The sequence below is a fragment of the Urocitellus parryii genome, chromosome 11 (genome assembly GCF_045843805.1).
Source record: "Urocitellus parryii isolate mUroPar1 chromosome 11, mUroPar1.hap1, whole genome shotgun sequence".
Taxonomy (NCBI): domain Eukaryota; kingdom Metazoa; phylum Chordata; class Mammalia; order Rodentia; family Sciuridae; genus Urocitellus; species Urocitellus parryii.
This window is the reverse complement of record NC_135541.1, coordinates 78,673,274-78,961,631: the sequence shown is the minus strand read 5'-3', so window position 1 is coordinate 78,961,631 and position 288,358 is coordinate 78,673,274. Positions and strand designations below refer to the sequence as shown.

At 36.1% G+C, this 288,358-nt stretch overlaps 1 protein-coding gene across 1 annotated transcript; it reads left to right on the top strand.

Moving 5' to 3' along the window:
- The first annotated feature begins 127,584 nt into the window (after positions 1-127,584).
- Positions 127,585-233,220, top strand: Plppr5 (phospholipid phosphatase related 5). The gene is made up of 7 exons (XM_077791434.1): positions 127,585-127,821; positions 169,082-169,214; positions 172,434-172,684; positions 206,501-206,677; positions 215,194-215,328; positions 228,765-228,901; positions 233,136-233,220. The coding sequence occupies exons 1-6, from the start codon at positions 127,585-127,587 to the stop codon at positions 228,897-228,899; spliced, it is 1,068 nt and encodes a 355-aa protein (XP_077647560.1). The 3' UTR covers positions 228,900-228,901; positions 233,136-233,220.
- The last annotated feature ends 55,138 nt before the right edge of the window (positions 233,221-288,358 follow it).

Genomic DNA, 288,358 nt, shown 5'->3' with positions numbered 1-288,358 from the left:
GTTTGAGTAGCATAATATATATTCTAAATAAAACTTAAATGCTGCCATTGAAAAAAAAATGTACCTCTTTTCATATTCTGATGGTGGAAGGTAGATAAAGAATTTTCTTTTATTTACAAACAAATATTCTGCCACTTTTGGAAAAAAAAAACAAGGAAAGGGTAGGGTGGAATAAATAATTTATTGGCCAAATACTTAGGATTTTTCAGTAATTTAGAAAAAAAAAAATAATATATCATTTAAATACAAAGACTTTTAGGCTGTGTTTTTCCCTTTCCAAATTTCAAATTCCTGAGGAGAATTTAATTTGCCTGGCTTATGTACAGTATCTGCCAAAGGACTGATCATATATGGTAAGTCAAAGGATTGATCATTTATGGTAAGAGTTAGACAAAGAAAAAAGACATGGCTTCTGGGGATATTTCATTCAGCACAGGAGTCCTTTCCAGTAAAAAGGAAATAATATTAGTAGAATAAATAGCTCAAAATGTTACCTATTATAAAGATACTAGAGTTTGCTTCATGTGCAATTGGAAAACATATTGCCTTAAATGATGTCATCTTAGAATGGTCAGACAAACCTCATTTCACATTAAGTAGCTTCAATGTCAGATAAGGAAAAGCAAAGTAAAATAAACTCAAAGCTACCTTATATAAAACTTGTCTTGATCAGAATTGCAATAAAATTACAGAACTGCAATGAAATTCATCAATGCATCTTAGCTAGGTAGTTTCTATAATTATGTTGTACATTTTAGACATTGGAAAGTGATAAAACAATACTACTAAAAAGTTGCATATATTGCATTTGTGTATTGATGAAAATGATTTCTAAAAGAAATACTGTTCATTTTCATATCTCTTTTATGTCTTCTGAGAACTGTTAATCTACATGAGCTGATGTTCTACCCCATCCTGTCGCTGGATTCAACAGAGCTGCTCATTCCATTTTTGTTTGTTTTGCTTCTGATTTTCTGCTCCAGATTCAGCTTGAAGACAGGACTCTGCTGCTAAAATTAATAGTCAATAGATCATAGAAAATAGGAAGGTTATGGATGTTTTCACGAAGAAATTGAGATGAGCTGGAAACTACAAAGGATTTAAAAAGATGGCAAGAAGGTGCTAGGGTTGTGGCTCAGTGGTACAGTGCCCGCCTCACATTCATGAGGCACTGGGTTCGATCCTCAGCACCAGATAAATATAAATAAAGATATTGTATCCGACTACAGGTAAAACAAAATTTTTTAAATGGCAAGAAAATTTTAAAAGACCAAAAGAGGAGTATGAAGGAGAATAAATCCCATAGGTAATATAGACAGGCGAAAACCTTTCCTAGGAACTTCTTCAGTCACATTCTGTCTCAGCATTTTATTAATGCTTTTTTTTTCCTAGAAAAATATCTTAGGTTAAATGAAAAAAAAAAAAGTTAATAGAGCCTGAAGTGAGACAACCAGGGCTTATGTATGGTGATGCTGTGGCATGGTTGTGGTATTTGACAAGTTATTTACCTCTATCTGCTTCACTTTTCTTATTTGTGAAAGAGATCCTATGATAACTCCGGGATTTATTAACCAGGCTGCCATGGTAAAACTTATGTCTAGTGATAGAACAGGGATAATAAAAGATAAGCAAATCAATGAAACCATGCTAATTGGTGGTAAAGGGTATAAAACAAAGGAGAGGAAAGCTGGTTTTGTTGGGCAGGGCAGTGTAAGAGTGTGGTATTCTTTAACAATTGGTGGTCAGAGAAAGCTCCTAACAGGATAGTATTTGAACAGAGATTTGAATGAAATGGTGCACCGACCGACTGGTGCAGTTTTCTAGGGCAAGAACATAAGGAAGCCAGAGTGGCTGAAACAGAAAGCCCAGAGTTTGAAAATAGTATAAGAGAGGAAGTTGAGTTGTGGGTGATGGATGTAGTAGTGTCTTATAGATTGTAGGGAAGACTCAGGATCTAGCTGCGGGAGGTATGCAAACCATTGATGAGTTATGACAGAGACAGGATATGAGATGACATGTATTTAAAAATGACTAGCACTGGGCTGATGGAACATAGATACCATATTCATGAGCAGAGAGGGACTAGGTGAAAGGTACTGCCAAAGTCCAGGTGTTGCTCTACACATTTTTTTGCAAGCAATAATATAAATATTTATTATACTTCCCATTTCCTCCATTCCATTCCAAGAGCCCCAATTTAATGCTGAATACCCTCCCCCCTATTTTTTGCTAGATCTAGGAAGAGAGGATTAGATCACAGAGTGCAATTCTCATTAAAACTTAGTAAGTTCCTCTTACTGTTCAGGCTCTGTGTTAAAAATGAAGCATCATTGTTTATGGAAAAGCCTGAGATGTCAAAAATCACAAGGAACTACTTTGAAATCCACCTATTTACTTCAAAAGTGCAGATCTGGCTTTATTGGATAGAGACAATTAAGAGACATAATTTCTCTTGGATGGGACTCTTTTTAGAAATGCATTTGTAATGAAAAGTACTTTGTTTAGGGAGGGCTGTTATTTAGAAAAAGGAATTAAAGCTGGATTAAAGAACATTTTATTGTTAACTATATGAAAACACTATCAGCTTAAGAAAAATATAGTGTAACACCACGATTTAAAAAGTAGTATATTAGTACTTGCACTGCTTGGCTTTAATGGGTTGTTGTGATGGTAGCCATAAGCAAATGTGCTGAGGCTGATTATTGTAGGTACTCAAATTTTAAAAGATGACAAACTTTATAAAATTTTGCTCCTTTATTTTGTTATCTAGACACTTATTTTACTACACAGGATTTTGGTATTTTGTGAAGGTGAACAATGAAAAAATTTTCTAGTTATGTTTCTTTGGTTTTGCTGTTCTCAACATAGATCTGATTTAGTACAAAAGCTTTGATCCAGTAATGACTTAAATGCCACATATTTAGAGGAAACCACACTGGGAAATATTATTTGGGGCACAATTTTTAAACTGCATGTAATTCTGTTTTTCAGAGCAGAGTCACCTTTATGTTAGCAGGAGCTGGTGATGATTTCAGCAGTGTTATTTTCCATAGTCACTCACCACTCATCTGGGTTCATCCCACCACCATGTCTTACAATATTTGCCACCAAGTCTTTTATGTTAAAGGAAAATCATTGAATTTCACTAAAATGACTCACTTGCCACCTGTTTTTTTTTAACATGTTGCCAAATTGTTTTTATTTCTCTATAATCTCCTGTAAGAGGACATTCAGAACTACAATATTTCCACTTCAAGCCCAATAATATTTTAAATAGAATTATATCACTGTAGGTCTATCGCTTTTTATTTTTTTATTTTTCTTAATGTTGAACATTAGTTTTATTATGTTGAAGGTTAGTGTAAACAAAATTGGTCATAGAAAATTCTTTTGAATACCTCCATGGAGTAAGAGAGTGGAACAATTTCTTGATGTACTGTAAGCCATTCCATAATGTTGGGTGATTTACTATGTGCATATATTGCTTTGCTAAAATTAAAATATTTTATCTAACTCCAAGAGTTCAATCAGTAAAACCATACTTTCTCTCCATTATAATTATCTTAAATGTATATCTACTGAGTTTGGGGTCAACAAATTTTAAAATCAGATTTAAAAATTGCTATTATTAATTTTGCAGCATTAGCTATGTGAAAGTTTTACTTTTAAGTTCTTTCTTTTCCATCAACAATCAGTTTTTTTCTTTTTTAATGCTTAATACATTATAATTGTACATAATACTTGGGCTCATTTTGAAACAATATGTGCATGGAATGTAATATGCTCCATTTCAATTCCCTATGCCTCCTCTTTTCCATCCTTCATCTGTCCCCTTGTTCTCCTCCTCTCTCTTCTGGTATTCTATTTATTTATTTTTAAATGAGTCTCACAGAAAGTCTCAGGACATAGGAAAATTACAGACAACTTCTCAGCCAGAACATAATACAAATTGTCTCTAGTTCAATTACCAATAGTCTCCACATTTTTCTCTAAACCCTCTTGAGCCATGTCTTCCGGTCCACAGTCCTATTGGCATTCTGGTCTTCCAAGCTCCCACTAGAATCACTTATTAAACTCTGCTTAAAACAATCTAAAGCATTTCCAGTTGCATTGCTAAGCATCTCAAAATTCTTTCCACCAATTTCAAAAAGCTCCAAAAGCTTCTGAACCACATGGTCAAGTTAGTTACAACAACTACCTCCCTCCTAGTACCAATTTCTGAGATGCCATCTTTCTTAGAGTCTCTGAGCAAAATCTTTAACATTTTTTCATGGCAGTAATGTCTCTAACAACTGCAACTTCCTTAGTCCCAGTTTTACTCTAGGCACTCCACAAACTATTAAGTAAATAAAATCATAAGTTATACAGATATAATTATGGGGAGGAATAGAGGCATAGAAATAAGAATTAAGATAAAAATACAAATCAGTAAAGGAATCAATATAGGTATGCAAATTTCTATTTCTATATTTCTCCTAGAAAAGATACCATAAATTAATCCACTTTCTACTATGCAAAACCTATAAAATACAATGAAAAAAATAGAAATTCAGAATATAATTTCAGTTTTTGAAAGGTTGTATGAATTACAAAGGTTAATATTACAGTAAATAATTTTCATGTGTATACCATCTGCATCTTTTATTGCATCTGTTTACTTAATGATTTTTTATTAGAAAAAATTATAGAATTTTTGATAGAAGTTATGAATTTAATCCTAGTTGTTGGAAACCTTTCAGAGTTCCTTGGTTTTCCTTGATTTTTAAACATATATAAACTTATATTCTATCTATCAATAATCTATCTATCATAACATTTATGTAAGAATCAGATGTATTACAATTATAAAAGCCTTTTGAAGCCCAAAAAAAATATTTAATATAAATCCTTGCTTTTTTTATCTTATTAGTACTTTCTCTTTTTATAATTAAATGAACTCAAGAAAGAAAGGGCAGCATTAACAGAATTTAGGAGGATAAAATTGTTCTCCAATGACTCAGATTTGATTGTGTGATCTGTGTACTATTTTAGTTCTTTCTAATATATTTCTATTAAATTGAGTTTTCTTAAACTAAGACACTTAAAAAAAAAGAACAGAAATCTATCTTTCTATCATGGACATCATAGTAAAAGATAAAAGAAGGAAACCTTGTTGATAAATTTTTCTCTTTTATATTAATTGTATTAAAAGCATCAACATATATCATAATGATTCCTGGTGACATAGGTATCACTATTGTTTGGCAAAAATTCATTCCTTTCCCATACCCACAACCTCTACAGAAGTGGGCACTTCTTTAACCCCCAAATTTTGCCCTGGCCATGGGACTTGTTGGTGAAAGACAACATGTACCAGCTCCAAACCTAGACAGCAAATCTTTCCACTGATCTTTCTGGGAGCTTCTGATCTCTAGTGTGAGAAGGATACACCCTGGCTATTTGCTGTACTTTCCTTCTGGGCCATGGAATCAGATGCATTGTAAAGCATCTTTCTTCGCCTATATGTAGAACTGTGAGCAAATGACTGACTATGCATTTTGAGGGTGCTTGCTAGTCTGCATTAACAAGGCAACAAAAATTGTTATAGCCAGTTACTACTGTTATGCAAGTGATCCTCCTATCTTCTCCTTTCTAGTCTATAGAGTATTCTGAAGGGAAATTTTGAGTCTCCAGGATAGATACAAGAACCTAGATCACTTGTCCTGGTTGGGGGAAAAAGTGGAGGGAAAAGACACAAATGCTCTTGGTTTGAGACTGGGGATAGTTGAAGCTCTAACCCAATTGAGAAAAATACACTAGATAATTCAGTCTGCTCCTATGAGGAGAAATCAAGGGGGTAAATTACAAGGGTATTGGAGTTAAGGGACAACCTTTCTTCCTGGAAACCAGAAGATTAGAGATGAAGCATATACTCTACACACACACACACACACACACACACACCGAGTGTTCTTAGTATATAGGACTTGACTTTTAAACATGTGGTTGAGCAGAGATGTTATTATGTTCCTTGGAGGTCAAAGACAACCTGGGAACAGAGAGAAAATGAGGATCAGGACAAGATGTAATCCCCAAGTGCACTCCCCAGTGGGAAGCCTTCTGGGAAGCTCTGCTTCCACCTACAAAACACCACTCCCTCAATTCACCACTTCCTCCCCTGGCTACTTCTGGTGGACAATAGAGATATTTCCCAGGAAGTCTCTAAACTGAGTTACCAATCAGCACCATACATTAATTCAATAGAATCCAAGGCCATGTTGTGACCCAATCCAAATATTCATCCTTTATCCATGTCTTATTTCAAATGAAGAAAATCCATGTGGGCCACTATAGCAATGAAATTAAGATATTCTAACAATAAATGAAAACATCCTAGTGGTACTGCAAAATTTCTAGCATATACTTCATTGCATTTTGTTTTGGATCAGCCTTTTGTCAGTGTGGCTCAAATAACTGACAATAATAACTCTGATGAGAAAAAATGTATGCTGGCTCATGGTTTCAGAGTTTCAGTCCACGGTTGGTGAATTCATTGCTCAGGGCCCAAGACAAGGCAGAACATCATGAGTGAAGGGTATGGTAAAGGAAAGCTGCTCAGCTCACAGCAACCTGGGAACAGAGAGAAAGTGAGGATCAGGACAAGATGGAATCCCCAAGGGCACTCCCCCGTGATATACTTCCTCTAGCCATGCCTCAACTGCCTATAGTTATTACCCAATAAATCCACTTATATTATTAAGCCAATAAATGGATTAATCCACTGATGAGGTTATAGTTTTCACACTCCAATCTTTTCACCTCTCAATGTTACTACATTGCTTAACACCAGAGCTCTTTGGGGTACATTTTTAGATCCAAACCATAACATATAACCTAATTCCTAGGGAGAAATTACATCTAATGATTAAATTTCTTCATAAGCCCAAAGTTATAATCTAAAATGAATTCAAATCTGATATCAAATTCCTGTGTTTATGAATAAAATGTTCAAAGGAGCATGTCTCAGTTCTATCCTCTCATGTGTTTCATTCTGCTCAATGTGAGCTGGAAAGCTTCTGTATGTTGAGTGGAGTTGTGGCTCCTCCAGTAGCGGTGTCCCAGACTCTTAATGGAATAGGTGATTATTTCAGGAACTCGGAAGTAGCTGTTTCGTCACTGACATGCTAAGGAAGCCCAAGGATTTGAAGGAGCACTTAACTAGCTGTGCTCCCACATTCTCAAGATTTAAAATGAATCACAGCCCCTTGAAGAAGTCACCCCTGTTGGCATCACAATCCTGGACCCCTGCTTGTAACCTATTGCTGCCCACAACAGTAGCAGAAGCTCAGTGGCAAGAGTAAAGGAGACAGATAAAGACAGGTTGTGACAGCATTATCCTATACCACTTTGCAAGAATCAATGGCCAGTGAACTAAAACTCTCTTGGGAGAAATCTCCCTGAAAGACATTAATTTTGGCACTATAAAATTTTGATATCTGGGGAAATGAAAACTCTTCCTCTATTTAAAATTCCTTAATTTCCATTTTGACTTTGAGTTCGGTTTCTGGTGCCTGCAAGTTGGATTGAGTGTGGGCTCAGTGTGTACACACTCTTCTAAGCATGCTGGGGCAATACTTTTTTGCCATCATGACTATTGCCACTGTTGATGCACAAACTTGTTTAGACAGACCTATGAACCCTGTCTCCTGTGGAGGTCTGTGCTTTATCCTTGCATCTATTCAAGTGGCAATTTGATTCTTAAGATGTAGCTTAATCAGATTCTTAAATTGTAGCTGCTGTGGATGCTTCCGAAGCTGTGTCCCCAAAGTCCTGAGAAGGACTAACAACTCTGCCATGTGCCTGCTAGACTCTAAACACATTGAACTCAAGAAATCTAAATTCAAGGTCAAAGCTTGTATAATTAACTAAGCCAGATCAATGGAGACCACGTGATAGGACAGCCCTCAGGGGGCTCTGGACCAGCCATATTAATCCAAGATGGGTTCTTCCACCAGGCCATGAATGCAGAATGAGATTAGGAGCAATTTTGTAACACTCCTCCCTAAGCCTACCAAGGACTATTTAAAACCAGAGGCTCACTAGTTCACAGGGACTCAAGCTGCCTTGCAATGAAAAGTGGCAAATATTTTGTTGCCTACTGATGTCTGAAAAGAAATTGAATACCATGTCAATATCTTCTGCAATGCTAGGCCAGGCTAGTTTGTCCTTGGGGACAAGCGGCCAAAGTCTTGAGCCTTACCTGCTACCTGTTTAAAGGCATATTGCTGTAAACATTCCTATATAAAAGCAGCCATCCACATGTGGGCAAACATTGTATTCTACTCCAAAATTAGAATTCTGCCTAGTTTGCTTGCCTGAAGGTTTAAAGCTGTTGGTAAAAGCTGTTGTCATTAATAGCCACAGATAGACCTGTAAAATATGGCATGATATATACCAGAGCCCCCTACTACAGTAAAACACCCACAGAATTTGCACTTAGTTAAGCATTAGCAAAATTTTAAGACACTTTAAAGCTAGTGCTGTAGTTCTTTCAAAGATTTTGGTCCATGCATCAGAAGACTAATTATCTTTCAGATTAAAACAAGTTTTCTACTACTGAAAGCCTTATCCTTTAGGCTCAGGGAATACCAGACAATGGATACCTGCTGGAGACACCCAGCATACATTGCCAGAGACATGCTCTCCACAGACTAGCCAACCTCCATGAGAAAGGAGAGAGTAATTTGTGGATATAAGTCCTCTTCTTCCTATCAAACCCACTAATGACTCTAAGGAGATTAAGGGAGAATAGAAGTGCCCGGAAAATGCAGAAGGATGGGGGGAAGAAGACTTATTGACCCCTCAAAATTACCTTCCAAATTTATTTACTTTTTTTTATAAACATCTTTTGTTAAAAACATAAAACAAAAAAACAAGCAAAAAAAAAAAAAAAAAAAAAACCTTTCACTAATTTGAAGTGCCACTTCTTCAATTACTGCATTTACTTTTATTGGCGGGTCTATAGTTTTCCATTCGTGCACCAATTCCAAACTGTTCAAATTGCAAAAGTGTTAACAATTATATTTCAAATATCTAACTAGTTCATTCTTTCCTTTTTTCTCTTTCCCCCATTTTGATTTGATGAATATTATTAGGTTAATTTTCTCAGATTAAAAAAATTCATTTTCTGGAATTTTGAAATCACACTGTGGATTTGGCATAGAGTTCTAATACAATAATTAAATATTTATGGCACTTACTTATTGGTTCTCTTTTCTTAAACTTCTATGCTTTGAATTTCCAAGGGGAAGAAGTATTTATTTTCATCTCTGCATTTTATTATAATAGTTCTTCCATCAATACAATGAGTTTGTTTTTAAAAATGTGTCTTCTACGTAGACTCCCATCCCCTACCTTCTCCATCTACCATATTCTGCTTATTCTTCTAAACCTCCATGGAATGTCAACTCCTCTGATGTGTCCTAATCACTATCTGCGGGGTAGAACCTTAAGTCTCTCCTCTGTGATACTATGTTACTCTCTAAAGGTCTCTATCATGTTCCCTACTGTTTTTGTGAATGCATTCATCTCTCTTCCTAGTCATTTAAAATTAAACTTCATGATAGATGAACTGTGATATTCATACTTCCTTGTGTATTTCCTGACATAACATGATTTGCAATATGTGTTTAATAAATGTATGAAGGCAGTAAGTGTAAATTGTTTTTGCTTTGCAATGTTTATCAAAATTGGAAGTATATCTTTTATGTGTAATTACTCCTTAAAAATAAATTGTTGAAGCAAAATAATAACTCTGCTTTTAAGGAAAATAAGAAAGTAGTTTATCTTGAATCAAATGTCCATGATGTAGACCTGGGAGCGCAGATTCAACTTACCCTGAAAGAATGTTCTGAAGAAAAAGAAGTTGTAGCAATGCTAGTAGAGAGCAAAGGTAATCTTATACCAATACAGCTAGTGAATACATTGATGTGGGGAACTACAGTGACAGATTAAAATGAAGCAGGGAAAATCTGACTATTAAACCGAGATGGCATCTTGCTATATTCTTAGAAGATTGGTCAAATTCAGCGACTGTTTTTGTCAAGCTATGGCTAACCAACGAGGTCAAACTTATATCCCTACTAGTGTTGAGAATGTGAAATAAGATACAAAAAGCTAAGATCAATAATTGGAAGTTGTCCTGTCCTCATAAGACTCCTAGCCTTTTCATGTAGTATTTGCTTAAGAAGTTCTATAATGTTAGGGGCCAGCCTATAGATAATATAATGTGCTTAACTTCATCATTTTACCCTGAGACTCCATGTCATGTAAGAAATGCTTCTCCTATGGGAACAACCCACCTCTGTGCCCATCAGCAGTTACTTAGCATAGCATGTTTGGCAACACGAAATGGAAATGCTTAGACAATGTAAAATTGTTCTCTTTTGGGTTCCCATTTTTTCATGGACAATGTACCTTGTCAGAAAATGATTGTCTAGACATTAATAACCATTCTTTAACTTGAACTCAGTGAAGATCGTTTTGACCCACTTCCCCTTCTGCTTATGATTTTAGATTTCATGGTGTTTGTTTGTGGTCTTGAATCATAGCAACAGCTACTTAAATTAATGTACTGACATGCTTTACTCATGGTATAAAAGGTGTACTCAAACCCTTGGAAGGGGTGGAAGGGTGTAAACTTGCAGCCTGCCCCTTGACCCACAAGCTAGTAAATCCAGATCACCAGCTGGTAAAAAAATATTCTGTCTCTTGCTTTAAGGTCAACTCATTTATTACCATTTTGCCATAACATTTTAACACAGTTTCTTTGTAAATACTTAATTACAGAATGTTGTTTTAAAATACTTTAATTGGAGGCCTTTATACTGTGAAATTTCTAGTACTTCAAGTTTCTATGTAAATAATCTGAAGCTCAAGTTAAACAAAAAGAAAATAGCAAGTATACCAATCAGATACCACCAACTAACCTTTAACTAGAGACTTATCACTTTGACCAATAGGCAAATATGTTTTCCCTTAATTTTGCAAACACTTCATAAAAGTTTCTTCTTTTGCCCTCCCAGGGGAGTGCAAAACTGCTTGTAATCTTCTGTTGACTAACTCATGAATTACTAAAAACTCAAATTAAACTTTTAAAAATTTAATGTGCCTACCTGGGGGTATAGTGTTAGATTATGTGCTTAGCATTGTTTAGTCAATCCCAGTGCTAAAATAATTAAAATATAATGTGCTTAACTTCATCTTTTAAGAGTGTTTTCCTCATTAGCTTGTGAGCAAACTTCATGAGGTCAGGGCTCATGCCAGGCCTGTTCACTATTGAATTTCCAGGATCTGGCATGTAGCAGTTGGCCAATAAATTTTCTTTGGGTAAATTATTATTTCTTAATGATATTGTGACACCTTAGCAAATGTTCACATTAAAAGATTGCATGGAAAAGTGTTATATTAAAAATCAATAGACATTTCTGGAAAAGAAATAATATTGTTTGATGATATGTGAAGATTTAAATTCCTCATTTTAAAAGTCATCAAAAGACTATGATCACAGGAGATGTCCTTCAGCAAAGTAATATTTTTATTTTGCTCTAAGTCAAAATATGATGGGAAATCTACCCATAAAACATTTATATAGTGCATATAAATAGGCTTTTAGAAACAGAAACAGCAGCCAACAGGTTCATCCTGTCAACAGCAATTTATTAACATGACAAATAGACAAAATAACATGTAAAATGAGCCATAATCCTGTTTCATTTTCATCTCAATGGTCACTTCAAAGGAAATCATGTCATTGTTGCATTTAAATGTTTCCTTATTGAATATTTATAGTTGTTTTAATAAAGAAGGACCCAGAAAACTGGTCAAGAATTTTGGAAATGACATTGCAAGGAAATGATCTGGAAAAGCACATTTTTGCAAGCATACTGTCATTAACATAGTCCAAACAAACTTGTGTCTTTCCACAAAGTCAAAAATTATTGAATAATGATAAATTCACAAGCTACACCACTTTCATCAGTGGAAGTACACTGAATACTTATGGCCTCCTAACAGTCATAAGCTGGGCAAATACAGGTTCTTTTATTCCAATCTTAATTTCTAATATCTGTAACACTCAAGTCACTCATGGTACTTTGCACAAGTGTGTGTGTGTGTGTGTGTGTGTGTGTGTGTGTATGTGTGTGGTGTTTCAAAAAGGCTAAGAAAGTGTTAAGGAGCCACAGGGGTTCAGGAGGCAGAACTGAGAACAAAGACAGCAAATAGGAATGCATAGGATCACTGTAGGTGGTCAGATGTTACCAATTAGCCTAAGAATTCCAGGCACAGAGCTCTCAGCAAACAGAAATCCATTCTAGGCCAAGTTCTGCATGGATGGCAGTTTAAGAGTATTGGCTTGGAGTGGGCCTTGAGAGACTATCAGGGACTGGAGAAACCATGATCCCAGGACAGAGATGTGGACGTTTGTCCCTGAGGTGATATTCCTGTGCAAGGCTCATGAGAGCAGTGCCCAAGTGAAGGGGTCACGGAGCTGCGGTGTCCAGTCTCGGGGTACTCTTCCTTTTGTAGGCCTCAAGTAGGAGGGTTGCTTCATTTGGTGATATGGTATATTCAATAAAGTCACACTGGTTTTTCTGATATGAGTTTGATATGTTCATGCATCAGTGTGTTTCTGATTAATTTGATAAGTTCATAGGTGGTCATTTTTATTGGCACAATTAATTTATCTCTTTGTGTCCTATGGTTATGGCAGGCAGAAGACGACTGTTCACTTGTACAAAAGAGGTATAAAGTCATTCTACCGCAGCACTGAAGCTCATGATAGACAATAGCTCGTGGAAAACTATGACTTTCTAAAATTGAGAACACAGATTTAGATACAGTCTAAAAACTACTGTTCTATACATCATGAATAACTCTGAGCAGGGCACTGCCTGCTCTCCACACATAAGTTTGAAGGAAAAATTATTCTGACAACATAGAAATCCCCAGCTTTCCATGAATAGGATAGAAAAGACCTAGATATCATTATTAAATAGTGGAGTGGCCATGATTCAGCAGTAAGTTAGTGTGTGTGTAGATATATCTATATCTATAAAATGAACAAGAATAAAACAAACAGAAATTTATTAATATGTATAATTTTTATATCCTGGGAGATATTCAGGAAAATGAGTAAATCTCAAAGGAAAGGCTAGAATTCAGGTTTAAATACACTTTTGTTTAGGTAGATGGTATCTACCAGAAGGCAAGTTATAGGAAGGTAGCCAAGAAAGACACTGTAAAACAAGACCAAGGATTGTTATACAGATAAAGTTGCAGCCATTTCCATTCATAAGTTTCCTGTAACTTAGTTATACTTTTCTTCCTGGTAGATAAAGAGAGAGAGAGAGAGAGAGGCACCCTTACAAATAGAGATTTCCTTTATAGCTAGGAATTTCTCGTACCAAAGGACAATTTCTCTATTTTAGAGGCTTCAAAATAATCTTTAGGCCAAAAAAAAAAGATATTTGGGGTTAACATGTTCTGGCATTCTCTATGTGATGACATATATTCCATTTGTAAGAAAAGTAGCAGACAGATCTTACCAGTAATACTTAATATAAAATAAATCGTTGTATATTTACTAAAAATTAATTTGAAAGTTGCATTGTAAAACCTCTTTGGAAAACTTGGTTAGGATTTCTTAATACCAATACTAGCTGATATTTATTTTGAATTCATTGTGTATCAAGCACTGGTCAAAACAATTTATACACACTACCTCATTATTTGATCTGCACCACAACCTACGAAATAGGCACTATTCTTATTACCCTTTGATCTAAAACTTAACAGTGGTCAATAACCACATCCTGTCATATTGCTATTTTTGGATAACAGTTCCTATCTATTGATGCTTATTGTCTAGCTTTTCCACTAAAAACTTTAACAGATTTATAATATTTATTTTAAGCATCAGTTACAGTAATACACAACTATAATCCTAGTGACTAGGAATACTGAGGCAGGAGGATCACAAGTTTGAGGCCAGCATCAGCAAGTTAGCTATATCTTGGGGTATAGCTCAGTGCTAGAGTAACCCTGGGTTAATTTCCCAGTGGCACCTTATTTTGAAGATTTTGTCTGTTAATTAACCTCTGGGATATCTTTGAATCTGCTTCTATTGATCATTTTTTCTTTTGATCACGGGTCACATTTTCATGGCTCTTTGCATGTCTTATATTTCTATATTCTAGATATTGGTATCAAAGAATAGCAAAGATGGAAATAAATGATATTTACCTCCATTAAGGGCATCTTTCTTAAAATCTGTACTTAAACCTGATTTGGGGAGGGTTACCATTTGGGTAGATTTCAGGGCACCAATGATTTCAAATAATTCAAAGACCTGATTAAGACTTTTCTTCAAGCAGTACTTGGTTGATTTAAATACTAATAAAAACTCTTAACGTCTCAGTGCTTATAGTGCCATTATTCACCTCACCAGAAGGCTTCCTCTGCATTCTAGTGTTACTCCTGGATTTTATCATTCCATAAATCTCTCTCTTTTTTCTTTTAATCTAGGAAAGACTTGGCAGGTGGACATGCACTCTGCTTCTGGAGCTCCTCGAGGCTGTAATCTGTCATGCCAGCCCCTGTGACCCTTAAACGTTTGGCGGTTTCCCCTGACCCTAGAAATCTCACCATTGGTGTGACACTTGTGTCTTCTCCCACTTTCTAGGGATGTAGCAGAAGATGCTTTCTCTCCTAGCGAGAGAGCTCTGAAATTTAGTTTCTTTAATATTTTTGTACACTTCACCTCTCTGATGAATGTAAAAAACTATAATTTTTGTATTCCATCTATCTTTTTAGTTGGAAGCAATACTGTCTTGTGATTTTCTACAAAACTGAAGAAGGAAATCTTACTTTAACCATTCTGAGTCACTATTTTGTCATCTCTAAAAGAAGAAATTTTATGTGGATTTAAATATAGCATGTGAAAATTACTTGGCTTGGTGCCTGACATTGGTAGGTGCCTGATAAATATTAATGTCCTTTCTCCATTAAGTTGGATAGGGTGGGATGTCATGTAGAGAAATAAACAGCTGTGTGGGTTTTGTTTGAATAGAATTTGCAAGGGGTTAAGTTTTGAAAACGCAGATCATAGATTAACAAAAAAATATATAAAGAAAAATGGATTTTTTTTCTGCTTCATTTCTTTCTTTCAACCCATGTTTATAGAATGCTTTCTTAGGACTTGTGCTTATGATAGTTATGGTTCTTAAAAGAGATTTCTAAATCAGAAATCTTTTAATTACCTATAAGTGTGTTTTTTAAAACCATATCAGTGCAACTAGTATATTCTATAGAAGCGAACATGTTTATTTTAAACAAGAAGCATAAGAGATGACATGGAATTTGTGGAAACAGCACCAAATCTGACAAAAGAAAAACCTAGGGACCAAATGAGCACAATGGTTAACAAATTAAAACAGGAAGAAGGCCTTCTGTAATCAAGGACAGAGGACAATGATTGCAGTGTAGGTACCTCAAGGGAGGAGTGAATTTATGAACACTTTGCTATCTACTAGAGAACTATGGGTCAGGGTTGGGATTCATTCAGTGCTCCACACCTGGAAGGATGAACTGGATCCCTTGGGGGGCAGGGCAAGATCAAAAAGGGGAGCTTAGTTGCCTGTGGGCACGAAACCCTGCAGGAGCTTTCTCTTCATGGTTTGCATCTACTTAGACCAAAAGGAATCTACTTGTTAAAACTGTTTCACTCTCACCAGGGAAACCAGATGGGTGACCCCAATAGGAAGATGAAACAAGCCTTTATATATAAAGAGAATTGTTAAATGGAATAATTATATGTTGGGGTATGTCGAATTTTCATATCATCCACTTTCATTGTGAAAACCTGATTAATAAGACACTAAAGCAAGACAGGGAATAAAACACAAAGGTGAAAAGGAAGAAAAGAGTCTCTTGTACATTTATTTGGGTCAGTAACAAGCTGAGACCTCAATGAAACGACATCTGGTGGGAGTGGGGGCAGAGGTGGACTTGTTCACTTGTGATCTTGACCTATCAGCTAGTGCATGAGGTTTCCCAGCAGCTGACAACACTTTTTCATCTCTCCCTGGAGGCAGCAGCTGGGCTCCTGTCGGGATCCTCTAATACTTCCTGCTCAATCTGGGAACATTTAATTTAAAAAAAAAAAAAAAAAAAAAAAACTCAAACAAACCATGAAGTGTGTGTTCGGGACCAATACTTCATGCCTCCTACAGCCAGTCGTGCTCTTGTCCTGATTGCATGAATGACAGTTGTGCTGTGTCATCCTGTGCCGCAGCCATCTCAGCCCTTCTCTCCTTCCTCTCTTCCTGTACTCTGTGGAAAGAAAGATGCCATCAGCAGTCTATATCTAGGTAGCGCTCCAAAAACAGGAGTCTCTTGATTGTATGGCTTGCTTTACTGAATACAGCTCCATATTTTTTTTTATTTTAAATTATACTTATTTCATGCTCTTCTATTTGTGTCAGTCACTACTCTAGGAAACACAAATAGAGTCTGAGTGTTCAGTTTATGTCACTGACTTGGTTAGCTATTTCAAGAACTACCCTTGATCGTCTGTTTGAAATCATAGATCTTTGGGCTTACCTATATCCTCGCACTTACCACACCTGTATTTTAGTTGTGAGAACTGATGGCACAGTAGCAAATACATGGACTTGGGTATTTATAATACCAGATCAGTATCCATCTGTTTGACGTTGGGCAAGTAACCCTAAGACTCACTTCTTTCACCTGTAAAATGGTATAATAACAAGATTTCTGTTCTACCAACTGGCCTTTTGAGGAATAAAGTACCAAGCCCAAGCAGAAGCTAACCTTAGAATTTTTTCTTCTTCCACTCAATTCAGATTCTTTTTCTTATTCAATACCCTTCTAAGACTCCATTTGGGGCCAAATAGAGCATCATAATTGCATTGATCTCTCAGGATCCATGTGGCTTTTCTCTTGTCTCTCTTATACACATCTTTATTGTGTTCTCCAATTTGTTCTGGTTTGAACATTTGAGAAACCCTGATCTCCGGAATTTAGTCAGGCAGAAGAACCAATCTTGTCATTTGTGAGTGATATCTGAGACACCTTCTGTTTTATGTCCCTGTTTAAGGCCTTTGGTGGATTCCTGATGGTGACTGTGGTGTTAGAGATCTGGAGGGAGGAGATGGTGGAATTGACTTCCCAATGAATAAAAAAGAATCACTACAGAAGAAATGTGAAATATTCACAAATGTAAAAGTGCCAAACTCCTTGTGCTCAACCTGGTGAGCAATTTCTGAAAAGATTTCCATGTTTCCAGAGAATAGACAGGAAGAAGTCTCAGCCTCTCTAGTGAAAATTTACCAATTAAATGTCAACCCAAGGTGGTCTTCTCTATTCACTCACTATTTAACTAGCACTTAAAAAGGAAGCAATAGATAATGCATGAGAAAAGAGTCCTCAAAGGAGCCCAAGATCCTGAAGAAGCACACATAGGCTTCAGCCCCCACTTACACTCTTACAAGTTTCACGAAGAGGTGGGCCATCCATAGGGAACACTATTGGCAAAGAAACACTTAAATTTCTCTACTACTACTTAAATTTAGTCTCTTACTCCTATGTCATTCTAGTTCTCTGAGGAGTTACTAACCATCACATGAAGAAATCTTTTGCCTAGTATAGTGTACACCTCTGATAAGCCAATGATCTGGTTTCCTCTCCCCTGGTCTTGCATCTTACCTCTTCAATAGCAAAGAAGAAGGAGTCTAGAATACACATGCCAATGAGAAAAGAAAGCAGTGCTGGTCTCCTCTCTCTGGTGAGCTGTTCTAGCTTTCCCCTTTCAGGTCTTCCTATGCCAAGCAATGCCCCATGGGCTCTCTTACCTCATTCTCATGCTTGGAGTCTACTCTGTAGCTAGGCACTAGAGGAAAGCCAAAAAGACAGAGTAATGACTGTGTTTTCATTCAAGAAGTAGCAAAGTTGGCTGTATTTTATACCAATTTGTAGGGGAAGTTGCATCTAAAAAGAGAGATTTGTGTCCTGAACTTTAATCCATTTCTTCCTTGAAAAAACTTTCAATAAATATTGTAGTGCTCTATGTATATATTTTATCTCTGATTTTTTTTTTTTTTTTTTTACTTTTCTGTTCTAAGAAAGCTTGTCAAGTTTTTTTCCTCAGTCATTGAGTTGGCTTTCTGTAGCTTCAATTGTGCTGCTTATGACCTCAACTGTGATTTTTAATTGTTCATATTTCAAGTTTTCTGGCCTTTTAAAAGTTATTTAGGCCTATTTATATTTACTTAAGCAATAATTTATGAAATCCTGACTTATTTTAATGTACTGAAGATTGACTCTTAGCCAATTTTAGCCATAATATCATATAGTTGTAGCAAACAATCACTTTATATTTGGTGATGACAATTAATGTTGCTTAAGAAACTTACAATACAAAATGTTTCTACAAGATAAAAATGCTGACCCAAACTCACATTAAAAAATTTTTTTCAGGAAAAAAAACCCAGCAATAATATAGGATAGACATTCGTCCAAGAAATAATGCAAGAATTTACAAAAGATAAGGAAAAACACAAGACTCAAGAATAAAAGTAACAAGAAATATATTTTTAAAAGGCCCACACTTAGGTACATAAACCTAAGTGTTTTTTTTTTTTTTTAAACAGGAATAAAGAGAGTATCCCAAAAGTTATGGAAGCATTTTAGAATAAAGTTGACTATCTACAGAGAACTGAGAAATACAATGACAATGTGTTTTTCAACAGCAACACTGAATGAAAAAAGAAAATGAGACAGGCCTCATTGAAGAAGTTTTACAATATTAGCAAAATGATACTTACACAAGAATGTGCATAAAATTTCTCAGTAACATCTTCACTAAGTTTCCAACTGCATGGAGATGTTTTCAATGAAGTTGCTAATAAAGATCTGCCTTTCCTGCCAAAAAGCACAGAACAAAATTCCTTGCCAGAGGGATTATTGAGGGACTGTTGAGTAAGCCAGGGGAACTATTGCTATACAGATAATAAAAGGATTGTGTGTGAGCCAGCAGGTGAACAGCCTGGCACTCAAACCCAACAGAGAAAGACTCAGAGTTGCTGTACCAAAAGACTCTTTCTTAGCTACTGTAAATTAGAACCTTGGGGGAAAGCAAATCTTTACACAGATTCTAATTTATGTATTGAACTCACCACAAATACATAAGCAAAGTCATCAAATCTTAAGCATCCTCAAACTCAGGTGGTATATAATCATGTAATAATTAAGATAAAATTGTGACAGAACACTAAAAGAAGACTAAGAAGGCCATACATAGAGTTTCCCTTAGAAGCCTAAATAATGTCGTAGTTGCCAAATGACATATGCTTAAGAGACTCTACAAAGAATTTACTAATTTATAATCTATAGGCTTTGATGAAGCCTGGAACAATATATACTAAAATAATAACAGGATTTACCTTTGGATGATAAAGCTATGCAGTATTTTTATTTTCTTCTTTATGTGTATTTATAAAAAAATAATAAATGCTTTTACATTCAGAAAAAAATGTTCTTTCAACTGATAAAATAGAAATTAGGACTATTTTCATAATTGTATATTTAGACTGCCATATGAACAAACTGACAGAGGATATACGACGAGTCCAATTTACACCAGGACAAGGAACAGCCTTTCGGTGCCTTTTTATTCCTCTCTACAAAGTGACGTAGTCTAAGTATACCTCACAATTTCTCTTCTATTGAGGAAAAAAAATGCTACAGCAGCACTTTTGTGACCACAGCTCTAAAATTGCAGCAAGACTTTCTGATTCACTGGAAAGCACCCAATGTCTGTACCCTGCTGGTATCAGCCACACTGTTCCACTTTTCAGAGTGGGCTATTCAGTTTCACACAAAGCCTAAAGATATGGTTTGAGTTTTCAAAATGGTGTTTGTTGAATTCCTAGGTCTGAAATTAAGATTTGTGAAAGAAAAAAAAAATCACGTATTCTGTTAGGTGGAAGATAGCATTCATTCCCAGCTTCTTCCATCTCTAAACAGAAGTTTTAGAGAGGCAAATTTCTCAACCTTCCATGTTACCAGTTCTGGACTTCTGATTATATCCTGGCCATCTGGAGGTGATGTGCACATTTTCTTAAAAACTATGTCTAACCCTGTCCAACCCTATCTTTCTTCCTGTCCCCCAAATTCAGACATGATAAAAAATAAACCTACTGGCCTGGGATGGAAGAGTAACATGACAGAGGAGGCTGATCTTCAGCCCTGAGTTGCTGCCTTATCAGCTCCAGACTATTACTTAAAGAAAAAATATAATTCTTTTTTTGTTGTTGTTGTTGTTATTTAAGCTGCTATGATTTCAGTAATCTAATACAGGAGCTTTAAATTGATGCAATAGCAACAGAATTGTCATTTCCTGAGATGGTCAAGTTTAAACACTTTGGCATATTTGAGAACTCACCATGAAACCAGTAGCATTTTATGTTACTCTCTCACCTTCTAGAAAGCTGACACTCATATTTAAAAACTTTAGAAACCTTGTGATTTAAAAATCAAGATGAAGAGCTTGATGAAAATAAAACATTTTATATATGTAAGTCCTCTCTCTTTAAGAAAACCAATGCAGCATATACAAGACATTGTTTCCAAATACAGTCCCAAATTGAGAGAGTGGAGTTTAGAGCCTCAACATATAAATTTGGTGAGTACACTATCCAGCCCAGAAATGCCTAAATTGTTGGAAGCTGGTAAAAGGATTATGTAGCCAAATATTCTCTGAAATTAAACATAACCCATTAGGCAGTACCCTAGAGCACACAAGGTTATTGGAGTTATTGAAGATTTTCATCTTTTTTGTGAGATTCTTCAACAGAAGCTGCAATCAATAGTCAATGCAGTTATTTTCTTGAAGAAGGTTTCTTCATATTTATGCAGTACTTGAGGCACAAAGGAAAACTTAATGAAAATCAATTAATACAGAATAGGGTATTAAAACAATACATAATTGCTAATAAAATGTAGAATATGATAGGGGTCTTTGGCAATTAGAGAATAGCTTTGGTGCACACAATTATATTAACTTTTTCTTGAAAATATTATGTGACTTTTTTCTATGTATACTTTTAGAACACAATAATATTACAAAATTGTAATAATGTCCAGTCTCTTCTCAATTATTTTGCATTAATGATGAATAGCTGTAGTGAAATTAAGCCAAATCTCTAATCTTCCCTGAGTCATTTCTAATGGGATGCATTATTTGATTTGAAGGATTAAAAAAGCAGCAGATTTACCTTCCTAATTGTGTTTTTCTGAGACTAATAGTAACATTAATTAGCATTCCATTTGTACTTATAAGGGAAAATGACTCTAGAATTTGAATTTGTCACAGTTATGCCATAGGCGAATTAAGTAGATTTTTCTGGGTGTTAGTTTACATGTGAAAAAAATTAATTTCCCCTGAGAGGTGAGGGGACACTTCCAAAATACTTTGGATTTGAATAGTTTGAATAATTTGTTCGTCTTTTCAATCTATTTTATAGCATATAGAAATTTTTTCAAAATTATACGGCTAATTACAGTTCTTAAAACCACCCTATCTAATAACATTTTTTCATAAAAAACCTTTTTACCAGATTTCAGTTAGCCTCCAAATCTGCATAATTATATGATGATTGAATCTGAAATGTATCTGAGATACTAACACCTAAGTTGATTTTTGTGGACCAGTTTGGCATTCATGGCACAAATCTGAAACCATACTAGAAGGGTCAGGAGAGACATGACAATGTGTACACCTATGGGTGAACTCTAGAGTGGATTATGAGAAAAATAAATAAATAAAACTGAATAACCACTTCTAAAATTGTCTTCTCTATGATTTTATTCCATTAAATTTTACTATTATATATTCTTACTGGGGTGGATATTTATTTCTTCACAAAAAAATGTTCATCACTACTGTCATTATCTAATATGCCAATGAATCACAGTTGATAATTATTGTAGTATGTTTCTGTGTAAAAAAATTACTTTGAGCTGGGGGCAGTGGTGCACTCCTGTAATCCCAATGACTTGGGTGGCTGAGACAGGAGGATTTAAAGTTGGACACCAGCCTCAGCAACTTAGCCAGGCCCTAGGCATCTTAGTGAGACTCTATTTTAAGATAAAAATTGAAAAGGCCTGGAGATGTAGCTCAGTGGTAAAGTCCCTCTGGATTCAATATTCAGTACAAAAAAAAAATTACCCCCAAATTTGATGGCTTAAAACAATACAGTCTTAAAATTTTGTGGACTAGGAATATGGGAATGGTTTAGTTGGGAGGTTCTGGCTCAAGATCTGTCTTGTTGCTATCAGGAATTGGCAGGAACTGCAGTTATCTGAAGGTTTGGCTGTGGATGAAGGATTTGTTTCCAAGACTCTTTAATCAAATGACTATATGCAGGAGGCCTAGGTTCCTCACTGGCTTTTGGCGGGATGCCAAAAGTCCTGGCCACATGAGTCTCTCCTCACAGTATGGGAGACAACTTGTTCCAGATCCAGCAACTCAGGAACAAGTGGAGCCACAGCACTTTTTATGACCTAGCTTCCAAGATCACCATCTCTTCTTCTATTTTCCTGTCATCAGAAGTGAGTCATCAAGACCACCATATGCTTAAGACAAGGGGAAGCAACCTTCCCTTATTGAAAGGAGGAGCCTCAAAGAATTTGTGGACATGTCTAAAATTGACAAACATATGTACTGTTAAGAAACACTCAAGGTTTTTTCAAGAAAGCAGAATAGAGAAGGTTGCTTTCCTGGAGGCTCCATGGCATGAAACCAAGAAAGCAGGTAGGCAGCTTCTCAGCAAGGTGGGTGAAAAAAAAAGGTAGGGAGGACTTTACTGGAATTTAATACTGGACATTCAAACAGATCAGGGAGTTAAGAGGTGGGACATAATTAAATAAGTAAGAAATCCCAGTGCTATAGCCACTGCTACAGCCAGAGACACTAGTCAGAGCAGTCTCCATGAGCATGATGGAGCAATAAGAGAATTTTAGGAACCTGCATCTGTAGGAGGCCTGAAGCATGTATGGCTATGGAGAGTCTAGAGATCAAAGACACTGCCCAACTAAACTGAAAGGCACACTGCACAATATCCGTGTGCAGCAAAGAAGCCCTGTCTCTCCAGTTGCTTGTGGAGGACAGTTGCAGCCATGGCACAGGGCTGGCAGTTGAGGGAAATAATTCCAGGCAAACCCAAGTCTGGCCTGAAATATAGGTCTGGCAAGCCTACACTGCATGACACAGAAGGTGCCTAAGTGACCTAGGAGAAAATCAAATGTAGAGAAAGATTTACACAGGGGACAACTGGTGGTGGAAACCTACCCAGCTTTCAACCTCCTGCTCCAATCCAGCTGCATGCAGGACTGGTAGGGAGAGATGAGCCTGATCAGGAATTCAAAAGGGTGGGTCAGGAGAGATTGAGTTTGGAGACTGAACCCAATGACCAGAAAACATGCAGTCCATAGATGATATAGTGGACTAAAAATTGGCTCCTCCATCACACCAGGGAAACAGCAGAGATCCCTTGGGTACAGTCTTCTAGCATGAACCAGCAATTGTTGGGCCCTGAAGTGTCTGATTTAAAATCTCCAGACCAATTGGCATTCAGCAAAGAGCTTGGAGTCTACCTGAGCCTAAACCCCACCTCCAGGAGTTCTGTCTATGGGATTAAATATCTCACTTCAGTAACTCCACCCTGAGGGTGAAGCAAGTATCATACTTCAACCGACACTGCTGAGAAGGGAAGCTGAGAATGTTTTGAACTCCTGTGGAAAGTATTATTTTACTTTTCATCAAGATCTTATATCTTTCTGTTTAATTGTAATTTAATTGTTCATGGATATTTATATAGATTCATCTTTTTTCCTCATTTCTATTATTTTTAAAACCAGTTATTTTTCATGGATCAGATTTTGGAGGATTAGGGTACTTAATTAGTATATTTTGTATTTTATACTTTTTATTTATTATTTTAAATTTTTTTATTATATATATATAAATTTTTTCCTCACTTATTTGTTTCCCTTGATTCTCTTTGTTTCTTTTCTTCTATGAACAGCCAATCTCTCTTATCTTTTTCACTCTTCCTTTAAGTTTTTATTTCTTTCTTTTCTCCTCCTCCCTTATCATCATCACATTCTCCATCACTCTGTTCTGTCCCTATTCACCATTGAAATTGTAAACCTTTTTGCAAACTTTTAGAGTTCATGAAAATAGAACATTAATAGTCTTGTTGATGCTGATAGCAAATGATTTTTAATGTTACTTTTAATTCTTCAAAAAATTTTATTTATAGAATGACACAATATCTTTATTTTATTTATTTATTTTTATGTGGTGCTGAGGATCGAACCCAGCGCCTCACATGTGCGAGGCAAGAGCTCTGCCACTGAGCCACCAGCCCTGTTACTTTTAATTTTAAAATGTTATTTCTATATTTTATTTCTCAGTGATAAATTAGATTTGTAGAAAATACTCATTGATTTCTCATCTTGGAATGAAATATACCAAGCTCTGAAAGAAAATAGATGCAATCCAAGAATACTGTACCCAGCAAAACTAAGCTTCAGATTTGATGATGAAATAAAAATCTTCCTTGATAAATAAAAGGTAAAAGAATTCACAACTAGAAAGCCTGAATTGCAATACACAGTCAATAAAATATTCCATGAAGAAGAAATGAAAAATGTAAGTCGAAACCAGCAAAGGGTGGAACTAACCTAGATAAATATTCAATGAAAGGAGAAACTAATTCAAATTAAAAACTCAAAAGAAATAATAATGACAGGGAATAAAATCATATCTCAATAATAATATTGAATATAAATGTCCTAATCTCATCAACCAAAAGACATAGACTGACAGATTGGATTAAAACATGAGATCCGGAGCTGGGGATGTGGCTCAAGCGGTAGCGCGCTCGCCTGGCATGCGTGCGGCCCGGGTTCGATCCTCAGCACCACATACCAACAAAGATGTTGTGTCTGCCAAGAACTAAAAAATAAATAATAAAAATTCTCTCTCTCTCTCTTCTCTCTCACTCTCTCTAAAAAAAAAAAAAAAAAAAAACATGAGATCCGACAATATGGTGTCTCCTAGAGACTCACCTCATAGACCAAGATATTCACAAACTGAAAGTAAAAGGATGGGAAAAAACATCATTCACAGGGGTCTTGTAAACAAGCAGGGTTTTCTATCCTCATAGCAGATAAAGTAGACATCAAGCCAAAGTTAATCAGAATGGAGAGAGAAGGACATTTTATACTGCTTAAGGGAATCATATATCAATAAGACATAACAATCATAAATATTTATGCCCTAAACAATGGAGCATCTATGTACATTAAAAAAAACTTCTCAATTTTAGAATCAAATAGACCAAAACACAAAAATAATGGATGACTTTAACACACCTCTCTCACCATTGGAGACATCCTCAAAAAAAAAAAAAATGAAAAACAAAACTAAATAAAGAAGCTATAGAACTAAAAAATACAATTAATAATTTAGGCTTAATAGATATATACAGAATATTTTATCCATCAATGACTGAATAGACTCTCAATAGCACATGGATCTGTTTCTAAAATAGACCATTACTCAGGCCACAAATCTACTATTAGCAATCACAACAAATGGAGATATTACCTTGCATTCTATCAGATCCTAATGGAATTAAATTAGAAATCAATTAAAATAAAATAAGATAAAAATAGAAGCTACTCTAATACATGGAGACTAATTAATATACTACTGAACCTACAGAATGGGAGAAAATCTTTGCTCCCTGAACCTCAGATAGAACATTAATCTTCAAGATATATAAAGAACTCAAAAAACTTAACACTTCCAAAACCCAAATAACCCAATCAATAAATTGGCAAAGGAACTGAGCAGATACTTCAAGAAGAAGAAATATGAATAGTCAACAAATATATCAGAAAATGTTCAGCATCTCTCGCAATTAGAGAAATGCAAATTAAAAAACTACACTGAGATTTCATCTCACTTCAGTCAGAATGGCAATTATCAAGAATGCAAATAATAAATGTTGGGGAGGATGTGAGAAAAAAGGTACACTGGTGGAACTGCAAATTGGTGCAACCACTGTGGGAAGAGTTTGGAGATTCCTCAGAAAATTTGAAATGGAACCACCATTTGACCCATTTATCCCACTCCTTGGCATATACCCAAAAGATGTGACATCAGCATACTATAGTGATGTGGCCACATCAATGTTTATAGCCACTCAATTCACATAGCTAAGCTATGGAACCAAACTAGGTGCCCTTCAACAGATGAATTGTTAAAGAAAATATACACAATAGAATATTACTCAGCCATAAAGAAGAATGAAATTATGGCATTTGTCAATAAATGTATGAAAATGAAATGAAATAATCCAATTCAAAAGAATGAAGGCTGAATGTTCTCTCTGATATGTGGATGCTAACACACAATAAGGTGGGAGGGTAGGGAAGAATAGGAGTTCATTGGATTAGACAAAAGGACATGAAGAGAAGGGAGGGGGAATTGGAATAGGAATGACTGTAGAATGAATTGGCCATAACTTTCCTATGTTCATATATGAATACATGACCAGTATAACTCTGCATCATGTATAACTATGAAAAATGGGAAGTTATACTTCATATATATTGTAGATGTCAAATAAATTCTACTCTCACTAAAAAGAACAATAAAAAAATTTAAATAAATAAAAAAACACTCAGATTCAATAGCAATTGAAATTCAAGGACAAGGTCATTTAGACTTTAGCCATAGGCACATATGATAGAATACATTAAATAAATAAGCAGAAGACATTTCTGAAAAGTTCTTCAAGAAAAACAGATATAGCTGAGGATTTATCTTTGCCTATGTAAAAGAGCAAACATATTTTTTGATTCTAAATCATTGTATACAGACCTTCCATTTATAGTTAACTCATTCACTGCTTCTATGCTACCATTCCATTTAGTTTTCAACTGTCTCAAGTTGTAACTTGTACAGAATTGTTTACAAAAGCCAAATCCACTAGTTCTATAAGCAGTATGACAAATTAGTATACAAAACTCATTTAAAACTGCTTATTACCATTGCTTTAACTCTCTGAGGGAGAGAACCAAAAGCAGCAAAAGTAATGTCTTCATTTTAAAAGGAGAACTTTGTTCCTCTCTACCAAAACCTAAAACTATTTGAAATGATGTTTGCAATATACTATCATCTTATTACACATTAGTGTCCCTACAGTTTAGTACATATTACATTTTATTTTTCCCACTCTCTCATTATACATTTTAAATCTCATATATATTATATTTAGAAAGGAGGGAGCCTAGTGTGGCAGGGACTGCCCCAGGGAACACTGGTTGATCCTACCGCAGTGTAGCAGGTGCTAAGGGTCACATCCTGCACAGCTGAAGCAAGAGTTCTGGTTATCAGGTTCTCTCTCCATATGCTTACCTTACATTTTGGGGGATCTCATTTCATTTGTTTTTCATCACCATCAATTAGAAGTATTTTTTTTATGGCAGAACTAATTCACAGTCAAGTCTGGCTTTCTCCCAGGACTTATGTGAAAGTTCTTCACAAAGAAGTTTAGAAAACCCTCTACCTCTTTCACATCTCCCCTACACAAAATCTCAAAGACCAGATATTCTCTTGGGTCAGCTCTGTCCACCCTCTTTCAAACAATGAGACTGCACTCTGCTTTCCATTACCCCATCCCTTCAGCATTACCATTTCTTTCCAAGACAATGATGAAGGAGAAAAATTAAAACTATGTATACCCCCAAAACAAATAAACAATTTGAACATATAATTTCATTACACAGATTTTTTTAACCATTATGCTAAAATTGAAGAATATGTGTGTGTGTTTGTGTGTGTGTGTGTGTGTAGAAATATTAAATGTTTTACAATGAATGTCATTCATGAAATTCAAAAGCTCAGGCATGCCATGAGTCTGCAATAACAACGTTTTATTTGGTTCTAAATCATTTGAAAGATTTAAATATTTATATTTAGCACAATGCTAAGTGCTAAAAATAAAGATTTACAGTAAAGATTTAAGGTGTTCCCTAATCTTACCAATTTGCTTTTGCAGTAACTGCAGTTGCTGCATATGCAATGAAAACCTTTTAAACTAAGTGTGGGTGGGCATATTATATTCGGGGAACATAATCTTCCATGTAAACACAATGTTTATAATTCTGAAACATTGTCTTTATTCCATTTAAGTTTCATGACCACAAAAACCTTCTCTTAAATTACTGGGGTTCTTTCCTTATTATCATAACTGAATTATTATTCTTTTCTTATTATCTTTCCTTTTTATCATAAGTGAACTATTATTCATATGTTTAAGGTGAGTATAAGCCAGTGGGACATTAGAAAATGGAACAGGAAGCAAGAACAATTCTTCAGTGTGTAGAGCTGTCCTGTTCATTGCAGAACATATACCATCCCTAAAGAGCAATAAAGATCTAACCCATGATAGCAACACAATTTCCATGAACAATTTCAGATTTCCTCTCAAGTGAAACATTCTACTGAAAGTTACTGAACTATGGGGACAGAGCTGTGGTTTGCTCCTCTCAATAGGCAGGCTGATCTCAAATGCTTACAGTAACTGAACTTAGAATATACAACACAACTTTGGGGCCTGGTCATGATGCAGCATTATAGGGAAAAAATTATACTTTTCATCACTTCACTTTCATCTATGAAGGAATTTAAATTGTTTTTCCATTTTGATGTTTCATATTTTTTCTGCTTTAATGAGTGGTAGGTACAAATTTATTTTTAAACACCATTCTTTGCTGGTAATTCAGTATAAACATCTGATTTAGACGAAGTTCTTCTGTTTTTTTTTGCCTACTTGGCTACCTGAAATAGATTTAAGTATTATGTTTTTTTTTCCTTTAATGAGGATCAATCTCAAAATGTTAATTGATAATTTTGATGAGATTATTTCACTATCTTGACCCATGCATGTATATCTATCTAATAAAGTGGTTTTCTTATTAAGAACATTTCACTCTAAAATTTCCAAATAGTATAGTAACAATAATTTTCAACCTCTTTGGAATTTAAGCTTGTGCAGAACTCGTAATTAAAAAAGAATCTTCCTTCTCCAACATATTCTTAGGGAGAGGAGTACATTTGGAGGGATTATTGACAAGTTTACTGATAAGAGGCCATCTAAGGAAATGTTTAATATTGTGGAAGTATTGTAGAAGAAGCAGGCACGGAGCTGCAGGCGATGATGTAGCCATGGTGCCCAGGGAAATCTAACACAACCTTCCCAATCATAATTCCTGTCTCTCCAATAGGTTCAGTCAAATATTAGGTATTCGTGCCTGCACTAGAATGAAGTGGAAATGTTTGATAATTTCTCAAGTCAGAGGCAGCATTTAAAGAGGAAGCATCTCTGTGGATGCTAGATGCAATACAAGTGGAAGATACAGATATTCTGACATTCCAAATGGTAACTCAGAATGTAGGAATGTTAGTTCCTGGTAAAGACAAGGTTAGATTTGTAATGAGAATGTATTGAGCCTCCATGGAGCATGTGGCTACGTACAAGCTGGATTTCACAATCATTGCATTCTTTTTTTCCTATGCCAACAGGAAAACATGCTTCCAAATCCCCAGAGCCAAGAGTGTAGGAGCAACACCATTTTCCCCTGCTTCATCTTTGTAGAGGTAAGAAAACTCTGGAATTTCACCATTCCAATGTGTATTATTCAATAGAAAAAGTAGTATTACTCAAAATAATAATAGAATAGCGTACCTTCAATATCTACTCCAACTATTCCCCTCTACACATTAAATCTATAGAAACCTATAGTATCATGGGCTTATTTTAATCTGAATTGTTTCTTGGTCACAGTGATTATGAACACAGATAGTATATTTGCATCATGCAGAAAGGTCTTTTTAGATCCAAAGTTGTATTTTTATTGCCTCATGGATGCATCTCTTTGTATATACCTCCATTTTTTAATACCTACCACTCTTTCTACAAGCTCTTCCATATTCCAGTATTTCTTAGCCTCTTCTAGAACTATTCTAGAACTTAGTAGTGTTGACTTGATTTTATTGGTTCATATAACTGACCCTAAATTAACCAGCAAGCCCTGAAGCTGTGACAAAATGCCTGAGAAAATCAATTTAAGGAGGAGTGATTAACTTTTGGCTCATGGTTACAGGGATTTCGGTCTATGATAAACAGGCTTTATTGTTTCCAGGAATATGGAAAGGCAGAATATCATGGCATGAGGACATGGTGGAGCAAAGCTAATTACTTCATTATGACTACAAAACAAAGTGAGAGAACTCGTTTTTATAACAAAACCCCTAACCCCAAACCCACTGTGCTGTGAAATCATTAAGGGAAAAATCCATTGATGAGGTCAGAGCCCTCATGAGCCAATCACCTTCCAAAGGCCCCACCTCTGAATACTGTTGCCTTGGGAACCAAGCCCACACGTGTGCTGTCAGGGAACAACTCAGATTCAAACCATAACAGAGTTTTCTTCTTGTTTGATTGCTGCAATGGCTTTCTAGTATTGTTCTATAAAATGATCCAAGGCAATCTTATGAACCGAGAGGCAAGCTTTTCAGGACAGAAGGGAAGGGAGAGTGATACAAATCAAACTTTGACATTATTTAAAATGTGTTTAAATGCTTTAAGACTATAAGAGGTAAAACCCTTTTATTAGATTTTTTAAGTGCAGTAAAAATCTACAAGTTAGATTGAATGAACTATTTGTAGTATTTGTAATAAAGATCTTTAGCCTAAGTATGAGCAACTTTCATCTAAAAGTAAATAAACTGACAAACAGACTATAGGAAAAACTTTCTTTACAATTGAGTTATAAGATAACTATCATTGATGTTTCTACCAATTTTTCTTTCATGCAGTGGAAAACAAAGGTCATAACAGTGGAAGGAATTTGGAAAGTCAATCTGTATACAAGTAAAACAGGTAGAAGCTACTAGGTAGCTGAATAGAGCTGGCCATAGGAAGAATAGCTATGAGAGATTTGTGCTATTTAAAGTTCTCAAGATTAGATAGAGCAGGAGAACTGGAGCACAGCGGGATAAATTACAACCTCTAATGCCAAATCCCATTGTTCTTTAAACTGAAACAATTCTGGTATTTGGGGAGCCGGTGGATGTTTTTAGAAGGATTATAACAATTGGAAAAAATGCTTTAGGGTGAATTGGGGACATTTGCTAAATTATTTGTGGAGTGAATCCAGGAATCTAGACAGTTAAGCAGAGAGAGAAAATAGCTGGGACAGAAATGGGGAAGGATGAATGATGACTAAGTTTGTTAACTATTAGGTGCTATTTTAACTGGTGTTAATGTATGAACGGAGATTATTGTCTATCAATTTATTTTAGGTGATATTAACTTGTGCCTGAACCCAATAAACTAGGGACCGGATTATAAACTTTTGCATTAGCCTTCACCTATCTATTTAACTTTGCCTAGCTAAGGGAGAAAATAAATAAATAAACAGCTTGTCTGTTCTCTCCTGTTTCACCACAAATAATTTTTTATTTAATTAGTTATACATGACAGTAGAATGCAATTATTTACTTTGATATACATAGATGGGATATAATTTCTCATTTTTCTGAGTATACATATTGTAGAATCATATTGGTTATACAGTCACATATATACATAAAGTAATAATGTCTGTTTGATTCTACTACCTTGGATGGTCAGAAGTTCGGCCAAACTAGCAGGTTCCCCTGAGGGGTTATGGGAGATTGGAAGAAAGAAAGCGTCAATACACACAGATCTTAAAGATAAAGCTGGAGTGGGATGGAGCACTGCTCTCTGATGGAGAAGCAGGTCTAAAGAATTATACCAGCAATCTTTATTATATATGTCTCTAAACCAGATTAAAGACTATGCAAGCATTATTCTTTGTATTCATATTCTTTGTATTCATGAAAGTTACAGAGTTAGCAACAGTATGCAACTATTTTCTCAGTTACATTCCACAGTTGCAATGTCCAATGTTAGGAGAATTGTGCAGCTCTCAAGAAAGTCCATTGTTTAAAATTACTAATTTGCGAGCAGATTCAGGAGCAGCAGAACAGGTGAAACATTGTGGTTATCTTAGCAAGGAAGTTCCTTCATTCCCAGGAGCTGCTGTTATAAGGTCGAGGCTGATAAGACTCTAGGATGGAGTACATCTCCATAGCAACCAAGCATCCTATGCCTTTGCACAGAAACTTTCCCAGTCACCAAGTATGCCACAGCCACGAAGTCATCAGGGATCCCAGTCTCAGACACTGGTCTCCCAGTCACTGTCACCGCCCTTCACAACCCACCCCATCCAATTCATACCCAGCATGGGCTCTCTGCCCAATGAACATAGAAGCCAATAGTGAGGCACCAGGGTTTTACAAAAGAGAAAGCTTTATTTTTGAGGCCAAGTGTCAAGGAGGCCAGAAAGGGAGAGCGGAGAAGCTGCTTGTTGCTTGGATGGTCAGAAGTGGTATCAATCATAATTTTAGGGTTCTTTGGCACAGATTGTCATCTTGGATTACAAATTCACTTTTTGTGGGGGGTGTTATCATGTTCCACACTGGAGATTTTGAGCTTGTGACAGCCACAAAAGTAACTGACCGGAGAAGCTGGCTTCTGCAAGTGCCCATTCTTGAGAAGCTGGCTTCAAATCTTCCTTGAGTAGATTCTGAAGGATCTTCCTAAAAATAAAAATTTAAAAATTTAAAAAAAATAAAAAACCGTAGGCACTTTGTTTTTAAGGAATTGTGTCCAGATGTGTGGAGACCTTAACTGATTTTACTTGATAAGATAACTAAGACTGTAAGATGACACTGACCTGGTGTCCTGCACCTTTATGTTTATATAGCTCCAGGGTTTCAACAGCCCCATGCAGTTTTACCTGCTTGCTGCCCTTTGCTGCAGCTTCCCTCTCTCAAAACAACAAGATAAAAACCAGCAACCGGATTCAGGGATTTAGCCTCAGCATCACCCCTCTATTCTTAGTACTGTTTCTTTTTCTTTAAAAACAAAATAGAACTGGGGTGTAGCTCAGTGGTAGAGCAGTTGCCTAGCATGCACAAGGTCCTGGGCTCAATCCTCAGTACTGCAAAATAAATTTAAAACAGAAAAAGAAAATGACTTTCAGTGTCTCCCCCCCCCCCGATTTTAAAATAGGAAATATTTCAAAGCTTAAAAATAGATATCATCATAATGTTTTTAAATTTTCATCGAATTGTTTCTATTTATTGAATGTTTTCTGTGTAGCAGGGATTGTTTTGGCACTGGGAAGGCAGTGATGATGAAAATAGATAATCACTCTTTTACTCATTGATGTTATATTCCAGCAAATATAGAAAGCAGTGAACAAATAATTGAGTCAACTATTTAGGGCATCAATTGTGATTGGTGTTATGGAGAAAAAGAAAGCAGAGAATGAAGACAGTGTCTGTTAGTAGCAAGTAGAATAATTTTCTTTATAATGTTGCCACTCATAGGTAGTGTCTATTAATACTGTGGCATACAAATCACCATAATTATTCTTTTTTAAATTCATTTTTTGTTGTTAATCAATATATTGACATAGTTTGAAAGGTCAAAAAGTTTTAGAAATTCACAAATAATTGCAGTCTACTAATTGTGTGTTTTCCTCCTACCAAGTAACCTTTTGACCTCTTTCATCACACAACATGTATATAATGCTGTGCTGGGATGTATACATTTTAGATACCATCTATGGACCCCTTTGTAAGAGAATGAAGACTTTAGCTTTTATAATTCCTACTCCTTTTCCCTCCTCGTCCTTCTCCGACAATGGATGTATCATGACTTTTGACAAAATCTATACACAATGTTTTTGTTATTATTATGACCATGTAACTTCTATTCAGATATGGTACTCTAAGGGTGCATTTCCTTTCTTTTATAACTGTTTGGTTTTCTTGGAGTTAAAGGTGGCTTCATTATCTTATTTGCTTAGTTGTAAAATATATTTGACTAACTGGACACATAACTCTGTAGTTCTGTTAAAAAATATCTTACTATAAACCAGGCATGGTGATGTATGCCTGTAATTCCAGTGGCTAGGGAGTCTGAGAAAGGAGGATCATGAGTTCAAAGCCAGCCTCAGCAATTTAGGGAGACCCTGTCTCAAAATAAAAAATGAAATGGCTGGGGATGTGGCTCCTGGTTATGCACCCCTGGGTTCAATCCCTGCTACCAAAAAAGAAAAAAAGTTCACTACATTTTTCTATGTGATCAAATGTATAAAACATCTATTTTTTTTTTGGTGTGTGTGTGTGTGTGTGTGTGTGTGTGTGTGTGTGTATGTATTTCTTTTCCTGCTGAAACCTCCCCAGGTGTATTTACTCTCTTGTTACACAATGTTCTCTTCACTCTGTAAGTCTGGTCTACGGCATGGGTCTAGGGACTTTGTCCTGTGTTGTATCACTTGTTGCCTTGATCTCAGGTGTCCTGTTCTTGGTTCATTCTCCCACATTCAAAGAGAAAATCTTCCTGTATATTCTGAAATATATATGGATTCATTTTCTATTGTTTCTGTTATAAATTATTCAGTTTCTGTTGCTTAAAACAACACAACCTTATTATCTGGCAGTTCTATAGATATGCAGTCTGACTCAGATCACATCAGGCTAAAATCAAGGTTGCCTTTCTTTCTCCAGGGGAGAATACCTTTCCTGTCTGCTCCAGTTTCCAGGGACTGCTCATTGTTTGCCAGGTACCTCCTCCTCCCTCTGCAAAGTCCTCAGTGATGGGTCCAGCTCTCACCCAGCATCATCACTCTGATCTCCTCTTCAGACTCCCGCTTCCACTTTTAAGGACCCTTGTTACTACATTGGTCCCACCTGAATAACCAAGGACAATCTCCCTATTGAAAGTTCATTTTGATAGTATACTTCACTCCATCTGCAACCTTAGTTTCCCTTTGTCGTTTATACTAATGCATTCACAAATTCAAGGGATTATCTTGAACATGGATAATCTGTGGGAGGCATATTATTCTTCAAACTATGGGACACTTGGAAAATCTAAAAGTTTTCCTATTCTGTAAACATTGAATTAATAGATTGGCTGGATATGGAATTCTGTGTTAAAAATAATTCCTTCCACAAAGTATAACTTCATTTTCTTGTAGCCAGCAACTGCTCTTCAACTCAGATGCCCTTCTGAATCTCAAGAAGTTTTAAGGAACTCGTTACCACTGATATTGCAAATTTGACAATCACAATCACGTACCTTGTTTGAATATTTTCTCTAAATTTGGGGGCACTTGGGCAAGATCTTTCTACAATGGAGACCATCTATTTCAGTACTGAGTGTTTTATTCTCCAATTTTTCACAATTATTGATTTCTTCCTCATCTTTCTCTTTTCTCTGTCTGGAACTCTTAGGGACTCCTTGAATATCACACATATTAGAGATAGACATAGCTCGCTCTATTTCTTTCTGTCTCTCTCTGTCTCTGTCTCTGTCTCTGCCTCTCTTTCTCTCTCTCTCTCTCTCTCACACACACACACACACACACAAACACATACACACACACACGGGTAGAAATTATATATATATATATATATATATATATATATATAAATGTGCGTGTGTACAGGACCAAATGCCACACACAAACAACAAACACATAGACATGCTCAATATTATTCCATGTTTTTTGTTCACTCTTATTTACTGGAAGATTTTCTGAATTTATCCTTCAACATTCTCACTGAATTTTAAAAAATAAATCAGCTATGAAATTTTAATATCTAAGAAGTGAATTCTGTCTCAATCCCTGATCATCCTGCTTTTCCCCTTAATTAAAGGATATAATATTTTTAAAAGAAGGTTTTATTTGAAATTTTCTTCTGCTTCCTTTATTGTCTCCCCTTTTACCAATTTATTTCTTATTGTTATTTTCTTTTTTATTATTTATTAATATTCAAATATTCATTTGTTATAGTTTAGATATGATGTGTACCCTGAAAACTCATGAGTGAAACAATGTTAAAATTTTCAGAGGTGAAATAATTCGGTAATGAGAGCTTTAACTGTATGAATGTAGGGTGTGGCTGGAAAAACTAGGTCACTTGCAGGGAGTGGGGTTCCTTTAGGTTTATATTTTGTCCCTTGAGAGAAGAGCTCTCTTTGCTTTCTGGTTAACATGCCCTGAGCTGCTTATCTCTACCATGCCCCGGTCACCATGATGTCTGCCTCCCTTTGGACAGAGAGCAGTGGAGATGGCTGTCTATGGACTGAAACCTCTGAAACTGTGAGCCCTAAATAAACTTTCTCTCCAATATGTTCTTGTCAGGTCTTTTGTTCCCAATGATGAAAAACTGATTAAAACACCATCCTGTTAAGAGTAAGACACAAAAAGTGAAAATTTGGGTGCAAGTTTATGATCTGTTGACAATTGTGTTAGACCACAAGTTGGAAAATAACATTTGGTGATATTTGATTATAAATAGCTTTGTGACTGATAAATCCATAGTCACTAATACTCTTTGGAGCACAGGATTTACAACCACCAGAAGTCGATTTTCTCTTATCTCTTGTCTCTTACTCTATTTCATCACTATATTGTAGACTTTCTTGACATTACATTATTCAAAGTACCTATCACAAACATTTTAGAAAAGAATTTCTGTACCTTTGAGACAAAAAAAAATATGAAAGAACAGTTCAAGAGCTACTAATTTTTGGATTCTCTTGTACTCTATTTTGATATCACTTTTATTCAGTTAAATGGATTTCTTGTATTCTATTTTGATATCACTTTTATTCTACTTCATGACTTAGCCAACATCTGCTTTTACACATTTAGAAGGAGATATTGCCTAAAGAATAAAGAAATCAATAAGCACAATATGCCTTTTACCTTCTGCCGCAAACTGCCCGACCCCGGGCCGGCTGAGTCCCATTCCTGCTGCCGAGCACTGCCTGCGGCCCCCCTGCTGAGCGATCCCCTGCTGAGCTGTCAGTGCACACGGGCTTGCAATCTTGCAACCCGGTTGGGCACAAAAACACAAGCCAGTCAAACTGAGACAAAGTTTTATTTAGAGAGAGGCCGTGTGCGTCCCCTAACAGGTGGGTCCGCCACGTGTGTGTTCTACCTGGGGGGGGGGGGGTTTCCCTTCCCCCGGAACACCCTCCTACCATCCTTTCCCAACCAATGGGAACTCTCCCATTACAAGAGTGACATGAGTAACCTGAGTCTTGAAATGGGCCCAGCTGAACGGCATGAGTCCAATTACCATATGAATGTGAATTGCTGGCTGGCAGTCAATAAAATCCAAAGGTGCCTGTATCAATATTTTTGCTGTGGCTCCTAACACCTTCTCTGTTTTGACATTTGCAACCAAAGTATTCTACTTTTTATTTCTCTAATTAAACAGAAAAATATTAACATCTCAAAGCTTATGAAATTTTTCTTTTTATAAATTTTCTTTCATATTTGATTGCCTTATTTTAGTAGTCACACTCAGGTATTCATTGTGGTCATTAGCAAGTAATTATAGTTAAGATTGTAAAAATATTCATACTTAACTATATATTCTATTAAACAAGACAGAAAAAGAGACAACTCCTCTGATTTCTCTTGGTCCATTTGTAACTGTTACTGAAACCCTATTCAAACCTAAAACAATGATAAATTTTGAGAACCTCAAAACAAATAGAAGTCCTATCCTTCTTGCATTGAGATTGTCTCATAAGCAGGTTATTATAACTCTTTTACAATATTTTATGAAGCTTACATAAACATGGAAATTGGAAGAAAGCTTACTGTATGAAAGTAGACTATGTAGGTTTTATTAAGAAGGTTTGCTTTAAAGGCTACAAAGAATGTATTTTGGAGAGAGGGAAGAAAGATCATTCTAGTTTGTTTTAGCATCAGAAAAAGAGAACAAAGGAAAGAATGTTTATCTAGTGTGGAAATAAAACAGGAAAGAGAATAATCAGGTAGTTTATTAAATGTTTCTGTTGGGAGAAGTGGATCTTAAAGTTTCATAGGTTATGCAACTTCAGTGTGAATGAATCATCATTTCCTCTCTGAACGGCAATAGAAACCATTTTGTATACTCTTTTTAATGAAAATAACTTTATGGGCAAGGTATTTTTTAAAAGTTAAACTGGTGATTAGTATTCCAGAAAAAAAATTACAGAGAGAGAGAGAGAGAGAGAGAGAGAGAGAGAGAGAGAGAAGGCTGGAGATAGGGAAACCACATAGAAAGATAAATTATTAAAGAAGTTTCATATTCATAAAATTCTGACTATCAAGTGATATGGTATGTAAAGAGAACATAATGTATCAAGGTGTTGTTTCCAAGGAAATATCAATACTCTATCAGTGATTAAGTAGGAAAAAAAAAGGATAGAGAATTTAAGATAAAAATTTCAAGCCTACAGAATTAACTTTAAATAATGGTAAGGAATATTTTCAGTATTTGATAGTATTCCAATATCAAAAATGTTAGGTAGTATTTTAGCTAATATTGAAAATATTTTTAGTACAGTCACTGAATGTTTCTTGCATACATTTTTAAAAAATTTATTTTCAATTTAGAATGTTAACACTCTATTTTCTTCATTTTTATGAAGCTTCTGGTTCGTCTCAGAAAAGCATCATATTTTGTGTTAACAACTCTTTAACTACTTAATGCTTTATATGTGTAACCAGATTTGAAAATCAGGATTGGGTCCTGTTCACCTGTTGTTGAAGACTGAACACCCAAGAAAAGCCAAAACAAGAGCAAAATGTTTTATTTAATGAATAGAACAGAGAGAGAGAGAGAAAGAAAGAGATTTCTCTAGAGAGGAGGGAGTGGGGATGTTTTTACCCCTTTTATAAATTTTAGGTTTTCTTTCTTCTCTTGTCCCCTCCTCCAATTCTGCCTACTTAACCAAAAAGGCAGGAAGAGAGCCATCCAGGGGGTGCCTCTCACTATTTTCCAAATCTGCCCAGGAAGACAGGAAGGGAGAGACCCAGGGTTTACTCTTTAACAACTCCTTGTTGGGAGAAACAATTTCCTGGAGTCAGGTGGTCTTGACAATAGCCAGAGGAAAGGGAAGTGCTCAGGAGGTATTAGCATTTTATTTCCTTTTGAATCAGCACCATCTTCCTGATCACTTATATACACTGACTGTCCTTTTGCCCCATTTCTTATGCTTCTGAATACAATGCCTACATAATTTTTGTTCTGTTATGGGCGTTTAAATTTTATCATGTTGCTGTGATGTTAATAATATAGCATACTCTCATGTGAGATATCTTCAAATCAAGAAATGTATACCTAATTACATATGTGTTTTAAAATTAATAATTAAAAACTCATCTTTTATATTATTTTCAATATGGGTTCCTTACAGACAAATGGAGAACTTAAGCCCCACACCTTAGTTCCTATATCCCAATGAAAAGAACATTTAGTCAGACATGAAAAGTCACGCAAGAGAATTTCATTGCAAGTGAAAGTAAGGCAGAAGCAAGGAGCACTGTCAAATGAGAAGGAGAGTGGTTTATCTATAAGCAGAAAATGACAATGGAAAAGTAATGCTATATCAAAATTTATTGCTGTATGATGTTTCCCAGGAGAACTGGAGTCTACCTTTTTCAGTCTTTACCAATCAGATGGTTCACTTCTCATTTAACTTGAGGAGGGAGTTTTTTGACCCTAGTTGGTCTTTTCTGAACTGTCATGGTATTCCTTCTATTCAGAGGGGCTTCATTGGGTCAATTCTGTGTTAATGAGGTGCTGGAGTCAGTGACAAGGCAAATTCATCTTAGTGTACCTGCACTACTAAAGAAATTTCCTTTCTAATAACATTGAGAAACTTTCTGAAAGCTTGATCCTTATCTGTGATGACAATCTAATAGCAAGGACACTGTTTTGAGAAGAAGGAAACCGAAGTGTTATTGCTTTGCTAGCAAAGAAGAAACACAGATCTCCTGTCTCAGAGGCTGTGATTCTGACCCCGAGGAGGAACAGAAGGTTTCTAAAACAGGTGATCCAAAAGGAATCCTGTTTCTTGAGATTAAGAAGGAGAGATTAGGGAGGCAAGATCAGAGATGGAAGGATTAGGGAAAAGAGAAAGAGCATGTGCATTTTAGAGCAGTGATGGCTATGATTTAAACATGAATTGGACCACTGTTACACATCCCCATTGTCAATTTCTACATTTCATTCCTATGTAAAAATGGGTAATGGCATCGCCAAGCTGCTTTGTGCCAAGAGAGGCCAAATAGGGTGAAGTGACCCATCCCAAAGTCCTTGTTCTCTTAACAGATGGGGCATGGACAGTTAAGGTGTTCGGCATCAAGGCAGTTCAGAGGTCCCTGGTAGCAGTTGGCAGTTGACTAAACAAGGAATATAGAGGATTATGCTAGGACAAAAATAAATAAGACAATAAAACATTACTTTTTTATAAACAATTAGCACAAAAGCAATCTGTATTTTAGCCAGTCTTTGAAACCCATGAAGACAGTAACTCCTTAAAACTCAGGGTGGACCCAACATACCATTGATTTGTGGGTGGAAGCTATTTAAGGCTTTAGAAATAAAGCAGAGTTCTTAGAAACATACAAAACATTTAATTTTTATTAATGGCACTTATGTCACCTGATTTTTCTGTGCCACATTGCTTCTTTTAGACCAATCTAAGGGATAAATATTAGGGCTAGATAGTCATATCAGTGAAAAACAGATCTAGTTTATCTATGTAACAGATAATGAAGATTTGTACACCTATAAAATCAGTCTCAAATTGACTCAGGGCAAGCTTGTGACTCTAGAATTCTTTATGATAGTTGTTATTATTAGGCACTTCCATTACAGGAACCCTTCCTTTATAGCCTTTATCTTTACTTACTTTTGGTAGTACTGATACAAGTATATATACTTTAAAGAACCAGTGTCTTTCCTTTAAAATGTCCATGTATGATTGCTTTGGCTCTATTCTCCTGCCAGGTGTTTAAGACCAAGTTGGTCAAATTAATCTTGTTCTTATCAATGCTTAGAGTCAGCTGAGATTCCTCAGGGATCACTCTTGGGAACAGGTGAAAAGGCTCTTAGTTCTTCTAGCCTTCCTCTAAAAATTGTAACATCTGCCAGGATGGGTCAGGTATTGCTGACCACATGTGGCTTCCTTTGGAAGCATCAGGTACAGTTCCCTCTCCAATGACCCTCCTCTTTGCATAATGTGCATTGATTGGCTTTCTGTGCAAAGGTCCTCTTGATCCCCCTGATTGGGAGGTCAGGTGACTCACCACAGAAGGGTCCTGGCTAACCTTGAAGGACAAGGGTTGAAATATTGACTGCTTTTTTCTTGGCACTTTTACTTTCTTCACTTTAAAACCGTTGGTTTTTTTTTGTTGTTGCTGTTGTTTTGTTTTAAATATCCAAGAGGCCAGTTTCACCAGTTTTAAAGAGGGAGTGACAGGTTATAACTTTAATAATTTTCTAGCTACCCCTTTCATTTAATTGGGATTTGGTACTAGATGTCAACATTATATCCTATCTGTCCTGTAGGTAAGGAATTAAATTAACTCAGGTCATTCCATTAGAAGGAGAACTTCTGCAAAAAACTAACAGGCAACAGTTATAAAGTTTTACAAGGAAAACACAAAATTAATGCTAACGTATTTTTGCTATTTATTTGACCTCTACAAAGACCTGTATATTTATCAACTCAAGTACATACAAGTTTTACTTTCTTTTAAAACTCGTTTACAGGCCTATTTTTTTTTTTAACAATTTGCCTAAATCTTTACCTAAGTTTTGTATTATGTCTCCTGTTTTTTTTTTTTTGAGATCATAATAATCTTTATAACATCAAAAATTATAATTATGTTTGGATGTAAGGTGTCCCACAGAAGCTCATGTGCGAGACAATACAAGAAGATTCAGAGGAGAAATGATCAGGTTGTGAGAGTCTTAACCTAATCAGTGACTCAATCCCTGGCCGGATTAACTGAGTGAGAACTGAAGGCAGGTGGGGTGAGGCTGGAGGAAATGGTTAATTGGGGGCATGACTATGGAATATATATTTGCATCTGGAGAGCAAAGTCTTTCTCTCTTTGCTTCCTGATCACCGTGATGTGAGCTGTATTCCTCTGTCACCCACATTCTGCCATGATGTTAAGACTCACCTTGAGCCCCTGGAAATGGAACCAGCCTTCTATGGACTAGGAGCTCTGAAACTGTGAGCCCTCAAATAAACCTTTCCTCCTCTATAGTTGTTCTCATCAGATCCTTTAGTCATAGCAGCAAAAAAGCTGACTAAACAAATTATCTTTTGAACACAACTTTAATTCTAGCCTACTTTGGAGCCACCCTAGCATGGAAAAGGAAGAGAGGCTGAACCATAATCCAAGTGAGGCTGGTGTCTTGACAAAACTTAAAATGTTTTATTTCTGAAGCTTATCTTTGCAATTTTTCAGAAGTATTCTACAGAGTTTTCATGTATTATTTCCTGAGTCTGAATATCAGTTAACACAAAATAGCATTACATTTGAAACATAATGAAACTGGCTAAGATAGTTCTTGCTTTTTGTGGAAAGTGGCAAAATATTTTTATATTCCACATTGTCAACTTTGAACAATTAGGCTCTCCTTATTGACTTCCAAAAAAACATTTAAATTCCCATTGATTGTAAACAGGAACACAATATTGTATATATAACGTATTGACAATAGGTTACCTTTATCCAGTTACAAAAAATGAAATGACATAAATAAATGCCAACCAATTTTTTATTTCTATAAAAATCTGAAAGAGACTATTGCTACAGATAATTTTACTTTGGAGAATACAACTTAGTGAAATGCTCTCCTCATGTTTCACATTTTAAAAGGATTGTATACTTGAAATCATGAATACATCTAATATAGAAAGAAACCAATAATCATTAGTGTCATCATTATATAGATATCCTTAAACGGGCTAAATTTAATTTTTAAAGTAATATTCAAAATCCATAGTGTACCATAACAATAATCACAGGTCTGTGTGGGTTATAAATACTAGCAAATAGCAAAGAATAGCTTTATATGTCTTATACAATAAGGAAACAGTATTAATGATCAGAAATAGACTTATTCAAAGCAAACAAATATAAGGCAGGTATTAAAATGACAGTATAGCCTTCTATGTCAAATACAATATATAACAGAAAACTTATTAGTTGCCTTGCTTGTCAAACCACATAAGCTTTCATTTACAAACTTTTATATAAAATGTAGAGAACATCTTAGCCAACAAAACACAGGTTGGCTAAGATAAACATTGTTCTCAAAACAATGAGTATTTATTTTGGATGTCACATATATTTTGGGTATCAACTATATTGTTATAACCTAAAACAACTTGTTTATTTAACCAGTTATGATGTAATCATTTATAAGACTTTAAAACTGATACAAACCCTAACTTAGTTTCCCTTAGTGATAAAACCTAACAGATATAAGAAAATTATCTTGACAGAGAAGAACAGATCAATATTTCAGACTTTGCTTCATATCAGTACATTACAATCTGAATAACTATATGCTAAATATAGCCAATTTAATAGCATACACAATGTTTTTAGGATTTATCTTTCATAGACCTTCTGCAACTTACTTAGATTTTTTACAATTTGTTTACATTCTTATTTTTGTTCTCTTTCATCTTGTACTTTTGCACAAGAATATTTCTTTACCATACAAAATACTTTTTTATCCAGAAACATTTCTTTTACCTTCCAATTTTCCATACTAAAATACTTTTCCATGGATATAACTTTCTTATATCTCTTTTCTAGTTTCAGACCCTTTCTTAAATTCATGTTCTGAAACAATCCTTATGAATGTTATATGTGCATTTAATTTACACAAAATTTCATCTTACTTAGGGGATCAGACAATCTGGCATACATAAAAAAAATGTGTCTTAACCTTTTTATTCCTCCCAGGTTACACTCAAGGGATTGAAGCACAGGATATATTTTAGCCTGACCCATCTCCCTTATCATTATCACAATGCCATCAACATTAAGTGAGTTCCCTGTTGTCAATTATACCCTGAGATTCCTTTTGAGCATTTTTCTTACACTAGGCATATTGATATACAATGAAGACAGAACTTTCCATCCTTTTCTTTAGGCTTCCTTGAAGATCCTTTTGCAGAGGCTGCCAACAAAACACAGGTTGGCTTTAGTTTCTATTTGTTTGTTTGTTTTTTCTGGATGCAGTTGTGTATCCTGCCACTCTCTCCATGAATTTAGTTTGATGGAATCCTTTCATAGCAAGAATTGCTATGTCCCAGTGATGGATATCGCCTGATCAAATGGGAAACCACTCCTGTCCTAGGTCAAAAACTAACAGTGCTGAAACCCACATCCTTTGTGACCATTAGCCTCCACCTACCATGAGCAAAAGAATGTAGACGACAGAGCAGAGGCCAGATCCACTTTGCTCATTTTTCTACAGCCCAGGAAGCTTTCCTGTGATTTTTTTTTTCTTTTTTTCCCCTAGCCCATAGCAAAATAATCAGCAGCTGCCTGGGATCAGACAGAGAAACAGTGCTGGGACTGCCAGCACTAGGTTGAAGGAATTTAAATCCTTTAAATCCTGCAAAGAGAGACCAGATATTCCCATGAAGAGAAACTAGATGTATGGAATCAAGTGTCTTAGCATGCACACTGGGGGACTTGCCAGATGGCCAAGGTTGTTGTGATTTACTGTCTTCAGTTCCTTCCTTCCTTCCTTCCTTCCTTCCTTCCTTCCTTCCTTCCTTCCTTCCTTCCTTCCTTCCTTCTTTCCTTCCTCCCTTCCTTCCCTAAGTGGATGAAGAAAGAGCAACCTGTACCATTCAGTGAAAGAAACAGAGTTACTAAAGCAAAAGGAGTTTGGGTGGTTACTGGGACAGTCCCTCAGTTCTTCTCTTTACTCCCAGGAATAGCTCCTTTGGTTTGACCCTAAGCAGACTCACCTGTCTACCTGTCTCCTAACTCTCCAGCAGTTGGCTCTCACTCAACAGGCTCACCAGCCACCCTGAAGCCTCAACATGGAAATGGGATTTCTTGAAGGGCTAGGCCTTTCCAAGAAGGATGGAGTGGGGACTGCTCTGAGGTCCTATCTGGGTTGCCAGTTTGTTACTGAATGCTAACTCAGTCATTGTTCCCGATGCCAATCCAACAATGAGGACATGATTTTGAGAAAAAAAAGAAACAGAAGATTTATTTCTTTGCTAGCAAAGAGAAACACAGGTTATCCTGTCCCAGAGGCTGTGATTCTGTCCACAAGGGGGAGCAGAGGGTTTTTAAAGAGGTGATTCAGGAAGAATTCTGTTTCCTGAGATTTGGGAGGAGAGGTTAGGGAGGCAAGAATAGGGATGAAAAGACTAGGAAGGAGAGAAAAAGCATGTCTGTTTTAGAGCAGTGAGGGTTATATTTAAAACATGAAGTGAACCACTGTTACACTATGGCCATAAATTTTAACTTTACAATGATCCCAGTTGACCCCATTAGGAGTTAGCCCTATTGGTCTTTTCTTTTTGACATATTCCTTTTTTTTCTTTTTCTTCTTCTTTTTTTTTTTTTTTTTTTTGGTACTAAGGAATGAACCCAGGGATGTTTTACCATGTGCTATATCACAATCCCTTTTTATTACTTTTTAAAAAAAATTTAAAACAGGGCCTTGCTAAGTTAATTAAGGTCTTTTTAAGTTGCTTAGGCTATCCTGGAATTTCTGATCCCCCTACCTCAGCCTCCAGAGTCTCTGAGATTATAGGTATTTGCCACCATATAGGGCTTTTCACATTTCTTAATTGGCTCCCTTTGTTTCCACATGTTTATCCTCTGGATTATTCTGCTTATTGTTTTTCTACAAATTACTTGTTTATTCATTAGTCTTAAAGGCAATTAAAGAAACCCCATGAACTCATATTATTATTTTCATTCCATAGCTCATTGCTAACTAATACATAACAGGTTAAATTGCTAGATAATATTAATTTTTGAGCATTAGGCCCCAATTCCATTACACCATAAATATGTATGAAATGATCTAATAAAGGCACTACATGTTGTGAGGATTACGGATCAATGATGATCATCACCTCCACAATCATTCACTGCAAGGATGAACATTGCCAGATACCTTCTAATTCACTGGGCTCAAGGACACAAGCAGATGAAAGGCATTTTTGTGGCAACTCAAATGTTATAACTGATAGGAAGGAAAAATACATGCTCAAGATGAAAAATAACTATTGGCAACTGCCCGAGGTCAATATTTCACTTCATGGCCTATATTAAATCTCAGATTTCTCTTTAAAACCAAGATTTAGGACTGGGGTGTAGCCCACTAGTATAGCACTTGTCTAGCATGTGCCAGGTCCTTGATTTAATTCCTCGTATCAAAAGAAAACAAAACAAAAGCTATGCACTCACACGTAAACACACAAGTTTTAACAAAAATTGTTTCCATAAATCTACCATATCTTAATTCATCAAAACTGTCAGGATAAGATTGTGTAAGGAAAGAAATTGAATAAGGAAATGGAGTAACATTTGCCATAGACCACTTTGATGTATTTGGATTTGCTTTGTGTTTACTCAACTGACTGGGTAACAAGAAATGCTCACTGTCTCAAAAATTCACCCTGAAAAGGAGATAGCATTTTCTATTCTAATTTACTGAAGGACAATAGGATATTTATCTAATTCATATTCCACCTGACACACTCTAAACTCAGTTGGCTCTGGAAAACTATTTGTGATCCCTGCTGATTCTTCACTGCTCCCTCTCATGCTTCTTTTTATCTTTTGAGAAGTACAATTTTCATAAGTTACTTCTAAAGGAACAAAGAGCACTGTTATTGCCATATACAGTGTGCTCTTTCCATCAGACAATTTTGATTGCTTTGGTAACCTGGCAATTTACATTCACTCCCTCCAGGTAGCATTCAGACTCTACAAAGACATCTCCCACAGCAGGCTTACAGCTTATTCATTCTTCTGAGGCTTGTGCTGAGACAACTTCAGACAACAAGGCTTCCATCCAATCGCAACTCCAGGACCCTGTAACACCCTGCTGTGATTTTTATGTCCTTCTTGTATTCATTATAAAAGGACTTGATGATTGGCTTTGCTAAATTTCCATGGTAATAAAGAGCAGAAATGTTTAGAGGACTTGGCCTATAAGTCTCTACAAGTATTGGCCAATTAAAAACAATTCTTAAAAAACAACTTCCAAACCAAAGCTTTCCTTCACACTGATGAAAGGTACAATGGTCCACCTTCTCAAATCTGTTTCACCAAAGAATGCCAATCTGTCAAGTTCTGTAAAAGTGTCAGTTTTTTTCTGATGAGTGCTTACTTTCTCTGACTTGGCTCATTTTTAAGAAGATGCACAGTAGTAACTTGAACCAAGGCTTCCAAATGCTGAAGAAAATGATGAACAGGCATATAGTGAGAGGAAAGCCGGTGGACTCAGATAGTGCTTGGGATGCCCAGGAAGCCTGGTGTCATGTGGTACAGATTCTGTCCTTTTTTATGTGTCAAGTTGGCTTCTGATGCGAGATCTATTGGTTCAAATCCCTCTTAACGGAAGCAAAAGCTTTGTAAGCTACTTTAACCTTCTCTGAGACTCAGTTTTCACATCTATAAAATGGAAATAATTTTATGTCTACCTCACAGGATTGTTAGAAGGTTGAATAATTTATTTTATGTAATGTAATTTAGCATTGGGACTGGTACATAGTTGGTTCCCTTTAATGTTAATCGTTAAGGATTTTCATTCATTCAACAAATATCTGTTGTGACACTGCCATGTTCTGGCCCTTCTTGGGTATTCAAGCTGAACTATTCTGGCACTCCAGGACAATGCAATTATATAGATGAAACAACATCATAATGATGAAATGAATGTCAAAATGGCTACAGAGTGGTCAAAAAAGCAAAAATTCTTTCCTGAGCCTTCTGATGGGGTAGATTGCCACATGGACATCATGCTGGGAACTGATTCCACCAGAGGGAACAGTTTTCTGGAATCAAACAACTTGCAAGTTTGGGGAAAAAATAATGATCAGCTTGCCTCCTGACCTGGACATTCCAATGAATTTATCAAATACATGGCCATTCTGATTTGCCTCAGTTTCCAAAGCCAGACTTGCCTCAGTTCTCTTATCTTCTCCAACCAATGCTCTAAGCTGCACGGACCCACTTCTGTCTCATGAAAGCCCAGATCTACATTTCTTCAGTTAAGCACTCTTTTACTCTCAAGTGGAATCTGTGTTTTCTGATATGCCAATCTGTTTTTTTTTTCTCTCAAAAACCATTTTAACTTGTATTTTAATCATATTTATGATTTTCTTGATCACCATGGTCAAATCATTTAAATTGGCAGGATCTATAGTAATGTTACAGAGTAAGATCTACCCATTTTTGCATTTTTGCCTGAAGAATTTCAAGCAAGTTGCTCATTGTTGCAGGCAAGAGTTTATTAGAAGGGAAAGGAAAAGGGAAAACTGGACACTCTAAAGGGAGTGACTGAGCCACCAGGTCCACCTTTCAACTTTTTGACTGACAGTAGGAATTGCATCAGACATTCAGGTTTTCACGTGGTCTTGCTCCATGGAGGGGAGATTTTAGTATTGTAATTGTTATATGGACAAGGTCTTTTGTGAAGCTAAGGCAGTTGCAGAGGCCCCTTCTTCACCCTAATTTTTGAAATCACATCAGAAAAATTTCAGGCATGTTGCAGAGTCACAGGATGAGTTTATTAGAAGGGATAGGAAAAGAGCAAAAAGGGTCATTCTTAGGGGAGGGAGGGGCCCTCTCAGGAAGAAGGATGGTGCAACCCCCCTGACCTGTTTTACTGGGGACCCATGGAAGTTTCTAGAGAATCCCATTCAGTTCCACTTCTTGATTTTTGTCTGACATCTGGATTGATATCAGACTTTCAACTCCCCTGCTGTGCATAACAACTCTAGGTCACTTTGGCCCATGCTGACTTGTTTTAATTAGATCCTGTTCATACATATTTTATGGTTAGCAGTAATTATTCTTATCTCCTTGAGTTCTGGGATCTGGTCTATGTGAAGGTTACAAAATCCCCTTGCTTTGGGGTATCCTGTGTCCTTTTTATTGGCATTTCAGGTATGCATTTCTGCTGCAGATAACAGGTTGTTTGCTGAGGAATACAGCATATTCTTTTGACTTAAGTCAGGCATAGCCATAGTGGTCTCAGGTAATTTGCTTTTTAAAAGAAAGCCTGTGGGGAGCAGCACAATAGGCTCAGTCTATAGAATTATACCTTAACCTCATGTTTCCACCACTTACATGTTTCTGCTACCTATGAGTAGCAAGCCCTGGAAGCCAAATTTACTCTCTGTGATCTTGCTCTTCTGATGAGGTACCTGTACCAGATGTTGATATCTGATATCAAAGTGGACCAGTCAGTATATGATTTGGGAGAATTTGGAACTGATATTCAGAAATGCAAATTAGCCTCTGAAAATTGCCTGAATCTAGGACAAGCAAATTCAGGAATTACAAGAATCATGGTCAACTATTTCCAAAATGAATTATAAAAATTTGATGTGCTAGGAGAAGAAAAGACTGAGAGTAAAACTGCCATATTAGTTAGTGTTTTGTTACTGTAGCAAATACTTGAAACACATCAACATATAAAGAGAAGAGATTGATTTTGGCTCACAGTTTTGAACATTTAAGTCTATGACTGATTGACCCTGTTGATTTGGGGCCTATGGCAAGGTAGAGCTGCCTGGTGGTAAGCTCATGGTGAAACCAACTGCTCACCTCACAGCAATGATAATGGAGATAAGATGATATCTGACATAAGATTTAACTGGATATTCTGTGCACTCTCATCTCTTGTGTCTTTACATGAGAGAATTTCGCAAGACTTAGTAGTAAGTATAACGACGTTTAATAGAAAGGGGAGGAGAAAGTTGGGGGGTAACCACAAGAGAGAGAATGGGTTCTCTCAGAGAGAAGATTGAGAACTTACTTCTTTGTGAGTTCAGTTTAATTGAGGTGGGAGGAAAGGTTTCTGGAGAATCCTGCTACCTCTTAATTTTTGACGGGCGGGAGAACTATATCATCAGATTTTTAAGTCCCTATTACACGTTTCTACCTAAAGGCAACTCTTGGTCATTTTGTTTTATGTAATTGTCACAAAGATCCTCTTTCATATGGTCCAGGCTGAAGCAGGGTAACTTGAGTTTTTTCAATCAATGGAGTTGTTTTTGGACCTACACTGCTCAACCCTAAGAAGGAAGAACAATCCTGAAAATAGCAAACCTGTTAGTCAAGGATTGTAACCTACTATTCTCTTTTTAAACCACAGCTGGGTCAGAATGGCCTTGTGTGCTTCAAAGAGTCATGCTGAGAGTTAGCAAATAGTCACAGTCTATAGAATTGACCATTTAATGCCATGTCCCCACTGCTCATTTCTACCTGCCACTGAACAGCAGGACATGAAGAACAGAGCAGAAAAAGAAGGAGCTTGGGTCTCCATATCCCCTTCTTGGGCATGCCCACAGTGAACAGAAGACCTCACACTAGCCTCTTCCTTTAGAAGTTACACCACCTCCCAATAACACCACAGACTAGGAACCAATCTGAACACATGATCCTTTAGAGGATACTGAAACCACAGCAGCTGCCTTGCTTTCTGGAAGTTTTCTAATTTCTGATATTATTTGTTTGCTAAAGAAACTGCATTTTCTTCCTGTGGGTCACATTTAAAAGAAAAAAACAACTCAGCAGAATAAAATAGACATTATTATTGCTGTATGTATATTATTGCTGTATGACCAATGTGATTCTGCAACCTGTACAATCAGGAAAATGAGAAATTATACCCCATTTGATTCAAATGTATGAATTGTCAAGATCATTGTACTGTCATGTGTAGCAAAGAAAAAAAAACTAACTCTTTTAACAAAATTTTTCCCTTTTTGTTAACATTGCTTAATTTCTTTCATTCAAACACCAAATCACGTTAACTAAGACGCCTGACTGAAGTGAGGGAGTGAATTAAGGTTTAGACAAAAAAAAAAAAAAAAAAACAAACCCACAGCAGATCTGATGAAGAATTTGTTATTAGTCAAAGAGATAAGAGAAACTCTAGAAAGAGAAGTCTGAAAGTTGTATCAAACTTGAGCAAAGGCAGTACATGCCCCGGGCCCAAACAAAATTGTGTTGAATGTGTTTTTGCCTCCTCAGCAGAATTATATTTTCACCCACTCCCTTCTGGAAATCAGAATTTGAGATGGTTTGAAGAAAGGCATTTAAGAAAGAAGCTTCTTATAACAATAATAATAATTGCCAAAAGTCATTGATAACTATAATTTGTAAATATTATTGAAAAGTAAATGAATAGAAGCCTCTGACTCAATGTTCTGTGCCCCAGCAATGCCTGACTAGTGTTCTAATGCATTCTTTGCATGTGATACAGTAATGGATACATATTAATTACTTAAAATCTATGCTTTACATAATTAACACATACTAGTTTTCTGGAAAATGTTTGAGGCAATACTTTACACTAATGATATACACTAATTAACTAAAATAAAATATGCAAATTATCTTCTAGTAATTTAGCAGTTATTAGTTAATATCACTGGTTGGCATGCTAATTTCAGTTAATCAAAAAATTATTACTTTAAATAACATAAATTATTTTAAGTATTAGGGAGGAGCTTTACTACGTAATTAAACCAATTTTATTAAATATATCCTTTATTCTGATTCTTGTGTATTGTTGAATGTCAGAAATATTCTCATACTGAAATTTAACTTCTCATACTGAAATTTAACTTCTGAAGATTTAAGCACTGACTCCAAAGGAAAAATAAATGACCTAATTTTAGTCCTCTGGGTATAAATTGAATTAGATCACAAAAATTTCTACCTAAAATCTTAAATATTTGGAGTAGACCTCAAGTGCTGTACCACCTAACAAATTCTTTCCCAGTGTGCTCACAAGCATATGCCTTAATAGTTAGAAAAATTAGTCCTAACACTTAATGCTGCTTCAGTCCTAACAAGCTTAAAGCAAGCCTTGAAAATATCAGACTTTTCCCAGTAATATAACATCATCACAGAACAAAGATAAAGAATATTTATAAAAATATGAAACATTCAGCAGTGGATGAAAATGAAAAATTCACAAGGTCCAATATAATGAAAATAAAAATTAAGCAATCAAAGCTAACACAGAAATTACAAAGATGATATAATTAGTAGAAGAACCAATAAAACAATTATTTAACTATGTTTCATGCATTTAAAAAGATAGAACATGTTGAAAAACATGTTCAGTAGAGATTGGAAGATATGCAAAATATTTAATTAAAAAGAGGAAAAACTAAAATGCCTAAAATACACACACACACACACACACACACACACAGTCAATGGGATTAATATCACATTAATACTCAGCAGAAAAAAAGATTAGCAAATTTGAACAAAGCAATAGAAACTATGAATAAAACACTAGCTAATTATGAAGATATAGCAATAAAATTTTCTACCCTACATGGAGCATTGTAAGGTTTTGAACAACCAATTAAAAAAAAAGAATAATTTATAATAATGAAGAGAGCATAGGTGAGAAGTGGGACAATTTCAAGCAACACAGCACAGATAAATAGAATCCCTGAAAGCATAATAAAGGGCCTGGGGGTAAAATGTGAAGAAAAACATGAATAAATTTTTTCTCTTGGGCTGGGGATGTGGCTCAAGTAGTAGCACACTTGCCTGGCATGCGTGAGGCCTGGGTTCAAACCTCAGCACCACATACAAACAAAGATGTTGTGTCCGCTGAAAACTAAAAAGTAAACATTAAAAAAAAAATCTCCCTCTCTCTCTCCCTCTCTCTCTCTCTCTCTCTTTAAAAAAGAAAAATTCTCAATTTTCAAGTAAGCTCAAAGCCTGCAAATTTAAGAAGCTTAATGAAGCTCAAGGGAAAAAATTAAGAAAAATTCACCAAAATAAATTATAATCAAATTTCTGAGAAGTAGTGATAAAGGACAAATGTCACCTGTGAATTAAGAAAGATAAGAAGGAAACATACTTCTGATGGAAACCAATGCAAGCCAAAAGACCATGGGTAACATCTAAGGGGAAGTGATCAACCTGAAATCCCATACCCAGAAGTGTCTTTTAAGAGGGGAAAATCCAGACCTGTTTACACACACAGTAGAAGGAGGTAGTTGTCACCAGCATGTCCTCTCTCACTACAGCCAGTGCAGAAGGGAGAGCTTTGGGAAGTGGAAAAAATGATGCTGCAGAGAAATCTTGATTGCTCTTGATTGACACAAAAAGTGAAGAGCACTGGAAAAACTAACAGCTATATATATGGTAAATATAGTCAAATGATTTCCCCCAAAAAACAATTCAACAAAAAAAGAAAATATTATTGGTACACTTAGATAAAGCATTGTAAGCATTGCGTGTGTGTCTGTCTGTGTGTGTGTGTGTGTGTGTGTGTGTGTGTAGAAAAAAAAGCATTGACAGAGAAATGAAGCAACTGACATAATCACTTGGAAAAACAAATCAAACATCCATCAACAGGTGAATGATAAACAAATTTTTATATATCCATGTAATGTTCTTCATCAATAAAAGGAAAAAAATCTGGGGCTGGGATTGTAGCTCAGAGGAAGAATGCTTTCGTAGTATGCGTGAGGCACTGGGCTTGATCCTCAGCACCACATATAAATAAAATAAAGGTATTGTGTTCACCTACAACTAAAAAATAAATATTCAAAAAGGAAAAAATCTGCAAAGGAAACAATACTTATTTTAAAATAAGTATGATGCGTACAGGAAACCACACAAAAAAGCCTATACCATATATCATTTTATATTTATATATTATAATATTAAAAGTATTATATAGTGAGACAAAGAGAGCAGTCTTCAAATGTGATAAAGACTGAGGTGGCAAAAAAGTGGTATATAAAAGCTATGGGGAGCCAGGCATAGTGGAGCACACCTGTAATCCCAGAAACTCAGGAGACTGAGGGGAGATTGTAGGTTTGAGGCCAGCTTTAAGAATTTAGGAGACCCTTAGCAATTTGGAAAGCCCTGCCACAAAACAAAACTTAAAGGGCTGGGTAAGTAGCTCAGTAGTAAAGCACCCCTGGATTTAATACCCAGTTTTAAAAAAAAGTTTGCAAAAAGTTTGGATTGATGGATTTGTTCTTTCTCATGATTGCAGAGATAGTTCCATATGTGTATATATATTTTTGAGCCTTTCAAATTGTACATTTTCAATATATACAGTATATTCTATGCCAATTTTATCCAATAAAGCTAAACAATGTTTTATAAGAGAAAATAGCTCTATTGATTCTTTTCAATTTAAATTATTTGAGCATCTTTAAATTTTCAAGGAGACCAATATATGCCAATTTATAGTAAAATACTTTTGAGCAGCAGGGCACGGTGATGCACGTCTGTAATCCCAGCAGCTTGGGAAGCTAAGACAGGAAGATCAAGTGTTCGAAGCCAGCCTCAGCAAAAGTGAGGCGCTATGCAACTCAGTGATACTCTGTCTCTAAATAAAATACAGAATAGGACTGGGAATGTGGCTTAGTGGGCTAGTGCCCCCAAGTTCAATCCCTGGTAACCCCAACAAAAATACTTTTGAATAATTTTATATGTACCGTGCTATTAAATATCAGTATACATTCAGGGGTAGTAAGTATGTATCTGCAGGCCTAAATTACTTATACTTTTTATTACTTTAATCTGTTCTTTATTTATCTATAGAACATGTTTACTTTAAATTAAAAACTGATTCAAATAGCTAATTTAAATGTTTTCTTAAGATTCCATTTATTGATGGGATCATCTGCATTGATTCCATTTATAAGATTATTATATATTGTCTACTATATGTAAAATCTTTCTTAGTCTTTTTTTTAAGAGAGAGAGAGATAATTTTTTAATATTTATTTTTTAGTTTTCGGCAGACACAACATCTTTGTTTGTATGTGGTGCTGAGGATCGAACCCGGGCCTCACGCATGCCAGGCGAGCATGCTACCGCTTGAGCCACATCCCCAGCCCCTTTCTTAGTCTTTTTTAAAGTCAGATGCTTTCATGTAATTTATTTATTTTTCTGCGTATTATGAATGAAGATACAAGAACAGTCCATATCCTTATTGTTTCCCATTAAGAAACTTTTGTAGGAACATCACACTCAGATTGATATAGTGAACAGGACCCCCATCATTGAGGACTGTTTTGCTTCAGATCCTTGATTGATAAGCTATTGTTTGTCCATGTTATGATTTAGATATGAGATGACCCTCTAAAGCTCATGTTTTAAATGATGCAAGAATTTGCAGAGGGAAAATGATTGGATCATGAGATCCTTAATCTAACCAGTGGATTAATCTGTTATGGATTAATGGTCATTAACTGTAGGCAATTGGGGTGTGACTGCAGAAGGTAGGTCATTAGGGGTATATCTTTGGGGTATATATTTTGTCTCTGGTAAGCAGAACTCTCTCTGCTTCCTGATTGCTCTTTCCTGAGCTGCCTTCCTATGCCATACTCTTCTGCCATGATATTCTGCCTCACCTTGGACCCAGAGCAATGGAGTCTGCCATCTGTGGGCTGAGACCTCTGAAACTGTAAGTGCCAAATAATCTTTTTTTCTCTCTAAAATTGTTCTTGTCAGGTCTTTTAGTCACAGCAATGAAAAAGCTAAAACAGTCCATATAATAAAATATTGCCCAGCAATAAAACTATTGGTCCATACAAAAACAGATAAGTCTCAAAGACATTATGCTGAGTGGGTAAGCCAGTCTCAATACCATGTTTAAGTGTACCTGATTCCATTCATATGGTATTCTAAACAATGCAAAATTATTGGGCCAGAAAAAAAATATTAAAGGCCACTAAAATTTAGTGGCAGGGACATTGTCTGACTACCAACAGTTGACAGGAGGGAAATCTTTGATCCATTGAAATTGTTCTGTACTGCATATTCGATGGCAGAAGTCTTTCTTTTAAAGTTCTTGTATTCTAAACCAATGAGTTTTTAAAATTGTTATTTTTATTATTCAACTTATGATTTAAAGAACTGTTTTTCAAGTTAATAAGCGGTCTCAGAAAGCAGTACCTAGTCTACAAAGAACCTTGCCTTCATATTGTGACATGAAGATTTTAGTAATTTATCATGGGAAAGTTTCCTTTTGAATCCTTCTGCAACTTTTCATAGTGATCATTAAATCTACAGTGACATTTTACCAACATGTTCAGACCCTCTCTTTCACTAATGATGAATTTGATCAGTCTGTAAATGTGCTTGGATCAAAGAGTCATTCCTTGTTATCATGAGGTGATAATAGCTTATAAAAATTATGAAGCAAAATTTTTCTCCTGAAAATCCTAGCACCTGTCTTTTAGTACAGCATCTATCAAAAGAATGAAGCAAAAGAAAAGTGAATAATTGATCAAATTAAATATGCAAAATATGGAGTTTTTCAGAATATACACATGCATATAATATATATAAATATGTTTAATGTATGTATGTTTATCTAGATAGAGACTGATAAGTCAAGGACGCTATTTAAAGTACTAGGTAATTTCTTACAGATATTGAGACATTTAAGACTTTTCATTTTTTTTTCTTGTAGTTCTGAGAATCAAACCCAGAGCCTTGTGAATGTTAACTAGTTATTTTTCCATAGAGATACAACCCAACCCAGACTTTCCAATCTTATAATTGAGAAAATACTGTGATTTTAAATAATTAATGGCATGGCAATGAAGCATTTGCTAAATGCAATCTGTTTGACAAAGAGAGAAACTTTGTTCAGTAAAATTGTCTGAAAAGCGCTACTTAGCACTCTGGAAGTTGTCAGATTCTTCTGTATTGTAATCAGCTGGGGTCAGTATAGGCCAATAATATCAAAAAGTTATTTCAACCACAATTTCGTGAATCCAACAGAGATTACTTTGAAAATTACTGAACATATTTTTTGCGAACAATATAAATGTTTAACTAAACAGTTACTCTAGCATAGAAATGACACTGGATTTTTTAACCTACTCACCACACTCCATTAGTGGTGACTGGAACATTATGCTGACAAGAAATCTGTAGTCAAGATTGGATTCAACATAAAGCCAAGATTGGATTTGGTATTCTTGATCATTTTTGTCTTCATTGGCTCAGCAGATGGAGTGAAGTTTTATATACTGTGCCTTTGCCATTCCAGAACCAAGTTTCAAAAGATGAAGAGATTTTGATCCCTCAATTTTATTAGTTTGCTAGGGCTACCATAACAAAGTACCACAGTTTGGGTGGCTTAAACAACAGAAATTTATTTTCTCATAGTCCCAGAGGGTAGAAGCTCAAGATCAAGGGGTAACTGATTTGGTTTCTGCTGAGGACTCTTTCCTTGGCTTGCAGATGGTTGTCTTCTTGTGTCTGTTGTCTGCATCTGAATCTTTTAAATAAGAACACCAGCCAACTGAATTAAGGACTACTTCTGTGATCCCATTTTATCTTAATTATGACTTTAAAGGCTTTGTCTCCAAATAGTCACTTTCTGAGCTTTTATGTTTGGACTTCAACATATGAATTTGGGGTGGGGAACAAAATTCCATCTATAAAAGGGATTCTTATATAACATTTTTATTCCTTCCCAAAGAATTCATGAAAATCCTCAAATTAAGGGATGAAATAACCCAGTTTGCTTTCATTCTTTTTTTGTGTAGTCCCTGTCACCATTTTCTTTTTTTTTTCCTTTTTATTTTTTTATTTTTTTTTATTGGTCGTTCATAACATTACATAGTTCTTAATACATCATATTACACGGTTTGATTCAAGTGGATTATGAACTCCCGCTTTTACCCCGAATACAAATTGCTGTATCACATCAGTTTCCCTTCCATTGATTGACATAATGCCTTTCTAGTGTCTGATGTATTCTGATGTCTGTCCTATTCTCTACTATCCCCCCTCCCCTCCCCTCCCCTCCCCTCCCCTCCCCTTTTCTCTCTCTACCCCTTCTACTGTAAATCATTTCTTCCATTTGTATTATCTTGTCTTACCCCTCCTTTCCTCTTATATGACATTTTGTATAACCCTGAGGATCGCCTTCCATTTCCATGCAATTTCCCTTCTCACTCCCTTTCCCTCCCACCTCTCATCCCTGTTTAATGTACATATTCTTCTCAAGCTCTTCGTCCCTACCCTGTCCTTGTTTACTCCCCTTATATCAAAAGAGTCATTTGGTATTTGTTTTTTAAAGATTGACTAGATTCACTTAGCATAATCTGCTCTAATGCCATCCATTTCCCTCCAAATCCTATGATTTTGTCATTTTTTAATGCAGAGTAATACTCCATAGTGTATAAATGCCACATTTTTTTTATCCATTCATCTATTGAAGGGCATCTAGGCTGGTTCCACAGTCTTGCTATCGTGAATTGAGCTGCTATGAACATCAATGTAGCAGTGTCCCTGTAGCATGCTCTTGTTAGGGCTTTAGGGAATAGACCGAGAAGGGGAATAGCTGGGTCAAATGGTGGTTCCATTCCCAGCTTTCCGAGAAATCTCCATACTGCTTTCCAAATTGGCTGCACAAATTTGCAGTCCCATCAGCAATGAACAAGAGTGCCCTTTTCCCCGCATCCTCTCCAGCACTTATTGTTGTTTGACTTCCTAATGGCTGCCAGTCTTACTGGAGTGAGATGGTATCTTAGGGTAGTTTTGATTTGCATTTCTCTGACTGCTAGCGATGGTGAGCATTTTTTCATGTACTTGTTGATTGATTGTATGTCCTCCTCTGAGAAGTGTCTGTTCAGGTCCTTGGCCCATTTATTGATTGGGTTATTTGTTATCTTATTGTCTAATTTTTTGAGTTCTTTGTATATTCTGGTTATTAGGGCTCTATCTGAAGTGTGTGGAGTAAAGATTTGTTCCCAGGATGTAGGCTCCCTGTTTATCTCTCTTATTGTTTCTTTTGCTGAGAAAAAACTTTTTAGTTTGAGTAAGTCCCATTTGTTGATTCTATTTGTTAACTCTAGCGCTATGGGTGTCCTATTGAGGAATTTGGAGCCCGATCCCACAGCGTGTAGATCATAACCAACTTTTTCTTCTATCAGATGCCGTGTCTCTGATTTAATATCAAGCTCCTTGATCCATTTTGAGTTAACTTTTGTGCACGGCGAGAGATAGGGATTCAGATTCATTTTGGTGCAAATGGATTTCCAGTTTTCCCAGCACCATTTGTTGAAGATGCTATCTTTCCTCCATTGCATGTTTTTAGCCCCTTTATCAAATATAAGATAGTTGTAGTTTTGTGGATTGGTTACTGTGTCCTCTATTCTGTACCATTGGTCCACCCGCCTGTTTTGATACCAGTACCATGCTGTTTTTGTTACTATTGCTCTGTAGTATAGTTTGAAGTCTGGTATCGCTATACCGCCTGATTCACACTTCCTGCTTAGTATTGTTTTTGCTATTCTGGGTCTTTTATTATTCCATATGAATTTCATGATTCTTTTATCTATTTCTACAAGATATGCTGTTGGGATTTTGATCGGCATTGCATTGAACTTATAGAGAACTTTTGGTAATATCGCCATTTTGATGATGTTAGTTCTGCCTATCCATGAGCAGGGTATATTTTTCCATCTTCTAAGGTCTTCTTCTATGTCTTTCTTTAGGGTTCTGTAATTTTCATTGTATAAATCTTTCACCTCTTTTGTTAGGTTGATTCCCAAGTATTTTATTTTTTGGGGGGATATTGTGAATGGAGTAGTTGTCCTCATTTCCGTTTCAGAGGATTTGTCGCTGATATACAGGAATGCCTTTCATTTATGCATGTTGATCTTATATCCTGCCACTTTGCTGAATTCATTTATTAGCTCTAATAGCTTCTTTGTAGACCCTTTTGGGTCTGCTAGGTATAGAATCATATCATCTGCAAATAGTGATAATTTAAGTTCTTCTTTTCCTATTTTTATGCCTTTAATTTCTTTTGTCTGTCTAATTGCTCTGGCCAGTGTTTCAAGGACTCTGTTGAACAGAAGTGGTGAGAGAGGGCATCCCTGTCTTGTACCAGATCTTAGAGGGAATGCCTTCACTTTTTCTCCATTCAGAATGATGCTGGCCTGTGGCTTATCATAGATTGCTTTTACAATGTTGAGGTATGATCCTGTTATCCCTAATTTTTCTAGCGTTTTGAACATAAAGGGATGCTGTACTTTGTCGAATGCTTTTTCTGCATCTATCGAGATGATCATATGGTTCTTATTTTTAAGTCTATTGATGTGGTGAATAACTTTTATTGATTTCCGTATATTAAACCAGCCTTGCATCCCAGGGATGAATCCTACTTGATCATGATGTATAATTGTTTTGATATGTATTTGAATCCGATTCGCCAGAATTTTATTGAGGATTTTTGCGTCAAGGTTCATTAGAGATATTGGTCTGTAGTTTTCTTTCTTTGAAGTGTCTTTGTCTGGTTTCGGAATCAGGGTGATGTTGGCCTCGTAGAATGAATTTGGAAGTTCTCCCTCTTTTTCTATTTCCTGAAATAGCTTGAAAAGTATTGGTGTTAGTTCCTCTTTAAAGGTTTTGTAAAACTCTGCTGTATACCCATCCGGTCCTGGGCTTTTCTTAGTTGGTAGTCTTTTGATGGTTTCTTCTATTTCCTCTATTGTTATTGGTCTGTTTAGGTTGTCTATATCCTCCTGGCTCAATCTGGGCAGATCATAGGACTCAAGGAATTTATCTATGCCTTCACTATCTTCTATTTTATTGGAGTATAAGGATTCAAAGTAATTTCTGATTATCTTCTGTATTTCTGAAGTGTCTGTTGTGATATTGCCTTTTTCATCCCGTATGTTAGTAATTTGGGTTCTCTCTCTTCTTCTCTTCGTTAGCATGGCTAAGGGTCTGTCAATTTTATTTATTTTTTCAAAGAACCAGCTTTTAGTTTTGTCAATTTTTTCAATTGTTTCTTTTGTTTCAATTTCATTAATTTCAGCTCTGATTTTAACTATTTCTTGCCTCTACTTCTTTTGCTGTTGTTTTGCTCTTCTTTTTCTAGGATTTTGAGATGAAGTATGAGATCATTTATTTGTTGGTTTTTTCTTTTTTTGAGGAATGAACTCCAAGCAATGAATTTTCCTCTTAGAACTGCTTTCAATGTGTCCCATAGATTCTGATATGTTGTGTCTGTGTTTTCATTTAACTCTAGGAATTTTTTAATTTCCTCCTTGATGTCTTCTAAAACCCATTGATCACTCAGCAACCTATTGTTCATTCTCCAGGTGATGCTTGCTTTTTCCTTTCTTCTTTTATCATTGATTTTCAGTTTCATTCCATTATGATCAGATAAGATGCATGGTATTATCTCTACCCCTTTGTATTGTCTAAGAGTTGCCCTGTGACATAGTATATGGTCTATTTTTGAGAAGGTTCCATGTGCTGCTGAGAAAAAAGTGTAGCTACTTGATGTTGGGTGGTATAGTCTATATATGTCAATTAAGTCTAGGTTGTTAATTGTGTTTTGAGTTCTATAGTTTCCTTATTTAACTTTTGTTTGGAAGATCTGTCCAGTGGTGAGAGAGATGTGTTGAAGTCTCCCATGATTATTGTATGGTGGTCTATTAGACTCTTGAACTTGAGAAGAGTTTGCTTGATGAACACAGCTGCACCATTATTTGGGGCATATATATTTATGATTGTTATGTCTTTTTGGTGTATGGTTCCCTTGAGCAGTATGAAGTGTCCTTCTATATCCCTTTTGATTAGCTTTGGCTTGAAATCTATTTTATTTGATATGAGTATGGACACTCCTGCTTGTTTCCGCGGTCCATATGAGTGATATGATTTTTCCCAACCTTTCACCTTCAGTCTATGTATATCTTTTCCTATCAAATGCGTCTCCTGTAGACAGCATATTGTTGGGTCTTGTTTTTTGATCCATTCTACTAGCCTGTGTCTCTTAATTGGTGAGTTTAAGCCATTAACATTTAGGGTTATTATTGAGATATGGTTTGTTCTTCTATCCATATTTGTTTATTGATGTTACTAAACCTGATTTGTTATCCTCTTTGACTACTTTCCCCCCTTTACTGTCCTACCTCCCATTGTTGGTTTTCAATGTTATTTTCCATTTCCTCTTCCTGTAATGTTTTGCCAAGGATTTTTTGAAGAGATGGTTTTCTAGCTGCAAATTCTTTTAACTTTTGTTTATTGTGGAAGGTTTTAATTTCATCTTCTAACCTGAAGCTTAATTTCGCCCGATACACGATTCTTGGTTGGAGCCCATTGTCTTTCAGTGTTTGAAATATGTTATTCCAGGATCTTCTAGCTTTTAGAGTCTGTGTTGAGAGATCAGCTGTTATCCTGATTGGTTTACCCCTGAATGTAATCTGCTTTCTTTCTCTTGTAGCTTTTAAAATTCTCTCCTTATTCTGTATGTTGGACATCTTCATTATAATGTGTCTAGGTGTGGATCTCTTATGATTTTGCACATTCGGCGTCCTGTAGGCTTCTAGGATTTGGGATTCTGTCTCATTCTTCAATTCTGGGAAGTTTTCTCGTATTATTTCACTGAATAGACAGTTTATTCCTTTGGAATGGAGCTCTGTGCCTTCCTGTATCCCAATGACTCTTAAATTTGGTCTTTTGATATTGTCCCATAATTCTTGGATGTTCTGCTCATGGTTTCTTAGCAGACTTGCTGAGCTGTCTATGTTCTTTTCCAGTTGAAATACTTTGTCTTCATTGTCTGATGTTCTCTCTTCTAAGTGATCTACTCTGCTGGTAGTATTCTCAATTGAGTTTTTAAGTTGGTTTATTGTTTCCTGCATTTCTAGAATTTCTAATTGTTTGTTTTTTATTACCTCTATCTCCCTGTGAAATTGATCTTTTACTTCCTGGATTTGTTTGTCAATGTGATCTTTCATTGTCTGATTTTGTTGTCTCATGTCTTCCTTGAGACTCCAGATCATCTGAAGCATATATATCCTGAACTCTTTATCTGATATTCCATCTGTTGCAGCTATTACCTCTTCTAAAGTTGAGTTGACCTGCATTGCTTGTGGTCCTTTCTTTCCTTGTCTTTTCATACTGCTCGCGTTTCTTTCTGCTTGGTGCAACTGTTGTGTTTTTGAAATTTACCCCCTATTTATTTATGTTGCTCTTGTATACTTGAGAAGTCTCCCTTGCAGGTGCGGGCGGCGGCTGTGCCCCTACTCCAATTGGGATGACGTGTCTACCACGCTGGCGGCTCTCTGGGTCTGTTCAGGGAGTGGAAGGCGGCTCTGCTCTGTCCCTATTCCAATTGGGGTGTCGTGACTACCATGCTGGCAGGTCGCTGGGCCTGTTCCGGGCGTGGGCGGTGGGCTTGGCTGGCGGGATTCCACCTAATGGCAGTCCCTAACCTCCCTGCTTGCTAATTAATGGCTTCTCTGAGGCGCCATGCCTTGTGTAGCTGCGGGGCAGGCCGTGCGAATCAGTTGGCCTGGATCTCCGGGGTCCTGCTGCTGGCTGTTTTGATGTTGCAAGCTGTTGGAGAGTGGTGGTGTATTCTTCAGCTTTCCCGGATGGTGGCCGCTGACTGCCTGGATGGAGTGTCCGCTGTTTTGATGTTGCACTCTGAAGGAGAGTGGCGGTGTATCCTTCAGCTTTCCCGGATGGTGGCCGCTGACTGCCTCGGTGGAGTGTCCGCTGTGGGGGATGGGACTGTACCGCTTCCTTCCCCTTCTGAGATCCCGTGCTCGACCCAAGGGTCTGTGTGGGCTTGGCTGGCGGAATTCCACCTAATGGCAGTCCCTAACCTCCCTGCTTGCTAATTAATGCCCTGTCACCATTTTCATATGTGGATTTATATCAGAATAAAATAGCCTTTCATAATAAACTCTACTAGTTCTTATAGAATTTTTTTGTTCTTAGCTTATGTATTTGCCATTTTTTGTAGGAGATATTTGTGATATATTTTTGTGGTCCTATATTTTTGGATTCTTCATGTATGAGTCTTGGTCTTGGTGGGAGATGAGGCCTGCTTTTCCCTTTAGAAGCCTTAATAGCTAGATGCTCATCTCATACTCTCTTATTGGAATGGTACAGGTAATTGACTGAGGCTACACCCATCAAATGCCCCAGGCTTTTATACAGGAGCTGGAGACAGAAACAGAGCTTGCAAGGGTGGCAGCAGTAAAAGTGGCATTACATTCTGAAGAGCAGTTAGGACAGTGGTTCTAGTGGCAACAAGCAGTGTCTAGCTCTGGACTTTGTGGCAGCTGTCATGCCTGCCATGGCGCCCAGAGACCAAAGGCAGCTACAGCAGCATCAGTGCCTCTACCAAACCCATCTGTTCTGTGGTTCCAGACGGGCTTCTTGTTGCTCTCTTGCTTCCTTTGCTTGTACATATTTTCCAAGCCTTTTTTTTCCAAACTTACCAGAAATCCTTGGGAAAATCCAATATACTTTTGAGAAGTACTTTTTTCTGCTTAATGACACAGTATCAGCTTTTATTATTTGCAACCAAGGTAATTGATTAAAAACTTAAGAAGAGCTTTCATTACTGAAAAAAAGAGAGAGAGAGAGAGAGACTTGTTTTCCTCCACTTCACTCTGTAGATGACATCTGGCTTTGTTATTTAATTAGTGTCAGAAAGGTTTTTCTGTCTCCCTGTTGAAATTTGTCCATTTATATAAATTCTCCATGTATTATTTTCTGTGGTTTTTCTACTATACTGAAGCAATAGAGTCAATCAATGTTATGCCTTTTGACAAGAGAGGTGACTATAAAAGTCTGAGCTAAAAGTAGAAAATTCATCTTCAGAAACATAGGTATCTTGAACCATATTGTCACCATTTTTTAATGATGATAAAAATATATTCCAAGTCCAACCACTTCTCACATCTGCACTCCAACATCATCACCATCATTTCTCATCTTTGATCCAATTTTATTGCCTTCACTTTTTGCCAAATAACTGGTCCTTGACTTCCCCCCTCCCCATTCCACATATATAGATTATCTTCCAAATAAAACTAATGACATTTCATTGTAACTCAGGAAAACACCCAGTATTATTTTGCCCCTGGCCATCTCTGACTTTATGTCTCATCTTGTTCCAGTAGCCTTTGGGCCTTTCCTTCACCTTGTCAAGAAAGTTCCTATCTGAGGACCTTTGCACTTGCGTCTCCCTTTGATTTCAGGAGTCCTTCACTAGAGGTTTCTATAACATGCACTCACTTAGTTTGGATGTTTGTTCCAACACCATCTCCACAAAGATTTTTTTCACCATTCTTTCTAAACTACTCCATGTCAACTTCTGATTCCTATCATATTTTTTCTTGTAATCCTTATTACCACCTGACATTCTATAATTTCCTTTTTTTTTCTTCCATCCTTCTGTTCGTTCTGTGCTTTTACTTCTCTTTCCCATCTTCCCTCCCTTGCCTGCCTGCCTTCCATCTGTCTCCCCACCTCCATGACAATGTGAGCCTCATGTACAGTAGAAACTCTGGTTTTTCTTTCTTTCATACTTATATTCCTACTCTCAGGAAAGTACCCAGAAGGTTCAGAGTTGGGTGTTGGGTGAGTGAAGAAAAGTGTTGTGTAGAATCTCAGGTTCTGTCCTGCTACTGTCTGAGTTCTTTTATTAGAGGTGAACTCAAAAATAACCTTTAAGAGAAGCATCTGGTTCAAGCCCACACCTAACAAACTCTAAAATGTCTGTGCCCTGAGTGACTACATTTGATGAATCAGTAACTACAACACTCAGTAAATATAATTTATTGGAGAATGATGAAATGATAAAATAAGTAAGAGATAAAATAATAATTGGACATGAACTTGAGACCCTCACAAGCATAGGAAAGTCTTTGAAGTCCTTATTCCTAAGTATAATTTTTTTCCAGACTTTCATACATTGTATTGTACAACTGGTTTGATACAGTTTTTGGAATTTTACATTGAATCAGGAACAGTATGAACAGTTTAAACTATTTTTTTAAGTCATTTTTATTGTTTGGTTGGTATTTATGGCTTTTAGAGACCCAGCTAAGCAATGCATTTATCATCATTTATCATGAATGTCCAGGTCAATGCTATTTACTCCCTTCCGAGAATACGGTATTATCTGGTGCTTGTTTTGAGTCAATTAAATTCAGAGCAGAGTGCTAGGAAATGTGGAGAGTCTCAAAAGAAAATGACATATTTCCTGCAGTCAAATGCCCATCAGTTCTAACATTAGTACAAACTGGGTCTCTTTCTGGATGTGACACTTGGTTTGTTTCCCGCTGAGTCAATCTTCACTTTAGTTTCCCCAGCTGAAATATAAAGCTAATAATATCACTATCAGGGGAAAAAATAGAGAATCATGTAGTAATATTTAGAGTTGAAACTCTAAATATTAACATTGGTATTAATTAGTATTAATTAGTGAGTTACATGTTAAGTCCATACATTCTAGAATGTTTTAGTTCTGTGAAACAATAAACAATGAAATTAGACACTATTGTAATTTTTCAGAAAGAAAATTCTATCAAGATGAATCTGTTATAGCTTAGTGTTTTTCAAACTTTTAAAATCTGTAAAAATGTTAAATGAAATATTAAGTTATAGCATCAGCAAATAAACTTCTTAAAACTTGTTTATTGGGGCTGGGGTTGTCGCTAAGTGGTACAGCACTCATCTGGCATGTGTGAGGCACTGGGTTCGATCCTCAGTACCACATTAAAAAATAAATAAACAAAATAAAAGTATTGAGTCCATCTACAACTAAAAATAAATTTTTTTAAAAAACTTGTTTATTGCTTAAGTGAATTTTGACATTGCTGAGATTCATCTCCCAGGAATTTGTCCTACAGATAAAAATGCTTTCCAAGCAGAGTCTGACAGAGTCTATACTAATTTGGATATGAATTTCCCTTTGGCAGCATTAGATAGAGATTACTCAATTCCAGGGCAGCTATATAAGTTGTCCCAACACAGAGTTAAGAGGAAGACATTTAGGTGTATTAAATATAAAACAATTCTTTTCTTCATCTCAGTAATCCCCTTTAGATATTTTAAAATATAGCTAGTATTTTAGTCAGCTTTTTTGCTGCTGTGAATAAAATACCTGACATGAACAATTTCAGGTGAGAAAAAGTTTATTTGGGTGGGGGCTCATGATTTCCGAAGTCTCAGTTCATAGCCAGCCAGCTCCATTTTCAAGGCAGGGCTCAAGGTGAAGCAGGACATCATGGTGGAAGAGTATGATGGAGAAAAGAGGCTCAGGGCATGATGATCAGGAAGCAAAGAGAGACTAGACTCAGGTCACCAAATACATACCCCAAATGCATGGCCCCAGTGACCTACCTCCTCCAGCCCACCTTGCTGTGCAGTTATCACCCACTTAATCCCTACCAGGGGATTAATTCACTGCTTGTGTCAAAAATCTCACAAACCAATCATTTCACCTCTAAACTTTTTTTCATTGTCTCTTACATGAGCTTTTGGGGACACCTACTATTAAAACTATAAAGCTAGCTTTCTTTAATTCATAGCTTTCCATTCCTTTCTCTGTGATGTTTCCTGAAAAACTCAGGAGCCCATTTTTGCACGCATGTGCGTGCACACACACACACACACACACACACACTGATTCCATTCAACTTGTTGGTCACAACAGTTGACTTGCCCATGTCTATATCACCAAGCCCATGTGCATAGAGACCTTGTAGATCTTGTTCACTACTGAATCACAAGAACCTATCACACTGCCCTGTTGTTATACTTGAACTCATGCATTTATTTACTCACAATTCAGTAAAGTATGTGCATGCATTTTTATATCTAAAACAGGATCAAAACACTAGAGGAATTGGTTTCTGCTTTCATGGAGCTTACAGTCCTGCACATGGAGTTACTCTGATTTTTAGAAAACTAAAATAAACCTTAATTTGTAGAGCAGGTTTGGGTTTACAGCAAAATTTAACAGAAGGTACAGAGAGTTCCCATTTTACTTCCTGACCCCACAGATGCATGTCTTCTACACTATCTACATTCCATGTCACAGTGGAACATATTGGAATCAATGATTCTATCTTGACATATCATTACTAAAGCTTATATTAGGGGTCAGTCTTGGTAAATTTCTTTAAATTCTATCATTTCATTTGATGCCAGTGGTGTAAGCATGAGAAAGATGATTCAATTTCAAATATATATATATATATATATATATATATATATATATATATATAGAGAGAGAGAGAGAGAGAGAGAGAGATGTTCATATGGACATTTAACCTACCATTCAAACTTATGTTCATATGGACATTTAACCTACCATTCAAACTTAAGTTTGATTATGACCAATACAGCTATGCAATTACTAAAATTAGAATTAAAGACTATTTCAAGTCTCTGAAATCTCCAGGGTACTAGAGGAAGCTACCCAAAATTATTCTGTTGGAAGTTGGCCCTGGCATGAGCATAGCCACCATCACCCCAGGGAGAATTTCGGGGCATTTTTAGTAAGAAGATATGGTAAAACATCAGTTTCTTCCTCTAAGAATTTATCACATTTAAATCTTTTGAGATTAGTGCAAGAGTTCATCCCTACTTCCATCTAATCGTAGAATTTCAGGATTTTCAAAATAGAAACTGATAACTTCATCAAGCCAAAGGCTACAGCATTCCCTAGGGTTCCACTCCAGTACTCATAACAGATGGATGTCTAGACTGCTTTTGAACACCTCAGGGACAATATTCCATAGAGTTTTAATGATGAAAAGAACTTACATAATATGTCAATATGCTTGTCCATGGTTTTCTTACTTCATATGGTAGTAGTGAGGATAAATTGAGATAACACATGCATAATGTTGCACAGAGTCTGGAACATTAGATGGCTTAAAATACTTTATTTCCACTTCCATTTCTGTCAACAAAAATAAAAAAGAAATTCTAAAAACAGTAAGTTAATTACATGTACATTTTTTGCTACTAGGAACAGAAATGATCTTGTATCTATTTGCACTCTTGGTGCCTATTTCAGTGTATTGCTGAATAGGAGGAAAGAATATGAGATGAATGGAGAAAAAATGAGGGAGAGAGAGGGGAGGGAAGGAAGAAAGAGAAAGGGAGGAAAGGAGGGTGGGAGGAAGGAAGGAAGGAAGGAAGGAAGGAAGGAAGGAAGGAAGGAAGGAAGGAAGGAAAAGGAAGGAAGAAGGGAGGGAAGGAGGAAGGAAAGAAGGGAAGAAATAATCATGCTTAGGAATATCAAGCAGCCAGAGGCTTGTATTTCTCCAATAATTCCCTGCCACTTTCAGGGTAGATGGACATCCAAGTCCTCAGCCTGGCGTATGAGAGTTCCCACTTTCCCTGACAACTTCTGTAACTCCATAAATACACCTCAAGTTCAGCTTCAGTCATAGCCAGCTAGGAGCATTTGCTCACATGCACTCTATATTCACAGCCCTAAGCTTTTGCAGATATTTATATCTCTAACTAGAGCATGTTGCCTCTTCATTCCTGTTCCTTTATCAGTCTAGCTAAAGTCTCATCTTTTAAGCCTCAGCTAATGCATTTCACATAGTTATAGGAAAGATTTTTAAATTCCTTCTTCTTCTATCTTCTCCTTTGTAAATAATGTTTTGCCAGTTTTTCCTTTTATGTGTTTATTCATAATAGCATACTTGCTTTCTCAGAATGTAACCCCAATATTTTTGTTTCCCATCATCCTCATTTCATTTATATTAAATCTACATATAAAAATTTAAAACTGTAATACACAGAATCTTCCTTCCTGAAGCATTGCTGATTCTTACCTAGTTTTCCCAGGTGTGCACTCAGAGACCAGTTTTACACCCTCCTCCCTTAACTAGAAACCTTTCTTAGCTCTGGAACTCTGAATATTCATCAAAGAGAATATTTTATTTTTTACTCCAATGCTACATTTTTAATTTAACATTTCATTTTTCGTAATGATAGGTTTATATTCAGTTATAAGAAATAGTTCAGAGATGCCTGATACCCTTTACTCAGTTTTCCCCAACATCTTTTAAAACTCTAGTACAATACTGCAACCAGGATTTTGATATTGATGTGGTCAAGATACAAAACAAGACCATCATCCCAAGGATTCCCTGGATTGTCTTTGGTATCACAACCACTTCCATCTCCCAACCCTCCTCCTAACAAGTGAGCACTACTAATTTATTCTCCATTTCTGACACAGAGATGGGACCATACAATATGTGACCAACTGAGATCAGTTTTCTTCACTCAGCACAATTTCTTGCAAATTCATCCAAGATGTTGCATGTGTTGATAGTTCATTTCTTTATGGACATTGGACATTCCACAATTTATTTAACCATTCACCCATTGAAGGATGTGTGGATCATTTCCAGTCCTTGTCTATTACAAATAGAGCTACTGTGTATACCTGTGTACAGGCTTCATGTAAATGTTCATTTTTTTCTGGAATAAATACTCAAAGATACAATGGCTGTTGCATTTTTTTTGGTTTTAGATGAAATAATCAGTTTTTGTAATGGCCTTAACATTTACATTCCCTCCAGTAAAGCATGAGAAATCCAGTTTCTATATACCTCACCAATGATTGGTAATGTCACTGCTTCTTATTTTAGCTATTTTAATAGGTTTGTAGTTATATCTCCTTGTGGTTTTTAACTTACATTTCTCTATGGTTTATGTCAGACATCTTGTCATCTGCTTAGATTCTACCTGTGTATCTTTTCAATGAAATATCTCTTTATAACTTTTGCCCATTTTCTAATTGGATTTATTCTTGGGAATTGAGAAATCTTCATTTAAAATTATAATGACAATATATTCATTAATATATTTATGTTCATTAATATATTAATATATCCATATTCATGATGATAAATTTGTAATGGATAATTGTCTTTGTTGGTTATGTGGTTGGAAAAGTTTTTTTCCAGTCTGCAGTAATATTTTCATCCTTCCAATAGTGTCTTCTGCAGTGTGTAAGTTTTTAATTTGGATGAGGTTCAACTGATCAATTCTTTCTCTCTTAGGTCATGCTTTTTGTGTAAAGTTTAGTAATTTTCTGTCTAGTTTTAGATCCAAATATTTTCTCCTGTGCTTTTTTCAAATACATTTATAGTTCACAATCCTTTCTAAATTAATTCTTGCAAAAGGTGGTGAAGTTTAAGCTGAGGTTCATTTTTTTTTTCTTTTTAACCTATGAATTCCATTGATTGCAGCATCATTTGTTGAAAAGGCTATTTTTCTTTTGATGAATTATGTTTGTATCTTTTGGGGGCATAATTCTGTGAATCTAATCTTGGGTTCTCTATTAAGTTCTATAGATGTCTGTGTTTGTCCCTCCCTTAATGCCAGACATTATTTTGATTGCCATAGCTGCATAGTAGAACTTAATATCAGAAAGAATGATTATTTCCACTGCAACTTTTTCTTCAAGATTGTTTTAGCTACTCTTGGGTCAGTGTTTTCCTGTACATATTTTATTTATTTTTTTTAATGTTGGTTGTTCAAAACATTACATAGTTCTTGATATATCATATTTCACATTTTGATTCAAGCGGGTTATGAACTCCCATTTTACCCCGTATACAGCTTGCAGAATCACATCAGTTACACTTCATTGCTTTACATATTGATAAACTCATGTCTGTTGTATTCTGCTGCCTTTCCTATCCTCTACTATCCCCCTCCCCTCCCCTCCCCTCCCCTCTTCTCTCTCTACCCCCACTACTGTAATTCATTCCTCCCCCTTGTACTGTTTTTCCCTTTCCCCTCACTTCCTCTTGTATGTAATTTTGTATAACCCTGAGGGTCTCCTTCCATTTCCATGCAATTTCCCTTCTCTCTCCCTTTCCCTCCCACCTCTCATCCTTGTTTAATGTTGGTCTTCTTCTCCTGCTCTTCTTCCCTAGTCTGTTCTTAGTTACTCTCCTTATATCAAAGGAGACATTTGCATTTGTTTTTTAGGGCTTGGCTAGCTTCGCTTAGCATAATCTGCTCTAATGCCATCCATTTCCCACCAAATTCTATGATTTTGTCATTTTTTAATGCAGAGTAATACTCCATTGTGTATAAATGCCACATTTTTTTTATCCATTCGTCTATTGAAGGGCATCTAGGTTGATTCCACAGTCTTGCTATTGTGAATTGTGCTGCTATGAACATCGATGTAGCAGTGTCCCTGTAGCATGCTCTTTTTAGGTCTTTAGGGAATAGACCGAGAAGGGGAATGGCTGGGTCAAATGGTGGTTCCATTCCCAGCTTTCCAAGAAATCTCCATACCACTTTCCAAATTGGCTGCACCAATTTGCAGTCCCACCAACAATGTACAAGTGTACCCTTTTCCCCACAACCTCGCCAGCACTTATTGTTGTTCGACTTCATAATGGCTGCCAATCTTACTGGAGTGAGATGGTATCTTAGGGTGGTTTTGATTTGCATTTCTCTGACTGCTAGAGATGGTGAGCATTTTTTCATGTACTTATTGATTGATTGTATGTCCTCCTCTGAGAAGTGTCTATTCAAGTCCTTGGCCCATTTGTTGATTGGGTTATTTGTTATCTTATTGTCTAATTTGCTGAGTTCTTTATATATTCTGGATATTAGGGCTCTATCTGAAGTGTGAGGAGTAAAGATTTGTTCCCATGATGTAGGCTCCCTATTTACCTCTCTTATTGTTTCTTTTGCTGAGAAAAAACTTTTTAGTTTAAGTAAGTCCCATTTGTTGATTCTAAATGTTAACTCTTGTGCTATGGGTGTCCTATTGAGGAATTTGGAGCCCGACCCCACAGCATGTAGGTCGTAGCCAACTTTTTCTTCTATCAGATGCCATGTCTCTGATTTGATATCAAGCTCCTTGATCCATTTTGAGTTAACTTTTGTGCATGGCGAGAGGAGGGGATTTAGTTTCATTTTGTTGCATATGGATTTCCAGTTTTCCCAGCACCATTTGTTGAAGATGCTATCCTTCCTCCATTGCATGCTTTTAGCCCCTTTATCAAATATAAGGAAGTTGTAGTTTTGTGGGTTGGTTTCTGTGTCCTCTATTCTGTACCATTGGTCCACCCGCCTGTTTTGGTACCAGTACCATGCTGTTTTTGTTACTATTGCTCTGTAGTATAGTTTGAGATCTGGTATCGCTATACCACCTGATTCACACTTCCTGCTTAGTATTGTTTTTGCTATTCTGCCTCTTTTATTCTTCCATATGAATTTCATGATTGCTTTCTCCATTTCTACAAGAAATGCCGTTGGGATTTTGATTGACATTGCATTAAACCTATAGAGAACTTTTGGTAATATCGCCATTTTGATGATGTTAGTTCTGCCTATCCATGAACAGGGTATGTTTTTCCATCTTCTAAGGTCTTCTTCAATTTCTCTTTTTAGGGTTCTGTAGTTTTCATTGTATGAGTCTTTCACCTCTTTTGTTAGGTTGATTCCCAAGTATTTTATTCTTTTTGAGGATATTGTGAACGGCGTGGTTGTCCTCGTTTCCATTTCAGAGGATTTGTCGCTGATATACAGGAATGCCTTTGATTTATGCGTGTTGATCTTATAACCTGCCACTTTGCTGAATTCATTTATTATCTCTAATAGTTTCTTTGTAGACCCTTTTGGGTCTGCTAGGTATAGAATCATGTCATCTGCAAATAGTGATAATTTAAGTTCTTCTTTTCCTATTTTTATGCCTTTAATTTCTTTCATCTGTCTAATTGCTCTGGCCAGTGTTTCGAGAACTATGTTGAACAGAAGTGGTGAAAGAGGGCATCCCTGTCTTGTTCCAGATCTTAGAGGGAATGCCTTCAATTTTTCTCCATTCAGAATGATGCTAGCCTGAGGCTTAGCATAAATTGCTTTTACAATGTTGAGGTATGTTCCTGTTATCCCTAGTTTTTCAAGAGTTTTGAACATAAAGGGATGCTGTACTTTGTTGAATGCTTTTTCCTCATCTATCGAGATGATCATATGGTTCTTATTTTTAAGTCTATTGATGTGGTGAATAACATTTATTGATTTCCGTATATTGAACCAACCTTGCATACCAGGGATGAATCCTACTTGATCATGGTGCACAATTTTTTTGATATGTTTTTGTATCCGATTCGCCAGAATTTTATTGAGGATTTTTGCATCTAGGTTCATTAGAGATATTGGTCTGTAGTTTTCTTTCTTTGAAGTGTCTTTGTCTGGTTTCGGAATCAGGGTGATGTTAGCCTCGTAGAATGAATATGGTAGTTCTCCCTCTTTTTCTATTTCCTGAAATAGCTTGAAAAGTATTGGTATTAGTTCCTCTTTAAAGGTTTTGTAAAACTCTGCTGTATACCAGTCCGGTCCTGGGCTTTTCTTAGATGGTAATCTTTTGATGGTTTCTTCTATTTCCTCAATTGATATTGGTCTGTTTAGGTTGTCTATATCCTCCTGACTCAATCTGGGCAGATTATATGACTTAAGAAATTTATCGATGCCTTCACTATCCTCTATTTTATTGGAGTATAAGGATTCAAAATAATTTCTGATTATCTTCTGTATTTCTGAAGTGTCTGTTGTGATATTGCCTCTTTCATCCCGTATGCTGGTAATTTGAGTTCTCTCTCTTCTTCTCTTCATTAGCATGGCTAAGGGTCTGTCAATTTTATTTATTTTTTCAAAGAACCAACTTTTAGTTTTGTCAATTTTTTGAATTGTTTCTTTTGTTTCGATTTCATTAATTTCAGCTCTGATTTTAACTATTTCTTGCCTTCTACTTCTTTTGCTATTGTTTTGCTCTTCTTTTTCTAGGATTTTGAGATGAAGTATGAGATCATTTATTTGTTGGTTTTTTCTTTTTTTAAGGAATGCACTCCAAGCAATGAATTTTCCTCTTAGAACTGCTTTCAATGTGTCCCATAGATTCTGATATGTTGTGTCTGTGTTTTCATTTAACTCTAAGAATTTTTTAATTTCCTCCTTGATGTCTTCTAAAACCCATTGATCATTCAGTAACCTATTGTTCATTCTCCACGTGATGCATGATTTTTCCTTCCTTCTTTTATCGTTGATTTTCAGTTTCATTCCATTGTGATCAGATAACATGCATGGTATTATCTCTACACCTTTATATTGACTAAGAGTTTCCCTGTGACATAATATATGATCTATTTTTGAGAAGGATCCATGTGCTGCTGAGAAAAAAAGTGTAGCTGCTTGATGTTGGGTGGTATATTCTATATGTGTCAATTAATTCTAGGTTGTTAATTGTATTATTGAGTTCTATAGTTTCCTTATTCAGCTTTTGTTTGGAAGATCTGTCCAGTGGTGAGAGAGGTGTGTTAAAGTCTCCCATGATTATTGTATGGTGGTCTATTAGATTCTTGAACTTGAGAAGAGTTTGCTTGATGAACATAGCAGCCCCGTTGTTTGGGGCATATATATTTATGATTGTTATGTCTTGTTGGTGTATGGTTCCCTTGAGCAGTATGTAGTGTCCCTCTTTATCCCTTTTGATTAACTTTGGCTTGAAATCTATTTTATTTGATATGAGTATGGACACTCCTGCTTGTTTCTGCAGTCCATATGAGTGATATGATTTTTCCCAACCTTTCACCTTCAGTCTATGTATATCTTTTCCTATCAAATGTGTCTCCTGCAGGCAGCATATTGTTGGGTCTTGTTTTCTGATCCATTCAACTAGCCTGTGTCTCTTAATTGGTGAGTTTAAGCCATTAACATTTAGGGTTATTATTGAGATATGGTTTGTTCTTCCAGCCATAGTTTGTTTATTAATGCTATTAAACCTGATTTGTTTTCCTCTTTGATTATTTTCCCCCCTTTACTGTCCTACCTCCCACTGTTGGTTTTCATTGTTGTTTTCCATTTCCTCTTCCTGTAGTGTTTTTCCAAGGATTTTTTGAAGAGATGGTTTTCTAGCTGCAAATTCTTTTAACTTTTGTTTGTAGTGGAATGTTTTAATTTCATCTTCCATCCTGAAGCTTAATTTCGAGGGATACCCGATTCTTGGTTGGAATCCATTTTCTTTTAGCGTTTGAAATATGTTATTCCAGGATCTTCTAGCTTTTAGAGTCTGTGTTGAGAGATCAGCTGTTATCCTGATTTGTTTACCCCTAAATGTAATCTGCTTCCTTTCCCTTGTAGCTTTTAAAATTCTCTCCTTATTCTGTATGTTGGACATCTTCATTATAATGTGTCTAGGTGTGGATCTCTTATGATTTTGCACAATTGGCGTCCTGTAGGCTTCTAGGATTTGGGATTCTGTCTCATTCTTCAAGTCTGGGATGTTTTCTTGTATTATTTCACTGAATAGATTGCTTAATCCTTTGGTTTGGAGCTCTGTGCCTTCCTGTATCCCAATGACTCTTAAGTTTGGTCTTTTGATATTATCCCATAGCTCTTGAATGTTCTGCTCATGGTTTCTTAGTAGACTTGCTGAGCTATCTATGTTCTTTTCAAGTTGAAATACTCTGTCTTCATTGTCTGATGTTCTATCTTCTAAGTGATCCACTCTGCTGGTAGTATTCTCAATTGAGTTTTTAAGTTGGTTTATTGTTTCCTGCATTTCTAGTATTTCTATTTGTTTGGTTTTTATTACCTCTATCTCCCTGTGAAATTGATCTTTTACTTCCTGGATTTGTTTGTCAATGTGATCTTTCATTGTCTGATTTTGCTGTCTCATGTCTTCCTTGAGACTCCAGATCATCTGAAGCATGTATGTCCTGAGCTCTCTATCTGACATTCCATCTGTTGCAGCTATTACCTCTTCTAAAGTTGAGTTGACCTGCATTGCCTGTGGTCCTTTCTTTCCTTGTCATTTCATACTGTTGGCGTTTCTTTCTGCTTGGTGAAATTGTTGTGTCTTTGATATTTTCCCTCTATTTATTTATATTGCTCTTGTATAGTTGAAAAATCACCCTTGCAGGGCAGGTAGTGGCTGTGATTCTCCTCCAATTAGTGTGATCCGTCTACCATGCTGGCAGGCCCTAGGTCTGCTTTGCTCGTCGGTCAAAGGTCCACCTACCCAGCAGGCCCCAGGGGCACCTGTGTCACTCAGTAGGTTGCTGGGCCTAACCTCCCGATGGGTTGCAGGTTCGCCTAGCTTGCAGGCACTGGGGGAGGGGCCGGTTCCGCCCCTCAGCAGGCTTTGGGCCCGCTCTGCTGGTGTTCACAGTCCCGCCTACCTGCAGACACTGGGGGAGGGGACGGGCCTAGCCCTCAGCCGTCCGCCGGACCTGTCCTAGTGGGTCTGGTCCGTGTTCCCAGCAGGCGCGTGTAGCTGCTGTCACTTGGCTGGTTGCTGGGCCTGACCCGCTCCTGTACATATTTTAGAATATATTTGTTGTGTCTGCAAAGAATCTTGCTAGGATTTTGATAGTAGTGGCAATTATGGTATAAATCAGTTTAGACATAATTGACATTTTTACTATGTTAAATCTCCTAATTTGTGAACACAATATGTCTCTTCATTTGTTTAAGACTTTTAATAAATTTTCATCATTATCTTAGCATTTTTTTCAGCGTTCTTGCACATGGTTTGTTCAATGTCTTTGGAAAAATTTTAAGTTATGTGGGCTTTTAATTTCAGTTTCCACATATTCACTAATAGCATATGAAAAAGCAATTGTCCAAATTGGAAAGAAAGAAATAAAACTATTTTTATTTTCAGAAGACATAACCCCATATGTTAAAAAATCCATAGTGTCTATTATAAAAACTGCTGGAACTAATAAATTAATTCAGTAAAGTCACAGGATTAAAAATCAATATACAAGAGTCAGTAGCATTTTATATACAAATAGCAATCTAAATGGAAAAGAAATTTTAAAAATATCATTTGTGATGCACTAAAAATTAAAAACAAAATGAGTGGGAATAAATTTGACCAAAGAAGTAAAGGATGCATACACTGAAAACTATAAAACATTGATGAAATCAGTTGAAGACAAAATAATGGGAAGACATTCAGTGCTCATAGAACTTAATATTGTTAAAAATGTTGGTATTACCAAAATTTGGGGGGAAATTTTGCAAATCTGATAAGAGTTAATATCTAGAATTTATAAAGACCTCATGTAATTCAACAATTAAAAAACAAATAACCCAATTTAAAAATGGACGAAGATTTTTCTCCAAAGAAGACATAAAAAAGGCCAACATGTATATGAATAGGTGTTCAACATCAGTAAGTATCAGGAGATTTCAAATCAGAACCACTATAAGATACTACCTCCTGCTTATTAGAATTAGTATTATCAAAAAGTCAAAAGATAACAAATGTTAGAAAGTATATAAAGGGGACTTCTACAGTATTGGTAAGAATGTAGATTTGTACAGTCATTTTTTAAAGCAGTATGGAGATTTCTAAGGACATTAAAAGGAAACTACCGTATGATTCAATAATCTCTTTTCTGGGCAAATACCCAAAGGAAATGAAGTCACCACCTTATAAAGGTGTCCGGAGACCTGGGTTCATTGTAGTATTATCATAATAGCCAAGGTATGGAAACATCTTAAGTGTTCCTGGACAGATGTGTGCATAAAGAGTCTGTGTGTATGTGTACAACAGAAGACTGCTGATCTCTAAAAAGCACCAGACCTTGACATTTGCCACAACATGGGTGAGCCTGAATGACACTATGCTAAGTAAAATAAGCTAGAAATTAAAAGATTGCATAATCTCAGTTAAGTGTGAAATCTTAAAAAACAAATGACAAAAATCAGAGAAAGTGAACAAGAGAGTGATTACCAATGGTAGAAATGATACAAAGGTGAGAGAACATGGAATGCCCCATGTACAGATTAAGTGTGCAACATGAGGACTATGGGTAATAAAATTGTACTGCATGTGGAACTCATGCTAAGTGAACAGATTTTAGCTGCTCTGGCCACAAAAACAAGCAAACATAAACTGGTAATTACAAGAGTTAGGATGTGGTATTTATTTAATATATACAATACATTTTATTTTTTAAAAACGATAAAATAAAATGATAATAATGATTAAAAGGCAATTGGCTTGTTTTTTACTGAGATTATTGAATTCACATATTATAAAACTCACTTTTAAAACAGCATAGATTTCATCCTATTTGTAGTCAACTTAGCTTCTTGAATGCACATCTTATTTTCTTTTGTCAAATTTTGGAAGTTTTAATCTATTATTTCTTTGAATACTTTTTTAGACTCACTTTCTATAGTCTTCCAGAATTCTGAGGGTATGAGAATTTGTTGTTTTGCTATTGTCCCACAGGCCTTTATTCTATTCATTTTTTTCCAGTTTATTTTCTCTTTGTTGTTCAGAGTCTGCAAGTTCTATTGATTTCACATCAGGTTCACTCATTTTATCCTGTTATCTCCATTGTTCTATTGAGCTTATTTAATTTTTTTAAATAGGATTTGCACTTTTTATTACTATATTTCCTTCTGGGTCTTTATTAACCACTTCTATTTCTCTGCTGAAATTTTCTATTATTCATTTGTTCAAGAGAATTCAGAATTGCCATTGAAGAATTTTTATAACTGCTGTAAAAGTCTTATCAAATATTTCCAATATTTTTTATTGTTATTAGTAGGGTGTCTGTGGATTATCTTTTCTCATTCATGCTGTGACTTCTCTGGTTCTTGATATGATAAATAGAAATGCTTTTAGATTACATCTTGGACATGTTGGATACTATATATCCTGGTTAATTCTTAAATTTTTATTTGTTTTAATTAGTCATACATGACAGTAGAATGCACTTTGATATATCACATATAATGGAGTATAATTTCTCATTCTTCTGGTTGTACATGATGTGGAATCACTCCGGTCATATAATTATGTACATATTGTAATAAAGTCTGTTTTATTCTACTATCTTTCCTACCCTCATACACCCTCCCCTCTCTTCACTCTCCTCTACCTAAAGTAACTCTATTCTTCCCTAGGCTCTAAGCAGGAAGTCTCACCATTGAGTAGTTGAGTACCCCAAACCCCATGTTAAGGAGGTTATTTATATCCATGATAAAACCATATAAATGTTTCTGCTTCAGTATCATGTGCATATTTGTATGGTCAGAGATTTCTCTGCCTGCTGTGGTGATCTCTTTTCCTTAAATAGTGTAAGACAGGTCAAATTTTATTCCCTTATTTTCTCTTCTACATATATTACATGTTCATTCATCCATTTATCTATTTTCCCATTTGCCCACTCAATTGATCTGTTTTTGTTGACTTCCCAACATAAACCCAAAGCTCTAGGGATATAAAGACTAAGATGTTTTTACCTCAGTTCTCTCCCACTGTTTAGGAGATGGTGCCTGCTTTTACTCAATATCCTAGTTGAAGACTGTGGAAATCAAACATGATACCTCCCTCTCCATTAACTCTGTTCCCCATATCCAATTCATCAAGAAAGTTAAGCATTTTTCCACCAAAATAGTTCTAGAATCCATCCAGTTCTCTTCATATTTATTGCCATCATGTAATCCAAGTTGCCACCACCTTTCACCAAAGCCCAGTTTTCAAGCTGACCCTCCAGCTTCCTCTCTCAGTTGGTTGCCAAGTGACTTTTTAAAGTGTGAATAAGAACATGTCAGTTTCCTCCTCTAAAATCACCTGGAAGCCTTTCTTAAGACAGAAGAAAATTCAGATTCTTCATCATGAATCTCCAGTTTGCCTGTGTTTCCAACCACCATGCTTTACTCCACTGTAATTCTCTAAGCTTTACGCTTCTCCCAGTTGCTCGCACCCAACCTCCTTTTTATCCTGATCCCATTGCCAAGGCAGTTTTCTAAGACTAAGCATTTATTTCATAACTTTTATCCCAGTAAATTCCTGTTCAGATTTTTAGCTCTTCTTGAACCCAGAATATTGAATACTATTTATTTTCTTCAAAGGGTCTTTGACCCCTAATCCGAGTATCTGGCTTCCAGTTATTCTCTTTTGTTTCACTTTTTTCCCCTCAGAGATCTTACTTCTATTGGAAATCATATATTTGTTTTATGTTTACTTGTTAATATCTGTTTCTTCACCCAGAAGATAAGGACCATGAGGACAAGGGTTATTACTGCATTATTTTTATCTATTCCCTTAAAGGTATCATAATACTTGGAACATAATTAGTGTGTGATTCATATTTTTAATATATGGAAAAAAGAATCTTGTCTTCAGTTTAAAATCCAACTGAGGAGAGAGATATAAAAAATATCTACGTCATCTGAGAATGTAGGGTCCACTATTCCTGACAAATAAGTTTATTTCTGGCAAATATATTGAGGGTGTGAAGGTAGCAATCAAATTATTCAGTTCCACAGTTCCCTGTGTCTGGGAAGCCCAGTTGCCCAAAGTCTCTTCTGGGTTCTTCTGTTCTAACTGCCACTATGCCTTGTGATAATTCCACCTCTTCCATGCCATTTCAGTTTTCAAATAAATCAACAAATATTGATTGAACACTTTATCTGTCAGGCATGTAACTTGCTCTAGAGATAAAGTAGTAGACATGACCAAAGACAGTCTTAACTTTTACAAATTTCATATTCTGTGAATGAAGACAGAAAATGGATATGAAAACAGAAATAACAAAGTTTCAGATAGTGATAAGGGCTATGAAAAAGATGTTACAATTTTGATGTGGTAGGAATACACTGGTTGTATGATCTAGGGTGATGCTAATTTTGAATAATAGATTAGAGAGGTCCTTCCCAAAGGGTAAAATTTGATTTGAGATATGAATATTGTAAAGGAATTAACCAAATGAAGATGCAGGAAGAAATCATTCTAAGTAGAGCAAATAGTGAAAAGAAAGGAGAAGATTTAGGGGAGTAGATAGAAAATCAGTATGGTGGACTTTGATGGTAACAATGAAGTTGAAGTGGTAGACAGAGCTTGCAGGACCATTCAGTCTATGGTGATCGTTGGGAATTTATTCAGAGTATAAAGGAAGCCACAGAGGGATTTAAATAAGAGAAGACACAATTGTATTTATACTTTAAAAGGCCACGCTGGTTTTGAAATGTAGAATGGTTTGTGGGCAGGTAAGAACAGAAGGAAACTGGTTAAGATGTAGTCTTCAGAGTCAAGGAATAGTAATGCCAGTTGAAGGGAGGAGTGAGAAGAAGAGGTTCAACATACTGAACAACCCTCATTCCTGCTGCATTTATTACTACCCTGTGTCCCTGTAAGAGCAACCACTATGCTTACTTTTAGTACAGCATGGGTAAATAAATAAAGTTTTTATTTGCATTATCTTATAGTTCATATTTTTCCTTATTATCTATAGGGGAATGATTGCAAGACACCCTGAGAATACCAAAATATGCAGAAGCTCAAGTCTTTTATATAAAATGGCATAGAAGTTACATATAACCTATATGCATCCTTCCATATACTTAAAATCATCTCTAGATTACTTATAACACCCAATATAATATAAATGATATGTAAATAGTTACTATACTACATTTCTTATGGAATAATAATAAGAAAAAAAGAACTGTACATGTATGGTATAGACACAACTTTTTCTGATCATTTTTGATCAATAGTTGGTTGAACCAACAGGTGAAACCCAAAGGTATGGAGGGCTAAGTGTATCTAATTAAAATCATATAACATGTACTTTTTCTGCATCTTCTACTCACAACTTCCCATATTGTGAAAAGTTTCCATATTGTTTCATGCAGTTATAATTACTTTTTTATTGCTCTAACCTATTCTATTACACAGTTCTATCAAAATTAATTTATTCATTTGAAAGGTAGCAAAATATGCTACCCCCAAACATGCCACTTCGGCAGACAGATTGAGTTGAAGGCAATTGAAAAGTAAATGTGAAGATAATTCACTGCCCCCCCCCATTTGCTACCAAACAAGACATAAATCTTAAACTGTATTTCTCCTTCCCTTGCTACCTTGAAGGACAGAGATTGATCACCAGACATGATTTTAGAACTGTTTCAGCACCAGGGAGATCTACCTAACAAACTGAACCTCCTGGCTTTTATGTACTATTAATTTCCCCTAACATGCTTCCTTCTTTGTCTGCTTTTGTTGAAGATGCTGCATAAGCTGGAATCCTAAGCCATCTTCTGAGAATTACTTATTTCCTCTGCATCTCCCATGTGTATATGAAATATACATATTAACAAACTTCTGCTTGCTTTCTCCTTGTAAGTCTCTGTTGTGAAGATCTTGACTAAGAACTCAGTAAGACAAAAGGAAATTGTTCCTACTCTTGTACACATTTTCCTGCTGATGGTTATATGGGTAATATTTAGTTTGATATTATTGCTAATAATGTTTCTATGAAAATTCTAGTGATTATATTTAGTGACATGAAGTGGAGTTGCTAGGTCATAAGTTATGTATAAGTTCAACTTCAGAAGTTAGTGTCAAATCACTTTTCAAAACAATTGCCCAGATTTTCACTCCTACCAGCAATTAATGGCAATTCTAGTTACTTGACAGTTTTGGTATTTTCATTGTAGCCAATTTAGTGGGTATAAGAGATATCAATTTTCACTTTCTTTGAGACAATTGCATATTAATTTTCTAAATCATTGTTTAGATCTTTGATCTGTACTCCTTTTGTTTCCTTTATAGTTATATATTACTTCCAAAATTCAAAAATCCTTTACCTTTCATCAACATTCTAACTATCCTGTGAGTCGACACAGCCAACTAGAAGGGAACTCTAGCTTTCATGGCTATTGTCTTTAAATAATTTCTTGTTGCAATACAAAAGTATTTAACATTAAACTTTCTCACATGTTCTTATGTGGATAATAAGCTCTAATCATTATTCTGTGGATTTATGGAAGTTTCTCAGTAGACAGTTTCCAAGTCCCTTAACCTTTTAATTTTTTTTAATTGAATCATTTATATCTTCTATTCTTTTTGGATTCTTCTTTCCTCTTTGGACCAGATTCTACTTATATCTGTATCAGTAGTGGTATTCCGCTTAGCAACACAAGCAGACTGACACACACATATACAAGGAATTTAATAGGCCTATTAATAGCCTTTTACTGCTCTTTATTTTCTGAGTCAAGCATTCCCTCAAACACAGTTGAAAGTCCAAACCTAAACTACTGTGACTATAACTTTCCATTGAATTAATTGGTCTTTTGACATGGTGCCATTATTAGCGATGTTCCAGAAATATTAATCACTTTGATTGTATAAAGTGTAAAAGGAACTGTCAGCTCTTAATTTAAGAACAGGTTGACAATAATTCTTTTATATATGTGAAGATAGTCTTGGATTCCTTTGATTTTTGAAGACCTCTTATACAATTCACATGTGGGGAAAAATGCACATAAATAAATGAAAGGAAGACCATAAGAGTAACTAAGGGGAAGAGGAACCAAGGGAGGGAAGTGGGGAAGGACAAGGGAAATACTGGGAAATTAATAGGAGTGAATCATATTATGTATATATATTAAAGTCATAATGAACCCTACTATCTTGTATAATTATAATGCACTAATAAGAATATTTCTAAAAAACAGATGAACCAATTAAAAAAAAGATTTTTCCATGAACTTTGTCTATAGGTACAATAACTTTCTAGAAGATTAAGTTCAAGTATAAGTTGTAATTTCTTACCAAAGTGGAATGTTTACCTAAGAGTTGCTTTGATATTCTAGATTGTTAAAATGGGAGACATACAAGGAACACTCTTGATGCAGAAAAAATGAAGTCTAGTCCAAAGGGGAAGATAATCCACAAAAATATATAGGGTGGAAGAGGAAATTAAGAACTCTAGAGAAATAACTCATTCCAAAGGAGGAAGAAACCATATGAACACTTGAACTCTCAGTAACAGGTCTTGGTTGAAACAATTTTATTCTAGGCCTCAGCTTCATGGATCTAAAAGCAAAAGCACAAGAATTCTTCTACTGAACATTGTAACTCTTTGTGCCATAGGCAACTGTAATTTTCACCACTGTCACAAGAATCTGTTTTTTTTAAAAATTGTCCAAAGAAAACAGGGCTGCTCTCAACCCTTTCCGTAGATCACATGCCAGCTTTGTTGAAACTGAGGGCTTATTGTGGCATTCAGACACCTAGAGTGCTAGGGTAAGCAGCAAGAGAGACACTTAAAACCAATACAGCCTCATGGCCGTCAGCAGCCTCCAACTCCCCCTGAGAGCAGAGGTCAGTAGTAGGGAAGCTGTTATCTTCATGGAGCATGATATAGAGCACATGGGGTCAATGGAGCATGGTTGATGCTGAGTTAGGCCATTACTGACACACCATGAGATATTTCCTGGGGAAACTCAGAATCATTTGTGTCAGGTGTGTGTAGCTAAGGTAGGGGTGGTGGATGTACAAGGATAGGAGAAGGGCATTTTTGAAAATTGGATTTCCCTGTGTTGAGCAGAACAGTGCTAGAGTCAGGGTAATTTGAGTTATGGTAGAATAAAAATTTTAATTTTAATTTTTCCATAAAATTGAGATTTTTCTCTGGATATGCCCAACCATCAGGCAATATAAACACTCATTTAAACATTTTCTACCAACTTTAACTCTTCCTTCTGAAAACAGAAAGAATTAATTGCCCATGTGGTTGGGTTTGTTATACCATTTTTTCATTCTTTGCTTTGTTTAAATAATCTTTATTTTTTCTTTCTTAAACCCCTATCTCACTTTGATTTAATTTGAAGAATTGATCTTTGAGCCTTGAAATAGAGGAGTATCAGTGAAAATGGGAATAGATATTGCATAAATTGTTGGATACTAATTATTCACTAACCTCCCCTCCTGGTTCTAATTTAAGAGAAAGCATCAAGGGAGTAAATAAAGAACAAATTTCAGCATTGAATTTATTACTGTTAAAGGTAGTTAGAGAACCCTGCCTAGAAAACCCTGAGGCCAGATTGATCCTTACTATGTACCCTCATGTAAGGCTACCTGGCTCCCAGGGAAGAATTGAGTCATTCATAGACAGACATTTGAGTCAGAAGGAGAAGACAAACTGGGCTTACTAGGGTTCTTTTTTTTTTGGTTTGGTTGCCACACGGATGGTAGGCCCACAAGATGACTCTCCAGTACTTGAGGGTAAGTGGATTCTTGGCATAGGGGAAGGAAAGGAGAACCATTTTCACTATAGTATTTCAACATCCTGATTCTGCCTTCCCATAAATGTGGTCCACAGACACTAAGATCTCCACAAGCTCACCAATCCAATAGTTTCCCCTGCTTCTATGTGAGTGGGTTCAAATTCCTTTCTCCTTAAGGAATAAGGAAAAAAGAAAATCTAGAATGAGCTTTCTTCCCTAATGCTGTATTATTTAATATTTTTATGTTTAATAACATAGCCTATGGTCAACCCAGGCGATATCTATACCTCTTAAGTGGAAGAACTTATAGGGCATCAGAGGCATCTCACTCCTTATTCAGAAGACCTCTTTCCAGTTCCTACCACTGCCCCTGTGGGTCTCCTTCTGAGACAATAATGAATATGTAATTGTTGCACCCATATATGTCTTGATATGAGTACCATCAAATGATATAATTCACAGGGCACAATGCAATGCTAGCCAAAAATTGATTCCCCATTTAATTTCCAACTTCAAATTATGCCCAGACATATTGTCAAATATTTCTTATTACAGAGTACACAAAAATCCAAAACTAAATAAATAAGATGTTGCAATAAGACAGTAAGACCTCCACTAAGACAGTGCAATGTCCTAATATGTTCCAAACTTGAACTTACGGAATTACCCCTATTATAATATTCTAAAAGAGAAATTAAAGACCAAAAACAAAACCTGATTTAAGGTCATTAAAGGGCTGGGGATATAGCTCAGTTGGTAGAGGGCTTGCCTTGCATGCACAAGGCCCTGGGTTCAATCCCCAGCACCACACACACACACACACACACACACACACACACACACACACAAAGTCATTAAAATGTAAAGAAATTAAAATTTAAAAATTTTGAGGCACTCAATTTTGAGGCACATCATCTGTGACATGTCATCAAGGAATCAAAAGGATACATGAGATGATATCAGCTGCAGTCCTCCCCCATTCAATTTAGAAAACATAAAATTATTTCAATTTCCCCATAGCAGTTATCCCTGTTCATAATATAATTTCACATTGAAATTGCCAGAATGGAATCAGCAAAAAAATAAACAAGTAAATAAAGTAGGTTTGATTTCAGTGTTGCTCAATAATCCGGGCCAGTTTATTTTGAGTCTTTAACATATAAACTTAAATTTTGAGACTGCTTCTTTTAACAGGTTAATTGTGATATTGATTCCACATTTAATATATACATTTTGCAAATTATAAATTTGCTATGATGGCCTCACAAGCCTGGAGGCCTTATTTGACTCTCCTCTCATTTTGTTCATTTCACATCGTTTCATTTCCACATCTCCTTTGAGTCTTATGATTCTGGCATATGAATGGGAAGGAGTGAGTATGCTGCCTAGGGATACACCCTCTGCTTCCCTTTGAAAGCTGGGTGTCCTACATTTACAAAGACCCCATGCTCCAGAGTTTATCGCACTATATTCTCCACAATGTCAATCTTCTGCCCTTTTGCTGCATTTCCTCAAGTTCAAAAATGTCTAAAGCCAAAAATAGTTCAAAGCGTTACTCCTACCTCCTCTTTCAAAATTCCTTAGGTCTATGAATCTTATGTCTCAGGGATTTTCATATTTGCCTCAGCTGGAAATTCCCCACTAAACCAAATTACTGCTACTGTGTTTTTTTCCCCCAAGGTTGTGTCCTCAGTGGATTAAAAGAGGATAACTATTTTCATTGTACTTTGTCCAATGCTACCTTCTCAGGATTTTGAAGTTGGTAGAACTTTAATCTCTACATTCATTCCATGACATCCTAAAATCTGCTTCCTGTTTCCTCTTTTCTTGCATTTCTCCATTTGTCTCATGTTCCATTTCTTTCTGTCACTCCCCTATTCCTGTCAGTCAGATCCCAGATGAGATTTTTAAATTTTCTAATTTCTTAAATTGTTCTTTCTCCTTCTCCAAAGCAATAACATCAATAGTAATTATAATAATTAACGTCTATTGAGAACTTATGAAGTGCCAGGTCCTATGTCAAGATTTAAAGGTAAGCAAGTGTATTTCCTAGTTATATGTGAGGATATTGAATATTAATGAGGTTAGGCTATTCCCTGAATACAAAATTTGTATGAGGGAAAGGAGGGGGAGGTGAATTACCTATTGTCCACACATCAATAGGACATCTCTATTTCTAATAAATACAGGCAAATATTTCCTCTCACCTGTCAGTGAAATCACTCCTTCTTCAGAAGAGAAACAAGTGAGAAGTTAGAGATGATTTCAGGAAATGCATAGTCCACTGGAGAAAGGCAATGTTTCCTCATGGTCAAGAGCCCTAACTCCTTGAGTTTTCCTTGATACTAAATGGTTTAATATGTTAGCTCTTTTTAGTACAATCAAAAATTGCTGCCTCAAAAATATTGCAAAACTCTCTTCACCTCTACAGATGTGAGGAAAGGGGGAAAATTGGGTTTTCTAATAATAGCCAAACTCAAAACTCTCAGCCAAGGATATGAATACTTAGAATTATGTTGGAAAAAGAAACTGTTGATTAATTCACATCTTATATTTCTATCCTACAGCACAGAGGAAGAGTTCTGTGTACTGATTACTATTCAACTTGTGGTTATTTCCTTTTTATGTTTTCTGATACTGGTACTTGATCATTTATTAACAGTGCTATATACAAATATCAAGGATTTTATTGTCTAAAAATGGCTTGATTTTTATTAGAAAGCAAATCACTGCAAAAGATTTTATAATACTTAAGCAAGTAAAAGAAAATGAAAATCTCTGGTGGTTTTACTTCCAAGATAATAACTTGAAATGCTGGTGATTATATGGAGAATAGGAAAGCTTTAAACACTGTTGTTGGGAATGTAATTTAGTATAGCTAATATACAAAACAGTATGGAGTTTACACATACACACACACACACAAAACCTGAAAATAAAGCATCATATGATCCAGCCATCCTACTCCTGGGTATTTATTCAAAGAAAGTTAAGTCAGTATACAAAAGTCATACCTGCATATTGCAGTATTTTTATAATAGCCAAGATATGGAATCAGCCTAGGTGCTGTCAACAGATTAATACAGAAAATATGGTGCATATACACAATGGAGTATATTATTCAGCCATAAAGAAAAATAAAATCCTATCATTTGTGGAGAAATGAGTGGAATTGGAGGACAGACAACATGTTAAACAAAGTAAGTCAGACACAGAAATAAAATAATCAAAAATACTCTCTCATATGTGAAACTTAAAAAAGAAGATGACCTGGAAGTAGAAGAGGGATTACTAGGGACTGAGAATGGTGCTGAGGGGTAGTGGGGAAGGGAGTTAAAGTAGAAGAAAGAGGCAAACACATGATAAATGCATCTCATCGATGCATACAATTAATATATGCTAATAATAATAAATAAATACTGTTAGTATTATGGTGGTAGCCTCTTTTCTGTTCATATAAACACATGTACCATAGAAAAGGTAAAGGGAGGCATCCATCCATCCATTTCTTAAAATTCTACAAGTGCTTACTCATTCATAAAATACAATTTTTTCCCTCAAAAAATATACCAATGGTGACAATCCTTGTCATTACATATACACATCCACATTTCTAATGCTTTGAAGTATTCCCTATATTTTATATCTTCATTTATAATAAAGAGGAATTTCACTTAGTTTCATTGTTTCACTTTCAAAATTTGTGCTGATAAATACCTTGAGCACTTATATTTGTGCATTTGTCCCATTATAATCCAAAATGTATAATAATCCAAAATATTATTTTTGTAGACTTTTGTAGAAGATATATTAAAGTATCTGGAGCACTTTCTGGCATATACAAACCACAATGTATCCAGGGGGCACATACTGGAAACCTATTTTGTTTGGAAGAAAAATCATGTCTGGGTTATAAACTGCTCCTCATTTTGGTTTCAATGACCTTGTAATTAGTAGAAATTCTTGTAACTTTGACTATATTTTTAGTTTCCCAGAGTCATTACAAACTTTTATTTTTCTGTGCTTTCATAAATATTTTATTTATATTTTTCAGAAAAGTATGAGTTTTTAAGTACAGAGAAATTACAAATAACATGTACAAATAACAGTTTTTGAAACACTGTTTTTAATTTCACAAGAACAGTCTGTCATTTTCTGTTTTTCTGTTTTATTTAAAACATTATTTCTAGATTATTCAACTGTTAATTAAAACAATGTGCTAAAAGCAGAAGATTCTCTTCTGTATAATGTCATAATGGAGAACATCTGTATTTTTCTAGAGTAGAAAAGCCCAGGCGTGCAGAAGTGGCCCATACTGTGAGACAATGGAGGTTGATCCTGGGAGTCCCAACTCTTTACTTTGGTTTTGTCCATGATTTGCTGTGGAAACTTTTCAAGCCACCCATTAGTACCAGCAAAATTCAGTAAAGCAAACTCAGGGATTGACTTGGCAGTAAATAAGTGGAAGAAAGTTAGCTATGAACAGCAAGATATTTAGTCTTTCATAACTTTACATCAAGCAGATAATTGGCCCAGTAATACATATCATGGCCAGCCTTTGAAACTGAACTACAGCCATTTACCTGAAGTTCTTGATTTCAATCCCTGTTTCAGTATCCATATTTCACTTTCCATTCATTTGCTCATTCACTCAATAACTATTTACTGGGTATTTATTATATTCTAGGCTAAATCATAAGATCTGGAGATATATTACTTAAAAAAAACAGAAAGAAACTGTTGCCCTAATGAGTAATAGATGAATATTTTGTGATTCAATAACCTGCCTCAGATATCTCTGTGTACATAATATAAGCTTCAGATCTTTTGAAATTTCTAACATACCAGCATTTCCTGACATCTTCTCAGACTTGATAATTTGATTTTTCTGGCAGATTCCTGACCATTCTAACATTAATAATTACCATGGCAATTGGTAACACAGACAAGACTGGTGATTTATGCACTAAGTCAATGTTTATGTTTATAAAGGGTTTCTAAATTCACATAGACAGAAAATTCAGTATACTGCCAATAACAGATGTGATCTTTCTTTAGATCACAACCCTGACATCCTCATCAATGATGCTAGGGCACAGGAAGAGTAATATAACTTGGTTTAATACAGTAACTTTTATAGATTCAATAATTTAAGTTTTTTCTTTAGATGATTCTTTAGATGGTTTACACTTTATCTTATTTATATGAATTTTCCATCTTTAGGATTTCCTGTCCTTCTTCCTGATACACACAAAATAGCTTCAAGATGCAAGATGTGGAGGGTCACTTAATCCTCAGAGGCAGAGAGGAAGGGGAAAGGAAAAACTTTATACACAGGTCCTTGAGTCAGCTGGCAGACTGTGCTAGACTGTGTGGTAAGAATCTCTCTAACTTCTTTGGTCTGGTCAGAGATCCTCCCCTTCTGACTCAACCTTACCTATATTTAATAGCACTAAGAAGTCTTGGGACTGTCTACAGGGTACTGTAGGTGGCTGCACTTGACTATAGGGGTACTCCATCCCTGCCTAACTTCTGGTTGTTACTATAGCTGGACTCTTTACACCCCTACATTTCCACATACACCCCACTCTGAAGGTATGTGATATCTGATAAGACATTTCTGTAGCCCCTCAGGTATTAACAGGGACGTGGGAAGAATTTTATCAAGGATCTCATTCTGCCCAGAGACTCTGAGAGCAGGAGAGACAGTCTGTGCAGCTGTGTTCTCTTCAAGGTAGAATTGTTTAAATAATTCTTGACTAGGCTTCAATACAACCCATAGACCTCTCTGTTAAGTTTGTTGCAGTAGACATGTACAAATGTGTGTCAGTTGTGACACAAACCCTATATTCTAGCTAATGAGAGAAAATGTCTGATTTTTCTTTGGATTTTTCCATTTAAGAATTGACCTACTACTGGGCACAATGATATACACCTATGATCTTAGCTGGTTGGGAAGCTGAGGCAGGAGGATCTTGAGTTTAAAGCCAGCCTCAGCAACTTAGCAAGGCCCTAAGCAACTCAGTGAGACCCTGTCTCTAAGTAAAATATTTTTTAAAAAGGGCTGAGGATGTAGCTCAGTGATAAACAACCGTGGGTTCAATCTCCGGTACACACACACACACAAAAAAAATAGAATTGACCTACCTTAGTTAGGTACATAGCATCAGAATGGTCTAAGTCACAGCCCATAAAACATTACTACTACCACCAAGTGACTACAAAAGCATTTGATTAAGGCTGACTGAGGTTGATGAGAATGAGCATAATAGAGATATATCCTTTGGTAGGTGAAAAGGTGTGTGGATCAGCATTATAGTGGAAGAGTTGTTGCCAGTGCTCTTTATTTTATCAAGTCATTTGCAATTTTAGAGATGCCCAGTTTGCACTAAGGCATAATGAACCCCATGAGAGTTTAGCATTGCTGGCCCAGTTTTAAAAGTGGTTAACTGACTTGTTAATGTAGTGTGAGCTCCTAGCACCGCATTAGGTCTATCAATCTAATTAGGTTGTATGCCCACTGGGCACGGACTGTGAGTGCTTTACTAAGTTTTTCTGTAAGACTCAGTGTATTTTGTGTCTCAATAAACGTCTTTAGCACTAAATCTCACAAAGCAGTACTCAAATCACCACTTAAATATTGTAAAACTAAAATCACATGATTTATGGAACTAATAGTCTCACTCAACTTGAAAACTACCAGCTAATTTTATGGAGGAAGTTTTGGAACTGTTACATTTCTTTATCCAATCAGTGAAGGGAAAAATCTTTTGACATGTATATACATTAGATAGATGTGAGAATATAGGGTTCCTGTAGGATTTTATAATGCCATGTTTATATAAAGAGTTTAAATTACATTATATTATTCCTTTTTCAAATTGTGTTATACAGTTTATTAGTTGTTCATTTTCTTTAAAATAACCCAAGACATCCTGAGAAGACTGCACTTCTTCAATAGACTGAACTGCTATTAACACTAATCTATGCAAGCATCAGATTTGTGCTTCATTGATAGCTAACTTTTAAAACTTTATCAGAATTAACTTTCTTTCTATTGTCCCTGGCTATTTATAGTATATGTGGCTTCAGAGTTAAAACAGTTATCAAGAGAAATTTTCTAACCATATGTGCATATTATGCTATCTCAACTATAAGATTCATGGGGGTATTCCAGGTCTGGCATATCTTAAGGAATCTTCAAAATCTGAATGAATATGGATGTGCATAACATCTCCTAGCAATAAAGAACATTATTATGTGTACATGAGGCAGCAACCTGGGAAAGAAAAAGGACAGAAAGACAGAATAATGTAGGGTGCTTCAGAGAACTTACAAGGTCTTCAAGAGAAAACCCATTCAAGATGGAAATAGATTCATGTAGGCAAGTATTTCCCTACAAATAATACAACTCTATCTTGGTTTGGTGATTGCAACTTTAATTCCTTTGAGAATACCTAATTGGTTCCCCAGGGTCCATAAGATTCTTATGAAGCATGAAAAAGAGAAAATAAGCTCAACATTTTATATATATATATATATAAAATAGTATCAGAGAAGCCTAGAGTTGATAGAACCTTGGACTGCTTCAACAGCAAAAGCAAAAATTTGTAGGGATGATTTTCTTTGCTCACGAAAACAACAGCTAAAAGGAAAAAGATAATGTTAAGCAACACATTTGACTAGTTAGTAATGTTTATGATATATCTCTGGGGTCAAAGAACAGATTAAAGTTATAATTACAGAGTATTTAGAAAACAATTACAAGAAGTTGCTATTAAAACATCTGAGATATGCCCCCAGCATTGTGATCCTGTTCTCTCAATGTCATTTTCTACTTTTAGAATGAAGACTCACTGAAGAAAGCTGACTTCAGGTTTGGATTAGGAAATGTAAATATGAATTGGGAACATTGGTCATACAGAAAGTAATGAAGCTCTAAAAGTTTACAGGTTTCATATCAAAATAAGTCCAGAATAAACATAAAGAGGTTTCCAATGGACAAGAATGGGCATTTTGACTGACCATAAGAATGATATCTGTTCTAGATAGAAACACACCAAATACATTTAAATTCATAAGTTCATAAGAATAAGTATCTCCCCTACCCTTCCTAAACACTCCCCACCCCTGAAAAAATCCTTAGGAAACTGGATTTTGAAAAGTATAAAGAAATGAATCATTCACTCTACCCTTCCCATAGGCACCAACCTCAGAATAACCAAATAACTGGCAAGTGAAAGTTTTTCTGAGGAAATTTTGGAGCTAATAAGTGAAAGAGGAAAGATAAAAGTGCAAATCACAATTCTGCAACTGCAAATCTAATGTGAATAATCTAGACAAGGATCATCAATGGCTGCTGATAACAAAAAAGATAATCAACATTGTGTATTGTGATGGAAGTACATACCATCACACTGAAATTAGATCTGATTACCTTTCTCCATATAAGGACTACTTTATAGGGATATAAGGGAAAGAGAAAATATGGGAAATGATGCCAAAGAAAAATCATCATCAAAATCCAGACTAAGGCAAACTTTACCTAATAGAATAAAAAGATTTCTTAAATACAAAGAGTGATGGAAGGAGGAGGAGAGGGGAAGGAATAAGGAGAGGGAGAGAACAAGTGCTTAAAAGACATAACAAGTTATATAAGAATGTTCATCATTTATTTATTTATTATTTAATTTTTAAATAAATGACAGCAGAATGCATTACAGCTCTTATTATTCATATAGGCCACAATTTTTTATATCTCTGGTTGTATATAAAGTATGTTCACAGAAATTCATGTCTTCATACATCTACTTGGGAAAATAATGTCCATCACATTCCACCATCATTGCTAACCCCTTACCCCCTCCCTTCCCCTCTCACCCCTCTGCCCTAACTAGAGTTCATCTATTCCTCCCATGCTCTCCTCCCTACCCCACTATGAGTCAGTCACCCTATATCAGAGAAAACATTCAGCATTTGTTTTTTTGAGATTGATTAATTTCACTTAGCATTGTCTTCTCCAGTGCTATCCATTTATCTGCAAATGCCATGATTTTATTCTCTTTTATTGCTGAGTAATATTCCATTGTGTATATATGTCACATTTTTTTTATCCATTCATCTACTGAAGGGCATCTAGGTTGGTTCCAAAGTTTAGCTATTGTGAATTGTGCTGCTATAAATATTGATGTGACTGTGTTCCTGTAGTATGCTGTTTTTAAGTCCTTTGGGTATAGACCAAGGAGTGGGATAGCTGGGTCAAATGGTGGTTCCATTCCCAGTTTTCCAAGGAATCTCCATACTGCTTTTCATATTGGCTGCACCAATTTGCAGTCCCACCAGCAATGTATGAATGTACCTTTTTCCCCACATCCTCACCAACACTTATTGCTGTTTGTCTTCATAATATCTGCCATTCTGAGTGGGGTGATATGATATATTAGAGTAGTTTTGATTTGCATTTCTCTAATTGCTAGAGATGATGAACATTTTTTCATCTATTGTTTATTGATTGTATATCATCTTCTGAGAAATGTCTGTTCAGGTCCTTGGCCCCATTTTATTGATTGAATTTTTTTTTTTTGGTGTTTAGCTTTTTGAGTTCTTTATATACCCTAGAGATTAGTGAGATCAGTGCTCTATCTAATGTGTGAGGAGCAAAAATTTGCTCACAATTTAGGCTCTAAATTGAGGGAAGATACAGTGTCTAAGGTGGATTTGAAAATCCTCCAGTAGAGTGGTGGAGTGCTTTCTTCATTTTCTTAAGTTATTGGAATAGTTAAATTTTGTGAACCCAGCATTAGGTCACCAGGCAGATAAATGGCAATAATATTTTACAGATGTTTTGAACATTAAAAAAAATATTTTCCCTTCTATATTCTTTTATTTTCATTAATAGAATGGGCTGAGGGTGTTGGGTAGGGCAAAAGAGCTGAATAAAGATATAATATTTGATTCCTTAGAAGGTATAACCTACTATTACTTATGTCCTCAAGAGTATCAGAAAGTGAAAGTGAATAAAAGCATTTATTTTCAAAGAAGAGAAAAATGAACCTACTAGAGTGTACTTTTTATTGCTCGATTGTCTAATCAATCTCGTTTCCTACCAATTCATATTGTTACCTTCAGAAAACAACGAAAAGTTGAAGTCTTGCCCAAATGTGTAAAGGCTTTGTGTATTCTTAGTTTTGTTTTGTTGTCTTTTGCTCTTTTCAATTTTAGTTTAGGTCTTAAATTCTGTGCAGGTTTTCAAACCTAGAAAATTTTGAGTTGAATGTTTATAAGGCATGCAACCAAAAGGGTATTTTGTCAAATCAAAAGTTCATAGTATTTTTCTGTTGTTATATAAGGCAGCAGTCAAAAGCTACCAAAATTAGGAAGATGTTTCTCCCTCTTTGTTCCTTTTCATCACCACCCACTTCTAAACTCTTCATTAAAATAGCCCCCATGTATTGTGTAGGTTAATGGGCCCACATATTTGAAAATCACTGATTTCTTTCCCCTTTTAAACATTTATTTTCCCAAAATTATCCTTCTGTTTGGAGACACGATCCAAACATTTTGACCATTCAAAGTCTACACAAACCAGGGTCCATCTCAAAATCATCTTCTGCCAAGAAATCTAGAATGGCTGCTATACTGGGAATTAGCTATCTTTACATTATGATCACTTATCAAAACACCAGCCCCAGTTAAATTTAGGTTTTTGTCCTCTCTTCTTCTGTCCCAAGTGTCTGAACATGGGGCAATAGGAAAACAGTCATGCTAACCACAGGAATTTTGTATTCATCGATGCAGATCTGAAGTTACAAGTGATCCTACTACATTTCCTCAGTTAATTCACTTTCTTGCTTTCCTAGGTGAAGGTTTCATATTTTCTTTCCTCACAAAGCTCTAATATCTCTGTCCTTCATTCTGTCACTGAGAAAAGTTGGGCAACAAGAATAAATTTCTCATGTCCTTACTACTTAGTCAATCACATAATGGGCCTTCTTTTCCTCTGACGATGGCAGATTCGTGGCCCATACCTAAGAATCCATCAAACCTCTGTGCATAAGGTTCTCTTCTTCTCACTCCAGGGTACTCTTCCAATTAGTCTTTCTTGCATCATCATGTTACTGTGTAATTTATCCAGTATTTACTGGATAATGTTATCAGCCTGAAAAGATACTACAAGATTTTCCATTTTAAGCAAAAGCTCCTCCTGACCTCACACCCCTTTTCAACCATGACTCAATTTTTCTGCTCATCTTTACAGCAGAATCCTCAAATGAGTTGCTCATACTTCTGCTCTCCACCTGTCCTTTCATTCTCTTGAATCCAATACAGTCATCAGAAAATTGCTTGACTTTAGCTTCAGATGATATTCAAATTTTGACATGTTCACATCACTTCTCTACCTTCATTAGATTCTAAAAACCATCATGTCTTTGAATTAGTGTCTCAACATCCCAATTGGCTTTCCTGGTTCCTCCGTGGTCCCTACCCATCAATCCAAATGATACTTTAAAAATATGAGTCAGTTCATGCTGTGCTCCTGCCCAAAGCCCATCAAATTCCATTCTGAGTTAAATAAAGTCCAAATGTGCAACGTGGTCTGCCAAACTTCTCAAGATCTGGCTCTGCACTATCTATCTCTGTGACGTCATATATTCAGTTCTCATCTAATTCTCATCTCACTACCACCCTCCTGCTCCACACACATTGCCCTATTAGAGATCCACACTTACCCTGCCTCAAAACTGACACTTGCCAGAGAAGGTTTCCCTATTTACCTACATGTTTGCTCTCTCACTTCTAGTCTCTAGTCCAATACCTCTTTCAGACCAGAGGCCTTATTAATCACCCCATGACTCTATTTTTATAATCTGCACTATTTATCTGTATGGCATTTATCCATACCTAAATACTACATAGTTATATGTGTTACCCATCTTCCCCAGCTAGGATATGTTACAATAAAAAGGAAATGTTTTTTATTCATTTTTATATTATCTTTCATGTAACTGCTCTCAATAAGCATTTATTGGTTAAATAATAATATCACATGTTTGACATCCCATTATATAATTTATAATAACTCATTTGCACTAGGTATGCAGTACATATGTGTGCTTTTATTCTGTTTTCATATAATATAATGTGTTTTCTTCACAGTAACCACTGATGCCTAATACTATACCTGCATGTATTATCTATTTGCACTCAACAACTCTGAGATGAAGGCTATTTTATAGATGCAGAAATAACTCCAGAGAGATTAAACCTGTTGACCCTGGCTACATTCACCATGCTCATTCCTGACCCCCAAATTGAAGGCTTTTCCTATTACTTTACATTGAATTAGATTTTTTAACATTTAATCCATCCAACCTATTCTATTTGTTTAAAATTTCATCAAATTAAGTATCAGGTTAATTAAATGTAAGTATCACATATATACCTTTGAAACTTGGTTCTAGAGAAATTGTGCTGAATTAACTACTTGACCAGAACTATTTTCTCATTTGCCTTTATTTTCTTCTCCATTCATTAATGAAAACACACATTTGCTAATGAAAACACACTTAAAGTTCCATGAGATAATGGAGTTTCCTAAACTATTGAGCATGAGAGAATGGAAAACCACACTACTTTAGCTCAGTGAGACATTGAAATTTCTACTTTTAGAAGTTATTTTGGGCAAAAAGTATGACTCAATGAAGTATACAAAACTTGAACTTAAATAGTATATTCATCAATCAAAATTTTTCAATATCAAGTTTTAACATTTTTTCAGATTTAATTATTTTTATCTCACTAATTTTTTTATTAATTTCTGTATCACACATTTGCAACCTTCCTGCAAGCCTTTATATTTCCAGTTGTTACAGACAGCATTGGCTAGAACACACTGGTGAAAGGAATGTAGCATTTGCCTTGCAGGTCCTCTCTGTGATGTCTACATGTGCCTCTCTCATTCCCAGCTGAGCCATGACTCAGGAGGTGCTGAAGCTAAAATTGCAGGGTAAACATGAAGATCTGGACACCTGAATGAATCTGGGTTTTCCAGTGTCTTTTTCTCACTGTTGCCCATGTTTCTGTCCTGTTGGTCATGGTTTGGGGCTACACCATCTACCCTGGGGGCACTATATCTACTTCTACCTTGCAGGAAATCACCCTGGGCATCTGTCTTTCCTCACTCTTCTTCATGTACCCTGAAGCAAACCCATCACCAAATCCCATTATTTACCTTCTAAATAATCATTTAATCTATGAATTTCTCTGCCTGTTCCCACAATTTAGATCCAAATTTCTACATACAGCAATATCTTTCAATTTTCCTGATTCCAAACTTCTAGATTAATAGCCAGAGTGATTTATTTTAAATACAAATCAGTTCAGATATATGTAAAACCTTTCAATGTCTTCTCATTGCTTTTTGAAAGTAATTTAGTTTCTTGCTATAAGCTGCAAGACTCTGAGTTATCCCAGTAATACCACTAATTCACTACCTACTGACCTATTCATGGAACTTGACTGGAAACTTGCAGATGACCTTCCCTATGACTGAAATGCTCTTTTCCTGACTCTACAGGGCTGGCTTCTTTCCAATCTCAAGTCTCCATTAAAATGATTCCTTCAGAGAGGCCTTCTCTGAATACCCAAATTATTTCTTTGTGTTCTCTTTCAAACAGTTTCATTGATTTTATTCATAGTACATTTTGCATTCAGTTACATATTTACTTGTTTTATGTGTCTCCCACTAGACTCTAAGCTTCATAGGGACAGAAACAATGTCTATATTGACAATGTCTATGTTGCTCTCCAGTGGACACATGAGTCCTGGCACAGTGTCCATATGTGATAGTTTCTCAAAAAGTAATTGATGGGCTAGGGTGTGACAGAGACATGGAGTGTTTGCCTTGCACATGTGAGCCCTTTGATTCCATCCCCAGCACCGCAAAAACAAACAAAAAATCAAAAATAAAACAATTGATGAAAAAATGAATGAATGAACAACAGAATAAATTTCTTGATAAACTTGGTGAAAGTTGAGTATTTAATTTGATTGAAATACCGTACTTCCATTTTGAAAATTATTTTAAATATTTTTTCAGATGTTTGAGCCAAATGAACTTAATTAGAGATAAAATTAAACTACATACAACTATATTTTTATGGTAAGGTTTTACATTTCCTGCATTGCATGATGAAGTTTTTCTTTGGGGAAACATCCATTTTATCAATGAAGCATTAATTCATAGGCTTAAATGTTGAAACTTTTTAATTATAAGGGATGGCATGACTGACTCAGTACTGCATATACTCATCTGCACAAAATCCTCTGCTTCAGGCCCCTTGTCCCTTTCTGTATAGGGCTAAGATTTATTTATGTCACAGTACTGTTGCAGGAAAAGAACACATGCTGCCCACTTCTGATATCCTTCATCTTTGCCTCACTCAAAAGCAACTATGTGGGTATATGTTGAAGAAACATGAAGTAGTGTAATAGATAAAAAGCACTGGCTGTGTAAGTACTAGTATCCATCCTTGTCAGATCCACAAAGAGGTATATAAAGACACAGAGGACTGTTCCCACCATTCAGTTAGTAATTGCACAACTGGAACTTTAAACAGGTCTCTCGTATTTGAAAATGGTGGTCATTATGGTAAGTACCATAACCAAATAGCTCAACTTTTAGGAAGAAAATATTTTTATTTGGAGACTTGTGTTAAGTCCTTGTGGGGGAAGTGCCAATTAAATTTTTACTGAAGAATAGATGGGACTTAGTCTGGAGAGATGAAGGCACAGATTCCTGGACACAAACAGAGTAAACCAGAGTGTGTACAGGAAATAGGAAGTACTGCAGTCTGCCCTAGTCAGGGAATTTATCTTACTAGGGATAACATTATCCTACCTAAATAAAAAGATGTACTTTAATTTGATCTAAAAAATCTAATGCTGAATTGATGTGAACATTAAAACAACTTATTCTTTCATGGCTTAATTAGTTTTTCTACATTTTTAAACAGCTTCATTGAGATATAAGTCACATGTCATATAAATCACTCATTCACAGGGTACAACCCATTGGTTTTCGTATGTTCACTGAATTTACCATCACCATTATCAATTTTAGAACCTTCTCTTCACCCAGGAAACTCTATAACCTTTAGTCACAGTCAACTAACCTCCCACAATTATGCTTCTTGATCTTTCTGTACTTTCCTTACCATATTTTTTCAGTTTGTATCTCCCCTTTGATATGTTAAATTTTTTGGTCTGTTTGCTTTTCATTATTCTATTTCCATGGTGCAGAATACTGATAGACACATGATAGGCAGTCGATAAAATTTTTGATAAATTAATGAATAAATATCACGGGAATTTTGAAAGAAGTAATAATTAGTAGTAGACTTATTTATAATTATAAAAAAATAATTATAAAGAAGACTTAATTATAAAGAATGAGAGGAAAATAACCTAAAATAATGATTCATGGAAATATAACCTACAGTATTTTAAATGGGGAGAAAAAATGAAAGATTTTTATCTAATGGAGGAGTTTAGAGTTTGTTTAATATTGAGACCTTAATCAACATACCCAAGAGATGGATTCCTGCAATCCCACATTTATTGTGGTACTCTTTGCAATAGATAAGGTGTGGAACAATGTGAGTCTCCATCAATGGATAAAAGTATATACCAATATGGTATATACACAGTGGAATATTATCTAGCCATAAAGAAGAATGAAATCTTCTGATTTGCAGCTAAATAGACAAAACTGGAGGACATTATGTTAACTGAAACACAGAAAGACAAGTGCTACATGATTTCTCTCACACAGGAGCTAACAAAGTTGCTCTTAACATAGAACAATAATTACTAGGGGTTGAGAAGCAGGAAGAAGGGGGGATAAAGAAAGATTGGATTTGATCAGTGTACCTTACTTGCACTTGTAGAATAGCACACAACACACTTATATGTGTAAGTCCATACATGTTAATAAAAATATAAACAAATAACCACTGGAAAGAAAGATTGGATCCTAAATCATATTGTGAATGTATTATTTGATTAACACTACATTTTTAGCACTTAGCATGGTAGTTCACATAGGTTGGTAAAAATACATGCTCTGTTGGGTTAAGGGTTAGTAAACATGTTTTATTTGGAGTTCCCACCTCCCCCTCCAGTACTGGGTATTAGACCCAGGACTTAGTGCTGACTAGGCAAATACTCTACCTCTGAATCACATCCCCAACTCTTCTGTTTGGAATTGGAAAGGTAGAACTGCCAGGCAGGAGATGATCTGATAGGAAAAGTAAGTTTGACAAGCTTTCCAGGAAAGGTGGATGATCTGATAGATCAGGACAGCTTTCAGATACTGGAAATGTAAAGGGTCTACAGTGTTCATGCAACTAAGTTCATGTAAGAAAAGACACTACCATTTGGTGGAAAACATGTTTTAGCAAAATTAGAAATTAATTTGAGATATTTATAACCAGGAGGCAAAACAAACAAGTGCTAAAACTTTAAATTAATTTTATGCATATGTGTCCTTTATTCATTAGGTAAACTTTTAAAAAGTTATGTGCAAATCAAATAAGGGCAAATCTAATTACAGTGACTTATATTAAATGAGTTCTTTTATCTGCATTTCTGATTGATTTGCAATTGGCTGTCCTTCACAACACCTTCACCATTTCTCTGCTCTTTAAGATTCTCTGCCAATTAGTTGATGAACTGTCAGCATTTAAATTCATCAGGAGATTACTATTTAAAAGATGTCTATAATAAATGTTTCAGTCATATGAGAAAATTATATTTGGATATATTGAGTTTTCTAAAGAGCAAGGATCATGCATCATTAAATTTCAAAAGAATTTTAGCAACATCAAATTATAAATAAAGTATAGAATATGTGTTTACAATGATTTCAAACACAACAAATGTTAAAACATATTAATTCATTCAAGTATATAAAACAAAGGCACATAGTAACTGTAACCAATGTAAGAATTAAGATCTCTGCATTCAGATTTTCCAGAAGTGGAAGTCTGGGATTTCTAAAAAAGGTAGATTCATAAATATAAACATTTACTTATTTATTCATTTAGTATTTTTTTCTTTATTCATCCATATGTTAGATATTTCTTCTATGCAAAATACTAAAGTAAGTTTATTGAGAGACAAAGATACATATATTTTCTTTTCCCCCTGCAAGAACTCTGGATTCCAACAGAAGAAATAAGACCAATATTCAAATCAACAATGTAACATGATGGTCAATGCTGACAGGAATAAGAGAAACTTACACTGGAGTTACTCTTGGCTAGAAGTTATAAATAATTTCTGGAACAGGTATTCTTTGACCCGGCCTTTCCATATGTGGGTTTATTTTAGACTTTCAGAGATACTTCAAGGTGGGTGGCAATTCCTATTTCAAAAATCTGCTTAATTTAGGTTTTTTGTAGTTATTGTTTAATCTGTCAAAATTATGAGTCAAATTATTTTTTAACTAAGCAGGTGATTCAAGCCAAACGGATCCATCCAATAACCCTGGGTTTATTTTGCATATAAATGAGCTCTCACTGCACTAACTATTGGCAGTGGAAGTAACAGAGAGCTATTCTTCATAAATAGTTCATCTGGAAATAAGCTGAAGCATTTCAATGTAGGAAGACAAAGGTGCCATGGAGGATAGAGGGCAAATCTGGGGAAGTTGAGGCAAGGGGAAACTTAAGGACAGAAGAGAAAAATTAAATATAGCTGTTTTGAAACAAAGACAACATTGGCTACAGGGGCTGATTATAAGAGTTGTCTATCGGTTCATCAGTGGATACCACATGTCAGGCAAGAGTTCTTGTGTATTCAGCTGCTGGTCCATGAGACTCATGCTGCAGTTTGGAAAGCTCATTACAGGTATAGGTACGTAAAGGCAATTTAGAAACTTATTGTAATAATCTTACATTAACTTGTGAACATGTGAGCCCTCCTTTGAATCTCCCGGCTTTGTTTATTTTTTTGTTAGAGTTTGACACAAGTGCCACCATTTTGAATCTGAAAAATTTTTCACAATACTTAGTTTTTAAAAAATTTTACACATGACATTACAATGATCTTGGCAATTCATACATTTGTATAATTGGGGTATTACTTTTTTGACAAGTATTGACAGTCTCTTTTTATAATTAATATTTTCAAAATATTAAAACTTAACAGTGTTCCAAACTGCTATTAAATTTTATTCTTTTTTTAAAAAAAAAAATATTTGTTAATTGACCTTTATTTATTTATTTATATGTGGTGCTGAGACTTGAACCCAGTGCTTCACGCATGCCAGGCAAGTGAGCTACTGCTGAGCCATAACCCTAACCCTTAAATTTTATTCTTAAGAAGTGATAACAGGGGGCTGGGGATGTGGCTCAAGCGGTAGCACGCTCGCCTGGCATGCGTGTGGCCCCGGTTCGATCCCCAGCACCACATACAAAACAAAGATGTTGTGTCCGCCGAGAACTAAAAAATAAATATTAAAATTCTCTCTCTCTCTCCCTCTCTCACTCTCTCTTTAAAAAAAAAAAAAAGAAGTGATAACAGAATGATTAAAGCATACACATATTTGGCAGAAATATCTGACAAAATGCCTTCATTTATATTATCTTATTTCACTAATTTATCAACCATTTTGATATTTACTATGCTGCAGAGAATAAATGAGTAATAATAATATGAGCTTCAATAACCTTTTCCATTTGACAGGAGCCAAAATGTTTGCTTGGTGTACCTTATTTATTTAATTATCAAATTAATGAGTGTCTTATAAAATATGTGATAAATATTATTATTTCTATTTCACAAATGAAAAAACTTAAATGTAGAGAATCTAGATAACTGCCTAATATCATATAAATAATATATGTGCCCAAGATTCAACCCAGATGAGTCTTTTTTTTTAATTTATTTTTTAGTTTTCGGTGGACACAACATCTTTCTTTGTATGTGGTGCTGAGGATCAAACCCGGCCGCACGCATGCCAGGTGAGCGAGCTACCACTTGAGCCACATCCCCAGCCCAGATGAGTCTTTTTCTTAAATTAGTGCTCTTAATTAATTTCTATACATACTAATGAGGAAACAGTGAAAATCAGATTCATCTGTAATGTTTACCCATGATAACCAGTTTATATGGAGAAACAGAAGTGAGATACAAGTGAAATGCAGAAATGCAGACTGGGAGTTCTGAGAGGCAGAGAATCTCTTTTCCCTTTTGAAATTCTAATGTCTGGCTTTGTTCTGTGGAATGTAGTGATAGCTTCGGTTTCATTTGTTGGATGAATGAACACAAAGTGATACAAAGAGAGACTGTAGCATCCAGAGTCATTTTTGCATGAGAAATTGAAAAGTTAAATTTCTTCCCCGAAACCAAACATTTATCTAATCAAAATATCTGGATCTGAAGGCATACAATCTAATTCTATATTTATTCTTCTCCAGAGTTATTTCAGCAGACTGCCTTCAGCTCCTCCCCCTCCCCCCACAGGAAAGGCACATAAACAGAGATGGCCCCTGTCATCTATTAAGATGACAGTATTCCTTTTAATTTTTTTTTAAAAATTTATCAACTTTATTGATATATGATTGGTAGATAGAAGCTATATAGTTTACGGTGTACAACTTAATGTGCTGATATTTGTGTGTATTGTGATTTGATCACCACAATAGCTACCATTTGTGTGTGTGTCCTTTGTGTGTGCGTGTGTTTATGTATGCATGTGTGCATGTGCATGTTTCAGGGTCCTGGATAGGCAGGCCCCTGTGTTAGAGTGGGGCTGAAGCTAGACCTCAGGGCTGTTCCAAATTCACACCCAGGACCAAGACCAGCCACTGGGAACACTGATGGACATGGTTCTTTCTAGGTCCCTTGGTAGGTGAGGCTGGTGGTAATATAATAGCCAACCCGAACTGGAGCTGAGTACAAGGGAGACAGAGCAGATTCTGGTTTATACCTGGGACCATGTCATCGAGCCTGCCACTGGAGTTTGTGATGTCCTTCTCAAAGTGACCCATGGCACAGAGTAGCTTTGCACTTCACTGAATTTTCTCCACCTACTACCCACATCCAAAAACTCCCACAAAAGCACTTTGTCTCTGGGTGGCTAACCAATTATTTTTTTCTATGGGGGGGGACAAAAGCTGGAACCTCTTATTGTACCATCAAGCTAGTATCACCCTCAAGATGACAGTATCTGGAACCCTGGTTTTGTTCCACATTTATTCTAAAGTCCAGGGTGCCAGCATGTACCCCAGGGAAGCAGAATATAGTAACTGGAGCATCAGCTCCCAGTCAGGCAGAGTGGACTTGAGTATCACTCTTCCCCTTACTAGCTGTGTGATCCAAGGCAAAGAGCCATAACCTCATTACCCTCCGTGTTAGTACATAGTACTCATAGAACCTTAAGGATTAAATATGGAAATGCATAAAAGGTACTTAGCCAGGGAGTAGGATGATGGTTATTGGGGGCTAGGGCAAGGGGCAGGGATAAGGAAATGTTGACCAAAGAATATGACATATCAGTTGGTTAGGAGGAATGAGTTCAGAAGTACTATTGTAAACACGGTGATTTTAGTTAATAATGTGCTACATACTAAAATTGCTAAGAGAGTAGATTTTAAATTTTCTTACCACAAAAGAAAAGTGATAAACATGTGAGGTAATGGATATGTTAATTAGCTTGATTTAATCATTCCAAATATATGCATATATCAAAATGTCATGTTGTACACTATAAATGTATAAATTTTTATTTCTGAAAGAAATATTGAAATTAAATTTAAGAAAAAAGACAATTCCCAGTGCATATTACATAACCCCAAAGAATTGGCTGGTATTTTATATTACCAGGTATATTAGTTTCTCAGAACTTCCAGAACAAAGTACCTGAAGTGACTTAAAACAACATAAATGTAAGATCTCAAGTTCAAAGCCAGCCTCAGCACCTTAGTGAGGCCCTAAACAACTTAGTGAGACCCTGTCTCAAAATATAAAATTTAAAAAAAATTGGCTGGAAATATGGTTCAGTGTTTAAGTGCCCTTGGGTTCAATCCCCAGTACCAAAAAGTTAAAAATTCAAAAGTAAACAAGCAAAAAAAAAAAAAAAAAAAAAAAACCAGAAATATATTGTCTCACAGTTCTGAAACATAAAAGTCTGAAAACAAAGTGTTGGGAGGGAGAATCATGCTTTCTCTGCTACTTCTAGAGGGGAGAATCCCTCTTAGACATTTTGAACTTCTGGTAGGAGCAATATTTGGCCTTCCTGAGTTTGTAGATAGATCCCTCTCGACACGTGGCTGTTCCCTCCTTGCTCGTCTTCACATCATCTTCCGTCTGTACTTGTCCATCTCTGTGTCCAAAGTTCCCCTTTTCTCATGATACCACTTCTACTGGATTAGAGCCCACTGTGATGTTCTCATCTTACATTGATTACCTCTTTTCAAACCCTGTTTACAGATAACATCACAAGTAACTTCAAATCCACCAAGTCAGAAGAGTTGTGTAAAAAGCTCATTTCTGAGAACCGTCCCTTGTACGTCCTACTTTTCTTTACCTAACTTCTCATCAAGCTACTAGCAGCCTCAATTGAATTGCCTCTTGGGACTGGTTTAGTTGTTTTTCCTGGTCTAATTAAGGGACCCACATGGTGACCTGCAGCTTCTGTCCCCAGTAGGCTCCAAGTTCTGCTTTTCTTGCATCAATTTCTGCCTCGGGTGATATGACAGCTTCCCCTGGAGACTGACCTTGTCCTCATTTTACCTACATTAATCCTCTATTGACATAAATAATAGTAGTAATAGCTCATATTTATTGAAAGCTCTTTAGAGTTATATCACATATACCATACGCATTGCCTTGTTTAATCCTCACTATAGTCCTTTATGGCCATTTTGCAGAATAGATTCAGAGACATTAAGTTTTCCCACAGAGCACAACTGGGAAGATATAGCAGGGTCTTTCTGACCACACATGGCTTTCCTCAAGAGCATCAGGGACTTTTCCCTTTCTAATGACCCTCCTTTTTGCAGAATATGCACTGGTTGGCTTCCTGTTCTCTAGGGTCCTCAGGATCCCCCTGATCATGAGGTCAGGTGACTTATAAGAGTTGAAGGGCCCTTAGAAGGGTTTAGTCATTCCTTGGATTCTGGCTGACCTTACATGGCAAGTGCCAAAATATTGACTGCTTTCCCCTGGGCCCTTTTATTTCCTTGGTTTTTGTCTTAAAGATTTGGTTTTAAACATTCCGTAGGCCAGTTTCACTGGTCTTGAAGTAGGAGTACTGGGTTTTAACTTTAATGTCTATAATTTTATAGTTACCTTTTTTATTTAATTGATGTCAGTATTAGTACTGAAAGCATTATATCCTATCTGTCCTATAATTGATGATTTATTTTCTTAAATTAACTCAGGTTATTGTGTTAGAAGTAGTAGTTTTTCAAAATACTAACAAGCAATTGTTATAAAGTTATATGAGGATTTAGTTTGTGTAATAGCTTTGAACCAAGAAATGTTACAGTAATATTTACAACAAAAATCTATCTTTTGAACATAACTTTAAATAAGCTTGATCTTAGCCTATTTTGGAGCCATTTTAATGTATACTAAGGTGAAAGGCAGAGCCTTATCTCACGTGAGGCTGGTCTCTTAACAAATCTTATGTATTTTATTTTTGAAGCAAAAGGAGGAATCCAGATGGGTTTGTATAGCGTACAGGAGTTTAAAATGTTAAAGGTGATAGGTTGTGGAAATTAGACCAAGGGACTATTCTCATCAACCAGGGAAAGGACCCAATCTGTTCTCATTATGAAATTCACTCCAAAAGCAACATGGATAGATCAGAGGGATATACATCAAGAGAAAGGGATGTATCAGAGTCTATTGCCTGAAGTAGGAGGAATGAGACTTGACTGGAGACGGTGGCAGAGGGAACAGAGAGGAGGGAGAAGATTCAGGGAACAGATACAATCATTGCACTAGGGACTCACCGAATGAGCGTGAAAAGGAGGAAACAAGAAAATGATCCCAGGCTTCCAGTAAAGCACTTCATGGAGTGATGATTTTCACACAATTTGGGGACAAGATGGAAAACCAATCATGGGGAAGGCAGAAGAAAACATGGCTTCCATTTTGAATGTGTTGAGGTTGAGGTGCTGCAGGTCAGGTCAAGTGGTGGCATCCATCCAGCAGTTGGAAGCAGCCCTAGAGGTCAGGGGATTGTGGTAGTCACCTTGGAACTGATCACCTGGCTTCTGCCTCTCCTCTCCAGGCCCCTGCAGTCTATTCTTTACACAGTAACTCCATGCTACTGCCCTGCTTCCTAACAGGGGCTTTCCATCTCAAGTAAAATTCCAAGTCTTGACCATGATCTACCAGGCCAGAAATAATTTGACCTGAGTCCCTGTCCAACCTCAACTCCTTCAACTCTCCCTCTCCACCCTAGCACACCAGCCTCTCCATTCTTTGTCAAGTTAGAGGAGTTCTTCCTTCAGGGTTTCACTTGCTGGTTCTTCTGCCTGGAACATTCTTTTTCCCCAGATATAACTACGGTGAGTTTTCTCATTTCCTCTAGATATTTACCCAAATGTCATCTTTCTCAGTGGGGCCTTCCTTGACTGTTGTATCTAAAATTTCAAATCTAAAACTTCAACCCTCACTTGGATTTCAAATCTTCCTTCTCAGCTTTATTTTTGCTTCTTTGTGTTTATCTCTATGTAACCTATGCTAAATTTTACTTACAAATCTTCTTTTACTGCTGAAATTCAAACTCCATTGGGGCTGACATTTTGTCTACTTTACTCATTGCTCTATCCTGAGTGTCTAGATACAGGTACATGGTAGGCAGACTATGACTGCTTATGATTTAACGAATGAACGGAAAATTCTGATCAGCTAAGTGGTAGAGCACTTGAATACCATGGGTGAGGCACTGGGTTTGATTCTCAGCACCCACATATAAATAAATAAAATAAAGGTCCATCAACAACTAAAATTTTTTTTTTATTTAAAGAATTTCAAACAAACAAAAATGCATCAACCTTGGGAAAAAACCCACAATAAAAATGTTTAGCTTTTTTCAGTGGTGGGCTGATGATGTAGTTTAGTGGTAGAATATTTAAATGCATGACAGAGGCTCTCTGGGTTCCATGCCAGTAACACACACACACACATACACACACACACAAAATACTTAAAAACATGACTCTTCAGTGGTTATGTTATTTGTGTTAGTATTGATGTTGTTAGCTGCTGTTGTGCAATGCATAATAAAAACAGATGTGTAATTATGTTGGTGTTCTTGTATAGCATAATTCTCAGCAACTAAGAAAGTATAGATATAAGACCAAAGAAATCCAGTATTCCTGACTTTGATTTAGAATGCCATTGTAAACTCATGGCTTATTTTCTCTAAAAGAAAAAAAAATCTAGTTCTTACCACTAAAAAGGCCTACAAATGATAACCAACTGGTAGCATCTGGCAACCTTCATTGGCCAGATTTGGTCTCTAGATACCATTTCCTCCTAAAAGGAATCAAGCACCTTGGAAAGTTAGTGGGCTCTATGGGAAAAGCATGTAAAAGATGATTGTGGGACATCTTATACTGGAAGTAAGGAAGCTAGCTGTGATAGAGAGATGTAAAAAATGATCCGGGAACCAATGTGAAGAGGCTCTGACTAGTTAAAAGCAGGATGATTGGGGTATCGATAAGAAAAACACTTCAAATACCTTTAAATTTTAAACTTGTAATTATATATATTATATCTAATAATAGTTATTATATTGTTAATAATTATAATAAAATAATAATATATTTAAATATACTATTGTTATATTAGTGACTTAATTCATATATTAATATTGAACATTTAACATTTAATATTGTAATATTAAAATCTTATTGTTGGAGATTTATTGCCTAACAAATCTAGGCAATAATCACCAAGGGTTAATAATATTACTAATAGAGAAAAGCAAGTCAAAATCTTTTTAAATGCTGTTAACAGAACATATGCCAGTTGTTATATATGTCCTAATGGAAGTAAATATGATGCCTGTGAAGTATTATTGTCAGGAAAAAAAAAATCTAGACTTGATCTTTTGATGCACAGAAATATAGGAGATGGGGAATATGTTAGTTGTCTGTATAGGGTTGCAATTACCAAAGTCTAGATTATGGGAACTCCATACTTCAAATGATTCATTCCTTCAATAAATGAGTCATTTGAACTATATAATGTTTTAAAACTTGAATGTTTGAAATGTTAAATAATAATTCAAGGGAAAAAACTTATAGATGGGAACCTATAAATTAATGTAGAAATGAAATATAATAAAATTTGCATCTTTTGAATACTCATTTGAACAAGCTGTTAAAAAATACAATGGGAAAATTTGAATATTGAGCAATATTAATATTAGATGATATTAAATATTTAATATCAATTATTAAGTATAATTATTGTGTCGTTTATCTTTAAAAAACACCTATTTAGAGACATATGGTAAATTATTTATGAAGGAAACGACCAATTTATTGAATGTTTGCTTTCAATAAATATGGAAGGAATGAAAGGGAAGAAGAAAGAGAAAATAAGACTGATGGTGAGGAGATAATAACCAAAGGTGAATAATATGGACAGAAAGGTTTACTTATCCTTTTTAGGTATGTTTTTGAAACTATAATTAAAAAAAACTCTGGTAGGTTCAGACATATTCAAAAATATCATTTCTGCACTTTTCTGAATGTTTAAATGTTAAATAATAATGCAAAAAAGTTGGATGATTAGGACAATACCTACCACATAAGAGATCTACAATTCTAGTGCTATTCTTTTTTAGACACACTGAAAGTAACTAGCATCTCTCTATAACTCAATTTATTCATGCTTTTATGTAAAAAAGTTCATTTTAAGTTGATATTAATTTGTTGATTCAGGGAAAATTGTTGAATTCTCTTATTCCTTTTGAACTTCCATTTTTATGGGAAAAATGGAAATTGATAATTAATATAGTTTATTTTTCTGTTCTTCAAGTTCCTTGTAAAAAATAATTACTAAAATATAATGATTTTGAAACAAAAATTATATATGTTATATATACACATATATATAATCATTTTAAACATAGCCAATTTTGCCAGTGGTTGCTTTTGCCTTTTGTTTGTAAAACCAAAACTTTTTTACTCTATATTTGAAATGTTTTCACTTTTCTCATTGAAATAGGGGCAGAAATCATAACAGAGTACTGATTTTCATTGATGAATGCTAGTTCTAGCTTTTCACTTGAAAACCCCATGAGATTTTCTCTTCTCCTTTCCCATGCCTTGCTGATTTGATGTATCCCGTGACTCAGTTCAGCCCCAGAAAGTGGCACTGGATCAATCAGTGGATTTGGCACAACTTGAGTTGCTCTGATATAGGATTCTTTATACAGGAGCCATATTCATAAAATAGTTTAACTACTAAAAGAGAAAAATAGAAGTGTTTGTATCCTTGCAATTTTTCCCAAATTGAAGGGAAGAAAGGGTGGTATGGGGGCTAGAGTGTGTCAAGAGAGCAGAGGACGTGTTTCCTAGAGACAGGATCTTGAAGTCTGCATTGTGAGTTTAGGATTAAACTTTTCTCTCATGGACACAATATTTTTATTTTATTTTATTTATTTTTGTGTGGTGTTGAGGATTGAACCCAGCACTTGCAAGGCAAGTGCTCTACCACTGAGCCCCTATCTTATACTTTAATTGTAAAACTTTCTATAATCTTGGGCTCTAGTGGAATAAAGCATGATATGTCTTAATTCCTTTGCATCTTTTTGAACTAATCGAAGACAATCAGATATAGGAGATGAGAAGATGGATAGTCACTGTTTCTATTAATCGATGACCAGAAAGGGATGCCAATATTCTTTGCCTTTCCACTCAATTCCCGTATTTCAGGTTGAAAAGACCTATTCAAGGAAAAATATTTTTATCCAGAATAGCTGCCTCCATTACCAAAAAGAGAGCTGAATCTGCAGACTTTTTCAGTATTTAAGTAGATAACATCTTCCCAGTGGAGAAAGGTGTCATTAACACTCAGGTAAATCACTGCTTTCACTTGAGCAGAAATGAGTAATATGCATGGTGAGTATTCCTTTGGTGGAAGTTCCTCTGCAAGGAACTCTGAAGCTATATATACACACACAATATAGGGTAATTTTCCTCTTTATTGTTTCAATTGTCATCATTTTTGTAGATAATTCCAAAGTCTGCATGTCCAAATCATTTGCATGTCTAAACTCTACAATGTTAAAATTATCCATTTCCTCCTCCCCCAGCCCCATGGTGTCCTCTGTTATGGTTAATGATACCGCTACTCTCTGGTAATCATCTTTGACATCATCTTTTATTCGCCACTCTTCTTTTTTCCTACTGGTTCTTAAAATGTCTTTCATGTTCATCCTTTCTGATTTGTACCTCTACCACCTTATTCCATACTTTATTTATTATGCATTTATTTAAAAGCTACCAATGCAGTGTAGATCAGTTGCTGGGAAATTATTTAGGGAGTTGAAATATAAAAGTAAAGCACCCTTTCATTCCTCACTGGGCTTAGAAGAATGACTAAAGAGATATCAAATAGTAACCCAAACAATGATATCATCCCAATAGAGATGACTGCAATGCCTCAAAGGCACTTGGTGCCATATGTACTGATAAGAGGAACAGGGACAGGGGAGACATCTTCTGAGGGCAGTGACACTAAAGTTCAAATGTAAAGTGTGAATAGTCAGAAAATGAGGGCCAGAAGGAGCACTCCATGTAGTCCACCACATGTGCAAATGCCTTATGATCAGAGGGAGCATGGTGAATGTAGGCTGCAAAAGCTAAGTGCAGAGTTGGGGGATATGGTAAGGTCAAAGCACTACAGAGGTAGGTAGGCGCCATTTAGAGCCTTGAATCTCATGTTAAGGAACTTCGTCTTTGTGTTCAAAGAAAGCCATTGAAATGTTTAAACAATGTGATAACATGATTTGATTAAATTTTGAAGATAATCTTGCATTTTGGGATCACTTTCTTTGTTTCCTAATTGATTGGATATGTCTCCTGTCCCTCTACCTTGTGAGTTATTACATAAAGCAATGTCAAGTCAGCCTTATGACACATTGTTTGAACATTATTTCTTTTTTGATCAAATAGATGACTTCTTACTGTTTCTAGAATAAGGCTTAAACTATTGCATCTGTTTTGCTAAGGGTTACTACCAAATGGATCCATCTGCCTGTCTTAAATAATTTGCCATTTCTCCCCAGCATCAACTCTCTTCTTTGGCTAAGCTGATCTTCTACTAACCCCCCTGCCCAAACATCTGTCTCATTTCTCTCCTCCACTTTATTGTTTGAAACTCTAAGTTTTTGAAACTCTCACCAAGTTCTTTCCTTTTACTAGAATTTAAAAATATTTGAGTTTCCACTCAGATGCTACCTCTTCTGTGAAATGTTCCCTAACCACTCTAGACCACTGTATGAGCTCACTTGTATTAAACTCTGATAGAGGGGAGCATGAGGCAGGGGGAGGAGAAAAGGTGGGATACAATTTAGGCACCATCAACTTGGCTTCATATGTCAATTTAGACATAGAGTATGGACCTTTAGAGCAATTTTATTTTTTGTTTTGTTTTGTTTATCTTTTCTAAATGCCATATTTTTTTCTAAAGAAAATTTTGGAAAATAGAGAAAAGGACAGGTAGAATGAAAGAATTATAGTCCAACATAATAGAAAATTTTCAATGTTCTTAAAAATTCTTTCAAAATGCTTTTTTTTTGCTACGTGAGATATTATTGAGTTGCTCTTCTGTAATTTATTCAACCACATCTTGTTACTGGACATATAAAATTTTTCATTTTGTTGTGGCATAGATAATGTGATTAACCCATCATTTCTCTTCAAGTGTCAATTATTTTCATAGGATAGGCTTAGAAATATGCAGCTACTGCATCAAGTGGCCGATTATTGTTACTTATCACCTAATAACTTTCCAACAAAGTCTTCCTACAAAGAGTGTAGTAAAATGTTTATTTCATCACATTCTCAGTAGCATATGTCCTTATCATTGCATATAACTTTTGTAATTTAATATTTAAAGAAACAACATGGTATTATTTTGATTTGAATATGTATAATTAATGTGGTTTAACCTTTGTCTTCACATTATCTGAGTGAGTGTTGGGAAAATTGTTATCACAAAGGGTTCAGTGAACCCCAGTAGCAAGAAGAGTTCTGGGTCTGAGACTGGATTCTTTCATGTATGCTACAAATACATGTGATGTGAATTGCATCCCAGTCACTATGCTCAGTATCAGAACGACCATAAAGCAGTGCTTCTGAAATTTTGCTGCATGTTTGAATTGCATGGGAATTTTTTAAAAAAATTATGACTCTCTTGTTCTCCACTCTAGAAATTCTGATTTAATTGGTATTGGGTGTGACCTGGTCAGCAAGAGGTTTAAACCTCCCCAGGTGATTCCAATGTGCATCAAAGTTTGGAAACCCTGTCAGAGTAAGAAAGGACAGACAGTGTCTCAGAATTGTCAGGGATGCAGGTCCTTTGTGGGGCATTTTAAGAGTGTGGTAGACTTCCTCTCCATGGGGTTATTCTGACAGTACCTTTGGACAGGTCTTCTGGGATGACTTCAAAAGGATAAGACTAAGATTTCACAGAATGAGACACTGATGATACATCAAAGAGCTATTTACTATCTGAATCTTAGTTTTTATTTGAGAAGCCTCATGGCCACAGATGCTCAAACATGACATCCTTTGTGTCATTTGTGAATCAGCTGGGAGGAGGGGAACTTATGCCTGAGAAAGTCATTGCTAAAACAGAATTCAGACCTTTACCAGCATGCCTGGGAAAAAGATATTCTATTCATGTAATGTTGTTGATGTACTTAATATTTTGATATATGTGAATTATGTTATTTCAAAATAGTCTATGCTTCCTTATTTCCCCTGTGAATTGCTTATTATAAAGTATCTCTCAAATATATGTAAAGTATGTGCAAAGAATTTTATCCATCTCATTTTGATTTAGTTATCAGAACATAAAACATCTGCTAAAGATGAAGCCCATAGTCTTAGGAATTTTTCTTTCATTGCATTCTCAGTATGAGCATCATTAGTACAATTCAGATGGAAATTCTGTAGGGATGCAATATTGCTAGCAGATTGTACTTCCCCAGAAAATTTGACCCCCAAATTTGATTTATTTAACATATTTGCATTTTAATGGATTTTTCTGAAAGGGTAATCTCATCAAGATGGGATGCTATGGTTTTACTGAGTAATTCACAATTTTCAGCTCATTTATATCTTTATTAATGTGCAGTATGAATATTTACACAATGTGCAGACACATGGATTATGTTTACCTGAAATGCATGTTTAAACATTTGAAAGCTGAGCATTTGGTATTTTGGTTACCTTACAGATGTTAATCTTCTAGTTTAATATATTCCATTGAGTTAGGCTCCCAGTTTCAAGGTTAATAATAAGTAATACCTCTATGTTACCTTACCACTCATAGGACTCTTTTCACATATATTAAAAACATGCTGAACTCTTGGAAAAGCTCCATTTGAACCATTTGAAGCTAGAAAACCACTTAAAGAGACAGTTCCTTCCTCCCCAGCCTTTGTCACTAACCTTTAATGATACAAGTTCCTAAGTCAATCCTCACTAACCTATCAGATTTGGGTTTGACAAGTGGACATGCTCAATGGTGTAGTCGGATGGTAACCACTTTTTGATACTACCAGATAGAATTCTGGTACTCCCTCCTTCCTGCTGCCCCAGCCCCCTCCCAAACTCTATTTTTCTAGGCTCAAGTGGCACAAATCTGTTTGTTTGTTTTCCCCAATGTCTCAATGATTATTCCCAATCCTCTAGTTCTCTACAGGAATTAGTATACCTCTTCCTATTCTCTGGTCTTATTCCTGCTGTCAGGAGGGAAAGTTAGGAGAAGGAAGGGCCTTCTCTACATTCTCTCCAAATGTTGGATGGAATTTTCTGTTTTGTGCATTGCTTCGTTTTCTGAGATATCCACAATACTTCTTATATTCCTTAGGATTAAAGAAATGCATGTAAATTTTACCTGTTGTGCATCATTCAGTCCAGCTGGAGGGAAAAAGGAAAAACTCAAAGCTAGAAGAGGTGTGAGTAGTTTGCACAGCTTTGCCAGCTGATTTTTGAGCATCTTTATCTCACTTGATACTGGACTCTATTACTTGTCAGTGATTGATTTGTTGTGATTCCTGGAGCACAGCACATAGTTCCTTATCCTGATGAGCTAGATAGTGAAACTAAATTTCTGATCCAAAGATTAAAAAATAATATGTGTGTGCTTATCCAAAATTCCAAATCTTCATTCATTCTATACTTCTGGCTACATTAGTTAGATGGCTGTTCTGTCACCAGCATTTATAGGATCAAAATCATGTTGTTGAGGAGGGCTTTAGTGCAGTTGCACCGCCACGTAAATTGTTAAGGTTATGTGCCATTGACTCAGTTTTAACTCATGCTTTCTGACTTTTACAATGAGGTAATAAAATTAACTTCATTTGAAACATTAAGTAGTTCTACTGGAAATCTTTCAGATTGGGAGGTATAGACACAAATAAAAAGGAGTAAACAATCAATTATTCCCTAGTGTTATAATTTATGAGATCATCAGCTGGATATTCCAGCAATAAAGAAACCATCAGTGACCTTGTATGGGTTGATCTACTTGAAATTGCCAGCTGATGGAGAGAAAAAATTGTTTTTCTCCTTCAGAAATGGCAATTTCCTATGGTTCAACATAATACAAACATTCATATATTGACTTGGGAGAGCACTTGGTGATATTGTGGATTGAATCGTATCCCAAATCCACATGTCAAAGCTCTAATGCCTCATTTGATTGTATTTGAAGATAGGGCCTTTAGAGAGGTAATTAAGTTTAAATTAGGTAATAAGAACATGGCCCTTGATGAGGTAGGATAAGAAGAAGAAGAGACACTTGAGTTCCTTTTCTCTGTACATGTGCAGAAGAGAGACTATGTGACAACACAGCAAGAAGGCAGGCATCTATAAGCCAGGAAGAAAGGCCTTAACAGGAACCAGTCCAAATGACCCTTGATCTGGGCTTCTAGGCTTCAATGCTGTGAGAAAATAAATTTCTGCTGTTTAGTTCACCCAGTTTGCAGTATTTGGTTAGGGCAGCCCAAGTGGAACAATATGGGTCTCTATTCCCAGTCCTTTCCTAATTTCCTGGTTCAGTAACCAAGGCTGATTATCCAAAGTTGAAGGAATACGGGGAAACTATCCTTCAAGCCTATGGCCTCATCTCTAAATCCACTAAAAACCAAAGTGAGAACTCTGTCAGCAAAGACAGTTTCTATTTATGCTTCTGTAGAATTACAAACAGATTTTTACCATCAAATGTCTACAGAATCAAGCTTCAAATTAACTGAGACCTCTGGACTGTATGATGTAACAACACTTAAAAGTCCTATGCCTATCCTGAATTTTGCCCTTTTTTCCCCAAACTCATTCTGTCACTGCCTTAAATGCCTTCATTAGTGATTTGGTGTTTGGAGGTTAGGAAGTCTTGAATATGAGACTTTAAAAGTGCCTGTGGTAGATCCCTTTAGTTATAGTGTATATTTGTATAGCTTCACTTATATATTTCTCTCAACCCAACCACATGATTATTAGGCCCATTAGGCAAACTGAATTTCCCCACATAAATTCTTGTTCTGTAACATTTGTCTTTATATTAATCGGATAAACATGTAAGGAAGCATGTTTTATACTAGAAAATATTCAGCCTGAGATTCAGAAAACCTGGATTAAGGACATGGCTAAGTCCTTTTTAACAGGATGCCATTCAGACAGAGTTGAAGATAAGAAGTATGAATGATAAAAGATATACTCAGTCAAAAAAATAAGCCGTTGATTTTGATGAAACCATGACTTTGTCTCAGTGTGAAAAAAAATAACAGGACCAAAATGTATTGGGAATCAGAAAAATGAGGTTTTCTTCCTTGCTCTGAAGCTATGTGACCTCAGAGAGTTCATAATTTGGGGGTTTGGTTTAATATGAATGGAATTCAAATTGTGGAATAATCTCAAGAGATGAGATTTGAAGAGCATATCACTTCTAGCTCTTCTTGAGAATGAGAATGGATTCAGGAGAAACAGGCTGCATTCATGAATTTTCTACTGTGTTCAACTACTGTGTTTTATTTCCAACAAGACACATGCCATGCATGAAGTGTGTAAAGATGGGCAAATCACAATTTTTTCAGATGCGTGTGTCCATGAACATTTAGGGTGATTTATCAGAACATGATTTTAGTGAAGGTGCAAAAGATATGGCTCTATTTCCCTGACCTGTGTTTCACTGGACTTGGGTGGATTATTAAATTTCCTGAGCTTCTCCTCACATTCACCACCACGTAACAATTATAAGAAAAATAGTTCTATGTCAATGAAAAAGAAAATACCTTCATCGCTGAATTGAAAGATACTAAGTAGTAAAAACATTTAACCTTAAAAATATACACATTTATACACTGTAAATAATATTTTTGAAAGAAAGGGAAAGTATTTTGAAATGTGCATATTGTTTTGTTGCTTTTCTGAGGATCATTTTATTATTAAGTCAGTATTACTGATCATATTTGTTTACTATCCATGCCATTGTTATAATCAATGCTTCAATGTGGAATGATATTTTCAATCAAATGCAATGGATGAGAATAAAATATTTTAGTTTGTTTTTTACTCGAATGTTTTGCTTTAATACTTCTTTTGGTTCATATACATGTACAATAAAATTAGAAGTACATGAATAGTAAATTCTTAATTAACTTTCTAAAATAGGGCATCCTGGGGAGTTATGGCTTTTATTAATAGAAATCTTTCACTTTCTCATCAGAACTTTTAAAGTAATAACCAAAGAGTGCTGAATATACAGTATTTTTCTTTGATCTGACATAGGGTCATTATTTTGAAGCTCAGCTCTTACAGCTCATTACTATAGGGGGACACAGTACAGTAGACTGATTTTTCTAAGTGTTGGTGGTAGGATAAACACTTGACGTTTTGTGAGGGAAAAATGCCTATAGTAGATTTTGCAACAACACAATTTTTTAAATTGACTACTATAGGCCCAAAACAGAGTACTTTACTGACATTTATGATCCTCACTACTACCTCTAATTTACTGAAGAAACACGTCAGCATCAGTCTTTGCTTCTCTTTCACAAAATGATGTGCAAAACCCTATGACTAAAAGGATTCTACCTAACTGAGGTTTCAGTGTGAGTGGAGTATGGTTATGGATAAGTCAGGCTTTTGCTAATCAAGGTTATGAACTTTGACTTGTTCCTTTGCTCTTGATCCCAGTTTTTAAAGATGCTAAATTAATAGTTGATTGTAGTCTGGCTATGAACATAAGGAATCATTTTGAGTGTCTAGTTTCTGCCATGCTTTCATTTCAATCATTTATCTAGCACAGGGAAAGGCAAGCAAACGAAGCTGATTAGCATTCACAATCTTTGTCTTTGACAATGGAGTTGCAGCTCTCATCAGCTTAATTTGTCGCACATGTTCCACATCACTGCTAAAAAACCCTTTGTTTCTCAAAGTATTAGGATTTGCGGTTTAGTTTAGGGTGGTCCTCATTTAGCACAGCACAAATAATGACTTTCAGGTATCTTCAAGGGACATGAAGTTACCAAGACAATTCAGCAAGATTTTATGCAGGCACATGTCCAAATGGATCAATGACAGTTTTGCTGATCTAGCAGTGGCAGAATTATACTGCTGTAGTGAAGAATTATAATAGCAGGGATGATGATGGATTGTTGTAGATGGCTTGGGACCTGTTTCTTGGTTAAGGGGCAATATTATCCAAGGTTTAGGATACTATAGAAACTGATAAATTAAAATGACTTGGCCAAGGCCAAGTAATCATGATTCTGCAGAAACAGACAGAAAGACAGGTCTGTGGAGTCCCCAGTCCTTGGGTTAAAACACCACTCTTCCCTGTCTTACTCCTATATCCATTTCCTTAATATTGCATGAAATTATTCTTAGGGAACATGCACACTTAGATATTTCAGTTAGCATTATGAATCTGTGAGTTGATATTTAACAAAACAGTGTGTTTTTTATGAGTAAAACATATGATAAACAATACAATACCCATAGCCATGGCATGGAAACAGGCAGGCAGCTATTAATCTGAGTGTTTTTTTTTTTTTTTTTTTTTTGAGTTGGAACTCAGTGATGGGGAGGAGACCCTGGACCCACTTGGATGAGGTGTTTTCTATAACTGATCATTTGTTTTCCAATGTAGATTTCCCAAGTTCCTTAATATTTATAAAAAATTTTACAAATATAAGCCTTCTAACATATTCTTAAAGTTAAGATTCATTAACCTAGATGATAGATGAGGAAACTGAGACTCAGAAAAGCTTTCTAATTGCTGGGGCTACATATTGAATATGAATAGCATATTATTAAATTGAAATTTCTTACTTTAATCTGGGAGTGTTCAGGTAATGATATTGGTTAAATATTTCCATTCTTTCCTGGCCTTGATATTTTAAAACTATTTTGGATTTTTACACTCAGTCCATAAATTTCACATATGTACTTTTAGTTAGAAATAACTAATTTCACTAATATGTGCTTCATTGTGATAACTGTAGAAAGTGAAAATTTGCAATTTTGGAAATGTAGAAGAATAGAACAAGCTATAATATAGTCATGGAATGAGACAGTTTAAAGACATCTCAGTGGTCCCAGCTGAAGAAAAGTGTTGCTTGTCCAGTCAGAAGCATCTGGCCTTTGAGATAAACCTCCCATTGTAGCTGGAATGTCGGAGATGGACACTTAAATTACCATTCTAGCTGCTTTTCTTTCTGTTTTCTTGAGAAAGCAGCTATCTCCTAAATCAAACACTGGAAAGTAGCATTTTGTGGGGATGCAGTATTCTATAACATCAACAGTAAGAATCAAATGTTCTGAACTCTTTCTTTTTGGATGTCACATCTCTGAATTATATTAATAGTTTTAAACAGCTCTATGCCTTTTTTCTCGTTGAAACTTCAGGGTTTTCCCTGAACCAAGTAGTCGATGAGTTAGTATATTCATGTATTTATTAATTCTCTAGATCCAGGTAGCAGTGAGCTGCTGGATACTACCTTTTGTAGTATACATTCAATAACTTTTTAATGAATTACCAGATGCCCTTATTTATTTTGAAAGCAGTTACATAATCTATTCTTTAAAAAAAAATCTTTCCAAGTCTATTCTCATGAGATCTTGTGCCAATTTATGTGCTCATATTTAAGCTTCCTCTTTAGTGCAAAGTGCAAAACTTTTCACACTCTCTCTTTAAAAATTTTTAATTCAACTTGAGCATTATGAACATAAGCCTTGTTGTTTAAAGAAGAAATCCATTTTTCTTTTGGAGAAACATCTCTAATTTGTCTTATGAAAAGTCTTCTGAGGCCTTCATATTCTACCACAAAGGACAGAATATGTATTGAGGGTCATGTTGTTTCTTCCTCTCTCTCTCTTTCACATTAAATGTAAAAGTGTAAGGAAAATGACTGGATTTACACATTATTTGCATCAAATGGGTGGAAATGAACATTTAACATTCTGTATTTTGTTTGCAAATGCTATCTCTTTGACAAAAACATTTGGTCCACAAGCCATTAGGATCAAATTCTTAGCCTTTGGCAGAAAATATCAATCTATCCCTTTCAGTAATAAAATATTTGTTGTATTGAATCCAATGGGTCAAAATCTTGAGGAGTCAGGAATAGTCTCCTGTACTTGTATTAGTGAATGAGGAGGACACACTCGCATATCTAGTCTTCCACAGGCATTCAGTGCTTGTCTACCCAAGGACTAGGCAATTTATCCTTGCACCTTTTTTGTTTTTTATCAACATAAGTGTCCCCTCAACTTGACATTTTGTACACTTGTCTTCTGTCTGTAGAAGAATAGTTATAAACCACAAGGACAAGGACTGTATCTTTTTTTTTTTTTTTTTTTTTTTTTTTGTGGTGCTGGGGATTGAACCCAGGGCCTTGTGCATGCTAAGCAAGCAGTCTACCAATTGAGCTATATCCCCAGCCCCAAGGACTATATCTGTATGCTGGTATTGAACCTTACTCATTCTTACTAGAGCATATGGTATTGAGGTGGAAAGAAGGCAGGTACTGGTCTTGATAAATGATTCTCCCAAGATTTGTTTCAGTATTTTTGTCATAGAGAAACACAGTAGAGGTATGAATGGTTGTTAAGTCATATGCATCTAAATATAATATGAATACTGGAAGTTGGAAGGAGCTGAGATGGGGAGAGTTCCAACAGTACAATGTTTTGTTAAGAAGGACTGATTGCTCACTGGGTGCAGTGGTGCCCGCCTGGAGGCTGAGACAGGAGGATTGTGAGTTCAAAGCAAGCCTCAGCAAAAGTGAGGCACTAAGCAACTCAGTAAGACCCTGTCTCTAAATAAAATACAAAATAGGGCTGGGATGTGGCTCAGTGGTTGAGTGTCCCTGAGTTCAATCCCTGGTACAAAAAAAAAAAAAAAAAAAAAAAAAAAGGCTGATTGTTGCAATGGATTTGAAAACACAATGATATCCTTAATATTCAAATTAAATTAAGAATTAAGTCTTTGTTCCACAAGATTAAATAGCAACAGGATGTTTTTAATCTAGAAAAAGCCAGAAACTTAAATAAAAATTGAGGAAGGATTTCAAAGGATTCTTTGCAGATGAAAAGATGTATTCTGGGAAAGAATTAGCTTAAATGATTTAAAAGAAAATTAAGAAATACACTAATTTCCTTCTTTTGATCAGATAATTTATATATTCTCATTTAATTGCCAAAGTCAGCCCAGAGGTAAGAAAATTGAGTTCATTTTAGTTTAGAAGAAGCTCAAGCTTAGGAAGACGTAGCCCAGGGGCATATAACTCATTCTCTCTCATCCACCTGGAACCATTTTCTATGAATATCCAGTCTGCTCAAATATTCATGGAAGGTAAATTTAATGTTGATTTCCTTATAATGCATGTTAAGATTCAATATTAACTTTGAATTTCAGCACTGGATGTTCAATCAACCACAAATCAGTCAACAATGCCCTTTGACCATTTAAAATGACAAAATAATGGTGATATTAGATTCTGAAAAAAAAAAAAAACTTTAATGGTTTGGATCTGGAATATTTCCAAAGGTTCATGGTGTTGGAGACTTGGTCCCAAGTGCAGCAGTGTTCTGAGGTGGAGCTTTTGGGAAGATGACTGGATCATGGACTCAAATCTCATCATTGGATTAATCCACTGAGGGATCCATAATTTTATGGCATTATTGAAAGGTGGTGGAAACTGTAGGAGGTGGACCTAGCTGGAGGAAGTAGGTCACTAAGGGTGTGTATTTCTTGCCCTTGGTGTCCCTTCTGCATTTTCTCTTTCTTATTCACTCTCCCCCCCTCTCTCCTTGGTTCACCACCAGCATGAAGTGAGCATGTCTCTGCTCCTCCATGGTGTTCCACCGTGGTGTTTTGCCTCATCACAGGCCTGCAGCAATGGAGCCAGCTGACAATGTACTAAAACTTCTGAAACTATGAGCCAGAATAAATCTTTCCTCCTCTAAGTTAATTTCCCCAGGTATTTACTTACAGTGATAAAAAGCTCATACATATCTTGTTCCTGAGATTGACTGTATTTAAAGAAAAAGATAGAATGAATACAATTCTATAAGAAAAAAAACATGCACAACTACAAAAATATGAGCACACCCAGAGTCACTCTGTAAGCAATAATATGAGAAGGAAGTGACTAGAGATAGGTGTTGGGATTTCCCAAGTTACTCAAGGTAGGCTAGATAGTTGATTTTTGTAGAATCTAAACCCTATTTATATATCCATTATGTGCCATATATAGTGAAGCATCTTAAATCAACTATGTACAGTGGTTACTCATATCATCTCAATTTTGCTAGTGATGAAACTAAAGCAGAAAACAGTCATGCATCTTGCTTAGGTTCACAGTTGTTAAGTGGCAGAGCTGGCAAATGAACTATTGCAGTATCAGAGTGACGCTTTTCTACTGAACGTCTATGTCAGTGTGACCATGCCAGTAGATGGGTTGTATTTATCTAGGGACATAAAGACTGTGATTTCCTAAACCTTGACAAATTTTATAAATGAAAACACTTTCCTATTGTTGTTAGGGTAGTAACCTCATTAATTTATTCAACAAATATTAATTAAATATCTACCATGTGTCATACCCTGCTCATTTAGGAAATAGAGCAATGAAGAAAATAAGGACTCCACTGCATTACATGTACAGTATGAAGCACTCAATACACATTAACAGTGAATTATAATATATTTCAATTTTGAAAATAATGCTTGTTTTTATTAGGTGGAACAAATAAGTTGACCTTAGTGATTAACATCATTCTTCTAAAAATTATATTAAGTGGGAAATTTTGCACGATACCCTTTAGAACCAAAGAAGTGGTTTAAATTCCCTTACACTACAGTGATTGCAGTATAATGATTTTTCTGAATGAAACCTTAACCTATGCATTGTTATAATAGTTACATTTTTATAATATGGAAAATCACTTTTGTCCACCTAGGAACTATTTACTCCCACAGCCCCAAATTGCTTGTTATACACATCTCTTAGAGCACACTCTGAGAAATAAGTTTCTGAATGGTTTTTGTATAATGTGGAGGTATATGCGATACCCATTCAACATTAAAGAAACCCACACTGTCTTTACTATCCCATTCCCGAACTACCAATCATTTGAACTGCTTGTTTTTTTAGCCTAACAATGTTGAATTTTCTTGATGATAAAGGCCCACCTTTAAAAAATCATTTACACCCATTAAAATGAATCAAGTTAGAAAATTGCTAAGGTAATTCTACATTTTAATGAGAAGGGCAGAGCTCTAAGAATATTCTCCAATCTTGCTTTGTATAAATGCTTTCTTACCTGCAGTGTCAGGTTTCCAAAGGGCCCTTTGGGAATCCACTACCTAAGCTTGCACAGAGGGACCTACATGGCATCACAGAATCCATTCCTTGCATAAACGAATTCCATAGCACCCTATCTCCACGCACACGCGTGGATACCCACGTATGGGTGTACTTTGCATGTACTGTGAGCCTGCACTGGTCTGCTTCTCCTTTCACCTGAGCCTACAGGAATTCCTGCAGATTCCTAAACTAGGGGAATACAGAGATGAATCAAATAGCTTTTATTCTTTTCCTGATGGCTGGTACCGCTGACTCCCAAGAATCTGTAAAGCCCCCTCTCACAAGCAGCTAATAAAAGGAGACTGAGAAGATGAGCAAAAGAATACATGGAAGAAGGAAGGAACCGGTGTACAAGAGATGATGCTTCTGGAGCTTCGAGCAATGATTTCTGTATTTTTACACACAAAGCCCTAGGAAGCTGCAGGGGAGGCAAAGAAACCCCAAAGCTAAAATCCTCTGAGATCATTTTTCTAATCGAACCTAGAAACCACTGCTCTGCTGGGGTCCTGTGCAGGGTTAAGGAATCCATGGGAGCGCGGCTAAAGGCACACGCTGAAACTCAGAGGCGCCGCATCGGACACTTTGCGCTTTGGTGGGATTTGCGCTCTGAAGACGTGTCCACGCACCATTTTCCCAGGCGTTGTGCGGGTTTCTTAAACAGCCCAGCTGGTGCCTAGAAAGGGAGTTTCTAGAAGCTCCATCTCTATTGCCTCTCCTCCCCTTTTTATTTTGGTTTTCCCCCGCCAGGAGCTCTCCAGCTCCATAGCGTCCGCCCTCAGAAGGGGGTACAGGTGCAGCTGTCCCGCTTGCTGCCGCCCGCTCCGCTGACGCGGCTTTCTGCCTGCTGGCCTGAGGGCTTGACCCAGAACAGCGGTCTCGCGAATGGTCTCCTGCCAGGGTGCAGCGGCCACAGCCAGTCCCCGGGGACTCCCCGCCCTTCCGCGCGACCCTGCGCCGGGGCGGGCGGCGCTTGCAGCGGGCAGGGGGCGGGCAGGGGAGCAGGGACTCGTCCGGGGGTAGCCGCCTCCTCTGCAGCCTGCCCGCGCCTCAAAACCCTGACTGCCTCCGCCTCTTCCTCCAGCGGCTCCATCCCTCCTCCCGCTCCGCGTCCTCCAGCCTCCCCCGCCGCCGCGCCCCCGGTGGCTGACTCGGCGGACCCGGGAGGGGGCCTGCCGCGTCGGCCGCCCGCTCGGCTTGGCTCGGCCCGGAGGCGTGCATGCCCCTGCTGCCCCAGGCGCTCACCAGCAGCATGCTCTATTTCCAGATGGTGATCATGGCAGGGACGGTGATGCTGGCATACTACTTCGAATACACCGACACGTTCACCGTGAACGTGCAGGGCTTCTTCTGCCACGACAGTGCCTACCGCAAGCCCTACCCGGGCCCGGAGGATAGCAGCGCCGTGCCCCCCGTGCTCCTCTACTCTCTGGCCGCCGGGGTCCCCGTGCTCGTGGTAAGCTCGGGGGTGCTCGCCCTCGCCGCGGACTCCCTTCTTTCGCCCTCGCCTTCGGGGTTGCGGCCCCACCAAGGGTCGGGGCGCGGCAGCTTTTGCTTTCTAAGTTCCTCCAAGTTGTTGGCATCCCCTTCCCCAGAGGACATTCTTCTCTGGGTGCGTGAGGGGTGGGTGCGAAGGAAGCCCCCTCTCTCCCCACACGCCACCCCCGCACCCCCTGCGGTGGCTGCAGTGTTGGGTGATGCGGAGGCAACAGAAGGGAAGGGGGCTGTAGGAGGTAATGGGTGAGTGTCAGGGATGGGGAAGGGGTTTGCTTTTTTGGGTGAATCTGGACTTGATGGATTCTGTGGCCTTGCTTCACTGATCTCCTCTGTGCTCCTGGAAGATGAGCAGCAGCCAAGCTAGTGAGGACAGAGGGGGTCAATTACTGGGGTGTGGAAGGTACCCCTGCTTCCCCAGTCGGGGCACACCGATATTTTTACTACCTCCTTCCCTTTCAGATGAAAAAGCCAAATGGACTAAGCTGACCAGAGACCAAATATCTAAAAAAGAAATTGGGAATTTGTCAATGAAGAGGATTGGGCAACAGGGCTTTGCTGAGAAGGAGCTGTGCCTAAATCACAAGAGCACTTCAGATTTATTTAAGGCTGCTCCTTCCCTGGGCGGCTCGAATCCTTGTCTCTTTAAATCTGGCTGAGAATGCCTTCTGGATTTATAGACTGGGTGTGTGTGTGTCTGAGAGTGGGAAAGAGAGAGAGAGAGAGAGAGAGAGAGAGAGAGAGAGAGAGAGAGAGAGAGAGAGAGAGAGAGAGGACTATAAAGATACACTCACAAGTGTACATATACCCTTATATATAATTATTGGAATAATAATTACATCACAGTTTACATATGTGAATACAATGCAGACGTGTTTTTTTATGAGAATAGATGGGATTTCTTTAGAAAACCTGACACATTATGGTTTCTTTAGACTGACAAAGTAGTAGAGATTCCCTTCCTATGATGCAGTCTCCCTCTCCCTCCCCCTCCCATCCCCCCTTTTCAGATAAAGAATGAAGAGGAAATTGGAAAATCAAGAGGACAGGGAAAGTGAAGTTTTATTTTCAATAGCTGAATGTATAAATTGCAATTATGAGTGTTAAGAACATCTGCTGTATCCATTTGGCTTTGATATTCATCTTGGATTTTAAAGAACATGATTTTGTGATTTACAAAATAATGAAATGTTCCTGACACACAAAATGGAATTTTGTGAACAAACCAAGCAACTTCTGATAACTTCAAAGTAACTTTATCACATACTGTGATAGTTGGCTTCAAATTCAGCTCTAGCATAGTGGTTTGAAATGGGATATACCTTGCCCCAGAAAAATGCTTTGCCTTGTGTTTTGACATTATAATTTGCTAATATATCAGAAGTCCCATGTCTGTGATCTTTCTCCTCCATTTCAAAAATTGGCAGAGGAAGCAATGGTTTGTTTCTTGGGGTCTTTTGACTTTGGGTGGAGTCTGGGTTTCCAGCCACCTGTTTTCCAGGGGACTAGCTCAGGGATTTTCTAAGGATAAAAAAAAAAAAAAGTTACCTTCATGTCATTTATTTGGTTGCAACCATAATAAATACAATAAACACTGTCTGTAACTTGTCTTGTGGTAAATGACATTCAGTATCTTACTGAAATGAGGTAGCACTTTTTATCTGAACCAACCATCCATGGTGGCAGGTGGCAGTGAGAGAAAAAAACACATTGGTCCAAAGATTTTGATAATTCTCCACTTAGGCAGAACCTAGGAAGGAGAAAGGGAATTAATTAGTCTCTACTGAGTGCCCACTGTGTTGGGTACTGAATAGTTGTAGTCACATATATTTTGTACAGCAGCCCTTCTAGGGGATCCAATTAACATTTGAGGAAACTTGAGATTCAGATAGTAAGTTGGGAACATCTGAAAAAAATTTCAAAAACTGACTATGGTGTTTATATGTTCATAGGACTGATGCCAAATGCTTTAGACTGATGCCTATTGCTTCCAAAGAACACGTTCTCTGAATGTTGGGGATTGACTGATGGAGCAGGCATTGAGGATATAAGTAGTCAGACTTTTTAAAGGGATGATCCAACTTGGGTTTCAGGTTTTGACCTTTAGTTCTTTAGGTTTAAGAGAATGGGTTTGTTTGCTGGTTTAAAGAGAAGTACTGGATTTTGGAGGAAAGCTGTGATGCTGGCCTTTGTTTCTCTTATGCTGGTAGGAATAATAGAGTATTCTGTCCTTACTCCAGGAATTGAAATAGGAGTGGCAGCTGTACCTCTGCATCTTCTCAAGAAAACTGGAAAGGTTTTTTTTTTTTTTTTTTTTTTTTTTATACTTTACCCAGGAAAATGTTTTGCTTTGTCTTTTGACTCTATAATTTGCTAAAATACATCAGAAGTCCCAATCCAGCTTCATGTATGTGTTCTTTCAAAAATAATCTGTTCCCTATTAAAATAGGAAGTTTAAGTGGTGTGCCCAAAGACAAGAGCTACAATGTTACACTCAGAATTTTAACTCTAGTCCATCAATCTTCTAAGCCTATACTTTATTCTTTATGCAAATTCAATTTATTCATAATCATTATTCTGAACGAATACCTCACACAAGAATATATTCCCTCATCTCTTATAGTTCTCATACTGTGGTGATAAAGGTTCTTCTTAATAAATATATTTTTAAGTTTTTAAACTCATTACTCTTGAGAGGTGCAGATTTGTTTCATACTCATTAAATTAATTTATCCAAAACTTAAAAACCATATATCTTATGCATTGTATCACTTTCATATAGAGTTCCCTTGGACTCAGATTGAGAATCTTAACAAATTGGATTTTTGATTGAAGGTATATTTGAGATGTTGAGTTGGGAACTCCACATGTTATGTAAACTTGAACAATTAATGTAAGCCTTAATTCCCTTGTCACAGGATTTTGAATTTTAAATTAGTTATGTTAATGTCACTTTTGCATGGTTGATGCTCCATAAGAGGTTCTATATCACTAGCATTATTTAACTTTTTGCAGTGTTTGATTGAACCCAGAAACTTGTGCATGCCAGGCAAGTGTTCGACTACAAAACCACACCCTCCATCCATCATTATTATTAATAAAATAGCAGTTCATTAAGTGTTTATTGAATCCTTGTAGTGCAAATAGTTTCCTGGCAAAAGAGAGGTAATTGAGGCAACTGGAGAAATAAACCCTGGTCACCAATCCTAAGAAATTTGCAGCCTAATTTGGGAAATTAGGTAAACACATTGAAGATCATAATTCAAATAATAATGGTAAAAGTTTTATGTATATGTATATATATATATATATATATATATATATTTTTTTTTTTTTTTTTACTTCTGCATATATATACTTGTAGGTACCACAGAGACTCTGGTGATTCAGAAAAGGATAAGATCACTTTTGTTTGGTAGGATGGGGAGAGGATTCCTAGACGAGATGGTGCATTTGAGATTTGTTTGAAAGGTGAGTCCAACTGGCAGTTGAGTTAAGACATCATAGCAGCAGCTTCCTTTACCAACCCATGAGGGCAGAAAATGCTGAAAGCATTCCTCAAACAACTATTGTTTTTTTTTTTTTCATTTCAGAGAGTCATGTTTGGGGAAATGGGGGTTCATAGCTAAAGACAAAGGCTGGGATTGCATGAATAAGACTTGGAAGGCCAGACTGAGAGTTTAACTTAGTTTTCTAAGAACTGAGCAGGACTTGGTCTGAGAGGTAGTGTCTAAAGACATATTTATTCATATATTTATTTATTTGCTTGGAGTGTAGAGGGATCTTCTGTTATCAAAATATCTATATAAGATCAATTTAAAGTCTGTCCCCAATATTTTATAATAATTATTTTAATTGTGTTTTCATTTTTACATGGATGACATGATTTATAAACCCTTTGAAAATAGGTAGTGTTCAGTTTTATCTATATGGCATTTATCAAAGTGTCACATAAAGCATACACAGATAGAAATTTAATTAGTGACCTTTGAGTTTCATTGATTAAAAGAACTGGTGATGACAATAGCTTCTGCTCCCCAAATTTGGATTCATTAGTCATAAGACCTATTGTCCTTTTGATCTCTGAGCAGTCCAGATGATTCAAAGGAGTTTAAACTAGTCCATCCATCTTCATAGAGCCAGAATCAAGATAAAGAAAATCAGCACCAACCAAGGTAGCTACTGACACTACATGGGGAGGGTTTGAAGTTTATGCACATCTCAGATTCTTTATGTTTGCATCCTCAGGATGCTCTCTGGTCCTTGAGATCCAGAGTTGAGGAATGTAGCCACAGCTGCCATCCCATGGCTGCTGGCATCACTGAATGGAGTGAAGGTAGATGGTGACAGGAAGGCATCTTGTACCCAATGCTTTCCCATAGACCTCTTCTCCTCCTAACCTTGCCTTGGGTATTCCCTCACATCCTCATTCCTGGAACCCACTACTGGGGCTGGAATAGGAGATGAAGCACAGATATGGGTGTCAGACGAGTCTGGATTCTTATCCTGTTCTCCTCCTCACTAGCCATATGCTTTTGCCAAAATCTTTTTTCAAAAACTGGAGATAAAAACACCTGGCTCTTGGAGAGTCAGTGGTTGTAGGGGTAAAGATCACAAGTCTTGGAATCTTACTGCCTGGGTTGAATCCCATATCTGCCAGTTTTTTCACCTGTGAAACTTGAACCCATTTATCTCTCTATTTTTCTATGTCTTTGACTATTAAATGGAGATAGTAAGGATACGCTCTGAGTATGAAATGAGTCAACACATGTAAGTATCAGAGTAGTGCCCAGCTATGTATGTGACAGCTATCATTACTCCTTTTGAGGTTGGGATGATTAATCAAGCTAACCTCTATAAAGCACTTAGCAAAATACCTTTTTGTTAGTGGATTCCAAAGCTGAAAACCTATTTGAGAGAGGCAGAAGCCACTGAGTTCACTCCAACCTTCATAAATTAAGGAGTCTGAATAGTAAGAAAAGTGCAGCAATCAGAATTCCATTCTTAAAACCAAGTTAATGATTCCTACCTTTGATGTCACTTCAATTTCTTAAAGTACACTAACACTAATATTTATTATTCATTTCCTATGCACCAGATCCTATGTTAGATATATTTTATGCACTGCTTCATTTAATGCCCACAAAGATAGCACTTTTCTTTAATATACCCTCATTAAATCTATTTCATTAATGAAATGTATAAGTTCAGTAAGATTATTATGTCAGACTTAAGTTATTTAAATTCATTAATATTATTAATTTCCACGATAAATTTATGGAAGATACTTGGATGTAGAGAGGTCAGATGACCAATTCAGTGTCCCACAATTACAGTGCCAGTTGTCAAAGCCTGTGCATTTAAATATTTTATCAAATATCTGAATCCTAACATGTTAATTGGTCTTTAAAGATTTTTAGTAATAGTAATTCAATACCAGGAAAGTCAGAATTTTCTCAAACCCTGTGTCCTTGATTTCAGTTTTCTTGGTTTGATGGGAAACTTTGTGTTCCACTGAAGATAATGGTCTCAATGTATGGTGTAGGATATTGTTTTGTTTCCTATTAAACTTGGAAATGGCGTGGAGAGGTGGGTGGCAGCAGAAGGGATTGAGAGTTCTGTTCTAATATGAAGGCATGTCTCTTGTCTCCGCAGCACACACAGTCATGGTGCTGCAGGCATCCACATTTCTGTAGAACCACCCTCTGGTTCTGGATGTGCAAACCACAGTACTCAGAGAGGTGAAGCTACCTCTGCTTTTAAGGCATGTTTCTTAAACTTGAACTTAGCACTAGATTTTGAAGTGCAGTGAATGAATGGAAATTGTGCATAAAATATTATGTGTGTACATGTGCCATTTTTTTTAGTATGCCTCCATGGTTTAATCATACTGTCAAAGATGTCCAGATCCTCTAAAAAGCTACTCTTTGGGACTGTTTTAACCTCTCCTTGTGTCTCTTGGGACCTTGTTTTACTTGATGTTCTTATTCTTATTCATTTGTTCACATTGTCACTTTTCCCCTTCTTTTCACTTCCTCCATTTAACATTCATTGTCACTGTTTTTCCATTTGTCCTTCTTCTTTGTATTCTGGTAAGGAGATGGTGATGCTGAGGGGAAATGAAAGACCCAGGAATCAGAACACTAACTAGCTTTTCCTCCCCGCTCTTCTCCTCCACTACCCTCTCTTCTTTCCCTTTTTACTCTCTCCCTCCACCCTTCATCACTCATATCCATGTAGCTTCTCTGAGAGAGTTACTTTATCCAATTAATTTTGCCTTCTTCCTTCCCACTTTGAAGAGATGTTGTGAGAATCAAATAGATGAGAAAGCACTTTGGAGACAGTAAATCACTTCATACCTGTAAGGGAAACATAATATGAGTAGTTATGTGGATTGTGCAGCCACCGTCATCAGAGATGGTTAACACTACTGGCAGCAGTACTTTGCCAGCCTTATATATTTACTCTGTGGTGTGGAAAAATAAATATGATTTTTAAAAGTTCTTTTCTGATTTTCCTATAGAAAGAGTAGCAAAAATAGAAAGCCAACAGTATAAAATGGCCTCCTGATTATTACAGACCATTACTCTAATATTCAATTCTATTTTTCAAAAATATTTCAGCAAGCTCTGAGTGTTGTAAAGATTATTATAAAGAATCATTTCATTCCTTTCCATAATTTGAAGTAAATCATATTTCCAGGGAGCTCTGCTGATACCATATGTTAAGTATGTATTTTTTCATGTTGATTTTTAAATTTTCACTGTGCTAAAAATACATTATTTGTTGAAGTTTTGAATGATAGTATTGCATCCACTATGTACTAGGTAGCACTGCCATTGCATGGGCTTCTAAAATGAATAAGACATATTCCAGAAGCTTCAACAGTTCAGATAATATGCATAAAATTATATCTCCAAACCTCAGATCTTATCTTTGTAAGACTGAGATAATAGTAGTTAACATGACATCTTACAACAATTAAATACATGTCTGCACTCGGTGTTCAATAAGTGATAGCTGTTCTTTTAACATAAAAGCTAATAATTTTTATTGATAGTGCAAAGTCAAATGACATCATGTGTACTTAATCATTTTGTTGAATGAATGAGGTAAGCCATTTACTGTTCACATTAATTCTTTCAGATAGCACATGCAATAACAAATCTAGAGAGCTCTTGCAATTTGCTCCAGTTGGTAAATGACACATTGAGAATGTGAAGTTATTACTTCAAGTCCAATGGTCTGTTGGCTACATGCAGAGTTGTTCACTAATTTGCTTCACAGCATAAATGATGGCATTCCTAGTAGGCAGGGGAGAGCTAAAGCATATTGATTATATATCAGTATGCTATTTGTAGTGTCTATATGCTTCTTAGTCTTTAGGCTTAGTTATAAAAGAACATGAAAAAAGGAATTTTAAGATCTTTGTGCAAACATAAAACTTCACTGATTCCTAACACAGGTGGAATAGTCAATAGAACTTGATATTCTTATCCATGCAAGTTGAGAGGGCAAATTCTGATTTCAGAATTATGAACTTAACCTGTGGTTAGGAGGACTTATTAATGGACTTTGGAAAACCATAAGGACTATTATTTTGATGGAAGATATTTTAGAATATGTGAAATGGAGTTCTATATTCAGTGCTATTTAAACTATTTCTGAGAATGCCAGTTTGCACTCAGCAGGCTAGTTACATTTTTAGTCCTATTATGACAGATGTAACTTGAGAATCACTGTCAGTAAAATTACCATATGGGGTAGGGGGTAAAAACACAACTCCAGAGATTGTTTTCCCAACCCAGGTACATTAAAACTCTAATGACAGTTTTTTTGGTAGACATTTCTCAAATGAGAGAACATGTGTGAGTGAAAGTGTGTATGTGTGTGTGTGTGTGTGTGTGTGTGTGTGTTTAGTGTATACATGCACACACATACATCTATAAGCATTACTACATTTGTGATTTCTTGTATAAATCCATTTTTATCTTTCTGGATTCTAACCTCTATAAATTCCCCCCCTTCCTTTCCCCCCAAATTCACAGCTTTCTGGAATATTCTGACATATCCTTCTAGACCTAGCACAAACTTTGCTAAATACACCTCTTAGATTTTCCCAGTTGAAATAGCTACATTGTTCTCTATGACTCTTTTGCCTCATATACAAATTTTAGCATTTAAATAACTTTATAGGTTTCTTAGATTGCATTTTTATTTATGTTTCAATCACTAGACTTGAACATCTCAATGTTAGGGCATTGTAAACTGACTTGACTTTTAGATTATTGTTTTTTAGTTGTTTATGAACCTTTATTTTATTCATTTATTTACATGCAGTGGTGAGAATCAAATCCAACTGCCTCACACATGCTAGGCAAGTGCTCTACCACTGAGCCACAACCCCAGCCCTAGATTATTTTTGATAGACTGCTATCCAGGCACCCACTGAAGTTTTTGTTGATGAAGGTAAGGTGAATTTGAATTCAAGTGTCAGACAAAATTTCATTGAGCCCACCATTATTTAATAACCTTTCAATGAAACAAGTAGAGTAGTCCTGTGTTGTAAGTTTAATAACTTTGAACATTCTGGTTTTTATAGCATTTTAGGTTTATGAAATTCTTCGTGAAGGGATATTCTGTGATCTCAGGTTGACATGCTTGAAGCTAAAATTCTCCCAATCCAACAATGGCTGGAATCTGGATCCCTCAAGAACAAGCCATTGAGTGTAGGCTACTGTCCTGCCAGAGCCTTGTACCTTGTTCACTCAGGCATGGGAAGTGTCTCAGAACTCTCTTAGGTAATCCATGTAACTGGAAAAATCTTTCCTTTCTCCAGTAGGAGTCCATTTTTAGCATTCATCATGCTAATTAAAAGCCACTACTTATATCAGTAAAAAAAAAATCCTCTTTTTATATTCACAATGCTAATTAAGTCAGTTGTTAATTAACATGGGCATAGCAAAAAGACTTTTGGCAGCCTGTTTGGAATGGGATCTTTTTGATAAAATGTTAATGACGGCCTAAGACTTTGCATTTTAGTATCATTTAAGCAGATTATTCCTAGAATTGGAGCATAAACAAAGTGGTACATATATATCACACAGATTACATTGAAATAGCTTAAAGAAAATTGTAGACTTCTTAATTTAGGAACTGGGTCTTCTATATCCTCATTACTTTGAGACTATACACCCAAAATATGTTAACTAAATTGATGACCTAAAATTTTTTTTGCCCTATTGTCAGATCCATGTTTTGCTAGTCTATTGAATTTTTTTATTAAGGGTATACTTTGTGTTTGGTGTGGTACGAAAATATTCAAAACACTTGGAACTGGAACAGTATAGAAAGAATGAATGTTTAAAAATTCCCTCCATTCTCTTCTGTACTCCTTCCCTTCCTCCATCCCTCCTTCTCTGCCTTCCTCCTCTCATACTTTTTTTTTTCTCAACAAATATTTGGTGAGCACATTCCTTGTGCAGTATACCTTGAAATTAAGATTTAAAGAGGTTAAGTGACATGCTCCAAATCTCAAAACCAGGATTAAAGCCCTTCCCCCACATTTCAAAGCAATGTTGGGAAATAAAAGGATGTGAAATTATAGGGCAGCTAAGCATAAATGTACTCCTAACACATCTGCATATTATCAAAATATCGTGTGCTATTTCCTCTCTAAAGAAATCTGAAATTTATTAGTATAACCAGAACCTCTATGTGTTTCCTATGCAAGGATCCCATTTTTTAAAAGGGTGCTTTCAATAGTAACAGAAAAAACTGTACTTTTTTTTAAATCTCCATTTCAGATTTAGTTTTTTCTCACACTGGGGTGCATAGAAGCACTTTTCACACTGAGAAACATCTTGTATTTCCAGAGACCTCATCAAAGCAGAATGCCATGTTCTCACAGACACCCAAATTGAGCAGCCTTGGATAGAGATAGTGCACCTGGGGATTCATCTTATAATTTAAAATGAACTCCTGACATTTCCAATTGATGTAAAAACTAAAAGAAAACAGTATCCTTGGGTTGGTGATAATGACCTATTCCTTTGCATGTGCCTGGGCAGTGTTGGGTGTACTCAGTTTCTAAAATGAATGAAGAGACTTAATCAAAGCTTCAACCCTGTTGGTCTTTCACAAAGAGACCTTTGTTTCCTCTTCTCTGACTCCTCACCACATGATTACTTGGGGTCCCCTTTTCATTCATTTATTTTTTTGGGGCAAAGTCTAGAATACAGATATGGGATTCCAGTAGACACTTTATTCAAGCCATGCTATCAGTCTCTCTCTGCCATTCCATTTTTGGAAATGATTTGTAAATTCATTATGAAAGAGAACATGCTTCTTCATAGCTAAAACTTTTTAATAATGAAAGAGGACCAAGCGTTCATATAGGTTTATCTTTGAATCTGTGCCCTGTGAGTTAAATGACTTGTCTGAGGCCATGCAACTAGTGAGAAACCGCACAGATCTTCACTTGGCATGGACTTGAATTTGTTCTACCATTTTGGCTGCCCGTGTCTGACTGAATTTGAAATATCTTACATTTTTATATTTAATGCTCAACACTGAAGACTATATCTCAGGTGTACTTTCAACTTTGGCAAGTTAAATCAGGCATTTTCCCTAGTTTGCACACTATTTTTTTTTCATTGAAGCATTAGTCTCAGTGGGTATTAAACGACCTTGTGGTCAGTTATCTCATCTATAAAGGGAATATTTTCCACCTCTTCCCACACAGATACATCTTCACACAGCAAGATGATGCTCACTGGCTCCTCCCTTGACCACAACAGACACTGCTAAGAGATCACAGAATTTTCCCTCTGTTTGAAACTGGTCTTGTCTTGGCTTCTTAATCCTAAAGACCTAACTACAGGCAACTTCTTCTAATTGGATTTGTTATCTTGGAGTCTGATAATTATTAAACACTTTTAGTCATATGTAGCATATACATGCAGCATATTTCTGCATTGTTATGCACTATCATTAATTATGTACAAATGATTTGCCTATCAAAGGATTAAAAATTTATGTAGACTAGCAAATATGTCTTGTGTATCTTTGCCTCTTTCTCAGCATATACTCCCAAATGTAATGCCTTTCATATGGTAGATATAAATAATAATTTGTGTATCTTAAAAGAATTAATAGAAATTAAAATAATTTTAGGTACTTTTACTTATTTAAGACTGTTATGAATTTCCTAGGCACTCTATTTTTTTATGAAAAAATATATTTATGTCACTTTCCATTCATAGATACTTAAGTTATAGAGTTTAAGTTATTTTTTCCCAAATCTGGGTACTTAATATTCTACTTTATCTTCTAGTCATCAATAATTTCAAGTGTTTCTTCAAGTATATTCACTTAATTTTTCATTTAGTCAGAGTTATACAGAATGTAGTGCAAAATAACACTCATTGATTTCAAAAGGACACTCTTTCAAACATCTGAAGTTTTGTGTAAAAAATCTTTAACATCATTATATTCATAGTCTGTAATTATTTTTTTCATTTTTCTGTGTCTTTATCTGTACACAGCATATCTTTTTATAATTTTCTAACATCACTACTTAAGCATTTGTGTAGTATGTGTTCTTTCTTCAACAAATGTGACATTTTATGTATTTCAATATACTTAGATTTTTTCCCAAAAAATAAATCAGGTGACTTAAGAGCAAATCATTTTTCTTTCAGCTTTGTAAATTAAACCATCAGTGCATTTTACATATGAAATGTGTATGGTAAAATTAGAAGACTTTTTTATGTTGTTCTGATGTTGCATTCAGAGAGTTGGCAGTTTCTAAATGAGATGAGTCATGATTTTATTGTCACTCGGGATCTCTGAATCATTCTCTGTACACTTTCATTAGTAATCATGGATTAAGAGTTGAAACACTTGACTCAATACATGGAAATGTTCTTGAGAAGAGTTTCTTCCCACTGAGAGTGATAAAAATTAGTTGTAGTTTAGAGAATGACATTAATGAATAGAGGAAAGATTCAGGGCTGCTTGGGCAAGCAAATCACAAGTTCAATTAACTTCAGGCAGAACAGGGAAAAGAAATTAGGACTATATTGTTTATGGATACTTTTCAATGAAATTCAAGATTTCCCAATTAGAGTGACATATCAAACAAGTGCAAATTAGCTCTTCACTTTATCAAATGGGTGCAAAAGAAACAGCCCACTGAAGATCAAATTAAAGTAGGATGATCTTGTATTCAGGAATTCATCCCTTCATATGTTTATTAGGGAACATTTGCTGAGACCTTCCTAGAAAAACCAGTGTGTGTGATGGGTTCTAGGTATTCAAAAGTGAATCATGATAAGAAGTGGGGGTAGGGTGGAGGAGTGAATCACGAAAATATGTTCCTAAAGGAGGGGTGTCAGCAAGTCAGGGAGGAAAGGAAAGGTGTTCCAGTCAAATAGCATGCAAACTCTTTTAGGCTGGAGAAACCTTGTAATTTGAAGGAACTACAAGACTGTCTGGAATGGGAAGTTGCACAGCACAGAATTAGAGCACGGAGGAACTTACACTCTATTGATACTCAGACTGAAGTCCTGATTTCTTACCCTCTTGCAGAGGTCAAGCTATGATTCACATTCTAACCTTTCAGCTTCACTTTTTCTGCCTTTTAAATCTGCCTTTCTCACTCAAATAATTTTATTTCTTCATTGATTTCAATTTAGTAAACTAGAGAAAAATAAAAAAATATTATTTCAGAGTTTTAAGCAGTGTAGGGCAAGTTAGCACTCAGTTTGGCTGTTTGTTTCAGAATTCTTAAAGTTTTTCTCACTTTCAAATTTTAATTTAGTAGAATTATACTTTAGTAGAATTATCTTGTACTCAGATTATTTTATTCAATTTATTTCACCACTGTGAATTAGTTGGTTATTAATAAGTTAACTTCTGTGATGCACATGCTACATGATTTGAAGTCATTTCAGGTATCCTGGACAATGCAAAGAGACCAATATTTGTACAACAATTTATGTTGAAAGTTTACGTGGGACATGCATAACTAAAATTCAAGTTGGAAAGGTTATTTTTATTACTTTTGCTGTTTTGCTCCTATAATTGAGTCATCTTGCCTTGCATTTTCTATATTGTGTAACAGGTATGCTCACCTGTATAATATATGTTTTTCGTCTTCTCATTATAAATTGGAAATTGAATGGAAATGTATACATGCATTTGTTGCTCTAGAAATTGAAGATATTGCAGTTCTTTCTGAAAAAAAAACTGATTGAAATTAATGTGAAATTGAAAAGTACTGTTCTTGGAAGGTGAAACTCATATTTTTCAGTTTGTAGTACCAAGGATTAAATGTGCTTGGTTTTCTTGCAAGAAGCACTATACTCCTAAATTTAGTCATCTCATTAAGATTTCCATTCATGGGAAATGACTTCAAAGAACACATAAGACAGGCTTTTCACAAACAAGCTTTGATTGGATTAATTGGATTTGCATAAATTTTATGATGTGAATGTGTTTGCATCTTGGCTTCTTTCACTTAGAAGGGAGAACTTCAAGGAATTCGAAAGAGGAAACACATTAAAGTTTGCAAAGGAAGTATGTAAAAGCAGTCAGGTTAATGACATGGCAAGAACAAACCAAAAGAAGCTAAAGTTATAGAAGCTTTAACAATCTGCAGGCAGGTAAAGCCTGGAAGACTGGGCATGGGAGAAAAGAGAGGTGAGAATTAGACCACAAGATTTTGATGTTTCTTTCAATGGAAAATGGGACTAGGGCAGCCCTGATACCTCAGATGGGTTTGATTATAGAGACTGCGGGGAACCATGATACGTTTAGAAACAGAAAGGCCAAGAGAAGGATGGCTGCTTGGATGGTGGACAGGCAGGCTTCAGGCAAGCAGTTCTAAAAAAGGGTTTAATGGACAACAGACACCAGTGCTGAGCCAGAACGTATAATTATAATTCACTAATAAAAACAAAGAAACAACAAAAAAGAATTAGAATTAAGAGGAGGCAAAGGATACAACAGGCAGTGAGTTGAGGTCCCAGGCACACAGTCTGGGGTGCAAGGCTTGGGAGCCCACATTAGCGCCAGCAACCAGGGATCAGAAACCATCCCAGGAGGCAGAAATCAACAATCCAGGTGGTCAGAACTTGAATTTGGGCAAGTGGAAACAACAAATGAGAGGTAATGAAACTACGGGAAGCTTTGTATGGATCCACAGTTCTGATCTCACAGTTGCTAGTGCAGAAGCTATCTGTAGAATGAACATTCATTCTGACATCCATGTATTATGTAATGATTGATATTGACAGTACAATAACATGGCTTCTTACATTTATGTAGTCCTAAATCACTCAGAGAATAATTCCCAATAATCACATGACATGGGTACTATAATCATTTAAAGATGATAAACTGAGGCTCAGAGAAATTAGGATTGCTCAGTGTCATGCAGTTAAAATATTGGAAGTGCTTAGATTATAATTTTTTTGGCTTTTTTTTTTTTTGGTACCAAGGTTTGAACTTAGGGGCACTCAACTTCTGAGCCACATCCCAGCCCTATTTTGTATTGTATTTAAAGACAGGGTCTCACCCAGTTGCTAAGTGACTCGCTTTTGCTGAGGCTGGCTTTGAACTCATGATCCTCCTACCTCAGCCTTCTGAGCTGCTGAGCTTACAGGTGTGTACCACCATGCCTGGCTTTTTTCTGGCCTTTTAAACCTTTGCTAGGTACTTTGCAGTGAGAACAGAAAAGGGTAGCTGGGGTCAAGACAAATGACTGTTCTAGCCTTAGGAAGTCAGAGTCCTATAAGGATCCAGATGTATACAGAAAACCTTCAGAAGCTAAAATTTCAAAAACTTATTCCAGAACCTGGAGAGTACCCAGGACCTGGAAGGTAGCCATCCGCTGGTTAATGTATGAATGAATTCCATGTGCCATGCTCTTAGATCCTAGTGAACTCAGGCATGGAGAAGGTATCTCTAGGAAGATGGCATTTTGGCCATGTCAGGTGAATCTGGATTTGGTTTGGAGGATCTAAGAATTAATATTTACTTAAGCAAATTTAGAATCAGATATAGACGGGTTTGGATCTTGCCTCTACCACTAATCAACGTGGTATGGAAATTGTCCTCATTCATTCCTCATTGATTTTCAGTTTCCTCATAGAGAAAACTGGCATTCATTGTATAAAAGCTATTTCTTTTGAACATGTTAATTTTAGGGGGTAATTTAATTTTCATAACAGTTCTATCATTTTGTATTTTTATTACTCTTTTGAAGAAGAAACTGCAGTTCAAATAACATTAAGTAATTTGCATAACGTTAAGTAATTTGAAACCAATAGGTCTGCTAGACTCCAAAATCCATTATTTTTCCATACTCTTCAGTGACAGCAAGGGATGAGTTCCTGGGGTCCAGGAGGATTTCTGGGAAAAGAAGTATTCTTGCTCCACTTGATTGTACCACACTGGAAGTTTACAGAAGGAGAGAATTTTGAACAAGTCAAGAAAGCAATATGTGTAAATAAATAAATATGTGTAATTGAAACAAGTCCCAAAGAAACATCAGATCATCACTAATAGAGAAGAAGATTAGAGGATGGGATAAAAAAAATCTATATTAAAATCAAGTGACTGATGCCATTTGGAAAATGCAGCTCTTATAAAGTAATGTGAGAGGTCTATCAATATAAACATATTCGACTCATGGTCTGAAATGAGAGTGAGTTGAAATAAACAGCCAGAGTATTTATGTTCTGTGACTATTTTAAACTAGAAGAAAATAGCTTAACTTACTAACATTAAGTAGGATGGAGGTGACAGAAATAGTGGTTGTTAGTTCCTTCGCAGAGCATTGTCCAGGATATTTGTATTTAAATATCTCTTCATATGTCCTTTGTGAAGCCTGCTTTTCCCGAGTTACTCTCAGTTGATGTAGGATCCCAGATAAGTACAGAAGATAAACATATAAGTATGAGGATTGGTGGATTCTAATAATACTGTAAAAAAGGAGACCGTACTGTGATGGGGAAGATGGAATGAATAAAGTTTCTTTAAGTATATTCATGTATTATTAAAAATATGAGCCACAGATTGTCTGGATGTGGAAGGATGATGAAATACTGTCACTGGTGTTTTGTGCTAAGTATTGCATGGCTATAGTGTCAGGTATCCAAGTGAATCCAAGTGGATCCTGAATGTACCATAGCTAACACCATTCATTCAGGTGGCAGGCATTTAGTTTGAGGATCAATACAACTAAGATGCTTTTCCTTTTTCTTATATTGGCGGGGCCTTCCTTCTCTTCCTTCCTTCTTTCCTCCCTTCTCCCTTCCCTTCCCTTCCCTTCCCTTCCCTTCCCTTCCCTTCCCTTCCCTTCCTCCTTCCTTCCTTCCTGTCTTATCTTTCTTAAGCAACTATTTGTTAATTGCCTTCTCCATGCCAGGATTTGTGCAAAGTTCTAGTGATAAATAAAAACACCAGTAACTCATCACACCTTGCAGGGAAAAACTAACCTGATTAAAAGCATGCCAAGAAGGTACACTCAAATGATGTCAGCATGAGAAACTAGACGGTTCATAGTGAATTTATTGAACTTGCTGCATTCACATAACTTGTGTTTCTCAAAAGATCACTTAAGAATCCTAGGTTATAAGCAAAAAAAAAAAAAAAATCAGCATCAAGAAAAACCAGGTTAGAAATTCTGGATACATTAGCATTTACCATAGAAAGAGTGACAACCTTTTTTCAGACAGTAGAAAAAAATCAGAGTACGAATTCTGTGAGTTCATTCCACAGTGATCTATTTGTTTTAGTTGGAACATAAAAGAATAACGAATGGCATATTGATTGTTGTATGTTAGACCCTATATGTGATTGATATGGCAGAACTGGATCTAATTCAGAATCAAGACAGATGTCAGGAAAGTTGATTAAAATACCTGTCTGAGATTCTAGGGTTGGACATATATATATTTTTAAAGATATCCACAAATGTATGCCCAGTTGCTTAGTGGAGTCAACATCATAGGGCCTTTTATCTTTCAAAGACCAAGATATTATAATAAAGAAACATGATGGATGGATAGTCTTCCAAAGCTCTTCTCATATTTAATTTTAGATTTATACATTTGAAAATCAATCAGATATGCACATTAAATAAAGCCTCAAAAATCTATGTCCATGATACCCATGAACTCTCTCTCCTTAGTTCTGATTCCTTTCAAAACACAGAATCCATTAAATAACTGTGATTGCTGACCAGTTACCTGCAGCTTTGGGTGTACCAGGGGCCATAAAAATAGAATCAAGACTCATGAGACACAATAGAAATATGATGCAAAGCATTTTAAATTTTATGGGAGCCACATTGAAAAATAAAAAGAGAAACAGGTAAATTTAATATAAGTTATTTTCCATTCTTGTTTGTACTAAGTCTTCTAAATCCACTTAGACTTTTACACTTTTACTGCACTTTTCAATTTGGACCAGCTGTCTTCTGAGTGCTTAATAGGCAAGTTGTCAAGGCTAGTGCCAATTACACTGGGTAGGGCAGATCTGGAATTTTTTTCCCCCTCTGTTTTAAAGAAACAGTGGTTTTGTGGCTATATTTTTTTAAGAGTTTAGCAAATATAATTTCATTGATATGCACCTTTTGGATATGTATTGCCAAAGATGCCTGAATAGATTTTTACAGTTTCATCAAATTAACAGACTTTTGGTTTACTATTTCAAGTATGATTTTTAAATCATGTTTTTTAAAAATAAAATACACTTTTTTCGTCAAGCAGAAGAAATAGAGAAGTATGAGAAAATACTTGAATATTTTTGTAGTTCATACTTGGATCAGAGCATATCCTTTTTATGTGTTAAAGAAGTTGTGAAGAAAGGCTAATCATGGCATCATTTAGGCATTCTTGCTCTCTGTCTCCCTCTTTAAAGGAGATTATCTGGCTTTCAGTACACATCATGGCAGCAAGTGGCCTAAAGATTGTAGAACCTGTATATTTTCTGGATCCACAGCTGAGACTCTGGGCACAGTCCATTTAATGTAAGAATTAATTCATACAATTCTAATATGTCAGGAAGTTTGCAAGGCATAGGATTAAACAATGAAAAAAATCCTCAAGGATCTCACACCATAATGGGAGAATAGTGTTTAAGAATATCACAAACATTGACCTCTATTGTGTGGCACTATCCTCAGCAAGACATATCATTTATTCTTTGTTAGTGTGGTAGAGCATGGGTCCAGATGTCCTGATATGCTGGAAATAGGAACTCTTCCTTGCTTCCTCACTTTTATTCAACGTCTCACTTATGTTAATGTTTAGGAGTTCCAGCCTCCCCATTTTCAAAGCAAATACCCCTATCAGAAGTTTATTTCTGTGTACTTAGTTATCAGAGACATCAGGTCAGGTGGGATAGATATTAGAAGTCACTACTTTATTATCTCTAAACACATATGTGGGGTATATTCATATTATTTAAATATTATCACAGAAATATCATTGCTGACAGCTTTATTCACAGTGCAAGTACTGGCAACAAAGATGGTACTGCGACCTTAAAAGACTTCAGTTCATCTGTATGCATGGATTAGTGCCTCTCACTGCTTTCTATAGATTTCCAAGTATATGAATCACATGCTGTGATTTTTTTTTTTTTTTTTTTTTTTTTGGTCAATGAAGGGACAATGCAAAATCTGTTTTCTTGTGCTTCCAGTTTGCAAGTGCTCTTCTTGCCTGGATGCTTTTTTGGGAAAGATGGGAATTAGATTTAAAAAAAAAGAAGAAAAACTATTCTACATCAGAACAGGGTGAGGCAGAGACCCACTTTGTAACTTGGTGGAGTGAATTAATTTAGAAGGAGTTGGTACAGGACATATCTGAGGAATGGACACAGTAAAGGAATGGAAAGTAGACTCCTTTGGAGGTGCTCAGGGGCTCTAGTCCTGCAACAAAACATGGGTTCTGGAAGGCACAGTTGCAGAAGACAGGTATTCCAGAAAATAGCCTGCATGGGTGGGGATCAGGGTCTTCATGAGCAGTAATTGTATATCTGGGAGGTGGTCAAAACATAGCTCCCAGGAATCCAGGAGTAGGGGTGCACTGTTGAGAACATCTATCACAAAGCAAGAAAATAGTGTCTAAGTCACCATACAGCTCACCAGCAAAATCCTGGAGCTTGGAAAACATAAACACACAGTTTCAACCTTAGAGGAACTAGAGTGGTCAAAGCAGAAACTCAGGAACAGGAACATATTAACAGAAATCAGATGCAAAATAGAAACTGCATTTCAGGAACAATGCATAAATCTTGTTATCAAATATAGGTCAGAATGTTCAACCTGAATTACCAAAAAGGAGACTTGATTCCCAAGCACAGAGCTGGGGTGATAGTGACATACCTCTGTCTTTCCCAGTATCAGGGTTTTCAGTGATTAGGGAAGGCTAAGCTTATAGTTTGGGGAGAACTGGGAAAGGAATCCCTTCAAGTACCCTAACTTTGTGAAGAGGGTGGTACAGAGGTGAAAAGGAAACTCTTACAGTCCGCTTCAGAGCTTTCCCCTCCTCTAATCCTCACCTAACGGATTTAATCATTTAGTCAAACCCACTGTCAGGTCTTTTAAGGTCAGATTGTTTGTGTCGGGGGAGTTATTCTGTTGAGTCAGTGATCCCAGTTTTCTGAAAGGCAAATGCAGTGTGAAAAGAGGTTTTCTGTCTCTGTCACGTCAAGCTGCTTCCTGGAGTTCACCAAAAACAACCTCCCTGCTTCCATTTGCTTCTTCTCCTTTGCTGCACTGAAGGTGGCTGGTCATGGTCCCTCCTCTTGAAGTCTGTCTCCTCCTGGTGTCCATGGCACAATAATTTCCTTCCATCTCACTGCTTAGTGTCTTCTGTTGGCTTATATTTTATTTCCCACTCCCCAAATGTGGGTGATCTCTGAATTTGCCCTTGAGCCTCTCCCTCTGCCCTCCCCTCCTCAGTATCTGCATATATTCCTTTGCTTTCCTATTGCTGCCTCCCTGGTTCATCACCTGGAAAATATTACTGCAGTAGCTACTTTCTGGGTTTCCCTCCTCTTGTCTCCCCTGCTTCCTTCCACTTTGATTTTTCTAAAGTGTAGTTTTGAGCTGCCTCTTTCCTTGCAAGGAAATTTCATGGCCTTCCACTGTGAATAGAATTAAATACTAGCTTCTCACCTGGATCCTAAAGCATTTTCATCATAGTCCCAAGGTCATCTCCCGTCGGGTCCCCACATCAGGCTGCATGGCAGCCCAATCCAGCCACTCCCTGTTTCTCAGGGGCAACTTATACCTCACTTCCTCAGGGACTATTTCTCTTCTGTGCTATAATTGTGGTAACCCTGTGTCCTGGTTTACCTGGGGTAGTCCCTGCTTGATCCTGTTGTCTTACATCAGTAACACTAAGCTTGCCATTTCACACTCTAGTATAGTAGGTTGCATGATCAATTATATGGTCATCCTGTCTACAAAGCTGTCTCTCCTGATCCTTTTCTCAGTCTTATTCCTCAGTCTCCAGTCTGTTTAATTTGCTTGTAAGCTTAGCCCTCTTTACAAATCATATGCCATATAAAAACCATGAACTTTCATGATGCTTACTCCCTCCCCCAACTATCACTAATTGAATATGTTCTCTTCCTACTTTCAATCTTACATTTACCAGCATGGTATTGCAGTAATTTGTACTCACTTACAGTTATTCGTGTCTTTTAAATTTATTTTCATGGTACTTCCCAAATTCAGGGTCTTACTCTTTTTATCAATGAAAACCTCTTTCATCTGCAAAGGATGGAAAACTCTGACTTAAACATTTAAACAATAAGAAAAATTTATTACTTCATGTAACAAGAATTGGCAAATTAGGGTTGCTCAAACATAAAATATCTGAGCATCAGATCGATGTCTCTTCTGTCTCCTCTTCTGTAATACATGTCTCCTCTACTCTTGGTGCCCCCCACCCATTGAACAATGCCACCCTTGCTCTAGAAATCTTACCCAAATGTGATGATGACTAGCAGAAAAATAACATTTCTCATATGCATCCTTTTTTAAAAAAAAAAAAAAAAAAAGCAAGAGCCCCTATTTCAGAAGTACCCATCTCTTGCAAAAGTCCCATGCTTCATTGGACAAAGCTTCTTCACATATTCAGGACTAAAATAGCCACAGGTCTGGTGGACAGGGCCATTAGGACTTGACAAATAATTCATCCTTTGAGCCTGAGAATGGCCCTGAATCCCTTGACAATCATGCTTTTATGAAAAGGTTGACAACTGAACAAAACTAAAGCTCTTTTAGGAAGAGGGAGAGAGAGCATTGTTTAGAAAAACGCATGTCTACTAATATAAGTTTTGGGTCAATCAATAATTATTAAGTGGAATTTTAATTTTAAGTCAGGATATTAAGAATTTTAATTTATGTCAGTTTTTTAGTGGTACCCTGAGTTATAAAAGCTGATGTTAAATCTACTTAAAATTTTTTCAATATGCATATACTAGGTTCATTTTAATACCATTTTGCTTAAGTTTATATGGAGAGATGATAATTACAATTTTGAAAGAAAACTTGATTGAGATTTTAATGGCCATCTAAAACTGCTGGGCAGCAAACTATGCTCAGAATTGCTCATTAAGGGGAATTGTTTCCTGTTTCTTTTTGAGGGAATGTTTATCCCCAGTATGTGAGTCCTCTAGGACTTAAATGTTCATAGGATTTCAAATATCTGTTATAAATTTACCTTTTGGTAGTGAATTGCAGAATCCTCAAAATGTCTACCGACTGTGAAATATGACAAACCATAGGTCAAAAAATCATGATTTTGAAATGTACTGTTGCACTCGGGGGAGCTTGTAGGGCAAGGTTGCTAAATGAGAATGCAGTCTGTCATGCCCCTTTAGGGACTCTTTCTCTTCCCATCCAGTGTCAGTTGGGGCCCCACATCACTCAAGATCCTCCACAGTTAAGTCAGAGGTGGAGCCAGAGAATTTGTAGTCTTCCCGCATTTCTTGTAAAGCATTTGCCACTATATAGTACAGATGGGGACCTGCTCAACCTTCTGAATTGTCACCACCAGGCATCCACACAGACGTCCTAGTGGGGAGACCATAGGGGCTCAGCACCCTCTGGGCAGGCATGAGAAGAACCCAGTGCTATGAAGGTGAAAATATTCCACACAGTAAGAGCATAAGAGAAGTTTCTATTTAGTTCTTTTGCCCATGTCCTCATTGGGTTACTTGTGTGCTCACACATGTGTATTATGTGTTTTGAGTTCTCTGCATATTCTGGATTTTAATCCCTTATCAGAACAGTAGATCACCAAGATTTTTGTCCATTCTGTAGGCTCTCTTCATGCTCTTAATTGTTTTCTTCATGCTATGTAGAAACTTTTTAGTTTCATGGCATCCAACTTATTGATTCTTGGTTTTATTTCTTGTTCTTTTGGGAGTCTTGTTAAGGAAGTTGGTGCCAGAATCTATATGGTGGAGTATTGACCCTATATCTTGTTCTAGTAGTTTTAAAGTTTCTGGTCTAATTTCTAAGCCTTTAATGGATTTCAATTTGTGTTTTGTGTAGAGTGAGAAATAGGGTTCTAGTTTCATTTTTCTACATATAGCTATTCAGTTTTCCCAGCACCATTTGTTTAAAAGGCTGTATTTGGGGGTTTGTCTCTGTGTCTTCTATTCGGTTCTGTTGGTCTTCGTGTCGATTTTGATACCAATATCATGCTGCTTTTGTTACTACAGTTCTGTAGTATAATTTCATGTCAGGGATTGTGATGCCTCCTGTTTCACTTTTCTTACTTACTTATCAAAGGAAGAAACACAAATGGCCAACAAATGTATGAAAAAAAAAGTTGAACAACTCTAGCAATCAGGGAAATGCAAATTAAAACAACACTAAAATTTTATCTCATTCCAGTTAGAATGACAGTGGTCAAGAATATGAATAAGAATAAATGGTGGTGAAGTTGTAGGGAAAAAGGTACACTTGTACACTATTGATGGAACTGCAGACTAGTACAATCACTCTGGAAGGCAGTATGGAGATTTCTCAAAAAAAACCTAGGAATGGAACCACCATATGAACCAGCTATCCCACTCCTTGGTATTTTCCTAAAAGATCTAAAATCTGCTTACTACAGTGACCCAGCCACATCAATTTTTATAGCAGCACAATTCTCAATAGCTAACTTATGGAATCAACCCAAAATGCTCATCAACAGATGAATGCATTAAGAAGCTGTGGTGTGTGTATATATACATACACACACACACACACACACACACACACACAATGAAGTTCTACTCGGCTACTAAAAGAGTTATGGCATTTTCCGGCAAATGGATGAAAATGGAGAATATCATGCTAAGTGAAATTAGCCAAACTCAGAAACTCAAAGGTCATATGCAGAAACCAGAGTAAAGTACAGGAAAGGGGGACGGAAGGGTAGGATAACAAAAACACAATCAAATATAAATTAATAGATGAGCAAAAGAAAGTCTAGTAGACTAGAGGAAGGAAATGGAAGAGGAAAGGTAGGATGGAGGAGAAAAGGAGAGGGAAAAGGGGGGATCATAAGCTCCATGTATGTATAAGTTTGTCAGGATGAACCCAACGACTATGTATAACTATGAAGCTCTAATAAAAATAATGAAGGGATAAGGTATTTGAATTTTTTTCCCTGAATGATATAGAAAGAACAGACAGAGGAAAATCACATCTAAAACCTTCATTCGGTATTGCTGTACAAAATTATGAACCTGGTGTCAGAGGGCTTGGAGTTGGTACTTTATGTTCTCAGCACACACTTGCTAACTGCTGAGCTATGATGACTCTAAATATTTTGACAACCCATAATATAACTCAATAGGCAAGCAGACACTAAGATTATGTATGATTGGGATATTTGGAGGGATATTCTGAAGGTTCGAAGGAGCTGCATAAGATTGATTTCCTTCCAAGTATAAAAGTCATAGAATCTTAGCTGAGGGTAATTTTCACATGCGTGTTCAAATGGAAATGCTAATCAGAATCTTGTCGGCAAGAGTTGTGGGGAAAATAGCATAGAAACTAAGTAATATATGAAAGAGATAATGGGCTTCAAAGATATCTTTTTTCCCCTTAAAAATTAGAATTAAGTCTTCTACATCCCTTCTGTAGTCTTCTGCTATGATAGTCAACATCTGTAAAAAATATTATTTGGGGAAATAGTATTAATTTATAACTTTTCTTCAAATTTTTCTTTTCCTTAAATGAATTTTCTGTTAACGTAATCTGAAATCATGTTAATTTCTTTACCTTCTACCAAACTGCCCCATCACCAACATTTTAAAAGGCATTTCAGAAGAATAGGCTGATTCTCAAAATTTAAGATGCAGTAGTCTGGGGACACATTGCAGAAATCAGTATTCTGAGCCCCATTATACTCTGCCCACCAATACAGATTCTGTCTTACTCTTTGTTTGATGAAATGCAACTTTTTGTTAGAGCCTCTTGTCAGATTTATTTAGCAATTTAGAGAACATATTTCTTTGCTTATGTTTGTAATTTATCCCAATTACAAGATAGGTAATTGGGGGAAATAATAAGTGCAAAGGGTGAGAAAAAAAATTTTTTCCCACGTCTTCCTAAAAGAAAGCAAAATAATAAAATATTAGAAGTCAAGTTTGGCATTTAGTAATAAAGTAGGTTAATTTGTATCTTATAAAGTTCTTTGACTCCATTATTACAAAAGTCCTTTATGATGAATATAACATTCACATTGGAGTCCTACTACCTGGGTTTGAATCTCAAGTCTGCCATTTACTACTAGTTATGAGAATTCAGGAAAATTCCTCTTTGTGTGTCAGTTTTCTTATCTGTGAATGAGGTAGTAATACTTACCTCATAGGGTAGTTGTGGGGACCAAATCAAATTGATACACATAAGATGTTAAAACAGTAGCTCTTTTTGTTTTTTTGATCCATGGCAAGTGTTTAATGCCACTTTTTTAGATGACAAAGGGAATATATTTATGAATTTATATAATAAATGAGTATATAGCACAAGCTGGTATTCAAAGTATTTGGGATAATAAATAATCATCTTTTAAAAATACATTTCCCATTATCTATTGGAAAGACTTAAATGGCTTGCTTAATAAATTCAACTGATTCAGAGCTGGCAGGGTTTCGCATTTAAATTATAATTATACCTTTTCCTAATACACTGTGAGAAGTAATCTGGAATGTTGCACTTACACCAAATACAAATGAGCCCAGACGGCAAAATGAGTTGATGTTCCAAGATTCATCTCATTCATTTATTTTTGGGTTTCAATCATGCTCTTCTTTGTACATTCTCATCAAACATTTTTAATGGCTTGGTAAGTATAAGGATTTCCTATGTAATCATCATTTACTGTTCTGGTGAAAGCATTTTAAAAATAAAGTCCTTCAAATGTCTGGTCCTTTTTTCAGTAAAATTGAATGGCCTTAAAAGACATTTGTTCTGGCAGTCTGTTTAAAGGCAGGAGAGATGAAAGCCAAGAAAACCGGAAGAAGATGGCCTCCAGGGAACGATCTGTATGATGAATTTGAAATCACAAGGAACAATGTCTCTGCTTTCCCAGGCAGAGCTGTCACCTCCTAAGCCTATTTCCATGAAAAGGAGAGTGTTATTTGGGGGATCATGGATTAGTCTATTGAATACATATTGCCGTGATGCCGCCGTAGGACACTTGAAGGTGACCCCTAATAATTCGGTCCCCTTATACAACAGAAACCTGTATTTTGGTACAAAAGAAATCTCAACTGCACAGCAACATAAATTGAACCAGTAAAGAGAACAACAGAAATACAGTTAAAGTAGAATTATGGTCTGCTACCAGGCAGTAATAAAGAGCCAGCACCAGCACACTGGCTCCCATCCCTGATAATTCTCCCCAGATTCAGTTGTCAGCAGACATCCCAGGAAGTCAAGTGGGGAAAAGTATAGCTCTCTGTGCTGTAAGAAAATAAAGTTGCTCTTTGTAAACCATGAATCTGAAAAGTAAGGTAAATCCCAGTGTGTTCCCCTGGCCACTTCCCACAGCACATCAATCTCAAAACACTACTCAAATGCCTTTTTATTTACCACCAGTGTCACCTTTAGAGTAATATTTTTCCTTCCCATTGTGTGAGTTAATACTTGTTCTCTTTTGTGTTAAACTTTCCTCTCTCCTCTTCCTAATACCATTGCCACTTTTTCAGCTTTACTTTTTCTTTCTCAAAAGCTCTGATTCTCTTTCTCCACTTGTCATATAATAGCTACACTAGCTAATCACCCTTCTTCAATTCAAATTTCTCTCCCCCAAGAAGGAAGATGACTTTTGCTCTTACCTATTCTCACTAGAGTTTTTGAGATACAAGCTCTAATAGATGCTTTAAGAAGGATGGTCCCTAGAATACAGATTTCCAAGATGAAATAAATTTGGAAAACAATGAGCAGCAACATTGACAGTTTTCTTTAGCAGATTGTCAATCTTTTGGTTCATGCAGAAAAGTTAATTAGTAGGAAATTATACTCATAAACCCAGAAGGTCAGACAAGAAAACTTTAACTTGCTAGAGTTTTCTTCCCAACTAAAGTACAATAATAAAATACCACAGAGTCAAGTAGAACTCCAGAACTCGATTGCATGAAATTGAGTCCTGGCTTTATGTCTCACTAGCTGAATAACCTTAGATACATGCCACGGTTCTGGAGTGGTTTGAGTATGTCCCTCAAGGGTTTGTGAGTTGGAAGCTTGGTCCTCAGTGTGCCAATGTTAATAGGTGTTGGGACCTTTAAGAGGTGCGGCCTAGGGGGAGGGGGTCTTTGCTAAAAGCATTGCTCTTGGAAGGGATTAAGAGAGACCCCTGAGTTAATTTTTCTGAGAGGGGTCTCATGAAAGCAAAAGCTTAGCCACTCCCCAGCATCTTTGGCTTCCCTTCTTGCCTGTTTGAGTATGTGATCTCTCCTTCTTTCTGGACTTGCCCTATGGTTCCATCTACCATGATGTGACACTGAAGCCAAAATGCTCAGTGGTTTTTGTACCTTTAGCTTCTAAAACTGTGAGCTAAACAAATCTTTCCTTTTTCTTTTTTAAGTTATCCAGCCTTAGGTATTTTGGTATAGCAATAGAAAATAGACTAATACAATAAGGCAGGCAGTATCTCTAAGCTTTGTATTCTTATCTATAAGATGAATATGATAAAATAGTGCCATTATGGAGCTTTTGGAAATTATGACTCTTGATGTGCTAATATGCATTTGAACTTTCGGGAGGTTATAGATGATTTTTGCTGCTTTTTCTTGACCAATAATTTTTTTCCCCTTCAAAATGTCATTTAACATCCTGCTAAGTATAGTTTGAGGAGCACTAACTAAGGATATTTAATTTTTCCCTATGATTCAGACATTTCTAAAACTCTCCATCATCCCAAAGTCCCAAAGAATATTTACATTTTATAATGTTGCTCTTTTATTTTGATAAAGAAGAAAGGAAATGAATTCTAAAGTGTATTTTAGAAAAGATTATTAATAGCTTATCTATCAATTTTGCTTAATTATGAAGGAACTTTTTTGAGGACTAATGGGTACATGATAACAGTGTTGGCCTCCAGCAGATTTGTGAACATGGAGAAGTCAGCCTCATATATTAAAATAATAATCATAACACTATAAGCATACAAAATGAGTTTGTATTACAGTGTTCTCATAATTCATTTTTCATATTGCTTGTGCTCACTACATGTGTAAGAATGGTTGAGCAAAGCATAAAAATCATGTGAAGTTTAATCAGCAACATTTATTTTAGCTAGGAAAGTATTTTTAATGCTTTACATAAGTTATTGTCACTTTAAAAAAGGATTGTGCATTGTGTGTAAATCTATGCCTTCTTGTTTACAGAACACACCTCTTTTTTTCTGTATCCTCTTACTGCCACTTCACCCACACATGCACCAAAATATTAGTGTCTGAACTTTAACAATATCCAAAAGTATCAAAGTGCTCTAAGATTACCTATTCCTGGTATCCCAGGTGCCCTGACTCCATTACTAGAGTTAGCATACTGATAAAACTTGTATCTCATTACAGATACAAGTTGGAGGGAATCTTCAAGGTCATCATCTAATGATGGCCAAAATTTACATGGGGCTTGCTTGCTCTGTGCCATCTCTTGGTCTAATAATTTTGACAATTAACTTATGTAATCCCCACAGCAGCCCCATGATGGCATCGTTTCTCCATCTTACAGGTGTGAACAGTGAGGTGAAGAGAGATTTTATGACTTACCGTTGGTCCTTCCTCTAGTGAGATAAGGCCAGTCCTCAGGCATGCTGCTTCTCAAGTTCTTAACACTACTTCATGGGAGAAAGTAAGCCTTTCCAGTGTGGGCAAACATTCTAGGAAGCCAGTATTCTGTGCTCATGTCCTCAGGCTCTGGAGGGTTACTGCTGACAACTCTACTTACATGGGGTTGAAGAATACTGGATGCATTTCTGCAAGAAATGTTCCAGAAAGGAACATTAAGTTCCATTTCTTGCAGGATTGGTCCCTTACATACCCAGTTCTCAGACATCACTTACCCCTGATGTCATCCTTTATTTATTTTCCAGCATTATCTGCACATTTGTCTACACTGGCAAATAAGTTGTTTCTTTGTGCCTTCTCCATTTTAGACAAAATGAACTCTGCAGTAAACTCTGAGGCCAGGGACATGCGTGAACTGGTCTGGTGCTGAGCATTGACTGAGTCTTGCTGGTTAGGAATCTTCTCTTTAAGTCTCACTTAAAATATCTGGAAATTGAGTATTCAATTTCTTTATACTTTAGAATCCATTTAACCTGTTTTTGTAGCATAGCTAGCACAAGTACATAATACTTATTTGTTCAAATAAATATCTAAAATTCCTTTGAATATCTCCCTGACAAATTAAAAATGTGTGTAATCAAGAGTTGTAGACTCTTTGAAATATCCTGCTGCTCTGAGAACCCAAATGGCTAGACCCCACCCCCAGAGTTGCTGAGTCAGTAGGACTGAGGTGGGTCCTAAGAGACACAAGTCCCAGGAACTGCTGCTGCTGCTGGTTCAGAGACCACATTTGAGAACCACTGCCTGTGGAGCTCTGGAAATAGACAAATATTGTTCCACTGGTTTCCCAGTTAAGAAAAGAGTTAATAGGCTTATCCGATCCAGTGGTTGGAATGACAGTTTCATATATTTCTTATCCCCTAGTAGCTCCATTTTAGGGATGTTGATCTTTAAGACTGTCAACCTAACTCAAAAGGAATAAATTCAATTCTTGACCTCATCTTGTTCTAGCTAAACTGGCTTTTTGATTCACAACTCCACTTAAACTGTCCTCTCCCCAGGACAACAGCTAGTAACGTATTGATTGTGCTTTATTTTCTTCTTATGTATTTGAATTTTAATGACACTGTTTACCTCATAAGTTTGAAGATTAAGTAGGTAAATACTTGAAAAGCAGCTAGAATATTGGATAAAACCTAGCAAATTCCAGTAATTTTATTTTTATTTTTTGTTGTATGTTTCCCAAATTCCCCCCCACCGCCCTTAGAGTATCTCCTTCAGGATTTCTATCATGGACACATACACTCAGATCTAATTTACTTTTCTTTATCCCCTTTTCTGGCAAATTTTAATGAAAAGGACCTTTCATATCATTATGACTAATTAAAAACCAATACCACTTGATAAGCAGTAGGGAGTCTAGAATAACTATAATAAAAGCCAGTATTTTTCAACTCTAGCCAGTTATTTTTTTCTGCTAAAAACTATTAAAACTGAGACTTACTCCATCTTAAAAAAAAAAGTAGGAAAATTAGCAAGTTCTAGCTGCCATAACAAAAACTTCACATTTCACTGACATCATAATAAGAGTTATCTTTTACTTATCTAGGAGTCCAGTGCAGGTCTTATGACTGAGGGACCTCAGCTGTTTCCAACTTGTGGCAGCAATAATTGCTGGAGCCTAGAGATCTCTGCTTCTGGCCAGCATCTGGGGAAGAGAAAATGGAGAAAACACTCCCAGTTTTTTTTTTAACTTTTTGATCTGGAATTGACACATATCATTTATCATTTGGGGCAAATTCATCTAGATTCAAATGTTCAAGGAATGTTGTTGAGACGAAGTAGCCACTTCCCATGAAGACTTTAGTTTGAAATCAAGTATCTTTCAAAAAAGTATGTGAGACTAAACATGTTAGTTAGCTCAATTTAGTCATTCTATGATGTATACACTTTTCTGAACGTGTAGTATATAATGAATACATACTTTTGGTCAACTAAATTTGAATGAATTAATTAAAAACAAAGAAAAAATATGTTTTTGGTGGTCCAGTTATGAAATGCAGGTAGTTATAGGAAGATACAACCACAGATATTTAACTGCTGGAAAAGACTGTACAACTATTGTATAACCAACTGTGTCACTTCTTCAGTTCAATTACTTCTCATCTATCCTAACCTCAATTCCACTCAGAAACCATGCTCAGAGAAATTAGCACTCAGCTATAATGATGAAATGTAAGAAGCTTTGGCTTTTCTGCATCAGGACACAAAGTTAATGAGATAATACCCAGTGCAACTTTTTACCTCAGTATAGCTTAGAACTTTCCTTGGCTAACTTGAACTTGACAATGGGAAATTAGTTCTTTACATATATGCCTTTGCCAAGTTGTCAAGAATACAAAATATGTTGGAAAGGAACCTAAATATAATCATTTAGAATTCTAAGTTATCATCCACAACTATATTTTTACATATTATCATTGTTTCTCAGATATTGTTTCACTCACACCTGAAATCTGTGATGAAATACAATGCCAAATACTTACACACTGATGACATGAGTTCTACTGATTCATTACATGTGAAATGACTTTCTTGTACTAATTTCAAACCAATAATGCTTGGATATGTTAGAGTCACCCTCAGAGAGGAATTTATAATTGGGGTCTTACTAATTAAATCTTAAAGACTTTTGGTATTTAGCATTTGAAAAGATCTATAAATATTCCATGTTTTTAAAACATCTTGCTTTGGTATTTTGTCATTAAGCAGTGTAGATAGCAAAGGTTGAATTTCCAGGTTTGAGGTATGAGAGCAACATTTTGTGCTCATATTGGTGACACTTATACACTTATATCTGGGGATTTATAATTCATACCTGCAGTTTTGTGGGTTACTATTCATTAGCATGTTTGGGCTTTTTACTCACTGCCAAATGAGATCATGGATAAGAAACAAGACTGAATGGAAAAATTGTCCTCAAAGACAGGACAGAAATGTAGACAGGTCATTAGAGGGGCAGTAGGTCCAAGATAATAGGCAAGGCAGGGTTAGAAGGACTCCGTTAGTGTTCAACACTGAGTTATATAAAATCTAATATAGTGACCCAGCAAGGGGATGGGGTTTAACAGGAAGCATGATGCTCAGTTTGCAGAGCTCTGTGAATGTGGAGAATAACATTTGCTTCTAGCCTGGGTTCAGGAGCAGAAGTCTTGCCTCCAAGGACATAGAGTCACCTCATCCCAAAGGAGAAGATTCTGACTCAAGGATCAATACCTTTGCTCAGACCCAGTCCTGGCTGGATGGGTAAGTCAGTGCTGGTCCTGCATTATTAGCTCCTGAGCTGTTAGTGGGCATTTCTCCACATTCTGCATCAGGTAATCAAGGAACATGAGCAGTCACTAACCTTCTACAGGATTATTCCAGAGTTTCATGCAGAGCTTGGAACAGGGAGGGATTTTGCCTCTCTTGCAAAGGAAGAGGGAGCATAGTTGAGGCTACAGCCCAGATGGGAGCATAGCTGGAAGGCAGATGCAAGGTGAATGAAGTGGGGACTTGACAGCTATGTACAGAGTGTGCTAGCCCATGCTCTGTCTACCGGTAGAAATTTCTTCCTCCCTTTTCTTTCACATTCCAGTGCATGAAGAACTCTCATTGAGGTGAGGGAGGACTGCCCCCACAAAAGGCTGACCCTTGGGAGACTGGTTGATACTCCCCACAAAGGCCACACATGTCCCTCCTGAGGTTCTGCTCCTTTCTCACTCTTGAAGGCAGCTGGTGCTTGTGGCAGCAGGTGAAGGGCCATGGCCCTGAGTTCATCTCAGCCAACATGGTTCATCACTTGAACTCTCTCTGGAAATAGCTTTTATTTCTAGTTCATGGAAGAAAGGAAATTTTATCAAAGAAAGCTGACAATGCTGTTAGCATTTTCATTGCTGATTTCTGTGCCCTTGGACTGTTGTGTTTCTGACTTTTTCACTTACAGAGAGAACAAAACTATGGCATTCTGTACCAAAGGGCTGCTTTGGGAACATAATCAGAATGGCAGCCAGTGACTCCAGAATTAAGAACCCCTTCTTTATAAGATAGAAAATGACTCAAAACCAGGTCCTCAGTTCCACATAAAAGGCCAGGGTCTGCAGAGAAGATAGAGAAGAACTCAAGAAATAACAGTGGAGTTGGGATGGGTGATTTGATGCTCTTTTGGCCTTTGTAAGAAGACTGGCATGTGTAACATGATCAGGAAAGTCATCTTTCTGTACTCAGTTGTCTTATACCTGGACATCTAAAGAATTTTAAAGGTGCTTATAAGATGTTGTGTACCCAAAACCATCCCTTTAAAACTGTAAAACTGGTAGGATTATGGTGGAACTTCAAGGTGTGGGGAGCCAGGGAGTTGACCTCTCTTGACCTGGAAAAGCTGGAGGAAAAGTTTGCAAGTTCCTAGGTTGAGGTTGTGTTCAAAATAGCTCTGAACTTGGATTTGGATTCTGACTATGCACTGTGTGACTCAGGCATATATAACTTTCCTATTTACCTTTGAATAGGTTTTCTTATATCTAAAATGAATAGATTAAACTGGATTTCACTCACTGATAATAGCATTCACATTTATTGTCAATCACTGAGCTTTAAAATTCCAAGTATAAACATTATACCGTCCCTGCCTCAGAGAAACTTCCAGCTGAGTGGAGGAGACAGATGTTACTGATACTTATAAAACCACATGGAAATCACCATAATAAATGTACTATGTGCTGTTGGTACACGGAGAAGGGATGGATGAATTGCACCAGAGATAGACATAAGCTTGCAATAGAGCAGGCAATATTTAAATCACGTCTTGCACACTCAGCAATGTTCTGCTTACCAAGCTATATTGAGCCATGGGCCAAGTATAAAAGCCTGGGTGTATGTAAATGCTGAGCATGTCTGTGGGCTGTGTAAGAAAGCAAGAGCTGAAAAGCAGGGTCTAAGCTCAGCTGTAAATGATCTGTTAGGACAAGTCCTGCTAATCCATAGGCTATAAGGACTTGAAATTATACATAGGACATTTGGATTGCACAAATTTTATTTTGAATAAACCAATCTGTCAGTAGACAGACTGAACAAGAGAGGTGAATTCCAAGGATACTGCAATGCAGGATAAAAGTAATGAGGCACTAGGTTTTAAAACAAAAATAGTGATAGAGGTGGAAATGAACAAACATGAAATAGAATTAAGGAATAAATTCATCATAATTTAAGAATTAATTGAAATTCAGTTGGACCAGAGGAATAACTTTGAAAGATCTCTTGCACAATGAGGTGACTATAGTTAATAACAATGTACTGTTTACTTAAAAATTGCTAAGAAAGTAATTTCAAGTGTTCTTGCCACAAAAAATAAAATAGAATAAATATGTGAGGCAATACCCATGTTAATTAGCTTGATTTAGTCATTCCACAATGTATACATCTTTTAAAAATCATATTGCACATTGCATACTATAAAATATACATTTTTTTTTGGTACTTGGGATTAAACCCAGGAGCAGTTAACCACTGAGACACATCCCCATCCCTTTTTATATTTTATTTTGAAACAGGGTCTCCATAAGTTGCTTAGGACCTCACTAAATTACTGAGACTGGCTTTGAACTTGCAAACCTCTTGCCTCAGCCTCCAGAAGCCACTTGAAAATATACATTTTTGTCAGTTAAATGTAATTAAAGTAAAAGTGATTGGTAGAGGCCAATGAGGGAAGAAGGGTCATCATGATATATAATGACAGATAAGTTTATGAGAGAGGTGCTTGAGTATCCAAGTGGAGGATGAGTGGACTCATTGAGGAGGTGACATGAAAGAACAGGAGGTTTGGGGTGGGACCCATAGATTTGTTTGGGTGTGAGAACTATGAGGATTTTTAATAGGTAGATTTGAATTTGTTGAGATATTGCCGTTTAGTTGGTTCATGAATTCCTGTATCTGGAGTTTAGAGGAGAGGTGAATATTAAGAATTCCCAAGAATAGCAAGTGTGGGAAAGCCTTCAGAGGAATGAAGTCTACCAGGCAATGATTCTGGAAGGAGAATCACAATACAAAATACTGGGGAACATAGAATTTAGGTTTGTAATTCACTGACCAGAGCTTCTAATTCAAATTCAGGAGAGAGAAGTGTATGCATTAGATTCAATGTGACTTGATTTTTATATCAGTCACAAGGAAGGACAGAAATAGGAGAAAAATAAACACCAAAGAGTCCCCTGTGCCTCCTACTGCTGTGCTAAGAGGTTAGGAAGAAAAAGTAGACAAGAACATCAATTATTTATTAATAAGTGATATCATTAATTACAAATTATTATGTATATATGTCAGACTGAGTACTAATGCTATTGGTGTTAATAGCACTCATTGTTGCTAATAGTATTCTTGTTACCAATAACATTGATTATGATCATGGTTAACATTTACCAAGTGCTATCTAAATACCTCCAAGGCCAAGATAATGTATTTGAGCTTCTAGGGGCTCAAACAGAGAGCTACCAGGAAAAGGCAACCTCTGGGGACTTCCTGATGCTCTTCTGGTGGGATTTGTTTCCAAATCCTTGGCTCACTTATCTAACCACCACTCTTCCTTGAAGTGTAGCCAGGATCACACAATGTCTTTCTTAAATGTTGTCTTAATTTATGTTTTCTTAGAAGGAGGTAAAAAATAAGATCAAGTATGCAAAAGATCTATTAGAAAAGCAACTGTAAAAGACAAAGTTTGGAGGGTAATCTAGAGAAAACAGAGAAAGTCTCTAACCCAGATGATGATGGAGGTCTCACCTAGATTATAGAATGGGAGGGAAGGAGAATTATGTGGAAGGTACCCCAGATTGTGAGGCACAGTTCCAAGAAAGATTTGTCCAAACTCATGGGGAATCTAACAACCAAAATTACCTGGTAGAGGTATGCCATGTCACAGAGAAATAGGCATGCCTGAGTGCTCCATTATGCTGTCATTGGTTAGGACTAGTCTTTAGGAAGAGTGTCCTCAGCAGAGATAGAGTAGTATGTCTAGAGTCACAAGCCACCACAGATGCCCTCAGTCACTCATGACAATTCTTCCTAAGTGTTCTACTGGCAAATATCACCCAAACCAGACAGCACATGCATCCCTGTTCCCTATTTAAGTATTTTGTTTATGTCTTCCTTGAATATCATTGCCTCGCACTGTGTCCTAACTCAGAAGGCCTTTACTTAAATGCACTCATCATCATAATTATTTTATTTTCAACACTTAAATTTATCTAAGAAATATTAACAATGGAAGTTTTCATTCAGGAAGATGGGTGGGGAGATGATGTAAGAGAGAGTTTTATTTTGATGAGGAGTTCCATAGATGTCTCAATAAGTTCTAAAGGAAATAAGATCTAGAGCATATGAATTAGACAGACCCACTGGGTCCAAGAAGACACTAGGATCCAAACATGTATGTTTGCTGAGATGAAGTCCAAGTAGATGGACAGATCACAGTCTGCAGAGAACATAATGGAAAGGGCTGGTGCAGGCCAAGAACTGGCATAGGGATGTCCAGAGAGATACAATGGATATGAAAGCCATCAGGTCACAGTGAATTTCTTCTCTCTCCAGGAAGCTAGATTGTATAAACCATGACATACTTTCTTTATCTTGGGTCATTGAACCAGGAAAGAGCTCTACCTGAAGCTGAGCCTCTTGTGAATTTGGCATTGGGGTTGAGTAGAGAAGTCAGTTGAACCATTTCCTTAAACTAAGATGAAATGTTCAATATAAGACTCCAGGCTGTTAGAGCCATTGCATAGGTTAGGAATCAGGAGAACTGGCTTGCAGAAAGATAAGAATAAGTCAGGCCCTCTAGGAGCTGATATGTGAGACAGTGTGACTCCAGGGCAACAGTGAGACTGAGACTGAGAGAGAGCCGTTGCCTGGACTGCAGAGTGCCGCAGTCCGGCTGCAGCAAAATAACCGGGAGGTGATGAGGAACTTGTGTAGATTGATACAGCAGGAGTGAGTGCCGTTTATTATAGGACAGGAGTGGTATATATACATTCCACACAGCTTATCTTAATTAACATAAAATAGATACAGCAGTCAACCAATAAGGAATCTCCACACTTAATGGCTCCCTGGCGTTACTTCACAAATCACTCCCTCTGGCAAAATGCCAGGCGCCATCCTGACTTGTTTACAGACTCTAACAGCAGAGGACTTTCCATTGGTGGAGCTAATCTCCAAACCCCTACCCTTGGGTTCTGAGATAACCCAGGGCTAGAATTCAATTCTCTATTTTTCTTAATCTAATACGAATATCTTTTAATTAATTAATTTATTTATTTTTGAGTGGGTATCTTATAGTAGCAGCCAAATACCATTGACTAAGGTACTGATGTGGCAAACATGCTCAGTACACAAACAAAAAGTTCAAAAACACAAAATGTGCTGAGATGCACCAAGCAAAAGATCAGCATTAGGAAAGATACTGGTGTTATAGTCACAATGTGCTCCTGTACCTCCATCAGAAGATCAGATGAAAAAAAAATAGTACAATTATGAGGGAAGCAAGACTACTGGAACTTCTCACCAGAGCAAAAGGGAGAAAAGTCATCACGCTGGCTCCAAGACAAAGGAGAGAACTAGTTTTATTCATGTTAATGGGTGGTAGGGGAGGTCTAGAATGTAGGAACCTTTGTTGGCTTTAGGTACATTTCACTTCAACCTCTTGGGAGGGGTAGTTAGCCTGTCATCCTTCATCCTGGTCAAATGTTATATCTCTTGTATTTTATATGGATTTGCATGCTATATAAACATCTTTGCCCTGTGATAAGGATGAGTTGCTGTAGCTGTTTAGAGAACACATCGGTAGGGGGTGGAAGGAAACACATATGTGAGTAACAAGCTAAGGACCTTGGGAATTTGCTATTTGAGTGACTCCTCAATAGTTTTTTTTTTTTTTCCTTTATTTGTCTTTGGAGAGTCCTGGCAGGGTATCCTGGTTTTCATGCTATGCCTGGCTTCTGAAGCCCAGAGATTGTTGGAGAGTTAGTGAGCAAGGGGGTAGGGAAAGGCACATAATCCTCTCAATAGCTAGCAAGGTGGGACCCACAGAAAAGCACATACCATGCTTTAATAGATAAGGAGCCCAGCAATGCATTTGCCCTTTCCTGGGGATGACAGGTGTCTCATTTCTGCCTGACGGTTGTTATTCTCTTAATCTTAAGGGGTGCTGCTCTTTATGAGAATCCCTGACTGACTCACTGGGAATGGTTGTTTTGGAAAGAGTTGCCCACACAAGGAAGTTCTCAATATGAAAGCAATCTTATAATGAAAAAAGTTATCAAGTTAGAGAATACACATAACACGATCTGGTTATGGGAACTAAGGATGAGGTAAAGCCTTTGTCACAGGAACAAGGAAGAAGTTGGTTATTAGAAGTCAGACACAAGGTCATTGTGATCTATTGAACATGAGATCTATTGATGATTGGATTTATTTAAGCATTCAATAAGAATTTTAGATATTATTCATATATATTTATGAATACACACACATACACACACACATACATACACACACACATACACACACTGTATTATCAGTTTGAGTTGGTGTTCAGGGTGCTATGAGGTGAGGCCAGCCTGGAGTGGACACCCATGACAGCTGCTGTGGAGAAAAGAAGGAGGGCTGCAGTTAATTAGGGAATGGTAAGTCATGAAGTGGAATTCATAGTAGATTGTTAGAATTTGGAACATTCTATGGCAAAACAGATCAGGAAGGAGCGGAAATTGAAAACCCAGAAAGGATCATGGTGGTTATTTATTTTGAGGGGCAAAAGAGAGGAGATAGGACATGAATGACTTATTCAGAAAGGGAAATAAGAAGGTGTCAAATATGTAGCTTGTCTATTTGTTAGTTTTTTCCTAAGGCCCTGTGACAGCTGATGTACCCATGAAAAATAGTACACCTGCCTCTTTTGACCAGATCATTTCATCACACAGCTGATTTGCTTCACCAAAGTCAAAATTTGAAGTTAGGAGGAACCAGGCACGGTGATGCATGCCTGTAATCCCAGATGTTTGGGAGATTGAGGCATGAGGATCTCGAGTTTAAAGCCAGCCTCAGCAAAAGCAAAACACTAAGCATTTCAGTGAGACCCTGTCTCTAAATAAAATACAAAATAAGGCTGAGGATGTGGCTCAGTGGCTGAGTGCCCCTGAGTTCAATCCCTGGTACTAAAAAAAAAAGTCAGTAGGAATTTGGAAGTTTGAATCTTTCCTATTTCAATCCAGTCTCACCAGAAAGGCAACAGCAGACTTTTAAAATATAGTTCAGCTCAATCTCTTCTGGTTTAACCTTGAACTCTGGCCTTCTTGGAAGAAGAGATATGGGTATTGGGGAACAAATCTGACCAAATTATATCATCATATTGTGTGCAAGTATGAATATGTATCAATGAATTCCACTAATGTGTATAATATGCCAATAAAAAGGGTTAAAAATTAAGAAAGAGAAAAATGCATATATAGTGTATGTAAGAAAAGTATAGTAAGAAAAAAGGTATATTAATAAAAGTATAAGAAAAGAGGAAAAGGAGATAGAAATAAAAATGAAAATTGGTAGGTGCCACATAATTTTTTGTTCACATTGGGGTAAAAGTAGGTTGAGCACCTAATCTCTACGCCCCCCCCCATTGTCACTTACTATTTTGAATATCTTGTAATCAAAGATATTACTTTTTTATGTAGACTCCAGAAACTTTTCCCTGATGTCTTAGTCTGTTTTCTACTGCTATAGCAAAATACCTGAGAATGGGTAACATAAATGGAAGTTTATTTAGCTCATAGTTTCAGAGGCTGAGAAGTCCAAGAGCATGGTGCTAACATTTGCTCAGCATTGGGTGAGGATCTTCATGCTGCATCCTAACATGGTGGAGAGCATTGCATAACAAGACAGAGCAAATGTAGCTTGGATCTCTCTTCCCCTTCATATAAAGCTGCAATCACAGGATCCTCAAGTTCATGATCTTATTAAATCCTAGTTATCTCCCAAAGGGCCCACTTCCAAATACCTCTAACAAACCTGACTTCGGGAATTAAATTTCTGCATGAATTCTGGGGAACTCATGGAACCATAGCACCTGGGGAGCGTCAAGGACTCCCTACACAGCATGTTAATTAATCTTAACAAAAATTACCAAAAACAAACTTAACAATGACAAAATTGCGGGCATATTATTGACTTCACTTTCCTTTTCTCTTAATCTTATTTCTTATGCTGTTGTTCATGGTATTAAATATAGAGTAATAGTTGTGAGGATGAGTGAGAGATTTCTCCTGGATTGACTGGCCTGAAGGGAAGTAAGTATTTTTATCTCCTTTAAATTTCTACATCCTCATCTGTAAAATGAGATGATAACACATATTCTAATTATCTTACTGGTGATTTTAAAAGCCATGTACAAAAACCACTGCAAATGGTACAGAACAAAGTGGAAGATAGCCGGTCCTTTAAGTCAGAAAATAGAGCAGAGAACCTATACCAGAACCCAGTCAGCTCTCCTTATTGGCTCTTGAGCATTTCACTTGAGTTCTAAGTCTTGATTTCTTCACTTGTTATATTATTCCCAGTCTCATCTGGTTTTTATGAAGATTAAAATAAAACATTTATACTAAAATATAAATAATATGTTACTCCTCAATATTTATCCAGAAGAACTAAAATCATCATACTATAGCAATACAGCCATATCAATGTTTATAGTAACACAATTCACAATAGCCAAGTTACGGTGCTTGTCGGCAGATGAATTGATAAAGAAAATGTGATATATATACACAATGGAGTTTTACTCAGTCATAAAGAAGAATAAAAAATAATGGCATTTACTGGTAAATGGATAAAACTGGAGAACAACATGCTAAGTGATAAGCCAGATTCAGAAAGTCAAGGGTCATATATTTTCTTTCAGATGCAGAAGCTAGAGAAAAATGAGAGGGAAAAAAGTGGTAGGTTCCTATGAAAATAGAAGAGAGATCAATAAAATAGAGGAAGGGGATTAAGAAGTAGGAAGAAAGAATAGGAAAATGGAAGAATGATGGAATTAAATTGACCAAACTATCCTATGTACATATATGAATCTACCACAGTGAATTTCATCTTATGTATATTCATAATTCCCTAATTTAAAAAAAAACTATAAATAGGTAGAAGGATAACCAGTAGAATAAAGGGAATAGGGGGAGGAAATGAAGAGGGAAAAAGGAATTACTAGGGACCAAGTTGGAATAAATTATATTTTGTGCTTATATGATTATATCTAAATGAACCCTACTAGTATATATAGATATAGTGTACTAATGAAAAAGAATATATTAATCATTACAATTCTTAATAATGTATCAGATGAGAACAATCTTAAGGCAAACATGTGAATTGTTTTTTTTTTATTATAAAAGTATTACTGTGATTTCTAATTAGTATGTTTATACCGGATTTTTAAGTTTTTGCAAAAAGAATCTATTTGAATTCTACCGAAGACTTATATTTAAACAAGACACAGTCACTTATAAATCATAAAACTCAGTCACACACCAAAAATAACTGAGTACTTTAAAGATCCTTTCTATATTTCATTTTTAATGAAGGCTTTTAGAAAACAAAATCGTTACAGTCTATTTTTATTCATAATTTATCATTTTAATACTCCCTTGAATTGAGAGAAATATGATTTTTATCTATAGTGACAAAGTTATAATGAAAGATATAAACACAAATGTGTCTCAGTTTTACATCAAGATTGTTACAAAAGGAGTGAGTGGCTTTTTGCATTTTTAAAAAAACACACTTATACTGGTTTCATTCTAATATCCTTTAATCTTTTATTTCTTTGCAAGATAATAGTTGGAGAAACTGCTGTGTTTTGCCTACAACTAGCCACAAGGGATTTTGAAAACCAGGAGAAAACAATTTTAACTGGAGACTGTTGCTATATAAACCCACTGGTGCGCCGAACTGTCCGATTTCTTGGTATGTGTTCACTGCATTGTTTTTATTCTTGCCAAAACATTGTTGATGTATAAGCTAATTTTAAAAAAAGACCCATGTCTTGACTGTATAAAAATATTAGGTTTTCTTTCTTGTGAAATATTTCAATTTGGTTTTATAAATGAACATCACATTCTATGTTCTCTCTAATGTTCCAAGACCCCTCTTCTGGGTATCATTTGCACATGAAGGAAGAAAAGAACAACACTTGGATATTGGATATTTTTAAAGAAACTAACAGTTATATAATTAAATGATTTATAGTGTTTATAAAATATCAGAAAGTGACTGTGGAGAAATGATATGGAGGTAGATTGTTCAACATCATAAAGGTAAAGACTGGCAACCTGGCAATTTCAAGAAACACTGCATTTCATAAGAAGTATTTCAGGCTCAAATTTTGAAATATATATATTATTATATATATTATATATATTATATATATTTATTATATTATATATAATTATATATAATATATTAAATATATATAATATATATAATATATATTATATATATTATATTTTATATTGGTGATCTTATTAGAGGACAAGACTCATTGATGTTTAACTTTCCGTCTCAAATGCTAGCTCTAATAAATATGAACGTTCACTGATGAATTACTGAACATTATTTCAATTCAATAAAATCTTGGCCAAGATCAGTTCTTTAACTGACACCATAAAATTTAATATAAATTATTATTTTCTGGATTAATCATATAAAATTGAGAATATATAGATATGCTATATATTTTACCATAAATTCTGAACAGTATTAAGAGATATGCTGAGGATAGTTTAACACTTAAGTATTTATCAATCTCTCACGGAGGGGATTGAGATGAAAACTTTGGAGACCTAAGATTAGATGACCTAATCTATATATAAACTCATTAGAGATGAACCAAATGCCATCATGGCAATAGATCTCTCTGAAGACAAAAGGTCTTCATATCCAAAGCTGTTCTTTTATTAACCATCATACTATGTATCTCTACAGTCCTCATTTATCTTGGTGAAGAATAACTTTTTATGAAAACTAAAAACGTATTTTCACATGCATTAATACTGTGTTCTTAACTCATGTCTCTTTGTACAAGAAACACTTAATAATAAAATAAATAAGCAATAATATATGAAAAATGAAAGTATTTGATGAAATTGATGCTTTCCTAAATACTGTTAAGAAAATTATAATGTGCCTACTTAACCAAATCACATTTGTGCATTTAAATACATGTTTCTCAAGAATTTGTGGCACAAAGTATGCTTTAGAGTCTCTGTAAAACATAGGAGAGCTTCATTTGTTTCTTGTTCCCTTATCATGATACCTGTGTTTCCGGTTTATTTTAATGAAATGAAAGTTTGTAACCAAGCATCACTGCATAAAAGGACCTCAGTTTGTGTAGTGACTTTATCCTTGAGGTCAAATACCTCATGGGATCCCACTTTAATAATTATCTGTGTAGTCAACTACAACATTGGCCTTGGGCGTGATACACTGATATTTCTGAAGGACATTTGGAAACTTCACAAGTATCAAGAGACTTTTCCATATGCTTATCAAATATTTCTATTTTAAACAGGAAGACCTATTACACTAGATAAAAAGAATGATTTAGTCAAATAAAATGAGTACACCTTAGCCTAGATTTCAAAGGAGTACGGATGAAGAGAGCTTGTAATTTAGACTCCTGTGCTTGGCCCTGAGGTTTTGGAAGGAGAGATTGTGTACATTAGTATCTTATGGAGCTCAGTTCTCTTATTTCTCTGCCTCTCAAAATTCTGCTTTTCATAGCCTTTCCTTTTTGAGATTCATGGAATGCTGATGAAATATAAAGAAAGGTATTCTTATTGTTTCCTTTCAGAAGTTCAGGATAAAAGGAAAACTAATGTCTTTGTGTCATTGACATTTGGATACACATACGAGATTTGCTATGTGCATATTTTTGTGCATAAATTTTCATGCATAAATCTTACATAATGTAAAAATTAAAAGGACCTAGCCATGTACCTAATACTGGAAAATTATTTGATCCTGCACAACTTTCATGATTTCCCACATGACAGTTAGTAATGATTAAAAGGTTTTGGAAATAAACAATCCAGAAATATGTGACTAAAAAGAAAAGCATCTAAATTTTATAATAAAATCAGATGACTTCTTAATGAGCCAACTGTTTTAGGAAGAATTTTGTCAAGTTTTAAGAGGTTCTCATGGATTTTATTTCCAAAATTATGAAAGAATGAATTACGTCAGCATCACACCTTGAAAGTTGCATCTAAGTTTAATTGAAATCATTGGCAAAGAATTTATCTTGCCTAAGTAGAAAAATAAGTTTTGACAATAATGACAAATGACATTGAATTTAGAAAATGTTTTTGGTATTCAAGTAAATTGGAAAGTTCTTATAACAGGAGGGGAAAAAAATCTATGTACTTAATTTTATACCTCCAGGTGACCAGAGTAAATAAATTTTAATACTGTAAAGATAATTGACAAATCATTATATTGATTTTTTTATTATTTACTAAATTGCCCCACATTTGGTAGAAAGCCAATCCATAGAAGATAAGATGTTCTGTACCTTTTAAAGTGTTTCTGAAGGCAATGCAAAGCTTCATCTGAAAGCATTCTGCTTTATTTAAGATTTTCCATGATATTTAAATGAAAACTGATGGCTTTGGATTTTACTGCTAATTGGCACCTCCAGCAGAGTTAATATCAGTCTGAATGGGCTGAAGAGACATAATCAAGGAAAACAACTGCTTTGCTTTATGTTAGTGAGATAAAAAAAATGTTTTCAAAAGCAGGGAAAATATAAAGATTGGTAACATTAGTAAAACATGATAGACTATACCCTCTCAAGATATACGTGGCTCCATTTAAAACTAGCATTACTCAAACAGTCTTAGAATATATTTTCTTCTTTTGTATCTTATAAACCTGTGAGGCATTAAAATGTAGCCAGAGGTAGACAGCTCAGTATGTTAAATAATTTAATACTTCCCACTAGTCCAGAAAGCCAAGGAAGAAACTAGGGAGGAGTGAAATAAATAGAACCCGGTGTATGTATATATGGAGAATTTTACTGTTCCTAAGATATTTCATCTTGGTTTAATGTAAATTGAGGTACAATAACAACAGCAAAAAAAACAACAACAACAACAAAGAGCTAAAATTGTTTGTTTTCTTCCTCAGGAATTTATACCTTTGGATTATTTGCTACAGATATCTTTGTAAATGCTGGACAAGTTGTTACAGGAAATCTGGCTCCACATTTTCTTGCCCTGTGTAAGCCCAACTACACAGCACTTGGATGCCAGCAGTACACACAGTTCATCAGTGGGGAAGAAGCTTGCACTGGCAACCCGGATCTCATCATGAGAGCAAGGAAAACATTCCCATCCAAAGAAGCAGCTCTCAGTGTCTATGCAGCCATGTATCTGACAGTAAGTAAGGATTAAAAACCTGTTTTAGTGTGTATTTCTGTTCATCCTTCCAATGCACAAATTCTTTTCCTTGCCATAACAAAAGTCACTTAAAGACATTAATAGCTTTCTATTGGCCATTCGATTCATTTCTAATAATTGTTGTTTACACGGTGGATAAAATTAAAAGTCGGTTGACTCTCATGAGGCTGTGTGTGGGTAATTGGTTGTATTAAAAAATATAGCCAGTAGCATTTCTATTTGTGCATATATTTGTCTTTGTGTTAAATAGGACTTAATGGAGACAAATTTGCTCTGTAGCACTTCCCATGAACTTGTAACAGTGCAATTAAGAGAACTATCTAGGCTCTTCACTGCCTACTCAAGCTCTCAAATTCCTTGGTTGGGTGAAGAAGGGATACTCTTTTTTTTAGAAAGCTCTTTTGTTGTTGGTAATTATTTCATCATAGTATCACAATCTGTGTTTTAGTATTTCCTCATAGCACTAACAAAAATATTTTTAGAAATTATGTTTCTCCTTTATTTTTGAGCATTTGCATCATTTTTATGGTAAGAGCCAAGCCCAAGTGCAGCCATCTTAGGAACTTGAAGCAAAAATAAGTGGTCACAGCTGAGTGTGTTATCGATAGGCAAGATAAGGAAGCAGGAGCATCTTGACCCCCAATATTCTTGTCATCTGCCTGTGCCTCTAGCAGCAGGATATTCCATGCATCTTGCTGTTGGACACCAAGGAGTTCTCAAGAGGATTTTCCATGAACTCCAAAAAGAAGTTAAGAGAATTTAAGTGCCTTCTGGTGTTCTTTCCAATGGTGCCATTATCTACTTCCTTCTGCTTTCAGCTTATTAACAAGAGGTTTGTTAAGACTCAGGCCCAATTTGAAACCAAATTTGATTATTTCTAATGATTTGGAAAAATTTAGGATTATTTTTAACCTCCAAGAGCTGTTTGATGATGGAGATGTTTCTAATGCAATCAAGTCAGCTACCACTAAAACAGAGAGAATCTCTAGCAGTGCCTGTAACATTTCTTGTAGAGATGGAAACAAATAAACAAATGTTGCAAAGCAGAAAGACATTTTAAAGGGGGGAATAAATCATGGAACATAACATTTACAATGGCAAGATAATGTTAGAGGCCATAGAGGATGCATTTTAACATTTTAAGGTTTTTAAGCCAAGTTAATTCTATCCTTCACTTCCTGGATTTTTAGAGAGAAGATGGGGGGGGAATAGAGTTGTGGAGATCCACTTCTTCTTCTAGTGCCTACTAACTTGTAAAGTTTGTCTCTCACAATTCCTCTTTTGCCTTCTCACTTCACTCTCTGGGTCTAATTGCTGTTATTGCTCTTGATTTCTCTCACCTCTAAGCTCAGCTTTCTTCTCATGGTATAAGGTGACTCTGGTTCAATATGAAATATGCTAACCCATGTACATTCTTTACTATTCACAAAGTTACTTAACTTCATGTTCTACCCCTGCTAGAATATAAAACACCCTGCCTTAAAATGAAGGTTTAAAAAGAAGCAAATCAGAAGTCACAAAATGCTTTTCCCTCATTGCCATTACATCTAAATCCCATGTTTATATTTGTGTTTTTGCATGAATTGCAAATATATCTCTGCTTATAAATATGTGATCAAGCCAATAATGGAAGACAAATTCCAGAATGCTCTTTGACTCCAATTATTGTTGCATGAATATTTCAGCATTAGTAGAAATTAGATGTTACTGTGTAAACCAGCATTCACCATTGGTGGTTAAAATGTAACAAGAACAAAATACTTGGTCTTTTTAGTTCATCAAAATAGTATTTAAAATATGTGATTGTGGGAGAAGACATTATCCTCCTATGTACTGGAAGAATCTTTTTTTTATTGGTTGTTCAAAACATTACATAACTCATGACATATCATCTTTCATACATTTGATTCAAGTGGGTTATGAACTCCCATTTTTACCCCAAATACAAGTTGCAGAATCACATCGGTTACATATCCACATTTTTCCATAATGCCATATTAATGACTGTTGTATCTTGCTCATGTCTGCTGCCCACCTGCAAGCATTTGTTTTAGCAACTTATGCATTATAAAACATACTGTTCTAGTCTGTAAGAAAGTCTGTAAGAAAGACTTGGAGGTATTCATTGTAATGGTTAACTATAATTATTATAGCAGACATTTATTGAGCATTTACTATGTGTCCAGCATTAATTGCTTCACTATTAATTTCATACTTTACTAATTCTTACATATTATTAAATTTTAAATTTTATTATTTGTCACTGTTAGTTAATAATTATTTATGCTAACTTATTGAATCCACATAAAACTTTCTTGAAACATATGCTTTTATTACACCTATTTTATAGATTAATATATACCACAAATTTTCTTGTGACAATGATTCTGAATGCTCCAGATAGGAAACATTAATTCAAGCTAGTCCTAATGTGTGCATGATCAACTAAGTTTCCTCCTCCTCCTGTACAATCCCAGCATCAGCAAAGTTTAAAGATGAAGGTGAAAATCAGGTGAGTTTAAAGAATAATCATTGAATAAACACTCCAGCACTCGGAAACCTTCTGCCTTTAAGTGTGGTTCAGATTGAAAGTTAGGATCCCTGCCTGTCATTACATTCATGGGTTCCTCTGTCTGGAACAATAGATTCTGTTCTCTTCTGTTTTTCTCTCTTCCCTACTGTGTGTGTGTGTGTGTGTGTGTGTGTGTGTGTGTGTGTGTGTGTGTGTATGTGTGTGTGTGTGTGTGTGTGAGAGAGAGAGAGAGAGAGAGAGAGAGAGAGAGAGAGTAGGTGGCTGGCTGCTATGTCAACTCTGATTGTAACTCCTGCTGCAAATGTAGGCTTTGTAGTCAGGTTTTGCCATTATATTTGAACTTATACACAAATGTATTTCTTCCAAGATTTAGTAGAAATACGTTGGGAAAACTTCATAATAGAAATGTTGGGTGCTTCAAACTAATGTAGTTTCATGAAATAAAATTTGCTAGAATTTCGATGGGCAAGTCAATAGGAGAAAATAGCCATGTGGTCAGTATTCTTTGTGGAGATGGTCTTATGACTGTATTTGATATATATTAAGTGCTGATGAAAAGCATATATAAACATAAATAAAAATAAATGAAACCTATGAAGATGCATTTGAATAAGAATTGAAGAATATTGTCTGGTGCTTCTGTATATGGATTACTAAATAAAATAAAGGAATTTGAACTCTCCCTTAGCATCTGACTTTAATTAAGGCTTTGAGGATAATTTGATTGCAGAGTTTTCTTTTGCTTTCCTGAGAACTTGCAGGAAAATAAATCCCTATTCCTATTTTTGCAAATACTCTTGTTTTCCCAGGGGGAAAAAAAACCCTGAAGATTACTTAACCTTCAACTATCAAATTTATAATTCAATGTTAAATTACATTAGAATATTTAAAATTAGCTTTATGATATTTCTTTTCATATGAAATGAGTAATGTGTTTTCTAATTAAGAGCAAATGAATTTCAAAATTGAGAACAAAATAACCCTGTTTGGTGGCTTTCCAGTTGACCCCCTGAATCACTAAGATGGAAAGACATAAAACCATCTCTTGGGTCACTTCCAACTCTGGCATTAGATTTTTTTTTAATATTAAAAGAAAAGAAAGAGAGTCAGCTACATTTGCTGGCCTCTTTCCATTCTATGTCACTTCATTACCAATTGTCCTAAACCTCAAAAAATGGTCTCCTTTCCTCAGGATTTTTTGGACAGACAGAATACAGTAATGGTGCTATTGCAGTTTTCCTGGTGGTCTATCTTGGTTTCTCTCCTTGGTCATTTGGCTGGAGTCCGGGTTCAGGCGGGGCAGCTGGAACAGCTGAGTTTCTCCATTCCTGGGAGGTCTTTCTTGCAGGTTGTTTTCCCTGATGGCCTCTCAGAGCTTCCTTCGAACAGGGCAAAGGCCCAAGACGTAAGATGTCTTGAGAGTTAGGCTCCTAAACTTCCTGAACAGCACCACTACTCTATTCTGTCTGTCCAAACCAATCTCAAGACTACCCAAACTGTTTTGGATACAGACAGAGAATCCACCTCCAGCCATGACTGATTGTAAAGAGATGAATATGCTGAAAGGGGAAGAGTTTATAGACATTAAACAATTTATTTCAGTGTTTCCTAGAATATCAGTGGGGAGCTAAAACATCATTTCTCTCTGTCCTCCTAGTCACTGGTAACTACTCATTAGCATCACTTTACCTTTACTTCCCACCTGGTCATCTTGTACAATAAGCTCTCAGGGTCCCCTGTGCAACAACCACTGCTTACAGGCTGCTGAGTCAAGTGGTAAATCAGTACAACCAGCCTGGAGTCAGCTTACCCTTTCCTGTTAGTGATTTTTCCACTTAATTTTGTATAGGAACATGAATGGCACAGATTCTGGGGCATAGGAATTTGGGGAATGCATGCCAGTTTTCTTGTAGCAATTCATTTCATGAGAGTGGTTGGGGATTGTGTTTGGAGGAGAAGGATGGGTTGGTAAAAAGATACACTCTGAGCTACCTTTATGTGTTTGTCTTCCATGGCTAGTGAGACCCAGCGGTTATCCCACTTAGGAGCAATTCAATACTAAAGTGTATTTCAAATGAGAAAATTTGATTAAGTGTCTAGTAGGTGATCTATCAAAAATATTTATTGCAGGTTTACTCACAATGTGACTACTGTACTATTAATGGAACTACTGGTGCTGATACCACTATTATTAGTCAATGAACATCTCTCATGTCAATCTTTAGCTCAGTGTTATTGTTGGAAGTACAAAAATGACATCTATGAAGTACCCACTGGTTCCAAATATATTCACTATCATGTACCCCTTTTATTATTCACCCTCCCTTGCCTCACATTCTTCCATGAACTCTTATGTTTTAAAATCCTCTATCAAATACATTAGATTCCTACACCAACTTAGGCCTAGATATTACACAGTGACCCATAATAATAAAAATATAATAAGGCTGTTTTGAAATAGTGCACATAGAATTATTAAAATTCTAGAGATAGTAATTGACAGTTAAGTTTATAATTAAAGACATTGGATACTCTGCATCTCTAATTTTACCAGACTTCCATAAATGACACTTATATTTGGCAATTCTGTGATGGACATGTGATTTTATAATGATATCAGGTTTTCTAGCTACATCACAGAAATTTTAGCTCTTTAGATAATGTATCAGAACCACTTAACAACCTGAGATAACCAGTGTTGTCAACTGTTTTAATAGTTCTAGCTAAAAGCAAAGAGCATTGACATTTTAGTTAGTATATTCAGGCCTGTGATGGATAAATATACTATACTATTCTATTAGGATCTTTGAAGAATTGAAAAATATGTCACAGAATTCCATTAATATGTCTGTATTTTCTTAGGTGTTAGCAAACTCCTGCATGAGGACTACTGGCAGCAGCTCACACATTCTTTTTTTAAAAATTTTCTTTAATTGATTTTTTAAAAATAAATGACAGTGGAATGCATTCAATTCTTATTACACATATACAACACAATTTTTCATATCTCTAGTTATGAATAGACAAATTCTAGATAGGGCACACATTCTTTTTCTAACTAGAAAAAGAAGACATACTATTATAGGGCAATATAAGAGAGCCAGGGGGTGTTCATTATAACTTTTGTAGACCCTAGGTATACTATTCCTTTATGCACCCTTCCCTCTTAAAAAAGAAATTTAAAATTATGTTTTACAATAGCCATGCTATAAAAGCAAATTTGAAATATTATATAATAGATACTTTCTTCAGCCTAAAAAGTTCACATTTTCTTTCTGATTTTAAAAGAATTGGAAGACATTTTCAAAGATCCTAGATACTGTCCCTACCATACCCACTGGGTAAGTCTATCCTGATTATGGTAGATAATGAATGCTAGATCAAATGTGATTGCTAGTAGTGTGAGCTTTTTGTTGCTGTGATCTAAATACATGGCAAGAACAACTTAGAGGAGGAAAAGTTTTATTTTGGCTCACAGTTTGGGAGGTCTAGTCCATGGTTGGTAGGTTTCTTCATTCTGGGTGCAAGGTGAGACACAACAGAATGGCAGAGGAACATGGTAAGGAACACTGTCCTGTTCATGGCAGCCAGGAAGTGGAAAGAAAGAAAGGGGAAGGGTTGGCAAAGGGAAGATGAGCCCTTCTAGAGCATGAGATGAGTCTTTCTCCAGTCATGCCCCACCTGCCTACAGTTACCATACCTTAGTCCATTCAAAGTTGGATGGGCTGATTCTGTTAAAACTCTCATAATCGGATCATTTCATCTCTGAATATTCCTGCATTAACAGGAGCTTTTGGGGGACACTCACAGCCAAATTATACCATTGGCTAATCTAGTGATGACAGTGAGAGCCACACATTGTCCACTATAGACAGGCAGCAGGGGTGAGGGCTAAGGGAATAAGTGGCACTTGGAATGGTTCTGGAAGGTAGATATGACTTGTATGGGTACATTATAGGTGAGGTAGGCCACAGAAGCAAAGGAAGAGAGCAAGAAACATGGAGTCAATCAGGAATACACAACTTGGGGGACCTTTACAATGGAAACGTATGTGGGGAGTTGTGGGATTTATGCATGAGCAAGAGTAGGTAAATGAGGAAGGCCTTGTAAACCACCCTGAGGATCCATGACTTGAGATAATAAGCAATGTGGAGCTGAAAAATGATGTGACAAAAGCTGTGCTTCAGAATGCTGGCATTTAATTCAATTCTGTGGAGAAACTGAATGCTTATAATGCGTCAGGCCTCTATGTCCTGACATAAACTCCTAAAGTTTAAAAATCATCTGCTAGGGAGTAAAGAGGGAATTAAAATGACAGAGAAACTAAAGCTGAAGGGAATCTTTAAGGAGATTGTCACAGAATCTCAAATTTGATAAAGATTTGGATTTAACCAGTTTCTTATAACTAGGAGCCCATGAGACCAGGGTCAGATTAAATTTATAGTTTCTAGGTAGGCAAAGAGCTGGGAATCTATGAACTGCTGAGCCATACCAGGATGGTTAAAAGTTGGAGCTGTGCACAAATCTCTAGACAATCTCTTTTAAACCACAGAAATAAGAAAGTCAGGCTGACAACTGGAACCCTTGTTCCCATGTGCACTTCAAGGTCTGAGTATCATCACCAGGTGACCCAGACAATGTGGCTACATGTAGCCAAGTACATAGGCCTCATCATCATATTCAGTTCTGCGGCTCTGTTTCAAACCTCTGTCCCACAGCCCCATCTGTTGAAAATCAACTGATTGCCTAACATTGTCTTAGGTCCTTTATATATGTGTATCTTCAGGGTGGCCAAAACAAAAGCATGGCTGTCTTTATTGTACAGGTAACAAAATTGAAGATATTAGAGGCTAATTAACTTGTTCAAAGTTGTTCAGGTACTATGCTTTAGACCCAGGAGGGCAACCCAGATCAGTGTGATTCCAAAGTCAACATTTGGTCTCTTACATCACACTACCTCCTGGGATATGCCCCCAGGAAAGAAAAGGCAGCCATATTTTGAGTGATCCTCAGGGGGTAGTGTCTCACACAGTAGGTAAAGAAAATCTCTTAGTTGATTTTAATTGGATATTACATAATATAAATGAGGAAGATAGTTATAAAAATGTATGCACTTCAAAAATTCCTGTCTCATGTCCCACTTTCCAGGTAACCAAGTAGCTCAAGCGCTAAAAGTAATATAAATGATTTGGATTATTGGATTTTAATTGTACTTTGATCTTAAGTGAATGCATATTTTATTTTTATGATCCTTAATTTTTAATGTTCTGCCCATTATTTAAGGAGTTAAAGAAGTTTAATTGCTTTTTAAGATGACAACTAAGATATCTTGAATTTCTTTGCAATGTACAATAATTGACAGCATAATTTCATTATAACAAGCATTCACAGTGCTTATAGTTAATTAGAGCTTCATGGTAGGTACTACCACTTTAACAGAGTCCAGCAGAACCCATTTTATAATGGGACAGCTCTGAATTCATGATCATTGATTATCTTGGACCAAGCAGCTCAGGTCAGATAGACCCAGTACCATGCTTAAGCCTGCTTTTCAAAAACCATGTAATTCTCTGCTGCAGGTGGCATGACCTTGCTCTTGCATTCCTGGGGCCTGCATTGTAAGTCGCTCCTGTACCATGAGCTACAGGCAGTGTTTTCCCACCACTGAAACCTCAAGTTTCAGTGTCTGCTGGGTCGCACTCTCTGCAGCAGGGCTGCATGCCTCACAGCCTGTGCCTTCTGCAAAGCCCTACCCTCCTCCAGGTCTCACAGCTCTTCATGTCACCACATATCTTAGCCCATTTGTATTGCCCTAACAAAATACCACACAGGTACCTTAACAACAATGGAAATTTATTTCTTTTAGTTCTGAAGGCTGGGATTTCCAAGATCATCTCTGTCAGGCAGTGTCTGTTGAGGGCTGTTTCCTGGTTCATGGCTGTTACCTTCTTGCTGTGTCCTCACATGGCAGAAGGGATAAGCTGATTCTCTGGGGCCTCTTTATAATCAGAGCCTTTATGACCTCATCAAGGAACAACCTGCTAACACCATAATTTGGGGGGATTAGGTTTCAATATGAGTTGGGGAGCACAAATATTCAGACCAGAGCACCCAGTATATTGGCCAGAGTAGCATTCATGGCATAGGCTGTTTCCCCAAGAACTCAAAGGCCCTTACCATATGCTGCACTTTCTTCTTTGTGGTTGGGATACAAGGTGCAGTCATCGTCTTTTACTTTGGAGGGAATGTCTAGCATGCTACTGACAGCTGGATCCTTAAAAATTTTGCTGAAATCCTAGGGCCCTGAATACTGTAGGGTTTATCTCCCCAAACCTGACATGCATGTGAATTACCAGGGCCTCCAGTTTGCTAACCATCAGTTATTTATCTTGCCTCCTCAGCATGCTGTCTTCAATATTAAAGGTCAAAGACATCCTTTGAGACATGCAAACTTTCATGTCTGTACAGATATGTTATAGCAGAGAGTAGAGGAGTTAATATGGTATAAACTGCGGCGTAGGACCTTCCTCTTTCTGGTTCATCTGAGCTTTATCCCATCTGCTTTCTTTCTTGAGTGGGATACAGAAGACAAATGAGACTACTATTACCTGGCTCAAGATTTGACAGGCTACACTTGTTCTCCAGGACCTGTCCCATGTGGTGAATGGAAATGAGATAGGAACCACCACTGCTATATTCTTGAGACTTTAAACAGTGGCATTTAATATTAACTGTCCTCCCTCCTCTAACACAACATTGTTTTTTATTTACTATCTTGCAGGGAATGGGAGGGTGCAGATTCAGGGGCTTCCAGTTGAATTTCCCCAATAAGAGGTTATTCCATTTACTATTAGAGATGTATTAACAGATGTGTTAACAAATTCAGTAGGCCCACTGTGAGTCACATGCTGGCCTAGACTCATTAATCACCTAGTCCACATATATTTCTACTCTAATGGGGATTATGATGACACTGATTTAGGTATCCAGGTATCAATAGCCACTTATTCCTTGTGTCTAGTAGTTCTCAAAATATATAGGTATTCTCTTTTCCCCTATATATAAATGACTGATTAAATGGTCATAGGTAATTTGGGGGAAGAACTGGGGAAATCATTGCAGTGTGTACCTCTGGGGACCTATTGCCTCTTCAGCTGATGAAGTCATTTGGGTTTGACAACTGTGCAAAGCCTGAAACATTTTTCTTGAGACATGTACCCTCAACTCATAAATTCTTATTTTCTTATGATGACATATATTCAGTAGTCTTATTGACTCCCTGTATATTAGAAAATGATAATATTCTACAAACCATCTCTAGAACTTTCTGTGCTTAACTCCTTTGGCTGTCACTCTGGACTTGCTCTTTCTTATGATGATTGATGACCCTAGTTTTTAGCTTCTGGTGGTTAAGCACTGACACCTGGCTTTCATTTCTTCAGAGACTCTGTAGACCCCATTAGTTTCAAGAAGCTCAGCTCTGAGATAGCCTCTCCTACCATCAGCTCTGACCTGCAGGGAAAAGCCCCCTGTGGACTTCTGAGTGATGCTGGTGTCCCTCTCAACATTATATTCCTGTGGCCTCAGTGAGCAGTGTGTCTACTAGGTATTCCCGTGACACATAATCCTCTGGTGGATCTTCAAAATTCATGTGATACATACATTGCAGCAATGCACACTTCTCTGAGCCATTTAATTCCTTCCTCCACCATCTGCCAAGGCATTTTAGGCATTTCTACTTCATTCAGATAAAACCCTCTCTTTCCCCAGGCTTCTAGGAACCAGGCCAGCAGGGAGCTTTTACCAACCAAGAGAGCTAACTATAGGTGAAAGCTCAGCTTATAGCAGAAGAACACCATTTCCTTTCTTTCCTTCTCTCCTTCTTTCCTTCCTCTTTTTTTTTTTGACACTATATTTCTAAGAAGGAGATCAGAGCAACTTACTTCTGTGGCTGCCACACCATTTTCATCTAATTGTAACTAGAGAGGAGCTAATAAGTTAACGCACAGCAAGAGATTAATAGCATGATGTATTATTTTCTGTGAACCTCCCCATGTCACATACATTTGCATTTTTTAGTACCTTCAATATGTAGGAAGCAAATTATAGCATTGTAACTTCAGTTATTAAACTCCTTCTTGGTTGAGGATGTAGTTGAAATCCAGGAGCTTTCTTGGCACCTCTTCTATTATATTACTATAAAGGTTACCTTTGCATGAACAGTCTGCTTTGAGCTATTTATTTGTTTATTCCATTTAAGGAAAATCTTGGAAGGGGAATGGAGAGCTTCAAATAACAAGTTAAAATTCGTCTATAATAATACAGCAATTTAGTATATAAAATAATAATCATTATTTAGCACTTTGTGCTGAGCACTTTACAGATAATATTTTTAACTGCTTGCTTTCTTTCTCTTTGTGGGGCTTGTAATATTAGTGGATGCTATAAAGAAATATGTTCTCCTTAAAATTTCCACTTTCAAACACCAAAACAATCATGCAAAATTTTTCTGTTAGTTCAAGCTACTATCTCATCCTCAAAGGAAACTTCTAGAAAGACTAATTTATACTTCCTCACTTTATGAGCCAATTACAGCACAGGTATATTCCTCCTCCCAAAACACACACTCACAGTCTGCTGAAACCAATCCTCAAATTTAATCTACCAGCGATTTTATCAAGGGCCTCTTCAGATTCTTGTTTTGATGGCCATCTCAATGGTATGAATAATCTGAACCATTCATCTGCTATCTCTGCTTTTCTCTTTTTAAGATTTTGAAAACATTTTATACTAAAAAAAAATTTGCTTTCTCTCTCATTTAAATGCTTTGTTGCCATGTCAGAAAGAAAACCATCTACCAGTGTACGGAATTTCTATTCTTGACCTTCTTTTCTTGCCTGAGGACAATCTCATCCATCCCACTTTCATGTCTTTTCAAATGAACCCTGAAAGTCCTTCACCGGCCTTAGTCTCTTTCCTGAGCTCCAGGCTTTATACCTAACTTGACATATCTATTTGGTTTTCCATCAGCTCTTTAAACCCAGAATTCAAAAACCAAAATTATGATTTTGCCATTACTCCATGCTAGCCTTGCTTGTGTGTTCTCTGATTGGCATTCCTCCCCTCCCAGTTACCCAACCCTGAGATCTCTGAGTCATTCTCAACTCCTCCCTTTTGCACACCCCCACATCCAGATGTCTGACTAATTCTGTTGATTCCACATTTGAAATCTCTCACACACAGATTCTACTATCTCCCCTATGTGCTTCTCCTGCTTGAACCCAGCTCTTTTACATTATTGGCCTTGGCTAATGCAGGAGTCTCTCAAATAAACTTCTTGATGTAGTTCTTTCCTCACCCTGTCCAGCCTGCAGCCTGTAGCAGGAGTAATACTTTGGAAGAATAAGTTTTAATCACATGACACTTTGCATGAAAATTTCCTATAACCTTTCCTTGCCAGTCTTTCACACTCTGACATGTGGCCTATAAAGCAGGCCTGGCCCTGGATGAAATCTCATTTTGCTCTTGTTTTGGACCGAATTATGATCCCATAATTCATATGTGTGATAGTATTTTTTTCAGGTGGGACTTTGTGAGGTAATTAGGATTTGATGAGGTAATGAGGGTGGAACCCTTATTATGGGATTAGTGCCCTTATAAAAGAGAAACCAGAGAGCTTTCTCCTATCTCTCTTTACCTTGAAGGGACACAGCAATAAAGTGGCCATCTGCAAGCCAAGATGGAAGTCTTCACCAGAACCTGACCTTGTTGACACTCTGGTTTTGAACTTCCAGTCTCCCAAACTATGGGAAAATAAATTTCTGTTGTCAAAGCCAGCCATCATATGGCATTTTTTTTTTCTGGCAACCAGAACTGACTGGGACACTCCCTTTATTTCAGAATACCCTTTTCAGGAACTCAGTTCTTAGTTCATGTGAACTCAGTTTATACTAAACCTCTACTAGTTCCTAAAAGCAATATATTTTTTAGATTTCTATACTTTTGCTTTCTCTCAGCCTACAATATTTCTCTTGTCTCCAACTTCTATATTCACCTTGTCAAGATTCTCTTCACTTTTTGCATATTAGTTTAAAGGTCTCTACTATAAATAACTGAAAGTGAATCAGGGTGATTTAGACAAAATTAGGTAAGAGGACAAGCTGAAAAATGAGGTTCTGTGAATGAGTAGAAACCAGCAGAACCTAGGCAGAGAGAATCAGCCAGAAGCAGACCACAGGAAGGATATGACGAGGATACCCTGCTGTGACTACAGGGCCCTGGTACCTCTTCTCTCCCTGCCTGCATCTGCACTGCTACCACCCTGCTGAGGGGAATGGATGCCTCACTTTTATCAGCTTTGTGTCAACTGCAGGAGCATGCTTGATAGTGTGGATCACATGCCAGCAACCTGCCTGCCAGCACTTTGGAGAAGTCCACATCTAGAATTTTTTTTTTTTTTTTTTTTTTTTTTACTTTGGTGTTACAATATATGTTTCCTATGTAGGAGGCATGGGTGTAGGAAATTTGCTAATTGCTGGGATTTCAGATGCTCTGGTATTAAAAAAGAATGTTCTTTTTGAAGAGAGTAAGATGGATCTTCAATTTGAAGTTTTGTCTCATCTTTTTAATTGAAATTAATCTTTCCATGTTCAATGATACAATCTAGCATATTTGACACCAGAGAAAATCATTTTTAGTATCCCTTCTCTTAGATGAAAAAATTTTTTCAGTAAGTTATGTGATAATAATCATTACTTTATTTCTTCTTGTCAGTCTTAATATAGTTTCAGAATATGTGATTTTAAAATGTTTCAAATAATAGTTTTTATATTTATATGACATAATATATTGTAATGTAAAAGATATAAAATTTCAGTATAGAATTTCATGTATGAACTAAAACTTGCACTTACTCAACAAAAATACTGTGCATTCACATAATTTCATTTATTTAAGTTTTAGACATGAATAAAAATTCTTTAGTAGTCACATAGGTTGGAAGAATTGAAATAATTTGAGTTTTCATTCTTTATCTTTACAATCATTATTCTATCCAATTTGTGTATTTCCTCTCAAACCTACTGTTTAAATGCAGCTCCACAGGGTTTGGAGACATTAACTTTAGCCAAAAACTACTCGAGTGGTTCCCAACCTCTCCATAAACCTGCTTTTAAGACAGATAAGCATAGCTGAGTCCATGTGCCAAGGACAAATGTATGGCTAGGAGCTCCATGCAATATTTATGAAGATTATATATAAAAATATACTAATCTGAATCTTGTAACACTCAGTAATTGCAATAATTATTTCAACTTAAAGTAATGTTCCATTTACTATTACTCCATAACAAACCACCCCAAAGTTGTCTTGAAACACCATTTTATTATACTCACAGACTCCTTAGATCAAATAATTGGAAAAGGCACAGTGTGGCTGCATCTCATCTCTGCTCTATGATGTTTCTAGTCTCAATTGGGAAAAGTCAAAAGCTGATTCAAAACAAACAAAAAAGCTAGGGCTGGGCATCCACTGAAGGATTGGTCATTCACCCTTCCTTCTACATCTGGACTGGGAGGAGGTGAAAACGGAGACTGCCTACACATAACATTTTCATGGCTTTCTTACAGAATGGCAGCCCTAGGGAGTCTGACTTCCTGCAAGACTCCAAGCACAAGTGTTCCAGTGACCTAGGCAGAAATTCATTTGCTGTGAGCTCATAGTATTACATTTACTGCATTTTGTTGGTTACAAAGAGCTCATAAGACTGCACAGTTTTAAAGGAAGGGGTTTAACTCAACCTCTCCCTGGAGGAGTGATAAGGAGTAGGAGTGGGGACTGTAGCATCTCTCCTCAAAGAATGTGTTCTGCCAAAATCAATGAAAAGGAGGGCAGGAAAGTGTTATCATGAATGGTGTTTAGAATTGCCAACTGTGGTAACAATGGAGAGCAGATATACATTTAGTAGTTTTTACTACTATGTCCCTTTAGTGCCGCACCTAGAAAGGAACCCACATTTAATGTGTCACTACCCTTATTCTGATCCCCAAAGGCCTGGGTAATGTACTACTTTAAAAGGTTAAAAGTGAGCCTGATTTTATTGTTATTTGTGCATCCTTAGCTCACCTCCATTATAAATCTTATCACATATAAATTTTAGCTACCTCATTGCTATAAAGCATGAACATAATAGGAGTCAAGAAACTGTATTTATTGGTTGAAATGACTACAGCTATATATTAAATGCTTATTATTTAAAGCTAAGAGTTTTAAATAAATGCCTTGTTCTTGTCCTTTAATAGATCTATAGTCTCAAAGTACACCTATTCATAAAAAGAAATACTCAAGATTAAGCACTGACTGATGGTTCTGAATAAAAAGCTCTAGTTTGTTAAATAAATCAAGCATTTGTACTGTTTCCGATCATTCTAATAGAACTAAGAGAAATAATGGGGATACACTGTGACATTTAGCTAGAAGCCACCCATCTGACCTCCTTCTGAGCCCTTTCATCACTCTAATATTAACTTGAGAAAATTTTTACTCTTATGGTTGGAGATGCTGCCTGAAGGGGATCCACACACATCCTGAAAGATTAGGAAGTCATGCTGCACACCATGAACAAGCCCACATCCCTGTCATGCATGTGGACATGGAGGCAACTGAGTTGGAATCATAGGTGTTGTCTGGTAGATTCCTGTCCCTAGCCGAGTCTGTGGCTTCTCATGTCCTCAGTATTCTGTACAGCACAGCTGTAGAATCCCAAGCAGCCAACTTCAGTACAATCCTTACATACTCTTTAAAACCCATAAACTCAAGACTATTGTTATTTTTCATTAAAAGAGTACACTTTATTTGTGTGAACAGTTGAATATTAATTTATTTCCTTCTACTATATGTGCCAGGACTGAGAACATAGATTACATTTAATCTTCAGAGTTCATAGTTGTATGTCATGGATACTATTATAATACCCTAAATAAAAGATGAGAAAATGGAAGCTCAGAGAAGTGTAATAACTTGGCCAGAGTCACACAATTGGTATACTGGAGCCAGAGATGCTCCTCAGGTGTACTCTCTGGTCTTCTCTGCCTCACTGCCCACCCCACCAGCCCCCCAGTGCAGCCAGCAAATTAAAGAGCATGCCTGGACTGCCTGACAATGCAGAGTTTCAGGTCCTGTAACCTAGGCCCTTTGTTTGGGGTATTTGAGATCTCTTTAGTTTCCCAGAAGTGTAATGTTGATTTTCAGCATGGTCCTTTGCCATTCAAGTGGCCATGGCATAATTCAAGTACTAATGGCTTTTTAAGAAGGAAAAGGAGATCATAGTGCACCCATTAGACAACAAGCACTAAAGGAAGCCACCACACAAAAATCAGGCATATTTCTTATATTTAAGGATTCCTAATGGTCTCTGTGTTCTTATATTTGTTGCTATTAGGTTTAACTTCGTGGCACCCACTAATTCAGTTGGGCTATTTTTAACAGAATTTCAAGCACTTTAACTTATTCTTGTAATTTGTTTTCCTTACCCTATAAAGTTTTCTTATTGGGTCTCTTTTATTTCATGAAGCCTTATGGTGTTTCAAATAAAACTTTAAGATTCTTACAAATACAATTAAAATAGAGAAGATTAAACAGTAAAATTGAATGATCATATGAAGTGTTACTTAAGGATGATAAAACTTTACTCCCATTTACAAGAACTTAGTGCAGGCCCCTATCGTTACTAGACTGCATTACTAATAAAAAAAAATTCTTAATAACCTCTACTCTAGCCAATTGTGATCCATTCATTCTTTATGTCATTGCCCAAGTAACTTTCTAAAATGGAGATCCTACCATAAAGGGCCAGCTTCATGCATGTGCACCTTGTAATCACACAGGGCCCCAGACTGGGTTTTTTTACTGCTGTCATGGCCTCGTAAATCGTAATGAATCTTAACATGGAGCTCCATGCATTCATTTTGCACTAGGCTCTAAATTAAGTAACCAGCACTATAACATACAATCAAATAATGCACTGCTGCCTCCACACATTCCTCCCATAAAGGCACTAGAAGGTTCTCTACAATTTCCTAAGAATTCATGGAATATAGTTTAGAAGCAGCTGGGATTTCTGTAAGCTTTCTTCAACTTTTAAAATTCTGTAATTGTATGAACCATGAAGTGCTTTCTTAATAGAGTTATTAAAGTATATCAAAGAGAGAAAAGCACCTCAGCTTTAATCCAAAGATAATGAACCATGCACGACATTACTTCCTGTGTGTTTGCTTCTTCATTGATCCTTTGTTTGGTGGTTTGTTTTATCAAGCACATCACACTATTGACTTTTATTGACTTTTATTGACCTGATGGTTACACACAAATCCCTGCATTTTTCTTCAGCAGTGACCATAATCTTCCTCTTTAAAGGCACAAATCTAGATTGGAGTTTTTAGCCATTTTCATGGTCTTTACTTATTTTAGTGTCCAGTAACATTTCTAAAATATAAAAAATATAAATTCTTATTTCACTATATTTCTATATTAATTTACAGCTCTTAGACCATGTGCTAGAGAAGAAATGTAGGTCATAAAAGTAACTATGACTAGGTGAACTTTCAAACATTGAAAATAACAATCGATTCAGACAACTTCACAAACAACTACTGAGCACGTGGGGCACATAGGGGTTCTGAGGATCTGAGACAAAGTTGCTCGCCTTTGCTGTGAGGGTGTTTAACACTCAGGTGCTGCTTTGTGTGAGGGGCTGAATACCACCCAATAACATGTTTAGTAAGTGCTTTCACAGACAGGAGCAGGGTGATGGGGCCGCCAGTAGGTTTCCAGAAGTCAGATATGGAACTTTGGGAGAGGAAGCCAGGCAAGGATGGCCAATGGTTAAGGAGTTCATTGATTTCCTAGGAATGCCATACAATTACTACAAATGTGGTGGCCCAAAATCACTTCTTATAGTTATGGGGGCCAGAAGCCAGCAAGGCTTCCTGAGGGCCAACCTCCCTCTGAAGATTTGAGGTGAGAATCCTTCTCTGCAACTTTGAGCTTCTGATGACTCTAGACATTCCTTGGCCTGTGGCATCAGAACTCCAAGCTCTGTCTCCACGAGGCTACATTTGCAGCGTTCCCTGGGTATTTCCCCTTCCTTTTCTCTTCTCTTTCTTCAAAGATACTTTCTATTGGGATTTAGGGCCCACTCCAAATCCAAGATGATCTCATTTTGAGAGTCTTAACTACAATCACAGTGACCCTTTTTCCAAAAAAAGGAATATTTATTTGTTCCAGGGACTAAAACTTGGACATATCCTTTGAAGGGGCACTACTCAACTCACTGCAAGGAATCAGAGGGATGAAGTGACAGAATATGGGTCTCTTGAAGTAAATTGTAAGCAGTCAGCGTGAACAGAGCATCGATTCTGGGGATAGAGTGGTAGATTGAGAATGGAGAAATATGAAAGGCCACATCAGGAGGATGTTTTCTATCATGCTTAGAAGCTGGACCCTTTTCCTGAATGTAGTAGGGACTTAACATTGGCCTTCTTGAGAACTTTCCACACTCTTGCTCACCCCATAGGGAGGCGAACTGGTGATGCATGCCCAATCCACTAAGCAAACCTGGTGGTATTTGTCTTAACAAATTTGAAATTTTAATTAGTTAGCCACCTTTTAAAATTGGTGAATTTTACATTAGAATTTTGTGTGTGCTTATTCTTGAGATGTGAGTACTATGGCGGCACTGGGTGTATGTTCACTAATGGCAACAACGGTGGGGGCTGAGGACTGCTGTCCCCCTCAAAAGCAGTTGTTCCCTTCTGCTGTTACATATGTCACCATGCTTTTGCTGTTGGCTTTCTCTACTTAGACTACTTGGTTCATTTGTATTACTTTATTTGTCCTTAAAGTAAGTGAATTTACATCTCTCTCTTTAAGGTTCTATAAAGGTATTTCCTCTTTCCCCTCTGCCTAAAATCTCCTTCCTGTTCCTCTTCTCCTGCCCCCTCATCTTTCAGCTTTTCATGGAAAGAGCCCCCACGAGAAGCTTTGCCCACCCCTCCCCATGTTTGGATTGGCTTTTGCTTCAGGTTTTTTTTTTTTTTTTTTTTTTGAGGCAAGGAGAAGGTCTTTATATATTTGAGGCCTAGAGAAAAAGAAAAAACATTGATCAATCTGACTTCTATTTTCTGAAAATTCTTCCTATGATTTGTGCTCCTGAATGTGCACTTCATTTTACATTTCACTTTTCTCTTAGACTAAGGACTCCTTCAGGTCATCAAGGACAGACTTCCCTAACTCATATCCCTAGCCCAAGCACATTGTCCAGGACACAGTAAAGAAACAATAAAAGTTCATTGAAAATGAATGAAGGAATGAGGAAATGGATGGACAAAGTCTATCTATTGCTCTTTCCTTCTCATGAAGCCTCAATCTATTTTTAAGCTTTTAATTAAAACCTTCTCCAGGCACATACTATATTTTTAGTGGTATTCTAGGAAACCTTTTCTTGTCTGCCAAGAAACACGTGGTGTGCATTTCTTCTTCCTTTGGGTATTTTGCCCTGGAGCATGAGAAGCTGGCCACCACTGGCTCCTAGTTGCAAGCACACTCCTTCCTCTTCTGCCTCAACTGTGTCCCTGCCAACCAAGTGACAGTTCACAAGAAAACAAAAGATTTAGGAGAACAGGCCTGAGAAATAATTTCTCCTATCTCTCTTATTCTCATTGGAAGTTTATCCCTTATTTGTGGCCAAACATCCATGTCCCCTAACTCCCCTGTCTCGGGGTTCTGCCGACCTGGTGAGACCCGAGGATATCTGCATACTGTCTTCCACCCTGAGCCCGAGCAGTTCCATTAGCCCAACAAGTTTTCCTCTGGCATTTCAAGCAAGTAAGACACTGTCCTTCTCTTTCAGAATAATTTCAGGATTGATTACTTATTTAACAAACCAGGATTCTCCAGCTTCATCAGATGGGTCTATTCACACTACCCAGAATACACATTACCCCATAAACCTTGATGCCCTTGCTGTTTTCACTACATGCATTGAAGGCAACCCCAGTCCTGGTCACCTCTTCACAAGGAAAGGCTTTCCCAATTCAACCAAAACATTTCTGAATTGAGTGATATAGCTTCAGGACTCACTCAGCTCCTCATTTTCCGTACTTGCTTCTTGAGTGTCATTATCTCATCTGGTCCTCAAAACAGCTGTTTTGCAATTCTTTTCTCTCAATTCTGAAATCTCAAAGTGAACAAAGCATGATGAAACAAAAAATTTCCCTTTCAAAGTAAGGTTATTCACTTTTTGTTTGTTTATTTGTAGATAGAAAAGCCTAATCTGACCTGATTTATTTGGTACATTCATGCGAGGCTATTTATCGGTTCTTTGCTGTTTTGATGTAGAGATATGAGTGTGTGGCATATCATGCAATGCCCTGAAGGTGTCATTGAAAGAATGAGCAGTTTGTGGGTTATGATTTGGAGGTGAGACGTCCCCCAAAAGCTCATGTGTGAGACAATGCAAGATGGTTCAGAGAAAAAATGATTGGGTTGTGAAAGTCTTAACCCAATCAGTGATTAAATCCCCTGATGAGGATTAACTGAGTGGTAATTGAAGTGGTAGAGTGTTGGGGATGCAAATCAAGTCAAGATGGCGCCTGGCACTTTGTCAGGAGGAGTGGTTTGTGAAGTAACGCCAGAGAGTCATTAAGATGATGAGGATTCCTTAATGACTGACTGCTGTATCTAGATGATGTTAATTGAGTTAAGCTGTGTGTAATTAGTTGGGTATATGTACCTCTGCTGTCCTGCAGAGAAGCGGCTCCTGCTACCTCGGGTGCCCGCTACTTTGAGTTTTAGCTCAGTTCCTGCTGAGTTCACTCGCAATAAAGTAGTTATTCAACTTTCAAGTTGCTTGTCACCTCTCGGTTATTTAGCCCAGCCAGACTGTGGCAGTAGAGTATGGCTGGAGAAGGTGGGAATTAGGGCATGGCTTTGGTGTACATATTTGTATCTGGAGAGTAGAGTCTCTCTCTCTCTCTGCTTCTTGATAATCTTGATGTGAGCTGCTTCCCTCTGCCACACACTCTGTCATGATTTTCAGCCTCATCTTGAATCCCAAGGAATGGAGCCAGCCTTCTATGGACTAAGACCTCTGAAACCGTGAGCCCTCAAATAAACTTTTCCTGCTCTATAATTGTTCTGGTCAGATCCTTTAGTCACAGCAGAGAAAAAGCTGACTAAAACAGTATGCATCATATTACCTCCTAAGATCTGTATGTTCTGAATTCTGGAATGCTTCCCAGTTCCAGGGTTCAGGGTTATAGAGCTGTAGCAGAACAAACATTGCTGGTTTCCACACTGACCAATGGGGAAACTAGGGCTCAGTGAACATAAACCACTCAGTTTACAGAGTAACCCTGATGAACCCAGATTAGGACTGAGACTTAGATTCTCTGATTCTACCTGGGGCATGATCCACTCCCAACAGGCACTTAATTCGGACACTTCCTGCAGGGTGGAGAGAGATGAGGAAGTGGATTCTCTTACCCCAAGCCATTAAATTCATTAATTTTTCAAAGAGAAATAGATTCCTGGAAAATAAGAAATTTTTTAGAGTGATATATACACATGGAAAATAACTTACATAGTACTTAAGGCCCAAAAGCCATGAAATTATATATATTGTGGAATTTGTTATAAATTTCATATATATTTCTGTTCTACTTAGATATTACCCCTCTAACACAGATACGAGTTGAGTTTTCCAAAGCAGTGCTTCCTTTCTTTCATTCAGTGAGTGCTTTTTGTATTCCTTAAATGTGCTAGGAACTAAACATAGAGTAGGGAACAAGACAGTTATCACCCTGCCTTATGGAAGTCCACTCTAGTTGTTTTACTCAGTTATTGGAAACTGGTAACACATCAGACATGAAGATTTGGCACCTGGCTCAGGTTTCAAAAGTCTATTTAACCCATTATGCATTTAAAATGTATTATTAACAGTGCCATGGTTCTACCATGGGTGTACTATTTCAGTGAGAAGGCAGGTCAGTTCTTAGTATATATGTCTGAACATAATTGTCCATTTGGATGAGAATAGAAATGCTCTGACCAGAAGCTGCTTTTACTAGTTATGAATAGAACTAGGACTAGTCATGCTTTACTCCTCCCTCACCGTGTACTTTCTTCTTCCACCAATGGTGTCCACTCAGTTCACACTCATGGACACATGCAAGCATATATCCAATTATAAGACAAATCCTAGCGATTCAATTTCTTTAATATTTCAATCTGCTCTTAACTGCAGCCATTACTCTAGTTCAGGATGTGACAACCCAACACTTGGAGCCACTTCAGCCAAATTATTATTTTAAAATTCAAGTGTTCTTATCATACACACCAAAAAATGATAAATTGGTGAGTAATGGACAGGTCAATTGACTTGACTGAATTTTTGTATAATGTATACATAAATCAAAATATCGCTCTCTACTCCACAAATATACATGATTATTATTTGTTAATTAATTAGAGTGGTTTTTAGAAAATCCCCAATGTCATTTTCTCATAACCCTTTAATGTTGTCCCACTTTCCTTTTAATGAAAATCCAAACTCCTTCACTCAACACACAAAATCTTTTGAAACCCGGCCCCATCAACCTTTCTGGACTGATTTCCTGCCACTCTTTTCTCTGTATCACCCACAGCCCCCACCCACACAGCCTTCAGTCTGACACACTCAGTTATTTTCGGGTCCCCCAGTTCCTCCTTAGAGCATGCTCTTGCCTCTACTCAAAGAGTTCTCATGCCCCACCTGCCTTAAGACTGAAGCAGAAATGGCTTCTGTGACTTCTGTACTGTGTGTAGCATTCTGACAGAGCATGGGCTTTGTAGCCAAACTGCTTGAAGTTTGAATCCCTGGTTCACCACCTGTTAGCTTTAAGTTCATAGGTGAGTTACTTAACCTTCCTGTGACTAGTTGTAAGTACCAACATCATGACATTATTTGCATGACTCAATTGAGTACATATAAAGCACTTAGTCTATCCCTGGACTCTTACAAAGCATTCAGAAATATTAATATTTTTAAGGATTAACTAGCTATTGTGAGTGAACCAATACTATGCTAGGCACATAAACAAAGTGCAAAGGACGTTTCTATCCCTTATAAGCTAGCAAAGGAGAAGGAGATATATTATTAAAATATAAAAATGACAACTCTTTTCATGATGGGAACAAAATACTGGGTAGCAAAATGAGAAGGATCTCATCCCTGTGCCCCAACAACTGGCCTGAGGCTGATTATATGATTTGAGAGGCAGGAAAGCAGAGGTATCTTTTGACTTCTTGACAGCCTGGGTCCTCTGAACCCATAGCTTTTTGGTGTGAGAGGTAGAAGGTGGTGGGTGTAGAAGAAGAGGTTATTGGAGTTCATCCTCTCCCACATCCTCATTCTTGAGAGGAGTAGGAAACTAGGTAAAGGCTCATAGGTGGATCTATGCAACTTTCAGCTGAATGAAAATTGGGAAATAGAAGAAGGAAATCTTAAACCCTTAGAGGGGAAGTAGAGTCCCTCCAGAAACCATCTAATCTTTACTTATTACCCAGTTAGGATTAGGAATAAGGTCAGAAATATCTATAAGCAGACTCTCAAATCTGAAGACTTCCTATGAACTGTCACACCATAAATATGTATGATACTTATAGTAATGATTATAGGATCGATGAAGTACTTCTTGCTGATTTCAAACCTTCATTTGGCACTATTCAGATGTACTCCACAGTGACCATGAGACTCAAAGCCTTGTAGCACACACTTCTCTTCCCTGTTGCAATAGTATATTTATCATCTCAAGATTTGATTTTTTCTCATTATTTTATAATTTAAGACAGTATTCAGAATCTAAAATCTAGTTTTTCTGATTCTAGGTGACATATGGATATGTATTATATATTATACAGTATATTTCTCTGATTCTAGGTGACATATGGATATGTATTATATATTATATAGTATATTTCATTCAAAGATCATGTATAAAGGTAATCACAACATAATTAACTATAGTTTTTTTCTTAATGATGACAAACATCTGAGAAATATTTTGAGTCCTAAAGATTTACCTGCAAATTCAAACAATTTTGAGAATTAGTCAGAAGTACTTGAAATATATTTTCCCTGGTTCACCACTAGTTTCTTGTCCCCAACATTCAAATGAAATTTTTGGCTTACATATTTTAGTAGTTTTTCAGGTTCTACTTATTTCATTTGCCTTTATAGTAAGCCAAAACTAATCCCTCAATTCATCCAATTGTCGAGAGCATATTTTTATAGTATTTACAGATTTACAGATTGGTTTTTTTGCGTGTTAATTTTAGTTCCTTACTTGCTAGTCAGGGTATTTAAAATCTCAGAGGCGACAGTCTTGATATCATAGCAATCAAATATATTTTGCTTGCACGTAACTCCTCACATGTCACAGAGCTTGCTTTTTATTGTATCAGAAGAAGAAATAAGACAGCAGCCTATTTTTATGTAAATATCAGCTTACTTTTTATCTGGTGTATGGAAAACGAATGTTAAGTGGTAAGTAAGTGTTGTTCTTGATTTCATAGATGACAATGTCCAGTGAAAGTGTTTTTGCTCTTCTTCCTGATGAAGTATACTTATCAGGTGTGCAATATACTTATCAGGGGGTCATGCTGGAGAGAAACGGTCTCCATGTGAAATCAGCTGGGGCTGCACTTCAAGGATAAGGTAAATGAGGCAGTGATGAAGGAGCTGTTATTCACAGCCAAACCATCAATTGGCCATTGTGCTGAGGGCAGCTGAGTTACTGAGCGTATTCTGATCTTAACTGCATGTACCAGCTGGTCCTGAACACTGAGGCTGTTGTTACTTACATCACATTTGTGACTCCCTAATGTTACCCATTCAAGGACGTCAACTACAGGATAAATTCTGTGTTCCTGTTGATGTAATCTTTTGTTAGGTACCCATCAAGGATATTGTAAAGAAAATGGATGTTTGTGCTTCATTTTTCAAATACAATAAGCACCATTATCTCCATGCCCATGTTATGCAATTGAATTTATTATTTCTCTCAGCAAATACCTAGTTTTAATACAAATAAATCATTTCAATTCTTTGTTTATTCTAGTCACAGAGCAAACAAAAGTCTTCACATACCCTGTGACAGTAATAAAGTGGACACTCCTTATGTGATTTCTATGCTAAATCCCACAAAGTGAATATTATGATCATTTTCATTTTACCAATGATATATCTAAGATTCTCAGAAGTTTAGTAATTTGATTAAGGTCATGGGGATAGATTGACCTTCTAACCCAGATTGTTAAACTCATAAAATACAAAGTAGTTGGTTAATTTTAATGAAGGTAAAATTGTTTTAAAAGTAACTATTATGATAATTAGAATCTGAAAAAATATAGACTGTGATAGTTTAAGTCAGAAGGTTCAAAATAGCTTCATAATGATATTTTATTACAGAATATGCTATTGGAAAGGGCAATAAATTGATAGATAGATAGATAAGATAAAAAAAAGATACAGCTAAATGTCTGACAAAGCACAGATATCCTAAAATATTGTTTAGATTCAGTTACTAACTCCAAACAATGTGACACATAATATAAAGTACCAATAAGTGATTGAAATATTTGGGGAACATTTACTGATTATTTTTCATTTCTCTTAAGTTTTGATGCACTCAACTAGGTCAGCATGTCCCATAGAAATATGAAGTGAACTACTTTTCTAATAGTCACAATTATAAAAGATAGAAGAAATAACATTAATTTTAAAAATACATTTTGTTTCCCCAGTATATCCAAACTATTATCATTTCAACAGGTATCAATTTAAAGTTAATTGTATTTTATTCCTTTTTTCAGTTTTCTAAATCCAGTATATATTTGACATCTTAATTAAGTATTAAATTTTTACCTGAAATACTTGATCTTGATCTGCATTTGGATTTCATAAAATTTACAGTGTGAATATATATGTATGTGTGTGTGTGTGTGTATATTTATATACACACATAATTAGTTTCAAATACTTAAAAAGTTTTGTAATAAGTACTAGTTTTGAGACTTAAGCTTAATTGAAAACAGTCAGAATAGGAAATTTAGTACCACAGTGGCAGTAGCCACATTTCAATTGTTTAGTATCTACAACAGCTCGTGGCTATCATATTGGATTCAGTGCCTCGGAGAAGGGCAGGTCTGAAGACGACAAGAGACAATAACAATCAGAAAAAGAAGCTGGCATTTACGTCAGTGTTAAATGAGGCTAGCCTTGTCAAGAAAGAACAAGGACTTCTAAATTCCAAAGCTACTTCTACATATCAAAAGCAAAATGTGAAGATCTAAGTATTTTCAATAATAGGAAAATGGATGTTTGTGCTTGATATTTCAAACTCACTGGGAACCTTCAACTCTGTGCCCATAATAGAAAGAACACTGGACCTAATGTAAGGTACAGGATGACACCACCAGCCTAGCGGAGGGGAGGAGACTGGAGGAGAGGAAAAGGGGGAGGAGGGCAAAATGGCAGCTGTGAACACTTTAGAAAGAAGTTGGTCATTGAATCTAGCAGAATGTCGAGGAGCTTGTAGCTCACTTCTAGTTTGAAACTGGGAGAACTTCCCCTCTCCATATGCCTCCGTGGCAGGTAGGTCAGAAAGCAGAAAGGACAACTGCCATGACTCAGCAGAGCTGAAAGGGCAGAGCCCACCTGGGACTACAAAGAAGGAGTGCTGGAGATTAAAGGGCCTGAATTCATCTGTGAGTTGAGATGGATCAAGTCAGCCTGGGGCCACAAACACAGGAGTAGTGGTTGTCAGTAGGGTATCAGTGACACAGCGACACACACAAGCAACAGAGGCCAACAAAGACAGAGAGAGCACTTTGTCAGAGTCCTCCGTTCACTGCTCTGATGTTGCCTCCCCACCTCAGCCATGAGACCTCGCAGGCCTCCATCTAGACCCCTGTGTTGTTCTGCCAGAAAAGGAACAGTGAGAAAAAGAGGAAAGCTGAGAATGTATTCGGGATTCTTCCTTTCCCATGCTGTTCCTACTCTGAAAGGCAGGTGCTCACAAGGAAGTTTAGATCCACTATGGAAAATAGAGGAGCTTCAGGCTTTATATAATCCAGAATGTAGTAAATTCAATTCATGACTTCTGAGGGGGCAAAAAGATGTGATACTTTTCTTCATCTATCTTCAGGCCCATGACAGTGTTCCTATAACAAATGAGAGGCTCACAAAAAGAAAAGCATAAAAATTGTACTGAATCAAAGTTTTAAGTTACATGGGAGACTTCAGAACTGAGGACCCAGTGATTCAGGGAAAACAGTCTATTTTTATGCTGAGATTCAGTGCAGAATAAACAACCATGTAGATGTGATTGCATAGAGGGGTATGATCTAATGAAACAGACTCTGTTTAGATTCTTCTTGGTCTCTGAGCAGTATTCCTTTCTTTATGGTATGGGCCAGGACCCCTTTGTAAGGAGGGTCTTCACGGTATAAGGGGGATAATGACTTTTCTAGGTTTTATGACCCACCTTGGGGAAGAAAAATTCTGATTTCTATGCATTGTTTCAGGGGTAGGGGGAAGCAGAGGGGAGATGGGAGGGCAGGAAAAGGTCAGAGAGAAATCATGCTTCTGAAACCTTCTAATTTTCTAATTTCCTTTAGTTCAAAGTATTCAGAATGCCAAAATGCTATGCTTTGGTGTATAATTTTCTGAGCCCCAACACTTCAATATACTATCATTTATTATACTACCATCACCACCTCCCCTGAGAGGTCTGAATTATGTGAATACAAATCTGTTTTCTAGAATCCTTGGTCTTTCCACTATTGCAGTGCCTTCCATCATAACTGTTATTACATGCACCATCAGATACCTTTGCATAGCAGTCTGGAAAACCTAGGAATGTGGATAAGAATATCAGGTATGAATGCAATGATAAGGCATCCAGAACACTGCACATTGGCTTGGTAAATAAACCCCTCATATTTTTTTTTTTTTACTGTCACTTTACCAAGTTGCAAACAGATCTCTACTGGAGTGCCAGAGGATCACATCTTTGATGTTGTCTTATTTGGGGGAAATCTGTCTATAAACCAGAAAACTAATATGACAGATATCAATGTAAAAATTGAAAGTGATCTTGACAGGGTGGGATGTTGTTTTGAATGCAATAAGAAATTTCATCTTTTGAAGAGTCTCAGAAGTCCAGGATAAGGGAAAATAGGTAGGCGTTGATCCATGTAAAGAAGTCATGGAAGACTTAGTTTCTTATACCACCATAGATATAAATAAAATGTGACCAATAATGTTATGAGGTTATTTTTAAAAAAATAAGTTATGTGATCTATTAGATTGTATTAATCAAAGTTATCAATTTAAGAGATCAGTTTAAAGATAATCCAGTCCTAACCTGGCTAAGATATTGAGTAAAGTACAGAGTGCAATACGGAACAGTCCACCTGACTCTGGGTGGGGAAGAGGATCTGTATTCTGCAGAGCTTAATTTGGGGCTCTGAATTTTTGGAGAAGGATGAACATATGTTAAAGTGTCTGTTTTGCAGAAGAATCTGGCCACTGCATTATTCTCACATCAATAGATGAAATCTAACTTGTGAATCTGTAGGAAGAAAGAGGTAAATGACAAAAGTGTACATAATAATCACCAGCAAATAAACAATTATGGATAATTTCAGTTGCGGTATTTAAAAAAGGAGAAAAATGTCAAAATAACATAGTGAAAAATGAAGAAGCATGAAAACAAGAGAAGGAATAAAGTCCTCCAAATGCTCAGCTACGGGACCATCTTAAACCTACCAATCTTCATTCGCCAGGTTCTGCCCCCAGTATGAAGATTCTGGGCCTGTTATGTTTTCATGTTCTGGCTCTGACTTAACCCCTACAGTTCCTGAGAACTCACTGTAGATCTTACTGCACTCAGTACTCTACCTTTGCCCTAGAATTTAGTCCTTCCAACACCATGTGGCAGTATTATAATGATCACATGCATTTGATACCTACATAACCTTACATGAGTTGAACACTTCACACAGGGGCAGTGCTGGGATTCAAACCCAAATCCTTCTGGTTCCAAAGCAGATTTCCTAATCACTATGCCATGGTTATCTCTTCCTATGGAACATCTTTATAAATATTAATTCAGTTACACATTAAATAGATAATTGAGTGTAATAGTTTTCTATTGACATAATGACAAATTACCACAAATGTAGTGATTTTAAACATCACAGATTTATAAGAGTTCTGTATCTCAGAGTCCAACATGGGTCTCCCTGGACCAAAGTCAAGTTGTCATCCAGCTGCAAACCTCAGGGTGTTCTGAGGAAGAATTCATTGGTCACCTTTTCCAGCTCTAGAGCTATCTCTGCATTCCTCTCTTCATCTTCACAGGCAGTACGATTGCATATCCATATCTCTTTCTGACTACAGTCAGGGAAGATTCTGTACTTTGAAGGACGTGTTTGATTAGAGAATACATTCAAAGGAAATAGTATGGAACCCAAAATAGGTTCCTAGGATGAATGCATGGACATCTTTAGGGGGCTGACATTCTTCCTAGCACCAGTGCCTACTCTGTACCAAGCATTGCTCCTGACAAAGAGGACAAAGACAAGCTAGTGTGTTAGCTTTTTGTTGTTGTGAGCAAAAAACCTGCCAATAAAATCTTAGAGGAGGAAAAAACTTATCTTGGCTTGCAGTTTTAGAGGTTTAGTCCAATGGGGACCAGCTCCATTGTTCTAGGCCCAAAGTGAGCCAGAACATCATGGTGGAAGGGCCTGGAAGAGGAAAGCTGCTCCAGTTATGGTGACCAGGAAGTAGAGAGAGAAGGTGGAAGGGGCCCTAGGGAAGATGAACCTTTCCAGGGTACACCCCCCAGTGACCCACCTCCTTCACCTTCAGCCATGCCCCATTTCCCTACAAGTTACCACCCAGTCAGTCCACTTGAACTAAGATGGACTGATGGATTACTGGTCTCATAATCCAATCATTTCATGTCTGAATATTCCTGCATTAACACAGGAACTTTTGGATGACACCTCATATCCAAATCATAACAGCAAGTAAAAAAAAATACGTATGCAAGATAATAACAGTGATAAGTACTTTCAGACAATAAGTACTTTCAAGAGTGATAAGTACTTTCAGACAATCAGAGTTCAAAATTTATTGTCACCCAACCATGCCATTCCTGCTTCATTCATTTAATAATTTTTGAGTGGCTACTATGTAGAAGATCTTCTATGGATATCAGGGAGATTAGTGAATGGATAGAAGTTCTCTGCTAATTGGCTATTCTAGTGAAGAGAATGATTAAACATAGGTACATGCAAATGGAAAACATGATTCAGGTAGTGAAAAATGATACAAAGAAAGTATTCTATGCTCTTTCCCTTGAATATCTGCATTTCCCTTAATTCATGTTTTTGTTTAATAAATCTAGTGTTTATCTAGTGTTTACTATGGGTCAGGCACAGTGCAAAACACAAGGCATACACTGAAGAACCCAGACTTGGTTTCTATATCCTCACTCTAATGAAGAAAACAACTAAAATTAATAATAACCACAGATGGTGGGAAGCACTCTGATAGAAGACAGACAGGGTTCTTTGAGAGCACATTACAGGATTACGTATGTTGTCCTGTGTCTAGGACAGCTCCCCTGGCCCTCTTTCCCCTTACCTGGAGCTGTAGTATTTATTCTTCAAAATCAAGCCTTAGCTGCCTTCTTGAAGAAACTCAACACTGATGCACAGGAGATGCTTAACAAACATTTGGGTTTTTAAAAATTTTATTTTAATAATAGTATTGTTTTATAAATAGTATAATAGATTCTCAATTTATTCAAAATATAGATCTTTATTATAACAAGTGAGTTAACTCACATGACAGATATAATTTGGACATAATGATTATATTTTAGTCAAAGTAAACAAATATGCAAAGCCCCTTGGTATGTATGTTAATTATTGTATATTTGTATAAACAAAGAGAAAAATGTGCAAGAATATATACCAGGTTATTAACAAGCAGCAAATGATCAACTTTATCCTTCTGCACCTTAGTGCTAATAGTTATTTATGGAATAGGTGCCTGAGAACTACTAATATGGCTAAATGAGTTGGCTTGTAAGGCAGTGAGCTTCCACTGACCCTTGAGGACTGAGTGAATACTGTCCTGCTCAAATCATATCATCTTTCTGTTTGTGTTTATTTAAGCTACATTTTGACATCTGCTTAATCAAGATGGTTTCATAAGTGAATTAAAAACCAAGAAAGCATAAATAATAAATTCCTGTCCTGTATCCAGCTCACTTAATAGATTATTATGCCATAATTTCCTCTTCTGCAAATTAGGAATAATAGACTTTCTGTAAAGATAACACAATTAGCCTGGTTAAAATGCACTTGGATTCATAAAGTACTACAGAGTTGCCAAGTACAAGTGAAAACTCTAATTTTTCTTTTGTTATATCCATGCTAGCTGATTATGCTCCAGAAAAATCTGTGCATTATAAATAACTGCTATGATCTGCCTTCAAGTTAAATCTTTCTTTATACATTCTTCTGTTGACAGGCATCTATGCTGATTTCATAATTTATATGCACAATGAAACCCATTACTCTGTATAATTGAAATGCACTAATAAAAAAAATCTGTAACTTGAAATTCTCATAACCCTGGAAATTAAGTCACCTTCTCGTCTTCCCTTTGCATCTGGACATGAAGTGGGATCTGATAGAGAAAAAAAAAAAAAAACATCAAATTCCAGGCTTTTTCTGATATAAAATCTTTTTCATTCGTTTTGAAAGTGGCCATATGGTGTCTTTGGGTCCCATATAAGCCTTGTTTAAATCATTAAGGCAGTTTAGGAGAAACTTCAGTACATTATAGTACAAGATCACAGGTTACTATGAGTCTCCACAATTTGAACAGGTAAAGGCTAAGCTGTATCTGAGATGGCCTTTGGGGATAAGGCAAAGCAAGCCTTTACCAAAGTCATATAGATTCTGTAAGAGGTTTTGGACATGAACCACACTTATCCTACTTTCCCATTTCTTGCTAAGGGTGGAGTATAAATGTAACCTCACTCCTGTGATATTATCGTGGCTTTGTTTCTCCTGTCTCTAATTCCAACTCTCTTACATTTACTGATATTCAGCTTTTGTCCATCAACCATTGCTCTCAACAATAAATCAAGAAGAAAGGAAAAGTAAGAAATACTTAGGTGCTTAAGTACCTAAATATCTTCCCCTTAATTTCCATTTATATCTCTTCTTTCTCAATAGTGCCATCCCAATAATCAAGCTGTATACTCTTCATAACAAGCTTTACCTTGGTTCTGTTTTCCAATTTTTAAGATGAAGAAGGTAACAATGGTAACTAAATTACAGGGATTTTTAAAAAAGAATTTAATAAGATAATGTAATATGTTTAAAATTTTTCCCTGCATAGTGGTCACTCATTAAATGATGACTATAACTAATATTAGTGGTATTAATATTATTCCACAGGACCATATTTGTTTTGTCTTAGTAAGGATAGGCTATCTTTAAAGTTCTGACAGATGTGAAGAAAGGCTAAGGTAAGGAACTATCAATCAGTCCTCTAACTGTATTAAAGGAAATCTTACAAGCAGTCCAAATTCCACTCTCTCTTCATACAGAGGAGACATCCAAGGAATAACTGCATTAGCTTCATCACTGGAAACTTGATGTGGCATGATACCCCTGCCTTGGTAGTCACGTAGGCAGAGCTCTTGAATACATTTAGAATGACAAAACCATCTTTTTCTCTTTCTCATCTCTTCCTATTTCCCTGTCCTATGTACTGATCCTTGTAACTGAAATTATAAAGCTCTACTGAGCACTGGCTTTGAATATACAGAACTAATTTTGAAGGTCACAGGCCAACATGGGGACTATTTAGTTTCTTGGGGTTTTTTTCCCTTTAAAATATTGGGAACCAGGATAGATTGCAAAGGGTTAAGACTTGGCTAGAGACAAAAATTGTATCATTTGTACTCTTTAAATATTCATACTGCCTCTTCTGGCAGCTAACAGGGCTGCACACTTTGCCTAGAGAGAGGAAAAACACAAAAAAAGATAATTACAAAAGTTCATAGTGTTCTAAAATGGTTGCTGTGAACTAAAAAGTTAAACATTTGGTTTACTCCCCTAGGCAAATGCATTTTTTATTCAACTCATGGCAATAGTCATGTGATTATATACATTTTTACGTATCTTTCTGGGCATGTTATCATTATTGCATACTTACATTAAAACCATAAAATTTGATTGTGCTGGTAAAGCCATCTCTTTTGTAATTACTTTCCTATTGACTATAATAGTAATTGACACCTTTAGTCATCACATTTGCTTATGAAGTCATACATGATTTAAATATGAGCAGGTGAACTCTAGAGCAAGTCAGATTAGGAATAGGAACAAATGATTCTTGAGTATGGTGGCACATAATTTTTCATTCAGTACAATCAAGTAACACTACATATTCTTCATTAATGTGTGTGAACATGCCAAAAATGTAAGTATCTATTTGTTAGCTGATACATTTCCATCATATTTTTTTTTGTTATTGTTATCCTAATTTTTGGCTGATAAATTTACAGAAAGTAATTTCACCATTTCAGATAAAAACATAAAAACAGACCTTGGCACTGTATTGACTCTTAAATTCCTTCTTCAAAGTAACATCTGTTTGTTGGAAATTGCTCCATTTTATTTTTTTAAGCAATATTCACAGTTCTGATTTTATCCAGCATGTGTCCTTTCATTATGACATATAACAGTGAAAACATTATAGACATTATCAGTTTTCCCCTTCTAAAAATGTTAAGATCATGCTAAAATGTAAATTCAGATAATACAAGAAAAGGTATGTTAACAATTTTTTCTTTTCAAAAAGGCTACCTAGAATATCTGTGCTCAAAGTTCCTAGGTGATAATAATTGGCCAATAGTAAGAAATGGTCATGGCAAGTAAGTAAAATTAAATATATCTAATCTTAAATTGTGCTTTAATGAAACTTCAGTCAAAAAATTCTTAAACTACATTAATTGAGCCATATAGTTGTATATATGTCTGTAATATTTATGTGTACCTACATACAATATGCTATGCATATAAAAAAAGAAAATACCATCAAGGAAGGTCATGTTTTTTTATTCTTTCAGATGTACATTACCAACACAATCAAAGCCAAAGGAACCAGACTTGCCAAGCCAGTTCTATGCTTGGGATTAATGTGTTTGGCTTTTCTTACTGGACTCAACAGAGTAGCAGAATATCGAAATCATTGGTCAGATGTGATAGCAGGCTTTCTGGTTGGAATATCTATAGCAGTATTTCTGGTAAGTCAAATTTATGTAGATACTATTAGATTTTTAATTAACATGAAAAGTTGCCTATAGGAAAATATAAGAGGGAATTACTGAGTTTGTCTAAATGTGGCATATCACATGATCATACTTAATATTTTAAGTCATTCATTTCTTTCACCTCTCATATATGTTCTGCTTAATGTCAGGTTGGGGGATGAAAAAAAAATAATTCTACACTTAAAGATGGATAAAATATTTTCAGATAAAATGGATCAGGGCTAAAACCAGTCCTCCCTGGATAGATATAAAACTGGACCGTATGGATATTTAAACAATTTCCTTGGGGCAGTTTATGTCTGGAGTATATAATATTTATATCTGCACAGTGCCAGAATAGTCTGGTGCCTTGCCCCATGATCTCCAGGAACCAGCAAGTCACAGGTGCTCTGACAGTGCCTGCTTGTGAGGAGGGTCATTTCATTTCAATAACTAAAAATTTATGGAGAGCTTCCAAGGAAATGCCACCTCAAGTCATATTTCACCATAGAGGGCAGAGAATTCTAACGAAGTGAGCCTGCCATCCATATTCCTATTTTAAAGTAACCTTGGAACATTTCTATAAGTTCTGGTGGTTGAAAAAATGTATTTGAGTTCAATATTAGAGTGTATCAATTCATTATAATTGTAGGTATATAACTTTCACCTGGATGACAAATTGTAGAGACTATAAATCAAAGCATATTTTTTGCATGGACACATTATAATTTATAAGAAATACTTTATTTCCATTTTGATTGCATTTGAATTGCTTCTCACTCTAACCCGTCCTTCCTCAATCTCCTTCCACTATTCAATAACCAGTAAGTAACCAAAAAATGTATTTGAATCTTTCTAGTGAGCAAACGTTTAAGCACAACTTATGCACCTGCATATTTAGTAGGTTATTTCTTCTGGAATCTCTTGTGGTAAAATAATAACCATGACCTCATCTCTATTCTACATCCTGTGCCTGTGTGGAGGTTTTTGTTGTTGTTGTTGTTGTTTTGTTTTTCTGTTTTTTGGTGATATCACTCATTCTGAATCTCAAGGTCTGGGAGTCTTAGGACCACCCTCTGTTAAGAAAAAAAAAATTCTGCATTAAAATTAACCAAGCTTATTTGAGAAAAAAAAAGTTCTAAAACTGGATAGCATCCCAGACCAAAGTTGGTTCAGAATGCCCCAACATACCATGGGTACAGGTTATATTTATACCCAGGGAACAGGAAGTGAACAGTGCCTTGGTCATGTTTTGGCAGTGTTCAGCCTCTGATTGGCTGAAGGTTCAGCTGCTGTGAATGGCTAGATTCCATTCCTTGGTACAGTCCTATAGATTATATTGCAATTTGTTTATATATCAAGCTAGGTTACAGTTCACTATATCCAGAGGCCACTTTGGGTCAAATTTTATCCAAGTACAGAAATAGCCTTAAGCTGAACTTATCAATTTAACACCTTTCACTTGCTCTTAGAGACATCCTGTGGCCTCCTGAAAAAGAGCCCACACTTGAGCCAAAACCTTTTCCTCGCTTTCATTCTCCGCATTTTTAAACTGGCTAACGTTTTAAAGAAACAAACCAAACAAAACCACCTTAAGCAAATCTTAAAGTATTCCCAGGCAAGGCAAAGAACACACCAACAGTCAAAATTTCAGAGCACAGGTACCAGATGTGACTGCTGTGCTTCAGCTTCCCAGGCCAGAACATCTTCTCCAGCATCTCATCAGCCTTCCTATTGACCTTACTGTGGCTGCTGCCATCTTCCCTCCCTCTAGTCTCTAGAAAACTCCCTAACACCTTGCAAAGTCAAAACTATAACCCTAGCACCTTCCTAGCTACCTACCAGGTGGAGAACCCTGTGGTGAGGGTTGAGCTCTATAGTGGATCCTCCTTGTGTTCAAGACCTTTGCGTTGTACAGACTCAGAACATTCCAAGATGGCTCATGGAACATTCCCCCATGCCTAGGAAAGGGACTTCATGAAAAAGTCATGCAAAATCAATGCTTTCACCATATAATGACTACACATGCATTTATGCGTTTATTCACAGTAGTTTGTGAGTGTGAGTGCCTACAGGTAACAACCACTGTGCCAAGAACTGGAGGTACAAGGAAGTTCCAATAAACATGGCCTGTCTCCAGTGGGAGTTACAGTCTGGTTTAGGAGAAAGACAATAACAGTTCTATTATTCCCTTAAACATCTTCTCCCTTTCTTCCATCATAAAATAAACATTTACTGAGTCTCTGTTCTAATCCAGGCATTGTTCTTGGTGCAGGAAACAAATATCCAAAAAAATAAATCATCCATGTACTTACATAGATAACAAGTTAAAAAGAGAAAAACAGGCGAAGAGTTTTGCAGAGGGTCAAAGGTAATGATACAAGTACCAGTACTCAGGAGATAAAGTTTGGGATGAAACATAAATCCAAAAAGGGAAGGTGGAATTTCAACTTGAAAAGTTTTGGAATGAGGGTGAAAGAGCACAGTGCACAAAGGCAACATGAAATGCTTCAAAACATTGGCTGCATGGAGCCCAACTAGACACAGGGTGCAGCTTGTTCATGAAAGAGCATGACCTCCTAAAATGGTACTGGTCCTCCAGCACATGTAATAAGAGGTGGGGTGGAACAGGACAGAGACAGTGTATCCTGAATGGCCTTGTATGTTACAAGAATAATCTGGGCTTTTGCTTACAAATGTGAGCGATCTATTGTCAGACTTTAACTGAGTTAAAACAAAAACACAGCATTATTGAAGCCCAGTTTCTTCATGAGTTCAATTTGTATCCTTCAGTAATTTTATTATTTCTGAGCTTTAGTGTCTCCTTTAAATGAGGTGAATTTGAGCCTCCCTAAAGATCAGTCTTTAGATTTACAAAGATTAAATGAGATAGAATATGTTCAGTGAATGGCCACGTGAATGAATGACATAAGTTCCATACATGATAGTTTGTCTTCTCACATTCCCTTTCACCTTGTGATAAAATTTGTGCTTTGAAAATATATTTACTGAAAAAGAAAACTCCAGGTTAGGATAGTGAAGAAAGTTTATGCAGACCCAGGAAAATAACATAGCAAAAGTCAGACCTCAATGTCACAGAGAGAGGAGAGAATCTCCAGGAGGGATTGGGGAGGTGGGATGTTTTGGAGCCTGAGGGAACACTGGAGTTGATATGGCCAAGGCACAGGGAGCAATCTGTGATGATTCCTGAGTTTCTCATTCGGGCAACTCAGTAGAACATTTATTTTGAGCAATGACTCCAGCTCTGGTTTGTAATATCCTGGGGAGCTTCCAGTTATCTTGCAGTGTGTGCAGGATTATAAAATGATTCCAAAATAAAATTAACATTAACCCGCTCCAAGCCTCTGACTCTTGGTTAAAAGAGCCCCCGCCCCCACCAATCACCCAGACTCTTTGTCTAGCATTTGCCTTTGACTCATTCTCCTGGTTCTTCTCCCACAACCAATGATTCATCAGTTCAAGTTCCTTTCCACTACAAACAGTATTTCTTCCATGTCTTATATTTTTGCCCTTTTAACCAGAACCTCTCAATCTAGAGATTATTGCTTCTCACCTCGGTTTTATCAGTAGGTTCCTAGCTGCCTCCTCCCTTCAGGCTTTCTGCCAGTACCACCCCCATTCTACTTCTGTAGACTTATAACAACTCACTGCCAATAACAAGACAAAAACAAAAATCTCTTTCCTGCAGCATCAAATCCACACTTCCATCACCTGCTCTCTTCCTAGTGAAATTTATTATCCTCTATTTACTGAGTACAGAAAGCCTGCACTTGAATCCAATCAGCTTCCTGCCTTCTCAGAAAAAGCTTTGACCATCCTACATATATGCCTTTGTGGGCAAAGCAAGGAGTTGTAAATCAGAAAAACCTACATCTGAGTGCAGTCTTTGCCACTTGTTGTATGACCTTGTGCAAGTCATTGAGCCCCTGGTGACCCCTAAAACAGCAAGGTCTTCCCTGAACCATGTTTAAAACATGACTCCTCCCTTATTTTTGATAAAATAGTATTAATCTATGGACAATTGTTATTCAACTAGTGTTTTTTTTTTGTATGTTGCTAGACATAGGGATTCTACTCATTACTCATGAAAAAAAAATGCGTTTTTTTCCTACAGCACTCCAATTCTTATGTCACATCTAATGTTTTTTTGTTTTTGTTTTGCTACCAGTCACTGGAGAATGTAAGCTCCCCAGGGAGAAGTCTGTTTGCTTTGTTCATTGCATATCCTCCATGGCTAGAACAGGACTGGGTACCCAGGAGGTGCTCAGGAAACAGGTGATAGATGGATGAATAAGAAACTGTTTTATCTGCTTCTCAGGGCTCTTTTAAAGGTCAAGTGAAATCCTACATGTTGCAGGTGCAGGCCAGTGCCTGTTAACAGACCAAGTGCTGAGTGTCATGGCCGTCATCTTGGACAGCTATACTTAAATCCTTTACATGCCTAAGATTTGGCTTAAGCAAGTCCCAATTTCTCTAGGCAATATTCCTGATTACTTGGTTTTCCCATTTTTTTCTTGATTTTTGCCGTACTCTCAGTCTGTGTTACATCTTACAGGGAATTATGTCGCAATCTAAATTTGTAACAATCCTATGTGCATTTTGCTTAAGAGTAATGAGTAAAATCCCATGTTTAGCAACATGCAAAGAAATTGTTAGTTGAATAATAGTTGTTGATTGATTAATATTATTTTATACAAATGCATGATTCAAAACACTTCTGAAAATTATGTTTCAACGTTAGTAAGAATAGTTCAGATTTATTGAGCACAACAATAATATGTCATATTATCTTACATAATATTAAAAATAATAGTTATGTTTGTGATCTTTGCTACATTAGTTTTTTTATACCTCACAATACCTCATTGAGATGTGGTTATTGTCCTCATTATGCAGATTAAGAAAAAAACAAGCCTTAGTTATATTAAATATCCTGTACGTGTTTTAAAAGTTAGAATATGAAAGTGTCCAGAATTAAGATTGAAGACTATTTGACCCCAAAGCCCAGGAAATTCATCTCAAGCAATAATGATGTTTTGTTGCTATGGGAAGGGAAAAATGAACACAAATAAATCATATCAATTTATTATCACTACTGGATGAAGAAAACAAATATATGTGTGTATATATATATACACACACACATATATTCTTTATAGGAAAAGGTAGACTTATACATGTGGAAGTCACAAATACAAAAGTCAAATCTTTCAAAGGAAATTAAATTATATACACACATTGGAAATTTTGAGAATATTTGGCCTGAATGTGGCTCATGCATTAATCTTTTCATTTACTGTAGCAGTGGAAATACAGCAGGAGATGAAAGCCAGTATCTCTTGATTTGTGGGACATATATAGTCTTGGAACAGGCATACATCAATCAAAGTACTAGTCTAACTAATATATAATTTCTTACTGATGTAGGTGCTCTGATAAAAAAGAAGCATGGTTTCACATGAGCACAAAGCAAAACAACAAACACACAAAAACAAAATAAGTTGTTCTAGTCAGAGATTCAGGAAAGACTTCTGTGAATTAGAGATGCTGAGGGGATAGACCATGACTGAGTTAAAAATGGGATTCAAAGAAGGTGGAGCTGAGGATTATTTCAAATAGAAGGAAGTGAAAAGGAGAAAAAGGTGTTTGGAAAACCGAGAGAAGGAAGGTTGCAACGTGGTCAGCATTTACATTTTAGGATAAATGGGAAGCTAAGCCAAAAGATGGTTCTAACGGGTGATATAATTCAATTTGCATTTGGGATCATCATTTTCACATCATTATACAAAATAGAAGCTGACCAAGACTGGATTTAGGGGGATAATTTAGAAAACTATGCAGGAATCTGGAAGAGGTGATGGTTGCTTAGTCTTTGGAGTTGTTGATGATAGACATAGAATCAAACAGAAGTAATCAACATGTTTAGAAAATAAAATTGAGCATATTCAATAAGTGGTTGAGTATAGGAAGTGTAAAAGATAAATTTAAATTTTAAGCCTCCTATAGCTGCATTGGGCTAGGAGAAGATATGTGTGGGGATATTGCCTTTCCTGAGAGAGTCTAGGGATAGGTCACAAGATGGGTGAAGTTTGAACTTAGTCTTGAATATTTGTTGAATTTGTCACACCTTTGCAAAAAAAAAAAAAAAAAGAATTGGAGTTACTTTGGTGATCACTTTCTAATTGAGAAAATGGACCCAAAAAATGAAGAATGTCAGTTTTCAGTTTTGAACTCAGGGTCAGCCAGATCTCTTGTTTTTTTTTTTTTTTTTCTTTTTCTTATTATTTTTATGAACAGTGAATCAAGACTTGTGAATGTTAGCAGATAAGACTTATTAAATATTTCAATATGACTGAAAAGAAGATTTGGTAATTTCCTTTCTTAAAATTTAAATAACAAGAGTAAAGAAAAATAATTATTATGCTAATAGATAACATTTAATAAGTGTCTAATATGTGTTATGTGCTTATGAATTTCACATAGGAATTTTCAGCTGCTTCAGTGGTATTAACCTGTCGTTTAATAAAAGCAGGGATAAAACAGTAAATCTTTTCACTGAGTTTTCCAAACATAAATAATATCAAAAACAATTATACTAATTTTAGAAGCCCAAATTAACTCTAGGTGAATTTCATCTCATGAGTTCCTTATGGCTTTGTACATAGTTATTTAATTTCACCGAGTTTTTATTCAGAAGATTTATCTGCAGTTTTTTTCCATCTGCCCTGTTTTCCAATAATTTATAATACTAATAGAATGGGAGGAATGTCTGTCCCTGTATGTATGTATCATATGTATCATGAGATAGATATGAAATTGCTAATTTGTTTTGTTGTGATTGTTAGCTAAAATTCTTGATTATATCCTTTATATTCCAGAGCAGTGGTCAGCAAATTACAACCGATAGACCAAATTTGACCCGCTGCCTATTTTTTTAAAAAAGAAAGTTTTTTGGAACACTAATAAGCCATTTATGAACTATCAGTGACTACTTTTGCATCAAAGTAGCAGAGTTTTAGTAGTTCCCACAGAATCTTTATCCCACATAATCAACGATTTTTATCACCTTCCCTCTCCAGATAAAATTTGCTAACTCTGTCTCCTGGGCAGTCAGTATCTATGAGTCTTTTGTGGGGTTATGAAGCTGGAAACATCATTTGACAGTAGATTTATGAAGTACCCATCTTCAAGCCCTTACCATCCATTACTTTAAAGATCTTGGTGGCACTGGTAAAGCTAAGGTATCAAATTATCAGAATTTGATATTAGATATCAAATTATCAGGTTTTTAACCTGTAATTTTTCTAGTAAATGGAAGGATAAGAGATAAGTAAGAGTTTTCAAGGAAATTTATTTTTTTCTGAAGGAAAATCTCATAGTATGTTATGATTTTTATAGATTTGTAATTTGTATTTAAAAATTGAGAGTAACAAGTTGTAGTTGACCTTTGAAAATATTCAATAATAAATTCTACTAAAGAAAAGACATTTTGATGGGGCATTTGTGAAAATATGCAATGTTAATGTATTATTATAAAGTATTACTAAAAAATGAATATTGGCTTATACCTATAAGACCTGCATTTTGATTTATAGAGTTTCATAAATACAGAAAAACAAAGCCCAGTACATTACTCACTAGTTATTGTAAATGAAAAATAGCAAATAATTTTACTGTGTTGTTTAATTTACTACTTCTTAACTATGATCCACTTCCATCCAGAAATCCTGGAACATGTTAAAAAATGCCAACTCCTAAGCCTCATTATTCACCTACATTCTACTTCAGAAATTTTGGGGCAGGCTTAGGAATGTGCATTTTTAACAGTGCCAGAACTTTATTTTTAGGCATACAAAAATATGAGAACCTTTGGTTTAGTTCAAATTCTTTTATCTCTGGGATCCAATCAATTGAAATCAGGGTCAATTTCCTTTATGTAAAGGGTCTTCTATTTCAGTAGTAGCACCGGTATTCTATTGTTGAAATACCAAGTACATATGCAACAAAAATAATAGAAAATAAATAAGGTTAATTAAAAGGATGTTACTAAATTAGATAGTGCCAATTGTAGAAGGTTTATTATGAATGCAATAATCTTGAAGCAATGGAAAATAATTAGCATTTAAATTAAGTTGTAGGTTAGCCACATTAGGGAAAGGTTAGCTTGCTATGAATTTTTATAAGGTTATGGTGTTATTTTTGGATTGATTTGAGCATTAAGTATACTTTAATGAAAAATTTGGAATAATAAATTTTCAATATTAATTGAACTACATATTAAATGGTGAATTTCTCGAACCTATCTGCATCAAAGTAGTTGTTAAAATATATATGAGATAAATCTGGGTGTAAAGTTTTATGCATGTGATATTTAAGTTATTTTAATTCTTTATCACTATATTTGGATCTATTAAACTGTTCAAAAGGGCAACAGTCATATGATATATAGTTTTACTATCTATAGTAACTATAACTGTTTGAAATTTTAGGTCGTGTGTGTGGTAAACAATTTCAAGGGAAGACAATCAGAAAATGAACATATACACATGGATAATTTGGCCCAGATGCCAATGATCAGCATTCCTCGAGTAGAAAGTCCTTTGGAAAAGGTACCATCTGTACAGGTAATTCACAATTTAAATTCTAAAATGTAATTGTTATCTACAGCAAATTAATAATTATTCCTGTGTATGTATCTGGAGAGTGCCTGCACAGTTATTGTTAATTTACTTAACCTCAAAGTCTAATGGTTTAGCAAGAATTTAGCCATTGAAAAGATCATCTTAAAAAATGCATATTGTATTTAAAGTGTCTCTGTATCCCTCATGCTAAAAGCTGAGTACCTATAGATGGAATCTGTTAAGTATTCTGCTACAGTTTCTATATAAGGAATACTGTGCACTGGTCTCACACATAGACAAAGTAGTAAGATGCTTTTACTTGGGAATATATGCATTTTTCATCAAATAGATTCCATTTCTTTCATATTCCATGTCTATGAGAAAGTGCTGTGTTCAATTCCTGGCACATAATCAGGTCTTAATAAATATGTGTTGAATCTCATTCTCAAAGTTCTGGCAGCAGGGAAACACTAGTCGTGCTTTCCTGAAAGGAGGCAGTGAAGGCAGGCTGGGCTGAATACAACCAGACTACGAAGAACATTGAATAGCAGATCAAGACCTCAGCAGGCCTGGCAGCAAGCACAGAAATCAAGTTCTTAAAGACAAGCTGCTCTTGAGATTCTTGTGAACTGGATAGGGTGATATTTCCTAAATGTTGATGCAGTTGTGTGCATTTGTAACGAGTTGATTGCTAGTGTCTTCTCAATCAGCCTGATCCACTTTCACATTTTGGTCAGTATCTTAGAAAAATTTACTCGAGTGCTAATAAGGAGTGGAGGTGGAGAGAATCTGTGAGTGATAATTGGGTGAAAGAATAAAATGTCTTAAGAAACTGTAAGAAGAGACAATAAACTAGGTAGAAATAAAATGTTTTGTATTTGAATTTGAAAATTGTGTAGGGTAGGGAGCATTTAGGTTAAGTGCACAAATGAAAAAAGCTCAGAGGGACCACAAGTTGGCATGTGCCAACAGCATAATACCCCTGTTAAAATAATTCATAGGATCTTTAAGTCTCACTTAAGGAAAATGCAACCCTGACTGAGCGGACTGATGATTTGCTGTGCTCATCCTGGTCAGGATAACATGGAATATCATGCAATGCTCGTGGCAACACAGTTCAATGGTGAAGACCAACAAAATAGAATATTCAGTTTTCCAAAAATAAACATTAAATGAGTTAGTGAATATGTCCAGGATGGTGAGTGGACTCAAAGTCATGGACAATGAGAGATTATTGGAGCAAAGATGATCAGAGACAAAGAAAACTCATGAAAGAAGCAATAATTTCCCAGGAGTGTCTAATAAATGGTAGATGTATGAGATTGGTTCTGTAGGACCTCAGAGATCACAAGTAAGGTGAACAAAAGAAATGGGGGTGGGAAAATAAACGATGACCAGAGAGAGGAAATCCTTTCTGAAAATGGAATGACTGCATTAGGAGAGGTTATTTCTTTTTACTATAAGGATTCCAGAATAGCTAACTAATCACTTACCTATAATACTTTGGAGGGAATTAAGTATTTAGATGTTAGAGATTCTAAATAATAATATTGATATCAGCTACCATTTAATAATCCTTAGTATGCATCAAGTTTTGTACTAATGGTTTTTATAAATTCTATAAAACACTTCTATGCTTTACAACTATATTTAGTCCCCACAACAATTTTTAAACTGGGTCTTTTTATGGTGGCAGAGACTGCCAGGAGTCTACTGATATTCATTCTCCCCATCTTCCTTCAAATTTTTGCTATATCCATGGCTGCCCAGTTTTAGTCTGTACTTTCCAGCTTCTCTTGCAGTTAGTTGAATGTGACCAAGTTTAGAGCAATGAAATATGAGTAGAGGAATAAGCGCAACCTCTAGCATATCTCTTCAAAGACTCTTGCTCTGGGCATTCTCTACCCCTTATAATCAAATGGAAAATATAGATTGGAGCAATCTTGGAAGCAGGTTTGTAAAATTACTGATCAACTTTGCCAGTCTGTGTCCCTGGATGACCTCCTGGAGCAGAGCCCACATAACCATTCCACTCTAGATGGTTCTAAAAAGGAAATGAACAGCTTCCTCTCTGAGTCATTGGATTGTTTTAATTTCTGTTCTCTAGGGGTTTAGCTGATGTTTTATTATAATAAATTTCCCCATATTTATCCACAAAAGTACACATTATTGATAAGCCACAGAGAAACATTATACAGTATAATGTTTTGAGATACATACTTATATAAATAAGTACACATTTTAAAAACTGAATTATATCTACAAAATTAGATTTTGTTTAACTTAATAAATAAGCATAGGAAACAATGGAATTGAGAAAAAGATCTTAAACATATTTTAAAGAAAATGGTCAGGGTAGCAATTAGAGTCTTTTCACTTTGTATATCTCCAAAATCACCATAGGTAATCATCACAGACTTCTGCTATTGAACATATTTGTTTGCATGGGAGTTCTTTAGTATCCCTAGCATTGCAAATATTCTTATATACTACTATGTCATTCTCTATGTTAAAGGATTGAAAATTTCTATTGTTGATTTTATGTTGATTCATTGTTACTTACAGTGCCTTTAAAATATAAATAAAATGATAAAAGCAGAAATATTATATTAGACTCTGTGAATTACCAGAGAGAATGTTTATTAACTTCTTTCTTTCATTACTATATTTGTTTGTTGTCCATATCAAATCCATGTACTTTTCTTTAGTTTGTGGTTGGGGAATAAAGATGGTTTGAAGCTGATTCAGTTCTCCCCTCACTCACTGGAGTGTCTGTACATGATGCTGGCTCTGCTCTCTCTCCCTCTTTTTTTTTTTTTTTTTCTGTTCCCAGGCAAAATACTTCCTGCATAGGGCCTGGTTTGTTCTTTTACTACATAGACATGTAAACAGAGGAAGATGGGATGTTCTAGGAATATATCTCAGACTCTCCTTTGAAACTGTTAAAAGGACGTGCAATTTATGCTTATCAGCCAGAATGAAAGCAAGACCATCACTGTGGCTGCCCTTTCTTGTTGTGATGAGGAATAAATGAAGGAAACATATTGCTTTTTACTTTTGTTAACATTGGCAAAAAAAATGCAAAATTCTTCCAGTAATTGATTTTAATAATTGATATTTATATAGTGAGAAATATCACTAAATAAATATCATTTGTTCATTTGTTACTATACAAATATACAAATAATTGATATTTGTGTAGTGTATATATTAGTTTCTTAAAGCTGGCCCTCTGAGGAGTTAGGGACCCTGTGTTAAAGTTTGGCCTGCAGACATGTCCAGTAGGCTTAGCATTATTACACCAAACTGTCATTTTCTTGTTGTCACTTTCATGTGGAAAAAGCACAGGGTTTCTTCCAGAAGTTATGTACTTATATAACCTCTTATGTTCAGAGTGCATGTTTGATAAACTATAAGCTACAGAGTAATTATAGCATGCAAGCGTGCTTTATTTTTATGCCAGCAATTTATCCCTTAATTATAAGGAGTTTGTCATATGGTTAATTACCATAGTTTATGAGAAAAACTCATGATTTTTCTGAATACTAAGTAAATCTGAACATTCATTACATTTGGTTTTATGAAAAGAATTAGTCATCTGTGGAAACTGGCCCATCATATTCCAATGTCCACTAAATATTCAAGTTACCAATAACTCATTACAGATCTTACTCATATCAGATCATGAGAAGTCTAATTGTACATCAGCAGTGAATTGTTAAATCAATGGTGCCACATTCCTACAATGGGATCCAGTATGTTATAGTATGGTACTTCTGCTTATAAATCCTGGAGGTAGACTGCTTGGGATTTGGGGCAATTTTGAACTCAGGCAAATCTCTTAAATACCCAGGGACTCAGTTTTCTCTTTCATAGATTGGTCATTATAGTAAAATACTTAGAACAGCATCTGGAACACATGTGTTGAGATGCTAGGGATATACTAAGAATATATCATCAAAATGATGATATAAAACTACTTTGTCCAGCTCCTCTACTCAGAATCTTTGTGGAGGATTTCCTAAAAGATCATCAATGAGTCCTTTCTCCCTTGTTTTAGGAAAATAAACGGAGCTAAATCTATCCTGCTTCAAGCATAAACAATCAAAACAAGAACTTAAATCCCTTAAAATGATTTTGTGACACAGAAGAAAGATAAAACACATCTTTAAGAAAATGTTTAATGATATGAAATTTAATTACATTTATTGTAGATAGCATCTTCTTTCCAGCCAAGGAAATTAAAGAAAACATGAAATGAGAGGGAAAAGATAACTGTACAAGTAGAAATTAATGTAAGGAAAAAAATAATGCCCTGAAAGGATTTAAACCAATACTAGAAACCTTGAGAAAGAAAATCCACACTGGAGAAACTCAAAGCATGTACATTAAAAACAAGTTTTTCAATAGAAGAACAGGAGAATAAAAGTGATCTCAGAAAAGATAATAGATTCAGAAAAGATAGTAGATATAGAACATACTACAGAAAAATAACATGGGTCATTGTATGTCCTAAAGAAGAGAATAAATGGAGCAGCAACAGTATTCAGATACAAGGTAAAGTTGAAATACATATCAGAAATTAGATATTTCTCACTGAAGTTCTTAGCTACCAAAACTGAAGAATCCTCTAAATACTGAGGGATAGCATTGTTCTCAATTATTAAGTACTTCCTTCTTTGGGAGAACATCCTTCCTTCTCTGGTTACTTTGGACCAATGACATGTGCATAGAACGTATAGGACGCTTATCAGCCAGAGACTCAGAGGGTCATCAGAGGCATTGATCCTGTGCCTTCCTCCAGGAGAAGCTCCTTTCTAGATCAGGACTGCTCCCTCAGCCTCAACCCCAGAATGGGAAGATAGCAGAAGCCGACCAGCATCTAACCTGCAACCTCAACAAATAATAGAACCTGGCTGCCAAACTGTGGTACCAGAAATAAATATTTGTTGGGAGCTTCTGAGTTTTTGAAGTTGTCATAATGTATACTTAGTGAAATATGAAAACACTAAATTAGAGAAAGTTAGTTACTTCCCAAGAATAAGAGCAGGCTGGGTCAGACTTCTCCCTCCACATTAGACTTATAATCAATGGAGTAATGTCTTCAAGGTTTTCAAGGAGTAAGTTTGTGATATAAGAGTTCTGTTCCCACTCAAAAGGTCATGTAAGTGTTAACATAACCATAAAATATCAGCTTTATAAGAATTTGCAAATCATGCTTCTCATAAAAAGGTACCAGAAAATGTTTGCCAACTGAGTAATACAGCACTGTCCAGAGCTTTTAATTTAGGGAAGTCATTAGCAGAATGGGTTGGGAGAAAGAGTGAAAGCTAATTACATGGAGAATTAAATGGAATTAACTATGGCAAAACATAGAAATAGAAATGTTGCAAAATCATAAAATTTATTTAAAGACAAGATTTATAGCAAAAGAAATAATGAAAAATGAAACAGAAACCCTAGGTAGTACCATAAAAGTATAACATCTGAGCATTTCAAGGTTTTATAAGGAGGGACTATTCTTTAGTGTTTCATTCTTGGCTTTGCTAACCACAAAGAAGTTCAAGTGTTTTGAAAAACAGAAGTTACCAAGAGTAGTTTAAAAACAATTTTTAAAAGCCTGATGAAAAAGTATAAAATATAAATGTGTAGATCAAAAGTTCGATGTCTTTAGTATATAAAACATGCTACTTGAAAAAATGGGTCAAGTTCATTAATAGGCAGATCATTGGGGGTCAAATACATGGAAAAGCATTCTGTCATTGTGGATGAAAATTCATGAAGGGTTTCTTATGTGACTTCAAACAGTCGGGTCTTAATGAATCTCCATTGTTCCTTAATGAACAATGGAGATTCATTAAGGAGCTGGAGGAAGTAAACATGTTCAGAATGGAGAATAAACTGAAGGACAGTAAACTGAAGAAGTGTAACAGTGAATAAAAATAAAAAACAAAGGATATTGTGAAAATCCAGTTCAATGCTACAGACAATGTGGACTAGATCTCAATGAAGCCATGCCATGTCATTTTGACTGTCCAGGTATCATTTGGCAGAGTCCATTTTAAGTCAGGTGCTGATTCTGATCAGAGGAATTTTCTAATTGTCTTAATAGCTTACAGTAGAAAAGGACTGTGAGCCAGGGCATCGCTAAGAACCTTCCCCACCTGAAAAAGCTTGCTTATTTCTCCTCTGTGGTATTTTTCTGTTCTCTCTTCAGAGATTTCTCTTCTTCACAACTCTAATGGGTAAGGTGTACATTGGTATTCCTTCTCAGTGAGCCTCTTGGGTAACGCTGCATTCATTCCAGTGGCAAAGCAGTGAGCTCTTTGTTATCAACCATTGAAACTTTACCACTCTCTTGCCCCTACTTGCTCTCATTCTGAAGCCTGATGCTGATGCTCAGGTTGGCACAGGTAAACACATGGAAAATAATGTATGCATGATGGATCTCAACTGATTCCCCATGGAAAATAAAAGGAAAGAAGCATTTTATCTGACAAGGGAAGAGAAATATTTAAAGTTTAATAGATAAGATTTGAAAGAAAATGGAATATTTCCAATAGAACTAAGAGAAATTAATATTCACATTATTTTATTAAGGCAGTTATCACAGGCCATTATAGGCACACAGGGCTGATATGGAATAATTTTTGAAAGGTAAAGTGAATAGACTCAAGGATAAAAAGTGCTTTTTGGGAAAATATATTTTTCATCTAAACCCAAGTATTGTGTTCTCTTTGATTGATGTGATATTAATCAGTTGAATCAAAGAGGATTTCCTCTTGCCAACAAGAAACAGAAGGTAATGTCAGAAATAGTTTACAATAGAAGAGTTTGCATATACCTAGGGTAAGGGGCTTTTCACTAGCCAATGAAGCTCATGATGTGAAAGCATACCCTGCTTAACTGAAGCATTAACTAAATGAAAGTGATAGGCAGTAATGACAATTCCAAAAGTCTAGAAATGTCATAATGAGTATATACTATTACAGATGGAAATTACCATATTTAATTCCCATGGCAACGGCAAAGTCAAATTATACGGATAGCAAAATTCTAAGAGAACTCACAATGACCCAGGCAACCATATGCATTGACCTTTACATGTTCTCCTTTGCAGATTATTGGATTTCAGGAATCCAAGGGAAGCAAGAGTTGAAACTTAGTCAGGGAAGGAGGTAGAAGGAGAGCTAGGTTTTAGCAGCTGGAAATCCTTGGTTTGAAACCCAGTTTTTCTATGTAATAAGTAGGTGAAGTTAGACACCTTCCTGCGTGCAAAAATTAGGAATTCTCTTTTACTTCAGACAAGGATACCTCTATGAACGTATTTCATAGATTTAAAAGTTTATGCAATGTCTACTTCATGCATGAGCACATGTGGCCAAAAATATTGCGGTATTAAATATTGCATACATTAGGGCCCTAGCAACAGCAAAACAATATTGTGATTTCTTGTCAAGACAAATATGACTATACGTTACCATGTACCCTGTGATAAATTTCTTTGAGGCTTCAGAATGCTTATGAATAACTCTGGCAATCTATTTAAGATTCAGTTTCTTTCCTATGATGCAAATCTTTGTTTTACAGGGCTGCTGGACTGTAATATAAATGTTATACAGTACCATGTCAAAACAACTTTATTAGTAATTAGTTATTGGAATATTTAGTGGAACTAAACATAGTCATATTTTAGGCATTTTCCCTTAATCTAAGCTCTGAGCATTTATGCCAAATATTTGAAGTAAATCAACATTTATGTGCCATACTCTGTTCTCACTTGTTAAATTTAATTTTGCTTTAAAACAGTGCATTGAAAATGGAAGCTTAAAGATTTCAACAAGCATTTAACATTTTTTAGGTTAAAAAGAGTAGCACATTTACTTACTCTGTTGCCATATGTCATTTTTCCAGTTTGTGCATCCATATATTTAGTATTTAGTTTTTCACACTATTTCTGAATCAGAATGTACTACACAAAGAATAAAAGCCAGATTTTTTCCAGTTATCCAACAGTCCTTTTATAAATGCATATTTCAGAAATTTACTTTGAAATATAGACAACAAGCATTCTCATCTCATTTGTGTGAATAAATAGAATTGATGTCTGCATCTTAAAGTGACATGATTCAGCCATTAGTTAAGGAGAGAATAAACAATGATGGATTAAAAAAATCATTCCTGATGCATACATAATTAGATGTGCACAGGAAACTGCTCCCAGATGCTCATCCCCTCTTCCCTCAAATCTGCTTCCTCGGGATGCACTATCCTAGAAGCACTAAGAGTCTTTTGGAATCAATCAGAGGCACCAGGATACCATGAAAACTTTCTGCAGTGAAACTACAAAATGTTAACAAAAACTAGGAAAATAAACTAAACAATGACACGTCTGATGAAAGAACCAACCATTTGTTTTTTGTGTGGTTGTTAAAGAAGGAATCAAAGAGTAAACAATTCAGGTCAATGTTTAAAATCTGAATATTCAGGGTTGGGTGTATAGTTCAGTGGTACAGTGCTTGCTCAGCATGCTCCAACCCTTGGTTCAATCCCCAGCACCACAAAAAATAAAATAAAATATAAAATTCAATAAACAAAACAAAAATAATGGGAAGTACCTGTATCTCACCAGAGTAATTACTGGAAACATTTTCTTAATGTAGCTTTCAATAACGGAGGAGGTTGTGCACAACCAGCGATTCCATGTATGATTCCTTTCATAGCCTGCTTTTACTCACTTAAAAATACACCATAGTATAGATCAGTAAATACAATAATCAGATATCAAGCATAAAAGTAAAAGCTAATCTTCAATTAGAGCTTAATGTTGAGTCTCAAATTATAGCAAACCTCACGCATAAAATATTTTGAGTTTTTATAGATATCATATGAGTGCTTCTTTCTTCCACATTACAAATAAAGTGACTAAAAAGGGGTAAGTAACATGCCCAAGGTCACATAGCTGGCCTGGCCTGTGTTTTAAATCAAGAATACAAATCTGTATTTTTCATTTCATGGAAATATGTTGCATCTTTGTCATTTTGGATACCAAACTCATAATCACTATGCCACACAATAATATGTTGAAAAAGATTATAAACCATATCAAATTATATAACCATTACTTTTAATAGGCATAAGAGATTGCTTCTACTTCCAATTTTCCACGATCATATACAAATACTAAGGTAAACAGCCCTAATACATTTGTATTTGTAAATCAATTAATAACTTAAGATTAATTTATAAGAGGAAATTCTAAAAGGAAGAGAATGAATACTATTCAGACTTGAATGCAAATGTCCTCTCCAACAATGTTGAGACTATTGTTCATAATCTTCACCCGTGTTAGAGATCAAAAATAAGTGAGGTATCTCATTTTGATCAATGTTGTTTGATTATTTTCCAATAAATTTATTTTACAATTTTTTGAACAATCTGGTGTTGAAACAACAATTCAATAACTGACACACTAAATTATGGACACTACTGGGCCTTTACACTTAGTTTATGACTGGCCATCCTAATGTTTTAAAGTTCGGGCACATTGAAGCACAATTTATGCCCTAAGTTTCCTTTTAAAACTGTACACTCAATGAGTTCTGATAGACAGATACCATCATGTCATCATCACCATTACCAAGTTATAGAACATTTCTGTCACCCCAAAATGTTTCTTCCCCTTTTGCCACCAGCCACCTCCTTCAACCTCCACTCCCTGGCAACCTGTGATCTATTTTCAGTTCTTACAGCTTTGCCTGTCCCAGGTTGTCATATACATGGACTGTGATACAGCACGTGGCCTTTTGAGTCTGACTTGTCCTGCATGCATCAACAGGCCTCCCCCACCTTCCTTCCTATTGTTGAATAGGATTCTGTCATGTGAAGGTACCACAGCTGGTTTACCCATTAACCAATTGAAGGACATTTGGGGCATAATGAAGAATGCTGATAAGCACACATGTACAGGTTTTTGTATGAATCTGTATTTTTTTTCTTTTGGATATATACCTAAGAATAGATGGTATATGGCACTGGTAGATTATATGGTTTGTATGGTAAATATATATTTACCTTTAAAAAAGATTTTATAGATTGTCTTAGTTCACAGCCCTTGTGGTTTGGAATGGTTCTGAAATGTATCTTGATTTGGCTTGTCTAATTTTTTACAACTGGTGTTTCTTTGTGAAAATAGGCAAACTTTTAAATGAGGAATTTTAATCAGGTCCTGATCATGCAAGAATTCATTTTGCAGTTTGTCCATTAGCCACTTCTCCAATTCTTCTCTGTCATATAACATTGGCCTGCTTATTTAACAAATCTAAACTATCTCCAAAAGTCAAAATGAAATAAAATAAATAAGAATCCAGTTATTTAAAATACTAGTGTAAAAGAAGGCCTATGGGCTATTTATGAATGAATTACCTTATCATCAGTTGTTACGTACAGCAAACTTTTGTATGTAGTCAGTTTTGTAATTAATGAAACAAACATCAAATAAGAAACACTTGAGATATATTTTCAAGAACCCATCAGGTTACAGTGTAGAAGGGAGAAAGACCATTTTGTAGGCACATACAGAAGACTGTGATGATGGATATGCTAAAGAAGCTACTACAGGGGACTTAACTAAATTTAGAATGCTTGCAACATTAACTAAAGGGAGACTTCAAGGATCATTATGCAAAAGAGGAGGGGAAAGAAGAATGTTCCAGATAGACAAACCAACTCATGCAAAGGTTGTGTTTGGCAGGATACGGATGAGTTTTCAGATGATCAAGCAGAGGGTCCAGAATAAATGAGAAAGAAATGGAATTCATGGGAGCAAGAGAGACTGAGGCAGATGGATAAATTAGCAGTCAGGAAGTATCCACATGGCTCAGTGTGAGGAAGAACAGACAGGAGATAAATTGGAATTTTTTACTCCTAACATGCTTGATTATTGAGAATATAGCTGGGACTATTGGATAAAAAGGGGCCATGGGACCTAAGATACTTAGATAAGAAGTTCAGAATGCAGAGTACATGGATTCCCACATCCATCAGGTACCATAAACACATGTGTATTAACGGATTTCCATGAAATGTCTTGTCAGTGCATTTGGAAAACGTGGAGTTGAAATAAAACAGCCCTTCACAACCTAGAGGTGTTGTGAGGCTCTGGGCAAGGCATCTGATGTGCAGCTGATCTGCAATATTTTGAACATGAGGGACTTCTTTTTATAATCATTCACTATTGCTGCTTTTTTTTTTTAAGGCAGTACTCTTTTACAGTGATTTCATTTTTAAAAAGAACTAATTTCATATGCCTGGCAATGCCTACTTCACTAACCAATCACTGTACTACACCTTCAGGCAGTGGTACTCAGAGTCATGTAAAAGAAGGAGATTCTATTGCTTATAAGCACTTGCAAATATGGCAAACTTTGAGGATGCAAGCCCAAGGAATCTGTTCCAGTGTGCCCTTATTTGGGTCTGGGGATCTGAAATGTATCAGGCAACTCAAGTGAGTTGGATGTGGGGCAAGACATGGCCTGGATCTAGCTGGGCCAGCAGAGCCTCTAATGTAGTGGTTCTCAATGCTGGCTGCACATTCGAATCATCCAGAGAGCCTTTAAAATTTCCAGCTATCATGCCATGCCTCAGACCAATTAAATCCAGGTCTCAGGAGTTGCATCAGTATTTTCTTAAAGCTCCTAACATGAAACCATGGACGAGAACCAGTGTCCCTAAAGATTCGGTGTGGAAAGCTGTCTGCTTCTTTGGCTTCTCAGGACTTGAAAATACTTTATAAGATCTGTAGCTAATGCTCCAGTAAAAACTGGGCTTGCCTTTGGCTGAATTAGCTTATCAGAGAAAGCCGCCTAGAGAGTTCTTCCTTCTTTGGGGAGAAACAATTCTCTCAGAAAATAGCTTTTAGCCCCTCTTCTCTCAAGAGTACAAAAGGAAATTTCTGAATGGAAATAAAACTCTGAACTAATACAAAATCCTGCACTGAAACGGAACCACTGAATGGAGAGAAATGGTTCCCAAGACTTTTCTTTTCCAAGGAAACTCTTGTTCTGTCACATTTTAGTTTTTGTGCTTGTTTCCATACACCAGATTCTTAAAATGAAAGTAAATTACATAACATGAATTTTATAACCAATTTCACAGCTTTAAGTCTGAATTTCACTAATAGTTTCTTCTTACATGGACCTGTCTTTATTTCTGTTTACTGAAATACTCTCACCAATTTCACAGTGTACCAGGAGGAAAATCTAACCTAACAAAGTCAGGTTGTAGAGTACTATGTACTCTATGTATTCTACATAGTAAAAGTGCTTTTTGTGTTCTCTCTTCACCCATACAATGAATAAAGTAAGGAAACAAATAGCAAAATAAAGAGCAACAATACTTGGGATTAAGTTAGCCATCTATCTTTCCTGATAAAATGTGGGCTACATATGTATAACATCAGAATCATTGATTGGTTTCATCATAGGACAGTGATTCCTTATCTTAAATCCTCAGGAGTTTTTCAGGATGCAAAATATTTTATATTTCAAATATTTGTGGATTCTGTTGTAGAAACAGGGTTTAGAGGATCACTTTGTAATCAAATATGGCAATTTATGCAGCAAAATAGCACAAATTGCTTTGTATCAGTTGTGTTTTTGCTACCATTAAGTTTGCACCAAGTCTTGTAAGGAACATTTGACTTTTAAATTTTGCTTGGATATTAGAAATGTAGACTTGTAGAATTATAGACTATAAGGTCAAATGAACAAATGGTGATTTTATTTATAAAATTCTAGCCATTTTTTTAAAATTCTTGATTTCTTTCATTATTTTTTTTTCTTTTCCTTCTTCTCCTAGTCCCTCCTCTTCTTTCCCATCCTTCTTATTTTGTCTTTTTACCTTTTTTTTAGCTTGTTTCTATTTTTTATAAATTTAAATGAATGGTGGATATATTTGAGTAGGGATAAGGATCATTATGTCTAAAATATAATTTATACAAATAGGATAAAGTGCATTCCAATAGGATTATCTGTTATCTAACATAGGAGAAAGCTGGTTTGTCAGGTTAAATTATTTGTGAAAACTTCCCAGTGTTGGAGGCCACATCCAAACACTGGACATTCAAACTACCTGGCTGCAGAATGCCCAATGACACATCTCCCCAACCAATGGAGTCAAAGCTACAGATCATTGAATTAAAGGCATTATATGCATGGATCCTATTCTATGTTCAGGTTAAAAACCTAACCTGATTGATGACAATCTCTTACTAAAACACAAAGTCCAATCTTTTAGTAATGAAGCATTTTCAAAGAAGGAACTGGAAAATATTTAATCTCAGCTTTTGATCTAGCAGCTTTAGCAACCTAGAACATAAACTGTTCCTTTTCTACATAAAGAAGTAAATATTTAAATAATATGTAAAACACATTTTGTAGGTGTCTGAAAACCAACCTTCTGAGAATGGCCAAGAAGAAAGTTCACAGGAAAGGTCCTTTAAAGACTGTCTGGCCAGGCTGTTCAGCTGGATAATAGGAGTAAGCCACTGTGAACACCTTCACTTAAGGCAATAAACGTATGTGCGCTAGAGCGCACTGGAATTGGAGTTGGGTTGCAAAGCAAAAGCAAATACGGAAAAATGTGTCCTTCTGTGCAGAATTCCATTACAACCAAAAGAGGCCTAGACACTATAGATTGCTTGTAATTATTGTTAATTTTTCAAATATTTTCATTTTTCACTTATTAATGAGAATTTAAAATTCCTTAACTAAATAGTCCCTTAATAATGGCTTTTCGCATTTTGTTTTCATATAGCTTTAATTTGGCATACTTTTCTAGAGTAATGTTTTTATTTTTTCTCCCCTCATTTCCCCTATTTTTTAAAAAGGAAGTGGTGAGTGGCAAATCTCAGGTGGTAAGTCATCACCAATTGTTTATGCCATAAATAAATGATAGTCTAGTTTAAATAGCATTTTAAATTCATTGCAGAGCATAATTTCTGTAAATGGGGAGGGGAAAAATAAATAGTAAAATAGATTTTCATGTAGAATCTAGAGCATTAAAAATGGACATGCTATAGGTTTTAGAATTTTCCAAATTTATGAATCCAAAAGATGTCTTAGAAATGAAGTACCTGCTTTTCCATGGGACCCCTGCACTCAAGGACTGGACTCAGTATTTTGCTCCATGCTTTCTGTTGATCTGAGTGAACACTTTCTAATGGATAGTTCATGTATTATATTCCAAACTTTGCCTACTTGGGTTGCAGTTCTATCATCTTCACTTTAAGCCTTTGGCATGTGTAATTGTGAACAGCACCAGAAATTGTGTTGATAAATTATATGACCACTTACTTCTATGCATGAGATTTTGTTTTGCCTACTGCTTGTTTGTACTGTCTTCCAGAAATAAGATTTAGTATTACATAACTAAGATTTCACACAAATTTACCTGGGTACAGTGGCACACACCTCTAATCCCAGCAGCATTGGAAGCTGAAGCAGGAGGATCCTGAGTTCAAGGGCAGATTCAGTGAGACCCTATCTCTAAATAAAATATTAAAAGGGCTTGGGATGTGGCTCAGTGGTTAAGTGCCCCTGGGTTCAATCCCGGTAACAACAACAAAAAAACAATTCACACAAAAGGAAAAATCCATTGTCATCTGGCTTACTTCGTACTGAGCCCAATTCTCATCAAGTTACATGATGTGGAAATAGTAAATGCAGTTTTTTTTTTTTTTTTGTATTACTGAGAAAAACATCAGTGGGGGAGTGAGCAATATCATAATTTCTTTCATGTGAATTATTACATCTGTATATTTCAAAGTGTGTATTTACATACCTTATTGATGAATATTGTATAATATAAAATCTCAGATGGTAACATAATTTTCTTGTTATATAATAATCTGGTCCCTTCTCTAGATTCCTACAGGGGAAATCACCCTTGTGCTAGAAGAAAAATAATCTTATTTTTAAAAGCCTGCAATAAACAAGAAGATAATCCATCTCCTTCATTTTAGAGTATAGATTCATTTGCTCTTAAACAATGAAGTTGATAAAGAGACCCCGTCCTCTCTGTGCAATTTTTTATGTACTGAGATCATATTAAATTTCCCTTTCTTCCCTATGCACACTTCAATACTTTATTTTCATATGTTTATAGCTCTCTGCTAACCACAGCCAACTTAAATGATGAGCCCCAAGTGGGATCCTTCTAATTCCTGTCAAATAGGAAAATCATCTCAGATGTTAAAACTTATATGAGATATGAAATGGAAAGAGTGTTAATTAAGAGGAAAACATAAGAGTTTCCCCCAGAACCCAGGGATCTAAAAATGTAGTTAGTCTGGAAATAAACTGTTACCCTTGTAGTTTAAATTGATAATGACTTGGCATGGAGGAAAGGGTAATATTCCTTGGTTTGGAATAGCCACTGAAGCATGTGATTTTAAATCACAACCTTGAATCCCAGCATTTTCTGGATCTCAATAGCACACTTAGAGTTGTATGTTCAATACCTCATTACTAAGGCATCTATACAAGAATTCCAAAGACCAGTTAGTTTATAATAAACAAAAATCTGTTGGCTTACAGTCCTGGAAGCTGGGAAATCCAGGATCAAGAGGCCAGCATCTGGAAAGTGCCTTCAAGTGGCATCATCCTATGTCGGAAGCAAAGAGAAAGAGAAGGAAGAGAGAAGGGATCTGAACTCGCCCTTTTATAACCAGCTCACTGCCACAATAATCGCCTTAATCCATGCATGAAGGCCCCACCCTTGTGACCTAATTACCTCATTAGGCTCCACCTCCCAGTGCTGTTGTATTGAGGATAAATCTCCAACTCCTATTTTTTGGGTGACACATTCAAATCATAGCATATTGTGATTTTACATTACTTTTTTTGAGATGGTCCCAATTTAGGTCTGCTCTTACTGATTATGTTCAGCCCCCTTTTTACCTTTCATCACATCCCGGTTAAATGATAACCTACATTTATGTGGCCCCCTACAGTGACCACACCCTTCAAGTACTCTCTCCAGCTGACACTTGTGAACTTGTCTTTTCTCTGCTTCTGTCAAGCTTTGCATTGCTCATCCATGGCTTGTTTCTAGTGATTTCTGTGCCTTATTAAGATCACCAGACATCTAATTCTACCCACTAGAGTGTTGGTTGTCACCTTCACTTAGAATTATCTTCAGCAATTTTAATGAGCCTGTGGTCCCCTCTTTATCTGGGTCAACAGCTGGAACACTAAGAGCCTATACCAGTGGCCTCAGAACACTATTTTCTGTTCATTTTTATGTCTTTTCCTCTCTCTTAGTGTCTCTTCTTTACTCCTTCCCTACCCATCATTTGCCACTGATTGATTAATCTTCAATTTTTATCTTAACTTCCTAGCAATTATTTAATTCTAGGTCCTGTCCAGAGGTGTAACACTAATGTCAGTTTTGTACTGAAACACTCTATATCAGATTGTATTTTCTCAGTTCACTGATTTCAAGTTCCCACAGGGACACTGGAAATAAAGCGAAGATGTATTCTTTCCACAATTCTTATGGTTTTTATTCAATCAGAGTGGATTATATAACTCTGAAAACTGTTTCTCGTCCCAATGTCATGCCTGCACTTTTGGAAGGAAAATGTGGCAATAAATTCCTGAATTTCCCAACCTTTTTATCATGCATTATCTAAATGGAAAATTAAAATTTCTAAAATGTTATCAGGACTCCATGAAGCAGCCAGCCTGCTCTGCTTACTTCTGACTTCTGCTAATATTGTTTTCCTCTAGCATTAAATGGGTCAAGTCTAGAAAACAATGCCTTAAATTATAGTCAGTCACATTCTTGCTGTTTAATATGCCTAAATTCAATGAAAATACATTTTCATCTTCACATACATTTTAAGTGTGTTTTAACTGGTTAAAACACTTTAACTGGAAATGAACTAAATTTATGCTGAAGACATTTCATGGCATGCATTCATTATATGAAATTCTGTTTATGATACCATTGTATTATAAAGAGCCAATGTGACAACTACTATTAAAAGCATTCCAAATGGGTAATGTGATGGTGGAGCCCTTTTGTCATGTTGCTGTTTTCTGTAAAAGTTGTCATTCGTGTTAGATCTTGACATAATCCCAAATGTGGCATGATTAATTATGTAATATCAATTTTCACTGCAATATTCCAGCAGCCATGACCTGGCCTATTGCATGCCTGATGCTATTTAAATATTAGTCATTCCTCAGGTTTTCTCCATATATAATTTGTTGCTTTAAAAAAAAAGTTCTATCAAGAATTTTATGGATGAAGTAAAAAACAGATATTGCAGTCTGGAATCTAAATTGAAGCATCAAAAATAAGATATTTAAGTAGATTTTTGTCAACTAACAAATGCCACTTCAGTCTGAGCATTTCACCACCTCATTCTACGCCATCTGTCTCACAGGGAGCAATTAATCTGAAACTCCAACAGGCAGCATTAAAATTCCATTAACACTGAACAGAATATTAACGTGTCTGGCATTGCCATTTTTATCTCTCCAAATTTCAGTGTTAATTTTGAATAAAGCAGGTATAACATTTTAATCTATTCAGTTAATTAAGAATAATGAATAAAATATATAATTAGCAGCTAAATTACGTAATAATACACAGATTTTAGTTGAATAACACTGTATGTTTTGGCAAGCTAAACATCCTCGGGCTGAAGTTTTGTATTAGGCTAATGATGATTAGTAAAAGCTCTAAATATTTTACAGAACCAGTTTTCCCAAGACTGACTTTGTAATTGCTTCTTTTTGCAGAACCACATCACCGCCTTCGCGGAAGTCACATGATATTGAAGCAGATGGTTTTTCCCTGCATTGGACATCATCCCTTTTTACCATCCATTCGTAACACCCAAAGTTTGTTTGATTACAATAGAAGTTTATAAAGTTGTCTAATAATTTTTATAATTTTAAAATCAACGTCAACCTATCTGTTTCCCCCACTAGACTGTGAGCTCCTCGAGGGCAGGACTGTGTCTTTCTTTTCTGTATCTCCAACATCTGCAACAAAGCCTAGCAGCACAGATTAGGTGCTCAATAAAAATGAAATGATCAGATGAAAAATTAATTCTTAAATAAAATATTCACTTTAGTTTCTCAAAGAATCTCTGCAACTATGTGAAAAAGAAACTTCTACGTGAGTCATATTTGTATAAGAAAACCCTCTATTTTGAGCTTGTTAAGCTTTTTAATTTTCATATATCTATTCAGCAGTATACCATATTTAATTTGATTTTTGGCTAGTTAAGCTTTTTAATTTTTTATATATCTCTTCAGCAGTATACCATATTTAATTTGAAGTGGACTTTGAAAGTCATGGGGGTTTTTATTTTATTATTCAGCATGACATTCTTTCCATTCTAACAGAATTCAGTGTGTGAAATTACTTTTAGAAAGTATGTCTTATACTAAAATAATGTTTGCACATTATATTATACTATATTTCACTTAAAATACCATTCATGCATACATTCTAAGACTGGTGCTTCTGCTTTTGAAGGGGAAAATGCCAATTTTTACTGTAATAAGTAATGTATCATAATTAAAAATTATTTATTTGGACTTTTTCTCCTGACAGCTGTGGTTTAATTGTTGACTAATAGTTTTTGATGGCAGGTAGTAATTAGGATAAACTACATGAGTAAATCCAGCACTAATAACTTCTTACTGAATAGTTTTCCATTGGTAACAATGTCCTCAAGTGATTATAAGCTCCCTCCTTAGATTACTTTTTACTGGCCAAGATTCCACATAATTTAAATAGGAAAGAACCACATACTGACACACAATTGTAATGATATAAATTCTAGAAATGTGATTAACATATTTTAATTTGCATTTGTGTAGTGCTTTGAAATGCAAAAATACATTAACAGTAATTGTCTCATCCAATTTCATAATATCTCCATGTACCTGTTAAAAGTATGGCTTTGTTTTATAGATGAGAAAAATAAAGCCAAGACAGGGTAAACAACATGTCCAATCCCAGGCAACTAGAAAGAGGCAGAGTTAAAACTTCAATTCAGATCTTTGGACCCCAGATTTATATTTCTTTCAAATATGCCACCATGGCCATGCCATTTTGAATGCTGAATCCATTCAGAGGTCAGTAGAGTTCTTTGCAACAACCTCTGTTTTAAAAATACAGATATGCCAAAAGAGGGTCACAAAAGCTCTGCCGTATTTTAAATGTTAACTTTTTAAAGAATGAACACTTTTCAAAAACAACTCTACAGTAGCCTATTTTAAAACAAATATCAGATTTTCCTTGAATGTGAAGCCTGAATCAAATGTGTCTCCTGCGCCCTCTCCCATAGGCCCCCGGGGTCTGCAGGACATCTTTGACACGGAGCATGTAGAATTCAGGGTGAACATCACTATAATCTAAGGAAGAGGTGCTTCTTGGCAGCGACTTCACAATCTTTAACGCTAACCTGAGTTATTTTGGCTCCCTTAAGCAGGTGTTGAATTGGCTGAAGCAAATCTTGAAAGAAAGTGAGTTTTAATTGACTCCATAATTCGACAGAAATCTGCAAATAAGGATAATCAAATACTTGTTCATTGTTCCCCAAATGGATGTCACTTGCCCATTTCCAACGTTGTAGGAGTTAAAACCCTTCTATTGGGGCCAAATAAAGAAAAATCTCTATTTTTACCAGTTTAGATCTCTGTAGTGATTCATTTCTGCTGGAAATTTAGAGCATGAACAGCTTTAAATGCCTGACTGTCTTCAAAGACTTAGGCAATGGCAGCAGTGGGATTTACTTACTGGGAATGGTAGTAAGGGGGATGGTCCTAATTTTTTAGAAGCAGGGTTACCAGCAAGGCCTCCAGAGTTTGGTTATTTCCTTTGGTTCCTCGTTAGCTTCCCAAGGATCCAAGCAGGCATGTTTTTCTGGTGGAAGCCTTGGCTATATGAGTATGTCAGTATTGTATATTTGCACCTTGCTAAACCTGTCTGAATGCAGGAGTTATAAATTCTCAAAACTCAGATATAACCCAGAATCAGAGTAAGGTCATTTCTAATATTTATACATCGTAGGCCCATGATTGTGTGATGAATGATCAAAAAAAAAAAAAAAAAAAAAGAACAAAAAAGGTACATGCAAACAGGGCAAAGGCCAGAAAAGAGACCTTAACCTGATGCTATTACTTAGAATAATGAAAAATACCTTTACGAAAGTATTAATATGTAAATATGTACATACATAGTCTAGCAAAAGCAGATAAACACATATCTTTCAGATAAAGACATTTCCTTTATATTCTACTCACTTGGGGCCCAGGTCAGTATAAATTGGTCAACCTGAAAATTTCAGTAGTCTCTGTTTGCATGGCAGAAATTCTGCACATGTTTTATCTGATTCCTAAGATAACTTAAAAGGCTCTTTTATGTTAAAAGAGAGGTGAACCTTCTTTGACAGACTTTGTCTATTCCACTTCTAGCTGGGCCTCTCTTTTCTCAGGATCTATCCTAGCCAAATATCTCAGTTACATTTACCATATAGTTTCTTTTGTGAAAAGAGCAGTAGGGGAGAAAATAATTCTCTGCTGTGTATTGTATTTTTCAAATAAAATTTTAAAAATTGAATTTTGAAAGTGAGTTTTTTTCCTTGTGTGTTGGTCTTCACTGGGGGTGGAGGATGGAAGAATGCTGGCTAATGTGCATGGAAGTCAGACTCCACAGAATAACTGGGCAGAAATGGGAAATGGCTCACAAAGGGTCAGGTTAAACCAGTTCTCTGGGCAATAAATGGCTCTCTGATCCCTAGAGCCATCCTGGCATCTTACCAATTCCTCATTTACAAACCGCCAACCCCAGGAAACTCTGAGTCACTGGGCAGGCATATAATCCACTCTATAATCATCCTCCTATGCATGGCAAAGCACTAAAGAAAGAATGTAAAATATCTCCACCTGCCTATAGGGCACCATTTATTAAAATTTGATTTTATGTTCTAGAAAGTTGCTCTGGACTTATACCAAATGGTTCTATTTATACCTTGTAAAAATTGACCTTACAATTTGCTTGGAATTACCTTTCTGATATCTTATGAATTAAAATTCTTTGAAAATATCAGTTACAGATTACAAGTGAGTGAATCTTTTTGAAGAAGAAAAATAAGATATTCAGATTATTCCCTTCTGCCCCTTTCAGTTAAGATTCTAGGCAGTTCTTAGTCCAGTAGGGACATAGCTGCATTTATGTAAAACATGTCTGCTCCTCCAATCCCAATTCTTGTGAGTCCAGAATGCATTATAGGGTCTAAATTCTAAGCTCAGATTGCCATCTTTCAAATCTGTTCCCTCGGTCATAAAGAGTGACAAACAAGAAAATATAGATGACTGGACATATAATCACACCTAGCATTCAATGAAAACTCCCAAGTTCATGACATCATTCTAAAGATGTCATTCTTAAGAAAAGAATGATGCTGCCAGATGCCATTCCTTCATATTATTGCATTTATAAATGTATTTCTGTTTTCCTTTTTTTTACTGAAACACCATAACTTGTAGAAAAGAAGTTATTTTTCTCCTCAAGAGGAAAAAATAAAAAGCATTTTAATTGAATTCTTTATTAATTTGTTTTAATTAGTTACAAATGACAGTATAATGACCTTGGCATATCATACATTTGAATCAGAAGGGATATAATTTCTCATTTTTCTGAGTGTATAGGTTGCAGAATCATATTGGTCATGCAGTCACATATATACACACAGTAATAATAATGTGTGTTTTATTCTACTATCCTTCCTATCCCCCCATTTCCTCCCCTCCCCTCCCATCATTTCTCGTTTCTTAATCTAAGGTAATGCTATTCTTTTTTTTTTTTCATACATGTATTTCGTATAACAATGAGGGTCTCCTTCCACCATTCATGCAATTTCCCTTCTCCCTCCTTTTCCCTCCCACCTCTCTTCCCTATCTAGAGGTAATCTTCTTCTCATGCTCTTCCTCCCTACCCCATTTTGAGTCACCCCTCCCCTCATAACAGAGAAGACATTCGGCATTTGTTTTTTGGGGATTGGGTAACTTCACTCAGTATAATCTGCTCCAATGCCATCCATTTCCTTGCAAATGCCATAATCTTATTATTTTTTAGTACTGAGTAATATTCCATTGTGTATATATGCCACTTTTTTTTTATCCATTCATTCACAGAAGGGCATCTAGGTTGGCTCCACAATTTAGCTATTGTGAATTGTGTTGCTATAAACATTGATGTGGCTGTGTCCCTATAGTATGCTGTTTTTAGGTCCTTTGGATATAGTCTGAGAAGAGGAATAGCTGGGTCAAATGGTGGTTACATTCCCTGCTTTCCAAGGAATCTCCATACTGCTTTCCAAATTGGCTGCACCAATTTGCAGTCCCACCAGCAGTGTACCTTTCCCCCCACATCCTTGCCAGCACTTGTTGTTGTTTGTCTTCATCATGGCTGCCATTCTGACTGAAGTGAGATGGTATCTTAGAGTAGTTTTAATTTGCATTTCTCTGATTGCTAAAGATAGTGAGCATTTTTTTGTATATATGTTGATTGATTGTATATCCTCTTCTGAGAAGTGTCTGTTCAGGTCCTTTCTATTAAAAAGGAGAACTTTCCAAAATAGTGAGACACTTTCAATATCAATCAGGTTTCCTTAGAGGTATTGCTCCTTATCCATAAGAACTTTTAGCTTTCGTTCATTTAGCATAATTATCGAGTGATTCTGTATACCAGATAATTTGTAATATGCTGACTCATCAGTAATTGGAAAGATAGGCATGACCCCGCCCTTCTTAATTGTATGGTTCAGAAGTTACAATGATGGAGCTCTAAAAGGTTTATTTAAAGTTAAAGTGAGGGTCTCCCTCCATTTCCATGCAATTTCCCTTTTCTCTCCCTTTCCCTACCACCTCATGTCTCTGTTTAATGTTAATCTTTTCTTCCTGCTCTTCCTCCCTGCTCTGTTCTTAGTTGCTCTCATTATATCAAAGAAGACATTTGGTATTTGTTTTTTAGGAATTGGCTAGCTTCACTAAGCATAATCTGCTCTAGTGCCATCCAAAATTACATATAAGAGGTTGTGAGGGGAATGGGATAATAAACAAGGAGAGAAATGAATTACAGTAGATGGGGTAGAGAGAGAAGATGGGAGGGGAGGGGAGGGGGGATAGTAGAGGATAGGAAAGGTTGCAGAATACAACAGACACTAGTAGGGCATTATGTAAAAATGTGGATGTGTAACCGATGTGATTCTGCAATCTCTCTTTGGGGTAAAAATGGGAGTTCATAACCCACTTGAATCTAATGTATGAAATATGATATGTCAAGAGCTTTGTAATGTTTTGAACAACCAATAAAAATAAATAAATTAAAAAAATAAAGTTAAAGTGAGAGAGTGGTCTAGCAGCTAATCTGATCTTTACTCTGGGGCTGAGGAAAGGACATTTTTATAGATTACAGCAATGGCTAAGATTAAAAAAAAAGAATCACTGGCTCCATAAACAACATTGTATTTTTCAATGATTGCTGCATTTTAAAGCCCTAAAATGCTATATATAATAAGCACTTACGATTCTTCACATGATATGCTTCAGCCAACCCATTTTGTGTGTGTGAGCTGAGCTCATTCAGGCATCCACAGTTGGGTTGGTGGCTGTGCTGATCTTGACTGGACTCTGTCACATATGTAGTGTTCACTTGGCTGTCTATTGGTCTGGGATAGCTTTGCCAGGAGCAATTGAGTTCTTCTTTATGTAATCCCTAAAATCTCATCAGATTAGCTCAGCTTCTGGGCAGAGTGAGAGAGCAGAAATGTACAAGGTCCTGGCACACCACCCCTTGGCCACCTCATCAGTTGGCCAAGGGAAGTCCCAAGGCTAAGAGTCAAGGACTGAGGGAGGAACTATGGTCTTATTACACAGAGTGGATCGAGAAACAGGTAGAGGACAACAGGAATATTTTTATGTCAAATTTATCACAAAATTTTACTGCTGCTAAATGTTCAAGTGCTGTCCCCAACTTGAGTTCCTCAACTTTTTGAGTATTAATGGATTCTGGTAAACATAAGAAATCCACAAATGATGATAGAAAGCAAGCTTATTACATGTGAGCAATGATGACCACCCCACCAGTCACCAGCTAGAGCCCCACAATGTCCTTGTGCTAGACTGGCTAGAGAACTATCTATTCTGTATTTAACTAAGAGTTTTAGGGAACATGCTGAGACTTTTATTTAGAGATAAACTTGCTAAGTCTCCTCCTATATGTAATAAGGGGAAGATACATAATTTTATATGCAAAAATAAAATAAAGAAGAAGAAGAAACATCTAGGCCAAAAGAATAGGAAAATAAAATATAAGGCTGTGATATATTGATAATACATATGCTGTTAGGTGTGTGAGTGTGGGTATATGTGTATGCACATTTGATTTAAGCAACTCTGATTTTTAGAGCTTTCAGTTAACAGAGTCTAACTTAAAAATATCACTTCCCCAACAATAGGATTCAAATAATAATTATGATATAGTAACTATGGTTAATTGCATAAGGCAAAACTCTGCTACCAACTCTTCAGTCTACCAATCACTAGGTAAATAATATATGCGAATATGTTCAGGGACCAATCATGTGACTTGATTCAGATCGATCACTGAACACTTATCATTCTGTGCACACACACACAGCCAAGAATGTGGTTTTGTTGACTCCTTGTCTCGTAGAAGTGTGAAATCCACATGACATTTTACAAAGTTCATAATTTAAAGAGGATTTGATCAACAAAGGTAGAACATCGGCAAAGGAAAAAGTGATAAAGCTAAAAATGAGACTGAAATAGAACATAGACTTCTAGAAGACACAGCTAACCGTGGGAATGTCTGCACCATCATCACTATCTGAAAAACTTGAAGTGCAGCCAGTGAGATATGAAAGCTAATGAAGAGAGTGAGGAAAGGGGCCATGGTGAACAAGAAGATGATGTCCTGCAGGAAGTGAGTCTGAAGGAAACTTCCATTGATGAAACTCTTGGAGATACTTCACAACACTCAAAGTGCAAGGAATGAAACATTGGTAGCTGATCTGAATTTACAGAGGAATGTGACAATTAGCCAAGACATAAAAAAGACACTTGCTCCATATTGTAAGTTTTTTGATAGGAAGGCGGCAAATATTGTTCCAACCTGCATCAGCTTGGGATGCTAAAACAAAATGCCTTAGATGTGGTTTAAATAACAGACATTTATTTCTCACAGTTATGGAGGCCGGAAGTTCAAAATTGGGGTGCCAGACAGCATAACTGAACTCAGGTGATGGTCATTCGGTTATATATTCAAATGGTGAAGAGAAAGGGAGAAGACAGAAAGGGAGAGAGACAGAGCACTTAAGCTTTGGTCTCTTTCCCTTCCTAGAAAGGCATTAACTCCATTCTGAGAGACCCACTGTCATGAACTCTCATGAACTCTCCTAAGCCTAATTCCCTCCCAAGGATCCACTTCCAAACATCATCACACTAGGGACTGGGGCTTCAACATGAGTTGGAGGGAAGGGCACAAACATCAAATCCGTAACAGAACTAATTAATATTTTTTGGGGGAAAGAAATGAAATGTTTAATTCTTTTTTTAAGTTGAAGTGTAATGAATAAACAATAGCATTTTTTTTTCATTTTCCAAATTTAAAACTGTCAATAAGATAGTTTTTAAAGTTTTGAACAAAAATGTTAAAGGTAATAGATTAATTGTATTTCCATTGCTTATTAGGATCACTTTGCATTATTTCAGCTTGTGTAGTCATCTTTATGGTCCCATACTACTGTATGAAGTGAGGAATAATCTATATGTATATATAGGGATGTTTATATACACACAAAAAACATTCACAGAACCCTGTGTGTGTACAAAACCTCATATATACATAAAATTTATTTTTAAAAGAAATGTTATCTATATTTTATAGTAATACAGAACAATTAGAACTTCACATCTCCTGTCAATGTTTTAAATTTTTTAAAATATATTTTTATTTGTTCTAATTAGTTATACATGACAGTAGAATGCATTTTTACACATCATGCATCAATGGAGTATAACTTCTTGTTCATCTGGCTGTACATGATGTGGAGTTACACAGGTCATGTAATCCTATATATACAAATGGTAATAATGTCCGGTTCATTCTACTATATATTAATTCCTACCACCTGCCACCTCTTCTCCCTTCAGTTTCCTCTCTCTAGTCCAAAGTAGCTCTATTCTCCCCACTCTCCACCCCTATTGTGAATTAGGATCCGCATATCTGAAAAAATATTTGGCCTTTGGTTCTTTGGGATTGGCTTATTTTGCTTAGAATAATATCCTCCAGTTCCGTTCATTTATCTGCAAATGCTATAATTTCATTCTTCTTTATTTGATTACTTATTTTTATTGCCCAATCAAGAAATAATGTCTTATCAATAGTTTAGAAATATTTGTATTCAAGTGTCATCTCATTTATTCAGATAATTCATTGGAAAGAGAGGAATGGGAATGAGGAGAAATATTTTTTCCCAGATAAGTTAATATTTAACAACCTTTTAAAATGATATTGCTCACATTCTGTTCTAGCACGCACACATGTGGAATCTAGCCAGCCCAGCCTTTCAAATATGAATCATTTCTTTTGGTACTCTAATAAACTAAAGCTCTTTGGAGTTATAAAGAGCTCTATGGAGGAGTTTATTCCCATGACTTAAAAATAAACAAATAAAAAAATCTCAGAAGATGTGTTTATTTGATTTTTTTTCAGTATTCACCTTCTACTGATATTCTCTACCCTCTGCTGTTTATTCGCATTATTTTTTGTTTTGAAAACTGTCTGTCCTAGAAACTTCCTCACCTGCCTCCAGTCTGCTATTGCATTAGTCAGCTTGGGTGTCACAACAGAATAAAACACACTGCTGGACTTACCCAATAGATATTTATTTTTTCACAGTTCTGGAACTGGAACACCAATTTCAAAGTATGAGCAGTCGCAGTTTTGTTCAACACTCCCTGCTTGGGTTGCACAAAACTGACTTCTCTGTGTGCAAAAGAAGAGAGAAAATCTCTGGTGTCTCTTCCTCTTTTTATAAACACCCCAATTTTATGGGATTAAGGCCCCACTTGTATGACTACATTGAAATCTAATTGCTCCCTAAAAGATCTACCTCCCATCACAGTCACACTGGAGGTTTTGACTTAGAATGCATATATTTAGGTGAGCAGAAGAGGCCAAATTCATTCCATAAATACCCTGTCTTGAAATTTCATCTTCTATGTTCATGTCCCATGAAAGAACTAAAAGATGCCAACAGATCACAGATAAGAATGCCAACTTAAGTCACTTAGGGTAAAGTGCACACTTCTCTCATGAAATTAAATGTTTGGTCTTTGTGATAAATGCTTTTGCTGCTGTTACTGTAGATGTGTATGTAATACTTCTGATTCCAGACAGTCCCCAACATGGGACCATGACTATGTAACTGCTGGGTAAGTATATTTTGAAGTCGAGTACTTTTTCCCTCACTACTACAAGTAAAAACATGAAACATTAGATTTACAAATGCCTTGTTGGAGTAAAATCTGCAAGAACCCCTATAGAAAGAGCCCAAATAATTACATTTGCTCTCTTGCAGGATGATATTAACATGTGGGTGAATTTTAAAACTGTTTTATTGTAAACCTAAACTTTGGGGATCCTAAATTGCAATGACTGTGCAAGTTCAATGCAATGAGAATTTCAAGCTCTTTTGGCTAGCTTCCTTTATTTGAAGTTCAGTGCTTTGTGTTATAAGCCAGCAACTTGTGTATTAGATCAATAAGTCAAATGATATAAACCTGGTCGTTTTAAATGGGAAATTCATAAGACATATGGTGATAGTATCTGGGATCCTAGCCATACCATTTCAAATGCCTTTATATTTATTCCGAATACTCAGTGCTAATCATGAAATACTGAAGACATATGTACACAACAGCTGTCATCATCAATTGAAACTCCAACACTGTTCATTTTAACAATATATATATTCAAAAAATAACATTTCTATTTTCACTCCCATTTTTTGCATTATCACTTACTGTTTCTAATTCCACAAATTTCCAGGAACACTGTAAGGATATCAGAAGCAATAGTAAGCTAAATTATCTTATAAATGTTGTCACATAAATGTTATAGACTGTTTATATCCTACATAAACTCATGGTACCTTGTTTACGTTTATATATATATGATTTCATGCTGAGTTATAGAATAAGCACCTTTATTCCTATTTCATATGTTGAAGTTTTCCCCTCTAAGTTCATATGTTGAAGTCCTAATCCTCAGTACCTTAGAATGTGACTTGATTTGGAAATGGAGTAGCTGTAGATACAATTATTTAAGATGAGGTCACACTGTAATAGGGTGGGCTCCAAACTATTATGATTGGCATTCTCATATAAAGTAGAAGTGTGGACACATCCAGAAAGCCAAGTAAAGATGAAGTCTAAAAATTGACATCAGAAACTTCTGTGACATCTTTTACATTCAAAGAATGCCAAAGATTGAGATCAATAAACTCTCAGAGGCTGGATGACAGGATGAGACACAGCCCTGAGGAGGAACCGATCCTGCTGACACCTTCATTTTGAACTTCTATCCTCCAGAATATTAAGTGTTATGGTTTGGATATGAAGTGTCCTCCAACAGCTTATGTGTGAGACAATGCAAGAAGGTTCAGGGGAGAAATGATTGGGTTGTAAGAGTCTTAACCCAATTAGTGAATTAATCTCCTAATAGGGATTAACTGAGTAGTAACTGAAGTTACTACTGAAGTAGGATGTGGCTGGAGGAGGTGGGAATTGGGGTGTGGCTTGAGGATATACATTTGTATCTGGCAAGTGGAGTCCCTCTCTCTCTGCTTCCTAATCACCATGTGAGCTATTTCCCCCTGACACATTCTTCCACCATGATTCTCTACCTCCCCTGAGGAATGGAGCCTGCTGTCTATGGATTGAGATCTGTGAAACCTTAAGATTCCAAATAAACTTTTCCTCCTCTACAGTTGTTTGGTCTGGCCTTTTTGTCATAGCTGTGAAGAAAGCTGACTAAAACGGTGAGATAATAAATTTCTGTTATCTATGCCACCTAATTTGTGGTACTCAGCCCTGGAAAACTAATGCACCTATTTAACCTGAAAGTATTCAGGAATAATAGAGAAGACACAGAGTCCTGTCTGAATCTTAGCTTCTCCATGGCCAGCTCTGTGATTTTGGACCACATTCTTTAAACCTACTAATCTATAGCAGTGAGGTTATACTAAATTATGTTATAGTAATAGACAACCCCAAAATCTCAGCCCCAAGGAATTAGTGTGTATTGGGGGTTCATACTGCATATGTCTCAGTGTCATTCAAAAGTATTGATCTCTTTAATATCTATTCTAAATTGAGATCCAGACTGGCAGAGAAGCAACTGTTTGGAACTTACGTACTAATTGTGGCAGGGACAGAAAGACCTGTGTGGAGGTATGCTTGGCTCCTAAATAGTACACCCCACAAAAGACACACATCCCTTCTGCTCACGTTTCATTTACCAAATAAAATTGCATGAGCCTGCTTGAATGCAATCGAGGGGGGAAGGAAAGGGAGAGACATTTGAAAAATAGCCCCAATGACCATCTGTCAGAATTGATATGGTCATAAATCAAAATTAATTAAATTCTTCATACAGTCATTCAACAATGTTCACCCAGTCCCTACTATGAGCCAGGTACTGTCCCAGAAATCAGTTAGCTATGAAAAAAAGAAAAAAGAAAAAGAAAAAGAAAGATTCTCCTGTCTCTACTAAGTTTTAATTTTACTGTAAGAATCAGTAAAATACAGAGTAATATAAATGGACAATGTAATTTTGGATTACTTTTGAAAGTTATGAAGAAATGTAAAGCAAGATAAGGGCATTGAGAGACACTGGCCTGGGGAGGTAGAGGTAGGGTAGATGTTTTTGGCAATGAATGCAAATGTCCTGATGCAGTAATGGCCAGAGTGGGCATCCAATCAATTTTTTTCTTTTCTTTTCCCCTATACCCTAGATTATTAGCCCCGACAAAAGAAGATTCAAAGTAAATTTCACAATGATTAAATTACAGAACACAGGAAGGAAAAAAGATTAAAATGCCTAATTCTGAAAAGAATGTAATATGACTAATGCAAACCTATATTTCTGCTGGCAATGCAAATCCTGCTAGAAAGCCATTTGGCATTGCATTTCATGAACCACTAAAATGCTCATAACCTTGACTCAGTAATTTCATTCCTGTGAATCTGTCTCCAAAAGCAATATAATTTAATAATCACAAAGATGATTGTTGCAGAGTTATTTATGATAGCAAAAAAACAACCTGAATATACAGCAATAGGGGAATGGTTAAATGGATTATGACTTACCAATTAGACAGAATACTATGTAGTCATTAAATTATAATTATGCACATTATGGAGCAATGAGAAAAAATGTTTATGATATAATTTGAAGTTAAAAAAAGATTCAAATTATACCCTATGATTACTATTATGTAAAAAAATCATATATGTAAATGTGTGAGATTAAAAGAGAATGTGGGAAACTGAAATCTAGAATGTGCAAATTTGTGGTAATTAAAATTTATATTTCAGTCATTCCTTTACATCTATCACATGTTTAACAAGTACATCCACATCTACGGTATTATTTACATAATGAAGTCAAATTATAGTTTAAATCACCCTGTGGAGAACAATGCCTTTCCACCTGATGGATTGACCTTGACTGAAATCCTAATATCATATGTTATAATATGACTGAACCTCATCCTATTTTAATCTACAATCCTAAACTCAGCACCTTTATAATAGCTATACTAAATTACTGTTGTAAATGAGGCCTTGTATCTTAAAAAGCACCTCTTGAAATTTAGTGAATGAAATAATCAGCTATGACACACAGCTCATACATTATATTAAAATATAGACTTTACATCTTCAGATATTTCATATCCACACTCCTGAATTTTGGGGGTGAGGTATCTGCGTCTTTATTGCTTAAATGTAGATCATGAACTAGGGCTAATGGTACTCTAATGAGGGCAATTTTGTCTCCCAAGGGACAACTGGGCATGTCTAGAAATTTTTTTGTTGTCACAACTTGGGAAGTGTATCCCTGGCCTCCTGCAGGTAAATGCCCTGTGTTAATAAATGCCTGATAGTGTAAAGGACAGCTGCTCAGTGGCCCCTATGGCAAAGAATCATCAGGTCCCAAATTACCATTGTACCCAGCTTGAGAAAACTTGGATTAGGCCCCGGGAAGAACATGAGATCGACAGTAAACTTTTAGTTTTATTTCCACTGCTAAAAAAGATGGCCTCAAGCTAGCTACTTAAATCCTGTCCCACAATTTTCTCATTTGTAAAAGGGAGGTAAATACTACTTATCTCACCACACAGATGGTTGAGAATAAAATGGGAAACATAGTGTGGTAGTTCTGAAGAAGCTAAAATGTACCATATAAATATTATCACTACAGATAGTTGAAAAATCTCTTAAAGTTGTTTATGAAAAAAGTATAAGTCTAAGACAATTATCAAATAACTTATCTGTATTTTGTCATTTTTTATTAGTAATGAAAACTATAACAAAATAATGGCTCTTTGCTGATATTTTCCATTATAAAATGATCTAGCTTCCTGGGTTAGTTGTTTGACCCTGTCTTAAATTTCTCCCGTTGTCTGAATCCTTCACTCTAACTACAGACAGAATACTTTGCTGACCATCTAGGTGCCATCTTCAATTGTTTACTCATTAACATTACCTCTCTTCTCTCTACTGCCAAGTGTCTTAAAATCCATCCATTTCTGCACCTCACCTGCTGAGAATGACCCTCATGGCTAGTTCCCTCATGTCTTGTTAGTGACTAAAGGAAATAGCATAGAAGAGGATGTTCCTTGCTACAATAAGCACAACCAGAGCCTGTATCTTGATTTTAATACCATTTTCCAATAAAAAGCATCTGCCTTTTTGATAGAGATCCTTGGAGAAATGGCTGGTTTCTAGGAAGGGAGCAGGAAACACAGACATAAAGAAGCAATAAACAAACAGAAACTGGAAAAAAAATTGTCACATTTTCTTCACTCATTGAAATGTTTTTTTGCCTGGGGCTCCTATAATAAAAGATCAATTAACAAGAGAAAAACATACAAGTTAATTTAGGTTTTACATAACCTGAGAGCTTTAGGAAAGAGGGAGATCTATCTAGACTTGATGAAGAGTGGACAGTTCTGGAGAAATTCGATTGGACAAAGGGTGGGTGATCAAGGGATAATGAACTGAGGAGAGCCCAGCTGGTTCTGTTTGCTTACATTATTCAAGGGATCTCCATGTTTTCCTCTGAGTTTACGAAGAGTGCCTCTGAATGAAGCTTTTATGAGCTGCTTCAGGGGAAAAGAATAAGAGGAGGGTATGGCTGAACTTCCTGCTTCTGCTGTTTTCTCAAGTGCCTAAATCCTATTCTGGGGCACTGTATCCTGAACACCTTAACACATGATGACAGAGTGTCCAAGGGACATGGGGCCCAACTAAAAGAGCTCCCAATGATTAAAGATAGAAGCATTTGAGCAAGAATATAAATAGTGTACTATCATTATTATAACCCAAAGTTTAAAATAAATGCTAAAGATCCCATGCTGATGGAAATAAATGATTGAATAAATAAATTAATAGGGGGAAGAATAGACAAATTATGCAGAGCAATTATGAATAATTTAGGTAAAATGAACCAACCTCAGGGAGGCTGTAAACTTTCGGTTCCTAATGTGTGGTCTGCATGTAGTATCTTCCATCCAGAGAGTATGGTGTGCAGAAAAGTAATCTGTGGTGGAGAAACCTGACAAATGCTACCTCAGCCAGGTAATCAAACTGATATTGAGTCATAAATCATGCATAGTATATACCATTGATATGATGGGATGAGAAGGGCACTTTACCACTGAGGTCTTCCCAAAACCAAAGACCCATTGTAATCATTAATTATATATATATATACACACACACACATCTCCATTGAGAGACATTTTGCAAAATACCTGACTAGTACTGCTCAAAACTTTCAAGATTATCACAAACAAGAAGCCTGGGAAATGGTTATGGCCAAGAAGAGTGTAAAGAGACATAAGTAAATGAAATATGGAATCCTGTATAGGATCTTGGAACACAACAAGGATATTAGGTACAAACTAAGGGAACAGAATAAAGAATGGACTTCAGTTAATTGTAATAAATCTCTTTATTAGCTGTGGAAAATGTGCCTTGCTAATTAATGTAAAATGATCATAATAGGTAAATTGAGTCTGAGATGTAAAAGAATTCTCTCGTATCATATTGACAATATTTTTGCAAATTCAAACCTATTCCAAATTAAGGTTTAGGTTTACTTAAAGGAAGTGTGTATAATATTAAAAATTATAAAACTGTTCCTAGAGGTTAGTCAGGGCATCTTCTTCTTTACTGTTCTGATGTCACAGGCAGAAGGAAAACTTAAAGTTCACATCATTTACTCCCCAGAGATTGATTTTACCTATTGTCTGTTGTGAATTATTCATAAAAATGTCTTAACATCTACTTGACAGACTCTATGAATATTCATGTACACATTCATTAAGAAGTAGACATTCTGAGGTATTCTGATGAGAAAGAAGAACACTGAAGAGAAATAAACCTTATTCCTTTTAAAATAATGACAGCTGGGTGGGTGGGTTGTCCACAGAGTAGATCTAACTGAGATATGAGGTGGGGGGCAGGCATGGGGTCCACTGCTTGTCCAGCATGGAAAGCAAAGCTAGTAGGTGAAAATTCAGTACTCCTACAGCTAGGAAATGGAAAATCTGAGATAATCCAGCATGTTCATTTTTCTCAGAAGGGTCTGAGATGGAGCAGCATGGATTTTTAAGAGGCACAACACAGACCAGAACAACAGAGAGCAATGAAAGTGGATTTGACAGATCCAAATGAGCAATTGGCAATGAAGGAACCTACCAGCAGGGGGCGGCACTTCAGAAACCATTGCCTGCAGTGGGATGTTCTTGGCGCTCTTCTCCCCACCTTGCCCCAAATGAAAATGAGATGGCAAAAGTAATTGGCTCTCAATACTGAAAAGACCAGAGTACTTAACAAACTTGTTATCACAACTGGCCAGGGCCTGATCACTTGATGGAACATAAGATTGTGTTCAGGCATCAGAAACAAAGCAACAATTCAGGTTTGCTTTTATTTTTTTTTTATTTTTATTTTTTTTTATTGTTGGTCTTTCAAAACATTACATCTAACTTGAAATATCATATTTCACAGTTTGATTCAAAAGGGTTATGAACTCCCATTTTACCCCGTATACAGATTGCTGAATCACATCAGTTACATCAATTACATTTCCATTGATTTACATATTGCCATTCTAGTGTCTGATGAATTCTGCTCTCTATCCTAACCTCTACTATCCCCCCTCCCCTCCCCACCCCTCCCCTCTTCTCTCTCAACCCCCTCTACTGTAAAACATTTCTTCCTCTTGTATTATTCTTCCCTTACCCCTCACTTCCTCTTGTATGTAATTTTGTGTAACCCTGAGGATCACCTTCCCTTTCCATGCAATTTCCCTTCTCTCTCCCTTTCCCTCCCCCCTCTCATCCCTATTAATGTTAATCTTCTTCTCCTGCTCTTTGTCCCTACTCTGTCCTTAGTTACTCCCCTTATATCAAAGAAGTCATTTGGCATTTGTTTTTTAAGGATTGGCTAGCTTCACTTAGCATAATCTGCTCTAATGCCATCCATTTCCCTCCAAATTCTATGATTTTGTCATTTCTTAATGCAGAGTAATACTCCATTGTGTATAAATGCCACATTTTTTATCCATTCATCTATTGAAGGGCATCTAGGTTGGTTCCACAATCTTGCTATCGTGAATTGTGCTGCTATGAACATCGATGTAGCAGTGTCCCTGTAGCATGCTCTTATTAGGTCTTTGGGGAATAGACCGAGCAGGGGAATAGCTGGGTCAGATGGTGGTTCCATTCCCAGCTTTCCAAGAAATCTCCATACTGCTTTCCACATTGGCTGCACCAATTTGCAGTCCCACCAACAATGAACGAGTGTACCCTTTTCCCCACATCCTCTCCAGCACTTGTTGTTATTGGACTTCCTAATGGCTGCCAATCTTACTGGAGTGAGGTGGTATCTTAGGGTGGTTTTGATTTGCATTTCTCTGACTGCTAGCGATGGTGAGCATTTTTTCATGTACTTATTGATTGATTGTATGTCCTCCTCTGAGAAGTGTCTGTTCAGGTCCTTGGCCCATTTGTTGATTGGGTTATTTGTTGTCTTTTTGTCTAATTTTTTGAGTTCTTTGTATAGTCTGGATATTAGGGCTTTATCTGAAGTGTGAGGAGTAAAGATTTGTTCCCAGGATGTAGGCTCCCTATTTACCTCTCTTATTGTTTCTTTTGCTGAGAAAAAACTTTTTAGTTTGAGTAAGTCCCATTTGTTAATTCTAGTTGTTAACTCTTGTGCTATGGGTGTCCTATTGAGGAATTTGGAGCCCGACCCCAGGGTACGTAGATCATAGCCAACTTTTTCTTCTATCAGACGCAATGTCTCTGATTTGATATCAAGCTCCTTGATCCATTTTGAGTTAACTTTTGTGCATGGCGAGAGAAAGGGATTCAGTTTCATTTTGATGCAAATGGATTTCCAGTTTTCCCAGCACCATTTGTTGAAGATGCTATCCTTCCTCCATTGCATGCTTTTAGCCCCTTTATCAAATATAAGATAATTGTAGTTTTGTGGATTGGTTACTGTGTCCTCTATTCTGTACCATTGGTCCACCCACCTGTTTTGGTACCAGTACCATGCTGTTTTTGTTACTATTGCTCTGTAGTATAGTTTGAAGTCTGGTATCGCTATCCCACCTGATTCACACTTCCTGCTTAGCATTGTTTTTGCTATTCTGGGTCTCTTATTATTCCATATGAATTTCATGATTGTTTTATCTATTTCTACAAGAAATGCTGTTGGGATTTTGATTGGCATTGCATTGAACTTATAGAGAACTTTTGGTAATATCGCCATTTTGATGATGTTAGTTCGGCCTATCCATGAACAGGGTATATTTTTCCATCTTCTAAGGTCTTCTTCTATATCTTTCTTTAGGGTTCTGTAGTTTTCATTGTATAAGTCTTTCACCTCTTTTGTTAGGTTGATTCCCAAGTATTTTATTTTTTGGGGGGATATTGTGAATGGAGTAGTTGTCCTCGTTTCCATTTCAGAGGATTTGTCGCTGATATACAGGAATGCCTTTGATTTATGCGTGTTGATCTTATATCCTGCCACTTTGCTGAATTCATTTATTAGCTCTAATAGTTTCTTTGTAGACCCTTTTGGGTCTGCTAGGTAAAGAATCATGTCATCTGCAAATAGTGATAATTTAAGTTCTTCTTTTCCTATTTTTATGCCTTTAATTTCTTTCGTCTGTCTAATTGCTCTGGCCAGTGTTTCGAGAACTATGTTGAACAGAAGTGGTGAGAGAGGGCATCCCTGTCTTGTACCAGATCTTAGAGGGAATGCCTTCAATTTTTCTCCATTCAGCATGATGCTGGCCTGTGGCTTATCATAGATTGCTTTTACTATGTTGAGGTATGATCCTGTTATCCCTAATTTTTCTAGAGTTTTGAACATAAAGGGATGCTGTACTTTGTTGAAAGCTTTTTCTGCATCTATGGAGATGATCATATGGTTCTTATTTTTAAGTCTATTGATGTGGTGAATAGCATTTATTGATTTCTGTATATTGAACCAGCCTTGCATCCCAGGGATGAATCCTACTTGATCATGGTGTATGATTTTTTTGATAGGTTTTTGAATCCGATTCGCCAGGATCTTATTGAGGATTTTTGAGTCTAGGTTCATTAGAGATATTGGTCTGTAGTTTTCTTTCTTTGAAGTGTCTTTGTCTGGTTTAGGGATCAGGGTGATATTGGCCTCATAGAATGAATTTGGAAGTTCTCCCTCTTTTTCTATTTCCTGAAATAGTTTGAAAAGTATTGGTGTTAGTTCCTCTTTAAAGGTTTTGTAAAACTCTGCTGTATACCCATCCGGTCCTGGGCTTTTCTTAGTTGGTAGTCTTTTGATGGTTTCTTCTATTTCCTCTATTGTTATTGGTCTGTTTAGGTTGTCTATATCCTCCTGACTCAATCTAGGCAGATCATAGGACTTAAGAAATTTATCTATGCCTTCACTATCTTCTATTTTATTGGAGTATAAGGATTCAAAATAATTTCTGATTATCTTCTGTATTTCTGAAGTGTCTGTTGTGATATTGCCTTTTTCATCCCGTATGCTAGTAATTTGGGTTCTCTCTCTTCTTCTCTTCGTTAGCATGGCTAAGGGTCTGTCGATTTTATTTATTTTTTTCAAAGAACCAACTTTTAGTTTTGTCAATTTTTTCAATTGTTTCTTTTGTTTCGATTTCATTAATTTCAGCTCTGATTTTAATTATTTATTGCCTTTTACTTCTTTTGCTGTTGTTTTGCTCTTCTTTTTCTAGGATTTTGAGATGAAGTATGAGATCATTTATTTGTTGGTTTTTTTCTTTTTTTAAGGAATGAACTCCAAGCAATGAATTTTCCTCTTAGAACTGCTTTCAATGTGTCCCATAGATTCTGATATGTTGTGTCTGTGTTTTCATTTAACTCTAAGAAGTTTTTAATTTCCTCCTTGATGTCTTCTAAAACCCATTGATCATTCAGTAACCTATTGTTCATTCTCCATGTGATGCTTGATTTTTCCTTCCTTCTTTTATCATTGATTTTCAGTTTCATTCCATTATGATCAGATAAGATGCATGGTATTATCTCTACTCCTTTATATTGTCTAAGAGTTGCCCTGTGACATAGTATATGGTCTATTTTTGAGAAGGTTCCATGTGCTGCTGAGAAAAAAGTGTAACTACTTGATGCTGGGTGGAATAGTCTATATATGTCGATTAAGTCTAGGTTATTAATTGTGTTGTTGAGTTCTATAGTTTCCTTATTTAACTTTTGTTTGGAAGATCTGTCCAGTGGTGAGAGAGGTGTGTTGAAGTCTTTGCTTTTGATTTATTTAATGAACACTTAATGGAGCCCTTCTGTGTCAGGCTGTTCTAAAGTGATTCGGAGTTCATTGGATCCTCCTGAGGGGCCATCACTTTTCATCATCATTTTATCCTCAATGCCCAAGATAGTACTGGCTCATAGAAAGCCCTTAATAAGTGTCTTTCTGGAAGGAAGAAAAAGAAGAAAGAGAGAAGGAAATGGAAAGGGAAGGGGACAGGAAAGAGGAGAAAAAAAAAGAGGACTGGCAGTTAAAATCAAGATGGTCCCAGGGACAGCATAAAGCAGAGAACCTAGGTAGTCCATAAGAAGGTTGAACTGTCATTGAGGAGGAGATTGAAACGGCAGGAACCACAAAAGGGCTCATTATGTACTAGTATTATTCAGGCATTTGTTCATATGATTCCTACAAATAACCTGCATAATTAGTATTATTATCATCAACCATTTTATATATAATTAACACTTAAATTTAATAAAGTAGCTGACATCAATGATAAGAAACAAAGTTGAAACTCAAAGTCAAATCAGAGTCTCTGTTCTTAGTATGCTGAACCTAAGGCTAAGAGCAGACAATGTAGATCAAAAAGTAGCTCAACTTTTGAAATAATGAATGTGGTGCCCTTTTTAGCAGTTTGGTCTATTTATAAGTGTAAAAAGCACATTACATAGAGTCCAATATAGTCAGCATTTGTGAAAGTGAATCAGAAACATGTACAGGAATAGGAGGGAGGGGTTGGAGGATGGTGAGGAAAAGATAAAAGACCTTGGCATTTTAATCATGTAAATCAATGTGTGCTTTAAAAACTTGCTGATGATTGTGAAAGGCAGAGAATGCTAAATAAATCCTTTGATGTAAGTCAAATATATACAACAGCCTGAAGCTATTTTTTTTAATTTTTATTTTTTGTAGTTGTAAATGGAAAGCATGCCTTTATTTTATTTATTTTTATGTGGTGCTGAGGATTGAACCTAGTACCTTACATGTGCAAGACAAGCACTCTACCACTGAGCTACAGACCCACCCCCTGAAGCTAATTTTTTAAATAACATTTTTAGTTGTAGATGGACACAATACCTTTATCTTGTTAGTTAGTTAGTTAGTTAGTTTGTTTGTTTATATGGTGCTGGGAATTGAACCCAGTGCCCTCACACTTGCTTGGCAAGCACTCTACCACTGAGCCACAATCTCAGTCCTGAAGCTATTTTTTTTAAATCAATTAATCTGGCAGAAATTTTGAAAAATATTTAGATGTAATACATTCACACATAAATTATTTAGTCAATCTCTCTACTTTCTTGGGGGATGTGGGGATCCTAAATTCATGCCATCATGTGAAAGGAAGAATAAGACCTTTTAATAGCAAATATTATCTGACTCAAAATTGGGAAAATTGAAAGTGTAGATATAAAAATTACTCCTTAACCAAGAACCAAAGGTGTCTTCAATTTTGGCCTCACTTCTGAGGCCATCTTTAGTGGTCTCAGAATCTTACTAATGATAGTAAAATCATCAAGCTCAATAGAGATGGCTTTCACTGTGGCTTTTTGTGCCTTTAATGAACTCAGCACCCTGGAGTGGGTAGGAAAGTGAAATCCAGTGGAGGCTAGGAGTCAGGTGAACCCAACTTTCCCAGCACCAGGTGAGCAGCTGCAAGAAATCATGATTTTCTTCAATGATATTCTATTTTAAGAGGGGAAATTCTAATTTTAGAACCAGAGTGTAGCAAAGGCCTATAGACAGGGCTGTACTTAGACAAAAAGATCAAAGAGACTAAATTTTTCAAATTTCCTTCCTCAGGTCTACCTCATAATTTCTCTATAATCTCAGTTGCCTAGGGTCCTTTGCCAGAGTTTCTCCACCACAGAAATATTTTTTTTTTCTTCTAATTCTTTCACCTCAAATCTTTGAAAGTAAGCTTTCAGTCTTAGGCACTTAAGAAACACTAATTGTCTGACTGGGGGTTTGTGGTGGGTGTGTTCAGAGAAAATACACATTAGATGAATAGGATTCTTTGAAATAGGTAACTAAATATTCTGAATGTTGAATATTTTTGCATAGCAATACATGGTGGATTGTGACTGTTTGAGTGACTCTTTCCTGTAGTGGGTATGAAATAGCTAAATAGCAAAGGCCTAGCTAGGTGGCACTGTGTTTTAAGTAAATAATGTTTAAACCCCAATACAATAAGTCTGCTGGAAAATCTGCTACACAGAAAATGACCTCCAAGTAGTCAGGGGAAATTAATCAAGCTACAATTAAATGGAGTTTAATTGTCATAAGTTTGCCAGATTTAGAAAATAGAAGTACAAATGCCCAGTTACTTTTAAGTTACAGATAAATAATGAAAAAATAGTTTTAATCTAGGTATGTCCCAAATATTGCATAGGACATACTTTATACTAAAAAAAATTGTTTATTTGAAATTTAAAGTTAATCGGGCATCTTGTGTTTTATCTGGCAACCCTACAGAGACTTCTACTAAATATCTCACACAATGTAAGGCATTAAATCACATTTTCCTGTGTTTTACTACATGTCCGGATCCCACACCTTGTTCTTCAATTCTTAAATTTTTCTACAAATCGCTGCCAGATACCAGAGCATCTTCTAGGTACTACAGTACTTTTGAGGTGGCTCTGGAACCCATCAGGCATCTCTATCTTCCTATAGACACCTCAGCCTCAGCTGAGCACCACCAATCTCTCTAGTTTCCAGATACCACAGAACCCTCTGCTAAGACCTCCAGGAACTATCCCACCCACTCCACTTTGATACCCTGTCTCTGGGGAGGGCCTCTCATGGTAGGTATGTTGCAACTTCTAATTAGTCAACTTTTCCTTCACTGTGACCAAAAGACCCGAGAAGAACAATTTTTTTTTTTTTTTTGTAGTGTTGGGGGTTGAATGCAGGGTCTTGTGCATGTGAGGCAAGCACTCTACCAACTGAACTATATCCCCAGCCCAGAGGAAAAGTTTATTTATTTAGTGCTCACAATTTCAGAGGTTTCAGTTCATAGACAGCCGGCTCCATTACTCTGGGCCCCAGGTGAGGCAGAACATCATGATAAAAGGAATGATAGAGGAAAGCAGGTCAGTACATGGGCACCAGGAAGGAGATAGAGAGGGAGAGAGGGAGAGAGAGAGAGAGAGAGAGAGAGAGAGAGAGAGAGAGAGAGAGAGAAACGCTTCTTACCAGAGACAAAAATCTAAACCCCAAAGGCCCCACCACCACCAGTGACCAACTTTAGCCACACCCAACCTTCCTGCAGTTCCCACCCAGTTAATCTCTATTAGGAGATTGATGTACTATTAAAACATCATGGTTAATGTGTGGTGGAAGAAAGCTCTGTTCTCAGGGTACAAAATCTATATTCCAAAGGCACATCCCCCGTGACCAACCTCCTCCAGGCACACCCTACCTACTACAGTTAACCACCCAGTTAATCCACTCAAGTGGATGAATGCACTGAATAGGTTAAGACTCTCCTAACCCTATCATTTTCCCTCTAAACTTTCTTGCTCTAACACATGAGCTTTGGGGGACATCTCATAACATAAACTAACACAACTTGAACCAAAGTACTGGAACCTGTCCAATTCTCTACAGAACTGTACAGATGGACTAATTAGACCTGCTAGATTTATATCTCATTGTCTGGATTCCAAAGAACTTTTGTTTTTGTTCTAGTATCTTTAAGAGTTTTACTAAAAGTAAATACTGTGACACTTTTAGTTTTTTTAAATTCCAGCTCAGCTGTCCTAGGGTTCAATGTCAGCATGACTTTATGTATCAACAGTGGTCAGGTGTGAATTGGGTTTGGGACTGGTTTTGAGGTAGACCCTGTTTCTCCTATGAAGGAGTTGTTCATGTTTATTATTCCTTCTCCCAACAGTAGGTTTCTCCCAGGAATTTCCATAATCTGCCAGAGGAATATGTATTCCTTTATAATATTTAATGCTTATATAACTCAGTAAAAGAGCTGTTATTTTTACCCTTTTGAAATAAAGAAACTGAGATAAGAGGAAACTTACAGATTTAAGAAATATGTCTCCTTTCATAATCACCTGCTACTCTCTCCTCCTTGGCTTTATTCTGCCTTCAGAATGTGCCATGATCTTTCTTGCCTTTACATTTTCGGTTTCCACAGTCACCCCAGGATGACTCCTTATATTTGAGATTTAGTTCAAATGTTACTCTTTAGAGAGGCCTACCCTAATCCCTTTCTTAATAATTCTCTATCCTAATAACCCATTTATTCTTTATAGCCTTATCAAGATGAAGAATCATTCATTTGTTTATGATTAGTATTTATCAGTGATCTGTCTTCTTCACTAGAATTGAAAAGCCTTGACTAGGCTATGCTGTTTTACATTTAGGAATGAAATATTTGTTAAAAGAATAAACAAATCTAAAACTCAAGCCTTTAATAGTATTCCACAATTAAAGCTAGGGCTAGTTTTAAAATTCATTCTGGGAATATATTAGAAGACACTTTATTAACACACACACACATCTTATAAAAGGCATTAATAAAGACTACATATTATGGTGGATAATTTAATGTTAAAGAGAAAGAAAAGAGTACTGGAAAAGGTGGATTTTTTGACTCACAGTAAAATGTGGTCATTTGATAGTTTTGCCTTAGAGAGGACCTCATCAGAAAAGTTACTGTATTAGTCAGTTTTTTGCTGCTGTGACTAAAGGATCTGAATAGAACAACTATAGAGGAGGAAAAAATTTATTTGAGGGCTCACGGTTTCAGAGGTCTTAGTCCATAGAAGACTAGCTCGTTCCTTGGGACTCGAGGTGAGACTGAACATCATGGCAGAGTGTGTGGCAGAAGGAAGCAGCTCACATCATGGTGATTAGAAAGCAGATAGAGTGACTCCACTCTCCAGATACAAATATATACCTAACCCAAAGCCACACCCTAATTCTCACCTCCTCCAGCCACACTCTACAACTTCAGTTACCACTCAATTAATCTTCATCAGGGGACTAAATCACTGATTGAGTTAAGACTCTTACAACCCTATCATTCCTCTCTGAACCTTCTTGCATTGTCTCACATGTAAACTTTTGGGGGGCACCTCACCTCCAAACCATAACAGCTACTTAATCGAATACAATTGGAACCCACTTTTCTAGATGTTTAGGCTTCAAAATAATGGCATTTCTCAAAACTTCTCATTATATATTTCAAAATAAATAAGCACAACTCCTTCTTCCATCCTAATGCTGCCTTATTGGCTCCATTTATGAACTACTCTGACGTTTCCATTTTAACACTCTGTGGTATCTCTCATCATTGTTTCTTGTTCTCTAGACTTGTCTATCTTTCAGACTCTGATCAATCATATGTTCTATTTGATTACATCCTTCACAACCCCAGGTAGTAAACCCCTGCCTTCCCTGTGTTATTTATTTTCATAACAACATTCAACATATCTTTTTAGAGTTTTGGTTTTATTTCTTCTATTTTCCTAAGTAAATGCACTAGAAACATGTGTTGCTCATTTATGTAGACTCAATACAAGAATTGAAACTATGAAATAATAGACATTTTCTTAAAATATTTTAGCAAAAATAAGTGAACTGTTTCAACATTTGTAAGAATTATAGCGTAATTACTAAAATCTGGGAGGTGGAAAATAATGAAATAATGACTTGAGTTCAAATTTCAGATCTGATCTATATGAACTGAGTAATTTTTAAGCAAGTCAAATTACCTGTCTAGGCTTCAGTTTGTTCTTTGAAAGATTACATTAAGAAAATGAAAGTGAAATTCAGAATTGGGAGAAAATATTTGGAACAAATATATAAGCCAAAGTACTCGAATGAAGAATATGAAACGATCTCTTACAACTAATAAAATGCAAACAATCCAATTAAAAATGACAAATGACTTGAATATACACTTCACTCACAATAGAATATGTATGTCAATGGCACCTAGGTATAAAAGAAATGCTTTCACATCTCTAGACCTTATGGAAACAGAAATGCAAATGAAAATCATAATGAAAAAGCATATACGTCCATTAGAATAATTAACATTTAAGAAGCAATTAAAAGCCTGGGTATGTTATTGTGGAGTGGGCTAAGTGGAGCTCTTCTTCATCACTGCTGAGAAGATAAAATTGTGCCATGACTTTGGCAGGCAGGTTGGCAGTTTCACGAAGAGTTAAACAGGCACTCACCATGCATTTAGCCCTTCTGTTTCCAGATATTTTTCCAAGAGAAACAAAAGCATATGTCTTTTCAAAGATGTGTATATGAATGTTCATGGGATCTTTATTTGTTTATTTGTCACAGCCCCAAATTATATGTAATCTAAATGCCATCAACAGTTAATGGAAAAAAGCAACTGTAGTAGATCTATACAATGGGAAGTAATGCCACAGAAAAAGAGGGAAGACTTACTGATATAACACAGAAGAATGGAAAGTCATTATGCTGAGTGAAAGATAAGGTAAACCGGAGTATATTCTCTGTCTCTCTTCCCCTCTTTCTTTCTTTCTTTCTTTCTTTCTTTCTTTCTTTCTTTCTTTCTTTCTCTCTCTCCCTTCATGTATGTGTGTGTGTGTGTGTGTGTGTGTGTGTGTGTGTGTATATATATATATATATATATATATATATATATATATAATTTTTCCTAATGCATGAAAATGGATTGGCAACCTATTCTTGGCAATCTATTCGCCAAAGAATAAACTATAATGAAATGTTTAAATATTGCTATTCTATAACTCTAATTGCTATATGAATAGAAAAGAAGGAAGAAGAAAGGAATAAAACTAGTTAGGTGGCTATTACATTTATGCACATGGCAGATGAGGTTGGTATGGCTGACTGGTTATGAGTGTGAAAATTAGCTGGGTTCTGAACATGTTTGAAGATATAGACATTAAGATTTATCAATGAGTTTGAGAGAGAAAGAGAGAAGTCCAGGATTAATTTGAGATTTTGGCCAGACATGCAAAAGACGGAGGTGTTTATTGACTAGAAAGAATGATCGTTAAAAAGGTTTTAAGGGGAAAGAGCATGAGCTGAGTTTGACCACAGTTACTAATTTAAAATGCATGTTATCCCCTTAACAGATGTCCAGTAGGTAATTGAATATGAGCCTATTATTCAGGGGAGAGGTTGAAAATAAGACACATAAATTTTATAATACACACACATACACATACGTAATATGGGATTTATACTTGCAATACATTAAATATTGTATTCTTACATACTGAGATCACTAATTGAGTAAGAGAGACTTATCCCTGAGATGTCTCAGTGTTAAGAGGCCAGCAAGATTAGAATGAAAGAATTGCAATTTAGGAATGGCCAATGAGAAAGTAGGAAAAACAAGGGAGTGTGATGTTCTAGAAGCCAAGTGATAGTGTTTCACAGGAGAGAGAAAAATCAAAGTTGCCAACTTCTGCTTGTAGGTTATGTGAGTTGAGAATTGATAATTGATCTTGGACTTAGAACGTGTCAATTGGTGACTAGAAAAAAAAAAGACTAGTGGTGGAATAGTGGGAGTGTAAGCCTGATTGTCCTGAAAGCAAGAGAAAAGAGACTGAGAATAAACAACATGAAGAGACTGTCATTTTGTGGAGAGCTGTTCTAAAAGAAAAGAAATAGGGTAGCAGCTGTGAAAAGTAGGGTCAAGGGTGGTTTTTCAAGATGGAAGAAACAGCAGCATTTTTCTATATGGATGAAGAAAATCTGGTAGAAAATAACTATCAACTCCAATGTAAAAGAAGAGAATTGGTTGAAGTAGTCTCCTTAAGTTGGCAAAAGGTGATAGGATTTAGCATGAAAGGAAAAAAGGTGTTGACCTTCAATCAAGGTGGCTCTTCTCTAAGAGTAGAATACAAAGCATTTAGGAATGATAGGAACTTGAGAAATTCTCTTCTGATTGCTTCATCAGCTGAAAATGAAGGAGGTGCAAAAGGTGAAGAGAGATTGGATATTTGAAGTCTCAGGAGAGAGAAGGAGGCATGAAACAGCCATCTAGGAGAATAAGGAAATGCATGGAGTGGGGACAGATTACCACTGTGTAGCAGCCCTGAGGCCCCAGTTGATTGTGAACTTGTGAGTCACTATGGTGGCCTGTTTTATCCAGACACTTTCACCTGAGAAGTTACAGATAAAAAGTGGGTGTAAAGTTAGATTTAATAGGGTTGGGTATTTCCAAATAAGTATCAGAAATGTAAGGATGTGTTCAACCAAATGATTATAATGAGTGACAATAGAATGTGAGGAAAGGAGGGAGAGCATAATTAAAAACCTGGTACAATCAATGGATTTTTATTCACAAAAGGAGGTTAAAGCAATATGTCAGAGCAATAGTGTAAATTAACAGAAAAGGGAAGAGTTGCTTTCAGAGACTAGACCACATGGATTTAGGATGATGGAGGGATTTCAGTCACTGGTATTGCTGGTATAAATGGAATGAGTGTCAGAGATAGTTATTGAGGAAAAATCATTGGAGGGGAGCAGTTAAAGAAACTGAGAGGGCTGGGGATGTGGCTCAGCGGTAGCGCGCTCGCCTGGCATTCGTGCTGCCCGGGTTTGATCCTCAGCACCACATACCAACAAAGATGTTGTGTCCACAGAGAACTAAAAAATAAATATATATAAGAAAAAAAAATAAACTGAGAGGTTACGAATTTGGAAAAATAACCTATGTGAATATTGTAATCACCCTCTGTTATGATGGGAGTAGTGGTAGAGAATGGCAGGATGCCAGGATCTAACATCTTCAAGGAATACGGTGGCAGCAATGGTTGGGAGTTGGGCTGGGAAATGTGGTGCTGCATCTGGGTGTAACCTGTTGACTTGAGATTAACACATCAGGAGTGGGACTTAGAAAAGAGAGAAGGGTCCAGAAGGGACCACCGAATCAAGGATGATTCCTACCTCACCCCTAGGACCTGACGTACAAGTGCAGAAGGATAAAGAGCCTTCCCAACACAGTCAAGAGAGGGGTAGCCCTCCCAAGAGAGTCTGATTTCAAACTTGTTCTTGATGACAGAACAATCCTGCTCTGTATAAATAGCCCAGGAAAGAATAGCTGTCGCAAAATCTGCTTTCTGGCTGCTGGAGCGTCTGCTCTGTCTTGACACTTCCGATGGTGCTGTAGGAAAGTGTCACTGCTGCCTCTCTGGCAGTCTCCACCAACTCCACACCACTGACAGCTTTGACGATTTCACACCTGTTGATAACAAAATTAGTTTCCATGTGATGAGACAGAATCCTTCTCTCTCTCTCTCTCTCTCTCTCTCTCTCTCTCTCTCTCTCTCTCTCTTTCTCACTCTCACTCTCTCCCCCTTCCTGTCTTTATCACCCCAATTTCTCCTTCTGCTTTTCTGGAGAGGAGGATAAGTGAAAAAAAAAAAGATGGGATAGTTCAAAATACTTGGCTTCTGTTAGAAGAAGAAAATTTTAAAAACTATAGGACCCAAACTTACTAAATATAAAACTGAAGCATGCAATTGGTTGATACTCTCGAAAACACTGAGATGTGATAAATCCTGAAAGCAACCAGAAAGGATTCTGAAAAGTAAGCCCTCCAAGTTGGAATAATGTCAAAAGCCTCTATAAAGGAAGAAAAACTATCAGTGGGCAGATGCTCAGCCTCCCCATGACCCTGCAAAACACTTCTTCTAAGTTGGTTCCTCAGCAGAAGGAAACTATTCTTAGGGATTCATTTACTAGTTATTTAAACTACAGGCAGGAATGAATTTGAGACATTTATCTTATAAAATAAAGTGAAACAACTTGCATTGGGCCATTCAGTAAGTTTTCTTTCATAATATGATATGCATTAGTGATAAGACCACTGAATTTCAAGTCAGTATATCAAAGCTCAAACACAGTGTCTGCTAAGTGACCAACTCCTTACTATTGCTTCCTGTCTCAGTTTTAACATCTCTTTCTCAAATAACTCTTCTTTCCCCAAGTGTACATATTATTCCTGTTATTGTTTCCTATTGCAATCTGAAACTCTTTTGGGGGTCCTTTCAAGCTTATGGTTTGTGCATATTTATTTAATATATGTTTTTCCCACAGGACAAAAAGTTCATGGAACTCATATCATCAACTCTGATAAAGGAAATATGCACAAAGTGCCCAGTAAATATTTAGTGCCTGCCTGCCTAATTTGGGCAAATGATAAACACCTTGTTCTTTAGTTGGTTCAAATCTAGTTTGCAATCTCATAGACCCATAGAAGTCCAATATGCATGAGGGCACTTTAAAACCTTTGAAGTACTCATAAACTATGAATTTTAATGCACCAAATAATTTCCTGTTATGTGATTAACCACTGACTCTTACTACTTCCTTGAGGAACAAGTGTTTATTTTCCATAGGACCTTATAAACTGTGCCCAATTCAGGTTTTTGAGAATTAAGAAAACCCTAGGAATTTGAGAACATAACTTAAATATTACTAGATTTATTAAGGTACCCTGAAAATTTCAAACTACTGAATCCTAAAAATGAAAGTCACCTCAGGGTTTCTGGGATTCCCCACCATGTCCTGTAACTAATGGATTCTCTAAGTTAGTTCATTGTTACTGTTACTATTACCATCATCTCATTAGTGAATGAATGTACCTGAGAGCTTACTCTTCAGTGTGGAAAATCAACCATCCCAAAGCCAACAGAGAGAAAACCTTATGATGACAGGTCACTGAACTACTCACCACATTAACTATAACCAATGCCTTAAAAAACTTCTATTATTTATATTTATATGGCAAACATGAATTCCAGTTTTTCAGGAAAATGGGAATTCATAACTCACTTGAATCAAATGTATGAAAGATGATATGTCATGAGCTTTGTAATGTTTTGAACAACCAATAAAAAGAAAGAAATAAACACCTTTAAAAAAGGAATAGTCATAATAGTTCAACTATTTTATTTTAAATAAACAATTTGGTCAATGCACAACTAAAAATTATACTAAATGGCTCAAGAAGGATTTACGAATATTTTAATAAATATACAAAGAAGACCAATTTTTTTCCAGAAGTACATCAAGAATTTTGGTTCCCCAAACTCAATTCTTATGCATTTAAATCTAGATTTATTAAAACTATGTATATAAAAAGATATGTTTTAAAAATAAAACTTCTAGTTAGAATAAGTTCCATGCTTGTATAAATATATCAAAATAGATTCTATTGTTATGTATAACTAAAAAGAATAAAAAGATAAAAATAAAAAGGTAACTTCTATCTGAACAAAAGTTCATAATTGTCTTTTGTCAATTCATCTTAGGATTTTATATAGTTCATTTACCATGACCACTTATGTAGCAATATCTTCACCACTCTCAAAGTTGGTTAACACTCAAGTAAAAGAAAGAACACTCATATGTAGACCAATGTACACAAACCAAATCCCATGATGAGCCCCAAAGTTTTTTCCCCTCCTGGGGTTCATGCAGTTGTGTAGTTCTCTATGCATTGATTCATAGCTGGCTTGGATGCTCAGTTGGATAAAGTCAAGCTGATCCAGAGTAGGTCATAAAAACACCATGGTGTTTACATGGTTATTTCTTGCATTATTCTTTCTAAAGTCATCTGCTGTGCTTTGAGGACACTTAACGAGGCTATGCAGAAGTACATTTAGTCAAGAACTGAATCTCCTGATAATCAGCACTGATATACCATCCATGTGAGTGAGTTGTAGTGGAACAAGACCCTGCAGCCCAGGGAAGCCTTCAGATGCTGCAGCTCTGATGACATCTTGACTGAAATCTCACATGAGAACCTGAGCCAAGACCACCCACTAAACCTCTACTGAATCCCTGACCCACAGAAGCTATGTGGCATAATGAAGGTTAATAATGTTGTTTTGAGCCCCACAATTTTGGAGAAGTTTGTTTTACAGCAATTTAAGCTACTTAATGCAACATAATGACAATAATAAAACAATTGATCATTTACAATCCCACATAATAGTGAATTTATTGCTATTAGAAACAATAGTCATGCCTGGTGTGGTGGTGCACACCTATAATCCTAGCAGCTTGGGAGGCTGAGGCAAGAGGATGGAGAGTTGAAAGCCAGCCTCACAAAAGTGAGGTGTTGAGCACTCAGTGAGACCCTGTCTCTAAAAAAAAATTACAAAACAGGGCTTGGGGATTCGGCTCAGTGTATTGTGGTAAATGAACAATAGTTTCCCAAAGATGTCTATTAGAGTACAAAGAGTTCCAGAAGCTGTGAAAATGTTACCTCATATGACACAAGAGTAGATGAGATTGAAGAATTTGAGATGGAGAGATTGATTATCTTGATTTATTCAGGTGGAACCAAGCTGATCACTAGGGTCCTTTTGAGGATAAGGTGAGAAGTCAATGAGATATAGATGTGATAGGGGAAGGGAGAGGTCACAGTGATGAATGGAAGAGACACGATCCAGGAAATGCAGACAGCCTCTAGACACAGAGAAACTCATGGAAACAGACCCCTTTGAAGCCCCCAGCAGGAAGAGAGTCCTGGCAATATCTGTTTTCAGTGGCCTGCAGATTTGGAAGAGAATAACATTCTCTTGTTTCAAGCCACCAAACTTGTGATAACTTGTTAAGCAGCAATAAAAAAACAAAACAAGCTAACATTGTTCCACAAATAAGAACAAAACAAAAAAGAACCCTCAAAGAAAAAAGAACCCTCAAAAACCAAAAACAAGTTAACTCAGTCATTGATTTCATCACTTTATCTTACAAAAGCCTCTCTGAGTGTGACCAGATTCTGTTCTGAACAAATGCTTTCCAAAGGCTTCAATCTGAAAAGTTAAGATATTCAAATTACTTTCATCATTTAATTAAATTCATTTGATAATGCTGAGCCTCCTGCACTTTCTCCCAAAGCCCAAATCTTTTTAAGGCAAGGAAATACATTCTGTTTCCAGCAATGAACTGCATAAATACTGTTGATGATAATGTAGAGCTAAATTTACCAAATGCATTTTTAACAATAAAATAAATAAGGGATCTTTGGGATCTTACCCTTTTCTTTTTTAAAAGAAATTATATATGGCAGTAAAATGCATTACAATTCTTATTACACATATGGAGAACATTTTTCATATCTCTGCTTGTATACATAGCATATTCACACCAATTCATGTCTTCATACCTGTACTTTGTATAATAATGATCATCACATTCCACCATCATTAATTACCCCATGACCCCTCCCTTCCCCTCCAACCCCTCTGCCCTATCTAGAGTTCCCACTATTCCTCCCATGTTCCCACTCCCTATCCCACTATGAATCAGCCTCCTTATATCAAAGAGCTTATCCTTTTCATTAGTGGATTGATGTGATCCAACTTACAGCACTGAATTTTTTTTCTTTTAGTGTTAATAATAGACCTAAGGCCTGCATAGCTTCTCCCATAAGCTTTTCACAAAATGCTTCACATATTTCTCAGGGGATCCTCACAGCACCCCTGTGAGGTGGAAAAGACTGTAATTATTTTTAAAAATTTGTTCTTGAAAAGTCCAAGTTTCATAAGGTTGATTTCTGAAGTGTCATCCAACTATGAATGACAGAGCAGTGACAGAAAATCCCTTATTCATTTAGTTATCAACACTTCACTTTCTGCCATGCTTTTCTAGTATAAGCTAACAATTTATTATTAGAAAAATAACTAGATAAAATTTTAGCATTCTAAATTTTCTCTCTCTCTTTGTCTCTCTCTCTCTCTCTCTCTCTCTCTCTCTCTCTCTCTCTCTCTCTCCTTGTGTGTGTGTGTGTGTGTGTGTGTGTGTGTGTGTGTGTCTGTGCGCGTGTATGTGTCTAGTACTGAGATTGAACCCAGAGGTGTTCTAACACTGAGCTATATTCCCAGGGGATTAGTTATATTTTATTTTTTTAATTTTTATTCAGGGTCTCAGTAAGTTGCTTAGGGCTCACTAAGTCTCTAAGGCTGGCCTTGAACTTTTTGATCCTCCTGCCACAGCCTCCTATGTTGCTGGAATTTCAGATGTGAACTACCACGCTAGCTAAATTTTATTAAATTTTTTACCAAATTTTATTTTGACAAAATTATATTGAGCACTTTACACTGAATGTAAAATAGTAAAAAAGATGATGCATTTTGTAGCTTTAAAAAGTTTGCTCTGTAGTAGAGCTGAAGAATGAGTGAGTTGCCACTTGCCCTGAAGGATGGTGTTATGGTTTAGACCTGAGGTGTCCACCAAAAGCTCATGTGTGAGAGAATGCAAGGTTTAAAGATGAAACGATTGGGTTGTGAGAGCCCTAACCCCATCAGTGAACTAATCCCCTGACAGGGATTAATTGAGTGGTAACTGTAAACAGATAGGTTTGGCTAGAAGAGATAGGTCTAGCTGGAGGAGGTAGGTCTGGCTGGAGGAGGCAGGTTATTGAGGGTTTGCCTTTGGAATATAAATTTTGTATCTGGCAAGTGGAGTCTGCTTCTTGGTGTGATGGCCTGAGTTGCTTTCCTCCACCACCCTCTTTTGCCATGACATCCTGCCTCACCTCACGTTCTGAAGAATAAAGTTGACTGCCTATACCCTGAGACCTCTGAAATTGTGAGCCTCCAAATGAACTTTTCCTCTACTAAAATTGTTCTTGTCAAGTCTTTTGGTCACAGCAGTGAAAGCTTTTGGTCATAGAGGTGAAAAAGCTGGCTAAACTTGATGGTGAAGGCTGTGGTAATAGTGAGTACTGTGTCAGAGGATCAGAGGGCAGGGGACACTAGAATTGGGAACATCAAGAGGATTTCTTAAAGGTGGCAACTCAAATTTGTCAACTGAGATGAGAAAGTTAGCAAAGCAAATAGATGATGGGCATAGGGCAAGGTGTTCAGAAAAAGGAACAAAAGGGGCTGGGATTAGGCTTCTATGAGTGCTTCAAGACAGTTGGAATATCCCCTACCCTTGCATTGTCACATATTCCGTAGACACTGCCCTGATGCAGTGCTGAGTCTTACTTGTCCAGGAAGGTACCTGAGGAGTTTTTTAAATTATTTTTTTCTCAAGAAATTTGTTGACATGTATGGCATCAAAAGTATTAATTTGTTTACTTTCTACCTCAAATATCTATTTCTGGATCCCTTTCAGGGAAACCCCTAAAATATGTTGATCTTTTCATACTGTTCATAAATTTCTGTTAGCTCTTGTCCAGGAAAATCTCCTTCCTCTAAACTCTTCCAGCATGAATTTTCCCACAGGCCTCTTTTATTTTTTTAAAGCTCATATTCACCTAGAACTTAATATTATTTTCTAGGCACTAGGCTCATACATAGGCTCATACATAGGCAAAGAGAAGATATTGTGGGAACATTTAAAAGGTCACTAGCATATCATTTTGCTTTCACTTTGGAAGTATCAAGCTGGTTTATCTATGATGTACCTCCTGAAAAGCTCATATGTTAGAAACATGATGTCCAATGTGCCAATATTAAGAGATGAAATGATTAGATTATTAGAGCAGTAACTTCATCAGGGTGAATAAATCCATTAGATGGACTAATAATTTGAATGGATAATCATGTGGGAACTGTGGGCAGGTGGGACATGGTTGGAGGAAGTAGGTCACTGGGAGGTATGTCCTTGGGGATTACACTTTGTCCTTAGTTCTAGGTACTGTCTCTGCTTCTGGGCTCCCATGAGCTAAGCAGCTTTCCTCTATTGTACATTTCCACAACTATGTTCTACCTTGCCTTAAGTCCAGAGCAATGGAGCCAGCTGGCCATGAACTGAACCTCTGAAACCATGAGCCCAAAATAAACTTTTCCTCTTCTAAGTTTTTCTTGGTAGGTACTTCGGTTACAGCAATGAAAAGCTGACAAACACACAGTTCTAGACTGTATAAGCCATTTTAGTAGTTCAGAAACTCAAAATTAATAAAATCAAATGTTATGTTAAATAACTATTAATTTGCTTACCTGGTATACTATGTCACTTGACTAGGAGCCAAAATTAATTCACTGAGGGTCATGCTGGGTGACTAAGAAAAATCAATAGATTTCCTACCTGCAAACTTTGCCTCTAAATGGAATGAATTCATCTATTAAATATGGCTGAATTATTTGTTGTAGAGATTTCAAAAAGAACAGGTGTGTTTTCACTTCTGGTTGTTAGAATTATTAGATTTAATTGTCAAAATAGCATATCAAGGAAATTCATTAGGAGTCCAGAGGGGTGAAATGGATAGCACTGTAGTCAGGGCAGGTACATTAGGATTAGGGCAGAGATTTTATCTGCTTGGTTCATCATCGGGTCTCCCAGCACCCAAAACAATGGTGTGAAGATGAAGTTCAGATTGGGGTGATGCTTCTACAAATCAAGGATTCCAAAGATTGTCAGCAAACCACCAGCAACTGAGTAAGAAACACAGAATATATTCTTTGCAGCTCTCAGAAGGAAACCATCTGCCAACATTTTGATCTCAGATTTGTAGCCTCCAGAACTATGAGATAATAAATTTCAGTTGTTTAAGCCACCCAATTTATGGTACTTTGTTATGCAAGCCATAGCAGACTAATACAATATCTTTCTAGCTAAGTCTTGCTGATGCAAGTTTCATGCTCTCTTGATTTTAATGTTCTAGTATGATTTACTTAAGCCCTTCAGTTAGATTTATATCAGGGTTTAGCTACCTATCCACTTAGTAAAACAGTAAACAAATCTATTTTTTTTGGATTTCATATATTATAATTCTGTGCACAGTGCCAGTGCTCAAAGATGTTTAAATACACACAAATTATAAAACAGTCTTATATCTTCTGTGATTGAGCACCTTCCACATATACTTTTTGGAGGATTAAATGAGATGATGTGCACAATGCAAAATTGACCCAGAAAAATCTGTTAATAAGTGAAATTATCAAGGAAATGATTTAGTTTAGCATGAGAAATACCTTTTAAAATTAGATGTTATAGGTTTAAACTCTTCGCATTTGACCTTGAGCAAGTCACATGATCTCTAAATATTCATGGAAAATTGATATTTATCTCTGTTTCCTAGTAACACTTTTGTGATATGTTATAAAACTGATTGTGTGATGTCAGAAAATCTCTTAACACAATGATTACCATATAGTAACTGTTCAGTAAGAGAGTTTTATTGTTATCTGTTGAGAATAAAAATACCATACTAAATACCATAGGGGAGACTGGGAATGTAAGGAATTTCAAAAATGAACAAGTCAGCTTTACTTTTTGGAAAGCACATAAAAGCTTATGTAACTATGTTAGTTAGGAAAAGCTAATTGACATTGTAAGGGGGGTCCGGCGAAACGTCGGAGGGAGAGACCACCCAAGAGACTGACTCCATGCAATTGGCAAAAGGGGATTTATTGAGGATCCATTCCAGCGAGATGGGACTCTGTGCTCACTCAAGAAGGGAGAGCAGCCCAGAGCCCAGAGCAGAGTTCAAGCGGAGCTTAAGTACACTTTTTGGAGAGGGTGGGGGGCTTTGCATACATCAGAACAAATCATCATGAGGCGCGGGAAAATTGAACAACAACCCTGAGTCAGGATTAGTGCATACATTGGCGGGAACAGATTGGACAGGGGTGATTGGTGCTCCTAAGTGGGGTACACATTCAAACTGATTGGTTTAGGTCCTGCAATGCCTACGTGCCATGCTACCTAGAGCCCTTAGCTATTAAACAACCAGGGAATCAATGGAGATATTTACTAAGCAGTTCCAGCATTGTCCTAACAACTTTACAGAGATTACAGGTTCCGGGGGTAGCAGAGGAATTTTAACAATACCTAGTCTTTACTTTTTAGCCCAGGCCTTGCCATTTAGAAGCTTTACAATGCCCGGTCTTTTACACTTTAACTCAGACTTTTGCAGCTTAGAATCAGCTTAGAAATTTTACCTTTACAACATAACAAATAAAATATCAAATTTCCATGGACACATCTAGTAGAAGTTTATTTCTACTAGAAATAAACTTCTACTAGATGTCCAAGGTGACTGTTCCTTCTGTGCAGGTATGGCTTTCCTTCACACAGTGATTCAGGGAACCACACTCTTTCTGTCTTCTGACACTGGGTTCCCTCCAGAGCCCTGAGTTTTCTGTATTCAGCTAGAATAAAAAAGAGAGAGTGTGTGTGAGACACTGGAGAGGGCATAACTATATTTGAAGATCTAAGTCCAAAGATAACTCCATATTGTCTCATGTTCCACTGATGGGAACAGTATAACTAGGATGTCAAAGGGCCTGGAAGAGGAGTCCCTGTCTCAGTAAGACTCCAAGCAACAACCAACCTTACACTAGGAAAGGAGGAAATATAACTTGGCCCCATCTATCACAGAGCAAATCCTACAGAGTGACAGAATGGAGTGAACCCAGAATGGAGAAGATGTACAGAGCATATTCTAGGTATAAAACCAGATATCCACAAAGCTCCATATTGGAACTCTGGAGTTGTGGACCACATAAAAACTTACTGTCTGTTACATAATTATTAATGTAAAATCATATTTAAGGGAGAGAAATACAGATGAGGGAGAAATGCTATTAATCTATTTTAGGAACATTGTTAGTGTAGGTCTCCAGAGTGGTATTCCAAAGAAAGAACTTAAGCTTATGGGAAAAGAGTTTTGACAAGTTCTACTTCCATCCATTTCTGATGCTTTGAGACTATAAATCATATTGAATATAATTGTCAGTCTTCAATAATATACATGGACCCCTATATGTAATTGGTCTGACCTTATGAGATTTGATTAAGTTTTATGATTTTTCTTATTTGCTTGAAAGAAGATTGGTAAAACAAAGTTAACATTCAGTAACAGCACTTGGCTTTGGAAGACCTTTTCCCCAAATTAGCTAGGTCAGCAGCACTACTGTACAATTTTCTATTGCACAATAAGGAACTCAAAATTCAAGTACTGAAAATGCCATTCATTGAGATGCAATGCATGGTGTGCAGATTTGTAAGAAATCTGCCAGGTTGTGAAAACACTTTCTAACAACTAATAAACTCAACCAAATGGCCTGTGGCTGATCCCAGGCTCCAGGGAGGCAGGGATAATGGGGAAGATGGGGGGGCTATCCAAAGGGAAATATGTGCCAGCCAGCATTAATTTATATATGAGCCAACTGTTCTGTATTTAAGGAAATCAATAGGAAATGCTTTGCTGAAGGACTTGAATAGACTTGGATTCAATTTTGAAAATAACTCCTATTAATTTCATATTAAAAGCTACATTCTCATAACAGGACAGCTTACTCTTGGGTCATAGGTAGGCTTTTTATTTATACAACTTTACAAGGTAGAGTTGTTTCTTTTAAAGTATCTACAGTAAGAAGTAATGAAATCCCTGTGTGGCATACATTTGCTATGACTAAAGAGCTTCCTCACTTGTGTCTCTTAAAATATGACTCTTGGTGTGTAATGATTTTAAAAAATAAGACATCAATAATTTTATCAGAAAATACCATCAACGCTGAGTGGCAAATATTTCTCCAACAAAAACCATGAAATTTCTATGCTCTTCTTTTATTTATTTAATGGTAGAGCCACTGGAAAGTATGTGGCATTGATTTAAGTTCCAAAACTATTTAAATATTTCATTAAAGTTCTTCAAAGAAAAACACTAACACTATAATTTAGCACCAAAAGACGCCTACTAAAACATAAGAATTGGCATATCAAAAATAATTACAGTGTGAGACAATTACTTGGTGGAAATAATGTTTCTGAATTTGCATAAAATGTCTAGCTCTTCTATTTGCTAGGTCAAATGAGATGATGAGTTTAATTTATTTAATACTGTCTTAAACAAATGAAGACTTAGGTACTTAGAAGAATACATGTTCATGAAATAAAGCAGGAGGCTTCCTAACTGAGCCCAAGCATTTAGTGAAAAATAAACATTTTCAAGGCAGGAAAAACAAAAAACCTTTTACTATTAGCAAAAACCTGCATGATTGATCATAAATTACAAGGAATAAAATGTAAGGTCCAGGAGGTAAAAACTAAGTACTCTGTTCAGTAGTAAGAAGAGAAACAAAACAAAATTGTTATTATACTCAGGAAAGCTTTGTCAATAATTTATCTGAACTTATCTGAAGAGCTCCCCATATTCAGAACATGAAACTATGAGTCAGGAACTAACAGTGATAGAGGGGTGTAGACAACAGTTTCATGATCATCACACATTTTATTGCTGAATTTTCAAGTTGCTTTTTAATTTTTGTAAGAAAGTGAAAGGTTTGATTAAAAAAAAGGATTGTTTGCTGAGCCTAGAGATGTACAATATATAACCCTTTACACACGGTGGGCCTCCATCACCTAAGGTAAAAATTAAGGGCTGGGGAAGGTGATGCTCATCTCTCTTTGCTGAAGCATCTCAGTGCCTCTCAGTTCATTATTCTAGTGCTATCATCTGGTTCAATGACATGAACAGATAAGTGGAATTTCCTTCAAGCCACAATTGAACCAGTGATCTAAGTCTCCCCAGAGACCCTGCAGTTATGGTCCAGAAATGAGAGCGGAAACCTCATTAGGGGGCAGGTGTATGTGTGTTTGTGGGGAAGTGGGGAGACAATATGATCATTGGCCCTTTTAAGAACCTCTGGTACTCCAAACTCAATTTCAAAAGCAGTCAGAAAAGTAAGTGTCTGCTAGCCCCATATATCATTTTGTGGTTTAAATTTAAGGAACACTCTTTAAGATCACATCATGAAGAATTAACAAAATATTGACACCATTTATTACTGAGAACAGACACTGCACTACAGAGCTGACTGATTGGCTCACGTGACATTTCATTTACTTTTGTACCCAATCATAAAATAACTGTTTCCCCAAACATTGCCAGTGTGTAAGTCATTAGTTTCCAACCAAACCAAGAGACTTGTTTGAAAAATGAGTCTGGGAAGAACTATTTGAAGTTATTTCAATTTTCTCTTTCATATTAAAGCAGTGTGGCTTCATATTTACCCAATGCATTATCATGCTAGAGCCAAGAAAATCAAAGAAATGAATTGCTATCTCAGTAAAAAAAAAAAAAAAAAAAAAAAAAAAAAACTTCATCCTGAATGAAGAATCCAGGTGGTCATAAAGAAATTTTTTTTAGATTTTAGATCTCATTCCAAAATCAATAGCAAAGTTCACCATAGAGGCTACACTTACAGATTCCTGCTCCACTTGCCTGTTGCCATTCAACATATTTCAAGAGGCTGAAGCAAATTGACTGAATTAAAACTTAAAAACTACATATCTGTAACACGCATTACCTCAGCTGGCCTTCAACCCATGTCCTCTTCTGAGAGGAAAGAGATTTTGCAAAGGAAAAAGAAAAATGCAAAAGTGTCAGAGAGCTCAGCATTTTCCTCTTGGGCATGACAGGTCAGCACTAAATCATTGGGTCCTTTGTGTGTTCACAAGCATCCTTTGTAGTAACCAGTCAGCTCTCAGAGTTTCAAAGCTAGTCTTTTCCCTATAGAAGGGCCTGGATTTCAACTGAAATTAAAAAACTAGAATCTGGCTATTCCAGATTAGACAACTTCCTCTTGCTCTCCAGAGGAGGGAATAAAAACTGACTTATAAATTAATGGGTTCATTTAGAATGTATATAAGATACAATAAAAAAGAAATTCCTTAAGTTATCTAAACTTAAGAAATCTAAATAATTCTATGATTTTACTTAATCCTCCTTCTATGTAAATGAACTAACATGTAATTCAGAGATCTATTCCTGAGAAAATGCTGAACCAAAATAGACATATTTCCAATTAATTTTTCTTAAATCCTGAGTATTCCATGCCAGTTACTCAATCAAAAGAGATACTTATTAGGTGGAATGATTGAGAGATTCTAGAAATATAATAACATTGATCTCAGCTTCTAGATAAAATATAAATATCTCAAAAATAGTTTTCAGTCAGGATAGAATGTGTTGGGGTTGGATGCATCTCAACTCTCAATCAAAACAAAATAATCTATTTTAATTCATTTATTTTTTCATCCATCTGTGGCATTTTTAAGAAATGGGTATTCTTTGACACAGCTTCCGTGGATGGTGTGTTCTGTTTTCCTTCTTGAATCTGGGCAAACTTGTAACTATTAAGATGCAGAAATGATTCTGAATGACATCAAAGACACACTCATAAAAAAAATAATGGAGTTCGCTCTTACACATATGTTTGGAAGTGGAATTACTTCTGTACTATGATCTTCTGTGCTAGACAGGACATGTGTAGACACTTCATCCCACAACCCAGTGAAAACTCAGGTATACTCAGCAAGAACTCACATTAACATGAATGAGCCATATGGGCATCAGTCAATCCCTCAGATGCCTGCAGCAACACCTCACCTGTAGCAAAAATTGCCCAGGTAAGCCACTCCAAAATTCCTGATCCAAAATATCATCAGCATAAAGAAACGATTGTTTCAATCCACTAGGTTTTGGGGTAAGTGTTTAGATAGTATCTATACATAGACGTCATCCTATTATTTTAAAAAATTGAAAGCAATTTACAAAAGTATAAAGACAATAGGGTGGCATATGTTAAAAATCAGCTTTTAAAAAATATTTTTAGCATTGATGGACCTTTATTTTATTCATTTATTTATATGTGGTGCTGAGAATTAAACCCAGTGACTCACACATGTGAGGCAAGCACACTACCACTGAGCCACAACCACAGCCCTAAGAATCAGTTTTTATCATTCTATCTTTTCATCCTGGGTTTAATCTTCATATAACTTTAGAAATTAAAATGAAAGAATTTTATTTGCCACTGATTAGCATAAAAGAGATCTTGAACAGCTTACCAAAATGTACTTATTTCCTAATTTGTTTGTATATTTTATTGGAATGACAAAAGCAAAGATATTCTCTTAAGAGAAACTATGATCTTCCTGTGCCTCGACTTATCATAGGGGACCATTATTTTAATTTCTACTATTACATACATTAATTTTGTCTATTCTATAATTTCTATACAAGGAATCACACCATCCTTATTACTACATATTTTACAGTATGTGTTCTCAATAGAGGTGATATTTCTCCAATGGGAATGAAAATGGATTATTGCTTAGGAATAAGAAATTTCTTGGATGTTACAGGATTTGAAGTGTGTGACCCTCCAAATCTCAACCATACCTGACAAAATTTTATTAACTTAAAGTTTAATTTCTCTAACTGGGGATAATTTAAATCTATTTATTTTCATGGGCATGCAATAATGAAAGAAATGTTGACATACGCTCATTATATTAATCTTTGATGTCACACAATGTGAATCTTCTAAATTTGCTCTTTTAAAAAAATTTGGTTGATTCAAGTTCTATTTATTTTCATACAAAATTCAGAACATCTCAAATTTTGTGAAAAATAATTTTGAGATTTTCTTTGGGATTAAAATGAATTTGTGTTCTGGAAAATTGAACAATACTGTTTTCTATTCCATGAACACATTATTTGTCCATCTAAGTTTTCTTTCATTTCTACCACAGAGGCTTTATAAGTATTTAATATATAAGATTTGCATTTGTATTAAAAATATTCCTATGTATTTTAACTTGTTAAATACTATTATAAATGGTGTTTTTTAGGTTTCATTTTTATGAAAGATTGATTTTGTTTTATTTTTGTATTGCTTGCTACTATAGAGGAATTGTAAATTGACTTCACTTATTGGTTTTAGTCTTTGAGCTTGTGTGTAGAAAGTAGTTTTAGATATTGATTGTCTAAATAAATACAGTTTGTATAATTAATCATATCCTCTATAAATAAAATTAGCATTACTAATTCCTTTTCAAGCTTTACAGTTGTATTTCCTTTTTTTTGCCTTATCGCATTGGCTAACATCCTATCCCCAGTAAAATGTTGAATAGAAATATATTTTTTCCTGATATTAGGAAAATTCTTTTTATAGTTCTCCATTCAAAATAATATTAGCTGTAGAATTCATGCAGATGTTCTTTCCAAATTAATGAAATTCTCTTCTATCCCAGCTTGCTGACAATTTTAAAAATCATGACTATTTATTGAATCTTTCCAAATTTTTTTCTATATGTATTAAAATGATTTTTTAAAAATTTTACTGTTAACATGGTGAATTACATTGATCAACATTTGAATGTGATTTAGTCTTACATTCCTGAAACAAATATCACTTTTTTCATCTTGCATTGCATTTATAAACATTGCTAAGTTGAATTTTCTAAAATATTTCTTCTAAGTTTTATGTTTATTCCTATGGAGAATATTAAAATAGTGGTTTCTCTTTTAACTCAAATTGTTTTGAAATCAGTTCTTTGATTGCCAAATAACCTGACGACTTTTCTAGATATCTTTCTATTGTTGATTTTAATTTTTCTCCTAAAGTCAGTAAACTCATCTTGCAATATTAAATCATTCAAAATTTAATTGGACTTGTTTTATGGCCCACCAAATGATCTATCCTGGTGAACATTCCATGTGCACCGGGAAAGAGTTGGCATTCTGCACTTGTTTGCTATAATGTTCTATAAATATTAATTGATCCAAGTTGGTTTATAGTTTTGCACAGGGCTTTTGTACTAATACTGAACTTTCAGTCTGCTATTCTATCAGTTATTGTTAGAAGAGTGTGAAGTTTCCATCTATAGTGTGGATTTGTCTATTTCTTCTTTCAGTTTCATAAGCTTTTGTGGTATATATTTTGAATCTCAGCTATTAGAGTCTCTGAAATTCCAGTCCTTCAGACTAAAAATTTGGAGTCATCCTGAGCTAATACCTTTATCTCATTTCACACATCCATACTGTTGATTCTATTTGCTCTAATTTCAAAATATATCCAATTATATTTTTTTTTACCATCTTCATGGTTACCACTATATCCTAAATTACCAATATCTCTCACTTGGATCTCTGCAGAACCTCCTATTGGGCCTTTGATTTCTGTTCTGTCCAGCTTACTGTCTATTTTCTATACAATAAATCAGATCATGCTATTCTACTGTTTGAAATAGTCCAGTGGTCTTCCATCTTTATAACATAAAATCCAAATTTTTTACAATGACCACAAAGCCCTACAAGAGCTGTACCTGCCTAAGGTACACCAGGTACTCTCCTGCCTCAAATTTTGTATTTAGTTTTCTTTCTGACCAAGAAGCTCTATTAAAAAATACCAGAATGGCTCTCTCATTCTTTCTGAACTTTGTTCAAATGTCACCTATTTAAAAGTACAATAACTCTCTTCTCTTCTCCTATCTTGTTTATTTTTTCTTCCCATCTCATTTATTATCATCTGGAATAGTATCTGTGTTGCATATTTATTAGTTTATTATTTGTCTTTCCCACCAGAATGGTCAGTATAATGAGTAGAGATTTTGTGGTGTTTGCTATTTGATGTTTAGCAACTAGAACACATAAGCATTCAATGAATAAGTAAATATTCACTGAATGAACACTTTTGTTTTACAGTGCAGTGGTCCTCTGTCCTGGACCTACATGGAATCCACTGTCCTTTTAAAAAAATATTATTATGGCCAAGCTATGGGTAAACTCTAAAGTCTTCCCAGGTGATTCTGATATGTATTAGGACTGAAACTATCAACCTAACACAATGCCTCACTCTTCTTAGCTATTCAGTAAATGAATTAAATAGTGAACTGAGTTTGTGCACTAACTTTCCCAGTAATGTTGTTTAAAAAGAATCTAAGCCTCAGTTTTTCTGTAAAATAAAAACAATAATTCTGTCCTACCTCCAAAGTTTACATAAGAAAAATTATAAAAGGCTTTTTGACCTGTAAGCAACTCAAAAAGGTATGTTATTTAATAGGCTGCTATTATTTTTTAAGTGAATGAGCTATGTGTCAAAACCAAAACTTGATTTGTGGTTCTCTCATTTGAAGGGCTGGATGACTGTGGCCAAACCATTAACTTCTCAAGATCTGTATTTTTTTCGTTAGAAAAAAAGCAACTAGATTAGACTTGAAGATCTATAATATCTATAGACCTAAAAAGATCTATAAAATCAATTCCACTGGATGCTCTATAATATAACAATTGAATGTTTCAGTATTGGATTCTTACTTCCCATACTTTGGTGGATAAGACTTCACTTGGAACTTTTTGAACGGCAACTGTTGGTTCCTGCCTGCCCAGAGCCCATCAGTAGGCTGAACAAGGAGAACTCAGGGAGAAACAAGACACTGTAGTTATCTTTTCCCACAAATAATCTTCATATATTTTATTTTTAAATACTAGCAAGAACTAGTTGATTGTTTTCTGATAAAGTCACACACACATTACTTCCATAACAAGTTCAGTAACAAGTTTGTCCTTCTACTCTCCTTATGAGCATATCACACTGGGAAAAAAAAAAAAACACAGGGGAAAAATTGCACGGTTAAAGGGAAGAAGAAAATCCTCAGTCACAAACCTGCAGATTAGTATTATTCAAATATTATGTACCCATCAGGAGTGCTTAGAAACTTTTCAGCATAATGTTGCAATGCTCTGCTCCTCTCCTAAAGTCATAATATTCTTGTGTATAAATGACACCAAATATTTATTTTGCCAGTTCACATTCCTTTATACTCAGCACGAGGAAGGCAGTCCAATTTGAAACTAAGTAACATTTTTTCTCATTAATTTCCAGGTCTGCAAATCTTATGGGGAATTCAATTTCCATTAGTAAAAATCAACATTTTGGGTACTGGTGGTTGTAGATAGAATATTTCCCTCACTGTGACCTCATTCCCTGTGAAAATGTGCCAGATAAAGCCACAACTAATAGGCTTCTCACCCAGGATTAGGACCCATTATCCTTTCATGAACTATCATGCTTTATGATTCTCAGTTAAATTAATTTTGCATTTTTATCTGGATTTTTACTGTGCAACCCACAATCTCTTTCATTCTCTCATTTTATTTTGGAGTATACTTTAATCATAGTTTTACATACAAAAGGATTTTAGTGTCTTCCTTACCGAACTCAAAATTTCAACTGATCATATGTGCACTTTCTAAACATGTTAATATACACTTTTTAAATCCTGTTTCTTTCTTCTCTAATTTTAATCTGTAATGCTCAGAAGCATTACTTTTTATGATGTTCCATTCAAACTTTTGCGCAGGAGAAACAATTTTAATAATCTCTATTTCTGATATTTTTCAATATTTAATGAAGTTAGAGCTAATAAATATAAATTTTAATTTGAGAGCACAGATGTATAGAAAAATGTAAACAAATAACATAAAGCAATCCCAAAATTATTGACACAAAATGACATTGCAAATTTCAAGTCTTTTATTTAAAAAAATATTTTTAGCATATGGTACTTTTGATTTCTGCTCTATTTTTAATAAAGTACTTACACATTTTTCCTGAAGGGTGAAATCTTTGTTAGATTGATACACACATATAACCACTACTGCAATAAAGATGTAGAATATTTCATCACCACAGAAAATACCTTCATCCCCCTCTCAAAATATCTACTCCCATCCACCAAGGTAACTACCTCTCTAATATCTGTCATTGTAGCTTAGCTTCAGCCATCATAGAAAATTGTCTTACAGATCATTCTGTATGTGTACAAATTATTTCATTATTTTTGTACGGGCTAGATGATTGATCAAATAATTCACTTCTCTTGAGTCTTTGTTTATTCACCAGAAAGAAGAAAGAAAATTAAGAACAAAAATTAGGAAGAGGAGAGTAAGGAACTGGAGGGGAGAAAAAGATTGAATTTGATGAATAAATTCTCTCCAGTTTGGAAAATATGATTCCCTAGTACACCAGTTGAATATTTTAGCATTGTATTCTAAGTTGCCTCAGTTGGGTTAAAACCTCATTTAAAACATTTACAGAATCCTTTTTGTCTGATGTATTTTAATCAACACAATGTATTGAGATTCACTCAAATTATGGAGAGTATCAGTAATTGATTCCTTTTTTAATGCTGTATTATATTATACATTATGATAATGCTACAATTTGTTCCTCCATTTTTCTTTATATTGATATTTGGACTGTATCTAGTTTTTAATATTATTAATAGCACTGCTATGAATATCAGTATACCTATCTTTATATGGACATATATTTTGATTTCTCTTGAAAAAAAATATACAAATGGAAAATCTCCAGACCATAGGTAGGTGTATGTTTAGTCTTATAAGAGATAACTAGACTTGTTTCTGAAGTGGTTGTGTCATCCACTCCCAGAAATATATGAATGTTTCAGTTGGTCTACATACTTCCCAACAAATGGTATTACCAAGTTTTTAAATTTAGACTTTCTTATGCATGTGAAGTGGTGTATCATTATGATTATAACTTATACTTTCCCCTTATGACCTATGATGTTGATCATTAAGATAACTTCTTTTTGTGCAAGCAGTGCTCAAGGTTTTGGTATAATTGAATTGTATAATTGAATTGGAAGGGTTCTTTACATATTCTGGATATTAACTCTATATCAGATGTATGTATTGCTCATATTTCCTCAAGTCTACAGCTTGTTTCTTCTTTTTGGGGGGGTACAGGAGATTGAACTCAGGGGCACTCAACCACTGAGCACCACCCTCAGCCTTATTTGTACTTTATTTAGAGACAGGCTCTCACTGAGTTGCTTAGCACCTCACTTTTGCTGAGACTGGCTTTGAACTTGTGATCCTCCTGCCTTAGCCTCCCAAACTGCTGAGATTACAGGCGTGTGCCACCATGTTCAGCTGCAGCTTGTTTCTTTATTGTATGAATGATGACTTTATAGAGGAAACATTTTAATTTTGATAAAGTCAAATTAGCGTTTGTGTGGCATAGTGAACATTCACCTCAACATTATAAAGAGATTCTTCTATTTAATCTTCTTGAAGTGGTATAGTTTGTTTTTTTTTTATGTTTGGGTCTATGATACATTCTAAATTGATTTTTGTGTACGAATGAGGTATGGTTCAAAGTTAATGTTTTCTTATTTATATTGAATTGTTCTGTCAGCATTTGTAGAAGTGACTATCTTTCCTCAATTGAATTACTTTAGTACTTTATTAATTGATCTTTTATGTATGGGTCTACTTCTTGAATCTCTAATCTATCTATTTATTTAGTTACATATTTATTTACCTATTTGTTTCCTTTTTTATCCTTAAGTTAATATCAGAATATATGCATATGAACTCTGGAAAGTCTTGAAATAAGATATTTCATAAGTTCTCCAGTTCCATTCTTTCTAAAATTGTTTTAGTTGGTTTAGATTTTTTTCTATTTTCATACAGATTTGTAATCAGTCTATTTATTCTAAAATAATATTGCTGGATATTTTGATTGGTACAGAATCTCTAGATCTATATGAGTATAACTGATAATATTGTCTTCTAATCCACAAATATGATATATATACACATATATGCATACTGTTTGTGTTCCTTAATTCTCAATAATGTTTTGTTGCAAAGATCTAGAAGACATTTTATTAATTTTTTTCCTGATACCTTATACTCTTGTTTGTATTTTTTTTTGTTTTGTTTTGTTTTGGTGCTGTGACTGAATCTAGTGTCTTCTGTCTGCCAAGTGCACATTTTAACAATGAGCTACACCCCTAGTTTAGAGGTTTTGATAGTAAACTTGATAGTTTAAGATAGGATTGAAAATGATATTTTCCATTCTATTTCCCATTTCATATGTACTAAATATAAGAAGTAATTGACTTTATACTAACCTTATGTTCTTTGACCTTGCTAGATTTATTGTTTTGTAAATAATTAATTCACTTTTAATATAAGAAAAACAATATTAAAAAACAACACTTAAATAATGTAAGGACAAAAGTAAATTTTAAAAATATACAAAATGAAATGCAATCCGACTTTGATATTTGGCATTTCTGGAACTCTTCACCCATTTCCATGAATTTGGATTCCCATCCAGAGTCACTTGTTTCAGTCCAACAATTTCCTTCCACATTTGTTGTGTTGTATTTCTGCTGATGGCAAATTCTTACAGCTTTGCAATTTTGCTTTTATTTTTGAAATATGTTTTCACTATATATACAATTCTAAGTTGAGAGGATTTGTTGTTGTTGTTTATTTTGGGTGTCTTTTTAATAGTGTTGTCCTATTGTCTTCTGTCCTCATTTCTGATGAAAAATCAGCAAAAAAAAAATTATTCTTTTTCTTCTGTGTGTAATGTGTCAAGCCTATAAATTTCTTCCAATAAATTTTTTACTTCACTTACTGTATTTTTCAGTCAGAAGATTTTCATTTGTTTTCTTTGTAGAACTCTGTATCTCTCCTGATAGTTTCCATTTCTTCAATTTCTTTGTGCTATTTTTCCCTTTAGAAGCTTTAAGACATTTAACATGATATTATTAGAAACTTTATTAATTTCAACACCTATGGATATATTTCTCTTGACTGAATTTTCCTTAAGATTTTGTTATATTTTTATGATTTTTTTCATGTATGCAATTTTCTAAAATTCTAACTGAAGACTGTAGATGATGCTTGGGCAGAATATGCACTCTATTATATATTTTAAGTAGTATTGAGATTTATCTGAGCATGTGGCTACATTATTGCTAGTTTACCTATAGTGTGGAGGATGTTCACTTTATACTTTGTTAGAAACTATTTTTGGTTTTGGTCTTAATCTTATGACAAATCCTTTAATTCCAATGACATTATTTTCTTCTAATCCATGGCCCTTCTGGAATTTCAGTGGAAATTTCAAGGTGTTTAACAGCTTGTCAGAATGCAGGTTCAGCTTAGCAGCTCATATCTGGCTCCAGGTCTCAGCTGAGGTGCTGTAGCCAGGGCTGTGGTCTCATCTGAAGCTTTAAATGGGTAGGTGCAGGGATAGATAAGTATAATGCATTGCCAAACTCATCTCCATAGTTATTTTCAGACTTTGGACACTTGATGCCTGGGCCTCTGTGTAGACCTGCCTCATCACATAGCAGCTGGATAGACATGACAGTCAGAGAGAGACAGGAGCGTGAAAGAGAAATCTGCAATAAGAAGTCACAGTGTTTTTATCATTTGATTTTGGAAATGGCAGAATGACATCTTGTTGCTGCTGTCATATTCTGTAGTTACAGCTAAGTCAGTAAGTCCAGGCCATATTTAGATGGAAGAAGACCATTCATCCCAGAGAGTGAATACATGAGGTAGGCACCTTTAATGGCTATCTTGACAGTTACAAGCAACACCATATAAGCTTTTGTAATCAATAAGACATACAGTAACATTCTGATTGAGAAGTTGTCTTTAGTGTTTTGTGCTGCTATAATATCTAAGACTTAGTAATTTACAAAGAACAGAAATTTATACTCTCATAATTCTGAAGGTGGGAAAGTCCACACGTCTGGGCTCTCTGCTTCCAAGATGGCACCTTGAATTTGCATCCTCTGGAGGGGAGGCCAATGAGGAGGAGGGAGAGAAAGCCGACTTTCACAAGCCCTTTTTTATAGCAGCATTAATCCACTCATATGGGTGGAGACTTTATGACCATAAAATCTCTCAAAATGCTAATCTCTCAACATGGTTGCATCAGAGATTAAATTTCCAACATGAAATTTAGGGGATACAGTCAAACAATGGCAGCACCAATCTTTAATTTGTATGTCTCAGTCATCCATCCTCATCCTCACAATACTCCTAGAAGGTTGGTGAAATTTGTTTCAGAAAAGAGAAGCAAGAAACATAAATAAAGTACCTTACTAGTTTAGGTCACAACTTGAGCCTTGAAGTTTTTTATTGTGTAATCAAAGGGCGAGGCCTTCAGAAGGCAACTGTTATTTCTGTTTCAAGGGTCAGTTTAATCAACATTTTCTTCCAAAAGATTTGCAACATCCTCAAGACTAAACTGGGTGGACACTCAAGGTACCATTCAGATCTCTTTTGCTGCTTGATTGCAGCACTCGGGTCTGTGTAATTATTGTGAGTTCTTTTAGGGCAGTTATGGTGCTTTACTCATGATGGCATGTTCAACTTTTTCTAGCAATCTACTGGGAGCAGCCTCATCAGACTCAGAAATGTTGATTTCTAAACACCCTAGAGGGCAGTCTGTCTTGTTTTATGTAAAGATAAAAACAGTATCGATGTTTGAAGAAAAAATTTAAAAAATAATCAGTGAAAGTGTAAAGAAAAAAATAGATTGAAAACACCGATCTCTCCTTTGTATTAGTCTTATTACTGGATTGATTCAATCCTTGGCAGAGGAATGATTTAGTCTTCACATGCATCTCTAAAATAAAATGACAATAAGGATTTTAGGAACAGGTTGCACATTAGTAAGGCAGTAAATCAAAGCAGTGTCCTCCTCTCGGTTGTCAGGCATTCCTGCTGGGCTTATTTGAGAAACCACAACAGGAATTGTTCCACGCTTCACGTAGGTCATTCTTGACAGTAGTTAATTTGCTGACTTCTAGTGCTTTTTTTTTTCTTCTAAATTTGGAGATGATGATTCTTTTGTGTTCTTCAATTTTTTACTCATTAGATTCTACAGGATTGCTAGGGAGGATTGCAGAAAGTCTTTTGAATGACAACATTTCGACACTTTTTCTAAGCATCGAGGAATATTGTCACTGGGGCTTATGGAGGATGGATTATTTTCTTGGCAGGTAGTGTGGCCTCCACAGGGCTCATTAGGCTTTCTGTTGGGAAGATCTAAAGTGCACAGTTGAATACTGTCATAAAACAGGGAAGTGGTTTGGGCCTAATTCCTAATGGAGCTGCAGAGACTATAGCTCCTTTTTGATCTCTGAATTCCAAATAGGCCTTTTACAGTTGTCATATTATTGACTGCTCATTCCAGACCTATGATTCTCTTTATTTCTAAATCTTTTATGCACTGAATGTTATGCTGATACTTAGTATTACATGAGCAGATTTGGCATGTTTGTGCATTTAATAATAACAACATTTCCTTCTAACTGGCGGTGGAGGACGTGTATGGTTTTCACAAAAGAGCTCTTCTTGGTAGGACCTTGTTTCTGTAGATTAAGTGGTTGTACATCAAATTCAGTTGTCCTTTTTCCCTGTTCTTTGTGTAACTACTTAGACTATCCCTTACTTGAACACTGACAGATATTTTAATGCATGATGTTATTTGTTGTTGTAGGATAGAGACAACAATTTCTCATTTTGGGTGGAAAGATAATTTGCAAAGTTCCTGAGCATGAAAGCTCGGGTCAAGCTTATGTTCTAGTTGATGAGAGAAGTATAATGCTGCTTAAAATTAAAGATCTGCATTGGTACAAGAAAGCAGAAAACATGATGAGGTGATTTTTTTTAAACATATAAAGCTTGCATTTGCTTCCCATTAGTAGCTGTTTCTTGTTGTTTTGGAAAATTAAAATTTCAAGAAAGGAAAATTTTACTCCACTCACGTAATCAAACGTATCTCAATTATTAACCTTTTTTCTCTGTTGCACATTAGCAAGTAAGTATGCATTGAACAGCAAGGAGACATGAGTTCAAGGTTTAATGTCACAAAACATTATGGTCATATTGGTGGCACAAATATATATATATATATATATATATATATATATATATATATATACCATGAATGATAACATTTTCAAATGCAAGATTTTAAAATAAAACTGTGGGTTAGGGAGGAACTTTAAAAATTATCTTAAAACCTCATTTGGTGTTTATTTGCATAATAGATATAAATATGAAATTTTTTTTGTCCTTTTCATTAGTAATTATTCCCATTTAAGTTTTTTCTAGTCTCATACTTTCAGAAATCCCTGGCTGTATGTAATCTTTGTGTACTATAAAAGATAAGCAGTACACATTTCAAAAAGAAAAAGATAAAGCTGCAGGAGTTTTAAATATAAATTCATAAATGGAAAAATATTAACTCATAACTCTAACTACTAATTAAATATCTGATTTTTACGTGTTAGTTTCTAAACCTTGTTTATTTGCATTTGTATTTTTATGTAAAATACTTTCCACTTAACATTTATATTCTATACACTTCCTCATAATTTTGAATCTTCTCCACAATTATCATGTCTTGGTAAGTATAACTTACAATAGAGACTGGTTTATTTTGATAGCTTACAGATTTGGGTTTCCTTTTCTTGTACTGAAAGTACAAAGTTAATGCCAATTAGCTACTAAATCAGCAATGCAGACTGATGGCATGATGACGTTTCAGGCAGATTAAATTTTAAATGCTCAGTAAGCAGTGATGATCTTCAAACAGGACCTGAAATTAAGAATGTCACATTCTTGTCCTTCCAGGTCCCTACAAGTAAATATGATCATGCAATCTGAAAGCCTATGAAGATCAAAGAAGAATCTATGACATATAATCTCTTTATAATATTTATAACCTTGGAAATATGTAAGCATACATTTTTAATTATGATAATGATGATAAGGATTATTAGATTGTCAACAGCTAAAATACAATTCAGTAACAAGAGAGTAACATATTCCTGAACAAATTTCCTTCAAATATCAAGTGAAGAGGCATTTAGCATTATTAAGTGTTTATCTATGCAAAATATCTGTTTTTATAATTGACTTTATTAACACTTCAAAATTAAACATTTTCCTATATGTTATTTATTATAAAGCATAGTGTTGGCTTTTTAAACTTGTTCTTAGCTCTAATAATAAAAAAGCATCAAAAATGAACTATTTCATGTCAGAGCTGTCTAGTAGGCAAAACATAAAATGGATCAATGTAAACTACTTGTTTATATATTCACCGTATGCACATTTACTGAAGAATTTTCCTGTATGTGGTGATATGTAGAGAGCAATGACCAATACTATCTAGATCTTATTCTTCATGAAGCTTAAGTATTTTCAAAGAGAAACACTTTGGAAATTGAGCCTTTTA

Coding starts and splice junctions, on each gene's coding strand:
- Plppr5 (XM_077791434.1), top strand. CDS start 127,585: ATGCCCCTGCTGCCCCAGGCGCTCACCAGCAGCATGCTCTATTTCCAG. Junction 127,822..169,081: donor CCGGGGTCCCCGTGCTCGTG/GTAAGCTCGGGG, acceptor TTTCTTTGCAAG/ATAATAGTTGGAGAAACTGC. Junction 172,685..206,500: donor ATGCAGCCATGTATCTGACA/GTAAGTAAGGAT, acceptor TTATTCTTTCAG/ATGTACATTACCAACACAAT.